This window comes from Rhineura floridana, chromosome 10 (genome assembly GCF_030035675.1).
Source record: "Rhineura floridana isolate rRhiFlo1 chromosome 10, rRhiFlo1.hap2, whole genome shotgun sequence".
NCBI lineage: Eukaryota > Metazoa > Chordata > Lepidosauria > Squamata > Rhineuridae > Rhineura > Rhineura floridana.
Window position 1 is genome coordinate 17767508 of NC_084489.1, and position 240757 is coordinate 18008264.

A 240757-nucleotide genomic window follows, 5' to 3' on the forward strand; every position below is an offset into this window, starting at 1 on the left:
ACTGGATCCCTTTGTAAAGACTCATGTTACATTGGCCACTTTCCAGTCCTCTGGTATAGAGGTGAATCCGAGGGACAAGTTGCATGTTTTTGTTAGATCAGCAATCTCACATTTGAGTTTGATAACTCTCAGGTGGATACCATCCATACCCAGCAATTTGCAAGTTTTATTTTGTCTATTAAGTCTAAAACTTCATCTCTCGTCACCACTATTTGCCTCAGTTCCTCAGATTCCCTTCCTGCAAAAGTTAGTTCAGGCACAGGGATCTGCCATAAATCTCCCACAGCTGCAAAGAATTCGTTTAGTTTTTCTGCAATCTCCTTATCCTGCTTTAGTACACCTTTGACTCCCTTGTCATCAAAAGGTCCAACTGCCTCCCTAGATGGTCTTGTTTTGAATGTATTTAAAGACATTTTTGTTTTTTTTATGTTTTAAGAATGTGTTCCTCAAATTCTTTTTTAGCATCCCTTATCGTCTTACATTTCTTTTGCCAGTGTTTGTGTTCCTTGCAGTGGTTGCCAATTAGCTACCAAGCTAAATTCAATATACTGTGTACAAAGTCTTGTACAGATTGGGACTAGGATACCTAGAAGACAGACTCACCCCTTATATACCCATCTGATCACTGTACTCTGCAAGAGAGGGCCTCCTGCAGATACCATCTTATCAGGAGATCCATTCCATAAGATATAGGAATCAGGCCTTTAGTATGGTTGCAATCTCTCTTTGGAATTCCCTCCCTTTATATATTACACAGGCACAGTCTCTGCTGTCTTTTTGTGCCCACTGAAGAGCTTCCTCTTTCAACAAGACTTTTAAGTGGAGATCTTTATCCCAGATTGTATTTGTACTGGAACTATTTCACTGGTCAACACTAATTTTATTGCCAATGATGTTTGATTGATTTTAGGGTAACTTTGTGTCACTGATTCCAAATATGGCATCAGTTTTGCTAGATTGGCTCTAATTTTTGAGATAATGGATGCCCCCATCGAAAAACATAACAAATTCAAAAAAATTAATGGTCAGGCATAGCCTACTCACAAATGACATGGAAACTGTCTCAAATCATACAAAAGTAAACACATGAAATACCTAATGTATTCAGTACAATAACATTAAAACAAAGTAAGCTGATTCAGATAATCACAATTAATGCATAGAAAAATGCTGTGTATATGATTTTCTTTTATGTGGGGGCATCAGGACAATCACGTTGGAGGCTCCAGCAGTAGTCTGCCATCATGTGTCTGTCCCATCTGCCTTGATACCTTTCCTCCATCACCTTTATATCCTGATGGAACCTCTCCCCTTGTTCCTCACTAAAATCACCAAGATTATCTGGAAATCTGTCTAAGTGGCTATGGAGATAGTGTACCTTTATGCTCATATTAGTACCCAAATGTTTAAAGTTAGCGAGCATGTTTTGCACCAATTCTTCATAATTGTCTGCTTTGTGGTTACCCAAGAAGTTCTTGACAACTGAGACATAACTGCACCAGGCAGAAGCTTCAACATCATTCATAAATTTAGTGAAATTCAAATCATTGATGAGTTCACGAATTTTAGGACCATCAAAGATTCCTGCTTTTAGTTTTTCCATAGTCAGTCCAAGGAACGATCTACAAATGTATTTGAAGCAATCACCATCTTTGTCCAAGGCCTTAACAAATTGCTTCATCAGTCCAAGCTTGATATGGAGTGGTGGGAGAATGATTTTTTCTCTGTCAACCAATGGCTTGTTAATGATGTTTGCTGCACCTACAGTCATGTGTTCCCTTGAAGGCCATGACACTTTTTTCCAATGATCTCGCTTTGCCCTACTATCCCATAAGCAGATGAAACAAGGGTACTTCGTGTATCCACTTTGCTGCCCAAGCAAGAAGTTCACCATCTTTAGATCAACACAAATAGACCACTGGTGCTCATGATAGCAGAGCTTCTGCAAGACCATTTTGATATTTTCATATTCTTCTTTAAGTTTTGTTGAGTAAGCAATTGGAAGAGATGCATAGCGGTTACCATTGTGCAATAAAACACATTTCAAGCTTCTGGTGGAGCTGTCTATAAAAAGCCGCCAATCTTCTGGTCGATATTCCGGTAGTCCCATTTGGAGAAGAAGTCCAAGAATGTTATTGCAGTATACAAGTTCTTCATCTTGGCTGAAGTATGGAAGAAGTCCCTCCTCTCTTGTCCGATAAGCTGTTATGTTAGCTTCTGGCTGTAGACAGTTCTTTTCCATTAGCCTGGATGCTAAAAGTTCAGATGCCTGCTTTGACAGACTGAGGTCTCGTATCAGATCATTGAGTTCTTTTTGGGAGAACTGCTCAGGTGTTGAAAAGCTTTCTTCATATCCACTTCCAGGGCTACCACCTGTGCTACACTCCACGTCCAGCATTTCTTCAACATCTGACAATGGAAGGTCAGGCAGTGAGGTAAACACTGGTATGGGAACGTCTTCGCTGTGTGGCACAGGTCGCCTTGCTGAGCCCAAATCAGGATACTCCCACCTATGTTTCTTGTAGCGATTGAAGCCTTTCACATTCACAACACAAAAATAACAATCATCGTGATGGTTTTGCGGCTCTGTCCACACCATAGGCACACCAAACTTTAAACGTTTCCTTTCTCCATTTTTCCACTGTCGTAGGCACTCTACACAGGTTTTGCAAACCTTATGGGGAGCCCAAGACTTATCTTGATCTCCAAGCTTCACTCCAAAATAAGCAAGATATGCTTGTTTTACAAAGTCAGTGATGTTTTTTCTTTGTTTTTGCAGAGTGTATTCGCCACAAATGTAACAGAATGCATTAGGATTGTTTAAGCAGCCTCTTCGTGACGAACTCATATTCCTCTTCCAAAAAAAAAAGAAAAAAGTATCAATATGATATTATATGCAATGGATAAACTTGCAAAACAATGTTCAAGAGTAAAAAGACAGGCCAAACCCTGCTGCATATGTCAGCAGCTACAGGTCGTATTGGGGTACAATCGTCATTTGAGGGGTATCCATTATCTCAAAAACTAGAGCCAATTCGGCAAAACTAATGCCATTTTTTGATTTAGCACTCCCAAAATACCCTAAGGTCATTCAAACATCCTTGGCAACTAAAAAAAATTTTTTTTTTGTTGGGCTGTTTAATTGTTTTTATATATGGAATTCTTTTTAAATGTCTGTATTGTTTTTGTATATGGAGCTGTTTTGAATTGTTTTCAAATTTGTCTTGCTTTATGGTTATCAATTTTATAATTGTGTATTTTATTGCTGAAACCTGCCCAGGGACCTTAAGTTAATAGGTGGCTAAGAAATCTAATAATAAATAATAAAATAAATAATAAATATTGAAGTAACTCTGGAAATATATTGAAAGGTGGTGTATAAATGCACAAAATAAATTATTGAGGCAGAATTCTACTATTATGGGGGGGGGAATCTTTCCAGCCACTTTCTTCACATCATTCATTAATGTCTATTGTGTCTCCAGAGAGAGATTACATCTTTTTTTGTCATGGCAAATACAAGATATTCTAAATGCAACCACATCATAAGAGTTACATAAATCTACTAAAATACTGGCAGTTTTCAGTTTCAGTTTGTTTTTTTCATTTCCAACTGACAGATGTAATTTATGAAGTTTGATACTGCTGTTTTTTTATTATAGGTTGTATGGAAACAGGTTTTAATCTTTTGAATTGTAGATGCTGTAAACCACTGTGTGGCATTTTGGCAAACGGCAATATATACATTTCTTAAAAATTAAAAAGCTATGAAGCTTGTCATTTGCAATATGCTTTCCAATATGGTGACATCCATTTCAGATGAACCTTGTATTTTATCCCAATATGCGTAACCTTACACTTAAGTTGATTTTCTCTTATCTTTTTTTGTCCATTCATCTTGTCTGAAGTGATATTTTGGAACTCTTTGCAGCCTTCTATGGTTTTTATTGTCCTGAATAATTTGATTCAATCCATGCACTTGACTTCCTCACTATTCACTTTGTTTCTAGCATTTATAAATAAATTAAACAGCACCGGGTCCAATACAAGTCTTTGGGAGATAGCACTGCTTACTTTGATTATGAAACCTGACCACTCCTACATGAATTTCCGTGACATGTCTTCACCCAGGGCAAAAATTGGATGAAAACTATACTGAATCTGAAAGATCTGGATTACATATGCCACTGTCGTCGTGGTATGATTTTGCTAAACCACAGCAGTCTGTCCCTTTAGGTTTCCGATAATACCCTGAATTACAGCTTGAAAGCAAAACCCTAGATCAGACCCCTTGCATGTTTAGGCAAATAGCTGATTGGCAGCCATTGCTTTCAGACTGTAGGATCAGATTGTAAATACCTTATCCTGCTTCAATCTGAGCATTCAGAAAAGCGGGCAGCCTCTTCACTGAGGAAACTGGTTGCACACTAAAGTTCTTCAGGAGCAAATTATATCAGTTCAGGATGTGGCTTGGCTCTTCTGATATGGCACAAGATCCTGCCTAAACCTGTCGCTTCTTTTTCCATTGCATTCCCATCCCTTTGCTAACCTTTCTCTTCCACTTGTGTGCAGCTTAAGGCTGGGTGAAACTCAAGGTTAGGTTGCAGATGCCTTTCTCTTGTCAAATAAGAGCCTTGACCTGGAGGAAAAAAGGTTTGGACGTTATTATATCATGCCTATGACTTGGGATGAGGATAAGATTAACGTTTATTTGAAAATGATTAACTTTGAAGCCCAATTGATAATTCAAGTTTCAGTTACCATGCTGAAGTTGGTTACTAATTCCCAGTTCCTTATCTGCTCAAAAGTTCAAAACACTAAAAAAGAAAGAAAGCTCCAGGAACTTCAAAGTAAAGTTTAAATGTCCTTGAACCCCAAAATACATGTTGTGATACCTGAAACTTTACTTTTTGAGTTCCTGGAGCTGTGAACTTTCCTTCTTTTTTTGTTTCAAACTTTCAAGCAAATAAGGAACTGGGAACTACTCCCACTGATCTCAGTATGAGAGATTTCAAGGTTTGCTGATACAGTAATAATGAATTGGACGGCATACACAAGGTTTTTCTTAAAAAAACCAAACAAATTTCACTGCCCTGACAGATTGAGAATGAGCCCTTCCCCACTACCCTACCTTTTCAGAGCAAGAAAACCTGAATTTAGCATCCTCTGAAAGAAGTCAATACCACCTAAACTTCTCAGGGGCTTCCTACGGACTTCTCTACAGGCCTCTCCTTCGGGCAGAACACAGACACCCGTTTCCCCAGTAGGCCGCAAGTATCCCAGTGTAACAACACTAAGTACATAAGCGCGCGCGCAAGGCACACAGAGCTCCCAAAGTACGAGCAACAAGAGGAGGAGCCTGTGCGATGGACCCCACAAAACGCATTAATTTCTCCCTGAAAATAAGGACTCCTTCAAAAAAAAAATCGCAAAGACAACCCCAACTACTACCAACCCTTCATACCATATCTACATTTTACTCTTCGGCTTATTTGTTCTTATTCTCTTAGGTTCTATTTGAATACACGAAATTTTATGTTCCGTACAGGCACCGAGTAAACCTACTAAACCACCAGGTCTCCCGCCCTTCTTCAAGTGCCATGATATGATTGGTTGATGGAGTCGAAAGAAGCGGTGGTGTCTGAAGAAGAAGCGCAGTGACGTCCATTGGACGCATGCGCCTGCACCTTCTTTGAGAGAGAGTCGTACAGGATGCGCGTTCTCAGACGGCGGGCCCGCAGAAATCCACGCGCACAGGCATAGACTGAGGGAGCAGGAAAGAAAATGACGGGATGACGAAAGGGCGTGCCTCGGTTGCACACATGCGCAGGAAGTGTGTTGGGTCCTCGAGTGGAGAAAGTGAGGGAGGGAGAAGAAAGTGGAGCCGTTGAGTTGAGCATCGCTGAGTTGAGGGGGCGCGTGCGCTCGGAGAGAAAGGGAAGGAAAAGGCGGGGCCTCTGCAGGGTAAGTGACGCCCCCGGTGTGTGGCTGGCTGGCGGTGACTCGAAGTGGACGCAACTTCCACAGGACGGAGCGGCCGTCACCGCTTCTAGGGAGAGGAACCGGCGCAACCTCCCTGGGTCCCTTTTTGCCCTTCTCTGTCTCAGCTTCCGCGCCCAGCCTGGGGCTGGTGCTGGGAGCATGAAAGTTCCGCCATCCCCTCAGTACCAGCACAGCGGCTCCCACCGCTTCCTGCTTCCCTTGGTCAAGAGGAGCGGCTACTCTTCCTCTCTGTGGTGAGAGGCTTTGGGGCGTCCGGCGGCAGCCGAAGTGAGAGAGAACGCAGGCACCCTCGGCGGCATCTGCGGTAGTTCTTTGCCCGGCCTTGAGGGAACACCCCTCTCCTTCCATCCTATCATAAAGTTCCTCGCCGTCTCCCGTTGTCGAGCCTCGGAAGACTTGGATGAGGTTACTTTTAGTGGATAAATTAAAATAAAATCTCGGCAGGTAAAGAGAGAACGAAGAAAACAACACGCACGTCGCTACCACATCCCCAAATAAACCCTGCACAGCTTCGGATTTCTTTTTCCTTTCCTTCTTCCCTCAAGTTTTGCATTACAATAGCAATCACTGGAGACACTTGTTCACATTTTTTGATGTCTTAATATGAGTTAATGATCTATTTTTGTCAAAAACTGGTACTTTCTGGGGTTTATTTTTGGGGGGGGAAACGGAAGGCAAACGATCTCATCCCCCTATCTGCTGGTCAGACCTTTGGAGGTGAAGAGAGAGAACTTTCCTGAATATCTGAATTTCACTGCACCTGAGAATTACTCCTGGGATAGTTCCAATCCCCCCCCAAGCTGTAAATAGACACAGATCAACAATGGAGCATTGCAAGATGGATTACTTCTGTGATCAGGTACAGCAGAAAGATGTGGGCCGCAGGATGCAGATTGGCCAAGAATTTTTGGAGTATCTGAATGATCCCAACATTTCCACCGACCTGGAGCAGGATCAGCAACGCCTTGATAAAGTAATGGATGAATTAACAGGATGGGTCAACTCTAGTAATTATAAGGTGAGGTTAGTTGTGTTTTGTTTTGTATGCAGCAGGAGAAATGTATCATATGCGGCTTTAGTTTTTGTAAAGCGTTTTCTCCCTGGCTTGCCTTTTCACTGTGGGCCAAAGCAAGTTTATTCTAAAATTCCTTGAATTTTAAAATGTTTTTATAAGTTGCTATTTTTGTAAAATAAGAAATTAGAAAACAGTATAAATAACGTACTAGCCCAGTGGCGAAGGGCAGGCTCCAAATATAAAATCTACATATTATCACATTAAGACTGCCATTCTATATATAGAGACATATTTTGAGGAGTCTCATTAAATTCCTGGGGCTTGCTTCTGAGTAAACCTATGTAGGAGTTGGTTCTATATCATCTTCATGTTGATTCAATTATAGGCTGCAGTTGTGTCTCACTTGTTTGGGAGTAAGCCCCGTTGAAGTCAGTGGGGGCTTACTTCTTAGTAGACTATAAGAGTGCATTGTTGGATATCTTTTTGATGCCCCTTGATAAGAAACTTTTTGTATTTTTAAAGTAATGTAAGTGATGTCTGTGGATAGTCACTAGTATATTGCATAATTTATCAAGGTGCTCAAATGGTCCTGTTTGGAAAGTAAAGATCAGTTATCTTGCATCAGTTATCTACATGTTAATATTTTCATCCCAGGATTTTGCATTTTACCTTGCAGAAAATTCCTAGTGACTCATTCTTCAAATTGTCTAAGTAGTTTTTTTTGGTGCTATGTAGGGAAGTAGTAATCATTGAGACATGAGATGTAAAAAACGTTTCTTAAAACTTCTGAGGTTGCAGTAGAAAGCTTGAGGATGTTGCTGTATTGCCAGTTATGGACTTTTCAACTGCAGTAGCTGTTCAGTGTATAACTATAGCTCTTTACACTCCTGTCATCTGGTGGCGGTATTGGTCCATAATCCAGGCTTCAGATGTGTTGATTTCTTGAATTCCCATAAGGATGAATCTGTGTGTGTATAATGTATACTCATTATATATGTATATGCATGCACACAACTGCTCTGAATTCTTGGATACTGATTTAAACAATATTATGTAGTGCTTTCAGGTAAATTAAATTGTTAGTCTTGTGGTATTGTAAGTACCTCAGTCAAGACAGTTAGTGATATTTTTGCTTCTGTATATTGGTCTGTACTATGGATTTTCAAAATGCTACACCTACAAATAGGACTGTACCTATATTTATGCAGCAGATCAATTCTTGGTATAGTTTATACTTGTTTTTAGTTAGCTTCCCAGTTACATTTTTAATACTGATCTCTAATGAATGATCTCGGAAAGGCAAGTAGCCAGTTAAGACAACATCATACGAAACAGAAATCATAAAGAAAAAGTGAGTGGGAAGGCAGGCTGTGTGAGCAAACATATGCAGTGGAAGGAATGGAGAAGCATTTCTGACCTAAGGTAAATATTTTGAAAGTACTAGAATCAGATTCTGCAGATCACAGCTTAGAAAATAATGCATTGCCCTACAGTTTGACTTTTGTTTATATGTAGTGAGGTATTTCCATTTTTTCACAGCATGTAAAAAACCATGCTTATAGATGGGCAGGTGTTAAGTGTTCAATATATGCTGCTATTTCAGTAGAGCTTTAATACTTATTTGCACGATGTTGCTGTAAGTGGGCCATAGTTACTCACTGAAACTATATCACATAACCACATCTGGTTTACTACCGGCCTCGCTGCCCAGCAGTCTCCCTGCCTAACCTGAGAGAGGTGGTCTTGGACCTGGTGTTGAAGACTCCCAGACTGGTTCTGGGAGACTTGAACATCCATGCTGAAGCCACTAACTCTGGGACAGCTCAGAACTGCATGACTGCCAAGTCCAGGGCTGTGGAGTTGGTATGCCAAACCTTCAACTCCGACTCCTCTATTTTTCTACTGTCCGACTCCGACTCCTTCATAAATGGCAAATGTATATTAACTAGTAATAACAAATTTACTGTAGTAAAATGGAAGCACAAGGCGTTTCATCACCACCACGTGAATTATCAGGCTAGATTAATAGAACATAAAATATATTTATGTGATTAAAATTTCTGAACAAGAAAACTTTCCAAAATTCCTATGAAAGTTTTTATTTTGAAGTCGGAGTCGGTACATTCTGTCTGACTCCACCCAAAAGTGCTTCCAACTCCACGACTCTGACTCCACAGCCCTGGCCAGGACAACCATGGGGCTGTCCCATCATGTCATCAGCCTGATGCATGAGGCAGGCCACACTCTGCATCAAATTTTCTTGACCAGTCAGAAAGGTGATCTGAGAGTTGGACATATTAACACCAGTCTCTTGCCATGGACCGATCACATCCTGTCAGGATTTAGGCTTTCAGCATTTCCTCTCTGCAGAGGCAGAAGATCTATAAGGATGGTCCACCCTCAGGGGCTGATGGATCCAGTTGCTTTACGGATGTTTCTGGGAGATTTTCTGGCTAATATGACTGGCGCTCATGTTGAAGCTCTGGCCGATAAGTGGAATATACTTATGACATAATTGCCCCTAAGCATCCTCTTCTACTTGATAGAGCTCAGTTGGCTCCTTGGTATACACCAGAACCGAGGGCAATGAAACAAGGTGGGAGATGGCTTGAAGGCAAGTGGAGAAAAACTCCAGACGACTACAACTGAACACTAGTGTGTGTTCATTATCAAGCCTACTCTGGCACTGAAGACTGCAAAGGAGACATACTTGGCTGCTTCCTTTACATCCTCACTGTGACATCCAGCAGAGTTATTCCAGGTAGTGTGGAGCCTTTTACAGTCTAGCCTGAAGGAGGTGATAGAACTGACTACTCTAACTTGTTTCACAACATGTTGAGGATGAATCACTTGTTTCCTCTGAGACCTCAACTCCACTGTTATAGCAGATGAATTGCAAAAGGCATCCAGAACATGGTGTAGTCCTGTTGTGTTGGATAACTTTGGGCTGTTGACCCTACCTCCTAATGGCTGATAGAAACTAGCAAGGAAGAGACAGCTGACTGGGTTAGAGACGTGATTAATGCCTCCTTGAAAAAGGGAGTGGTAAGACCACTCCTTGGGAAACCCTCCCTGGATTTGGAGAATCTAAATAATAATTGACTAGTCACTAATGTTCCCTTTTTGGGCAAGGTTTTTGAGTGCATAGTCACAGTCCAGATCCAGGCTGTTTTGGATGAAATTGATTTTCTAGATCCATGTCAATAAGAATCTAGGCCTGTTTTTGGCACAATATCTTGGTAACCCTGACCTTTTGTTGGGAGAGAGACAGGGAGCATGTCCCTGTTTATCCTCCTTGATCTCTCAGGGGCTTTCAATACCATTCACTGTGGTACTCTTTTGGAGCGGCAAAGTTGCTTTGCAGTGGTTCCAATTCTACTTGGATGACCATCTGGGAATGTAGCGCTTGGAGTCTTCTTTGCCCATGTGGATCCTTCAGTGTGGGGTGCCATAACATTTATATGAAATGCCCTATGCTATTTTACATGTATATGAAACTGCTGAGTGGAATTATCCAGTTTGGGAATGCACTGTCAGCAATATGCTGATGAAACAGCTCTATTTCTCCTTTACATATTCAGGTGTGGCAGTGGATGTACTAGACCATGTCTGGCATTGGTAATGGACTGCATGAGAGCCAAGAAACTAAAGCTTAATCCAGTTAAGACTGAGACACTGTTAGTGAGTGGTTCCCTAGACCAGATGGCTGGGGCATGGCCTGTTCTGGATGTGGTTGCACTCCCTCTGAAGAAGCAGGTGTGTAGCTTGAGGGTACTTCTGGATCCATTTTTGTTGCTTGAGGCTCAAGTGGCTTTGGTGGTGCAAAGTGCCAGGGCCGGCTCCAGGTTTCTTGGGGCCCCTGGGCACAGGATACCAGAGGGCCCTTTTGGCCCATCCTTTCCTTCTTAAACCACATCCCTCCATCTTGGCTCCTCCTCTTTAAACTAAAACAAATTTTGACTGATGTGACAACCACTTATTGTCAAAGAAAAACAACACAAGCTTTAGTATTTCATTAGGAGTCTTGTTAATTGTTTTGTCAACTATATAATTTAGAGATATAATTTAATCTGCAATCCTATGCACACATATTTGCCACTCTGGGCTCCTTTGGGATGAAGGGTGTGATATAAACTGAATAAATAAACAAAATAAACAGATTCATAGGGACTTCCATCCGAGTAGGCATGTACATAGGATTGCACTGCCAGATACAGAACCTGAGCCCTAACTGAGATGTAAACAGAAAATGTGCATATCAGCATGCAAAAGATCCCTTATTCAATCCCTGGCAAGTCCAGGTAGGGCTGATAATATTTCCTCTCTGAAACTCTGGAAAGCCACTGGCATTCAACCCAGACAATTATGAGCTAGATCAGCCTCTGTAAATGCTTTTTATTTAGAATACTAAAATTCAAGAATTGAGAAAATACAGACTTTCTAAATTATCTTTTTGAGGGGGTTGGATAAAGGAGAAGGGAAGAGGAGGAAAAGTTCCAGTTGGACTTTGCTGTTTCTTCAGGGGAGCGGAGAGGAAAAGGACTTGGTGTAAAAGCCGCCACCATCCCAAGCTGCAAGCAGGCAGATCTGATGGGATTTAAATTTATTTATTTTCTAAAAGGGGGTGGGTGACAAGCACCATTAGTTTATAGGTGAAATTAGGATTTTTGTCCCAATGTACATCACTTTACACTTGGTTACATTGAACCAGATTTGCCATTTTAATGCTCATTCACCCAGTTTCGAGATATGCTTTTAGAGTTATTTGTGGGGAGGAGAGCCTGGCTGGGAGTCCATAGTCTGTGAGTTCAAATCCCCTCTCGTGTCTCCTGGGTGTAACGGGCCAGCTAAAGATCACCCCCACAGTGAGTGGCTCAGGGGTTACATGCCCTGTTGCCTGCGCAGCCGTAGACAAGCTGCTAGTCCCAAGGAGCCCAGTTGCCCCCCAGCTGGCAATTGCGGACAAGGAAGGGGCTGGCTTGTGCAGCTGTGGCAAGCTGAGCAGGCCCTAGCCAGCTGGAGAGGACTAGCCTCAGAGGGAGGCAATGGTAAACCTCCTCTGATTACCACTTGCCATGAAAACCCTATTCATAGGGTAGCCATAAGTCGGGATCAACTTGAAAGCAGTCCATTTTTAGTTTTAACCACCCTGAACAACTGAGTGTCATCAGCAGTAAACTTGGCCACCTTAGCGTTCACTTCTAACTCCAGGTCATTTGTGAACAAATTTAAAAGCAAGATAGGGGAGTGGACAGCACTGGGTTAGGTATGCCAATGGTTGGATTTGGTAAAAAGCAGTTTCATATTGTCTACAAATCTTTCCCATTTGTGATATCACTACCAGATCTCAAGAATAGGGAAAACACTTTGAAAAGGACATCTGGAGTTTCAATTATATCTTTTTTGAGCAGGAAGGCAGGGACAAAAGCATACAGCAGACTTGGGTTAAAAAAAACTGACAAAAGCAGAGAACACATCCAGTCATTACCTCACTCACAAATTTAATGCAGTAGCATCAAAAATTGGTGGGTTATTTATAAATATTTTTATTTGTGTTAAAGTGTCAACATGGCAAACAAACCTTGTGTAAAAACAATAAGTTACAGAGTGAAAGATTGTGTAGTGTGCTTTGTCCCTCCCCCCTTTTCTATAAGTTCTTCTTAGCTTACTGTGTAAAGGGGCTTTGTGGGGTTGCTTGTTTACTTGCATAATGCTTACTACTTACTTATGCAAATTCCAAGAAAGTGCAAAGCCTCCTGTTCCTGGCTGCAGATCAAAGGGCTTCCTTCTGAAGAAGGCTAGAAGGAAAGGAAGATTGGTAGCCTCGCAGTGAGCAACCAATTCAGCTCCATGCAGAGAGAACACACACTGCTTTTAGGAGGCATGTGCACAACAGAGAAATAAGCAGTTTCCGTTGTGAAGCCCCAGCTCAGTGGGAGTGACTCAGCTTTCATGAGTAGTAAGGATGGTAAAGAAATCTAGACGTCTAGAAAGCAAGCAGTGTGTTGGGCAGGCAGGAGATGCTTTTTTCCAAATGGGGTGGTTGAGGGCAGCAGTGATAGCATGGGCAGTAGTGTCTGGCCAGCTTGGGCCAGTGGGCCCTGGGCCAGTACCCCACTTGGGCCATGCCTGCCACTGGCCCTGTAAAGTGCCTTCCATCAGCTTTGACTGCTGGCCCAGCTATGCCCCTATTTGAACAAGGATAGCCTAACTTCTGTTGTCTCTGCTCTGGTAACCTCTAGTTTAGATTACTGCAATGCGTTATACATTAGACACCTTTGAAAATGGTTCAGAAACTGCAGTTGCTGTAGGATTCAGTGGCCAGTTTGTTGACCGGGTCCACATGGTCTGAACACAGAACAATCCTGGCATGGGGTACCAATTAGTTTCCAGGCCCAATTCAAAGTCCTGGATTTAATCTATAAACTGTTAGCATCTCAGGATCCCAATACTTCAAGGACTGCCTCTCCCCATATCAACCAACCAGTACTCTGCATTCATCATCTGAGATTTTTTCTTGTGTGCCCTCTCCAAGGAAGGTACAGAGGGTGGCAACATGAGAAGGACTTTCTCAGTGGTAGCTTCCTGTTTATGGGACACTCTCCCCAAGGAGGCACATCTGACACCATCACTGTCACTTTTTAGTCACCAGGCGAAAACATTATCACCCAGGCCTTGGGATGTTAACTTTCCACTTATCTTTTAGTGGGGTGGGGTTGAGTCGGATCTCCTCTTTCATATATTTATTACTGGTGTATTAAGGTTATCTTATCCTGTACACTTGTTTTTAATGTTTGCTTTTATAAGTCAATTTGATTCACTTTTCCAGAAAAAGTGACTAATAATAATAATAATCCATAGATTGACTGGACTATTCAGCATATTTTAAACAACTTTGCTATAAATGATTTTTGTCAAGTTACATAGTAACTAGTAGGTATTGGGACTATTTCACTTTTAATATGACAGTAGGCATGGTTTTGATCTTATGGGGATGAGCAAACATTTCTAGTCCTAATATGTGATGCTTTACTTAGAGGTTGGTAGCATTGGTGTGCTAAAGTCTGTTCAAGGCTTCCCTAGTTGTCAGGCTAAAGAACATTGTTATTTCTGTACCAGGAAATATGTTCCCTCTTACAGTTTAACTATGCAGATCTTTTTTTTAAAAAAAAATAGTATTGAAACTAAGTAAACTGTGCACTTATTTAGAGAGGACACTCAATTTTAAGCAAGTCCATACACATTGTTTAGAGGCAATGTGGTGGTAACTACTTGCTATGTTGTACTTGTAATTCTTAACATTCCTCTGATATGCAACTTACAGTGTCCTCCTGATGTAAATGGTGTTAGTGAACAATTGTAGCTGAATATAAGAATAAAAGAAAACCCTACTATTACATTTCTTCATACAAACAGAAGTCATTAGGTAAAGACAAGAATATTATCTTCAATGGGAAAATTTGTAAACTACTAGGGGCTGCCACCCTTGCTCTCTTCACTTGCCAAAGCTCCTACACCCCACTCAACAGCACCCCCTCTGCCAGGCACCCCTAGCCATCACTCCGTAGCTTCTGCCAGGTGCACCCTAATCCTCCCCCACCCCCTCATGAACCCCAGACCATGCCTACACCACATGGGTGGCCAGAGCCACCACACAAGGGTCTCAACCTCTCCCACTCCTCACTTACCTTATGGCGTTGTTGTTGTTGCTGCTTCTCGCTTGTCTGCCTGCTAGGCCCCACACATCCATTGGCAATCACTCGTGGCTGAGTAAGACTGTCTTCCAAGGTAAGGTCTTTAACAGTGGGTCCGTAAGTGACTGTGGAGGCCAATTCTGGATCCACACAGCCTCCCAAGTGAGGACACAGGTTTCCAGATGGAAGATGGTCGCGATGAGGATTTGTTTGATGGGCCTTCTGCTTAGCTCGTTAGTCCCGTTCGCCCTGTATTCGTGCTTCTTCGAAGTCCACGGCACCTTTGATAATAGCCGACCTCCATTTGGGACGTTCATGGGCCAAGACTTCCCAGATCTTGATGTTCATGTTACATATTTTTAGATTCATTTTAACAATATCTTTAAACCTCTTTTGCTGTCCACCGATATTCTGTTTTCCATCCTTAAGTTGGGAGTAAAGTAGCAGCTTTGGAAGATGGTGATTAGGCATTCGAACAACATGGTCGGTCCAACGAAGTTGATGTTGAAGGATCATTGTGTCAGCACTGGTAGTCTTTGCTTCTTCCAAAATGCTAACATTAGTCCGTCTGTCGTCCCAAGTAATTTGCAGAATTTTCCAGAGGCAGCATTGGTGGAATGTTTCAAGAAGTTGGGAGTGGCGTGTATAGACCTATCCCAGTCTGCGTCTGTGTTAGAATTGCTTAATATGTTTTTAATAATGTTTTTAACCCTTTTAAAAAGTTTTTTTTAAAAAAATGTTTTAAACGCTGTTTTGTTTTAATCTATTTTAAGATGTGTTTTTATGATGTTTTAAAGTGTTTTTAGCGCTTTGTTTGCTGCCCTGGGCTCTTGCTGGGAGGAAGGGTGAGATACAAATTAAATAATAAATAAATAAATAAAATAGATGGTCCATGTTTCACAGGCGTACAGTAAGGTCAGTAATACAATGGCTTTGTAAATAAGCATTTTGGTCTCCCTGCAAATATCCCAATACTCGAACACTCTACGCTTCATTCGGGAGAATGCGGCACTCGCAGAGCTCAGACAATGTTGAATTTCAGCATTGATGTCAGCTTTTACAGAGAGATGGCTGCCAAGTTAGGGGAAGTGATCAATGTTCTCCAGCGTCACACCATTACGCTGGATTGATGGTGCTACAGAGGGACTAGTTCGCACCTGCTGATGAAGCACTTTGGTTTTTTTAATATTAAGTGAGAGCCCAAGCTTTCCATATGCTTCTGCAAAGACATTTTAGGATGGTTTGAAGATCTTTCTCTGAATGTGCGGAGACTACATTATCATCACCGTATTGAAGTTCTATGACAGAGGTTGACATTACCTTACTTTTTGCTTTCAGCCTACTGAGATTAAAAAGCTTTCCATCTCTTCGGTATATGATTTCTACCCCAGTAGGAAGTTTCCCCTCAATAAGGTGTAGAATCATAGCAGTGAAGATAGCATATAAGATAGGAGTAATGACACATCCTTGTTTTACGCCTGATCCGATTCTGAATGGATCGATCTGAAAACTATTGTTATTCAAAATTGTTGCTGTCATGTTGTCATGAAGGAGTCGCAAAATATTCAGAAATTTATCAGGGCATCCAGTTTTCAGAAGGATGGTCCAGGGAGCTGTTCGATTCACAGTATCAAAGGCCTTAGTCAGATCAATAAACGCCATATATAAAGGTCAATTCTGCTCACTGCATTTTTCTTGAAGCTGTCATGCAGTGAAGATCATGTCCACTGTCCCCCTGGAAGGGCGGAAACCATTTTGAGATTCAGGGAGGACATCCTCTGAGATCGGCAGGAGGCGATTTGCGAGGGTCCTTGCAAGGATTTTACCTCGATAGTTTGCACAATCTGTTCTATCACCCTTCTTGAAAAGAGTGATAATTATGGCGTCCCTAAAGTGTTCCGGGACCTCCTCTCTCATCCAGATTTTTTTGATGAGCTTATGAAGTTGTGTAAATTCAGGCCCACCTTCTTTAAAGACTTCAGCAGGAATCCCATCAGGTCCACTAGCTTTGTTGTTCTTCATTTGATTAATGGCTTCACTGACTTCATCCAAATTAGAGGATACTGCAAGCTCGTCTCTAGCTTGTTGTGGAATTTGCAAGAAGACCTCATCAGCCACAATAGAGTTATGATTAAGGAGGTCATGGTAATGCTCTTTCCAGTGCAGTGCAATACACTCTTTATCCTTAAGAAGTTCGGTACCGTCCATTGAACGTAAGGGATTTGTACCATAATTTGTTGGTCCGTAGATGGCCTTTGTGGCATTAAAAAAGCTCTGTGCATCATGAGCATCTGCAAAGTGCTGGATTTCTTGAGCTTTCTTTATCCACCAGGCGTTCTTAAGTTCTCTAGTTCTTCTTTGGACCTCAGCCTTTGGACTGGCATAGATTTTTTTTCTTAGCAGCACAGTTAATGTCTTTCTGCCATATCTGGAAGGCTTTCCTTTTCTTGTTGATGATATGTTCAATCTCACTATCATTCTCATCAAACCAATCCTAATGTTTCTTTGTTTGGTATCCAATCGTTTGTTCATATGCTGCAATAATGGATGTCTTCAGTTTAATCCAGTGTTCCTCGACATTTTCAGGGACTTCCGTCGGTAGATGTTTCTTGAGAGTTGTTTGAAAGCAAGCTCGCTTAATAGGATCTTGAAGGGCATGGCTGTTCATTTTATGCCTCTGTTTTCTTCCTTGGAGCCTACATTGAGGAACAATATTAAGGGACATAGTGGATCAAATTAATCAGTGATCTGTCCAGCAGTCATCAGCACTCATCATGGCCCTAATGAGGAGTACATCGGGGATCTCTGGCACAGACAATTACATAAACTAGGAGATGCCAGTGTGTTGACTGAGGGTGCTTCTATGATGTTTTAAATTTATTTTTCTGGCGAAAGAGTGTGTAATAACAAGATTATGCTCTGCACATTTAGTCAGAAGTAGAATTCCATTCAGGTTGCTATTGCCAACTTTTCCCTGTGGTTTCTGGTCATAAATTAAAATCACGCCCAGCTCTTGCATTGAAATTGCCCAAGAGGATAATTTTATCCTCCTTAGGTATCTCTGATAAGGTGGTGTCCAGCTGGGTATAAAAATTTTCCTTAATGTCTTCATCAGCATCTAATGTTGGTGCATAAGCACTTAGAATAGTTGCCTGCTGGTTTGAGGCAAGTTTTAACTGGAGAGTTGAGAGTCGTTCATTAATGCCAATAGGAACTTCTGACAAGAGCTTCACAAGATTATTTTTAATAGCAAAGCCTACTTCATGTATTTGTTGTTCTTGTTCAGGCAGTCCTTTCCAGAAGAAGGTATAACCTTCTTTTTCTTCCTTCAGTTGTCCTTCTCCTGCTCTTCGAGTTTCTTGGAGTGCTGCTATGTCAATATTAAAACATCTCAACTCCCTCACAATGATGGCAGTACTGAGTTCAGGACATTCACTATCTGTATTGTTCAGCAATGTCCATATATTCCATGTTCCAAAATTCAATTGTCTTTTGCGACCGCTAAGTGGTGATCCCACTGGATGCGGTAATCCAGTTAGGGTGAGAGATGAGGCAGACTATGTTTAGGGCATGTTTTCTAGCCCCCTCCCCATACGGGGTGAGCAGAGTGGATCCTGAATAGGACTGCTCAGTCGTGGATATAGCTGCTGAACTACTCAACTGCTTCGGTCCTTGAGCCAGGACAACTGAGTCTGTATCCGCTGCCCATGTGCCAGTCTGTGACTAGAGGCTTTCGGATTGCACAGTCCTGCCCTCATCGCCATTCGCCGATCACACTGGGACTTTTGGTTTGGTTTGGTTGGGAGACGCCTGTGTGTGAATTTGTTTTATGTGGGGAGATTGGTGCACAACGATCAACACACAATCTTGACAGAAAAAGACTTTGATCCAATGGCATGGATACCACGACAATTAGAAGTCTTTTATCTGCTGAAGTCTTCATCCGCCTTCACAGCCGTTGTAACATACACATTGTTATCCTTCGCCTGTTCTGCCATTGAGGACATTGTTGGATCATCCTTTGCCCGGTTCCTTTCCCTTGATCTTACCACCATGGGTGACCCTGCTGGGAGTACATGACTCCCGAAGGCATCGCTCATAGGGTTCACTGGAACATGCAAGCCCACTCACCATTACAAGGTGACGATCTACTTACCTTATTGCGCTGCTGCTGCTGCTGCTGCTGCTGCTCACTTGTCTGCCTGCTAGGCCCCGCTGCTGCCCTCTCATTGTCATTACCACTGTCCCTCTGCCACCACCACAGTTTGCCTCTCTTTGCCCACCTGTAAACCAGAGTAGTGTGATGCTTACAAAAATTTAAAACAGTAAGATTTCTATATAGTTTTGCAACCTTGTCTGAACAGAGACTTCTTGCTGTCTGCTAGTTAAGAGCAAGGTATTTTCTGAGATCAGTACTGGGAACCTTTGGCCCTCCAGGTGTTGTTGAACTTGCCTTTGCAAGCATGGCCAGTGGCCATGGATTATGGGAGTAGTGGGTCAGCAACATCCGGAGGGCTAAAGGTTCCTCACAAATAGTCTAGTGTATCATGGTGTTGCCTGTTCCAAGGTAGATACTGGCCAACAGTCATGGCAAAGTGTGAGTAAATTTCATTTTATATTTTACAGTACAAGAGAATATATGTTAAGGAGATTGCCATGTATCTGCTTTAAACTCATAAAGGTTATTTAGAAAACCTGAGACCAGATGCACAGCTATTTTTTAACTCTCGTCTCTCATTCTTAAAGCTTACAGTTGTGATGCTGACTTAGAAGGCTTAATCAGCCTTCTCCAACCTTGTGTCCTCCAGATGTTATGAACTCCATCAGCTGTCACGGTTAAAGGAGGTTGTAGTCCAAACCATCTGGAAGGGGACCAGGTTGTGGAAGACTGGCATAGATGGTAAACCATGACCTAAACTTGCATTTTTTCAGCTTCTCATTATTTCCACAGGTGTCATTGCTTGGATTAGATCTTCTAGATGCCTTTGTTGACAGACTTTCAGGACGCTTCAAATCATATGTAGGACCTGGTGAGTAGTTTTAAAATATTGTTTATAAAAGAGCTGAAGATAAGTAATTTGGTCTACAGTTAGCAATTTCTTAGGATGGCTTTAGTTCAACTTTTTTAATTACAAAACACGCACACACCATGTTAGCTGTCTGTGTTGGATTTGGACGATTGTGTTGTAGGATTAAAATGCATATTATGATACAGTAACGCTGAGGAAGTGCTAATTATGGTAAGTAGGTTTGTATTTAGCACTGGCCGTTATATTTGCACACAAATAAAATGTATGTACGTACATGCATATGCACAAACAAAATGTATACTTACACTGTCAGTTGTAAACAGAGCACTTGCATATGAATTAACATTTTCCCTTTAAGATTAATTGAATTTGCAGCAGAGAAAGGATTGGACCCTTTCTTCTGTGTATCTTTAAGTGGAAAGTGGTGATTGGTACACAATCCCAATCTTTTTCAGAAACATATACTACTAGGTTGTAATTTTGGGAAGAATTAGAAGCTCTCCTGGTTGTACATTCAAGAAAAATTATAATTAAGAGATATCAGTTCTAACACTGAAATCCTAGGCATGTCTACTCGGAATTAAGTGTTGCTCAATTGCAGCCCCAGTTTCCTTTTCTGTACAGTAATACCTCAGTTAGGGAATCCTCCAGGAACCAAGCTCTGTTTAAGGAAGACTTTTTTTAAGGAGAAACTGAGCAGCTTGCTTTGCTATGGATAAACTTTCAAGCCTGTGCCTTTGCTTTAAAGTGAAAGTGACAACCTTGTGTTTTTGCTTTTCTATCGATAAACTGATAACCCTGTGTGTTTGCATTGCATTAAAGACATCTCTTGCTTTCTCCCAGGCCTGAGGAGGGAAGGATCCAATGCAATTCAGAGAAGGGGCGGGGAAGGAATGGGACTGGGTGGGTGCCGGGTAGACATCCTTTAAAGCCTCTGTTGAAGCTGCCTTCACCATCTGTGAGCGGGTGTAGGAACCTATCCCTATTCTTTCCATGTTATTCCTACCTCTGGTACCAAAGTTTCTGTTAAAGAAGTAATGTGCAGGAATGCATCTACTTTAACAGAGGTATTACTGTATTAAGATATCAGCACATAGAAAGTTATTACAAGAAAGTAGTCTCAAGTGACACATGTGAAATCTGTCATTCTAGCGACATGCACTTGTATCAAAAGACACTATTCTGCCCTGTATGAGTGGAGAACCTTTGGCTTGTATACCTCCTTTCTCCTCTCTCAACATGTTCTCAGTGGGCAAAAAAAAATGGTTAAATTTGTATCCTACCTTATCACCAAATGGTGCTCAAAGTAGCTAACAGCAATAATACAAAACCAATACAAACAATAAATTACAAAATGAAAACAAGGCAAATGAACTATTAAAATAACTAGAAACAACCAGTTAAAACAAGTTGTAACTTATTTCCAAGACAATGTTTTGGCCAAAGACATGCTTGAATAAAACATTTGGCCTGCGAGCTCAAGGTCATCAGTGATGGGGCTAGATGCTTCTACCTTGGCAAGGGGTCTGGGACACCCTTGTAGGTTCATCTGTACCTGGGATCTCCCTGAGCCTTTATTTGGACAGGATATAAACCTAATTTCTTCCCTCATGAAACTCAAGGTTGTCTGCATCAGATTCCAGGTGATTTCCCATCCAGGCATTGACCGTGCTAAGACCTCAGCATGGTCACTGTGTCATGTGCCCCACACCATGCTATGGGACCTTCCATCTGTCTCCCTTTTTCAACCCAGGTGCAGTGCTATATCAGTTCATAAATCCCTTTCTCAACTTGATGAGAATAGTGTGGGGAAGGACATAAACAAACTCCCCTTATGTACTTGGTAGAAAAATGTTTATCCATAATGGCAGCTCTTGCAAATGCATTATTGGTTACATTGCAGTCTTTACTCAGATGTTGGAGGGGGTCGTTAGTCTCTTCTACTATGTTAAATATCTATTATAGCCAAAGCTACATACTTCTTGACAATAAAAAGGCCAAAGTTTACTAAATGCATGATCCTGTTTATCCTGGCCACAAGCAAAATTGGACCTAAATTCATAGAGCTGTGATCCACCGAACTGATTGAGTTCTTGCATTCGTCATGCTGTTTTTATAAAGTACAGGTGGAACCTACAACAAAGTGTTGTAGTGAACCTTTGCCTTCTAGCAGCAGTTCCTGTTCAGGATTCACATCAGCCAGCCATGGCCACTCAAGCAGGGCATTTCACTCCCTCTGTTTTGTTTTCCAACTGTCACAGCATTCTGTGGCTACTGAACACATGGGGGCGGTCTTTAGTAGGCTCTTAAGATTTTTTTTTTGCTACTTCTGCAAATCTTGGGGTTCACTTGGGCATGCTGATATGTCCCTTTTCTTTCAGAGTGACCCTAGTTTGGCTCCATTTATGTTGGTACTCGTCACCTGAGTTTGCTATTGAAGAGAGTGATATCTTGTGTGTGATGCTGTTGTAGCAACTTTCTCTTTAAGTCAGCAGATCATTTGGGTTATGCTCTAATAAGTTTGAATTGCTTAGGAAGAATTATGACCACATAACATTTTCAGGTGACTAGATATTTCAGAAATTGCCAGTACCAATATTGCATGTGTATATATGTTTGCCTGGTTTTGATTTAATAGTTGTGTTCATATGAGAAAATTCTAATTAATACTTACAAATAACTCTATTCTGCCAATCTTATTCAGATCAAATCACAGCATGACTTTGGTCATGTACAATCACTTATGACATTAAATACCATTCAGGTTCATTATTCTAGGATTAAAACTTTTGGCTCATAATATAGTACTCTTGAAAAGATCTGTGGAAATTCTGAGGGTGTGAGTAGAATTTGATGCTTTATTTGGAGCTTAAAGAATGTTCCTGAGGATGTTAAAAAAAATTACATGGATTTTTCACTGTTTAGCTCCCACTGTATTTACTTTAAGGAAACACTTTCTTGAATACAGTAGGGCCCCGCTTACCGGTGTTCCATTTTCTGGCGTTCCGCTGATGCGGCGGCTTTCAATTAGGGGGAATTCCCCGTTTTAAGGCCGGTTTTGCGCTTTTGTGACATTTTCGAGTCATTTTCTTGCGACGCGCCCCATTATCTTCAATGGGTTCCGGTTTATGGCGATTTCCGCTTTACGGCGGCAGTCCGGAACAGAACCTGCTGTATAAGCGGGGCCCACCTGTATTGAGGGCAAATTTTGCAGTACGCTGTTTTAATGGAAAATACTTTTCTTGCTTATATGGTTTCCTTAACTCAGGAGTGGCAACTGGATCTGGCTGCTAGGCAGCACTGCCCACCAGTCAATCACCTGACATCATTATGATGTCAGGTGACAGCTTCAAAGGGACTCTGTTCTCAGCAATGAGCAAATGATGGGTGAGAGGGAATCCCTTTGAAGTCCAATAGCAAGTGCGATTTGGATTCAAACCATGCCTGCAAATTGTCATTTTTCCTCTGCAAATTTGCATGGTGTGGTTTGGGGGGAAATGGCTTTGTGGGCCTAATTAGGCTCACTGGCAGGAGGTTCCCTACCGCTGCCATAACTAAGAGTGAAAATGTGTGTAATGGCTAAACAGTCCCCAAACAATCTTTAGTGAGTATGTTCTCACAGGCTGTAGTTATTTACTGAGAACATAGTTCTAGGGCTAATCCACCAGTGGAGCATTTGGTGATTTCAAGAGGCATGGTGGGGGTGGGAGAAAACCCTTTGGTTTTTTGAAGGGTTGGCTGTGGCCAGTGTTCAGGGTGGAAAGAATGCTTACTGTTTGAGGTGGATGGATGGTCTTCCCATTCTCTGTTCCTCCCTTTTTTAAATGTAAGCCACTGTACTCTTCAGCCAGCTGTGACACTTTTTTTTAAAACCTTCTTAATGGGCCTAGAACCACATTTAATGAAGTTGCATGGTTGCCGGTGACATTGTACAGGAAAAAAAGATGGTTGTTCCGTGGTAGGCAGCCATAATATTTTCCGTACTGTGTTTCTAGAACTATGTAATGCCATCATGTAACACCATTCCTTATTAAGGGTTTTTTATGCATTACAGCTGTCTGCTGAATGCAGAAGCTTGTCTTTGTTCAGTGTTCAATGGAGGGAGGGAACAGAAAGACCACTTTGTTGGACTTTAAGTATCCTACCCACCCAAACATGCTGTGACTTTCACAGAAACCCCTCAAAGGTCATAGAAGCCTCATCTTCACTTGAGTATGAAGGTCCAGCACAGGTGGGAGATGGGGGTCATGTGCAGACCTATATACTTTCTCTGGGACCTTTCCTGCACATGCAGCCATGCTGCTAAATGCTGGATTAGCCCGCCTGGGATCTGTGTCCTGGTTAGATCATTAATCACTACACTTAAAGTTAAATTTGAACTGAGGTGTAGAGAATGCCACATAGGTAAGATTTTCTTGCATGGCTGACATCACTTTTAATTGAGGCCCCAGTTTTAAGAGCTAGTAACAAGAGACAGAAGCATTTGTCATGCAGCAGGCACCTTTGGTTCCAAACCATGGTATATTACCAGTTAGTTTGTTGATGAATAAAAGCAATGTCTTATATGAAAACATTCATAATAATCTTGTAAAAACACTTGTTATGAGATGTTTAAAAAGACAAACTCAACTTGTATAACTCACAACTGAGGATTTCAAGTACATTGTGTCATTGTCATGTGAAGCTACAGCTGTTAAAATCCTCACCAATTTCTTGTAATGTGTTTTAAAAAACATTTACACTCTAAAGCTTCTGTCTGTGGACCAAACATTTCAATACAAGGTTAAAAGCAGTAATTACAATTGTCAAATTAATGGCTTAATCAGCTTGCAAGTCTGATTTATCAGTCACGCATTTGATTATTTTTAGAGCCTGTATTGCCTCTGTCCTGCCTTTTCATTCTGTATCACCTCTCCTTGTTGAAGAAAGTAGAAAGATAAATATGCAGTCTTTCTGAGTTCGTGCAGTAAGGCTGATGACTAGTCCCTGGGTATGGGGTTAGGGTCAAAAGACTGAAATTGCTTCCTAGTGTTTTCCACTAGATAGAAAGTAGCAAGAAAGCATTGTCTATGTAAATAGGTTTTTGAGTTGTGTTACAGCAGCGAGTAAATTAAAATTCTTCCTCCAAATCAATAACTTTGTCTTTGGTTTTATATGATCATAGATTGCCCTTTTGTATTTTGTGGTTTTCCACATACTAGACATGTGGGAAGCTGATGGCATATATATGTATAGCAGAAATAATAGTGCATACTTGCCTCCTATTCAAGATGAAAATAGTACAGAGTGTATAATTCTTTTGTGTATCATTCTTCAGTGATCTTTTCAATAAACATGGGACTGGGTGGAATAGTGCTTCAGCCTCCAATGTGCTAAGGGTTACAGTATTCTAGACTTGTGGCCAGGGGTGGAGGAGAAATTCATTCAGCCCGTATTTTTAAGTGAACTAACCTAATTTGCACCTCCTGAACTAGTAACACTGATCAGAACTTAATTATTCTTCCAATTTCACATTTCTCTGAATTTTGTAATACAGCGTACTGTTCAGAAAAGTACCAAAATGGAGAATATGTATTTAAATACATACTTTGTGACAAAATATTTAAATATGAATTTTTTATCATTTTTTAAAATCACAGATTAAAGCTGAAATGTGATGACCACATATCAAAGTGACATGGATCAGAAATACAATGCTTTGTATATCTCTATTTGTTGACTGAAGGCAACAGCTTTCCCAGAGTGTAATGTGGAGAATAGAGACAAATGTGGACAAAATAAGTACTCTGCAAACTCATAGTAGTCCATAACTATGCAATATTAACTCTTTTAAAAAAGGAGCGCAGATATAACTGGTCAGAGAAGTTGGGTGACAATGCCTCTGAAACAACCAAATTATTGAAAGTAACAAGTATTGATTAGTTTTTACATTATTGGTCGTGAATTAAAATTTTAAATTGCTTTTATAGTCAGCTTTAAGATATAGTTTTATTCAGAATTTGCATTCTATAAAGCATTAATTCTTGTTTCTGTCCCCTAGTTCTTCTGGTGTTGATGGATCGAATGGGAGATGCTAAAGACCAAGTTCGAGAACAAGCACAGAATCTTGCTTTGAAGTTAATGGATCAAGCAGCTTTGCCAATGGTATGGCGTTTCTAGGAATCTGGACAGGTTTCCAGATGTATTTATGCTCTTGTCAAGTGCTCTTTTAATAGGGTAACTGGATATAAAGAAAGGGAAGGGTTCCTATACCTTTTTATATTTGTGTAGCAGAAGTAAACTTAATTGGTGCAGTTTTTCTTACTCAGACATAGTTGTACCTACCAAAATCTCTTTTACAAAAATATCAAAGGAACTTTTATTTTTTATTTGTATAATTAACAAAATTTATATATCACTTGATTGTAAAAAAAAATCTGTAAGTGGTTTACAACAAACACTAACATAATCAATAATATTGTTAAAAACAAGTAATTAAAAACATTTTTAAGACAATTAAAACAACTACTAACTAAAAGGATTAAAACAGTTCAACATCTATGTGTTCAGGTTTGCCTGAACAAAAAAGTTTTAAGCAGGCACTGAAAGGAATACGGTGAAGGCACCTGGCTGATGTCAATAGGCAGGGAGTTCTGAAGAGCAGGTGCTGCCATGCTAAAGTGTGTAATGAACACACTTTACAGGGCCAGTTCTATAGATTGAAGTATTAAAGTGAGCATGCACAGGGTAAGGCAGTCCCAAGCTGCTAAGAGCTTTATACACCAGTAGTAACATCTTGAATTTGTCCCAATATAAGAATCCTATTCTTCTTTGCATGTAATCTTCTTGTATTAAGATAATGCTTTATTAATTTATTTACACACACACCGCTTTTCAGGCAGACCTCACAAAGCAGTTTGCATAAGATTATTTCAACAATAAATAATGTTTTGCTTTTAAGTTACAATAAAATGGAAAAGGCAGCTTGTTTAAGAAGAATCTGTTACTGTTTCTTCTCCTCTCCCCTGGAATCGAGATGCAGATGCCCCTGTGGTGACAGTTGGGAGAGGGAGGGGCCACTATGGCAGCTGGATGGTGACTGTTCCTCAGCTTGTTTGACACATGGTTTCCAAACTGTCAATCACCTAATGTCATATCATTCCAGGTTATTCAAATTTATTTTCATGACTACAAATGAAAAATCTGGATCACTGTTGTACAATGGTGCATACTGTGCACCATTTGTAATTATTTTTTTACAAAAAAATTAGTCCAGTCACGGGGTGGGGGGAGAGATTCAAAGCTCCAGGTCAAATCAGGCCTGCCGAACTGTTTAAAGTGGTCTGTTAGCCCCTTTTCCTCCCTATTGCATACTAGGCTGGAAGGAGTGATTTCTCTCCTTCCAGTGCTAGAAAATGGGAGAAAAATGGCTGTCTTTGCTTGTTAGAGACAGTGATTGACCTTTTGATCACAGCACTGGGCTTGCTGGAGAGGTTCAAATGGGGATGAGTGTGTGCTATGTGCATGCTGTATATGCACAGTGGGGAGGAGAGCCTGGTTGGGAGTCCAGAGTCTGTGAGTTCAAATCCCCGCTCATGTCTCCTGGGTGTCAAGAGCCAGCTAAAGATCACCCCCACAGTGAGTGGCTCAGGGTTACGTGCCCTGCTGCCTGCGCAGCTGTGGCCAAGCTGCATAGTCCCAAGGAGCCCAGTTGCCCCACAGCTGGCGGTTGCAGGCAAGGAAGGGGCTGGCTTGTGCAGCTGTGGCAAGCTGAGCAGGCCCTAGCCAGCTGGGGAGGACTACTAGCCTCAGAGGGAGGCAATGGTAGACCTCCTCTGAATACCGCTTACCATGAAAACCCTATTCATAAGGTAGCCATAAGTCGGGATCGACTTGAAGGCAGTCCATTTCCATTTTCCATCTACCAGTAAGAGATATGGAGGGGGGTGCAGGATGGCCATGCCAACTTTGGTTTACACTTTGATTTCTCAATTCTCTCTGACTGCTTTGTGTATTGCCATGAAAACTTAGAGGGTTGTTAAGCAAACGTTTCTGAGTTCAGGACTATAAGTTTTGTAAGGTTTTGTTTTGAAATGAGCTTATGGGAAGCAGCAGAATGGCATGGGGGTATTTCAGTTTAACATTGCGGAATGTGAAAAGTCTATGCTGGCTGTAGTATACAGCCGCTCTTGTGGCTGCATAATATTCTTGATCTTTTTCACACAGTTGAAGGGATTGGGAGCATTGTGTGGGATTGCTTTTCCCTTCTATCATGCAAATTCGTCCTGCCCTTACCTTGCTGACCCTAGTCATTGACCCTGCTAGAAACTATTATTAATACCAATAAGAGATGGGGAGAGTGTATGTATATGTTTACTAGTGAGTCTTTATACGTGGGTTGTAACACTGTTGAGCCTGAGCAGTTGATGTATGAGTGGCTGGCTGACAGAGATAATGTTTAAGGTAGTGGTAGTGGATGGAATGGATATTGAGTGAAATTGGGTGAGAGGTTGTGTATCTCTTGTGCTTGTTGTAATTTTATATTATACGGCCTTGTATAACACAATTTTTATGTTGTGTTTATGTATATGAATATTGTTCATGCATTTTGTTATGTAACTTATTTGACATGGGTTTTATTGTTCCTAATATACAGATATGTTTTTGTGTATTCTACTGTAAACCGCTTTGAGATCTTTCTGATAGTATGCAGTGTATAAATTGAAATAATATATAATAAATAAATAAATAAAAGTTTGTTTTCAACTGGGGTTTCAGCCTGTTAAAGGTGGAGGTGCAGATGCCCTTAGTCATTACTAACTCTAGCAGAGGAATTCACATGAGAATTTGGGGGTGGGGCAGGGAGCATGTGATCACATGGCCTGTCCTCGATCCGAAATGCAAACATTGCATTTGCAAAGGCCTCCACTGGGCACCATGGATTTAAATCTGGATCCAACATTCTTTTAGGGCTAAATCCATTGGGGATTTAAACACAGTTTAGCACTTGGTTAACATTCGTAGTTATCTCATTCAAATTTGCATCCAAATCTCTTGACAGTTGGGTTGAATGTTATAGCCATCACTTGCTGGTGTTTCCACCTGCTTCCCATTGGATGTTCTATATATAAAAAAATCCTCAATGCCATTTCTTTTTAACATGTCTAGCTTGTTGGACATTTCATTTTTTAAAACTTTCTATATCTAGTAACTAGTTTTTTGAGCGCATGTTTGAATTGTTATAAGGAAAATGCTGTTTGCCGACAGACTAGCCGCTGCTACTAATTTTGCTTTTCATAAGCAACATTTTGCTGGCTTCTCCTTAAGTCAAAAGTAACCTGAAATACTATTCTTTTTCCTGTGCAAAGTGTTTTGCCTCCATAAATTTAAGCTGGGCTTGTGCCAGCCCAATGCCTGTTAAATGCTAGCAGGGCGTTCTTGCAATCAACTTACTGCATTGAACATAAACTGAAATGCTGAATTTTAACACGGTATTTTTTGTGAATCCATGCAGAAATGGCGGAAATGGTTCAGTTATTGAATGAAGATTTTGGCAAAATGTTTCAACACTGTTTAACCTACTTCAGTAATTGTGGAATGTATATTTAATATTGTTTAGTTAACCCTATCTAATATTTTTCTCAACCCTTTTAAAAGAAAAAGAATGTATATCATTCAATATATTCTGCAATTACATGTGACTGTCTATTTTGCTCATTCTACAGCATGACTTGAATACTGGGAGGGTCTAAATCATAAAATGCTGCAGTCTGGGAAATGTGCTCTTGCTCACTGTGCAGCAGTTGCTAGGCAACCTTTTTCTCCTGAATGCCTGCTGAACGGCTGAGATTATAATGGCAGCATTGCAGCTGAAGGGAATTGCAATTGGAATCTGCTTGCTTTGAAATAACATTGCAAATCTAGGCTTGTAAGTCTCAAGTATACAGCACTGGTAGTTGTGATACAGCAGAGCTCCTGGGAGGTTAAGAATTACAAAGATAAAAGCAAGAAAAGAATTAGTAAGGGCAAGTGAAACATGGAAATACGAACGTACATGGTAGCAGACGAGTGTAGGTCAAGAAATTGATCATAGAAGAAACATCCCAAGATCATCACAGAAGCTCACTGAAGAACAGAAACAGCATTGGAATTGGAGGGCAAATAGAACCAGAAATGTGCAAATAAATACAATGATGCATTTTTGTTTTTAAAGCAATCAGATGTAAAAAGAAATTCAGTTGAAAATCTTTGGGTGAGGGAGGGACATATTAAGGTCATAATGGGAAAAATATATATATTTTTAGCAGGGAAAGATTAAGAGAGAAGTACTGACTCCATCTGCTGAAAACTGTGATTGATCAAATGTTTAATTTTTCTTACTACAGGTGTTTTATACCAATATTAATATACAAGAATGAGAACAGGTGTAAAACATAAACTTTTTGTCCTAAAGAGTCATATAATTTTGATCTTTAAATTTAGAATTAACATTAGCATCATGGAAAATGCATTTCTATTCAGTAATCTAACCTACCCTTTTATTTTTAATAGTTCATTTGGGAACGCCTTGTTGCTGGCTTTAAACACAAGAACTATCGTTCACGAGAAGGAGTGTGTCTGTGTCTTACTGCAACATTAAACACGTATGTATTTTATTTTTGTAGATATAGGCTGTTGAAATGAATGTCCTTTCCTGCATGCATATTCTTTTCATAGGGTATAATGCTTTTTTAAAAGACCCTTAAAATGAAAAGAATGCTCAGAAGCTTCCTAGATTATAAGGAAGTAGTAAGAAGATGCTGGAGCATATTATGTTAAAATTTGGGGTGAGAGTGAGAAATGACACTTTGATTTTTTCCCCTTCTAGATATGGTGCACAATCATTGATTCTCAGCAAACTGGTACCCCACTTATGCATCTTGACTGGAGACTGCAATAGCCAGGTAGGACAATATTCATTCAACAAAAAGCCATGTCTTCTGATTTTCTGCTGTCTGCATTGTCTTACTCCCTGAGTTTGCTGATAATGGGAGGATTGTAGGACATAAAGATCCTCTGTGTCGGTGATTCTTAAAGGAATTCACAACGTTCTGAAACTTTAAGTTTAGACCAAGAGGCAGAACTTCTTTCCATTTCCCACATAAAACTAAAGTAGAGAAAGGTGTCTTCAATTACTTGTCACTGTTGTGAAACACTGAGGTAATTTTTTCATGGAACTCTTGTTCTAGAAAATCTCTAGGTATGGTTTTATCTTATGTATAGTATTAAATGATATTTTAGGATTCTAGAAATAAAAATGTTTACTATATCATTGTAAAGCAGATCGGGTGATAAGAGTTACTTTACCACGTCCTCCCTTGAATCTCTTACTGTAATAGGCTTTTTTCATTTTGATTTTAAGTCACAGACTGTAAGATAGAGCAAAGTTAAGTTTCTTTATATTTCCTAAAAGAAATTATAAGTGTGTGTATAAAATTCTAGATACATGGTGGAAGTGAGGAGTTGGGAAGGAGAAGCATACAACAAGAAATGGCTTCAGGGTCCTTGTACAGTGTTGCTTTTGTTGATCAAACAGAAGTGAACACGGTAACTAACAGGCTGCAAGGGTATCTCTTGCAGAAATTAAGTGCAATAGAGGCACTATAAAATACCTTGCAACAAACACATTTGACACATTTTCCTCCAAGTGCAGTAGCCATACTTGCAGTGCAAAAGCAGACTATGAATACGGAACAGTAATGTCCAGAGCAGCACAGTATATCAGAGAACCTTAACTTTCAGAAAGTTGCCTGAGGTTTGACACATCTCATTGTAGCAGTATAGTCTTTCTGCTTCTTCAGTCCTGTTGGTCAAGGGATTTGAAAAAAGATGTAGCACTAATGCATCTGACTCCTTAAACTGCAGCCTCCTTTCACCCCTTTCCCTTCACTTTAGTTAGAACTGTTAATAGGTAAACATGTAAATGATTGATGAGAAAAGACCAGAAGATGAGGCGTTAAGCATAGTGTGTTCATTGACATACCTTCAAATATTCTTGACAAGTTCTAATACTTGCCCTGTATGCTCACAGGTGAGAGATGCTGCAATATTGGCTATTGTGGAGATATATAGACATGTAGGAGAGAAAGTAAGAGCAGACCTTAACAAAAGGGGACTGCCCTCTGCAAGGTGAGTTTGGTATTTGTGCAAATGGCTATAACAGCTGTTTTGCTATAATTATGTGCATAAACTTACCTATTGTTGGTCAGATTTTTGCTGTCAAATATGTATATTTTTCTGCTGTGAGATGCACCAGAACATCTTTTACTCAAAATTGGGAACTGAAGATAATTGAACAAGAAAAAGAAAACACTGGTTCACAATCTACCATTATGTCTAGAGGGCGTTATACAAACAAACGAGAACTGTGCTAGTTGCTGTTTGTGACTGAGTTGTGTGGCAAAGCTGAATTTTTCAAATTGCAAGAAAAGGAAGGAAGAAGGGATATTTCCTGATATTTCATCAAAATAGTGATCAAATAGACAGCAGGGCAAGCAAGCAGATAGATGAAAATAATTTAGAATATTCTGTGTATTCCCTTTCTTTCATATATTGGGGCTTTTTAGTTTAGAGAAAAGTGAGTAAGAGGAGACATGATATTGGTGTATAAAATTATGCATGGTGTGGAAAAACTAGATGGTGATTCCCCCCCCTTCTCACAATACTAGAAGTTGGCGCCATCCAATGAAGCTGACAGACAAAAGAAAGTACTTCATAAAGCACACAGCTAAACTCTGGAATTGGCTCCCACGATGGTGACAGCCACCAACGGATGGCTTTAAAAGAGGATTAGACAGATTTGTGGAGGATAAGGCTATGTTCTTCCTCTGCTGTATGCTTCTGAATAGAGTTGCTGGGAACTGCAGATGGGGAAAGTGCTGTTGCACTCAGGTTCTGCTTGCAGGCCTCCCATGGGCAACTGGTTGGCCACTGTGAGAACAGGATGCTGAACTACATGGGCATTTGACCTGATCCAGGAGGCTCTTCTTATCATGTTTTACTCAGTATTTTCTGTGTGGAATGACAAAGGCTTTTTCTAAATCTGCCAAAAGTACAGTAGCACTTCAGGAACCTCCAGGTTTGGCTGTGAAAACTGATGAAAAAAATTATAGCACCTCTAAGCATCCTCTCACCCCAGAGATATCCCTGACTAGGGGGAAAGTTTATTGGACAAAAGGTGTGATGATTGAAGCTTGACCCAAAGCATTTGTCAAAGGAAAACAAATCTGATTATTACCTTCCCCATTATGAAACTTGAGAATAGGGAATATCTCTCAGGAAGCCATGATGTTTCATTTTACCCATTCCATATGGACTATCACTACAGCCCCCCCCCAAATGATTTTAAGGAGGAATGCAGGGGTGATGATTACAGCTTCTGTTCCAAGTTGTCCATTGGGTGATGCTGGAAATGGTGCCCATTGGACATGGCTAATATCTTCATGTTTACAGCCAAAGTGAATCCCTATCCCCTTTTACCTAGCTGCACTCTTGGTCTCCCTGGCAGCTCTCTCTCTTTCTCTCTGTATTATCCCTTAAAGAATTTCCCTTTGCTACTTAAGTCTTTCATTGTTGACATACTGTATTTTGAGTCAGGTATACACTTGGAATGACAGTAATCAATACTTTTTACATATGGAGTCTCTTGTATGTCTCCTAAATCTGAATTTGGACAGTGATAATATGTAAACTAGCTCTAGTCCATATACAGAGAACAAATAAAATGTATGTAAGTGAGAATTTCCCCAAATTTACCTGAGGTGTGAATACATTTTACCCAATCTGTCAAGCTAATGTTGTTTAAGGGTAAGCTGTCTCTGAAACTTTAGGTTCTATTTAGTTCGTAGTTGTTGACAATGGCAATCCCCATATATTTGGCCAGTTGGTCCCTTCATGGTGGGCTTTGGATAAGGCAGAAACAGAAGCAGCAGCACAACTCCCTCTCTCTTTCTCCAAAATCAAATGTAAATTGACAGACAAACCCTTTCTCTGCTTGTAGGACGATTTAGGGTGGGGAGGAGAGGTGGTGGCAACCCAAAATAATGATTGACTAATATGTGGTGCCCATATTTGTGGAACACCAATCAGGTGGCATCTGCAGAAATGTGTTGGTGAGGCTCTATGGCACACATAGTTCATCTTATGAGTTCTGGTGGTATATCTGAAGTGTTAAAGTGAACACTGTTTGCTGTTAAGGTTTTCAGATTATTTTCCTGTGCTTTAGTACTTGGGCAGGCAGACGGCTTCAGTACTGAGTCACTTATTGCTTGAACCTGGTTGATTGATTAGGTTGTTTAGAGAGCTACAGTTGTGCCAAAACATCCTTTTCATGTATTAGTAGCTGTAGGGCACTCTTGGTATAGCTGATGAGCTTGTACTCCTGGAGCAGAAAAGTTTTTGTTTCATTCTACTGGTTTTAGTACCTATAAGACTGAGAAACAGATGGATATTTTATTGCATTTAAAAGTATTCTTGAACTTCTGCTGATCTCTCCAACCACAGTTGCTTGGAGTTTGAGTGGGTTTCAACATCAGAGTGAGATTTTGACTGAGAATTCTGAACTAATATTTACTTAGGCAGTTCTATACAGTACGTTGAACTTTTATTTGCATTGGAATCTAACAGATGGCATTATGGAAGAGTCAAATTCCTAAAAAGATGCAGTCTGGTGCTGTACGGTTTCAGATTTACTCAATACTTTAATCATTTAGGACTATACATCATGCATCTGATGCATTAAGCTTAGATTAAACTTACTCAATACTGTATTAGTCTTTAAAGTCTCCAGCACTGGAGGCATTCATGAGGCAGCTGGACAGAGCCATCTGTTGGGTATGCTTTAAGTTGGATTCCGCAGTTGAGCAGGAGTTTGGACTTAATGGCCTTATAGGCCCCTTCCAGCTCTGCTATTCTATGATTCTAGGTGCAGTAGGACTATTAGTTGCTCTTGCTACAACTGACAAGCATTTCTCTTTTGGAAATTCTATTTTGTTACTCATTCACAAAATGTCAAGGGCAGGAATATACCCCTATCTCGGAAACACTTATATGGTCACTTCCAACTTCTCATTCATCTGACAATAAGTGGTGACTGACCATAACAGAAAATGGTTTTAGTTCACATTGTTTGTGTATTAATGTCCAGAAACAAATGCAAGCAAGAAAGAACTCGAGGATATTTATTTTTGAATTATAGGTGATATACAGAGAGTTGCAGAAAAAGAACCACTTCACATAATTGCCCACACTACACAAGATTTCAAAAGATGAACTGCTTTTACCAACTCCTTCCTAAAATAATTTGGATGAACTGATTGTCCTGTGCTTGACCTACAGTATTTCTTGAAATAAAGCTTTAGTAACCATAGATTTGTCAGGAGGAAAAGTTGAATGATCATAAAAGCAATCCATTTTATTCCTTCATTGTGCTCCACTGGAAAGGAGTTCCAGTGCATTGTCCAAAATAGTTCATAGAAATATCTTTATTCAAAGATAGTTGTATTTTTTCTTCTTCTAAAACTTGGAGAATATCTACTGCTTGGATACTAAACAACAAAATGTCCTGTCACCTTAAGTAAACTGTTGTTGAATCTTTCGATCAGTATCCTATACCAGGTCTTTTGAGACTTTCATAAAAGACCCTGAAATAATGCACAATATCTTTCAATTTTCATCTTATGACTGTTTGTGCATTTTGTCTGTTTTTGCATTATAAAATGTGGAGTTTTTGCATGTGCTAATAGCTCCAAAGGCTGTTGCTGAATAGGTTGTCCTGGATGATATCTGATCTGATGTATGATTTTGTATAAGAATAAAATTGAACTCTTGAATTAATCTGAGGAGGGCAAGCAAAGAGATGAAATGATGGAGAAAACATAGCAATCCTCTATAATTGAAAAGGGAAACTGTTCATAAGCAAGATCAGATGCATATGATGTTTCAGCCGTCATTCCTTCTAATGCTGATTTGAGTCTTTCGTTGCTCACACCTGTATAGCCAAAACAGCACCAATTCCACACAATAGAGAAATATCAGTGAATTTGAGGTAACACTGCAATTTAGAGATAATTTTAAAAAATCTTCAGGGAAAAAAACAAGGGAATTTAGTGGTATGGATTTTGAGAGACTGAACGTGGGGTGATTGGCCCCAAGTAAGAGGGGGAATGGAGTGGCTGAAAAGGGCAGGGGAGACATGGATATTAAGAAGGGTAGAAAGAACTATATCATTGTATAGAGAATGCTTCTTGGTTCACATTGAGAAGCCATTTTAAGAGCTGTTCCCAGGGAACAGATATGAGAGCTCTTCACAGACATCAGTGGAGAAATCAGAGAATTTAATGTAGCTCAAATTGAGCCAAGTGTTCCCGTAAAACAACCCAAAATGGAGGGAGGATCCCCCACAAAAAAGGAGCCAAAGAACCTGTTCAGTGAGCACTGGAATACTGACTAAGGAGGGACAGAATGACTGCAGCCCTAAACTGGGAGCACTTCACATTGTAACATTTTTCAGGGTACAATTTGTAGTTAAACTCTGGTTGTCTCAGATTGGAAGCAAGAAAATGATAAATTCTAATCCCTCCTCCCAAAAATATGTTTATGTGGATTCTTCTGCTAGATAGGCTATACTCTTATCAAGTGGAAATTTTCCTAATATATCCCAACACTTCTCATTTCACTGTTCAATTTTCCTTTCACACAAATTCTCTCCTTGCTCTCTGAAGATGTTAGATTAAAGATTTTTCCTTTCTTCTTCTGGTTCCTGCTTTCTTAGAATGTCGTCCATAGAACAGGGACAGGGAACCTCCAGTTTGTGGGCCAAACTTGATGTCATACATGACATCAGGTGTGGGACATGTAAGACCGGGGATTCAGAGGAACAATCAGGAGCTTAAAGCAGGCTCCCAATTGTTCCTTTGTCGGATCAATGTTTTTTCAAGTAACTGGAACTGACATTCATAATAGGATACAAACCGCTGTCCTTGCATTATGCCTGCAAAGTGCCCTATGCCCCACATTTAGGTTGTGTTTTTTTTAAAAAAACCCTCCAAAATCCATAATTGGACCACACTTTTATAAGGACCAATCAAAATGTCACAAAATGGTGTGCCCAATTTTAAAGGTTTTTCCCCATGTGGTGGCTTTTTTATGGACATTTAAGTTATATTTTCTTAAACAACAAAATGGTATAGTCACCACCTTCATTGCCTGGCCTTGCATATGTGCCTCTACTAATGACACTGCATGAGGAACTGGACTTCTGTAATTTTCTTTCTATCTTGGACATTTCTCAAGTTTTTATTCAGAGTTGAAGTTTATAACAGAAGCAATGGTAAGGAAATGTTTGCAATGCTGTTTCTTGGAAGATGTTGAGTTGTAGAAAAAGTAAATAAGGAGGACTCAGCTCAGCTTGGGGTACCTCTTTAGTGGATTTCGTGGATTTTGAATACATTTTAATGCAGTTATTTCAGGTTGCTTTATCTTAAAAGCTTTTTCCTGTATGATTAAAGGTGAGGAACCTGTGGCCCTCCAGATGGTAAGGACTACAACTCCCAACTCTGTTAGCCATGCTGATGGGAGTTGGCATCCACCTTCTGGTGGTTCACAGGTTCCCTGTCACTGCATCAGCTGTAATTGAAAGATGGCTCAATTTTATAAATTGCTCTTTAAAAAATAATTAAGGTTATATCAGAGTCTTATCTGACCAAGAGAGGCAACGTTCTCAGCCACAGTGATGCAGCACCACTCAGATGGGACATACAGCATGTGTGAGTCTTCTGGTTGGAAGAGAGCCATGTTGAAAAAGCAGAGATGTGAAGGCTGTAGAAGGTGGGGAACTGGAAAAACCTGGGACTTGAAATGGAAAAACAAGAAATTTGGGGAGAAATTTAAAAATATATCAAAATAAGCAATGCCCTTTAAAGCAGGTTTGCATGCCTTTTTACAGTATTTATTTATTTAGAATATATATAGCCCATTCTTCATTGAATTATTTCAATTCCAGAGCAGGGAACAAAATACGATAAACCGAAAAAAATACACAAAAGTTACAAAATCATGTAAACAGGTCCAATAAACAAATTAACAATTCTGTCAGAAGGTGTGCAAAATTACAACGAAGATAAAAAACAAAACACAGGACATTCAAACAGATTTAAAAAATAAATGGTCGTAGCAACAGTTCCCACTCCATTTATCAGCTGTGGCAGCCCACTCACGGCCCCTCTATCTCTCACACAAAGAGGGCCCCAGTCTATGCCAGCAGGCTCTCACTCTATGGCTTTTGAGCAGCTTAACACCTTTCATTTCCTCCACCCCAGCATCCAGGCTCTCACCTTGAGTAGTATGAATCGTTGCCTGCAAGGATGCCCAGCAAAAACCTCCCACCCCTTGACCATAGTAGTAATACAGCAAAAAACAAACACAAACGAAAAAACGGCAAGAAGCCACAGCTGATGTTCCTCTCCTCTTCCTGATCCCAGCAAAGACTACAGCTCCCATCAGCCTCAACAAACATGGCCAATGGTGAGGGATGATGGGAGTTGTAGACCAGCAACATCTGGAGTGCCAACGGTCTTAGAGCAATTGTTCCTGTTTGCCTGCTATATTACAACAACAACAACATAGGTGGAATTATTGCTATTTTACAATGAAGCTGATTTAATAGATTATGCAAGATGCTTGAATTCCTTATTTCAGTAGCAAACAGAAAAGGATTCGCTCCCACACACTGCTTGGATCTTAATAGGTTTTTTATTCCTACTTAAATTCTTAGAAATCCTTCATTACAATTCTAAATTATAATAAACTTCTGTGTATGCTGCTTCAACCATCACTTCAACATAAGAAGAGGCCTCCTGAATTGGAGCAAAGGTCTATCTCAGAAATCACCAACCTTTTGGAACCAGAAGACGCACTTCCCATTGAGAGAGTACTGGGGACACAGCAAAATGGCTGCCACCGGGGGGGGGGGAGACAGAAACAAGAAAAGTGCACTGAAAGGGGGGGGACAGCAACTCTTACGGATCCCAGGGATTGATGTTGCTTGATGTTCAAACAACTCATTTATCAGTCACAACTCTGACTTCAGTTATTAGCTAATAACACTGACAGGCAGGCACAGCCAAGCTGGCTCATTTCATAGAAATAGCTTAGCAGAGTACCTGCACACTTGTTCCATAACTTTCCTTCTAGGAGAGCTAGAGATTTTCTTTTCTTTTTTTAAAGGCTCAGATTCTAGGCTACCTGCTGGGGGCACAATTGAAGGTCTTCATGGTCCCCGTGGGCAATGGTTTGGCAACCCCTGACCTTTCTTATACAGCAGCCTGTTTCCCACAGTGGCCAACTAGATGCCAATGGGAAGCCACAAGCCCGACATGAGCACACTAGCTCTGTCTTGCTCCCATTCCCCAGCAACTGGTATACAAAGGTATTCTGTCTCTGCTCCTGACTTAAAACTATTGATAGCCTTATTTTCCATGAATTTGTCTAGCCCCTTTTAAAACCATCTAGGTTGGTGATCATTACCATTTCTTGTGACAGTGAATTCAATTGATGGGCTGTGAAGAAATACTTTTCTCTGTCCTGAATCACTTACCATTGGGCTTCATTGAATGATCCCAGGATTTAAAGGAAGAAGAAAAATATATATCCATTTTCCCATCATTGTGAGAAATTCTCTTTGATAGGATGATGAACTATGCTAGTAAGCTTTGAAAAGCTAGATAGCTAGTTGAAACAAATGGAAGTGTGACCCTCCTGTCATATATTTGCACGCAGTATAGTAAAATAGTTAATATTGTGTTCCTTGAGAAGAAATGAAGTAGTGATAGCCATAAAATCATGGGTGTGCCTGATAAGAAATTAATGGCATCATAGTAAGTTGGCTATGATTGCATGGCTTTACATTGCATTAATCTAAAACCAAGTAAATTACAATAATCTAGTGATTAACACTTCATTAGTTTTACATGCTACTACCAAATATTTTGTGTGCATGTGTGTAAAAAACCTGGAACGAGAACTGTTTGTGATGGCATTTGGTGGTAGTCAAAATAATAGATGTGTGTATTAGATCAGTGGTTCCCAACCTTTATGAGTACGGGACCCCCTTTTTAAACTCAAAAAAATTTGTGACCCCCCACATGCTAATTGTTGTAATTTTAGTATCTGTTAATTGGAAAAAAAATTAATGAAGTGTTAAGTAATGTCATACCCATACCCAGGGACTCCCAGCCCCACACACGTGCAGGTGCACATGCATACACACATGCATACACACACACATACTCGCTCACTCACCCACCCACCCACCAGAACAAGTCACTCCCCAAATGAATCTGCTCTGATAATTACTTCTGAAACCCACATTCTGAAGAAGAGTGAAGCCAGGTCACATTCACACCATGCATTTATTCTACTATTATTCCGCTTTAAATACTCATGGCTTCCCCCACAAATGCCTGGAAAGTATAGTTTATCAAGGGTGCTGAGAGTTGTTAGGAGGCTCCTGTTCTCCTCAGAGAGCTACAATTCCCTGAGTGGTTTAACATTCCAACCCTTTTCTCCCAGGAAACTCTGGGAATTGTAGATCTGTGAGGGGAACAAGGGCCTTGTTACAACTCTTAGCACCCTCAAGAAACTACACCTCCCAGCATACTTTGGGGGAAGCCATGACTGTTTCAAGTGGAATAATAGTGCAATAAATGTACAGTATGAATGCAGCCTAAGAGTGTCCAGGTGACCAAATGATTAAGTGTTGACAGGCTCTTAAATCCATGGTATAACTGAGTTAATGTGAAGGCTGGTGATGTTTTGCAGCTGTCTGAAATTGCCACTACACTACTGTGGGGCAGGGAATTTAAGAACAATTGGGTGTCATATATAAAAAATGCTTCAGAAGTATTTTAATTTAATAATTTAACAGGTTTTTAAAGTTTAAAAATGTAAGGTTATAATACAAACTAATTAAAAGAGCAAGCAACTTAAAAACAAAATATACAACACCGTCCAATGACCTTACACAAAGGAAAGACAGGTTCTCACAGCATTTGAATAAAAGTTACCTTGGGAACGGCCGGCCGGCTCCGGAACTTGCCTTTCCCTTCTCTGTGGTGGGCAAGACAGTCACCCCTGGTGGTGGTGGTGGTGGTGGTGCAGCAGCCTCTAGCCTAACCTGCCTGGTAACTGGCTGCAATGCTGCTCAAGGCCCTGCCCCGTGGGAGATCCAGCCTGGCACGGCGCCCTTCCCTGCTCTTCCCCCACGCCTTCCACGTGCTAGCGCAGGCAGGGCAGCTCTCCGCCTGCCCCGCTTCCCGGTGCCTAGGGGCAGCTCTGGGTGTCACCCCTCTGATGGTGTCACACCCAGTGCGGTCCGCACCCCCCTAGTGATGCCGCAGGCAGGCAGGCTCTTTCCCCCTGCCTCCGTACTTGCGGTGGTGGCAGCAGCGGCATTTCCTCTGCAGTCTGCTCTCTTGCCCACGACCCCCATTTTACTGGTTCGCGGCCCCCAGGTTGGGAATCACTGTATTAATCTTTGCTTTTTTCTTGGTAGCTTGTAAAAAAGGCTTGCTAAATAGTGTTACACTCCCCCTGAAGGATAAAGTTCATATCTAGGAGTGATGCTTGACTCTACACCAGTTGGGAATGCTTAGGTGGCAGCAGTAGCCAAGGGTTCTTTTTACCAGCTTCAACTTGTTCATCAGCTTTGACTTTATCAGAGGAGATCAGATGATCTTGCCTCAGTTATCCATGTACTAGTGACACCTAGGCTGAACTACTGTGATGTTACATAGGAAGCTGCCTCATACTGAGTCAGACCCTTGGTCCATCTAATTCAGTATTATCTTCACTGACTGGCAGCAGCCCTCAAGGGTTTCAGGCAGAAGGCTCTCCCAGCCCTGGAGATACTGGGGATTGAACCTGGGACCTTCTCAATGCAAGACAGATGCTCTACTACTGAGCTATGGCCCTTATGTTCTCTTCATAGTGCTCCCTTTACATTTTGAAGATTTATATTTTAGAAACTTGAACTGGTATAAATGCAGCTATCCAGCTGCTGGTTGGGACCAGGCAGTCAGAGCATCTACAACAGTGGTTCTCAAATATTTTTGGTTTGCGGCACACGGTAAAATATATAAACATTTTTCTGGCGCACTTTGTGTACAAATTTAAAAATATATTAATATATTTTAAACTGAATAATTGATCATGGATGTAATAAATCTCTATACAAATGGGTTTCTTCTCATTTTTAAAATATACTTTCATAATATTCGCGGCACACCTATCCACCTCTTGTGGTGCACCAGTGTGCCACGGCGCACTGTTTGAGAATCACTGATTTATAGACTTCCCAGGAGGATCCCTCCGCCTGTGCAGCCTCTGAGACGGCTCTCGTCTTGGATGAAACTTTTTCAGCTATAAATCCAGTCAGAAAAGTTTTTTTTTGACTGGGGATAATTTCTTCCGGATAAGGAAGAAACGTGAGATCTCCCACACAGCTTTGTTGTGATTGTTGGAGACTGGAATTCGTCAGAATTGTCTGTGAAAGAAGGTCTTCCAGCAGCTCGAACGGAGCGAGGATTTTTAGCTAGCTCAGCTGAACAAGTGATCCGTTTTTTTTTCTCTTTAAAAAAATACGGACTAACAGGCAAGCATTCTCCTGTCTACGATTATCACTTTCTTATCTATACAGCTAAAGAGATTTGTCAAAGGAACAGCAATTAAGATAACCTGGGTGAGTTAAAACTCCTTCTCTTTTACTCATGGAATTAAGGGGGAAGAAAATAAAAATAGCCTATCTTTTTGTTATTGCAAAAAGCTGACATGGAAAATAGCATTATAAAGATTACAACGAATGAGGGGTTTCTGATTGGAAGAGATTTTTGATTTATAAGACTTTTGTGTAACATAAGTCTGGGACTATTTTTTCTGATCTACTTTTTTTTTTGACGAATCTGCTCACTCTTTCTGCTACTAGTTATTTGTACGCTGTCAACTAAAGCTGTTTTTGCACTTCTGGGCATTTAAGAGATAAGAGCTGTCTAGAGTGTGATGCCAGTTGGTTTGAAAGATTAACTCCTTTGTAACTGGATAAAGAAATAAACTGCTCTTTGCTTGGGACATTGAAAATTGAAGGGGTTTTGTTCCTTTGGCTTTAAGAATGACAATTAAGAAGACTATGGATGTACAAGAAGGGACTTTATCTTTAGACATGTTTCAGAAAATAATGAATGGGATTAACTCAATAAAACAAGAACTGAGAAATAATAGTCAAGCGTTGAGAATTGAATTTGAAGAAATGAGACAGGAGCTGAAAGAAATTCAGGATTCTATGAGAAAGGAGAATAAAGATAGATCTGGAAAACCAAAAAAGGATGAAAGAGAAATTAAAGGCAAGGTTCAAACTATGGAGATTGGATTAAATATGGACATGGAAAAAGATTTGGATTTCCTGGCTGTGATGGATCCTGGAGACAAATATTATGGTTTGGAACTCAGCGCTGTCCCTGAAGGAATTAAAGAAATTGGAGATAAAGATATTATCGGTTCAAAAAAATTCCTGGACTGGAAGGATTTGATGGAACTTGAAATGGAGAAAGTTAACAGAATTAATCCCTGTTTTGTGTCAATGGAAAAATCCTCAAGAGATGTGCTAGTGTATCATGTAAAAAAGAGGAACAGAGATGTGGCTTTGCAACAATACTTCAGTGATACGTTCGGAATGGATGGCAAGAAAATATCTGTGATAAAGGAAATTCCTATCAGACTTTTATTATGTGACTATGACAGCAAGATTATGGGGTGCGTAAAGATGGAAGATGGAAGATGGAATCAATACGGATAATGGAAGAAGAGCGATTTGAAATTACTGGACTTAGTAAACTTGATGAGTTGGATTAATTGACATGTTTATCTAGAAAAAAAAATTGATGGACATATATCTCAAGGATTGGAAACTTCTCTTTGACTTTTTGTGGAAGAATAAAATGATATGATGTTAATGATATTTGAAACCAATTAAGATAACTGCTGGAGGAGGGTGATTTTATAATCTATTTAGAGTCAGGCTTGTTATATATTATAGATTTATAGCTGAACTAAGACAAATCGGAAGTCAATATTTTTTTTTTTTGTTTTTTTTATTGTATTGTTGAATTGTGTTTTGCCTTTTTGTATTGTTTTGGTTTTGGAAACTTGAATAAAAATTAATTGAAAAAAAAAGAGAATCACTGATCTATAATATACCAGTTACACTGGTTACTTATGTGTTTTCAAGCACAATTCAAAAATCAAAGAAGTGATGACATTTTAAAGCCCTAAATGTTTTAGGAGGGTTACTTAAAGGATTGCCTGCACCCATGTCAACCTGCCCATGCTTTAAGATCTGCTTCAGAGTTCCTGCTTAGGTGCCCACAGCAGTCACCCCACAGTTACAGAACTCATTCCCTCATGAGATCAGGCAAGACCTGTCCTTCAATATTTTTAAGGGATTTTGAAGACCTGCCTTTTTGTTATGGCCTTCAGTGGTTAACTATAAATTGAGTGGTACAAATGCTGTTATGGGCTGGTTTTGTATGTTTAGGATGTTTGCTGGGCTGATCTTTTTTTTGGCTTTTAGTGGTATTGTGAGGTAGATGTGTTAAAATTATATTCGAGTTTTATATTTTGTAATGCTGCTCTGTGAAGAATGTCTCTTGAAAAGCAGGTTGTGATTCTGTTAAATAAAGAGAAAAATACAGCTAATCAAACAGCAGAGGAACACCACAAATCATATTATTCCTCTTTCACATTCCTCTTTCAATACGCCTTTTAAGTAGAGACCTTGTTCCAGTTTGCTTCTGTGTTGGAATTACTTTTTTAAGATGTTTTTAAAGCTTTTTTAAAATATGTTTTGTTTTAATATGTTTTAGTCTTTTGTTTTTAAGACATTTTAGAGTGTTTTTAGTGTTTTTGTTTGCTGCCCAGGGCTCCTTCTAGGAGGCAGGATGGGATCTAAATTTAATAAATAAATAAAATAGCATCTAAAGGTCAAAACCTTGATGAGAACCATCATTCTTCTATCAGGAAAATGTGCACACACAGAAAACTTGCCTTTCAGTGGTAAGGGAATCTTTAGTGCCAAAACAGAAGATACCACTGGAAGGACTTCACAAAGTGAAGACTATAGTTTGGTCACTGAAAGTTATGCCCCATTCTGTTCTATTCACCAAATAGTACTAATTGTTCAGATAGAATTAGCATCATTGAACCTTGAGATCCCCTTTGGATCATTGTTTCATGAAGAAACCTCACTATTATATCACATAAAGTACTTTCTTTCAAAACATGCTTACAATATGAGCTGCTTAGGTGAGAACATTGTACTCCTTCATAGAGCCTTTAATTCACTCCTTGTATTTTGCTCATAGTTTTGAGGCTTTTGAGATACTGTACATTAATCCATTACTTGGGACCAATGGATGCACTCCTTTTATCAACTGTTGTACAGAATTTGACAAAACACTGTTCCAAATATTTTCTGCCTCACATGCTCCTACCTAAAGGAAGCTGAGATGTATCACATTCCTAATGTCTTTAGGGACAGTGGTTTCATTTCAGTTTTCAGACTAAAGTTCTACAACATTCCTAGAGTTGATCTGCACAGGGACACAACCCCCGTGTGTGTGACAGCACAGATACTCGCTCAAGGAATATCTGTTAAAGGTAAACAACTGTCTTTAAATCGGCACACAAAGTGCCCTTGAATTGCAGTCTACAAGAAGGAAGACAGGCGAATCTCTATTGCCCCAGTAGTGCTGTGATCTTTTGAGTTTTTAAAACAAAAATAACACACAGGTGCCCATTGCTCCCATCTTTGTCACTGTATTTTCCCAAAGTTTCAAACAGCTGCTTTATTGAGACTCCATTTGTCATAGACTTCCATTTGTCTATGTGGTCAGAAAACATCCTTCTTTAAAAAAATTGTATTCCTTCTTTTCTCCCTTTTTTTTTTTGCAATTAATTTTTATTCCAATTTTCAAAACCAAAACAATACAAAAAGAAAACAACACAAATCAATAACTAGTACAATACAAAAAGAATATATATATATATAAAAAAGAAAGAATATTGACTTCCGATTTGTCATAGTTCAGCTATAAATCTATAATATATATCAAACCTATCTCTTAATAGATTATAAAATCACCTTCCTCCAGCGGTTATCTTAGTTGGTTTCAAATCTCATTAACATCATATCATTTTAATCTTCCACAAAAAGTCAAAGAGAAGTTTCCAATCCTTGAGATATATGTCAATCAATTTTTTTTCTAAATAAACATGCCAGTTAATCCAACTCATCAAATCTACTAAGTCCAGTAATTTCAAATCGCTATAATTCAGCTATAAATCTATAATGTATAACAAACCTATCTCTTAATAGATTATAAAATCACCTTCCTCCAGCGGTTATCTTAGTTAGTTTCAAATCTCATTAACATCCTATCATTTTAATCTTCCACAAAAAGTCAAAGAGAAGTTTCCAATCCTTGAGATATATATCAATCAATTTTTTTTACTAAATAAACATATCAATTAATCCAACCCATCAAATCTACTAAGTCCAGTAATTTTAAATCGCTCTTCTGTCATTATCCATATTGGGTCCATCTTCCATCTTTACGCACCCAAAAATCTTGCTGTCATAGTCATATAATAAAAGTCTGATAGGAATTTCCTCCATCACAGATATTTTCTTGCCATCAAATCCAAACGTATCACTGAAGTATTGTTGCAAAGCCGCATCTCTGTTCCTCTTTTCCACATGATACACTAGTACATCTCTTGAAGATTTTTCCATTGACACAAAACAGGGATTAATTCTGTTAACTTTCTCCATTTCAAGTTCCATCAAATCCTTCCAGTCCAGGAATTTTTTTGAACCAATAATATCTTTATCTCCAATCTCTTCAATTCCTTCAGGGACAGCGCTGAATTCCAAACTGTAATATTTGTCTCCAGGATCCATCACAGCCAGGAAATCCAAATCTTTTTTCATGTCCATAATTAAGCCAATCTCCATAGTTTGAACCTTGCCTTTAATTTCTCTTTCATCCTTTTTTTGTTTTCCAGATCTATCTTTATTCTCCTTTCTCATAGAATCCTGAGTTTCTTTCAGCTCCTGTCTCATTTCTTCAAATTCAATTCTCCACGCTTGTCTATTATTTCTCAGTTCTTGTTTTATTGAGTTAATCCCATTCATTATTTTCTGAAACATGTCTAGAGATAAAGTCCCTTCTTGTACATCCATGATCTTCTTAATTGTCATTCTTAAAGCCAAAGGAACAAAACTCCTTCAATTTTCAATGTCCCAAACAAAGAGCAGCTTATTTCTTTAACCAGTTACTAAGGAGTTAATCTTTCCAACCAACTAACGTCACACGCTAGACAGCCCTTATCTCTTATCTGCCCGGAAGTGTAAGAACGGCTTTAGTTCACAGCGTCCAAATAACTAGTAGCAGAGAGAATGAGCAGATTCGTCAAAAAAAAAAGTAGATCAGGAAAAATAGTCCCAGCCATATATTACACAAAAGTCTTATAAATCAAAAAGATTTCTTATCTCTTCCAATCAGAAATCTCCCGTCCGTTGTAATCTTTAAAATGCTATTTTCCATGTCAGCTTTTTGCAATAAAAAAAAAGATAAGCTATTTATATTTTCTTCCCCCTTAGTTCCGTGAATAAAAAAAGGAAAGTCTTACCTCACCTAGGTTATCTCAATTGCTGTTACTTTGACAAATCTCTTTAGCTGTATAGATAAGAAAATGATGAATGTAGACAGGAGGATGTTTGCCTGTTAATCCGTAAAAAAAAACGGATCACTTATCCAGCTGAGCTAGCATAAAAATCCTCGCTCTGTCTGAGCTGCTGGAAGACAGACAATTCTGACGAATTCCAGACTCCAACAATCAAAACGAAGGATCCCTACGCCTGTGCAGCCTCTGAGACGAGCTCTGTCTTGGATGAAACTTATCCAGTTTAAATTCAGTCAGAAGGCTCTTTTCTGACTGGGAATAATTTCTTCCGGATAAGGAAGAAACGTGAGATTTCCTTCTTTTCTCCCTTTTTGAGGAATTTTCAAGAAACAAGTATGCCGAACGCTTACCAGTCACATGTTTATTGCTATTTTGAAGTTAATCATTGCCACGAGAGCTTCAAATTGAGATCAAGGTTTCAAGGAAAGCGAGCATTGTAATTTGAGAAGTCTGACTATTTCCATTAGGGTCATGTATGTATTGTCATTTGAAATGGAAAGCAACAGTAATCAGTTCACTGTTATACTTAATTATATTTTCGGAACATTTAGATTCCTTTGCAGAATTTGAAATTTAAATATTTATAATAGGACTGAGGCTGCAATCCAATGCATGTCTACTTAGAAGTCAGCTCCATTGGGTTCAGTGGGACTTATTCCCAGGTAAATGTGTATTGGATTGCAGCCTTAGAGGATGTACACTTTTGAAACTTGGCCTATGGATCTTAAATAATAAAACAGGGTTGCAGATTATGGGCTACATAATAGAATGAGCAAATCTAACATCTGGAGGATTAGAAAGCTCTAGGAACAGCAAGCATCAGGAAATCAGCCAACATTACTTGCTGAAAATAGGACGCAGAGGCTAAAATGTCTTGGATATGTAAAATAATGAGACAAGCTAGCAGGAAAAAAACATTGGGGGAAACCAAAGGGCGAATAACTCAAAGGGAAACCAATAAATAGATTGATGAACTCTATATAGATGTATGTTTTCTCTAGATAATTGTGAAGAGAGATTTCTGACCCATGCGTAATAGTGAGAATGTGGTTATATGCTTTCTTTCTGCTGTATAATAAAAACATGCTAGAACATGGTCCAAACACAATTTTGTAAATTATGATCACTGGCTTAGCTTTATTGTTCATATATGAGACATTGCTGGGCTTTCTTGAAATTAGTGCTTGACCAGGCATTGTGAAGTCCTTAAAAAAAAATGGGGATTAGCTTAAACTGTAATGTAAAATAGTTGGGAAAGGAATTATATGTATATGCTTTTATTAAACTATATTCTTATTTTCAGGTTACAGACAATATTTATGAAATTTGACGAAGTGAAAAACTGTGGCAATATGATTTCGAGCAACATCAGTGGTGAGTATCCAATAGCATTTGTGATCTGGGAATAAAAAGTAGTTGAATTTAGGGATTTTGAGATGACAAGGTGTTAGATTTTATTATTATTTCTAAAGCTAAGTTTGCGTTGCTTCTTACTTTGTAATGATCCTTCAAAAGTTAGATATGAATGTAGGCTTTACAAATGTATGGTATGAAGAATCTTACTTGCTAGTACCACTGCAGCTTTGATAAGGAAGTGTTGGTGCAGTTTAACACACACACCTCAAAACTATTAGGCCAGTATGGATAACAAATGTGACTTCGGAGTTCTGGGTTCAGGAAGCTGCATTGGCTAATACAGATTTATCCCTGTTCGCTCTCAGCCTTTAGCATTGTTTAAGAGTACCTAGATATGACCTGGGAGACCAGGGTTCGAATCCCCACACAGCCATCAAGCTGTGACCTTGGGCCAATCACTGCGTTTCTTATGTTCAAATCTCAGCAGAGGCAGGATGCTGAAACTGACATTTCAGCAACCTATGTGGTTAAGGTGCTGTTCTACGACCTGGGAGACCAGGGTTCAAATCCCCACACACCACGAAGCTCACTGGGTGACCTTGGGCCATTCACTGCCTCTCAGCCTCAGAGGAAGGCAATGGTAAACCCCCTCTGAATACCGCTTACCATGAAAACCCTATTCATAGGGTCGCCATAAATTGGAATCAGCTTGAAGGCAGTCCATTTACATTTACTTAGATCTTATTGTCCCTATTAGTAACTTGTTACTTAATAATTTGTTTTAAAATATGCCTCTAGGAATATCCAGTATACTTTTTCTTATGGTCTGATAATTATTTACATAGACTAGAATCCAACTGATGCCCTTGATTTCATAGAAGGGCTTTTGATTCAACACATGCCTCTTCTGATTGAAGAAGAGAGAAGGTAATTTTTCTGATTTCCCTCCTCCCTGCACCCAAACATTTGGTGGTGGGGGGGGCTTCCAGAACAGCATGGAAAATGCTGTTAAGAGCCACAGAACGATGGCCAAATTGGCAAAAGCCACCTCTTTGTTAGCAGAGGCAACCAACAGATCAAAAGCCCATCCAGGAGCACAATGGGAGCAGTTGGATTCCTCTCTTGGTGTGGTGTATGAATTTGGTATGTCAAACATGCATTTTTATTCTTGTGAAAATTTTGTACATTGAGAGACTTTTCATTTGCTTTCAGTATTTATTTTGCAGTCATTCATGTGCAAGATTTCATACTGCTTATTCCTTGCCTTTCCAAATCCAAAGTATATTCTAAGACAGAGGTAATAGAAGTATGCATATGTCTTTAACATATGGAAGAATTATTTACCAACTTTCTGAAGGCTTCATAACCTTTTATGTAATTGCGCTATATTTGATTGCATCACCCTAAATTATTCTGTTAAATAGGGTTGGGGAACCTGTGACTTTCTAGATGTTGGTGAACTGCAGCTCCCACAATCTCTGACAGATGGCCATACTAGCTGGGGCTGATGGTGTTTGGAGTCCAATAACATCTGGAGGGCCACAAGTTCTGCATCCCTGAATTAAAATTTTGCCTGTAAGAACTAATTATTACTTTGTACCTTGTTGAAAACATCTACTCAACCCATCACTCAATATCATGTAAGCAGGGATTTCCACATTTCTAGCACACCCCTCTCGTAAGAGCTCCCCCTTATCTTCTGTGAGCAGCCTTCTCTGTCATTATACTGATTATGTATGTAGACCATCCTTACAAACAAATATTTGTGCATATAAGGTAAAATGTGTTCCATACATTCTATGTATTGACTTTCAGTTATCTTCAGGTATAATTCTATTCTAATTCTGTAACTGGCAAAAGTCTGGCCCTCCCTGGGTGTGAGACTAGGGGAGCAGATGTGCCCTGTGTGAAAAATATTGAATGGGTCTGACTGTTCACAATTCTCACAGAGGCTCAGGTAGGTTTTGTTGGTGGGCTCTTGTTGGGTCCATATCAGGTATTTAGGAAGAGTCTTAGTAAGGAGGAACATGGGTGATGCCATCCCAATTTCAGTGATCATGGGTAGAGGGAAGTATAGCCATGGGGAGGTGGTGAATTACCATAGAAGACGAGGGCAAGGCTATCTGTGCCTTGTTCCTTGCTGCCACTCCTCTCGTGGATGGGTTCCTCATTGCTCATCTGCTGTGCCTACTGTTCTGTGTGATGTTGTTTAATGCCAGATCGGTACACAATACTCATCCATGATTTGATCGTGGATGAAGGTGCCGATTTGGTGTGCATTACCGAGACCTGGGTGGATGGGCTTGGAGGAGTTGATCTGACCCAGCTTTGCCCACCTGGATACTCGGTGCAACACCAGTGATGGAGAACTTTCTCCTATGGGATCTTTTGCTGGGGGTCCTTGAAGAAATTTGAAGACACAGGCATGAAGCAAAAAGGTAGTGTAGTGTAATGTCTTTTTAAGATACTTGAATTGCTTGCTAACCACAGGTGAGAAGTATTCAATCAGCTAAGTGCCTTGTCTAGCATTCCTTATTTAAGTGTATGTTCTGAGCTTTTCATAAAACCTGTTTCCCATATGCAAGACTGGAGTGTCTCTTTATGGAGTTTGTCGGAGTGGACTTTGATAGCCAGCTATCACATGGTGTCAGAAGCTGATTTGGATTCCCCCCCCTTTCCTCTCTCTTTTTTTTGAGTGAGGGACTGTTGGTGTATTTTTGCACACAAATTATCAGCTTAAGTAGCTGTAAACATGGACTCATTTCAACCTCCACTTGTTTTGCAAGGCAATTTGGCTGAGAACTGGAAACGCTGGGAGCAAGCTTTTCAGCTATATCTTACTGATGCTGGAGTTGAGAATGTTTCTAAGAAACGGCAAGTAGCTATATTGTTGTACTGTGTGGGAGAAGAAGCGCTGGCAGTTTATAATACTTTTACTTTCTCTGAAGAGGGACCAAAAGATGTAGCAGAAGTTCTTGAACAATTTAGGATATATTGTACTCCTTGTAAGAATGTGGTATTTGAACGATATTCTTTCTGGAATCATTCACAGACACATGGAGAAACCATTGAACAGTTTGTTACTGAACTTAAACTTAAAGCCAGTAACTGTGAATTTGGTTCGGCATTTAATGAATATGGTAAGGGATAAGATCGTGTTTAGTGTGAAGGAGGAGAAATTAAAGGAAAGATTGTTGAGGGACCCTAATCTTACTCTGGAGAAAGCAACTGAAATATGTCATCTAGAAGAAATGATGAGAGCTCAACTACAGACTATGTCAACTTCCTCAATATATGGCAAGGAGTTGCATGCAATACATGTAACTGATAAGGACTGTGAGGAGATTCCAGTACAGGCCCTTGGACCTGAGAGGGCACAATCTAAATGCAGATATGAACAAACTAGAAATAATAAGTGCTCTTGTTGTGTTACAGTGCATAAGCCTTGAAATTGTCCAGCATTTGGAAAGATTTGTCATAAATGTGGCATAAAAAATCATTATGCCAGAGTATGTAAAGTAAAACCATCAAGTTTCAACAAAGAACAGGAATATCAAATCCATGAGCTTGATTTAAACAGTTTGTTTATAGGAGAATTAGCTCATGAGACTACTGGCGTAGCTGCAAGCCAAGTGGATGGATGGTATGTTGACATAATTCTGCAAGGACTTTCAGTAAAATTCAAACTGGATACAGGAGCTGAGGCGAATGTTTTGCCACTGCACATATTTCATGAGTTCCCAGGCAAGAAAGTGCTAACTAAAAGTGACGTAAGGCTTGTGGCTTATGGTGGAGCGCATATAAAGCCTTTGGGAACTATTGTCCTTGATTGTCATACCCCAAGAGGAGCAGCTAGATTACTGTTTTATGTAATAGATAGCTCTTCTTCCATTATTGGGCAGGGCTGCCTGTGAGACTCTGGATTTGGTTCGTTGGGTTGATAGTGTGCACACAGTTGAACCTTTAACACAAGAGCGGTTACTTGCCATATATTCTGATGTTTTTGAAGGTCTTGGCGAATTTGAGGGTGCTCACTATATCCATATTGATCCAGCAGTGGCTTCTGTTATTCATGGATGTCAGAGTACCTTTTGCTGGGCAGGTTAAAGGAGGCTTTGGGACAGATGGAGAGTGCAGGAGTAATATCTAGAGTTATGGGTCCTACAGATTGGCTGAGCAGTCTGGTTATTACAGAAAAGAAGAATGGGAAGTTGTGCATAAATCTTGACCCTCATGATTTGAATAAAGCATTATACCATTCCTACCACAGAAGATGTCTTGAGCCATTTAGCTGGTATGAAATTTTTTACCATCTTAGGTGAGAAAGATGGATATTGGCAAGTGAAACTGGATGAACCTTCATCACGCTTATGTACATTTAATACACCATGGGGAAGGTATTGTTTCCATTGTTTGCCATTTGGACTTAAATCTTCTAGTGAGGTGTTCCAACAGAAAAATCAGGAAACCTTTGGCCATATAAGAGGTGTGTACATAATAGCTGATGATATGATCACTGCAGCAGAGACATCGGAACAGCATGATCAGATTCTTAATCAAGTTATGGAGACAGCGCGTGCTAAGAATATCAAGTTTAATAAGATTCAATTTAAGGTCAACTCAGTGAAATATATGGGTCAAATAGTGACTGCTCAGGAAGTTCGACCAGATGATGGCAAAGTCAAGGCTATCCGAGATATGATACATCCGCGAGATAGACAAGGTGTGCTCAGATTTTTGGGATCTGTGCAATATCTGTCAAAATATATTCCATGGGAGGCAAAATTGACAGCACCCTTGCGAAACTTGTTAAGAAAGGATATATTGTTTCAATGGATGCCAGAACATCAGAAAGCTTTTGAACTGATTAAACAGCAACTGTGTCAGGCACCTGTACTCCAATACTTTGATATTACCAAACCAGTTACTGTACAAGCTGATGCGTCAAAAGATGGTCTTGGAGCATATTTGTTTCAGGAGAATAGACCAGTGTCTTACACTTCGAGATCACTTAGCTCATCAGAGCAAAATTATGCTCAGATAGAGAAAGAATTGCTTGCAGTTTTGTATGCAATGAGAAAATTCCATCAGTATGTGTTTGGTAAAGTTGTTTTAGTTCAGACTGATCATAAACCCTTAGAAGCAATTTTTAAAAAGTCAATTGGTAGTGCTCCTGCTCGTTTGCAGCGTATGCTTTTACAGCTTCAGAGGTATCAACTTAATGTAGTGTACACCCCAGGTAAGCTTATGCATCTTGCTGATACATTGTCTCGAGCTACTGTGGAACTTCCTGTAAGTGATGAGGATTCCATGGCCGGTGAGAGAGTGATACATGGATTTGGTATGCTGACCATGCATTCAAGGGGAGCGGCTACTATACAGGAAGCCACAAAACAAGACCGTCAACTTCAAGTAGTGGCAGCCCTCATAAAGAATGGATGGCCACAGTATCTGAGAGATGTTTCTCCTGTTACAAAGCCTTTTTGACCTATAAAAGACTCTTTACACTGTCAAGATTATATTATTTATTTGGGGGACAGGGTAGTCATTCCTGTGTCTCAAAGACAAGGTGTCCTCTCGCAACTTCATGATTCTCATCAAGGTATTCAGAGAACTAAAGCTAGGGCAAGAGGATTGATGTACTGGCCCAGTATGATATTGAGAAGATGGTTGGAAATTGTTCTGTTTGTGTTCGGTATGCTCCACGTAATCAAAAGGAGCCACTTAAACCACATGAGATTCCTGAATTACCATGGCAGAAGTTGGGTGTGGACATTTTTGAATATGGTTCTTCTCCTTTTCTTCTTGTGATTGATTATTTTTCAAAGTATCCAGAAGTATTGAGCTTGCCTGACAAGACAGCAAGAACTGTGATTGTTAAGCTTAAAACTGTGTTTGCTCGTCATGGAATTCCAAGGATAGTTGTGAGTGATAATATGCCATTTGCTAGTAAAGAGATTCAACAGTTTGCTTATGATTGGGGGTTTGAACAATGTTTTAGCAGCCCAGTGTATCCGCAGTCCAATGGAATGGTTGAAAGAGCAATCCATTCTATTGAACAGCTTATTAAAAAGGCAGAGGATGCTCAGGTGGACCCACATTTGGCATTGTTAGAATATCGCAATACACCAGTCACTGGAATGTTATATTCACCTGCTCAAATGTTCATGGGCAGGATGCTTAGGAGTAAACTTCCAGTGACAACTAATCTATTATATCCCAAGATACCCATTGGTGTACGCAGAGGTCTTCAGAAAATACAGGATAGACAAAAACACTTTTATGACCGTACAGCAAAGCATCTTAAGGCCCTAGAAGCAGGGGATTCAGTATTGATAGAGTCTAATGAAGGTTGGCTCCCTGCTACTGTTACAGAGAAATGTGAGCAGCCTCGTTCGTATCAAGTGATGACACCAGATGGTCGTAAGTATCGGCACAATAGACGCCATTTAAAGCTTCAACAGCAGACATCTGAAAAATGTGATGATATGTGTTCAGGGCAGGATGAATTTCTTGCCATGGAACATAATACTCAACTGAACAATCCTTTTGACAATGCCACTCCTTTTGTAAGTGACGCCAAAGACGCTAATGAGGACAACATCGTATCTCAGGAGACAAGTGCTTCCCATGTTAAAGAAAGGCTTCCTGTACGTGTAACATATCGAGGCAGACCTGTCATTTTACCAGCAAGATTTAGGGACTATGTCCCTTGAGAAAGGATGGTGGTAAAGACCATCCTCAGCTGTGGGCTAAGTACTGGTGACCTCTGGCTCCATTATAATAATCTTCATGATTGTTTTATTTTTGTGTTTTGATATGTTAAATATCATTTTATTGTTTTTTTATGTGTTTTGTTATGAAACGGAGATGTGGTGTAATGTCTTTTTAAGATACTTGAATTGTTTGCTAAGCACAGGTGAGAAGTATTCAATCAGCCAAGTGCCTTGTCTAGCATTCCTTATTTAAGTGTATGTTCTGAGCTTTTCATAAAAACCAGTTTTCCGTATGCAAGACTGGAGTGTCTCTTTATGGAGTTTGTCGGAGTGGACTTTGATAGCCAGCTATCACAGGTAGGCCTTTATACTTTACAATTATATGCAGGGTCAGCCTCCCAGGAACATCCAGGAGAGACTGTGCTGAGGCACTGTGTGCAAGCTTTTTTAAGCAGTACAGATGTAGCATGTGACACTAGTTCACCAATCCCACAAGTTCCTTCCCACATAACATCACAGTTCCTCCTCTCTGCAATCTTTCCAAACCAATCAGAAAGCATTAGGTAATTCCAATGCTGATTCCAATATTCTGTCCATCTTACTAATATCACCATTGTTCTGCTGCCCCCTTGACTAATACTCTTTCAGGCCAGTTGAAACCAGCTACTATTATTAATTAATTAATTACATTTGTATACCTCCCCATAGCCGAAGCTCTCTGGACGGTTTACAACAATTAAAAACAAATATGCACATTTAAAAAAATTTTTTTTTAAAATAATTTTTGTGAATGTGCCTTCAAGCAAACCCGGTACACCCATTGTTTCATTGTTTCTGATAGGTCAGGCTGACTCAGGTACACCTGCTTGGGTTTTACCTCAGTTCAGGGTAGCTGAAATATTATGAGCATCACAGTTTTAATTGCTATAGGGGTCTTACATGCTCTTAGAAATCCCACTCCTAGCTTATAAAATACATAACGTATGAGAGAGGATTATGTTTAAAATACTGAGCTCTGAAGACCACACAGTCTAGGGTAAAGGACTGGGTGATTCTGGCTATCTAGAGTCTCTCAGCCTCAGAGAAATAGAAGAGGCAGGCCACCTCAGAGTACTTTTTTCTCAGTGAAAACACACTTATAAAGTATTACAATTTAACATACTTGGTTATTTTAGAAATCATTGTTAAATCTCAACATCTCTTTCCTTAAAACTGTGATTCTTGTTACAGAATTTTTCCCCTAGTCGGCATCTTTGCTCTACACAAGAAACCATTTCCCAAGATCAAAACAATATAATATATCAATCACAGCTTACACCGGTTAAATGCTGATTGGGTTTAAACAATACACTAATTAATATATGTCAGTCACGCACCGGCCGAGTTCTGGCAAGAACTGCAGTTCAAACTAAGTTTACTTTGCCTGCTTCCATAGGCCCTTACAGGTCTGATTCTGAGGCCTATGGATTTTTAGGGTTCTCTGTGAGACTGGATCTTAGGGTCTCAACAGACTTGCAGGCCTATGCTTAATCCTTGTGATTTTAAAACATATCCCTTCTAATATTTATGATTATATGTGTGGATATATAAAATTCCCCATTACCAGCACAGGCTGCGGGGAGGGGGGGGAGGAGTTGCTGTAGTCTACAGAACTCCATCTCTGTCACCAGGAAATGACTCTGCCTTGGAGCTGGCTGTGAGGGCCTGCACCTGATGTCGGGCTGAGGAGACAGGAAACTAGGGTTGCTGCTGGTGTACCATCCACCCTGCTGCCCGGCAGCTTCTCTTACCAAGCTGGCGGAGGCTGTCTTGGCTGTGGTATTGCAGGAGCCAGAACAATAGTGCTGGGTGATTTCAATGTCCATGCAGAGGCTGCCTCTAGTGTTCTGGCTCGGGACTTTATGGCCTCCATGACCATGGGGCTGTCTCAAGTTGTCACCGGCCCGACACATAGGGCATAGCACACCCTTGACTTGATTTTTGCTCCAGATGGAGGAAGGGGTGGTCTGGAGATGGGGGGGAGGATGTCACCCCATTGTCATGGTCAGACCACTTCCTGGTGAAGTTTAGATTTATGGCTCCGATCCTTCCCTGTAGGGGTGATGGACAGATTAAGATGGTCCACCCCTGGAGACTAATGGAATCCATTGGATTCTTGAATGCCTGGGGGAGTTCCTAGTAGATAGAGCAGGTGACTCTGTTGAAGAACTTGTCACGCTGTGAAATAGCGAGGCGTATCAGGCTCTTGACACGGTTGTCCCCAAGTGCCCTCTCCAGTATTGAGCCCGGTTTGCACCTTGGTACACCAGTAAGCTAAGGGCACTGGAACAGGCTGAACAACTGCTAGAGTGCAAGTGGCAAAGGATGTGCTGTGAGGCTGATCGGGCATGAGTAAAACATCGTAACCATGCCTACTGTGTGGCGGTGAGGGCAGCAGAAAAAGCCCACTTCTCTGCCTCCGTCACATCCTCAAGTAGCCGTCCAGTGGAGCTTTTCCGTATTGTCAGGGGTCTGTTGACATCAATTCCAGGAAATGGATTTTAGACCCTTCAGAGGCCATGAATTGTTTGCAAGGCACTTTGAGAGTAAAGTTGCTTGCCTCCGTAGCAGTCTTGACGCCCCATCCACATCTACTGAAGTCCCCAGTGAGGTGTCCAGTGCAACGTCTGCTGCAACTCCTTGGGAATGGTTTCAGTTGATGTGGCCTGATGATGTAGACAAGGTGCTTGCGATGATGCGGCCAGCAACATTTCCTCTCGACCTTTGCCCTTCTTGGCTTATTAAAGCTTGCGGAGGAGGTTTGTCCGAGTGGATCCAGGGTGTGGTCAATGCATCATTGTGGGAGGGAGTGGTTCCAGCCATCCTGAAAGAGGCGGTGATCTGACTGCTGCAAAAACCCACCCTGGACCCATTGGTTTGTGACAACTGCCGACCAGTCGCAAATGCCCCTTTTTAAGGAAGGGGATTGAGAGGGTTGTGGCACAGCAATTGCAAGTACTCTTGGATGAAACAGATTTTCTTGACCCATTCCAATCTGGGTTCAGGCCTGCTTATGGGACTGAATTGGCCGTGGTTGCCCGGATGGATGACCTTTATTGGGAGAAGGACAGGGGGAGTGTGACCCTATTATTCTTACATGAGCTCTCAGCGGCTTTTGATACCATTGACCATGGTATTCATCTGGGCCGATTTGGTGAGATGGGTATTGGAGGCATTGTTTTACAGTGGTTCCGATCCTATCTCCCAAGGTTGTTTTCAGAGAAGAGCATTGGGTGACTGTCTTTCAGCCTGCTGGCAGTTGTGCTGTTACCATCTTGTCCCCCATGCTGTTTAACATGTATATGAAGCCCTTGGGAGTGGTCATCAGGAGATTTGGGGTGATGTGTCAGCAGTATGCTGATGATACCCAGCTCTGTTTCTCTGTAACATCTGAATTGGGAGAGGCCGTGCAAGCCCTGGACCGCTGCCTGGACTCGGTGGTGGGCTGGATGAGGGCCAATAAACTGAGTCTGAATCATAGCAAGACAGAAGCGCTGTGGGTTGGTGGTTCCCAAGTTCGGATAATTGGTCAGTTGCCTGCTTTGGACGGGGTCGTACTCCCACTGAAAGAACAGGTCCGTAGTCTGGGAGTGCTCCTGGATCCATCTTTGTCACTAGAGGCCCAGGTGACCTCAGTGGCTAGGAGTGCCTTTTAATCGACTTGAAGGCGGTCCATTTCCATTTCCAAAAGCAAAGTGGCATTTCTGTTGCAAGTCTGTGCAGGTATTTAACCCATAAAAGTATATTCAATCTCAAGATCTGTATGTTGCATTGCATTTTTGCTGCATAATATTTCTGATGAGGTTGTCAGGTACACCAAAGTCTTAAGACTGCTATCAGCTGTCTCACTCATTTTTAACCTCATGATAATTGATGTGGTACTGCAAACGAAGTGTGCTAAGCTTCTCCTGTTTATTAGCAAATGAGCAACCATTTCCATGGAAACAGACATTGCAGTTAGCATGAGAGCTTGTTGAATTCCTGTTCTTGGCGGCTGAGCTCTGTAAACGCTGTTCCTTCTACAGGATTTAAAAAGGTTCCAGTGTGTTATTTTAAATATAGGAGAAGGGAATTACAATTCAAAATTGTTAAAGCCTTCAGCGTTCCTACCTTTTCATAATGGTCAAAAAACATTCTAAATGGGTTTTGCAGTTATCCAAAAGCATACAGCTTGTCTGCTGTCATAACACCCATTTTATAAATAGAGGAGGAAGAGGGCGTGTGAACCTTTCATTGCCAGAGACTTAGAACATAATGTTTAAAAGTGGAGTTAAGTATTGCATCACTCCAAACGAATGGTATTATGCCCGTGTGTTTGAACCACAGATATTGGTCACTTGTTTGGATCACATACAGCTCTGTTTGCTCTACATCTTTCCCCCTTTTGAGATAGTTACTATGGAAATATCAGGGGGACCAGCATCTTGTAAATTATGTCACTTCATTAGTCATTGCAATATGAATAATATATATGAATGTTAGCTTCCAAATAGAAATCGGGGAACCAAGGCCATTGTTTAGGATGCATAATGTCATTGTTTCTAAATATTACACTCCTTTTAGCTGTAAATGTATGGGCTGGCATGTTGAACCTTATTATCCAGGAAGATACTAACTGCAGCTGACTGCTTTAAGCACTGCAAGTCAAAAATACACACTAGACTTTTTGAAAGGGACAGTCAACCAACATTTTCCACTAAACTATATTTGTATTTTTCTATGTTTTAAATTGTATTGATTTATTTACTATATATAAAGTAACTAAATAACACGTGTTCTCTTTTAAAAAAATTTTTTATAGCTCTTCTGATTTCTCTCACGCATTTAATATAACTTACTGCTCTGGTGTTAATGGATGTATTCTATGTATAGTTGCATAAAGCATATGGTCCATGTACATTCTGTCCGATGGTCATAATATACCTACTTGTCACATTCTAGTAATTCTATGATGAGTAGGCAAATAATGTCTGTGGGTGAAGGGAATTTATTCTAGGCTTGATAAGGAATTCCAGGCCCAGAGGTATGCTGAAAAATAGATTTTGAAGCAGATATGTCCCTGGAAAAAACAAAATCTGAAAATTCAGATTTGTCAGCACTATGATATCAGGGCCAGGCCAAGTTCAAGCCCTATACAGCTTGGGACCAGGATACCTGAAAGACCGTCTTACCCCTTATATACCCAGTCGATCATTGTGCTGTGCAGGTGAGGGGCTCCTGCAGATACCATCTTATCAGGAGGTCTGTTCCGCACAACATAGGAAACAGACCTTTAGTGTGGCAGCACCTACCCTGTGGAATTCGCTCCCCTTAAATATTAGGCAGGGGTCATCTCTGTTATCTTTTCAGTGCCTTTTGAAGACTTTCCTCTTTCAACAAGCCTTTTAAGTTGAGACCTATCTCAGTCTGCGTCTGTTGGAATTGCTTTTTAATATGTCTTTTTAAAAACAATGTTTTTAACCCTTTTTAAAAGATGTTTTAAAAGCTTTTTTTAAAAATGTTTTTAAAGTTGTTTTGGTGTATTTTAGGGTCTGTTTTTGGTCTGTTTTTATGATGTTTTGATGTGTTTTTAGCACTTCTGTTTGCTACCCTGAGCTCCTGCTGGGAGGAAGGGCGGGATATAAATCAAATAATAAATAAAATATATCAGACGTTGACTAATGAATGGTAGAAATAACTGCAGTAACTATGGGAACCCGAGAGCTAGGCTGGAAGGATGGGGGCCACATTAACTACTGCACTGTGTGTGAGAGGGATGAAAGGGGAATGAGTGAGTAAAAGAGGAACTGTGGTCTTAATTGTCTCAAAATACAATATTGTGCATGCTTTCTCTCTTGTGCCCTGTCTTTGGGGAGACAAAAGCATCTCTTTTGCCCTTCCAGTCCAATTTCTAGTGTACCTTTTCCCATTAGCTGAGGAGAGAAAAGGTGATATAGAGGACACTAAAGCCATTGTGAGGAGCGTGGTAGAGAGAATCACTGATATTTCTAATGAGAATGAGGCAGCCAGGGAGGGGGGAGGATTGAGCAAGGTGGCTTATTCATCTCTTTATGTTCCCAGTGCTGGTGGTCATGATATATACATGTTATTCCATCCTTTTTTGAATTATCAGAATGGTATTTGTCCCGGTTTTATCCCCACAAAACAAGGGACTAAGCTGAGAGAGCAAGAGTGACTACCCCCAAATCACCCACTTAGTTTTGTGGATAAGCAGAGATTTAAATTTAGGTCTCCCTAGTCCTAGTCAAACATTCTAACCACTATGCTACACTAATTACATTCCAGCAATATGTCTTTACTTCTTATAAGTAAAAAGATCTTAACTATTTCCATTTTAAGGGGAGAGAACAGAAAATATTAATTCTCTGCATTAATTAATAGTACGTGTGTAAGGATCTTTTTAAAAAAAATCATTTCAGTAAAATTTTGTGGATCCATTTCATTGGTTATGAAGGGAAAGCTGTAAAAGTAGGTCATTTTCTAAGTGATTTGCTATTGAAAGGATCTTATTGGAAAAAAACACTTTACTAATTTAGGTGGGGTGGGGTTACATTGTACTTTGTTCTGTATGTTACAGTATTGCTATGTACATTTTAAAAACTCTGGAAAGTGCTTGTCTTGACTCTTGTGTGTGTCTGAGCAATGAAACTATTCTTAAGAGGAATACTGCAGATTTGCCTGGATATGTGGCTGATTCAGTTTCGTTACTGTCCTTACCAGAAGCATTTTTCTTTAAATGGCACATGTTTCTTTGAACAGAAAAGCCTTTGATGGTCTGCTTTTGACGTGATTTGTTTACAGCAACCAGTGATGGCTGCGTACAATGGGAGATTGAGAAGGCAGCAAAAAAAAAGGCCAAACAAGAATGACACATCTTCTGTTTGTAGATATGTAAATCAGGCAATCATTTGGTCATGTGACCACTCCTGATTGCACATGAATCCTTAGGGAATGGAAACAAAAAATGATTACTGAATGCGTGGCTTGTGTTTTGATGACTGCATTAAAAGTCTCTGAAATAATGTTCTTTGCTTGTGAACAGTATCTTTAAAGAAAAAGGTGGAGAGCTAGAGAAGGAAAAATCTTGCTGTATAGCGGTGAGTGGGTTACTTGGTTTAAATAGGAAAGAGGCTGGTTATAATGGATGAAAGGAGTTTCATCTAAGAAGCAGGACTTTTATTTTGAAGTAGTGTAGCAGCTGTTGCTTATTGCAGTATAGAGCTGCAGATCTGACTGGGTCATATAGTGCTCTGTTGGTCTTCATGCTGCACTGGATTGAGAGTGGCGCAGGCTTTTACAATCACTCAGATTGAAGTTGATTCCTTGTTAAAAGGTCCTAGCTGATTTGAACTGTGTAATGGCTGTTGGAGATGGTGAGTACAATTTTGCTGTTGTTCAGGCTTAGCTTGTGTGCACTTGAATCTTGAAACAACCCTGCTATGTCAAATGCATGTTTGTGTTGTACCAAAATGCATTTATGGATGATTTTTTTAAAGAGCTTTGAAATTTAAATGTGGTGTAAGCAACAATAAGAGTATACATACAGAATTGTTTTTCAGCTGAGTGGCTTATGGTTTTGTGTTCCAATTAGGCGGACATGTCATCTCTGTGTATAAGCAGTGACAAAGTGTATACACATTACTATGGGAAGTCAACATTTGAAGAAAATACAGGGTTGTGTATTTGAACAAGGTTTTACTGTATTGAAGATACTTAAGTCCTGATGTCTGTCAGACTGATGTCTTACTTAGATGTTCACTAGGTTAACATTGTCATCATTTTTGAACAGTCCCTTATAAAACTTAATTTTGTATTGGAGCAGTATGTTAACATGTAGGTATTGAGTTTATTTGGGGGGTTATATTTAGTATTAGTATCCAAGATAATTTATTCAAGGTACATCCTTCAGCAAGAGTAAGGAAACTGTTAGAAGGCTAAAATGCCAAAGATGTAATTTACACATATTAGCTATATATATCTCTGAGTGAAATAAAGCATTCTTACAGTGTGGATTCCCATGATGTCTGTGTTCTAAACCACTGGAAATTAGGCAGTAGCTTAGAATGAGTATTTTGTTTGTAGTCTTTAAGGTGTTTGTATAATCCTATAACATTGTTATGCGTTAGACAAACTTTTTAAATGGTTGGACTGAAAACTTTTAAATGCCATTTTCCTCATAAATTCGTGTCTGACTGTATAATTAAAATTGTCTAAAAATGAGATTTTTCAACATGTGTAAAAATCTTTTTTTTTAGGTTCCCACCCCCTTTTTTACTGGACAGCCCCAGAACGTCTATATTAAAACATCATTTACAGAGCAACCCTATGCATGTTTGTTCAGTTTTTTATCACTAGCAGAACTAAACAGCACTGTTCTGAAAGTCAGCTGACGTTGGCATGGAGGAGCTTTGAGTAAAATGTCAGATACAATTAGGATTGTGTAGGATGATGTAGCATTTTTCTTGCTTAAATCCACCATTCATCAGATCTAGGAGGAACTTAGTCTCTTGATACCAAGGTTGAATAATGTCATGTTAAAGAAAATAAAGTAATGCTGCATGTGGTAGATTAGATTATTGAATTCTCTGGGTGCACTGGCTTAGATGCAAAGAAACAAAAAAAAGTTTCACTCATGCAACAGAATTTTCCTGTCTCCTTGCAGCAGTCAGGTATGGTCCTTGCTGAGCTTTTTCTCCTTGTTGAGGGACCCTCTGGAAAGGCATGAGATGTGCAGAGGGCTGCAGCTAGAGGAGGAAATCAGGAGCCCTCCATGCGCAAGCCCAACGTGTTCCATTTGCAAACTAGTTGGATTCCAGCCATTGTTCCCCTTTTAAAATGTGGCATTTAGAATGCTATTTTCTATTTTCACTTGCAAAATGAACGAAGACAGAATTTAGTTCACACTCAGTAGTGAATTATTGCATTCCAAAAGTTCTTGTTGAATATGCATGGATTACTGATTATTCATTGCTCATTCTAAATGTGTTAAAGGATAGATGGAATCTGAGAATTCAGGTATAAGGAAAATTGTTTCTGTACAATCGTAACGTTCACAGTTTTCTACTTATAGGTACTGAATTTGAACCTTAATTTTCTATTATGAGGTATGGAAGCACAGGAGATTCTATAGTTGGTACTGTGGAACCTTTTTTGCTTTAAAAATCCTCAAATTGTTTTGAGTAATGCATTTTTCCTGTTTGAAAATATGAGTTTGCTAGAAATATAAATTAATTCCTTCAGATCATATTCTGCTGGTGCTGAATAAAACTGACAGAACAGTTCTTAACACTGTATTTTTGTGTGAGAGAGCTACTCCTTGAAGAGGATAATGGTGTATCACTTGTTAACCAGATTAAGGTATCCAACATAATTGCTGTGTACTCCTATCATGTAAGGCACAAGACCATACTATTTTAATTCAGCGACTTATCATTGTGTTGCTATTTTACTGAAAGTAAGTATATTAATATAATCCTTCTTTGGCTTTCCCAATATGCTGTCAAACTTAAAAGGCTCTTTTAAAAAATAGGTTCAATCCAGATTTGTTAAGAAGGCTTTGTCAAGTTAATTCCTTATGAGGAAAAATTTAAATGAAGCTGTTCATTAGAAAACAGCCATTTCATTGTGTCTAATGCCAATAAATGCAAGCACATTTAAGAGAAACTTCATTTTAGTTTGCACAAACTGTTAAATTTTAAATTTGTTAAATTGAATATGTATTTTAGACAAATTAAAGCAGTTGCATCTAAAACTCAATTTATAGACTTCTAGGTGTTTAATCCTAGAAAATAGGAAGCTGGACTCACCCCTTGTTCTCAGTTGAAATCTCCTGAAATTAGATTCTTTTTCCATCCATGGTCAGATTTAAGTTTCCCTAATTTGTATAATATCCACAGTTTAATAGTCTTCCAGACTGAGACAGTTTAAAACACTGTTCAAGATTACAGTAGTTCTTTGAGGAAGACAATCTGTAGAGGTATGTCTGGAATATCTATGGAATTGTGAGAGATCAAGGAGGTAGTACTAATAAGAAAAAATTATTGCTGCTAAAACAGATTCGTTGTGGTATCAGCTGCTAGCATTGAGTTACTTCTAAGATAGTGTTGGGGACAAATGTGTTTGGAGAAATTAAAATACATTTTTCCTGATAGTGGGTCAGTTCAGATGATCATCCAAGCCATGGAGAATCAGAAATAAACCACAGGCTCACATACATCTCCTCACCTATGCATAGCTTCCTTCTCTGTTCCCTATTTATATGCTTACTGTGAACTGTTAGATTGACACAATCTATGGGATAGTGCTGGTTCTCCAATGTATAATCAAACTCTCCTTAAACCATGCTTTCTCATTTTGCTTTGGAAGGCAAACACTAAACATGGTTTGGTAATTTGGACATAATGGCAAACAGTTACTGCAAAACGGGTGTGATGAGACCAGTTGCACACAAAAGGGGAGGGGGAATGGGTTTGTGAGTCCATGATTTGTTTATCATAGTTTAGAGCAGGGCTTGCCAACCTTTTTGGACCAGGGGGCATATTTCAAATTTTGAGAAAGTATTGTGGGTGCCTGACATAAAATGACTGCCTTCAGAGGCATGGCATAACACAATTAGAGTACATTCATTGCTGCTCTCATGCTTCCCATGAGAAGCCAGCTATGTCCTGCTGGTCCTGATTGTGGAGATTACACAGTGTTGATTTACACACATACAACAATGCTGTTGCTGTCTTAAGAACAGGAAGCATTCCCCAGGTACCAGGAAAAATATACAAGGTGGCCACACCACACTCACACACTTCACATATACACAGCCACACATACATCTCTCCCTTTTCTCTCTGCACAAATCCATCCCTCCCCTCTTTCACACTCCACACTCTTCCCTGAATCACTGTTGCTGGAAGTTATTTTGTGGGGAAGAGGACATCTTAGAATTTATTTAACAAGTCTAGTATTTGGGATTTTTAACAAAATGGGATTTTTGCTTGGTGTTTTTAAAAGTTCCTTGTTTTTCATCCCAAATTCAGAAACTGCAGTGTTTTACTACTTGAAAGCTAGTAAAACTTGGTGTAACTGCTTTTTCTGACAAGATACATTACTACTTTGGCCTGTCATATGTTTTTTAAGTTTTAAGATTGTTACATGCGTAACAATTTTGTTTCCAATCTAAAATGGAAACAAGTCCAAGAGAAATCTACAACTTGCTCTTAAAGTGGATTCTCATAATTCTGTTATCCTCTTCTCCAGTCTGTTATCCGAATAGAGCACAAACCAGAATTCCTTTTACTGAAGCTAATGAGTGAATGGAATAAAAATATATGGTTGTCTTCTTTATCACAATTGGACCATATCTGTTAGAAGAACAGTGATGAATTTGCTTCCTGAGCATGCATAATCTCCTTGTAAATCTGCATTTCAAGGAAGGATTTAACAAAATGATGCAAGCCAAAGGGATAAATTTCCAAGATGGAACTGCTGAAGCAGTACAACTATATATTGCTCCTGATATCTTTATCAAGAAACTTATTAAGCACCAGATTCGTCCTGAGATTAACTTAACCAACTGGTACCATCTCTGTAAGTTCAGAGATGGTTTTACACATAGGACACGAGACCTTGTTTTCTTTGCTTCTAACAAAATAAGGACAGCCCATTGAAATGTTTTGCACACTTTGTTACAGCAAATAGGGTGAATATGTGAAATGTTGAGCTCCATGAACTGAAGATTTAGATAGCCAAGAGTTTTCTTCAGAGGAATTTGCTATAGGACGTTCCATGTGAGATAACTGCCAACCCAAATTTGAGATTGTTAAATAAATGTGTGGCTCGGGGGCTGTTCAGATATCAACTTGCTTTTGCGCTTTATGAAATTGGGTGTGGGTCTTCAGCTCTCATGTTTCCTCCCTTTCTTTCCTCTTCTTCCATTGCCATGCATAGTGAATGTCTGACCTAGGAGATCAAAGTTGTTTGAATGTGGTATCCCCTTTATTTCTAGATATTGAAACTGCTTGAAACTATTTTATTGTCCAGAATTAGAGGAATACCATGTTCAGATAAAATGGTCTTCCAGATCTGATTTTCATCTCTTAACTACAAGGAGGAAGCCCCTGAGGCCTGATTCTAGTCTATCAGAGGGAATAGAGTAATAGTCGGACAGCTCCTCTGACATTTCTGTTCCCATGCCTATCAAATTGAGTTGTACAAGTGGCTCCTAAACTGCAGACATAAGAAAGTAAGAATAGTAAGAAGGGGTATATGTTTCCTTGGATGAAGGCCTGAATTGTCTACTTGGGTTGTGTCTCACTTTCCTGGGATGTAATGGGAGTGGTAGTCTCAGTCCTGTAACTAGATATATGTGGAACACACCAACTACTTTTTCCTTTGCCAAAATATCAGCATTTTCAGACAGCAAGGGTAGGCAAGCTCTGTTTTTTCTTCTTAGTTTTGCTCCAAACCTTTATCCTAGCTTTGACCGTGGAAGATATTGAATATACCTGTGGAGGCATGGAGTGCTCAATCTCCACACAAGTAGAAGGAATGCAGACCATTTGAATCAAAGGTTGCAAACTCCCTGGAACTCCAGTGGTCACTTTATTGAACTGTGCTGCTTCTGCTAATTTTTCTTAATTGATATTCTCAAACTAAATAATCTTACACTTTTAACTTCTTACTTCAGAATGTCCTTTTATCTGTTCTCCTTGAGGTATAAAAGTTGTTGTTACTGAAAAGATCTTACAATAGCTTGCTTATCGTGTGGGTAATATACCTCTCCATAATTTAACACAGACAAACTATTTGGTGTGAACACAGCTGTAAAGAACATCCTTATGTTAAAGGTTTTATAGAGCAGTGACTGACTCTGTTGAAGAATGAGTTCAGTGCCTAGAATTAAAGGATGGTTGCAGACATGAAAATGCCTGCACTTTTGAATCCTGTTCATAACATACACATATAACGTATACAATGCTAGAACACTTACTAAGCAAAGCATGCAGTAGTGTTTGGATACACCATTAATGAAAAAGGCTTGCATCATGTTCTCAATTGTTTGTTTCAGAACTACAAGCTTTGGGGTTCATTCTTGGAGTAATGGATACCCAGCAGGGCTGTGGACTCGGTACGCCAAACCTTCGACTCCGACTCCTCTATTTTTCTACTGTCCAACTCCAACTCCACCCAAAATTGCTTCCAACTCCACAGCCCTGGAAACGGCTGTAAATGTCTTTTTAAATTGGAAGCTCTCATAGGAGCATTTTTATCGCTGCCTGAATATGCGCTGGTCTTGGCATCACAGCATTTGTCTTCATCTGGGTCCTGTGTCATACACTGACACACAAAATGTTTTCCATCTTGAGTTATGGTGAAATGCTCAACTACAGCTGACTTCATGGGAAGCTTCTTTGACATTGTGAATTTATATTTTAAAAAATTTGTCTATCAAAATTTATTTTGAAGTCGGAGTCGGTACATTTCTACTGACTCCGACTCCACCCAAAATTGCTTCCAACTCCATGCCTTCGACTCCACAGCCCTGGTACCCAGGACTAAAGATGTATATGAAACAGTAGATGGAGGGCACAGAGTGCATCTTACGATGCACCTTCTAATAATGATGAAATAATTGTAACTTTCTATTGCCATTTAATTGTGTGTTTTGTACTTTTTGCAAGCTCAGTAAACATGACACTCCTCCATCTTTGTGCCTGAGAACTCGCAAGCTTTTTGTTAATGTGTTGTCACAACTATTTGACCCTTGCCTCAGCTATGTATGAGGTCATTTCTTAACATATGTGTAAGCTTTCTCAAAAGAGCTCATGACAGTATCCCATATTTTTTTTTCCAGCAAGATTCAGCAGTGTCCTGCAACATTGCAACATTTTTTTGTTTTTTGTTTTGTTTAGGCTTGTAACTGGTTGGGTCCTTCACAAGGAAGGAAGCGTTTAAAACACTTTTACCATACATGCAACAGTAACAATGGCGGGTTTGAGATGCTATAATATAAGTGAGTTTACAAAATGTCATCACTTGCTGTGGGGCAAGGCAAAATCATCCTAAAGTCAAACACTCAAAAGCACTCAGCCAACTGGAAGTGTATAATTTATAGTTTGCCTCATACCCTCTAAGCACCAAAGAAAAAAAGGTTTACATTTGATTCTGAATACTTGTGCGTAAAAGGCTTAATCAGTCGATGCATTCCACTCATTGTAAACTGTTTCTAAGGGTACCTCTTCATATTTAATATGACATTATACTACAGTACTTCTAAGCAAGGCATTTTGATGCAAATTAAGTTTTTTAAATCTATGGTTCACACATTTAATGTTCTTTTTTAATCTTTTAGCATCTGCTTTAAGAGATGCCATAATTAAAGGACCTTTCTGATTAATGCTCATGATAGTACCTGGGAGACCAGGGTTCAAATCCTCACTTAACCATAAAGCTCAGTGAGTGGCCTTGGGCCAGTCACTGTTTCTCAGCGTAACCTGCCTCATAGGGATGGTTGTGAGGAAAAAAATGGGGCAGGAGGAGCTATGTATGCCACCTTGAGCTCCTTGAAGGAAAGATGGGATATGAACGTAAGAAAGTAAGATTATTTTTCTAGGTACTATTGTAACCATGTTTGCAATTTTTAAGGCAATCGTTTGAAGTTAACTTACAGAAAATACCCATCACCAGCTCTCCTTGCAATCATTTGCAATCTTCCACGGGGGAGGACATGCTCTGAACTATGTGAAATGGGACCAGGTTGGAGGGGGCTTCTGAAGAACAAGGGATGGGAAATGTTCAGAGATTTCTTTACATCATTAGTATTTGCATGATGATCCAGCAATAAGTCCAACTATGTACCATTGAAAGACCTTGTTTTGTTATACTGCTCAGCTTGCATCATAGTCTTTAGAGTAGCTAATCGTGAAAGATGTATGTTGGTTTTGAATGTAAATGGTATTTATATTAGACTTTGAGTATGACCTTGAAGAATTGGGCACAAAAGTGCTAATGTGTCCTACCCATATTTTGTGTTATTTTCCAGCCTTGCAAGATAAATTTTACTTACATCAGCATTGGTGTTCTACGTTCAGTGCTATTCATTTTTCACATATGGAAAATACATGTTAAGGAATTGTAAAATATATCAATCCTTCCTTCACCCACCCCAAAAACCACCTTGGAGCATTATTTTTCTGTCAGTTTCAAGTTTATGTGATAAGGTTCATTTTGAGCAGAATGTTGACAAACGTCACTTTGGGAAATAAGAAACAACTTGATGTTATATACTGTTATAATTGTTAAGCGATTGTATGTTTGATTTCAATAAACCTCATTACTTTCACTAATTTATACAGGGCACAGAAACAAAGGATTCAGAGGAATGAGATTATTCCCCTGAACAGAGGACATCTTTATCTGTGCAGAATTGTCCACATTACAATCAATACAAATGTAAGACCTTTAAAAAAAATCCATTAGCCAGGAAAAGTAGGAGCTGAAACAAAGTATTGTTCAGGATTCCAGATGTTACATTCACTGTCTTTGCGCAACCCTCTGATTTTCCACCCCCACAACAGTCCGCATTCTGTGGCCACTGAGTGCACTTAGGCCTCACGCCATTGGGGTATGTTTTGGACTCCCCCCCCCTCTCCCCCCCTATGTCTCCAAGCCTTCTGATACCTTCCTCTTCGGCATTGATAGTTCTGTTTTGAGTACGTAAGGATTGGCACTTGGAGAACTGAGTTTGCTTTTGATATATATGATTTTATTCTAACTTGCTAAAGTCTAACTGCTCCACTTTTATAAATGTGATGTGTGCAGTAAATCAGCAAGTACTTCATGGAACTCCAAAGGAGACTTAGATGTTCATAAATTGTGGGGATTTCAGAAGTCAAGTTTGCTTGTGAGTAATCAGTTTAATTTAACATAAAAATCAGTAGTGAGGGGAAGCTTATCGTGCCAGCTCCCTTTTCTCTTACAGTATCAGTTTGACCAGTTTCTGTGACATTGTTCTGTCATTCTCACACACACACACACACACACACACACACACACACACACACACACCTTTCCCAACCCTTTTCCTTTGCTGCCTTTTTCTGACTGACTCCATGAACACCAAGCTCCAACAACTCCAACCCAACTAATCCAAAAATCCTACTCTGCTGGCCAGCCTTATATACACTTCTTCTGGGCCCTCTAGTCCATCCACAGCCAATCACACTGTCTAACTGAGCATTCTAAACCTGCACCTACCGATCAAAACATGCATGCCTTCTATCCTTCTTTTGCATATTGAGAGTTCTAACTCACAGCTGTCAGTTAAGGCCACATGTGACAGTTAAACTAACTTTCTCTGGATCAGTCAGAAAACTTCTCACATCAAATACCTTCCAATGTGCATTACAATACAAATGTCAGAACATATTACACACATTAAATTTAATTCAGATAAACAGGATTTCTTCACAGTATTCATGTACAGCATCCCAGAAAGCAACAAATGTTTGGGAAGGGTAATCTATTTCTTGATCACTGAAACCATGTATCAACAAATACAAGAAACACAGCTGGTTGTAACTATTACAGCTTGTTAGTTTTATTCAACTGGATGTATTGAATGTATGGTGCAAAAGCCAGCCCATGTGTTTGGTAGTAGGCATTTGGTTGCTAACAAGCTGAAGGACTGTATAGCTAATTTTTTTTTTATGCATTGGTCTGAGTGACAGTCAAAAATCTAATGATTTTCTTTGTTTGTTATAATGTGTCCTTTTTAATTTCTTGTCTATTTACTGTGCCCTGAATTTTTAGAGTGATAAATCAGCTATAGTTTTCTATAAAGAGCATGCCAAATTTCTCTTGGCATATTTCTTCGTTCAATTAATAAAAGGTTACAGTATGCGGAAAATGCTGTCTTTACAGAGAGCCTTGGAGTAAAATTCCTAGATACATGTATACCTTCCAGTTGACAACACAGCCCTTTACCTTTTTAAGTTTCAATGTGAATTTGAGTGAATGGGGGGAAGCAAGCCTGAATCCTTTCAGGGGATGGAGAGAAATGGGTTCAAAATTCATTTTCCAGCAGTACAAAACAGTTTTAATCTGGACTTCTTTTGCATTGCAAAGAACCAGCAGCCATGTGAATTGTTCTGCAACAGGACAGCATCCCCACAATCGGGTAGGGGTTGGCTAACCTGTAGCCCTCCAATTAATCTGTAGTAGTTGAATTCCCAGCTACCATCAGCCCAGTTAGCATGGCCAATAGGATTATGGTAGTTGTATTCAAGCAACAGAGTATGTTTGTGAGGTAATCTGTGACATTACCCAAAATGCAAATGGACTGCCTTCAAGTTGATCCCGACTTATGGCAGCCCTGTGAATAGGGTTTTCATGGTAAGCAGTATTCAGAGGTGGTTTACCATTGCCTTCCTCTGAGGCTGTGAGAGGCAGTGACTGGCCCAAGATCACCCAGTGAGCTTCATGGCTGTGTGGGGATTTGAACCTCGGGCTTCCAGCTCATAGTCCAACACTCTAACCACTAAATTTAAGAACAGCTTAGACCCTGCCTTCACAAATACTCATATGGGTGCTCACAAAGAAAAATACTGTTGATGTGTGATGGCAAAGGTTGTTGTCTGCCTCATTGCATCCGGGCCTTCCCTACAGCCTGCCAGATCCCTAGCACTCTCCCCTCTTCTTTTGAACAGCAGAAGTAATGGTTTCCCACCACTGGCTATCTCTTTGTCCTTTCTCTGTAGAATTAACCTAACAAACTCTTGGTTCAAGTAAGGCTTTGTCAGTGTTGTTTGCCCATGTATATGTGTATGCAATCTGCAGAACTGCATTGAATTTTGTAATCATTACAAACTTTATTTTTCTCCCCAAAATTGGAATTTGTGTTTTCTGTTGCTTATTTTCCACTGTCCTTAATAGAAGAAGCAAAGTCCCAGTGGCACACCGTGTCTCTAGGATCAAGATTTTGGAAAGCTCACTTCTGACAGTGACACGTGTGCACCCATACATAGATGTCTACATGTGATCACTGGTACACAAAGCGACACCCACTAGGTTGCCAGAGGAGTGAAACGGCCTCCTTTGAACCCAGCATAGAAATGCAGTGGGTTGTAGCTGTCCCTCCTCCCACTCCCTAGCAGGCTAGTAACATTTGACTTATTTACGAGGCTTGTTTACTTTTTTGATCACTTTTTCTATTTATGTCCTGCACCACCAACATCTGAAAGTTACCAAGGCAGCTATAATTAAAGAACCAAATTCAACAGCAACATACGAATGACCCCATAAAATAAACAGTAACATGAGCTTGAAAAAGTGGAGGGGGGGCAGACAAATATGTCTAGTTCCTGAATGACATTAGTGTAGCCTTCAGGCAGGTCTCCCTGAGGAGGCCATTCCATAGGGCACCACTCATAAGGTGCTCTCTCCACTTGCTAACACAGCTCAGAAGTTGCGGCTCCTGGAGGAGAGCCTAGGTCAGAGGTGAGGAGCTTTTATGGCCAGCCACCTGTCAATCACATGGCATCATTATGTTGTCATGTGAGTGCCAAGCAGGCAAGGGCACCCACCTGTCAAAATTCTTGTCACTTCCCTTAAATCTCCATGATCAGGGACTTAAAAGGGAAGGGGGAGGAGACCTGGAAAAGCTTTGTCTCTCCCTCCCCCCCCTCTGTTTAAGTCCCCAATTGCAGAGAATTTAAAAGGAAATGCAGGGAGACTTGGAAAATGCTTTTGTGGGTCTCTCTCCCCGCTCAACTCCCTGGTCGTGGAGACTTGGCAAAGATTTTAAGACAGCCCCCATGCTCCTGTTTGAGAAAACGAGTGCAGGAACTATCTTTAAAGCCTTTGCAAAAGCCTCTATGAAGTAGCGTGTGCATGCGAGCTGATTCAAAGAGCACTTATGCACAGGGCTTTAATCCCCATTTAGCTGGTGAACAGGGATTAAATCTTGCTGCCTTGGCTGCACGATAAGGAGCAAGGCTGTCCTCCAACCCATCAGCTGGTGGGCATGGTTTGGGGGAAATGACCTCATGGGCCAGATTAGATCCCTTAGGGGGCCATGCTTGGCTTGGAGGCTGGAGGTTCCCCAGCCCTGCCAAGATTATGGTTTTGTGATTGGGCAGCCTATTACAGGAGAAGGCAGTCCAATAAATAAGTTCCCGTGCTTTAAACGGTTACATCAGCATTTTGAACTGAGCTGGAAATGAAGTGGATGACAGTGAACATGTTTCAATATGGGTGAGATATGACCTTTTAGCTCCTGCTAACTGCCATCTTCTGGACTTACCCAGCGGTGGCAATTATAATCAAGCTGATTAAAAATTAGAGTGGGCTTTTCAGATATATGTAGGCAAGTAGTTACTGCTACCACCTCATCACAGACAGTGGCATTTGTTAAGCTGCTAGTAGTAAATGAGATGGGGAAAGTATGAAGCTCCTCTGCTATTGTTATACCAGGCAAACCAGGCTACAGCTTTGCCCACACTGCACATCTGATACAAAGACATACCATAATCTAAGCAAGGATTTCTCTCAAGTAAACTGGGTATGCCAGTATATATGGTCTTCCCCTTTGTAGAAAATCCAGATGATATTTTAAATAAATACAGAGTTTTCTTCATGTTAACCACTTGAGCACATGTGTGGCTACTGGAGAAAGGAGACTCTAGAGCAGCCTTTCCCAACCGGTGTGCCTCCAGATGTTGTTGGACCACAACTTGCATCACCCTCAGCCATTGGCAATGCTGGCTGAGGCTGATGGGAGTTGTGGTCCAACAACATCTGGAGGCACACTGGTTGGGAAAGGCTGCGCTAGAGGAACAGACCTTCAGCTTCTTCAGATCTCTTCACCATGGTTGAGAGTAAAATGAGCCCTGTAGTATGTCCGTGGAGCGATGATGAAAAAGAGGAGATGGACTGGAATTTGGGGGAGGGCCCTAGTGTTTCTCAGTCAGAGGGCACTGAACCCTCTGCACAGCTGCATTGACACTGACAGCTCCGCCCCTATAGCTCCAGTTACAGTTGATGTTAACAAGATGATCAAGAGGCTGTCCTTTCTCCTCCCTTCCCTGTCCACTCCGCTGCTGCTGCTCACACCTCATCCCAAGGAGTACCTCACAGATGTATCTCTGCTGCCCTCGCCTTGAACCCGGACGCAAGTGCGCCAGTAGGCACAAAGGCTTCCCACAGGCCTATTAAGGAGGGGTGCATGTGTGCGCGCATGCTCTAATTCAGTGACACCTTCCTCACACAAGTAGATGAACCCACCCACACTTACTTAAATGTTGTAAGGAGCATATCTAACTGCTGTGACAACGTCTTAGCTCTGTGTAGTTGTGCCTAATCATGCTGAGTAGAGTAGCAGTATCTTGTGTAATCTGTAAACTAATCTATGAAATGGTCGGACCTAAAATTTTCTGTTAAACCTATTAAAGAAAAGCACACCTTCGTGCCCAAGTCTGACTTCAGTAGCCTAGGGCAGGACAGAGAGAGAGAGAGGACCAGAGACACCTTTGCGTAGGCCTCAGAAGAACAAGAAAAACGTATTTTTTTTGTGCGTGATATGACCTTTCCAGGCTCTCAGGAGTACTATTGCATAATGGTGTAGGGCAGGAGTGGGAGAACTGCATTCCCTTTTGGAGGGGGGGGTGCATCCTAGTGGTTGGCCAAGGCCAGAGGCAAAAGAGGGCAAAGTGACAAATGTAAAATTTATCTTTGTTCAATAGGCTATTTTCTGTACTCACTCACGTACCCCTCTCTGTCCTCCAGCCCTGCAAAAACATTCAAGGAGCTCATGAAATGGGGCTAATAGGGATGGTGTTGGGAGAGTAGGTGAGGCATAAGGAGAGGCATCTGGTTCACAGGATGCTGGACTGGAAAGGCCATTGGCCTGACCCAACAGGCTCTTATGTTATTATGGGAGTCCTGAGGACTGCATAGAGAGGCTGTTACATATTATTTACTTACTGTTACATATTATTCCTTTTTGGTAACAAATTTTAAACTTTGCTGAAAAAACTCTGTTAACAAAATTTAAATATAAAAAAAATCTAAATTCAGATCAAATGTTTTATTTCATTATGTATATGATTGGTAATGGTTAAGATAAACAAGCTTGGTGCCTCTTGTTTTCTGAGGAAATTTTACTACCCCACACAAGCTTTGCATAAAATCTGCTGTCTTCTGTTGTGAACTTTTATACCTGTACGTTGAGGAAAATACTTAGCTCTAAGAAACAAGAGTGTTTACAGTTCAATTTTATCTTTAGTGCATGATTTCCTTTACTACACATGTAGAGGTTTTACTGTGCTTTATAACAATCAGCAGTGTGTTCTACTGAATTCTTACTCTGTAAGGGTTTAAAACAGTCTCTTGTAGTGAGAACTGAAATGTGTCTTCCAGTTCATGTGCAAGGGCAGAGTACGGTTTCCATGGAAACTCATGGAATAATGTGTTTCATGTCTTCCTTTTGCATTCTGATAGTAACGTATTCCTGCATGCAAAATGTTCAGAGCTGGTTACCGCTGTAATGATGATTGCCTGGAAGGAAATGCATTTGATGTTTTCAGATGCATGCCATTTTTTTAACCTTTGTAATTAAGAAGCATAAGTGTGTAGGGCAGGCAGGTCAATGGTACTGTGTACAAATTGCCCATGGGGCTAAGTCTGTATTTCTAAGCTCACATTTTACACCAGTGATACCAAAATATTTCTTTTCCCAATGTAAGTGATCACAGTTTAAAAACCATTTTTGCTTAATGTGATGGAAATGCAGCCTTCCACAAAGAGGTTATCTGGATTTTATCCAAAATAGAAGCACATTGTAGTTAAACAAAGGAATTCAGAAATTGGAGGGACCTGTTACAGGATGCAAATCATAATAAAAAAGGTTCCAGGAAAGGAAAATCTGCTATATGGGTGTGTGTCTCTGTTACGCAGCCATGTACCAGCCTCGCCCCTCTTGTTTGTCAGGGAAACTACAGGTTGGCTTTCCCTTACATTTTCAGGGTCCTAGAGAAATTGAGCTTTCTCTTACCTAAATTGTAAAATTGTCACATTTGCTTTCTGCAGTGCTGAGTTTTTAACATTAGAGTATAAATGGAATATGCTATAATGAAAGCAAAAATTATAGAGGAGAGAGAAACTTTACTAGGCAAAAAACAAGACCCTTGAATTTCTGGGGGTAACATCTTAAAGAGTATTACACCTCTAAAATCCCTTTTAAAAGATTATAGAATAGTGGCTGCAAATATTTGTGTGTGGGAATGAATTTATATATGTGAAGAATTGTCACCTTTTCTTCTGGCCGTGGCTACCAGAAGATGATGTCACCTTGCAGCCGATTGGTTGTTTCAGTGCCTAGTGCAGGGAAGAGAGAGGAGGATGCCGGCACAAATCATGGTGGATCTATGGTGTTTTCTATCAGTTTTATACAGAATATTTTGATTAGTATTGAGATTGTCCATCCATGTGGCCATGTGAGCAGTTGAGAGTATCTTGGTACAAGGGGCATTGAGAGCTGTCAGAGGAATGAGGCGGCTGATCTGCAAACGGATCTGTGATTGTAAGTGCTGAAATCAGGGTGGAAGAAATGAAGCAGGGAGTGTTAGTAGACACACTGTGGGAGGACGTGTAGTAGAGATGGCAAGCATGAGTAGTAGAAAAGCAGGGGGATGCTAAAATGCTGGGAAGGGATTTAATTATAAGAGTTTAATTTGAACAATAAATTAGAAGTGAACAGGAAATACTTGCCTTGTAAAATATTTTTTTGTTGATTTTTCTTGTTGAAATACTCAGATTTTAAATATTTCACTCTAGTATCATTTTCAAAGCCATTATATGAAATGAAATGGCATTATTATTATTATTATCCTTTTTATTGCTTGTCTACAGTCTCAAAAACAAAGGTGATAATAATTACTATTGATTTTATTTGATTTTTTGTGACTTCTCAGTGAATGCTGCTAAATGGCACTTCTTTAATTTAAAAAAGGGATTATAACACCTGTTTTTCTTTAAAACACCCTTTACAGATAAAAGCTTTGACGATGAAGAGTCAGTGGATGGAAACAGGCCATCTTCTGCCTCAGCCTTCAAGGTTCCTCCACCTAAAAAACCTGCAAATCCCTCCAATACTTCAAGAAAGCCTGGTTCTGCTGGTGGGCCTAAGGTTGGAGGTAAATTGAACTATTCAAACTTGACTGTGATTCCCCTCCCCACACCCCTTTTTCCATTTTCTTTCTTTCTTTGCTGACCCTGGCTCAGCCATAATTCATATTAGAAATTTGAAGGGTAATGTTTCATTCATAACTGCAGTATTTTTGCAGATCTGGAAAGTGTGAAAACCCTTGACTAAGTGTGTGCTTATGTGAATTGGTGTATGCGTGTAGATATAGATGATATTCTGTTTAATATACAGATAACCATAATTGCACCAAAAAGTTGTTTTTGTCCACACTTTTATGAATAGTTGTAAATCCCTATGATACTCACTTACATATTTGACATAGTGCTGTATCTGATATTCTAGTATATTACTTGATGTTGAAACATCCATATTGTCACTTGGAAATAAGTAAAACAATCCATTAAGTGGACTCCAGCTCTTTGTTAAAGAAAAGGAAGTGTAGACCACACCATAGAGCTGTGATGTATATGGGAGATTTGGTTCATAGACAAATCTGTTTTTATGTATTTACATGCTTGACTCCATGAATTTTAAGTTGGGAGACTTTTTTCTTTTGAAATGGCTACAAAAGGAAGGACCTTTCAAAATGAATAAATATTTCTGTTACTGTGATCATTTTAGTACAAGCAAAATCATGACCACAGAATGCAACACAGAGGTGAAGCAGCACAGGTTATTTATGTACTGAAAGTACATTTAGGATGCACTTGTCTATCTGAAAGATTTAGTTAATATTATATTTTCTACTTTGACTTTTTAGTGTTTTACAGTTTTAAGAAGTTGCAGAAGTTGCATCATAAATGCTGGAAGGACTGATACTCATGATGCTTTCACTGTGAATTGGGAAACACTTTTAAGATTATCTAGTGCATGAGTGCTGTAACCCCGTGCAGGCAATCAAGCAGAACAATTGTAAAAACGTTACCTTGTCTTGTATAATTCTATTCATCAACCCTGTGCAAGCACAATATAACTCAATTGCAACAGGTGTGCACTACATGCAAGGTGAAATACAAACCCTAAATATGGCTATATATACAGCTGACATAAGAGTCTGATGCAGAGTGACTTGGCATACTCCTACACACAAATTCAGTAAATTCTTAGCATTTTACTCTAGGCTTTATTCATATTATTCATTATTATAATTTCTTATGAAATTCTGTACCTCACTTCTTTTCTTTTTAAGAAGATTTGGTTTTATAAATACTGGATGTTTCAGCAAAAGGTAAACTCAGAGAACTTAAATAAAGTGATTTTCTGATTTTTGCAGTATAGTAATCTCATTTTTTTGATGATGCATATCTCTCACAAAGAAAATAATAATGTAGGTTAGTACAGTTATTAAAACAAAATAGATAAGCCATGGGGCACTATTACATGAGTATTACATGAGTGGCCTTTCTATGGCACGAGTAAGCTGAGAATGATAGTTCTTGGGCTCCTTTTTAGTGTTAGCTCAAAATGGTAATAATATGCAAAATTGGACCAGATGCTCATTAGTGTCTTGAGACATGTTGCCATTGGTAAAAAGCTGTCTTATATGCAACTCCTCTTCACCAACATGGAAGCAAATGTTGGCTTTCTCTTTTCCACAATAAAAAGTGGGACTATTTTCCATTAAGAATCAGTAATAGGCAAGAGTTCTAGAGACCCTAGGAAGTTTCAGTAGTGATAAACTATTTAGAAGGAATGATGAAAATTGTGTCTAAAACCTAAAGAGGCCATTAGTTAGTTACATACACTTGTATTTTGTTACCTTGGTCTAAAATAATGTCAGAAATAATATGAGACTGGCCTGGTTTGCACAACATGACAAGTCATGCCTTGGCTTAATGAGACCACATGGTATCTCAGAGAGGAACTTGCAGTTACTTTGCTCTGCCCTGGTCCTTTTTGTTGCTGTGCTAAGCCAAGGTTTGTTTACAGCTTGTGGATAGACTGGGAGAGCTAAACAAGAAGCCCAGGTTTGAACAATATACTAAGCCATACTTTGGTTTAGTTTGGTGCAACACAGCAGTAAAAACAACCGGGGAAGAGCAAAGTGGCTGTGAGCTTTTATCCAGGCGCCTGTACAAACTTAGGCTTGCTAAGCAAAAGTTCGGCTGTTTTATGCAAACCAGGTCACATGTTCTGTCAAATTGAAACACTTCAGAAGTCACATTTAAACAAGTGTGCATTCAATATATATCCATTCAAGCATTAAAAGAATGCTACTATTTTTATTCACAGAAGTCTGTAGCATGCAAAGTGATATTGCACCTAGCATGTCACAAACATGTTTAATTTGTTGAAGGAGTTGAATTAATTAAAGCATTTGCTTTCTTAAGCTTAAACCTATTTTAGCATAATGCATGTTATAATTAGCTAATCTTTTATATTAAAGATTTGTGTATTTAAGGTATGTTTGTTATAGATTAGTTTACAGTACTTTTAACCAAGTACATGTGTCAGATTTCACTTTTTAATAATTTTAAAAAAACATAAATGGATTATTCCAAATGTTATTTATTTGAGCAAACTGCTAAGGTATCTGTTTGCATTCAGATTGCTTGTCTTCAAGAAACTGCCTAAATTAACTTGTATGTCAACAACAACAACAAGCTCTTGAAAATTTCCCATGGAGGCCCTGTGTATTTTTGAGGATATACACTTGATTCATGAGGATCATTTAGCTAGGCTTGTTAGGCCTCACCATTGCTTCACATGTGCTGTGTGTCATATAAACAGATTGGTTATGTGAACTGTCACATGAATGCACACACAGTACTCCCTTGTGGCTACACACTGCAGGAGAAGATGGGTAGTGGTGGGTAGGTCTGTACACTGTTACGAATCTTCTCACTGGGAAATCCCCAATTAAGTTCTTAGGAACCTCTGGAACACAATTTAAAACCACTGCTGTAAAATAGGATATTAAATTGTGGTTTGAAGTTGGCTTACTGTCTTGGATTGTTATGAAGCTGATAACCATAGTTTCCCAGATTCTCATGTAAACAAGGTTGTAACTTTGGTTTTTCTTAACTTCTGTTTTAGATCCCAGCAAAAACACATGCTTTATTTTAATTATACAAAAGCTTTATTAAATTTAACAAACATTTTTATCAATATACATTATTGCATTTTTTATCACAGGCACTACGAAGGAAGGAGGAGCTGGTGCTGTTGATGAAGATGATTTTATAAAGGCGTTTACCGATGTTCCTACTGTACAGGTAAGGTGCTGTCTGTTTTGTTCATACTGTTTTATTTAAATTTTGGAGTGTTTATGATTATTGCCAATATACTTTTCACAGCACAACTCTCCTTTTTTAATAACTGGATGTTAACTGTTGATGGCATTTAATCAAAGCACATGAGCTTGCATATAAAGGGTTTGAGATTTCTTCCTCTGCCTTGTAACATCAGAAGGCTTAAGCATGAGTGCCATGAGCCACCTTGAACTCTTGAGGAAAGGTGGGCTAAAACTTTTGAATGAATGAATTTTCTTTTGGGTAGTTCTTGTAGCTGAGCTAAATTCTCACATTCTGGTTTTAAACAATAAATATATTTGGGAATCTTCCAAGTCAGATGAGCTAGTGACTAGGATGGGGGTGAAGGGCTTCTTTGATGTGTAGCTTACTTGCCTGAACTACCTGGTGTAGTTTGAGAGAGTTTAATTGGTTAGGAGTTTGTAGGATAAGGCTCTCTTGACCACATCTGTTTGTGACATATGGCAGCCATGATAAGGTGAAGTGTGTGATTAAATACATAGTGTGGAGGCGTTTGTCTTGAGCAAACCATTATACAAGGTAGAGATCAGGGCTTGTCCAATTCTTTTCCTGTGAATAACATATAACTGAAGTCTCACTTAATTTGTTATGACCAATTTGTTATGTGGTTGTAGTGTTAACATTAAATGCTACACAAAGCAAAATGTGTCAGTATACAGTGCTTTGCAAAAGTAGTCAGACCCCTGGCCAATGCTGTCATATTACTGAATTACAAATGGTACATTGTAAATTTCGTTCTGTATGATGTTGTATTTTGAAACACTGAAACTCAAAATCAATTATTGTAAGGTGACATTGGTTTTATGTTGGGAAATGTTTGTAAGAAACATAAAAAACTGAAACATGTTGCTTGCGTAAGTATTCAGCCCCTCTGCTGTGGAAGCTCCCAGTTTACACAAATGAAAGAAATTGCCCTATCGAGGACACAGTTACCCTACCATTGGCCTCCACCTGTGAACTATTAAAGATACTGTCACATTGTCAGGATAAAAACCCTACTGTTGAAGGATCATTGGTCAGGCGGTGCATCTGAAGGAAAATGAAGACCAAAGAGCATTCTACAGAAGTGAGAGATAATGTAATGCAAATGCATAGATTAGGAAAAGGGTACAAAATAATATCCAAGTGTTTGGACATCCCACTGAGCACAGTTGGATCAATCATCAGGAAACGGAAACACCACCCAGGCACTGCCAAGAAAAGGCCGTCCCTCAAAACTCAGCGCTCAGACAAGAATGAGACTTGTGAGAGAAGCCACAGAGAGGCAAACGATCACTTTGAAGGAGCTACAGAGTTCAGTGGCTGGGAGTGGAGTAATGGTGTACCAGTCAACCATATCAAGAGTTCTGCATGACACTGGCCTGTATGGAGGGTGGCAAGCAAGAAGCAATTACTCAAAAAGTACAATCTGAAAGCACATCTGGAGTTTGCCAGAAAGCATGAGAGTGCCCCGCTGCGATGTGGGAAAAGGTTTTGTGGTCAGATGATAGGGCTTTTGGGGCAAAACTCAAAGCCTTATGTGTGGCGCAAACCTAACACTGCCCATGCATCAAGACACACCATCCCTACAGTGAAGTATGGTGGTGGCAGCATCATGCTGTGGGGATGCTTCTCATCAGCAGGGACTGGGCATCTTGTTAAAATCGAAGAAATAATAGATGGAGCAAAATACAGAGAAATACTGCAAGAGAACCTGCTTCAGTCCATTAAACAACTGAAGCTTGGGAGGAAATTGACTTTTCTGCAAGACAGTGATCCCAAGCACAAGGCCAAAGCAACGTTGGAGTGGCTCAAGAACAAAAAGGTGAATATCCAACAGTGGCCCAGTCAAAGTCCTGATCTCAACTCCATTGAGAATCAGTGGCGCTCTTTGAAAGCTGTGGTCCACAATTGACATCCAACTCGCCTGAATGACCTGGAGCAAATCTGCCAAGAAGAATGGGCCAAAATCTCTCCAAGACTGTGCAAAGCTGGTACATACCTACCCCAAAAGACTTAAAGCTGTTATTGCAGCAAAAGGTAGCTCTACCAAATATTAATGTGTGGAGGTTGTATGCAAGCAACATGGTTCAGTTTTTTATATTTCTTACAAACATTTCCCAACATAAAACCAATGTCACCTTACAATAATTGATTTTGAGTTTCAGTATTTCAAAATAAAATATCACGCAGAATGAAATTGCAATGTACCATTTGTAATTCAGTAATATGACAGCATTGGTCAGGGGTCTGATTACTTTTTCAAGACGCTGTATATATTCAAATGTGTTAATGTATATGCATACATCAAAAATAAATAAATAAATAAATAAATAAAATAAAAGCAATTATACTTTGTAAATGGAGGCAAGAAGGTGAATATTTATCCCTGACTGTGTGTGAGGGAGAAAACAAAACCCACCAATAAATATTGTTTAGGTCATAGGTGTCATAGCAGCATTGAGACATAGTTTTTCCATTCAATATCATTTTGATTGTGGATGTGACAATCACAGGTACCCATTCAAACAGCCAAATGCTGCATAAAGACAATGGGTTATATTCAGCTAAGTCCTACTTAATGTAGATCTTTTGAAATTAATGAACCTTTATTAGTTATGCCTATTCACTTCAGTTGGTCTACTCTGAATAAGACTAGCATTGAATGCCACCCAATAGAACGGGCACATATAACCCAGAATGTATCCTATCCTGTTGTTAGCCCATGTGAGTTGGGAAGAATATGAGAGGGAAAAATTAAGCACAAACCATGGTGAAAGTATCATATGCTGCAGCCATGTTTCCAGATTCTCTCTGCAACCAAAAGACCTGATGAAATCACACTACATCTTTTTGTAATCATAATGGTTCTTATCTATAACTATTATTTCCAAGCAGAAAGTCATGTAATGTATTGCATAAATGCATATTTCATTCATTGTTTGGCTCTGTGTGGCCTCAGAGTTTCACCACCAACCATCCAGTGTATCCTGGCCTTTTTGTTTAACCATATCAAAACTGATTTTCATTAGCTCTGAACTGTTTGTGGAAATGGTGTGAAATTAAACCTTAAATTTTATTGATGATAATTCCATTGTGCCTTGTATAAAATATGGATAAAAAAGCCCTTTCTGTTAAATTAAGACTCAGTAAAGCAATCCATTTTAACAGCCTCTTACTCTTAGCAATAGTGTTATAGTAAGCTTGACATTTCTAAAATATGCTTTGGGAAGAAATATACAAGAAATGTTTCTGGAATTAATGTTGGTATTTTTCTAACTTTCATTTTGAGATTGATTCACCAAGTTTTCTAGTTTTTTAGCTGATGCTCACCCGTTACTGAAGTTTGCATGTGCAGAGTCAGTTTTGAACTCTGTATGACTGTAAACTACTACAAGAATGTTTTTATAGTGTGGCTAAGTGGTTAAATATAGGTCAAATATATATATAAACCTTCAGTATTTAAGAAAACTTACAAAGAAAATAAAAAAATGTGCTAACTGCGAAAATAATTGTATTCTAAATCCCTCCAGTCCCCCAGATTACTGTGTGCTATGCTTAATTACATGGAAGCTCATTATAGTATAGTAGACAGAGTTAGTCCTGAGTCATGGGCACTTAGGCCATTTTTGTTGTTTACAAGAAAGTGCAGTGCTGTCCACCTTGGAAAAATAACTCTTCCAAAAGCAGAACCTAAGGGCAAAATGCTGTTGATAATGTGCTAAGTGAAAATAATACTTCCTTGCGTCTCTAGAATGTGAATGCCATGTGACTCAAGTTCATCCTGCCTTCCTATAGTGATAATGGCTCCACTAATTCTATACTGCCTAAGCAGGAGCCTAGGATGAGATGGCACACAGTCTTTTGACTGAAGAGGATATGTTTGAACTCTACCCTGGCCTTGCTGTGTCTTTCTGCTTGGCACCTGGGAGACCACAAATGTAGTCTTGCTAAAAAATACTTTGTAAAGTAGTACCAACCTTCTCCATGGCACTAAGAGGTGGAGATGTATGGAATAGCAATTCTCAATTACTGTACAATGTTCTCGGAGCATATAACATGTGAACTATAGTCACCACTCCTGTGTGGTTCTTTAGTGCATGTGCTAGAACAGTGCAGACATATATATATTAATAGCAAAATTGCTTTCCTTGTGTTTTTTCTAGTGTTGTATCTTCCAATAACTTGCAACCAGCCTGGAGGGTTAAATTCTGATCTAGCTGGTAAAATCTGTATCCCTGAATAGAAATAGTTATAACACATGGCCAGTAAGAAAAACTGGGCCATGCAACTTAATCGAGGGAGAGGGCAGAATCTCTCTAAAGAAAAGGACATATACATGTGCAGTCTTGAATCCTGCAGGACTGGTGAGCAAGAGACCCTCAGTCTTGCCATTGCCTATCACCATGATGCATTTAAAAAAGGAACCTGTCACTGAGATAAGGACATTCTTGACCAAATCTATACCCACCATGCTGAGTGTGCCATGACCCTCCAGCAAGCATGTTGAGCTCCAGCTTAACTCCTCACCTTGTAGCTACAGAGATGAGCAGAGAACCCTGCCTGTCTCCTAGATTCTTGGGTTGGGAGAAAGACTAGATGTGATTTGGCCACTGTGCTGCCAAGGCACATGGAGTGCTTTCGAGTAGAAGAATGTTTCTGACCTCATGTAGAAGGACACCACAAAGGAAATGGGGGGAGGCTGGCAACTTTTTTTTTTTTGGCTTGGCTTGGCTACCAAGGCAGTTAGAAATTGTGCAGTTACTGCTGCTGTTTATTAATTTTTCATTTGTTATACTTCTCCATAATAACTCTTGGGTGGAAAAATATGGACTGTTCTTGACTACATGTTATAGACTATCAGTTTGACAGTTCAGGCAACTAGCATCCCAACCCAAAGTAGGACATTTTCAATGACTAATTATGGGAACTTTAAGCAGGAAATATTAAACTGAATGAACTGTAAATTAGAACCTCTCTATCAGTACAGCCTAGAATTAGTTTTACCTGAAAAGCTCCATACTTTATGCTGAAAACAAAAATTCTTATGCAGTGTTCAGAGAACTTTCCAAACAAGCTTTTTATAGTGGCTGTCAATTAATTCAGTGTTTTCATGATTTTTATTCCTGAGTGAGTAGGAACAAACTTTTGTGATATTATGTTGCCCTCTGTCGGCTTCTGGCAACACAAGCAATGTTATTTTGTAGCAATAGTTAAGGGTATGTCCTGGTGAGCACATTTGCCACATTTATTTCTGTTTTGTCATTATCCTAGTGTACATTTTGGGGTATTTTCTCAATTATGCACTTGGCTTTTGTATAAAAAAGGCTGAATTACTACAGTTGCATCCATAAACATTACAGTGAGTTCTCAATATCCAAAAAGGAGGAACAGGATGGTGAAATACAGGCTTATCTTAATATCTGCACTGGTTCCCTGTCAACTAGTTCCCATTTCAAGATGCTGGGTTAAATCTATAGTGTTTCAGCCCTATATATGCACAACTGCCTCCACCCATGTGCCTGCCTTACTGTATTCTCTAAGATTAACATAGGCGCCCACTTTCACCATGCATGTGCTGAATTAGGAATGTAGATTCACAGAACATTTTCTGTAGCTTCCTCTCACTTGTGTAATTGGATTTTATACTGATTAAATCATGGACAAGTAGAAACTTGTCAAAATGGTTAGGGTACTTCTCTAGCACATAACTGAAATTTGGTGCACAAGTAATCCAAGATACCCTGACAGTTAAAAAGTCCGAGCATTTGAATGGTCCTTACCTATAATATGATGTCTCCTTCATACTGCCAACAGCAAATCAAGCCACATGTGATAGGTATGCAGGTGTATGAGACTTCACCCATTGTAAACATTCACAATAATCGGTTGTGTGAGTATTGGGATTTTTAGTAGCAACCAGGAAATGCTTGCTTGCAGAATGTTAAGCTACTTCCACAACACACAAATTAAATTGAATACTTGGGAGTCCTGAGGGAATTTTTTTCTCAGATCAGACTGGCAAATCAGCCTACAGGGGTAGCCATTCTTTAAAACTACTTGGCTTGATTGCTTAAGTTTCTGCAAGACTATGTCTTAGTCTCATCTTTACTTTTCAGATCTATACTAGTCGTGAACTCGAAGAAACGCTAAATAAAATCAGGGAAATCTTGTCAGATGATAAACATGATTGGGATCAGCGAGCCAATGCGGTATATCTTTTTTATTGTTACATTTGTATATATTTCTTTAAATGTCTAAAGCTTAAATGTTATTGTCCAGTACATCTGTTTTGATATATTAGCATTTGTGACTCCATTCTTCCCCCTTTTATGTTACCTCTCCCCCAGCTCAAGAAGGTCCGGTCATTACTTGTTGCTGGAGCTGCACAGTATGATGGCTTTTTCCAGCATTTACGGCTGTTGGATGGAGCATTTAAATTATCAGCTAAAGATCTCAGATCACAAGTGGTTAGAGAAGCATGCATTACAGTAGCGTAAGTATATGCTAAGACAATTGAAATACAAAACTACAGTGCCATGGCTGTGGTTAAAACAGTTGAATAGTGAGGACCATATTGGAAATACACTAGAAAATGTTCTATTGCTTTGCTTATTTATACAAGCAAAGTAACATAATCAATATAAAGCATGAGTGAGCACAGAGTCCACAACACAGCTGTAGGACATGTTACACTTCTGCGGTGCCCTTTGTTATCTTGGAAGTGTGGCAGTTCTTGTCTTTTGCAGATCATTTGTCTCCTGCTGTTGCAAATCCTTTATTGAAGACTCAGCAGTGATGTTTAATTATAGGAATAAACAATGCTACAGAAATGCATTCATTCTGCATTCTGCATAATAATATTATGTATTAAATTGCCCATAGTAGAATTATAGTGATATCACTGCTTTGGCACAGTATCCTCTAGTATTTGTAATCTTGAATGTTCAAAATCATGAGCTGATACTTAAACACTGCAGGCTTTGGAATAATGAGCCTTTATTTGCTTTTTGGTTTAGAGTGTATGATATATTCCTAGCACACTTTCAATTTGCTAGATAGGGCTGGAGGACATTCCTGATTAGGGATGGCTCCTCCTACTGGTCATGACAGGCAGGGTCTAGAAACTTCTTAGTCTCCTCTCCAAGGGGAGGAGTCATCCTGTTCTCCAGACCTGCGGCCTGTGAAGGTTGGGTCTTCTCTCTGCTCAGAACTTTCTTTTACCTTTCTTTTGCTGTTTTTTTTTTCATTTTTTCTGCTTTCCATCGTTCTCCTCTCCTTAATGTTAGCTATCTCTCTCTTCTGTCTCCATCCTTTACTGTTTTCTCCCCCCCCCCCCGCCTGCCTTCACATCATGGGTCCGGGGGCTTGGGAGGATCGTTCAGTCCAGCTGAGCAGTTTGGCGCCGTGTGAGGCGTTCTTCAGAGCAACGGAGCGTGGCTAGCCGCAGTGCTTCTGCAACAGCAGCAGGCACTTTTGAAGCGAGACTGACTTCTCGCTCCGTGGAGCCGCGTTTTCGCCGCACTCGTGCTGAGTGGGATTGCAGGATCTGGCTCCCCTCTCCCCTTTCTGAGGAGAAGAACTGGTGAGGTGTGCTGCCTGGGGGTATCTACCCCAAAATCAGATCATGCTCGGCAACAGGGGGTTGAGCGGCGCCCGCTATGGCAGTTTGCCATTGCAGCAGTTTCCCGCACTTTTTTCCTAAGTGCAGAACAGCTGCAGCCGCCACTTTATGGCTTTGCCTGCCTCTTCCTTGTTCTCCCGCCAAGACTTCTGTTACACGGGAGATGTGATGGATTCTCGAGAGCTGCCAGCGCAAGGCTCAGCAAGCTATCAGCCTGTGTTCTACCCAACCCCAAGTGGGGGGGGGTGAGTATTCCTGCTGAAGGTATGAAAGTTCCACCCCCCTTCTCAGTTTCTTAAGTTCTTGTCCAGGGTCAAGGAGTTTAGCTTCATTGAAATCAAGGACCCCATTTACCATAATAATAATAATAATAATAAATTTTATTTATTGGTCGCCTATCTGTCCAGGTTAGTGGACACTCTAGGCGACTTACAATGGTAAAAACAATACATAGTATAGAACATAATAAACCAGTAACATAATCATAATCAGTTTAAAACAATTCCAGTTAAAACCACATAAAAATCAATCCTCCCCCATTCCATAGGCCCGCCTGAATAGCCAGGTCTTTAAGGCTTTGCGAAAACCTGTCAGGGAGGGAGCATGTCAGAGATTGAGAGGAAGGGAATTCCAGAGGGTGGGGGCCACGATCGAAAATGCCCTCTCTCTGGTCTGCACCAGTCTAGCTGTTTTAACTGGTGGGACCGAGAGAAGGTCTTGCGAGGCTGATCTTGTCAGGCGGCATAATTGGTGATTCTGGAGGCGCTCCTTCAGATAGACTGGGCCGAAACCGTATAGGGCTTTAAAGGTCAGCACCAACACCATGCCCTTAAAAGTAAGTGGGACAGGCCCTCAAGTAGGCGATCCCATAAAAGAAAGCGGAGGTGCAGATATCACTCTAGCGACTCACGCAGGGAGAGGAGATACAGCAGTTTGCCATAGCGACACAGCTATACCAGATCCCCGTCATTGTTCCCTAGCCATCAGCTGGGGTGGCACACACCCCGACATCAACCTGGGTGTCCTACTCCTATTCCCTGTCATATTGTGCAGGGCAGGGGTTCAGACAGCACACATCGTTGGAGACAAGGATCTTACTGGTAAAGGGCGCTATGAGTCAACAGGACCGATCAGACACCCAGACACACGCATACCCCGCACCCACTATAGTCCAGGGGTTGCAGGTACAAGGACAGTTGCCCAAGCAGGTGTATGGCCAACAGGGGGCATTGTCTGATTTGGATGATTCCCCTGAACCTAATAGGGAAGAGGGGGAGTCATCAGGAAAGGATCTAGAGGTGACCCAGTGCAACCTAGGCTGTTTCCCTAGAGGTTTTTCAACCGCTTCTGAAGGTACACAGAATGCTGCATTTCTCAGAAATTGAGAGGGGAGGCGATGCCCATGCCTAGTCGAATTCAGCAGGAGCTAAACAGGCTTCCGTCGACTGGTGCTAAGCTGGTTATTGTCCTCAGACCCTTGATGATGTGTGGGATGCAGAATGGGCGTTTCCATGTAAATCAAAGGTGCCTGCTAAATAGGCAAAGAAGCAAGGATCCTAGTCTCTATCCTGGTTTGATGTTTTATATATTCCCAGGATTTTAAGGGGCCTCCCCGTAGGGGGAGATAGCCTTCATGAAGGAGACATACAAGCCAGGGATACTTGAAGCTACTAGTTATATTTGCAGGAAATCCCACAGATCTTCCTTTGGCAGCCATTTTGTGGGACCTCACCCTTTGAGCTCCTCCAGCAGCTTGTCCCAGCAGTTTGCACCCAGAAATCGGAGGCTGCTTCTGTTCTAAGTTTTCAGGGGACAAATTGGAATCCGCACCTGATATTTTACCCTTGGCTCTGGCCAGGCAGTTTTTCCGGTGAATTAAGGAACAGGTTAAGTGTCCCAGTGGATGAAACTGAAAGATGGGTTTGTTTCTTTTTCTGGTTTCATGAGGCTATATCCCTAAACATTGAAAAAGTTCCGCTTGCCTCCGTGTTGTCAGGGTTTCCGTATACTGGCTTATGGTATACACAGCTTCAGAGGAGCTCAGTTTCTATACCATAGGTGTAACTTGGCCTGCACATAATGGCCCCTTCAACCTCAGAGGCTATTCTGGTTTTTCTGTCTGAGCCTTGGCAGTTCAGTATTAATTAAAATGTATGTTTTCAATGATAGCCAGTGTGGGACAGTGGCTGGAGTGTTGGGCTATGACATGGGAGCCCATGGTTTGCATCCCCACACGGGATCACGGAGTGATCTTGGGCCAGTCACTGCCTGCCAGCCTCAGAGGAAGACAATGGTAAGCCACCTCTGAGTAGCGCTTACCACAGAAACTCTATGAACACAACCAAAGGTTTCATGGGGTCGCTATAAGTTGGAATCAGCTTGAAGGCTGTCCGCTTACTTTTATGTGTTAAATGTAACATAAATTTCTTTATTCCTCTCTTTCACAGATAATCCCTGTCTGAGGATTGGTTTAATAGAATCAGGGAGCAGAAAATGCTTGTTTCTGTATTGTCTAATCAAGAGGAAAAGCAGCCCCTATCCCTCTACTCTTTTATGTCCCTTTAATCAAAGTTTGATTATGGGGATGGTTGGCGCTGCACAGGTCTATGTGACATTGCAAGTGTCTGCCAGCACAAACAAGTGTGAGAAGCTGCATCTAGCTGCAGAAGCTTCTGCCTCAGAGTTTTGAATAAGGTCAAACCATTCTGACATATAAATAACAACCTTTACAAGTGTTCATTGGGCCTGCTCTTTCTGACCTAATCGCAGGAGGGTGTCGGGCTATAATCTGCTGGTTGACGCTCGTCCCCCAGCCCTTTCAGTAGCTTCTGCTTCCATTCCAAGATCCCATCCCAGCAAAGGGGAGAATTCGAGTGTCCATTCCAGACATGGCTTAGAGGAAGCTACAGTGGCAGTTGTTTCTCTCCAATTAATGGAGTGTACGATGGACAGCTTGGAGGCTGAGCGGATCGGGTCGAGGGACAAGGTTTTTGGGGGGAAAGTCCTGGATATATTATTGGCCTCACGTAAACAGTCAACCAATAGGTGTTTCTCTCCCACCTGGAGGGTGTTTTTGAGCTGGTGCTCAAAAATCTCGGTGGATCCATTGTCCAGAAGCATTCAGGCCTTCCTGGGTTTTTTACACTCAGGTTTGGACAAAGGGTTTAGTGCAGGTATCCTCAGGTGCCAGGCAGCTTCCCTCAGTAATATATTCTCTAGTCTGGGGGTTCTCTGTTGTCTTCAAACCGCTTGCTCTAAGCTTTTCCTTAAAGGGGTGGTTCTCGTTTCTCCACAGACGGTTCACAGGTTTCCAACCTGAAACCTAAACTGGATCTTGCTGGCACTAGCAGGCTCACTCTTAGACCCTTGGCTTGTACGACAGTATTTTGGTGGCCATCACATCAGTTTTTTATAGGTCTCAGGAGATGGACTTACCATCTTTTCTGACCATATCCTTCCTGCGTAGGTGGCACCTGTTGGACATTATTTCTTTCTTTATTGCATTTGCATACCGCCCCATAGCCTAAGCTCTCTGGACATTAGGGGTGCTGCACACTGGAGTTTAGACATCCTGAGTCATCATTTGTGTCTTTCCTGGGGAACTCTAAGGGAAAGAAGGTGTTTACCTCTTCCATCTCTTGCTAGTTCAGGGCGACCGTAGCTCAGGCCTAAGAGGCATTGGGTAAGGACCCTGCAGCACATTTTGTTAGAGGGCACATTCTGTTAGATGGACGGCTGCCTCTGCATCATGCAAGGGTGGTTTCCCAATCGTGGACATCTGTTGGGGGACACATGGGCCTCTCCACACACACTCATCAGACATGATAAAAGAGATTTCTATTCCCCAGCTGATGCCGTGTTTGGTAGCAAGGCGTTCCAGAAGGTGCTGAATCACTAGTTTCACACAGAGGAAGCTCACCCTGGGGATATGGATACTGCTATGTTATATCCCTAATCAGGAATGTCCTCCAGCCCTATCTAGCAAAAATGGAAATTTTACTTACCGTGAATTTCTAATTGTGGATAGGGCTGGACTACATTCCACCCACCTCTCCTTCCTCTGCTATGGCCTTCTGGAGCGAGGGGTTGGGGGCTTGTACAGGTGTCTGTTTAATAAACATCTGCATGGTTGGCATTAATGGGGTCGAGGAGTTCTTGCTCTGCCAGCTCGGTCTGGAGAGCAGGATGACTCCTCCCCCTGGAGAGGAGACTAAGAAGTTTCTAGACCCTGCCTGTCACGACCAGTAGGAGGACCCATCCCTAATCAGGAATGTCCTCCAGCCCTATCCACAAATAGAAATTCACGGTAAGTAAAATTTCCATTTTTTATGTTTGCAACTCTTGTGGCAAAAGTTTTTGGTAAGAAAAGCTGATAATTTCAAGAGATTCTAGAAGTATTCCAAGTGCCAGTATTGTGAGCCCGTTCCCTGACAAGAGATCCCCAGGTACCCATCCTCCAATCTTGTTACTGCTGCTCTTGTAGCTGCAAGCATGTGAGATGGTATTGTAAAGAAGCAGAGAAGGCAGCAACAGCTATGAATTGCAACAGAGAAAAGTGGGCATGCTGTGGTGTTGAGAGTGGAGGGAGGCAGAGATTTTATGGGCTTTCTGTGACGTCATAGGCTATTTAGTGAGAGTTACGGACCTGAGATGTTTTTACTGACTGGGGCTGATGGGAGATGTAGTTCAAAACATCTGGAGGGCATCAGATTGGTGAAGGATGACCTATTGCATATAATCTGTGGCTGTTAGGGACACCCCCACTGTTACCTAAAATATTAAAAGTATACTATCACCTAGATGAATCATACATAATTTTGCAAATAAGTAGCCTCTTTATATTACCTACATTAATGTTTAGTTCTTAAAAACACAATGCATTATGACATAGGCATGAAATAATCTTCATGAGGAATATTAAAGCATTTGCAGAATTAGTTCTTTGAGGGTGATATATCCTGTAAAACTGTAGTTAAGGGAGCTGGAGTAGACTTAAGAATTACGTGCAGTCCTCTGCCTTCATTTTGGAAGGGAATCCATGCACAAGAGATGATACTGTGCTGGATTCAACAGCCTGAAAATGAAAGTATAGTTCTACAGTATATCCATATTAGAACCAGATTTTATAATGGAAAAACATGCAGCAAATTTCATATGGCTAAATCAGGGATGGGGAACTGCATACAACTGGAGAACCACATCCAGACATGGCCATCCCTCTGTAGGCCATTTTGACAAGTGGGAGATGTCATATGATGTCACGAAATTTCAAAGGAAGCATCAGGAACAATTCTTCCTTTTGAGCCCCAAAATACCTATATTCTTCCTTTGCAGCCCCAACTTGAATTCTTAGAGTGTGCTCAATACTTTTTGAATTTGGCACTGTTGCCTGTGGTACTGATTTTGGAAGTGGTGAGATAGACTTGCAAGAGACTGGGAGTTTCCTTGTGTATCCAGTCCCTGCCAAGAGCAGTGCAACAGGGTAAGGTGCTGAATTCAAACAATTCAAGGTGTGCTGTAAAGGTGGGCATGGTTATGGCCCAAATAGCCTCATGGGGCAAATGGGGAGACCTGGTGGGTCTGATTAAGATATTGGGCCAGAGGTTCCCCAGTGCTGGGCTAAATGCAGTGTTTTCCATAGGGCCAGATTCTGGGAAAATATATATCTGTTCTTTTGATTTTTTTAATGTATCAACTGAAGTGAAAAGAAAACACTTAAAAAAAAGTTTACAATATTTTTAAATAGCTTACAAACAAATACAAAAGGATCATACATATGTTCAGAATAAACAAGCAGATACTGTACAAATATTAACAAATATAAGAACAGTCATACATAGTAACCAATTATTAAACAGGCCAACAAATAAATAAGATAAAATGAAACCTAATGACATAGAAAGAAGAGAGAAAATAGAACAAAAACAGATAAGCATATAAATTCATCAGTGTCCAATCACACAAATCAAAATCAGAACACTCATAAACCCTTTTCCTCTTCTGTAATGATGATATTTACATTGTCATGCATGATTAGCCGGGAGAAATCAGGCTCTTGGGCTGTGATAGTAGTTTCCATGTACCTTTGTCTACCATAATGAGCTTTCCAATTTGTCAGCTGGTTCGAATGAATCTAAAGGAGCATGGCTTTCCTGTCTAGGAGTGTGGTTCAGTGGGTTAAGCATGGTGGTTTCACTTTCAGTTGTGGTTTGTGTTTTCAAATCTGCCATGGAGACCTGGGCTCTGCATCTTTAAAAATTTCTGTGAGGGACAAATAGGAAGACACATCTCTCATGTGGTCTGCTTATGAGTTCCCTTAGTCATCTAACTGACTGATGTTGGAAATTGAAAGCTAGATTCAATGGACATTGGTCTGATCTAGCAAGGCTACGTTAAATGTAAGGTTTTTGAAAATTACATATAAAGTACTTGTTAGAAAAAGTTTATTTTTACAAAGACTAATTATAGTTCATGTCTTGGGTGCTGAATTAGTTTTGATAACCAACTTAACTTAACTCTTTGCAGCCATCTTTCAACAGTTTTGGGAAATAAGTTTGATCATGGCGCAGAAGCCATCGTGCCTACTCTGTTTAATCTGGTCCCTAATAGCGCCAAAGTTATGGCTACTTCTGGGTGTGCAGCCATTAGATTTATCATTCGTGTGAGTATGCTTCATTGTTATTTTAAAGGTATACTTCTGCATTATATTTATTAGCTATGTGCATGTCAGGCTGTAGGTATGTACTTTTTGTGTTGCAAAGGGGGAAAAAGGCAAACAGAGTGGGCAACTTTAAAATACAACAGGTCTGCCAATAATCTCTAAGTAAATGCAAAATTTGTGAGGGCAACCTGAATTGGCTGTGTCTACCTGGGTGGGAAGGAGTCTTGATATATAGCAAGGAGCTTTCGGTTCTTTGCCCATGGGAAGTACAAAAAACAATCAGAAAAGAAATTGAAATAAAACGACCAGTGGACAGTATTTTTGTATAAATCTCTAGTGCATTTGAATACTTTATAAAGTTCTGGTAACTACATATCTAAAGATATGCAATCACTGGGAAGGCAAAAAATATTTTGAGGAAAGGCTAAAGCACTTGGACCTTTATAGTTCCGGGGAAAAAGGCAACCAGGTGAGGGGGGACATCTTAGAGCTCTATAAAAGTGTGAATAGTATGGGGAAAGTAGATAGAGTGTTTCCCCTTCCTTCATATTATTAGAATGTGGGGTCACCCAGTGATATTAATCACTGTAGGGTTAGAACAGACAATAAAATATAGTATTTTGCCCATTGCATAATTGTGGAATTCACAGCCACAAACTCTGGTGGGGATCAGTAGCTTAGATGGCTTTTTAAAGTGTTTGATACATCCTTTACAAATTTTTGCCAGGTGCTATTAAACATAACAGTTAAATGGCAGTTTACCTAGATAAATGTAATGCTTGGGGCAAGAGAGTGAGGGCTGTGGCCTTTATATTCTTAGTTGTAGACTTCCTGGAGGCATCTGGATGGCTTTTGTTGGAAACAGGATGCTAGATAAGATGGACACTTGGCATTATCCAGCAGGGTACTGTTCTTTATTGGGACAACAGCTTACATTTATTGAGCCTAAAGAATATAATTTTTTACAACCTTCAGCTTTTGAATTCATTACTGTACTGACAGGCACAACCTTCATGAGATGGCGAGCAAATCAGTATGGTGACTTGCTAAAGATTGGCTATCTGTATTGACCATTCTTGCTCCTGTATCACAGCACATTGTTCATTTTAAGAGCTTGTACAGTGTGCTGAGCACTATCTTTTTACTGCTTTCAACACTTTGGCAATGTGTGGTATCCCTCCTCTCGTGTCGTCTTGCATAGCAAAATGTGCTGAAAAGGATACCTTGTCATGGGATAGAATATTATTTCTGTTTTCTCTTTTTTATTTGTGGTAGTCAGAGGCATTTGTACAAGATATATTTTCCAGAAATTGACATTGAGGGCTGTAGGTCACTTCTTGCAGGAGAAAAGCAACTGTATAAGTTCCAACCCAGGTTCTGGGAACCCTTCCTTTTTATTCCCAAGCAGAAAGGTATGTAATAGGGGCCTGAGTTGCTGCAAGTATTAATTTTGTCAGACTTCTGCAAATTATATTAGCTTTAGCCTACTTTTAACAGATGAGAGTGCTGATACAGAAAATGGAATTCAAGAATCTGTTTGCTTCTTTGAGTGTGTTGGATAGGTAATGAAATGTACTGAAATACAAAACTGAAATGGCATGCTTTTCAATATGAGATGGAAAAGTTTAAATAATGGAGTCTAAAGCTGTATACCACCATCTGGGTTTCTATCATCATTTTTGCACTCTATAAAGTTTGAATTAAATAAAATTGTGAACTGTATGCTGAAGTCACCTTGAGGGCTTTTTGAGAAAAAGTGAGATATAAATCTAAAAATTAAGTAAATTATTTTATTTTTCTCTGTGAAGTTATGTCAAAAATGATAAATGTGTAGAATTGTAAACATGTGCATCTAATGCTATATGAAATTTATGAGTACTGAATGTCTTGTGGTAGATTTTTAGCAAATGTTTTCTCTTTTCAGCATACCCATGTGCCCAGACTCATACCTTTAATAACCAGCAACTGTACCTCAAAATCTGTTGCAGTCAGGAGGTGAGTATTGTATGAGTATCAAGCTTTATGAGTATAATCTTGGATCATTTTAGGAAATGAATGGAATTTATCTTCTGAGTTAGTATCTTCTTTATCTCTAATATGTACTGAAACCTCATTGTGCAGTGTCACAATACCACAATAAAAACTGCAGTTCTGTAGTCTCACCAGGGAGTCCCATTGCTCTCAGAGGGACTTCATCATATAAAGGATTGCATTGTAAAACTTAAATGTTAATAAATGGCAACATTTGTGACACAATGGTTTTGAATTTTTATTATGTTAGATCTGCTTGCTGGCTCTGTGTGTGTGTGCGTGCGTGCATGTGTGTGGTCTTCTATTGCTTTATGTTTTGCAAACTGCCCTAAAAGATTCTTAAAACTATGCTGCTAAGGTATTCCTTTCAAAATAAAATGAAAGAAAATCAAAGACTGGGAACAAACTTTGTCATATACTTGCAAGTGAATCCAGGGTGCCTTTTTTGTTAGTTGATGTAAAAGGCCACATCACTTTTAATTTTTAACAAATTCCCTCTAGTCTCACAGATAGACAAAAATCTTGATGTTACCAGAGTATATTTTCATTTACACCTAACAAGTGTACCAAAAAGACAGCAAAGTGAAACACCAAAATGGCAGTCTACTTCACTGCTGCTGTTGAAACCTGTAGAAACATAATTTAGTTGAAACATTAGTATGTAAGTTAGAATGAATGAATATACCGTGTACAGATACTTGTCAAGAAGGATTCCTGATAATGATTGATAAACTTAATGGAATTGCCAGTCTATTGGCGAATGGAGTAGGGCAATAATAGTTACTCTGACATCATAGGACCAATGAGATACTAGAGTCATAGACATCCTCTTTGATTTGCAACAGAATTTAGTGTGCTGAACTCCAGTCTTCCTTCTCAATATTCATAAATAAAAGTACTGTGGTTTCTCTGTGAGGCATATTCAATATATGTGGACTGGGGAGTAATGCTCTGTGATGTCTGTGTCAAGAGTTTTAAGTAACTGTTATGACAGCCCTTGAGGCTTGGGTACCCTGCAGTAACCCTTAAGAAGTCCAGAGGTTTTGGTTAGGAACTCAAGAACTGGGCTCTTGCTGGGAGGAAGGGTGGAATATAAATTAAATAAATAAATAAATAAACCTTTTTATTGCCCTGGGCTCCTTTTGGGAGGAAGGGTGGGATATACATTTAATAAATAAATAATAAAATGTCCACTAGCTACAATGTGGTTTGCAACATATCTAGGGAGGTGGGCCCATCTGCGTTGCATCTCTGCTTGTCACTGTTGCCCCTGCCAGGTTTCCCAGCAGTTGACCTTGGAAGTTGCAGGCTGTATTCCCAGTAATGAAACTGGGCAGATAAAGACCTCATTCCTTGCCCCTTCTCAAACCTCATTAATTATTATTTTTCTCAATTCAGTGTTGGCCCTTTCATTTCTTCACTCCCCATTCCCATTTCAGACACAAAATAACCAAGCTGTATATATTTTATTAGGTAGTAAGTTACCAGAGGTTTTCAGATCTTGATGTTAAGAGCACTTATAATTGATGGTTATTGTAGCATCCAAAGGTTTGTCTGACATCTTGCAATAATGATCCTGTTGTTATTTAGACTGGTGCTTGGAAACCTTTGTGTAACAAGTGATTAACAACATGTTTACAACATAAATATAAATATACCATTAGAAACAGACAACACAACCACCTTGACAGCCCCAGGAGGTTTTGGCAGCACACTAGTAAAAAACTATCATCTTAGTCTATCAAAAAGATGTCAACAAAGGAACCAGGTGAACATCATTGGGAAGAACATTCCACAGGCGGGAAGCCACAACTGAAAAGGCCTTCTCACCACCCTCTGAGCCTCCATCAGAGGTGGGATTTGGAGAAGGGCCTCAGAAGAAGATGGGTCCAGGTAGGTTCATATCAGGAGAGGCATTCCAGAAGATATTGAGGTCCTGAGCCATAAAGAGCTTTATAGGTCAAAAATGGCACTTTGAAATGGGCTTGGAAGTATACAGGCAGCCAGTGTAGCTGAAACAGAATTGGCATTATATGATATGTTTGCCTCAAACCTGTCAACAGTCAGGCAGCCACATTTTATACTACTGAAGCTTCCAAACTGTTTTCAAAGGGAGCCCTATATAAAACTCCTTTTGGGAGGAAGGGTGGGATAGAAATTTAATTAATTAATTAAATAAAACACATTGCAGTAGTCCAACCTTGAGGGTACCAGAGCGTAGGTTACTGCAGTCCAGCTATCCCTATTCAGATAGGGTCATAGTAGGGCTACCAACCTAAGCTGATGGAAGGCATTCCATGCCACCTCAAGTGACAGCAGTGGATCTAGGAGAACCACCAAATTACACCCACTCCTTCAGAGTGAGTAAACAGCATCTCAGTTGTGTCTGAATTCAGATTCAATTTATTGGCCTTTATCCAGTCCATAAGCCATCTGCCAAAAAAGAAGATGACCCAGGTCAAGGAGCTTGTGTTATTAGTTCTCAAAGGGATCATCAATGTCCTGAGAGAACTCTGCTGTTCTATGTTTTGTAAAATTTGTTTGCCTTTAGTATTTTAAAATTGTGAACTGCTTTGGGTGCCTTGGCAGGAAGACAGTATATAAATGAAGAGTTGATTATGATGATTATCACAACCAAGCACTGCCTCATCTGCAGAAGATGAAAAAGAGAAGCAGAGCTGCACATCATCACCATACTTATGACAACACACTGCAAAACTCCATATGACCGCACTTAGCAGTTTCATGTAGATGGACATAGGGGACAAAACAAATCCTTGAGGGACTCCGTACTGGAGAACCCATGGAGCCAAGCAGTGCTCCCAAGAACCACCTTCTGGAGCCAGCCACCCAAGTAGGGATGGAACCACTACAATATGATGCCCTAATACTCAACTCAGACAGTCACCCCAGAAGGATACCATGATTGATGGTTTTGAAAGCCACTGGGAGATCAAGAAGAATCAACACTCCCCCTATCTCTTTCCCAACACAGGTCATCATACAGGGCAACCAAAACAGTAACCATACCAAAGCCAGGCCTGATTTCCAATTGAAGTGGATTTAGAAAATCTGTCTGTTCAAAGAGTACCTGGATCTGGTTGGCAAACCAAGAACCTTCCTTGCTCAGAAAGGGGACACTTGCTACTGGTCTAAAATTGTTAAGATCTTCCAGGTCCAGAGAAGGCGTCTTCAAGAATAGTCTTACTACTGCCTCCTGTAAAAGTCAATGGATCAATAAACATTTTTTTTAATTCACTACTGCCTCCGTCAGATGGATTGGGACCTCTCTTTCTTGAAATGAAGCATTAATTATCTTGCTGGAGCATGTGATGTCCCCTCCCTGCCAGATTTTATAAGCCATGGGGGGCAAGGGTCGAAGATACAAGTGATTGCACAAACATGACCAAATGCCTTGTACATGTTCTCAGGCATCAGCAAGTGAAAAATTATAATTTCTATGTTTCATTATTTAAAATAAAATTGAGATAATTGATTTCCATGTTCTGACACACACATGCCTGGGTACATTGATAAGATATGTAATAAATATGTATATTAAAATAATTGGCTTTTATTTTTCTCATAGCAGCCCCTGCTTCCAAACAAACTCATAGCAAACTGCTTTTGAAACTGGGGGGGGGGCTAAATCAATTTTGTGATATGGCATGAGTGATTGCTGTTCAAGAGAAAAACCTTTTTTTTAAAAAAAATCACTGAATATGCCTAAAGTAGTTCAAATCCTGGCCATTGTTGAAACTGCGTGTGTGTGTGCATGTGCGCCGAGGTGCATATCATATTGATAGGAGCTTCAGGTTCCTGGACTTCCAGTAATCAAACCCTTATCTGTTATAATAGATAATTCCAAAGATTTAAAATTGACTTTCACCCTTGTTTTTTTCAGACGCTCTTTTGAATTTCTAGACCTGTTGTTGCAAGAGTGGCAAACTCATTCCTTGGAAAGGTATGAATTGTGCCTAATTTTCCAGTACAGAAGAAAGATTTATGCATTATGATGACATGAATGTCTTCTTTAATACCACAAATAGAAATGTAATTAAGTTCTCCTGATAATTGGATCTGCTTGCTGTTTGCTATAAAACCTTTTTTAAAAAACAACATAATGTTAATTTAGAACTTGGAGACAAATTAATGTATCTTTTTTTTAGTGAGGCTAGCATTTGAGGTTTGGACTAAACAGCTTTCGATCAAACAGCGTTAAGTCATAGTTGTGTTGACCTTGGTTTGTTCAGCAAACCATGAGTCATCCCATAGATGCGCAAACAAGCCATGACTTATTCTCCAAAGCTTGGCTTGTTTTCTAGCTGCTCTTGCCTTATTCCTCATAGCTTGGTTAGCATCTGGGTTGGGGTGTTCAAACAATGGTTAAGCAAAGCTGTTGGATTCAGACATGACACCAAACTATAGTTTAAAAAGCCAAGGTTTGTATGCAGACATCAAATCATTGATTCACTTTGTGATCTGTTACCAGAAAATAAACCATGGTTAGTCTGCTAGGCAGGATTCAGTCATTAAACCACACTTTGGCTAAACAAATGATGGCTTAGCGCAGTGATTCTCAAACAGTGCGCCGCGGCATACTGGTGTGCCACAAGAGGTGGCTAGGTGTGCCACAAATATTATGAAAGTATATTTTAAAAATAAGAAGAATCTCATTTGTATAGAGATTTATTACATCCATGATCTATTAATTTATTCATAGTTTAAAATATATTAATATATTTTTAATTTTGTACACAAAGTGCGCCAGAAAATGTTTATATATTTTACAGTGCGCCGCGAACCAAAAAAGTTTGAGAACCACTGGCTTAGCGTTATGTGCAAACCAGACTATTGTCTGTACAAATAAAGTCTGAATGGAGTATTTCATAAGACAGTTTCTCCCGTGCATATGAAATGGCCTTGGGTGGGACTCTCCCTAGTGGTTATAGGCAGGAATATTTTGTTTTAGCAGAAGCTTCTGGATATCATGTGGAGCCTAGTTCCAGTTCTATCCTGCCTTTGCCCTGAGTGGTTTTCGAGCACGCTCTCTGCCTACTTCTCCAGCTCAGGCCTGTGTTGTTTTATTTTATTTGTTTGTGTGTGTGCTTCTTGTGACCCCATAGACCCTATTTTCAAGCATATTAGTTCTGTTGGTGTAGAATTTTAACTCAGTCTGCCTTCCCTTTGTTTCTCTGGTTGGTCTCCTGTGCCTTCCATTCCCATTTGTCTTACTTTCTAAAGTTAAAAAAAGAGACCTATTTTCCTCATCACCTTCCTCCACTCTGAAGAAGGCTTCCCTGCATCCTGGTGTGCCCACAGCCATATTTCCCCCTTGCATGCGTGCCAGCCGAGTAAAGCCCCAGAATATCATATCTGATCAGGGCCAAACACCTTGCAGCAATAGGAAAACACAATAAAGAAAAATCTGCCACATCTTCTAAGAAGCCTCACACTGGCTTCAAACACACAAGCCTCTGGCAAAGGCCTCTCTGTCAGACAGTCTAGTGACAGTGGACCATGGCACGAACCCTTCTACCTCCTGGAATGAGGGTGCTTTGTCTACCAAGCATTGGCATACTCTCTCTCAGACCTTTCAGCACCACCTGATTATAGGAGTGAGGAGCCAGCAGCAGCAGCATGTTGTTCTCTTGTGAGTCGTTTTTGGAAGGAACAGTCGATGGAGGCATGGGAAGAACAAAGGCCAGTGATAAGGGCCAGCACTTGGCATGCAGAACTCAGGGTTGAAGAGGAATTATCGGAGGAGGGGTGGCAATCTCTAATGGGCTTGGGAACCATTTTCTCTCTGCATTCCTCTGTGGCAGAATTTAGAGACTTTGAAGAGTCTCCCAGGGCTCCCTCTACACGTTTATCCCTGCCTACCCTAGTAGCTCATCCTGTGTCTGCTTCTACTGCACTCAACCCTCTGCAGGGGCCAGCTCCTTCAAATCAGTTTGAATTCACCCCAAGGATGCTTCAGCAATTAAAGGAGGCACTTTTGGCTGACTTACCTAGGGATCTACCTCCTGCCAGTCAATCCCTGTCTCAGATTGTGCAACAGTGCCTGTGGCACCTAGGACCCCTGGCATGACATATCAGACTGCTCCTATTGCTCAGCCTATTGTACAATCTGCTCAACACTTAAGGGACAGATCTTTTGCCTCACCTGTTCCCCACAGTGTCCCCAAGAGTACAGCAAAAAGAAAGCATTCCAACATCTTTGGGAGGGATCTTTCTGATAGACAAGAGCAGCCTGATTCTTATCTTACTGTTCTGGATGAGGAGGAATAGAGTGAGGACTCAGATACAATAGGGCCCCATTCATACAGCTGGTTACATTTCGGACCCCCGCCGAAAAGCGAAAACCACCGAAAAGTGGAACTCATTGAGTAGAATGGCGTGTGATGCCTGAAAACCGCCGTAAAAACGGAACAAGCGCCATATGAGTGGAGCTTTAGTCTAATTGCATCTAACTGAGACCGCCGCATTAGCGAAGCGCTTTAAAGCGAAGCACCGTAAAGCGAAGCGCCATAAAGCGAGGCCCTACTGTATAGAAGAAATCTCTTCCAGTGATCTTTTCCATGATGCTCACTACCGGCCCTTGCTACATAAAGCCACGGAGTCTCTGAATTTAAATGCAACCAAGAAGGCACCTGCCCTTTCTACTTCTAGAGTAGCAGCCGTTTGTTTAGATCCAAAACCAAAGTCCAGAGTGAAACTCCCTTCCTTGCTCCCTAAAATCATAAAGTCTGAATAGGACACTCCACTGCAATATAAGAAATCAGTGGCTGTGGCCAGCAAATGCTATGTTCTAGATCAGCCTATCATGGACCAATTAAAACTGCCTTTAATTGATGCCCCGTAGCCAATTTGGTTCATCAGGTGCTTCATCCTAGACTCTGGTGACCAGCTTAAGGATCCTATTGAGTAGAAATGCAGTATGGTTGCCAGGCACACTCATGAGGCAAATCCCTTGTCAGTGCAAGATGCCTTTTCCACATCAGTGTTCACTAATGCCTCCCTGCTTTGTCTAGGGGATCTTCTGGATTATTCTTAAGAGAATGCTACCCGGCTATGCAAGACGTTTCTGAAAGTCTCCCATGCAGTGGCTTTTGTGGCTGATGCATGTATGGATGCAGTTCAGTGTTCTGCATGCTCCTTGGCAGCAGGTGCATTCTCCTGGAGAACTCTCTGGCTTTGCCACTGGGAAGTGGACACAATCTCACATTTCATCCTAACTACTGAACCCTATCTGGGAGGCAAACTGTTTGGAGATTTTCCACAGGTAGCCTGCCATCAGATTGGGTAGTACTGCCATCTAGCATCCGAAGGCAAGAATGCACTAGAGTTAAAACCTGGGGCTCGAGCCCCTCCCACTCCAGTCTTCATTCTTGCCTCCGTCCAAGGCAGATCTGAATTTAGACAGAGCGTAGCTAAGTCTTATTTCCATTCTGTTACTCTTCTTATCTTTTTACCTCTTGATTTCTTCGGGGCTCTTCCCTGAGGCTTCACCAGCAGCGGCTGCTGCTTTTACATTTAGCGGGGACTCCGCGGCTGCGATCCTCCCCCCCCTTTTTTCTTTGCCGTTTGTTACTCAGCTTTCAGAACTTCCTCCAGCAGCGGCTGCTGCTCTTTCCCATTTAGCGGGGGCTCCGCGGCTGCGGTCCTCCCCTCCCCCTTTTTGCCGTTTATTACTCAGCCTTCTCAGCCTCCTCCAGCAGCGGCTGCTGCTCTCTCGTGTTTGCGGGGGCTCCGCGGCTGTTAGGCTCCAACAGCAGCGGTTGCTGTTTTTTCGTTTAGCCGGGGCTCCGCGGCTGCGGTCTCCCCCCTCCTTATTTCAGTCTATATTTTAGCCTCTACATAGGGAAGCTTGCGGCTGCGGCTCCCTCGTAGACACCCTGCCCATTCTGAAGCCTCTTGTAGCGCTCCCGTTTTTCCCGCCAACCCCTATATCGCGGCCACCATTGTTATTTATTTCTGTCCTTAGGGAAGCTTGCGGCTGCGGCTCCCTCGGCGGCCGCCATTGCAATTTCTTCTATTTTCACTCCCAGAGAAACCTCGCCATGCAGCCGTTCCTGCACTTTTCCAGTCTCCTTCTGAGTCTTCAGAGGAAGAGTTTGAAGGATTCCCCTCTCAAGCTCCTCAAACTCCGCATGGGCAGCCTCAAATTCCTCTTCAGGAACAGGCACTACCTTCTTCCACTCCCCCAGGGATACAGTTGACCCCTGACTTCCTGTAACAACTACAAGAGCTGCTGGGGTGCCTATCTCATCCCCAGCCTACTCTACATTTGTCTTCTCAGCCCGGAACCTCACGACAGCCCAGCTCTGCGAGACAACCCGGTGACAATACTGATGCTCCACTACCCTCTCCTAACCCATATGAGGTGGTCAGGGGTAGATTAGATGTAGAACAATCTCAGTCTGATGACTACATGAACGTTTTTCAGACTGACCTGGATGAATGGAGTGGGGAATCTGACCAGGAGGAAGAGATCTCCTATCACCTGTTTGACCCAGCGGATTTCTCTCGTCTGTCACGTAGAGTCTTGGACACTCTTGGCATTCAACCAGAACTTATTCAACCGGTTGTCCCTCCTGTCAAGGGTGCCAGAGTTCTCAAGTCCCCCAGATCAGTGCAGCACTTCATTCCCGTGCCAGACCCCATTAAAAAACTGACCAGAGAAGAATGGGCCCGTCCCCTTCGTCCACCTCGTTCCTCCTCCTTAGCCAACAAGCTCTATACCCTGGACCCGGAATCCATGTCCTTTCTGAACGTCCCGGGGGTGGACCAACCTATTTCCAATCTTGTATCCCGTTCTCTCCTTCCAAAGGAAGGCGAATCACTGTTCAAGGACCCCTATGAGAGGAGGCTTGACTTTGTCTTCCGTAAGATCCATGAGGCCTCCGCTCATTCCATCCGGGCCTCTTCTACTGCCTCTATCTTCTCACGGGCTTCCATGATGTGGTTAGAGGATATCCTTGACGAACCCAACCCGGATCCCGCCAAACTAAGGAAAGGTATCCTCAAGATACACAAGGCTGCTGCCTTTGTGGCCGACGCCACGTTAGACGCTTCCCATCACAGTGCACGCGCCCTTGCAGCTGAAATTGTAGCTCGTCGTACTCTATGGCTCCAACATTGGGACGCCGACTCGACTGCCAGAACCAGCTTATCCTTAGCTCCATACTCGGGAAATACGCTCTTCGGCGAAGACGCTCTCAAAGCAGTCCTTGTCGACCCCAAGGACAATCGTAAACCTGCACTAGCTACGGCCAAAAGAGACGACCGCAGACCTGGACGACGGTTTACCCCTTACCGTTCCTTCCAACCCTTTCGGAGAGGACGACCCGGTGGACGAGGACGGGACACCAGGCCTACAAATTTCCGTCCCTTCAAGGCACCCTGGTCCAGACAACGATCACAATACAGGGGCCAATACCAGAGCAGGCAGGCATATGGCAGAGGAAACCGTCAACGCAGGCAGTTCTGACTCCATCCCCATTGGAGGCAGACTCTTCTTCTTCTCCAGCATCTGGCTAAACTTGACAAACATCTCCTGGGTCAGACTTCTCTTCACCCAGGGCTACAATATAGAATTTTGGCGGACACCACTGGACAAATTTTGCATCTCCCCCATCTCCAGGGCATGCAAAAAGATCATGCAGGACGCACTACGACATCTACTAGAGATAGCCGCTATAGAGCCTGTTCCCCCATCCGAACGGCTACAAGGCATGTACTCCATCCTCTTTACGGTTCCCAAGCGAGACTCCTCATGGAGGGCGGTCTTAGACCTCAAGGGCCTCAACCGCTTCATCAAATACCGCCACTTCAAGATGGAATCTCTGGCGTCTATTGTAGAGGCTCTACAACAAGGGGACTTTTCGCATCCATCGACCTGAAGGACGCTTACTTACACATCCCAATTTGCCCGGGTCACAGACGGTTCCTGAGATTTGCACTAGGCCACCTCCATTTTCAATACCGGGCCCTTCCATTTGGCCTCTCCTCGGCCCCCCGAGTCTTCACCAAAGTGATGGCCACCATGCTGGCGTATCTCCGCCTCCAGGGGGTCCATATTTATGCTTATCTCGACGACCTCCTCCGAGCAGGCTCCTGGGACTTGGCCAACAGGCAGATCCAGTTCACCCTAGAGGCACTACACTCTCACGGCTGGTTGATCAGTGCGGAAAAGAGTCATCTACAACCAACTCAGCGCCTCCAGCACTTAGGGGCAATACTGGACACATCCCTAGCCATGTCCTTTCTGTCCCCAGACCGTATTGCTTCCATCACAGCCATGGCAAACTTACTTCTACATCGCCCCACAGCAGATGTCATGTTTCTGGCCCAGTTTCTCGGGGCAATGATCTCCACCATCCACATCGTTCCGTGGGCCCGACATCATTCCAGACCTTTACAATGGGCTCTCCTACCCTTTCAAGCGGACATCTCCAACTCCAACCATCGCGTAATTCCTCTGGGCCAATCTCTGACGCAATCATTCCGCTGGTGGGTATCCACAACTTCCCTTACCAAGGGGACACCGTTCCGGGACCCAACCAGAGTCCTAATCACCACGGATGCCAGTCTGTCCGGCTGGGGAGCCCATTGCAACTCCACCTTTGTCCAAGGCGTGTGGTCAACCCAGGAACTAAGTTACAACATCAACTGGCTGGAGCTCAGGGCTGCTCATCTCGCTCTAAGACACTTCCAGCCACTATTCGCTCTACAACACGTCCTAATTCGCACGGACAATGTTTGCGTGAAATCTCACATCAACAGACAAGGAGGCACAAGGTCCAGGGCTCTACAGGAGGAAGCGACACGACTCTTCGACGGGGCCGAGTCCCACCTCCTGTCATTACGAGCAGAACACCTCAGCGGCACGCTAAACGTTACGGCCGACTGGCTCAGCAGGCAAACGATCCATCCGGGAGAATGGAAACTTCATCCAGCTGTGTTCACCCTCCTTCGGCGGTTCGGCCCCCTCTCACTGGATCTCTTCGCCTCCAGCCAAAACTGCCAACTGCCTCGTTACTTCTCAAGGTACCTAGAGACAACGGCGGAAGCAGTGGATGCGCTGACGACACCATGGCCACACGGGCTCCTGTATGCCTTCCCGCCTATATCACTCCTAGGCAGGACATTGACAAAACTCCGACTCGAACGGACACGGATTTTACTCATAGCACCCTACTGGCCTCGCAGACCCTGGTTTTCGGACCTCCTCTCGATGTCAATGGCGGCTCCCTGGACTCTTCCAATCAGGCCGGATCTTCTCTCCCAAGGACCAGTTTGGCATCCGGACCCGAACTGGCTGAGACTGACAGCCTGGCGTTTGAGCGGACACAGTTGATCTCTGCTGGTCTGTCTCAAGGGGTCATAAACACTATTTTAGCATCTCGGCGTCCGTCAACTACTCGAATCTATCAGAGTACTTGGCGTACTTTTTCCAGCTGGTGCACTTCTAAAGGTTTTTCAGCACCCCAAGCCACTGTACAGCACGTTCTACAGTTCCTACACAGAGGCATGACATTGGGACTCAGACCGAACACCCTGCGTAGACAGGCCTCCACCATCTCCTCAATTCTGTCTGTTTCTTCATCGGCAGCACCCCTAGGCACTCACCCGCTCATCAAACGCTTCTTAAGAGGAGCTCCCCACCTCTCTCCACTTTCCATCCTGGAACCTCTCCAAGGTTTGCAGGCATTACAGCGACCTCCATTTGAGCCTCTTGCCTCGGTGCCTCTAAGACTCTTGTCTTTTAAAGTCCTTTTCCTCGTGGCTATCACTTCAGCGAGGCGGATTTCGGAGTTACAGGCCCTGTCATCGGCCCGTCATCTCTGCGTATTCCATAAGGACTCTGTAGTCCTGAGGCTGGATCCATCGTTCTGTCCTAAGCTCAACTCAGTGTTCCACAGTAGCCAGGACATTGTACTTCCATCCTTTTGTCCAAAGCCGGTCCATCCCCTCGAAAAGGCCTGGCATTCGCTGGATGTTAGGAGAGCGCTCAAAGTTTACCTCTCTCGCACCCAGGATATTAGACAGACAGACGCATTATTTGTATCCTTTCATCCGAGATCTTTGGGAAAAAAGGTGTCCAAATCCACTTTGTCCTGTTGGCTTCGAGCCTGTATTTCTATTGCATATCAGTCACTTAATTTGCCAGTGCCGTCTAACATCACGGCCCATTCGACCAGGTCTGCTGCCACTACGGCGGCTTTCCTAACTAATGCTCCTCTTACAGACATATGCAGAGCGGCGGTATAGGCTATCCCTAACTCCTTTGTGAAGCATTATAAGATTGATCGCTATGCTTCAGCTGACGCCTCTTTCGGGAGACGTGTCCTGCAACACGTTATTTCTGATTTGTAACTTCCTAGGAATCCCTCCCTATTAGGGGGCTACGTTGGTACATCCCAATCTGATGGCAGGCTACCTGTGGAAAATGGTCCCTTGGACCCACCTGAAGGGTGATTTTCACAGGTACGCCTGCCATCACGTCCCTCCCTTGTGGGGGATTTCTGGGGAAATTGGTTCAGTATTTCGTATATAGTTCAATCTATGTGCTTCGTGCTCTGTCTGATTTTCTTTACTTAAAACCTGTTCTTATGTTGCAAGTTCTATGATATTTGCTATGTATATTTTCTTTGCTGCTGGGGCTTTTGCCCTTTGGTTACTTTCAGATTACCACTTCGGACTCGTCATCATGAAGACTGGAGTGGGAGGGGCTCAAGCCCCAGGTTTTAACTCTAGTGCATTCTTGCCTTCGGATGCTAGATGGCAGTACTACCCAATCTGATGGCAGGCGTACCTGTGAAAATCACCCTTCAGGTGGGTCCAAGGGACCATTCCACTCTGGATTCCTAGCAGAATCCAAGGACAAGAAAATATCTATGCCCTCAGACCAGAAATGGGAGAACAAGCATTCCATTCGTAGTTCATATGATCCTTACCAATACTTCCAGTCCTTTCATTTCTTCAGACTGGCAGGGAGGGCAGAGATGTTCAGGAATTCCCCCCTCCCCTGAGTAGGCAACACTTTGGCACATGAAGTCAACAATAGTTTTCAGACAAGATTGGATTCGCCTCTCAGACTAAGATCAACAAGTGCCAATTCTGACACCAGTGTCCCTCTGGTGGGAGGCCATCTCTGGGACTTTTCAGACAGATGGCAGTCCATCACCTCACACTGATGGATACTGGAGATCCTGAGACAGGGTCTGTGCCTAGAGTTGTCTTCCCAGTCACCTCACAGAAGAGATCACAGATCTCTTCAGCAGAATTCAGGTAGACCTGTTTGCATCTCCACTTAACTGCCAAGTCAACATGTTCTTCTTGCAATATACAGCCCCCACAGTGGAAGCAGTTGATGCTCTCAATTCATATTGGTCTCCAAGAACCCTGTATGCCTTCCCGCCAATATTTCTCTTCTGAGTATTGAAGAAGGTTTGCAGAAGGAGCTACCAGTTTATCTAGTGTAGACGTAGAATAGAGAAGACCCCACTCAATTCATGGTTCATGCTCTGGTAACCTCACGTTTGGACTACTGCAACGCGCTCTACGTAGGGCTACCTCTGAAGACGGTTCGGAAGCTACAGCTAGTGCAAAATACGGCGGCCAGACTGCTAACAAGAACTAAGCGGTCTGAGCATATAACACCTGTTCTGGCTCGCCTGCACTGGCTTCCAATATGCTACCGGGCCAGATTCAAAGTGTTGGTATTAACCTATAAAGCCTTATACGGCGCGGGACCATGATACCTGCAGGAACGCCTCTCCCGTTATGAACCGGCTCGTACACTACGGTCTACTACGAAGGCCCTCCTCCGGGTCCCGACCCATAGGGAGGCCCGGAGGGTAGTAACAAGATCTAGGGCCTTCTCAGTGGTGGCCCCCGAATTGTGGAATAGTCTCCCCGAGGAGGTACGCCTGGCGCCGACACTATTATCTTTTCGGCGCCAGGTTAAAACCTTTCTCTTCTCTGAGGCATTTTAATCTAAGTTATTTATGTAAATGTTGTAATTGGTATTTTAGATGATGTACTTTTATATTTGTTATATTGATCTTGTAATTTTGTTATTGTATATGTTTCTATGTTTGCCGCCCAGAGAGCTGTTTGCCAGTCGGGTGGGATATAAGCTGAATAAAATAAATAATAATAAAATAAATAAATTCTTGAGTCTTGGGAGGTACCAGAAATTTTCTATTTGAGAGTCAGACTTCATACATCAGAATAACCATTATAATAAATGCTATTTATTCATATCTTGCACACTACAACTAAGAAAATGCATTCTATGTGGCCATAACCATCATTGCAGAAACAGAAAACAGAAAATATATATATCAACATGAAAGGAATTGCTGGATATCCATTTAACATCAAAGGATAAGACTCTGAAGGCATCTTACTTAAAACAAGTTACAATAGTTGAAGGACTGAGTTAAAGTCATATCACAAAGCCAAAGTTACAAAGTACATGGAAATATATATCATGATACATCCATCAGATGTCATAGATGGAATAAATGGGTGGTTCTCCTGCTTTCTTAGACCCCCCACTCTAGCAGAGCTGAGGGGGCCTGAGTGCTGTAAAACCTGGCCTTTTATACTACTTCCTTTCACAGAGGTCTTGTTCCCATGGTCTTACCTGGTTTTTGCTATTTCTCATCAGATGCTCCAGATGAATCTTCTCAACTAGGCTGCTTAACCTTTCCATATAAGGATTTCCTCTTCCTTCATATTTACTGTTTACATGACACACTGGCTGTCTGCCCAAACCTGTTATCTTGTACCATACTCAACTTCATGAAAAAGTAATGCGTTGTCTATTCCAGTTGTTTCTCAGGAAAATTACAGCTGCAGTCAGGAGAAAGAGGAAAAAAGGGGGGCAGTTTCAAACTACTCCTGTTTTACTGTTTGGCTGTTATGCATAAAGCAGACTATAAAGTTTCAATAAATCTTAAGCATCCTCTAAGCAAATCTAAGCATATGTAAATGATTTCAGCACATTTTATGCATGTTTTAAGCCATAATCTGGGGCTTCCCATAGCAGGCTGATAATAGTGCTAATGACTCCTTCTCTCTGACCCCAGAGACCCTGGTTCTCTGAAAATGTCAATGTGGCAGTGTCTCCTCTGTGGCCACTTCCACTTCAGGAGGATCTGTTAACACAAGGCCAACTCCATCATCTGGATCTAGGTTGGCTGGACCTCCATGCTTGGAAATTGAACTGAGACATCTCCTCAAGGCCCAACTCCCACTCTTAGTGGTAGAAACCATGATGGTCTCTAGATGCCCTACCACCACTGTCTTTTTCAGAGTATGTGGAAAATGGGCAATGGTGTACAAGGAAGGGAGTGTCCCCTAGGAAGGCCAGTATTTCTGAAGTCTTATCCTCCTTGGGCCTCAAACCAAATATGTGCCTTTTGTTCTGTCAAAAAACCTGGATGAGACCCTTGATCCTCATCCATTCCTCAAGCAATTCCTGCATGTGGCTACCATGTTTTCTCCTCGGACTCAACACAGATTTCCTACATGGGATTTGCATAAAGTGCTCAGTGCATTATAGAAACCTCCATTTGAGCCACTGAAGTCTCTTCATCTGCAAATACTATCTTCCAAGGTCCTCTTCTTGGTGTCCATCAAGTATGCTTGAAGAATCTCAGAATTAATCACTCTATCAGTAACGAAGGACTTACGCATATTTCACAAAGACAAAGTTGTCCTGAGAGCAAATCGCATTTATCCCGAAGGTCAACTCTTCTTTTCACTGTCAACAAGAGTTAATCATGCCTACTTTCTGTCCTTCTCCTGTCCACTTGTCTGAAAAGGCTTGGCACTCCTTAGATGTGTTTAGGGCTCTGAAAGTGTACGTTTCTAGGACAAAGCCCTTCTGATAGTCAGAATCCTTTTTTGTGTCTTTCCATCCATTTTCCTTGGGTAAAAAAGTTTCCACTATCATGCTGCCAAGATGGCTTAAAGCCTGCATTATCCTAGCATATAATTGGGTATCTCCACTAGCTAAGATACTGGCTCACTCTACTAGCCGCTTTGGCACCCTTTTCTCTAAATACTCTCCTCAACAGAGTTTGTCAAGCAACTATTTGGGGTAGTCCCAATACACTCATTAAGCATTACAAACTGGACATATGCACATCTGTTAAGGCGACCTTTGGGAGAAGGGTCTTGTAGCATGTTCATTTAGGTCAGTTGGCAGCATATTTCCTACCTTATATGGATCAGCTTTGGTATGCCCCACCTGAGGTTGTCTTACATGCACAGAAGAAGAGCCTGTTGGGTCTTACTTTGGAAGTACTTCTGCATGCATGTAAAGATGACCTGAGGGCCTTCCCTCTTTTCTGTGTAGCTGCCTACTCCAGATATTGTTCTTTCAGGGTTTTGGTTGTTTACACATTTTTTCTCAATTGCTGCAGAGCATGCCTTGTCTTCTATGTTCATATTTGTGTGGCTGCTCGTGTGTATGATCTTTCCTATCTGTATGGCTTGACATGAAAGAACTGGAACTAGGATCCACGGGAGATCCAGAAGCTTCTGCTAAAACTAACAGCGATTCCAGACTTCATCCACTAGGGGGAGTTCAGTTCCCTCTGAGGTCATCTTTACATAACATGTAGAAGTACCTTTAAAGGTAAGATCCAACAGTCTCTTTTCAATCTCACTAAATTGCATAGACGTAGATTATTTGGTGTATTGTTCTTTAATGACAGATATGTGACCCAGCCTAATGTATTTCCAGTTCCACTTACAATGTGCTGCCCTCTGGACAAAAGCGCAGATATTGTTTCAGTTGGGTGTGAAGGTTGCTAATGCGATCAATTTAACTATTGTAACTAAGTTATCATATTCGTTGCAGTAGAAACCACTATAAACTGTACCAATAAGTAGTCCAATCTTCTAGACTTCCCGCTAAGGAATATGCCGAATCATTTTTAGCAGCACTTTCTTTCTTAATCAACAATCAGATCAGATTCTGATAACTTCCAGTTTCTTCTGTCACTTAAAAACCTTAGTACAGTGTGTGTTTTTAAAATGGCTGTTTGCTGCTGTTATAGAAAACTCCTTCTAGAAGAACAAATACAGAATTTAGAAAAATTAACAATTAGAAAGTTAATAGATTTATTAAATATTAATATTACATATGTAATACTATACTTGGATTTTATCTTGTAGGCATGCAGCTGTCTTGGTTGAAACTATCAAAAAGGGTGTTCATGATGCTGATGCTGAGGCAAGGGTGGAGGCAAGAAAGTAAGGTTCAAGGATAATTTAAATGCTCTTGAAAGTATAATGCCTTTTAACAGGAGAAAATCAATTTATATTCCACGGGGCAACAATATTTCTCCATTCTAGATTTGCTTGGACAACACAGTTTGGGATGAATTATGAAACCTTGCACAACTGATTTTTAATATCAGATATTTCCTAGTTTGTTTTTCATTAGTGTTGGTGGATTATTGCTTTATCTTTAAAAAAATGCTTAGATGGCCAGTACCCTGTAATAAATATTATGTAATTCGTTTGTAGGACTTACCTAGGTCTAAGAAATCACTTTCCAGGTGAAGCAGAGGTGCTGTATAACAGTCTTGAACCATCTTATCAAAGAAGTCTTCAGACGTACTTAAAGAATTCGGGTAGCATTGCATCACTTCCACAGTCAGACAGATCATCCTCCAGTTCACAGGAGAGCCTCAAGTAAGGATCATTTTGGAAGAAAATTGCTTCACCACAATCCAGATAAGATCTGTGTGCATAGCAGGCACTATACATGTATCACCTGCTGAATCAGGAACCATGAGCATAATATAAAACACACACTTTAAAGCAAATGTCTACAACTGATCTTGAATTATTTAAAATGAGAGGCACCTTTGAATGCATGTCCACATTCTGACACATATATAAATAACATTTTTATATGTCGCTTAACAACTGCTGTTGTATTAAAAATCAGTAATTATTTAAAGTACTTTTTCAAGACTTTAAAACTGCATTGCCCTATCCATAGTAAAGTGGACTTGCATATTCACTAGACATAGTCATTCGTAAAGAATGAAGAGTATTAAAAGAGAAGGGGAAAGTGAATATCTAATTGTATTGTAAAATGTATAATTACTTGCCTTACTAAAACTTGGTGTTGCCTGTTTCAGTCGTCCCTTCTCTTCAAAATGGTCCACATCTAGTTCAGCAAGTATGGCTGGCAGAGGTAAGTCTTTGTTTACAAAATGGACCAAATATACTAGACTTAAACTCCCTTTGGAAGTTCTAGAGGTGGCATATTTTTAAAGACTATGCAAAGATTAATACCTTGAAGGCTTTTTCATTTGTAAGTGTAAGAAGAACTGAACTATACATTTAATGAGAAGGGAAGTATAATATATGTAATTTTACTTCTTTAATCTCAGTTGCAGGAAGTATCAAGACTGCTCCAAGCCCAGGAACGTTGCAGAGGTCCCGTAGTGACATTGATGTTAATGCTGCTGCTGGTGCAAAGGCACGTCATGCTGCTGGTCAACCAGCAGGAGCTGGCCGTTTAGCAACCGCTGGTCTACCTCCAGGATCATATGCTTCACTAGGTGAGGGAATCTGTTTAATGATAAAATAAGCTGCTTACTGGAATTCTCTATGCATTTAAACATGTTTTTTCTGTGCATTTACAGTGATGTTTCTGCAACACTCAGCTTTGTGAACCAAGAAAGTGAAGTTGACCATTGGGTCATGATGGGCTTGGTTAAACTGCAATTTTGTTTGCTTCTTAATGCTATGTTTTGGGGAAAAGTCTAGTGAAAGGGTCATTCTAGTATGGAGAACACTTATGCTTAAATCCTAAGAACATTTACTGAGGAGTAAGTCTAACTGACTTGGCTGTGACTTGCTTCTGAGTAAACATGCTTAGGATTTCACTGTTGGCTTTGGTTTCCTTCTACAGAAAGAGATGGATTGTAGATGTCTTGGTTTTAGCTGGTTTATCTTTTCGGTTTTTTAAAAAATAGGTCTGTTTGCCATCTTACTAACATCATTCTTTTGCAGGGCTAGTGTTGTACCTCTAACGTATGCTGAGAGGTTTTGTATGAATATCTAGTATGTATTTTATAAAGCTTTTTAAAATATGAATGGTGTGATTTGAATGTTACTTTGACATCATCCCTATCAGCCATTTGCAGTCACCTTCTCAATGTTGTTTGCTAGAATGACTCCCTCCGATTTGGATGATGCCTAATGATTTGGAACAGTTTGGATGTTAAGCAGGGGTGGGCAAGCATTCCAGATGATGATGATGATGATTGCAGTAGGAATAAAAGAGTTCCCATATCTGTCTCACCCTTTCTAAGATGTAGAGAAGTTGGTGTTAAGTCTTTTGTGTAACTTATTTCAAAGCCTCATTAATTTTCCATAGGAGGACTGCCATCAAGCGGGTAACATAGCTCCACCTGTCGTCCGAAGGCAAGAATGTTTTTGAAGTCAAGACTAGGGGTGTCGGGCCCCTCCCACTCTCCAGTTCATTCTTGCCTTCGTCCGTGCAAGTTAGATAAAGCTAGCGTCTAGATAAGTTCTTTGTCTATTTGTGTGACAGGGTGTGGAGGTTTTGTGTGTGTTTCTCACGTTATTCCCTTTCCCCTGTCTTTTACCTTGGAGTCTATGGGACTGACTGTATTTGTTTGTCTTTGTTTTAAGGGGAATCCTCTTTTTTGTCTATTTTTCCCCTCAGTCCCTGAACTTTTCCTGGGAGACCGCGGCGGCCGTTCTCCCTTCCCAAGGTGGCGGACGCAGCCTTGTTAGGGAGCTTGCGGCTGCAGCTCCCTGCCTAGTCAAACGCCAATTCAGTCGGCATTCGCAAGCTCACCCCAGGAGCTTGCGGCTGCGTTCCTTCCCTAGCTAAACGGCGATTCTAGGAGTCCGCGGCTGTGGCTCCCCCTCACTTCACCGGCGGACGCAGATTTAACCAGGAGCTTGCGGCTGCAGCTCTCTGTCCGTCCGCTCTCCTTTTTCAACTCGCCGCCTATTTTCGCGACGGTTTTTACCCGGAGCCTGCGGCTCTTCATACTCTCAGTGTCCCTTTCTGGTTGGACTGCCCCGCCTCCCCCAGCTCGTTCTGCGGCAGTTTTAATCTCGCCGCGACGGTCGCTAGCAGTCTTCGGCTGCGGATTACTACCAGTGTCCCTATTCTAATTACTAGGGGATTTGGCTGGCCGTCTTGCCTCCGTGGCAGACTCTCTTTCCTGGCTTTTATAGCCGCAATCGCGCTTCTCAGTCCCGCGGCTCCAGAGCGTCCTTTTTATTTTTGGAGGCCAATTTTTCGGCTCGCTGGTGCTCCCGGGGACCGCCATTGCTTCTTCATCACCACAAGCCCGTCTGATTGGCCAATTTTCCCGCTCTTTTCGCGGGCGCCATTTTGTTTGTCCCTCTTTTCCCGCTCTTTCTGTTAAGCCTATTCAGTACTGCAAAGGGGGGTCTCTATTACAAGGGCTGTGGATAGCAGAGCCCAGGCTTTCAGTCAGCTCCCACAGCGTGATCTACCCTTTGTGTGTGTGTTGCAGATAGAATCCTATAGTTCTTCACAGGTTCCTTTATTAAATCTACTACTGCTGCTGGCTCTGGCAACTATTTGATTACTGCAACTATCTGAACCAGTACAATCTTATCTGTGACTGTTTCATCAAGACTATTGCTACTGCACTGGCTGTGCACTAGGCTGATTGAACTGTACATTCTGCCCCATTCGTGACCATGTACAAAGGCTGTTGATACTATACAAAGCTGTTTGGACTGTACATTCTGCCCCATCCGCGGCCGTGTACAAAGGCTGTTCATTCTATACAAAAGCTGTTTGAATTGTACATTCTGCCCCATCCGTGGCCGTGTACCAAAGCTGTTGAACTTGTACATTCTGCCCCATCCGTGGCCATGTACTTAGCCATCTGAGCCGGTGCATTCTGTCCCATCCGTGGCCGTGTACTGAACCCCCTATAATATATACGATGGCAGAACAGCCAGCGACAACTCAGGCCGCCAAGCCAAAACAATCCAAGGCGGCCAAGCATAAGCACACCAAAGCGGTTGCCAAAACTAAAAATCTTTCCAGCCACAGCACAATGAAGCGGCACCCCTACGTCTCTGTCCCGGTTTCCGAGGGGGCGGGCCAGGAATGGTTAACAAATTTATTCCATTCCCCGACTGCTTCCTCTGAGGAAGAGGACTTTGCCGGGTTTCCTGACCAACCAGCTGCCAGCCATCCTCCTCCCATATTACCACCCAAGGCTTATTCATCTTCACAGCATGCTGAGCCATCCATAACGTCGCCTCCGCAAGCGCAACCATCTACCTTGCCGGGGCTGCAGCTGTCTCATGAGTTCATATCACAACTACAAGACATGCTGTCGTTCTTCACTCAAACACAGTCATCATCACAACTCCCCGCCATTCCTCAGCGCAGTGTGGACCACTATGTAAGCAATGAGGCAGGCCCATCATGTTCTCCAAATCCTTTTGACATTGCTAGGGGCAGGTTTGTTGATGATGTTTCTTGTGGGGAGGAGTCTCCATTTGCTGTGCCAGCTGAGGAAGACGAATGGAGTGATCATTCGGAACATGAGGAGGATACATCTTACCGCCTGTTTGAAGCCTCAGATTACCAGCCCCTTGCTCGCAGAGTGTTGAACACCCTAGGGCTCCAAGCTACACAATCTACAGCTGCCACTCCTGCTATTAAAGGAGCCAGGGTCTTGAAATCCCCCATGCCAGCAGAGCACTACCTTCCTGTGCTGGATCCTATTGCCAAACTGGCCAATGACGAATGGTCTCATCCGTTACAAACACGCCGTTTCAACGCCCTTGCGGACAGACTTTAGTCCTTGGCTCCGGACTTTACAAGCTGGCTGGCCGTCCCTGGCACAGACGACCCGATCTCCAGTCTAGTATTTAGATCCCTTTTGCCAAGGGAAGGGGATTCGCATTTACGAGACGCCACTGAGCGGAGGCTGGACTTTGCTTTACGCAAGAATCATGAGGCCACCGCTTTCTCCATGCGAGCCTCTGCATCCGCTTCCATCTTTTCCAGGACAGCGATGATGTGGCTGGATGACCTCTTAGATGACCCTAATCCCGATCCGGTCTCTCTGAGGAGGTCACTGATGAAATTGTGCAAGACGGCGGCTTATGTGGCTGATGCCACCTTGGACGCAAATCAGCTAGGAGCACAAGCTATGGCAGCTCAGGTAGTCGCTCGACGGACCCTCTGGCTTCGTCACTGGCAAGCGGACTCTACAGCCAGAGTTAATTTATCAAGGGCACCTTATTCCGGATCATTACTCTTCGGCGAGGAAGCGCTAAAGGCAGTGCTTGTCGACCCCAAGGATGCTTGAAAGCCTGTCTTGGCCACTGTCCAGAACGCAGATCGCAGGCCTTTCAGACGTTTCTCCTCATATCGCACGACCCTGCCCTTTTGAGGAACGCGGCCCGGGGGACGAGGCCGCGATTTCCGAAACTATGATTTCCGACCCTCCAGGGGAGCCTGGAACAGACGTTTTCCAGGCAGAGGTCAGTACCAAGGGTGCAGAGGTACATCAACGTCCTCATATAGAGGAGGGTCTCACCAGCACAAACTGTACTGATGTGATACCAGATTGGGGTAGAGTACTTCTGTTTGGAGACCATTGGCTACGTCTGACTCAGGTCGCCTGGATCAGAGATCTTTTTTGTTATGGCTATGCAATAGAGTTTTGGGCTACCCCACCAGACAAATTCTATTCCTCCCCTTGCCCCAGGGCACCAGCCAGGCACTGCATCATGCCGACAGCCGTACATCACCTCTTGGACATTGCGGCGATATACCCAGTCCCTACAACAGAGAGGTCGGAAGGGGTGTACTCCCTCCTATTTGCTGTGCCCAAACGAGATCTGTCATGGAGGGCGGTGTTGGACCTCAAGTTCATCAACCGTTTTGTAAAGTATCACAGGTTCAAAATGAAATCCCTCCACTCCATAACAGACAGCCTTCAAGAAGACTTCCTGGCTTCTATCGACCTAAAGGAAGCGTATCTCCATGTGCCCATTTGCCATAGCCCACAGAAAATTATTTCGGTTTGCCTTCGGCCCCCAGCATTTTCAATATGGAGCGATGCCGTTCGGCCTCTCCTCTGCCCCGAGAGTATTTACCAAGGTGCTACTCATACTAGTGGCTTACCTCCGGCTTCACGGGGTCCATATCTACCCTTACTTGGACGATCTCTTAATAAGGGCAAGTTCCAAGGAGCTGGCTCATCGCCATTTAACGCTCACGCTCCATGTCTTGCAGGCCTACGGCTGGCTAGTCAATTTCGACAAAAGCCATCTCCAACCAACCCAACGCCTACAACATCTAGGGGCGATATTGGACACCCTGCAGGCGACGGTGTTCCTGTCTCCAGACCGTATAAATGCTATCACAGACATCACACGGTCTCTGATGCACCACACAACCGGAGACGTCATGCTTCTGGCCAGGGCTCTCGGAATGTTGGTGTCCACCATCCATATTGTGCCATGGGCTCGAGCTCATACGCGCCAGCTCCAGTGGGCTTTGCTACCGTTTCAGCAGGACATTGCCATGTCAAATCATCGAGCAATTCCCTTGAGCCCCGCACTGCGTCTTTCATTCCACTGGTGGACAAGGGTCCAACATCTTACCCAGAGCACTCCGTTCAGAGACCCCCGCAGGACTGTTATCACTACAGATGCCAGTCTCCTTGGCTGGGGAGCCCACTGCAACTCTCAGTTCATTCAGGGGGTTTGGAACACAGCAGAGCAGACTCAGAGTATCAATTGGCTAGAACTGAAGGCTGTCCACTTAGCTCTGCTTCATTTTCAGTCTCTGTTCCACTTGGACCATGTTCTCATTCGAACGGACAACACATGTGCCAAATCTCATTTAAACAGACAAGGGGGGACCAGGTCCCGTCCTCTGCAGAACCTAGCTTCCCTCATCTTCGACTGGGCAGAGCAACATCTGCGATCCCTAAAGGCAGAACATCTCAGAGGAATTTGGAATGTGACAGCAGACTGGCTCAGCAGACAACAGGTTTTTCCGGGAGAATGGAAACTTCATCCGACCATTTTCCATCTTCTCCAGCATCGGTTCGGCGTCTTCTCAGTCGATCTATTTGCCTCCAGTCGCAATTGCCAGCTACCCATGTACTTCGCTCGATACCTGGACATGACAGTGGAAGCGGTGGATGCCCTGTCGCTACCGTGGCCGGATGGCCTATTGTACGCCTTCCCTCCAATACCACTCTTAGCCAGAACCTTGAGAAAGGCGCGACGCGAGAGGGCCAAACTGGTTCTGATAGCCCCTTATTTGCCCCGTCGACTGTGGTTCTCGGATCTCCTTGCCATGTCAGTGACGGATCCTTGGACGCTCCCGGTCAGGCCAGACCTCTTATCCCAGGGCCCAATATTGCATCAGGATCCCAATTGGCTCAAGCTAACAGCGTGGCTTTTGAACGGGGACATTTAAGATCTGCTGGTCTGTCTGATGCTGTTATTGACATTATCTTGGCCTCGAGAAGACCATCTACCACTTGTATATATCAACATACTTGGGTGGCATTCTCCAGGTGGTGTCAGTCTCAGCACTTCGATCCTTCCCAGGCCACAATACAACAGATACTGCAGTTCCTTCATAGGGGCCTCAGACCCAACACTTTACGTATACATGCGTCCACTCTGTCTTCCATTCTATCAGTGTCCTACGCTGGTGCTCCTATTGCCATCTTTTCCAGCGTCGGTTCGGCGTCTTCTCAGTCAATCTATTTGCCTCCAGTCGCAATTGCCAGCTACCCAGGTACTTCGCTCAGTACCTTGACATGACAGCGGAAGCGGTGGATGCCCTGTCACTACCATGGCCGGATGGCCTATTGTACGCCTTCCCTCCAATACCACTCTTAGCCAGAACCTTGAGAAAGGCGCGACGCGAGAGGGCCAAACTGGTTCTGATAGCCACTTATTGGCCCCGTCGACCGTGGTTCTCGGATCTCCTTGCCATGTCAGTGACGGATCCTTGGACGCTCCCGGTCAGGCCAGACTTCTTATCCCAGGGCCCAATATTGCATCAGGATCCCAATTGGCTCAAGCTAACAGCGTGGCTTTTGAACGGGGACATTTAAGATCTGCTGGTCTGTCTGATGCTGTTATTGACATTATCTTGTCCTCGAGACCACTCGTATATATCAACATACTTGGGTGGCATTCTCCAGGTGGTGTCAGTCTCAGCACTTCGATCTTTCCCAGGCCACAATACAACAGATACTGCAGTTCCTTCATAGGGGCCTCCTGATGGGACTTAGACCCAACACTTTACGTAGACATGCGTCCACTCTGTATTCCATTCTATCACTGTCCTCCGCTGGTGGTCCTATTGCCTTGCACCCATTCATCAAACGTTTTCTGAGGGGAACCGCGTTACGCTCACTGGCTGTATCCCATCGTTTTCCCTCATGGAGTCTGTCGAAGGTCCTACAGGCTTTACTGCAACCTCCGTTCGAGCCTCTTGGGACTGTGCCTTTACGTCTGTTGTCATTTAAGGTCCTGTTCCTGATCGTGATCACCTCTGCGAGATGAGTTTCGGAACTGGGCGCATTGTCTTCTGCCCATCATCTCTGTGTTTTTCACAAGGACTCTGTTGTGCTGAAAACTGATCCTTTCTTCCGTCCCAAGGTCAATTCAGTTTTCCATTGCAACCAGGACATTGTTCTTCCTTCATTTTGTCCGAATCCTACCCATCCTCTAGAGAAGGCTTGACATTCACAGGATGTTCGGAGAGCTCTCAAGACCTACCTGTCTCAGACCCAGGATATACGACGAACTGAGTCTTTGTATCCTTTCATCCATGTTCTATGGGGCATAAAGTAGCTAATTCCACCTTATCCTGCTGGTTGCGGGCATGTATTACCTTAGCATATGAGTCCCTTAAGCTTCCAGTTCCAGCTAGTATAACAGCTCATTCCACTAGGTCAGCAGCCACTATGGCTGCTTTTGCTACCAACGTTCCTGTTGCTGATATTTGCAGAGCTGCTGTTTGGTCTACCCCACACTCGTTTATAAGGCATTATAAAATAGATCGTTATGCCTCTGCCGATGCCTCTTTTGGCAGGCGAGTGTTGCAACAGGTTCTTAATGATGATTAGGATGTGGGTGGTCCCTCCCTGTTATAGGCTGCTTTGGTACATCCCGCTTGATGGCAGTCCTCCTATGGAAAATGGACCATTGGTCTCACCTGAAGGGTGATTTTCATAGGAGGACTGCCATCACGACCCTCCCAGTTGGAGGATACCTAGATAATTTCTGGGGGTTTTATATATTCATGTTACGCTATTATATTTAGACTTTCTAATGACGTCAAGACTGATATTAAGATTATATAGCTATGTTAGAGTCATTATTATAGTTATTGCTATTGTGTTATGTCTTTGCTGGTAGGCCCGTTGCCTTTTCTCCTGCATTTTTAGATTTCTCTCTTTGGACTCGCTGTGAATGAACTGGAGAGTGGGAGGGGCCCGACGCGCCTAGTCTTGACTTCAAAAAAATTCTTGCCTTCGGACGATAGGTGGAGCTATGTTACCCGCTTGATGGCAGTCCTCCTATGAAAATCACCCTTCAGGTGAGACCAATGGTCCATTCTCATTGTGGAAATGATAGCAGTAGAGGCACAGTAGAAGAGAGATGAACTATTAAAATTTAACATAATTCTATGTTGGTTAACAAAGATGGTTCTCTTGTTCTACTAAATAAATTAGGGAAGTGCCTTCCTATAACAGTTTTGTATTGAAAATTATTATTGGAAAGGCTATGCTTTTTTTGTATTTTATTTGGAAAAGTACTTGCAATGAATACACTGAAGATTAAATATTCCCAATTTTATACAGGTGAAAGGGAAGGAAAATGATACTGGGTCTTGTTGATACCTTCTGTAGTTCAGCTTTGTTAGTTTGCCACTCACCTGGTCCTGGCAAACACACAAATTAATACTAGTCGGCACTGTCTCTCTCTGCCAAGGTTGACATCTAGCTAGGGAAAAAAAGATTAAAGTAACCACTATGCCAGGCAGAGTGTTGTTATGAGTCCTTTTGTTTTAAAGATTATTTGGACACATGTATGGGTAAAAAACCCTCCACATTTAATCAGCAATTGTAAAGCTATTGCTCTGTATAAGCCCTCCATGTACCCTGTGACATTTTCAGAAAGATTTTTGCTGGCTTTAGTGCCATCCCTATTGCAGCCTATGCATAACATTTGGGACTAGTAATTCCAATCCTCAAGTAGTCCCCAACCCCATTGACACACCCTTGCCACTCTCGTAGCAGACCAGAATGTTCACCTCAGCTTTACTCCCACTGGGACACATTGGGGCAGCCAACTTGACTGCTTCTGTATTGCATGTTCTGAATGCTGTCTGTTCTGATGTCAGTAATAGTTAGGGTCAGTAAGAGTTAGCAGAACACCACAGCATAACCCAGGGTAACATATAGTGCCCACTGTGAATGTACGCACAGAACGTTTTATCGCCTGTTCACTACAAAGTGTGGTCACAAATATGGAAAGGCTTTACAACAGTTCTCAAAGGTGTAATCACATACCCCACAAAAGTCAATGTTAAAGCAGTAGGCTATAAAAATACATCATCCTAGTCCATGGGGCCAAAGTGAACTTTGTATAGCTGATTCATTTAAGAGGACTAAGGTCAATGGGAGATGGGTTTAACTTGCGTAACGGTTAAGTCTGCCACTGATGTCTTGTTGACATAGAAATAGGCACCCTGCCTCATGGTATGTAGTTATTACTAGATTTCTAACAGAAAGGATCCAATCCTGCACTAGTGCTAGAGTATTAGTGGATTTGCGTGAGTTAAAATAATGTGTTCAGCTTCCAGGAAGGAAATTTACAAATGGCTCAATGTGAAAATAATTCTGAGGTCAGTGGACAGTACTAGGCTGAATCTTGTATTCTGCTGATTATAGTAATATTGTGCGTGTTTAAATGTTGCATGCATTACCTTTCTTTTCTGCCCTTTTTATTGTGCTAGGATTTCCTTCCTTCTAGACTTTATGAGCTCAACAGAATTGTTTATTTAGTTAACACTTTTATATACTGCTTAATGTTTTTAGAAAAAATGTCTCTGAAGTGTTTTACAAGGATCATAAACATAGCTTTTCTATTGGCTGTTGGGCATTAAGTCATAGCCTTACTCTGAAGCAGTTCAGACAGTTCACTTTAGTATTTGAACAGTATCCGAAAATACTAATAAAGCTCTCAATTTTAACAGAGATAGTACTGATGACATATTATGACGTGCTAAAATTAGCCCATGCATGAATTCAATGTACAAGTGTCTGCATACTACTCATATTAATGTAGCGTCCTTAATGAATGTTTTATGGATCTCTTGTCAACACTATCTATCTAACATACTAAGTTTTCCCTGTTTCTTTGCCTGCTTCTCCAACAAAGAGGATACTTCTGACAATATGGATGGTAAGACCCTGTTTTGTATGTTTTATAAACTATTAATCTTGTGACTTTTGTTTACACCATAGATGTTTGCACACTCATTTAATTTGTGACTAATTTTATGTTTGCTAACACATTGCACCTTAATCTCGAGGTCTGAATTGTATCTGTCCACTTCTAATACAACATTGCTAAAATATGTATATATATTAATATGACTGGTAAATATTTGAAGTACCTGCTCTTAATCCTTTAGCAACTGACAGTCAAATTAACAACAAATCTTCATTTTCTAGACTCCCTCATCAATAGTAGCAGTACAGACAAATTTATATTGTTTTTAATATTTTGCCTTCTATAGCAGACAATCTTGCTTACTTTGCATTTCTAGGTTGCAATTTTAGGGAACTGCTATGGTTTGATCATACTCTCTGGGATTTTTTCCATTTGTGTTCCACACTAGCAGCTTGTTAGGCTGCAGTAGAGGCCTCTTCTGAAATGTCCTTATGTTCTGGAAGTGGCTCACCAGGCCATTTTGAGAGTTGCTTTTGGGAAGGCAGATCTCAGAAGCTTCACTGTGTGCAACTCAAAATAGTCTTGTTGTCATGGGATTTTTACCCTTCGCTTGGTTTATTGAATTATCACCTAAAGAAAAAACTGCAAGCATGAGTTTGCAAGCATCTGTTTTGTGTTCTGCTTTCTCTAAATTTAATATAATCTGGGGTAGGCAGCATTTTCATTAATTATTTTATTTATTTAGAAAATTTCTGCATTGCCTTTCATCATACAAGTGATCACAGTTTGGTGTACAACATAGTATCAAAATATCGTATAGAATAGACAACAACAAAAATACAATAATTAGTACCAACCATAGTAAAATGGAACAGCATAAAACAAGGCAATGGACTTAGATCATCTTTACTAATTTCCTTCAAAGAACAAGTTCTTTCTCCTATGCATGGAGAAGCTGATCTCAGGTGGGTAACTAGCTCCATCTATCGGTTGAAGGCAGAAGAGTGATAATCAATTTTTTTCCCTTTTGCGAGGACTTCCTCTGCGCAGCTCCTTACTTCAGTTTTCTTCTGTCTTCCACCAAGATCGGTTGTTTTTCTCTCAGCTCTATGGTTCAGGCCTGTATAGTTTTGTGTCTTTCAGTTGTGTGTCCGTTTTTCCTTTCCCCCTGTATTTCTTCCTTAAGTAATTTATTTATAAAAACAAACAAAAAAGGGGTTTTACTTTCAGTTCCCCCCCCCCACTAAGGGACTTTGCGCCCTTGCTAAGCCGTCCGCGAAGCAGGCACCTGACTCCTTGTTCTGTTTAGAACCAGCCTCTCTCCTTCACGGGATCCAGCACGCCCCCACGAGCCTTGTTATCTTAATCGCGGCTTAGCGACCTGGGCTAATCTCGCATCTGAGCCTTATGTAGGTGGCAAATTATTTGGTGACGATGCCCTAGCTGGAGTTTTGGAATCAAAGGGAAAGAAGAAAGCTATGCCTTCTGCCAAGAAATGAGAGGCTAAGAAATTCTTTACGAGACCTTTCCATCCTTATTGACCTTCTCAGTCCTTTCGAGGTTCCCAGGCATTGGGAAGAGGAAGGGAGACCCGTACCAGCCGTCCCTTCTGGAATAGGCAACATACCCAGACTAAAGGCCAACAACCTTTCCCCAACAGATCAAGTTTTGGAACCCAGTCTCAAGGGAATAAGCATCAATTCTGATGCCAAGGCCCCCCCAGGTGGGAGGGCGCCTTCAACACTTTGACCACCGATGGAGGGAAACGTCTTCCAACCAATGGGTGCTCCACACACTCCGATACAGTCTGAGGCTGGAATTCATTTCCCCTTCTCCATCCGACTTCATCCCCTCCCCTGTCTCAATGTCTGCAGACAAACAAGAAAGAACCTACAAGCAATTGCCCACCTCTTGCATATTGCAGCAATAGAACCTGTCCCCATAAGCGAGAGATTTTCAGGCAACTACACTGTATTCTTCACCGTCGCAAAAAAAAGACGGATCCTTCAGGAGGGTACTCAATTTAAAGAACTTACATCAGTTCATAACATACCGCAGGTTCCGCATGGAGACTTTGTTGTCCATCAAGGAGGCATTGAGAAAGGGAGATTTCCTTTCATCCATCGATCTGAAGGAAGCCTAGTTACATATCCCTGTTTTTCTGCCCCACAGACATTACTTTCGCTTTGCGGTGGGGGAGAATCATTTCCAGTTCAGGGCCATGCCCTTCAGTCTGGTGCCTGCTCCCAGAGTATTCACGAAGATCGTGGTTGCTCTGGTGGCACACCTCAGGACGCAGGGGGTCCATGTCTTTCCTTACCTGGACAACTTTCTGCTACAGTCTCCTTCCCTTCACAAGGCTTTGGAAGATCTGCACATCACACTAGCATGCCTCAGGGACCATGGCTTCCTCGTCAACCAAGCCAAAAGCCAGCTTTTTCCAACCCACTGCATAATACATTTGGGGGCCACCATAGACTCACAGCAGGGATTCATAATGTTAGCACAGGACAGAGTGGACAAGATAATTACAGCTGTCACACAGCTCCTATCTTCGCCATCGGCGGATCTTATGCATCTGGCAAAAGTCTTAGGGTTCATGGTCTCAACCTACCAAACCACTCCATGGACCCGTCACCACTCCCGGCCACTCCAGTGGGCACTTATACCTTTTCAGAGCGACATTGCGACCCAAGCATCACCGGAGGGTGGCACTATCTCCAGCTGTCCATCGCTCTCTCCTATGGTGGACTTACGAACCAAGCGTACTAAAGGGAGTGCCATTCCAGGACCCTCCACGGACCCTGATCACCTCAGATGCCAGCTTGACCGGCTTGGGAGCCATTTGCGACAGCCAGATGGTACAAGGGACATGGTTTCCACAGGAGTCAGCACTTCCAATCAATCTCCTGGAACTCCATGCAGTTTGACTGGCACTGGCACACTTCACGAACAGCAGAAGGTTAGGGGCAGTGCTGGTCAGGACAGACAACGTATCAGCCAAATATCATTTGAATCGTCAGGGAGGCATACGTTCCCCACAACTACAGAAGGAAGCTGCCTTACTATTTTAGTGGGCGGAGACACACATGGTCTCAATCCTCACAGAATATCTCAAGGGGGAGGACAACTGCCAAACGGATTGGCTCAGCAGACAGAAGGTACATCAGGGAGAATAAAAGCTTCATCCAATGATTTTCCAGGAAATCGTGAGACACTTTGGCAGAGTCAAAATGGACCTATTTGCCACTCACCTCGACTGCCAGGTAAAAAGATTTTTCTCCAGATACGTGACACCAGAGGCGGAAGGCATGCATGCTCTGACATCTCAGTGACCTCAAGGACAACTCTACGCCTTCCCACCAATTCCGATCATACCCAGGGTACTTCAAAAGATCCGAGCCAAAAGGGCAACAGTTCTACTAATAGCTCCTTGGTGGCCCAGGAGACTCTGGTTCCCAAAACTACTTGATCTCTCAATCGATCCCCCATGGCAAATTCCCCTCAGGGAAGACCTGTTGTCGTAGGGACAGCTTTGCCACCCAGACTCAGGATGAGTAGCCACGTGGGCCACGCCTAATATGTTTATCAAGCACTATAAGATCAACACATACGCCTCAGCAGAGGCAGCCTTTGGGAGGAGAGTGCTACAGCACGTCCTTTCAGACCACTAGTATACTCAGCCCAGCGAGGTTCCCACCCTACATGGGTCAGCTTTGGTATGTCCACCTGAGATCAGCTTTTCCATGCACAGGAGAAAAGACATTTGGTCTTACCGTAAAGCGGTTTTCTCTGTGTATGTCAAAAGCTGATCTCAGGGCCACTCCCTAGGAGAGCTGGGCTGCCATCACTATATTTCATCTTAGGCCTACAGCAGAGAGCGTATGAGTGCTGTTGTCTCCTGTTAGGTTTTCTGTGGTTTCTATTCCTTTTTCTACATGTTGGTCGGCTCGTTATTAAGAACTGTAGTAAGGAGCTGCTCAGAGGAGGAAGTCCTTGTAAAAGGGAAAAAAATTTATTAGCACTCTTCTGCCTTCAACCGAGAGATGGAGCTAGTTACCCACCTGAGATCAGCTTTTGACATGCACAGAGAAAACCGTTTCACAGTAAGACCAAATGTCTTTTCTCTTGGGAGAACACGTCTTTACTATGTGACAGAACACCAGCAAAGATACCATTATCCTTACTTTCTGGAAGGAAGGAGTTCCACAGTTGGTGTGCCATAGTACAGAAGGTCCACATAGTGAGCTAAACTTGCCAGTTTTCAACAAGCAGCGCAGGCTGGTATGGGAGGAGGTTAGTTAGTTGGTTAGTTAATACTAACACCCTAAATTGGCTCCAATAACCTATAGGCAGCCAGTACTGATCCCGCAGCTAGATGTTATATGATTCTATGCTAAAGCATCTGTCAGTACTATAGCAGCAGTATTCTGCACTAATTGTAATTTCTAGGCTATCTTAGCAGAAGCCCCTTACATGTGTGTTACAGTGATCTAGTCACAAGGTTGCAGGACCTAATGCACCATAGCAGCAAAACTATTACTGCACCACAGTGGCAAGGCTGTTTTCCTTATATCCCTTCTGGTATTTCCCATTACCGTTACCACACTCAAAGAAGCTTTGCACTTTTCAGGAATTTAAAATTATTCCACAATTATAGTTTGGTAGCTCTCTTTGTCTTGCAGCCAACATTGAAATTTGTATACATATTCAATAAGAGCCTATATATATAAAAGAGCCTACCAGTCTGCCAGTTTCTTAGACATTGGCAAGTTCGGTAGTAGGGTGAGAAGGCTTGGGCACCACACTACTCATCTGTTTCTTGACCTAAACAGAACATAAACTTTCAGTAAATTAACTCAATAAACTATAAAAACAATCATGCAGGTAGGGAGCCAGCAGAGGTGTGGGGGCTTTCCAGTGTTTTGCGCTGTCTGTAATATGTGCAGCTATCTACCTGTTGGACAGACGTTGTGGGTGTGCCCTCAGTGCAATGAGCTCCTGGCTATCTCGAAACAAGTTTGTTTCCTTGAGGCCAAGGTGGCTGACCTGGAGAAGCTGAGAAGAGGCCCGGAGGTTTGTGGAGGAGGCCTTTGGGGACATTATAGCTGTGTTCTGCTCCCCTGATATCATGGAGAATGAGGACATCTATCTGAGAAAAATGAAAACAATTCCTTAGAAGGGACCCATTCTTTGGGGGACCAGCAGATATCCTCTCATGCCAAGGATACTTCCTCAGGGGGTGGAGGGATCCTAGTAGTGGGTGATTCGATCATTAGGAACATAGATAGTTGGGTGTATGATGGGCATGTAGACTGCAGGGTGATTTTCCTGGCTAGTGTGAAGTTTGCGGATGTCACCCATACTCTACATAGCTTGATAGATAGTGCTGGGAGGAATCAGTGGTCATGATGTAGATTGACACTAGTGACATTGGAAAATGCAGTCATGAGGTCCTGGAAGCAAAATTTAGGTTGCTAAGTAGGATGCTGAAAGCCAGGATCTCCAAGGTAGCTTTCTCTGAAATGCTGTCGGTTCCATGCACAGGGCCAGCTGGATAGGCACAGCTGGATAGTCTCAATGCATGAAAGAGACAATGGTATCAGGAGGAGGGGTATGAATTTGTTAGGCACCGTGGAACATTTTAGGACAAGACGGGCCTGTGCAAAAGGGACAGACTCCATTGACCTGGGATGGAACTAGACTGCTTTCGCTTAAAATAAAAAAGGTGACAGAGCAGCTTTTAAACTGATGGTGGTGGTGGGGGAAGCCAACAGGACCTGGGGAGGGTCCAGTTCAAAACAAATCTCCCCCATAGAATAAAGACCAAAAAATGATGAAAATTTAAATGGGGTAGGCCTAGAACTAGACATTGTAAGTGCAGGACACAGGATAGCAATTCAGAGAGCCCAAAGTACCATAGGCCAAAGCAAAAGTGCCAAAGAGAGATACTGTATACAAGTGTTTATATGGTAATGCTAGAAGCCTCCAAGCCAAGATGGGAGAACTGGAGTGCTTGGTCTTAGAGGGCAGCATTGATATAGTAAGCATAACATAGATGTCCATGGATATAAACTATATCAGAAGGACAAGGAAAGACGTACTGGAGGTGATATTACTCTATATGTGGAAGTGGAGTCCAGCAAACTAGAAACCCCAAAAAAGGCAGACTTCTCCACAGAATCGTTATGGTGGTGATACCAGGCCTGAAGAATAATTTAGTACTGGGGCTGTTCTGTTGTCCCCCTGATCACAATGTTGAGGGAGATCTTGAGATGAAAAATGAAATCAAGGAAGCATCCAAACTAGGAAAGGAAAGGAAGCATTCAAACTAGGAAATGTTACAGTAATGGGTGATTTTGCCTACCCTGACATAGACTGTCTGTATATGTGTTCAGTCACAACAAAGAGATAACATTTCTAGATATCCTAATGACTGCCCTAGAGCAGTTGGTTATGGAACAGACCAGAGGGATGATGACCCTGGACTTAATTTTAAGTGGCACTTAGGACCTGGTGCAAGATTAAAATTTTATTGAACCATTTGAGAGTAGTGACTGTAGTGCTAATAAATTAAACATACATGTAAATGGCCAATTGCCAAGAATCCAACACAGTCACATTTGACTTCAAAAAGAGGAAACATCCCCAAAATTGAAGGGATTAGTAAAAAGAAAGTTGAGCAGGAGACCATCTAGGGAGGCAGTTGGACCCTTGGATGACAAGGGAGTCAAAGAGTGTGCTAAAGCAAGATAAGGAGACTGTAGAAAAGCTAAATGAATTATTTGCATCTGTCTTCACAGTGGATATAGGGCAGATCCCTGTACCTGAACTAACTTTTGCCGAAAGGGAGTCTGAGGAACTGAGGCAAATGGTGGTGACAAGAGATAAAGTTGTAGGCTTAATAGACAAAATAAGAACTGACAAATCGTCAGTTCCAGATGACATACATCTGAGAGTAGTCAAACAACTCAAATGTGAGATTGCTGATCTTCTAACAAGAATATGTAACTTGTCCCTCAGATCCGCCTCCATATCTGAGAACTGGAAAGTGGCCAATGTAACACCAATCTATAAAGGGATCCAGGGGGGATCCCAGAAATTACAGGCTGGTTAGCTTAATATTTTGGAAAACTGGTGGAAAGTATTGTTAAAGATAAAATAACCAAGCATGGAAAAGAACAAATCTTGCTGAAGCAGAACCAGCATGTCTTCTGCAAGGGTACATCCTGTCTCACTAATCTATTAGAGTTCTTTGAATGTGCCAAGAAGCATACAGATAGAAGTGACCCAATGGACATAGTGTACTTGGACTTTCCAAAATCATTTGTCAAAGTACCTCACCAAAGACTTCTGAATAAGCTTAGCAGTCACAGAATAAGAGGAGAGGTCCTCTTCAGGTACCGGCTAGGAAACAGAAAGCAGAGAGTAGGAATAAATAGGCAGTTCTCCCAATGGAGGGATGTAGAAAGTAGAGTCATCCAAGGATCAGTATTGGAACTATGCTTTTTAACTTGTTCATAAATGAACTAAAGTTGTGGTGGGCAGTGAGGTGGGCAAATTTGCTGATGATACTAAATTGTTAAGGGTTTTTTAAACAAAGGGATTGCAAAGAGCTCCAATAAGAACAAGATCTTGGGGTTGTGGTGGATAGCTCAATAAAGATGTCAACTCAGTGTTGCAGCTGTGATAAAGGCAAATTCCATGCCAGGGATCATTAGGAAAGGTATTGAAAATAAAACTGCCAATACCATAATGCTGTTATATAAATTTATGGCATTTGGGGGTTTTGAGTTTAGAGAAAAAGCAAGTAAGAGTTGACATGATAGAAGTATATATAATTATGCATGGCATGGAGAAAGTGGATAGAGGGGGGAAAATCTCCCTCTCTCATAATACTAGAACTCATGGACATCCATTGAAGCTGAATGTTGGAAGATTCAGGACAGACAAAAGAAAATACTTCACACAGTGCATAGTTAAACTATGTAATTTGCTCCCACAAAAAGCAGCGATGGCTACCAACTTGGATGGTTTTAAAAGAGGATTAGACAAATTCATGGAGAATTAGTCTATCAATGGCTACTAGCCATGATAACTGTGCTCTGCCTCCATAGGCAGAGGAAGTATGCTTCCAAATACAAGTTGCTGGAAACCACAAGAAAGGAGAGTGCTCTTTGCACTCAGGTCCTGCTTGCAGGCTTCCCAAGGGCAAGTGGTTGGCCACTGTGAGAACAGAACGCTGGACTAGATCAGGCTCTTCTGTTCTTTTGGGTGGTATTCAAAGCTCATCCCACTCAGAGTAGACTCTGAGTTAATAGACATTACTAACTTAGGTTCATTAATTTCATGGGTCTATGCTGAGTAGGACGTAGTTGAATACAATCCTCTGTGTGTGTGTTTCAACTTGAGCTTTAGCCAATATTCAGTGCAGTTGGCTGCAATCCAGAGCAGAGTTAGACATGCTAAGTATTATTGTAACGTTTTGCAAAGTTGAGGTCAGGGTGATAGCCATTTGTTTGTATGCATGAATATATAATAACTAGCATATAAACCAGGATACTTCCAACTTCCAAAATATTTTTCTGTCAGCTCTTGTGACTTTGTGATAGAATAGTAGACCTGAAAGAAAAAGTTGAAACCTAAAAGATCTGGATCCCAAATTCTAATGCACTGGGATGGCCTTGGGGACAATGAGTACTTGTCAGACTTAGTGTTATGATGTGTCAAATGAAAATAATGGTTTACAGTCTTCCATGACAGCTGGAGTGTTTTCATCAACTACAACCCGCATCAGCTCTCATACAATTGGGATAGCAGTTGCAGTAGTGAAGTCAGAGCCAAGTCAGTAATATCTCAGCCCTAGTTGCACATGTGATGTTGGCACATTTGTCATTCTGTCTTTTTACTGCATCCTTTTCATTGGACAATAGTTTTAGAGAACGAAAGCACTTTCCAATTTAATTAAGCTGTGTTTACATAATACTCTCTAACATTTCACATAGGACTTTGAACTTGCTTTTACCTCCCCATTTTTAATACCAAAAGTCATTGTCCTAGTTAGACTACTGTTATGCATTGCTGAAGCCTCTGCGCCTACTATATGTTGTATTTATTTACTCTGCAGTAGCTGGCTTCCTTTTAATTTGAAAGCCATAACTAGGGTTCTCTTCCCACCCCTTCTCTCAATGCCATTGTCTAATGTGAGGTAGCAAGCTGAATTAAGATGAAAACATTCCTTTTCTTACATCATACCCTCTAGCTCTGCAATAGCCTGCCTCCCAGTGATTTACAAGCCAAAGGACTGTGTCTGGAATTTTGACTAAAAGTGTAACCAGGAAATATAATTGCTTACAATATATTGTTAAATTATAGGCTGGTTCAGTCCTACAAAGATCAACCTCAATGAGCCCAAGCCAAAAAAAGTGCTCTTAGATGGAGATCACTCTCTGTGTAAGGATTTGACAAGATTAGTGAGTTCATAATGCATTTAGTGTGAAAACGTTGCTTTTATTTGATGTCCAAGGTTTCCATGGCCTCCTAATATAGTAGAACTAGTTTTGAAGCTTGTTCTGGATTTAGTTGTGTGAGCCTTTCTGTTGGTATATCTATTTCTGCACATTGCTCTAAATCTGTTGTACAGCTATGACAGAAAGTAGTTTAAGCAATTATGGCTCGTGGATAAGTATCATTCTAGTGGATAGGTGAAATACCGAATTTTTCCTCTGATAAAGAATGTAACTTCCGATTTTACAGGGTAACTGGATTAAAAGTGCAGTAGAGTAGAATTCAGTCTCACATAATACACTTCTATTGTATATGCACTTAGGAAGCCAAAGAGTGATCGCTTACCAAATATACAAATATATAATTTGTTTAGAATATCATTGTTTTAATATTGTTCCCATTTAGGATCAGCTTCTGAAGATGGTAAGAGAATGAATCTTCTACAAATCAAATGCTTCCATCTTATATTTTCATTATCATAAAAATAGCATTGTATACAGTGTACTGTCCATTATGTGGCCGTCAGGGCTAATATTTTAGCTGGCTTGCCTAATAAATGTTTGTTGCTGAATATTTATTTGCAAAATCTTGTATTTATGTTGTTTCACGTAACCATTCACACCAAAAATGTATTGGTTCTCATTTTATTTTAGATGTGCCAAGTTTTTTGGTAGAAATTTCAACATGTTAGACATTTTCATGCTTTTGGGAAGCAGGTGCTACTATTTATTTGGATTTGAAATTTCTCTTGGCTTTCAAGTATTTATCTAGAGTTGGTCATTGACCATTCAAGTTGTGATCAAGTATTGTCAAATATCTTTAAAGCATTAACTTTATGAGAAGACAAATATGATGCTCATCAACAAGTTTAATAGTTGTCTCATTTATTTATTTTTTTGTAATTAGAATAGCTCCTGTTGTGAAACAATGATACAACTTTTTTAAAATTTGGAATGTCCTATTCATTTTGTTACATTTTACTTTCCCCAGGGAGCTCAAGACAAAAAGGCATAGCTGTATCTTCACAACAGCCCTGTTGGGCAGGTTAGTTTGAGTTCAGTTCTGTGACTGGCCCAATATCACCTAATGAGCTTCTTGACTGAGTAAATCTGGATCTCTCTGATGCTAGTTGAACGCTGTAGCCATTAGGCAGTGGCCTTTGTCACTGATAACTACTTGTGTTTCTGCTTGGAGATGCGTGCAGTTGTAGCCAGTGGGAAAGTTTTGTTTGTGCTGTTTGTTTTTCCTCTAAATGCTGCAGGGCAGATGCTCTCACTCCTACCCTTGCTAACAAATTACACCCTAATGAAATAAAAGCCCTAAATGACTTAGGCCCCAAATATCTGAAAGACTGCCTCTTTTACTACAGACTCTCTCAGATGTTAAGGACAGCAGATGGGGCCCTCTTGATAGTTCCACCGCTTTCAGAAGCTCAGGTCGTGGTGGTCCAGAGCAGGGCAGTCTCTGTGGCAGCCCCTAAGTTGTGGAACTCCCTCCCCGCAGAGGTGGGACCTTCACTATTCAGTTTTCATTGTTTACTGAAGACACACCTCTTTGCCCTACCCTTTGACACTTGGGGTGTATATATTTAGGTCCCACCCTATTCTTGCAATAGTGATTTATTTTAAACTGTTTTTAATGTTGTATTTTTAAATTGTTGTAACCTGCCCTGATACCTTAGGGTGAAAGGTGGGTAATAAATCAAAATCATCACCACCATCTACAGTGACATTCTTGAAATATTTGACAATATTTGACCATGTCATATAGGTGTTCTGTTTACAATGTGACTGCCAGTTAACCAATGTGCCATCCTATCTTTAGCACCGATAAGCAAACCTATAGATACAGAAAAATCAGAACAATTGCCATTTGGATTTGTTAGTATTATTATTATTATTATTATAGTAGAAGTTGGATCATGTCTTTCTGGTCCTTTACCGTCATAACAAAATGGTGGCACTCTGTATTCCTGCCTTTTGCAAGTCAAAGTCTGTGCATTTACACACCTTCTAACTGTTGCAGTAGATGGCAGAGATACTGTCATTGCATGGGTGTGATTGTGTTTGGTTTAGCCAAACTTATTTGTGCATAATAAACTTATGTGTATAACATTGCTTTCTAATGGCTGAGTAAATAACATTAAAAACTGACTTTCTAATAGCTGAGTAAACATTTAAAAAAAGAACTGACTCTCCTTTTATAGATTTGGTGGACTTCTGCTTGGTGAATAAGTCCTTCTGTATGTAGTCTAAAAAGTCTGAGACTATGCACCAAACTGTATTGATCTATCTACTTTGCTTTTATTTTAATATTCAACAATATTTACTACTACTCTCACTTTAGCATTTAGTTTAATAGGGTGTTGGCGACCAAAATGCAGAATATTGTCTCCTTAACCCTAAACATCCTGCCCTTCAGTTGTTGCTGGACCACAACTCCCATGTTCCATGACCACTGGCCATACTTGGGTGGGTTGATGAGAGGTAGAGTCCATAAAATGCCTGGATAGACACAGCTTCCCCATGCTTGTACTACCTCTAATCTATCTTGCTAATCTTTTCACTGTAGTGCAAATTTCCTGAATAGTTTCAAAGCCATTTGAATCTTAGTGCTTTGAGAAAAGAGAAGTGCACATCCTGTAGAGGTGACTTAGTGGATGGAGTGGCAGTTATGGGAACTCTAGGGAAAGTGACCATATTATACTTGAGTTCTTGATTTTAAAGGAAGCAAAAGCTGAGAGTAGCCATACGCATACCATGGACTTCAGGAAAGTCCATTTTAATAAACTCGGAACAATTGTAAGTAAGGTTCCATGGCAAACCACACTAATGAGAAAAGGAGTCTAAGATGGGTGGTAGTTTCTAAAAAAGGAAATTCTCCTGCTCATGGAAAAGCTGATCTCAGGTGGGTAGCTAGCTCCACCTAGCGGTTGAAGGCAGAAGAGTGCTAAAGAGTTTTGTTTTTTTTACAAGGACTTCCTACTCTGTGCAGCTCCTTATTTCAGTTTCTCTTCTGCCTTTCACCAAGAACGGTTGATCTAGCTCCTCTCTGCATTCAGACCTGTACAGTTTGGTTTTTTTTTCCTATTGTGTGTCTGTATCTTTTCCTTCCTTTACTGTTTTCCTATGTGTATCTTGTTTAGAAAGGGGGGGGCTGTCATTTTACATTTGTCCCCCCTCCGGGACTTTGTGGTGGCACTGAGCCAACCGCAAAGCAGCCATCCCACTGCTTCAGCTGCAAGACCACTGTCTTCTTCATTGGACTCTACCCCACCACCACCCTTGTTTCTCAGGCATGTCTGTGCCTGCCTACTGGCAATCACCTGACCAGCCTCCTCCTTTCACGGCGTGACGAGGGACGCCTCTTGCAGCGTGCTCCCCAGGATGCCAAATGCCTGCCACCCCCTCCTCCATCTTCTTACCCACTGAAGGCCTCAGCGGGATGCTCCAGCAGTGTGAGAAGCATATTCGGGGGGCGCAGCTCATCAGCACATGGCCCATCTATTATCACAGCCCTTAGCCCCCATAAGACCCGCAGCGTGGTTTGCCCCCATGGGAAGGCAACACGCAAATTGGACCACCCACCGAAAAAACATAAGTCACTTCAACCCCACTCTATAATGGAAGTTGTGCCTATCCAACCAGGTCCTAGGGTGACTTTTTCTAAATCGTCTTCTCCTGAGGAGTTTGAAGGCTTCCTCGAGACAGCTACGTCTCGCCAAGCGTTACAGGAGAAGAGGGGTGAAGCATCCTTCTTTTCACCCTCTTCATGTCAGGAACTCCAAGTTCAGGGGGTGGTGCACTACCCATACTGTTCTCATGCTCAACCTCTACAGTTTCAGTTATCACTGCACATGCTACAACAATTAAAGGAACAGCTGAGAGATTATTTCCTAATGGATCTAGCAAGAGACCTTTCCACATCAGTGGCTGAGGCTTGACACCCCACACAGGACACACCAGCCATAGCACCCACTCTGCCACCTTCAAAAGCGCAAGTGGTGCAGGGCCTCACTACACACCGCTCTTCAAACGCGCCTCAACCACTGGGCAGGGCATCTCAGGACCCTTATGCCACCCCACAGGGCAGGCATCCTCAACCTCAGGAGGAGGCAACAGTGGACCCAGACAATGGGCTGATTGTCCTCGATGAGGAAGAATGGAGTGGAGATTCGGAGTCAGAGGAAGCAGTGACCAATAGGATTTTCCAGGATGGTCATTTCCTTCTACTCTGGTGCAAGGCAATGGAAGCTCTGAACCTAAATTCTCTGTAAGATCCTCCAGCTCCCTCAGCATCTAGAATTTCGGCTGTGCGTCCAGACCCAAAACCCAAGTCAAGGGTGCTAAAACTTCTATCACTGTTGCCTAAAGTGATCAAGTCCTAATTTGATACCCCGCTGCAGTTCAAGAAATCAGTTGCAACTGCCAACAAATACTATATGTTGGAACAACACATCATGGACCAACTCAAGGTTCCTCTGGTTGGCGCCCCCATAGTCGATTTATTAATCCGTCCTTGAACCCGACAGACTCGAATGCCCACCTCAAGGATCCGTCAGAGTGCAAGCTGGATCTAGGCCTTAAGAGGATTCATGAGGCCAGTGTGCTCTCCATCAGAGCAGCAGCAGCCTCCTTGGTCTTCACAAGAACATCCCTGCTGTGGCTAGAGGACCTATTGGATGGCCCACAGCAGAAACCGGCTTGAATCCGAAAGTCTTTTCTGCAAATCTCGAGAGGAGTGACCTTTATGGCAGATGCATCCATGGATGCCATGGAGTTTTTGGCAAGGTCATTAGCAGTGAGTGTTTTCACTCAAAGGACTCTATGGTTATGCCATTGGGAGGCCTATCCTGCAGCCCACTCTAATCTCGCATCTGAGCCCTATGTGGGTGGCAAACTATTTGGCGATGACACCCTAGCTGGGGTCTTGGAGTCGAAGGAAAAGAAGAAAGCTATGCCTTCTGCCAAAAAATGAGACAACAAAAGATTCTTCCATAGACCTTTCCATCCTTATTTGTCCTCCCAGCCGTTTCAAGGCATCAGGGCATTCGGAAGAGCAATGGAGTCCCGTACCGGCTGTCCCTTCTGGAATAGACAACGTACCCAGTCTAAAAGCCAACAACCTTTCCCCAATAGATCGTGTTTTGGATCCCAGTCTTGGGGGAATAAGCATCAATTCTGACGCCAGGATTCCTCAGGTGGGAGGACACCTTCAACACTTTGCCCACCGGTGGAAGGACACGTCTTCGGACCAGTAGGTACTGCACACCCCCAGATACGGACTGAGACTGGAATTCTCCTCTCTCCCTCCAACGAAGTTTATCCCCTTCCCTCTCTCAATGTCTCTGGACAAGTGGGAAAGGACTCTTCAAGCGATTGCCCACCTTCTGCAGATTGCAGCAATAGAGCCCATTCCAACAGGCGAGATATTTTCTGGAATCTACTTAGTATTCTTCACCGTCGCAAAAAAAGACTGATCTTTCAGGGCGGTACTTGATTTGAAGAACTTAGATCAATTCATAAAATACTGCATGTTCCGCATGGAAACTTTACTGTCCATCAAGTAGGCATTGAGAAAGGGAGACTTCCTTTCATCGATCTATCTGAAGGAGGCCTATCCGCATGCCCCTGTTTTTCTGGCTCACAGACGTTACCTCCGGTTTGCAGTGGGGGAGGATCACTTTCAGTACAGGGCCATGCCCTTCGGTCTGGCATCTGCCCCCAGCGTATTCATGAAGATCAGGGTTGCTCTGGTGGCACACCTCAGGACACAGGGGGTCCATGTCTTTCCTTACCTGGACAACTTTCTGCTCTGGTCTCCATCCCTCCACGAGGCTTGGGAAGATCTGCACATCACCCTAGCATGCTTCAAGGATCATGACTTCCTTGTCAACCAAACCAGGAGCCAGCTTTGTCCAACCCACCGCATAATACATTTGGGGGCCACCATAGATTCACAGCAGGGACTCATAATGTTAGCTCAAGACAGAGTAGACAACATAATTACAGCTGTCACACAGCTCCTATCTTCGCCTTGGGTGGATCTTATGCATCTGGCAGGTATCTTGAGGTTGGTGGTCTCAACCTATCAGACTACACCATGGAGACGTCACCACTCTCGACCACTCCAGTGGGCGCTACTGCCTTTTCAAAGCAACATTGCGGGCAAGCGTCACCAGAAGGTAGCACTTTCACCAGTGGTCCGTCGCTCCCTGCTATGGTGGGTGCACAAACCCAATCTACTAAGGAGAGTGTCATTCCAGGACCCTCCATGGACCCTGATCACCTCAGATGCCAGCCTGACAGGCTGAGGAGCCATTTGCGACAGCCAGATAATACAAGGGACTTGGTCACCACAGGAGTCAGTACTTCCAATCAATCTTCTGGAGCTTCTTGCAATTAGGCTAGCCCTGAAGCACTTGCAGAGAACAAACGGTTGGGGGTGGTGCTGGTCAGGACAGACAATGTATTGGCCAAATCACATTTGAATCATCAGGGAGGCACACGCTCCCCACAACTACAGAAGGAAGCTGCCCTGCTATTCCAGTGGGCGGAAACACACGTGGACTCAATCCTCATGGAATACCTCAAGGGGGAGGACAGTTGCCAAGCAGATTTGCTCAGCAGACAGAAGGTGCATCAGGGAGAATGGAAGCTTCAACCATTGGCCTTTCAGGAAATAGTGAGACGCTTTGGCAGAGTCGAGATGGACCTATTGCCACACACCTCAGCCACCAGGTGAAAAGATTTTTCTCCACATACGTGACACCAGAGGCAGAAGACATAGATGCTCTGGCGTTCCAGTGGCCCCAAGGACATCTCTACAGCTCCCCACCTCTTCTGATCATTCCCAGGGTACTTCAAAAGATCCGAGCTGAAAGAGTAAGAGTTCTACTGATAGCTCCCTGGTGGCCAAGGAGACTCTGGTTCTCGGAACTCGTCGATCTGTCGATCGATCCTCCGTGGCAAATTCCCCTCAGGAAAGACCTACTGTCACAGGGACAGCTTCTTCACCCAGACCCGGGATGGCTGGCACTTCATGTCTGGAGATTGAGAGGCAATGCCTCTTAAAATTAGGCATTCCAGCTCAAGTGGTGGAAACTATGATGGCCTCAAGACGCCCTTCCACAACTGGAATATATGAGACTACATGGAAAGCCTTCTCAATGTGGTTCCAAAAGAAGGGTTTAATTCCAAGGAAAGGTGGTATAAACAACATTCTCTGTTTCCTACAGGATGGCTTGTCCTTGGGTCTTAGGCCAAACACTCTCAGATGCCAGGCTTCAGCCCTTTCGGTGGTTCTGTCTACATCTCCGGAGAAACCGCTGGGATGTCATTCGTTACTCAGGTGTTTTCTGCATGAGGGAATGGCATCGGCACCTCCTACAATCCATTGTTACCCAATTTGGGATCTACATAAGGTGTTAACGGCCCTACAAAAGCTCCCTTTTGAACTCCTAAGTCAAATTTCCCTACGTCTCCTATCCTTTAAGGTCTTGTTCCTTGTGGCCATTACTTCGGCCCAGAGAGTGAGTTGAATGCTGTCTGTTGACAAGAATTTCTGTGTGTTTCATAAGGATAGAGTAGTCCTACATACTGTCCCTTCTTTTCGTCCTAAAGAACTGTCTACCTTCTACTGTCAGCAAGAGCTGGTACTTCCTTTTTGTCCTAATCCCATTCACCCCACAGAGAAAGCATGGCATTCACTGGATGTGCGAAGAGCCCTGAAAGTGTATATCTCTAAAACGAAAGATCTCCGCCGGACAGATAGTTTGTCTCCTTCCAAGCAGCGTCTTTAGGGAAGAAAGTGTCTTCATCCACGCTTGCTAGGTGGATCAAGGCATGTATCACACTGGCCTATGCCTCTCTAAAGTTATCCCAGCTGGCCAGGATAGTGGCCCACTCAACTAGGGCAGCAGCCACATCAGCAGCATTCTCACGCCTCGCATCTATCACAGAGATTTGTAGAGCAGCTACATGGGCTGTACCTAATACATTTATTAAACACTATAAGATTAACACATATGCATCAGCAGAGGCAGCTTTTGGGAGGAGAGTGCTACAGCACGTACTCCCAAATCAGTAGTGTAATCAGCCCAGTGATGTTCCCACCCTACATGGGTCAGCTTTGGTATGCCCCACCTGAGATCAGCTTTTCCATGCACAGGAGAAAAGACATTTGGTCTTACCGTAAAACGGTTTTCTCTGTGCATGTCAAAAGCTGATCTCAGGGCCACTCCCTAGGAGAGCTGGGCTGCCATCACTGTCTTTTTCATCTTAGGCTTACAGCAGAGAGCGTATGAGTGCTGTTGTCTCCTGTTTCATGTCGATGGTTCCTATTATTTCTCTTTGTTCTTTCCTCCTGTTGGTTGGCTTGTTATCAAAAACTGAAATAAGGAGCTGCACACAGCAGGAAGTCCTTGTTAAAAAAAAACTATTTAGCACTCTTTTGCCTTCAACCGCTAGGTGGCGATAGCTACCCACATGAGATCAGCTTTTGACATGCACAGAGAAAACCATTTTATGGTAAGACCAAATGTCTTTTCTACAGGCACAATTACAAACAATTTCAACAACAGATAAAGAGGGAAGACAGCAAAAGAAGCCAATGTGGCTTCACAAAAAGCTTAGAGATGACCTGAAAACAAAAAAGGACACATACAGGAAGTGGAAGGAAGGCCAAGCCACAGTGGAAGAGTACAGACCAGGTAGCACGGAATTGCAAGGATGGTGTCAGGAAAGCTAAAGCTGAGAATGAGCTGAGGTTAGTGCGAGATGCAGCAAAAAAGCTTTCTACAGGTACATCCATAGTAAAAGACATGAGGATAACAAAATGATAACATAACAAAGAAAAGGCAGAAGTGCTCAATTCCTACTTTGGCTCAGTCTTCTTCCAAAAGAGGGTCTATGACTCTCCTGGCAAACTTGAAGGGGCAGGATTGCAGCTTGAAATTGAGGGACAAATGGTCAAGGAATACCTAATCACTTTGAATGAGTTCAAATCTGCAGAGCCTGATGAACCTGCATCCTAGAGTATTGAAGGAACTGGCTGAAGAGCTGTCAGAACTGCTGTCTATTTTCTTTGTGAAATTGTGGAGGATGGGTGAAGTGCCGGATGACTGGACGAGGGCTGATGTTGTCCCTATCTTCAAAAAAAGAGCAAAAAAGGAGGAACCGGGGAACTACAAACCAGTCAGCCTGACATCAATTCCTGGGAAAATTCCAGAGCAGATTATAAAACTGTCAATCTGTAAGCACCTTGAAAAGAATGCAGTGATTACTAGATGCCATCATGGATTTATCAAGAACAAATTCTGTCAGACTAATCTTATTTTTTGATCGAGTAACCTTCCTGTTTGACTGTGAGAATGCTGTGGACATAATATATCTCGATTTCAGCAAAGCTTTTGGCAAAGTGCCCCATGATATTATGATTAGCAAGCTAGCTAAATGTGGTCTGGATGGAACAGCTATCAGGTGAAGCCACAGTTGGCTACTGAATCATACTCAAAGAGTCCTTATAAATGCTTCCTTCTCAAAGTGAGGGGAGGTAATGAGTGGGGTACTGCAGGGCTAGGTCTTGGGCCCAGTGCTCTTCAACATTTTTATTAATGACTTGGATGTGGAGGTGCAGGGAACACTTACCAAATTTTCAGATTATACAAAATGGGGAGGTATAGCTAATACCTTGGAAGACAGAAACAAAATTCAGAGTGATCTTGATAGGCTGGAGCATTGGGCTGAAAACAACAGAATGAAATTTAACAGGAATAAGTGCAAAGTTCTACACCTAGGAAAAAGAAACCAAATGCACAGTTATAAACTGGGGGATACGTGGCTTAGCAATACTACATAGAAGAAGGATCCTTGAATTGTTGTTTTTCACAAGCTGAATATGAGCCAACAGTGCAATGTGGCTGCAAAAAAGGCAAATGCTATATTAGGCTGCATTAACAGAAGTATAGTTTCCAAATTGTGTGAAGTACTAGTTCCACTCTGTTCGGCACTGGTTGAACACTGCGTCCAGTTCTGGACACTTCACTTTCAGAAGGATGTAGACAAATTGGAACAGGTTCAGTGGAGGACAATGAGGATGATCAAAGGAGTGGAAACAAAGCCCTATGAGGAGACGCTGAAAGAACTTGGCTAAGGGAGATATAACAGCACTCTTCCAAGTACTTGAAAGGTTTTCACACAGAGGAGAGTTCGGATCTCTGCTGGATCATCTCAGAGTGTAGAACACAGAATAATGGCTCAAGTTTCAGGAAACCAGATTTTGACTGAACATCAGGAAAAACTTCCTGTTTACAGGGGTACAACAATGGAACCAATGACCTAGGCAGGTGGTGGGCTCCCCAACACTGGAGGCATTCAATAGGCAGCTGAACAGCCACCTGTCGGGTATGGTTTAAGTTGGATTCCTACATTGAGCAAAGGGTTGGACTTGATGGCCTTATAGGCCCCTTCCAACTCTACTATTGTATGATTCTTTGATCCTGCTTGAGTATGGAAAATAGGGTAGGGTTTGGTGGTTTTGCTTCAATAGATTTGCATATGCATTGTTTTCCTGTTTCTCCTTCTAAAATAGAGCTTACCAAAAGAAAAGTGTAAGACTTATCCATATAAAAACAATTATAAACTATCGTTGTATTAGACTTTATATCTCTTAACTGTTTGGGCAGTAGTCTTAGATCAGTAGCAAAAACAAATATATGGTTGTATCCACAACTGTTGCTCCACTAATAACAAGACTTCTGCCAGTGGAATGGGTAGAAAAGCAGTTTTCAGCAATTTCCCCTAACTTTGCTTTGCAGGGTCCTCCAACTCTCTGGAGCAGGTTTGGGGGATATGGAGACTGTAGAGGAGAGGGTATTGCAACAGCGAAGGTCATTTTAACTAGAATAATGGTTCTTGGAGACTTGACTCCTTTAACACTGATTATATTTATTAATTGACAAACTTGGCTTACAACAAAACTAACCTCTGCTTCCTCAAACTGTGAGGAAAAGGAAGAGAGGAAAAAAGGGCCGGAAAACCTAGTTGCTTTTACTTTTCATAATATTCAATAGGAGTTACATAAAAAGATACCCCTTTAGGCCTCTCCCTGTGTTACACCAAAACTATTCCCCTTAAGGAGACAACACACAGTTTCAACAGAGGAGAATCAGGCTATTTGTCAGATCGCATAGCACTCTATGTGCCTGCCCGGACCCTGAGATCTTCAGGAGAGGCCCTTCTTTCAATACCTACATCCGCACAAGTACAACTAGTGGGAATACGAGATAGGGCCTTCTCGGTGGTGGCCCCTAGGCTTTGGAATTCCCTTCCTAGGGAGATAAGAATGACCCCTTCCCTGCAGTCCTTTCGCCGACAGTTAAAAACTTTCTTATTTCAGCAAGCCTTTGATTCCGAAGGCAGCCAAGGATAGGCCCAAACGGATATTATATTGTTCTTGCCAGTTTATTTTTTAATTCTGATTTTATTATTATGGTTTTTAATTATTAGAAACAGTTTAATGCTATTTTAAACTAGAGTTCATTTTTTAATTATATCTGTTTATACTTATTCATTTATGTATTATATGCTTTTATTTTTGATAGGTTTTTAATTGTATGTGTCTTTTATCTGGAAGCCACCGTGAGTTCCAATTTGGAAAAACGGCAGGGTATAAATAAAGTTAATAATCATCATCATCACCGAAAATAGCTGACGGAAGCTTTGCCATCAGTTTAGCAACACCATTGGGTACAACCCAAAATGTTTAAGCCAGAAAAAGGGAGAGAAAATCCTGCTTTCACATGGATTAATATATTAGAACTAAAATTGACACAGTCACACTAATACTGCTGGTGTGCAGTCTGGCAAAATTTTGCACTCAGTGCAATTTCCTATTAAAGTTTTACCTCTGGTCTCTTGAAAAGTTGTGACTGTAACATCTACACCAGTCAGTATGTTTTAGTATTTCCAATTCTAACTATCTTTGAAATACCTGGTTAGAACAACAGGTTGGTTGCTTTAATGCTCTTCGTGTTCACTGAATTATTTCTCTTAATACCTATGGTGTGTGCTGTTGTTTTTACTTTATAGGACGTGTGCGAACCAAGCTTTCAACACCCTCTATTAGCATGGGAAACTCGAAGACCGATTCCAGAGGCCGTAGTCGAACAAAAGTTGTGTCTCAGTCTCAGCGTATGTATTACTATATGCCATTCTTACCCTGTTAATAACATTAAGCCATGTGCATAGTATACAATCATTGACCAAAGGATATGATCAAATATACAAATATATTTTAAAAACACTACATACTGAGTTGTTGTTCTGTGCCATAGGTTCATCATCGCCAGACAAAAATGAAGGTATTTTTTTTACAGTGTTTAAGTGTTTCGGGTCAGTAGTCTGCATGCTTTTGGAGTCTCTTATAGTTTGTGTGTTGTTATTTTGAACAAGATATAAATAGAACATGACCATGTGCTGTTTTTAAAAAGTGCAAAAAGGTATTATATCTGTGATTGGACTATATGAGCATTTACAAAGTGATCCCTATGCATTGTGAAACCATGTAGTTATTGAAGTTTTTAATACAGAAAATAAAGAGATACACACATGTATTTACCGTATATTCCGGCATATAAGACGACATTTTAACCCCGGAAAATCTTCTCCAAAGTCGGGGGTCGTCTTATACGCCGGGTGCTGAAAAAGAGCGGGAAAATTAAGTAAAAAAAAAAGCTGCAGCGGGAGTGGAAGCAGTCGCAACCACCGTCCAGAGAGAGCGTCGCGGTCCAGAGAGACCGAATGAGCGTTTATAAACGCTGAACACCCGCCTGCCACTCAAAGGAAGACAAATGCATCAAGAGTATCAGGAACTCCTGCCTCCGCATACAGGAAGTTTCCCTTCTAGGACTATCTAGACGGCGGCTCAGCGTCACCGATAGAACATCGGGGCTCCACCGCGCGCCCCTTACCGCTTCCCCGCGGGCGCCACTCCGGCGTCGCCCTTCAGGCGCAGAGGACCCCGCTGGACGGCCTCGTACTCTGCAGACATCCCTCTTCTCCGGAAGCGAGGGCGAGCGCAGGCCAGCACTTCCGGGGCAGCGGGCTACCCAATAGGAGCTTCAAGCCAGGAGGGGCGGGGCGAGCGGCGCCTTCCTTCCCCAGAGGGAAAGGTAGAACAGCTTCCAGCTTCCGTTCCTTCCGGGGTCTTTCGCCGCAGAGGCACTGAAAGTGTAGAGTGATGCCAGCTTCCAGGCTCCGCTTTTCTTTGTGCCCCCCCCAGTCCATATCCTGCTGCCGAAAGACGCCAGACTGGAGGAGCGAGCGGGAGCGGCGGCAGCGGCAGCCCGCCTCCCTCCTCCTCCTGCCAGCCGCAGAGTAGTCCTCTCGCCCGAGGGCGCCCTTTGCTCGTCCTCGAGGCTGCTCCTCCCCCCGCGCGGCTATCCTAAGGACATTTACCTAGGAGAAAACCTCCCTGAATTTACTGGGACCTACCTTGGATGCATAGTACCGGACTACTCCTTTATGCACGCCTGAAGGACAGCAGCCTCCCCCCTCCCGTCCTTTCCTACTAAGAAATGGGGGTAAATTATTCTCAGATTGCACCCATAATCTTAAAATATGGGCACAATCCACTTTTATGTCCTTTTGATTGTAATGGGAGAATTAGGCAGGCCCTTGACAGTGCAATCTTATGCATGTTTACTCAGAAGTAAGTCCCATTAAGTTCAGTGTGTGGGGATACTCTCTAATAAATTTGTTTAGGATTGCCTTGCACATCTCTCTTGACCTCAGGATTTACCTTGCAAGCAAGGCATCGGCATAGCTATGTTTCTTTGTTGATCTCTCCCCCCTTTCTTTGTCCGTTTACATATAATAGTTGCTTGAACTGTATCTTTGGAAAAATAAAACCCTATATTCTATGCTTAGGGGGGAAATACTTTCTGTTTCTGCATTTTTCCCTTAGTTGAGTTGCACACATTTATGTATAAAACGACAGGGCGAGTATATCCCAAACTCTATATTTTAACTGGAAAAGTTGGGGGTCGTCTTATACGCTCAGTCGTCTTATACGCCGGAATATACGGTAATATAGTATTTCAAAATAATTACGCATTGGAACCTTGGGTATATAGAATGAGGAAAACTAATAGATTTTACTTCATTATTAAACAGTAATTTACTTAAGGAGACGCTTCAACTTTTTCTGGCATTTTGTCATTTTTACTTGGAAAGTCATTTTAACAAACTTGGAGATTGATTTGCTTTATATTTCATGTGGGTGTTTGTTTTCAACTTGATTTTCAAATATTTATAATCATTTACATTATCCTAATCCTGTTGTTTTTATTCTGCAATTAATGAAGCATACTGCCATTACATACACAATTTATGTAAATGGGTGACTGACCTGCCATATTTTCTGTCTTTTTCACAGTTTATCAAATAGGATGCTGTCTATGAAAGCTCATGCCACAGTAATACACCTAGTCTCAGAATGAGAGTGCTATGTAAATTATACAGCCATGAGAGTGGCTGTATACTATAATCAGCATGGATTTTTTGCATTCCGCAATGTTAAATCTAAAATACCCCCATGCGATTCTGATGCTTCCCATAAGCTCATTTAAAAACAAAACCTTACAAAACTTATAGCCCTGAACTCAGAAACACTTGCTTAACAACCCTTTAAATTTTCATGGCAATACACAAAGTCAGAGAGGATCGAGAGCTCAAAGTGTAAAAAGAGAGAGAGTAAAAGCAGACCTCTTTTGGACTTTTTTCTGTCAGAGTTCTCGTAATCTGTTGAAATTAATTAAAAATCAGCCATGTTCACAGAGTACCTATTACTGACCTTGCCCCATACTCTAACCTTAATCTTCTGAAGTTTAAAAGTTAAAAAAATGCCTGGCTGATTTTTAATTAATTTAAGAAATTTAGCATTGAACTCAGTGATAATGTCGGGCATGCTCAGTAAGAACCAACTATCACTGTTCTAAAAGCCAGACTCACAGCTGCTGGGGTTGCCTAATCAGAGGGCCACACCCACACCAGACCTTTATTTCACTTGAGATAGTCATGGCGTCCCCCAAAGAATCCTGGGAAGTATAGTTTGTGAAAGGTGCTGAGAGGAGACTCCTATTCCCCTGACAGAGCTCCAGTGGCCAGAGTGGTTTAATAGTCAGCCTCTGTGATTGAAACTCTGTGAGGGGAACAGGGCATCTCCTAGCAACTCACAGCACCCTTCACTAACTACACTTCCCAGGATTCTTTGGGAGAAGCCATGACTGTCTAAAGTGAAATAAAAGTCTGGTATGGATGTGGCCAGGGATAGCTTTGCTTTAAATTTGGGTGGGAGGCTACATGTGCCTGCTGTAGAATAAAAAGGTGGGGGAAATCCTGAGAAATGATATTTTCCCAATTTTTTCTTTTGGAAAGGAAAGGGGCTTCCCCTCTGTCCAGTGCCCCCCCCATCCAATCTTCTCCCTTCCCCTCCTCCTCCTCCCCTCCCTGCCCCTCCCCCAGGTCAGTTTCATCTATCCTAAGCATGATTGCACAGGGCTAAATCTCACTGAACTAAAAAAGCATGCAAATGATCAAACCTTCTCTCCTATTCCCTCCCCCTTCCCCCCTTCCCCCCTTCCCATCCCCTCCCCCTTCCCCCCTTCCCCCCTCCCCATCCCCTCCCCCTTCCCCCCTCCCCATCCCCTCCCCCTTCCCCCCTCCCCTCCCCCTTCCCCCCTCCTCCCCCATGGACAGTTCTATCTATCCTAGCACTATGAACTGGGAGACCAAGGTTCAAATCCCCCATACAGCCGTGAAACTCACTGGGTGATCTTGGGACAGTCACTGCCTCTCAGCCTCAGAGGAAGGCAATGGTAAACCATCTCTGAATACCGCTTACCATGAAAACCCTATTCATAGGGTCACCATAAGTCGGAATCGACTTGAAGGCAGTACATTTCATTTTCAAGCGTGATTGCATGGGAGTAAATCCCATTGAAATCAATAAGCATGCAGATGATCAAACCTGCCCTCCCCTCCTCCTCCGTCCCATCACCTCCCTTTTGCCCCTTCCCTCCCCCTTCCTTCATCCCTCCCCTTCCAATCCCCTCCTTCCCCCTCCCCCTTTTTCTGCTCCCCTCTCCCCCCCTTCCTCTTTCCCTCTACTCTCCCCCTCCTCCTCTTTCCCTCTACTCTCCCCCTCCTCCTCTTCCATGGTCAGTTTTACCTATCCTAGCCATTATTGGAGGGGAGTAAATCCCATTGAACTCCATAAGCATGCAAATGATCAGACCTGCCATTCCCCTCTCCTCTACCTCCTCCCTTTTTCGTCCCCTCCCCTCTTCCTTCCTCCTCCCCTGCCCACTCCAGCCCCCCCTCCCTCTTCTCCTCCTCCCCCCCCTGTCAGTTTTACATATGCTAAGCATGCTTGCATGGGAGTAATTCCCATTGAACTCAATAAACATGTAAATGATCAGGCCTGCCTTTTCCCTCCTTCTCCTCTCCCTTCCTTCTCCCTTCTTCTCCTTTCCTCTTCGTCCCTCCTCCTCCCTTGCCCACTCCAGGCCTCCCTCCCCATGGTCAGTTTTACCTATCCTAAGCATGATTGCAGGGGAGTAAATCCTACTGAACTGAATAAGCATGCAAACGATCATTCCATTCTCAGCAAACTTTCACAGGATCCCAATTCTTACCTCTCAGATTAAAAAGCAGAGAAATTCACTAATAGGTAAAAAGACTTGCGGTTTAAGTATGTACCTATAGCCCTTAGATATTTATATCTGATATATTTTATCAGACATATATGCTCAGAGGCACATGTTACCAAATTCTTCCAAGCTACACAGGAAGTGGATTGTGAAAGACCAACCCAAATGGTGTTTGCATTTTGACCAATTTGTAGGGCAGTCCAATATCTCAGAGAGGAGGTCAGGTCTCCTGCTCCCCTGGTGCATTCACTATAGCTGCCCAATTTCCCTGCTTTTTAAAGTTTGATAGAAATATCTGTTGGCTATAGGTACATTCTTAAACTGCAAGCTTTTTTGCCTATTAGTAAATAATATGGCGTGTGGTAGCACTCTCATTTAAAGTATTATTTTTTCATAACTACTGCACAGTGAGATCCATTTACATACATGTTTGCATTACTTTACAATATAGGGGCTTATCACATATTATGCAGAGGCAAATCCAGGTTTATCATTTGCCACATTCAGATAATCCAATCTTGCTCAAGATGTGCATCTTGAGATGTGCAATCTTGCAGAGATGTGCATGAGCTTCAGGCACCCACATGGAGCCTCTTTGCTCCTACATTCATGTAAGCAAATAAGCCTGGCTTGTTTGGAAGCTATTAACCATAGCTCACCGTTCAGAGGTAACAAGAAGCTATGTTAATTTGCAGCATCCTGGATTGTTCTCTTATTCATGCAAAGGGATCAGCAAAGCAGCTGCCTGCGTGTGTTTGAAGCTGATGCATATTTTAGGTTAATAAACTGAGATTGTATCATCCAAATGTGGCCACTGAGTATACGATTAACAGGAAGCTACAGTCAATTGCCGTTTCTTAATGAGTATGTGTTTGTCATCATGTCTGTCACAGACATTTTTAAATATTTTAGGTATAAATGTAAGACATGGAATAGCTAATAAATGAAGGGGTCCATATAGTCTCCATAATCCAGTGATTTGGTATGGGTTTGGAAGAACTGACAAGCACAGTGGGCTTGGAAGTGGGTCTAACTTTTAAAATCCATTAGTACTGAAGTGATCAAGCTACCCACTTCTAGGACTAAAACATGAAGTTTTGCAAAAACACAGGGTTGCTTTCCCCATCATAATGATTTTTGCTTGTTTACAAGGAGCGCCATTTCTGGGTTGCTGCTAGTTTGATTATGTGCAATTTTTATAGCTTTTAGAATACACAATTTTCTATGCTATATCAAACCTTTACAACTCTCAAAGGCAGAGAGTTCAGATTAAATTTCAAACCCTTAGAATGTCTTATTTATAATGCTAAAAGAAAGGATTTATAATGGAAAGATGAACTGAGGCACAGCCTAAGCCCGTATAACTAACAAACAAAAAGTGTGTGGTGCATTAACAGGGCCGGCGCCAAAGGGCAGCCAGGTCGGGCCCTGGCTGAGAGCCCCTGCAGCCCAGAGGGTCCCCTCAAGGGTCCCTCATTAGAGTGGGAGAGTAGCACTCCCCTTCCGCAATCCTCAGCATGGAGCTTCCAGGGCGCCTGCCCTTTTGCTCGCTCCACCTACCTCTCTCCTGTTTTCGCTGATTTGCACACTGCATGCACTGCACACACATGCCTGCCATCAACCAAGATGGCAGCGGAGGCTTCTTTAAGGGGCTGATGCCCCCGCCACCATCTTGGTTGATGGCAGGCATGTGTGTGCAGCAGCAAAGACAGGAGAGAGGTAGGTGCAACAAGCAGGAGCTGTGCTCCCAGGGCAGGCTAGTGCCCAAGGGCCCAGTCATGCCTGGCGCCAGCCCTGTTATCACTGCAAGCATTCTCCTGAGTTGAAATAAAGGTACAGTAATGAGTGTGTTCTTTCATATATGTAAAGTCCTAGCCACCTGCGGTTGATAGGCCGTTGCAAGTATCTAATTAAAAATGACAGCAATTTAAATCATAATAACTGTACTCAGCCTTCAAAGATTTTTATCCCACTTTATCTTCCAAGATCTCTACTGCAACTAGGGAGAGACTAACATAATTTTCTAATTTCTGTCTCTATGCTAATAAAATTGCCTTTATAGGGACTTTTCTCACATACCTCATGGTATTCTTCATCTGCATATTATCTTTTATGGGTATAAAAAAACAATTAGAGAGAGATTTCCTCTACATAATTTGTGAGATGGAGAAAAATCCCACAGAACTATACCTCAAGATCCCTCAAATTTCCATCATTCAAAACCTACAAGAAACTCCTACAAGAAAATAGAAATGCCTTCAAGTCTATTCTGACTTATGGCGACCCTATGAATAGGGTTTTCATGATAAGCAGTATTCAGAGGTGGTTTACCATTTCCTTCCTCTGAGGCTGAGAGGCAGTGACTGGCCCAAGGTCACCCAGTGAGCTTCTTGACTATGTGGGGATTTGAACCTTGGTCTCCCAGGTCATAGTCCAACACTCTAAATGTGCTATAGTACATGTATAGCACCCATTCCTTTTGTTGTAAAAACTGTAGTGGCGACAGCTCCTTGGATTTTTTCCCAGAGATTAGTTCCTGTTGCCAGTTAGAGAATGGGATGCATCTTGTTAATTGAGTTGAGATCCATGGTATATATTGCTGATCTCCAAAATCAGAAAGATTTTATTTATTTGTTGGTTTGTTTATTTATTTGTTGGTTTGTTTATTTATTATTTGATTTATATCCCACCTTTCCTCCTGGCAGGAGCCCAGGGTGACAATTTTAGCAATTCTTTATAGAAAACCTCTGAGTATTCATCCTGTGAGTATTCAGCAAATGTGGGGATATGGTGTAATTCTTGAACCATCTTCTCAGTCCCTTTCATGTAAGAATTGGACTGTTTACAAAAACCTATACCATCAACTATCTAAAATGTGATAGTATTTATTGCTTTTGTTCCATAGAGTCAAGCATGATTGCTTTTTTAAAGATATGTTTACAATGCAATCCTTTACACGTTTACTCAGAAATAAGCCTGATTGAGTTCAGTGGGAGTTACTTCTAGGTAAATTGCTTAAGTTGTTGGGGGAAATGGACAGTCATTTTGAAACATTATAAAACATTCAAGGGTTTTGGTATTTAAAATTATATTTAAAACTTTAAAGAAAGTTAGACATTTGATTTTAATATCTATTTTATTATTTGTATAAATAACTAAGATGGACAAATAATCTGATGGATATGAGCTAGGAAGCTGCCTAAAATGCAAGACATTAATTTTAATATTTAAAGCCATTTACATGTAAAAGTTGTATTATTTACTACTCATCAGTTTTACCCTAATTGAAATGTTTTAGATTTCAGATGATAATTTCTAAAATGGTGTGAATGAATTTGCCAGAAAATGTTTGTCCATCAAGAAGGTTTCCACTGGAATTAATGGGTTTTGGGGGTATTGAAAGTGTATTTTTTCCAACCGCGCATTTCTTCTGGAATTGAGTAGATCTTCAGCTATGAAAATAATTACAGATTCCTATCCAGTGGCAGAAAACTTTTCATGCTAACTTGTCTATTGAGAAATCTCTGTTCTGGGGTATGTTCAGGATTCATACTGAGTTGATGCAAAGCAACAACACAAACCAAACATTCCTATAGTGGCAAGGCTAGGGCAGGGGTGGGCCACCCATTTGCCTACAGACTACACCTCCCATCATACATGACCTTTGGTCATGTTGGCTGGAGCTACTGTAACTGGAGTCCAACAGCATCTGGCAGCCCACCCTGTGGTAGGGAAAGCTGGCGTGACTTCCATGGAATGCCTGGATTCCATGAAAACAGTTTGAAAACCAGTGATTTGGCAATCACTGCCATAAACAATCTTCAGTCTCCCCAGCTGTATCACCTTAGCTATCTGTTCATACACTTAACATTCACTATGGCATGAATCTGCAATAACAGTGGACACCCCCCCCCCCATTTCTTCATGGCAGATTTGAATTTGTGTCTAGGAACCATTTGCTTGAGCTTGTGGCTCCATTGTGGACAGAGATTATAGGAAAAGAACTAGAGCAGAAATGAAGGGATTGATTTGTGTCTGCATGGTTTTTTTCAATCATTTCATGAAGGTCACAAAAAAGCTTGCACTATAAAGTGTGGTGGTGTGTTCTCTCTCTGGTTGTATTTTCATACGCAGCAACGTAAAAATGAAATCAAGGCCAGGGGCATGTAAATGTTACAAATGTTACTTTAAAATTCTTGTAGTTGGGCAATCATATTTGGTTATTTCTTTGCAACTTCTACATGCATGCCAGATACAATTTTTTTTGTATCTTTTCTCTGCCCCCCCCGCCCATTTATCCTTCATTGTATTATCTATCTAGATCGAAGAACTTGTTACCTTTTCTTCAGCTGTTAAATCTTGCTATTAAATCTTGCATTTACAGTTTACATGGAGTGAAGACATCAAAATAGCTTGACCCAGCATTTCAATTTAATTTATTGATGAATTTATGAACACAGCACAGTTCTTTGTTCAAGAGCTGAAGAACTGTAATTGTGCAACTTCTGTATTGTCTGCTTCACAGATGAGCGCCTGAGCCTGGTGGAGGCTACTAAAATGCACTGCTTTTAATGTTAACCCTCTTGTGGCATTTCCCACTTTTATGTGAACTGACTAAAGCTTTTTTATTTCCATTTGCCATCCATTGTTAATCTGCTCTGCTCCCTTCCTATTCATGGATTTTATACCCTTACCCTATTCCTGCCTTTACACTTGTTCAGGATCACAGTCCACTAATCCACAGTCTGGTGGTAAGGCTTTTCAGATTATGTGTGTGCATCATTGTTTGTTCATGCATCACAATAGGATCCTATTCAGCAGAAACACCTAATATCTATGCTTGTAGGTTAGAATATTCCTGCCAAAAGAAATCCTTCAAGAAATTTAATGGCAAGTAGGTTTGTGAATTCAGATAAACAGGTGAGTTACTTCAAGAAACAGGGATTAGGGGCAAAATTTTTGATGCTCCAAGTTGTTGAAATGGTGCCAAACGTTTTATAAAGAGAACCCCACAGTGACTACTGTTCCTCAACCTTACAGCTGATACAAATACTACAAATCCCAAATTAAAAGCGGGAAAACGTGTAGATAGTAACATGTGACAATCACATGCATGTTTTATTGCTCACACATTCAGTGAAATAAACAATGTGATTATCAGATATTATTATTACTATTATTTAAATTTATATCGTGCCGTTCCTCCCAGCAGGAACCCTGGGCATAATACAAAAATACTGAAAACTCTCTAAAACATCTTAAAAACAAACTTTAAAATATATTAAAGCAAAACACCTTTAAAAACATTAAAACAAAACAACTTTTTAAAACAACTTTTAAAACATCATAAAAACAATTCCAATAGGGACGCAGACTGGGATAAGGTCTCTGCTTAAAAGGCTTCTTGAAAAAGCAAGGTGTTCAGTAGGCACTGAAAATATAACAGAGATGGCGCCTGCCTAATATTTAAGGGGAGGGAATTCCACAGGGTAGATGCCACTACACTAAAGGTCTGCTTCCTATGCTGTCCAGAACAGACCAACTAATAAGATGATATCTGCAGAAGACCCTCAACTGCAGAGTGCAGTGATTGACTGGGTATATAAGGGGTAAGACGATCTGTCAAGTATCCTGGTCCCAAGTTGTATAGGTCTTTGTACACCAAACCACGGCCTTGAACTTGGCCCAGTAGCTAATGGGCAGCCAGCGCAATTCTTTCAGCAGTGGGGTGACATACTAGTGATACCCTGCCCCAGTGAGCAGTCATGCCACTGCATTGTGCACCAGATGCAGCTTCCAGACCAACCTCAAGGACAGACCCACAAAGAGCACATTACAGTAATCCAGCCTGGAGGTTACCAGTGCATGGACAACAATGGTCAAGCTGTCCAGGTCCAGAAATGGCCACAGCTGTCTTACCAGCCCAAGCACTCTTAGCCACTGAGGTCACCTGGACCTCTAGCAACAAAGATGGATCCAGAAACACCCCCAGACTATGGACCTGCTCTTTCAGAGGGAATATGACCCCATCCAAAGCAGGCAACTGACCCATTATCCGAACTTGGGAATCTCCAACCCACAGCACCTCTGTCTTGCTAGGATTCAGACTCAGTTTATTGGCCCTCATCCAGCCCACTACTGAGTCCAGACAGTAGTCCAGGGCTTGCATGGCCTCTCCCGGTTCAGATGTTACAGAAAAATAGAGCTGGGTATCATCAGCATACTGCTGACATGTCGCCCCAAATCTCCTGATGACCACTCCCAAGGGCTTCATATAGATGTTAAACAGCATGGGGGACAAGATGGTATCCTGTGGCTCACCACAGCACAACTGCCAGGGGGCCAAAAGACAGTCACCCAATGCTATTCTCTGAAAATGACCCTGAGGATAGGATTGGAACCACTGTAAAACAGTTCCTCCAATGCCCATCTCACCAAGTTGTCCCAGAAGGATACCATGGTCAATGGTATCAAAAGCTGCTGAGAGATCAAATAAGAATAACAGGGTCACACTCCCCCTGTCCTTCTCCCAATAAAGGTAATCTTTCAGGGCAACCAAGGCCAGTTCGGTCCCATAAGCAGGCCTGAACCCAGATTGGAATGGGTCAAGAAAATCTGTTTCATCCAAGAGTACTTGCAATTGCTGCGGTACAGCCCTCTCAATCACCTTCCCTAAAAAGGGGTTATTTGCAGCCGGGTGGTAGTTGTCACAAATCAATGGGTCAAGGATGGGCTTTTTCATCAGCGGTCAGATCACTGCCTTTTTCAGGGTGGCTGGGACCACTCCCTCCCACAATGATGCGTTGACCACATCCTGGATCCACTCTGTTATACCCCCTGGGCACTCTTTCATAAACTAAGAAGGTCAAGGGTCAAGAGCACAAGTTGCTGGCTGTATTATTGCAAGCACCTTGTCCATGTCAATGTAGAAATAATGGTCTGCATGGAATGTTCATGATTTTTTACAATAAATATGCATAACACTGAAAATAACGTATGGTTTCTACCACAGAAGTTGACATTGAACATAAAATTAAATTTTGTTTTTTGGAAAAAAAATCCCAACTTTCATTTAGGTTTTTTTCTGTTTAAAATAAAAGTTATTGGCAAGGCTATGAAAATGGGCTTGGAAGTTAATCTAAAATAACATGGTGTTTTTTTAAAAAAAAATTAAGCTTCAACGTATGTGTCCAGTACACAGCGTTGAAGCTTTAGCAAAAAATTTCACAACTGCTGTTAAAACAAGGAACTAGATTTTGAACACTTCTTCCTCACATTTAGCTTAGTCCTGTACCTGTATACTCAGAAGTAAAACACATGGAGTCAACTGATCCCACTTCCAAATGTATATAGGATTTCAACTTTCAAGTAGTCTCAAGGCTGAGCAGAGCCCTAAAACAACATGTTTATGCTAAAAAATGTACACAAATTGGGTGTGTGCTTGTTCGTTTTAGTATACAATCTTTTTTGCTGAATAGACTCCTGTCTGGAAGAAGGCATTCTGCAGTATTTCCCAAACTTCTGATAGCTAAAGTACACTTTAATTTTTGAATTTAAATTGGGGATACACTTATTTATATCCAATAAGGTTTTATTTTAAAATGTGAAGGTGTAAGAATTACATTTGGTGAATTGATGCAGTGAATGTAGAGGATACTGCCTCCTGTCTTTCTGTTTGTCTTTGTTCTAAGCGTACCTCCTGACTAGAAGGAAAGCCACCCATGTTGCTGACTTATGCATAGAAGCAGTGATAAGCTGCTTTTTGAGGGCAGGTAATTCTGCTTTGTCAATAGTGGGTGAATCATATCCATTGCAGTGAGGCAGCAGGTTACCTGCCTCCATCAGATGCTGATTAAAAGGAGGCAAGGCCAGAGTGGTGCATCATGCAGAAACACAGTCGTCTTAGTGCAGGGTTGGAAAACCTGTAGCCCTCCAGATGCTGCTGGACTACAGCTCCCATCATCCCTGACCGTTGACCATACTGGTTGGGCTGATGGGAATTGGAGTACAATATCTGCAGAGCCACAGGTTCTCCACTCCTGCCCTAGTGGACAGTTCTAATAGGAGCCTTTCATTTAATTTATTTCTCATTGCACACTAGTGTGACAAGGCTCATGGTTTGGGAATTACTGTTCTATTTCATAAGCATATTGTATCCTAAGGCAAACAGTGGCCCACATAGCATTTGCATGGAGCATTGCCTTACCCCACCATCCTCCATCTTGATCCTGTTTCAGTCGTTTCTTACTACTGTGATTTATAATGAAATGAATTGTTTTAATGTGTTTGGTTATTTTAAGCTACCTTCAGGGATTGGTCACAACATATCATGCCAGTACAAATATTCATGTATTAAAATGCTTCTAACCAGTCTGTTGTGTTTAGAAATGGACCATTATTTCTTTAAAATATTTATAGGGCAGCTGTCCTTCAGCTATGCACAATTATGCTCTAAATGCATTCCAATAAACTCAGCATTTTAGTTAGAATGTTTTATAATTATTTACTAATAAGGCACTTTATCTTCACTTGCCAAGTTTAATTCTATTTAGTGTTGAGATAAAGGCATTCATAAGGCATAATTTGTACACAAAGCAGTTTACCACAGTTTGCGACACTGGGGGAGTTAAGATGCAGTGGAGATTTCCCTCTACCTAGCTTTGCTGGCCAGGGGCTTCTGCCACTGCAGAGATCTTCACAGTGCCTGCTGAAAGCAGCAATAAAAGCTACTAGTGATGGTATCCCTACCAGCAGTAGCCAGCCGTAGAGCTGGTCCAGGCAAGGATCCAATGGATTCTAAATCAGTTCAGCTATCAGTGATGGACCTTTACAGAGCCACCCTAGTCAGGAGTTGGTGCAGCAAAAATGAGCAGTTTTCCTGTGTATGGAAACATGATATCAGGTGGGTAAGTAGCTCCACTTAGTGGTTGAAGGCAGAAGAGCACTGTTGATTTTTGCAGGAACTGTTTTGTGTAACTCCCAGCTCAGTTCTCTTCTGCCTTCACACACAATGGTTGATCGCTCTCTCTGCTCTGTGTTCAGGCCTGTATATTTGTCTTCTATATTTGTCTTATATCCTCTGTGTTTCCTCCTCCGACCTTACCTTTCTTTCAAAACAAAACAAAATTCCCCTGCCCCCCCTTTTCCTCCCCCGGAGCCCTTCCGCGCTGCGAGGAAAACCAAGAAAGGGATTCCTCTCCCTTCCTCCACCAGAACCGTGCAGGAGTGGGAAGTTGTAAGGGGCACCCTACGGGAGGACTTAATGCCCCCTCCCTTTTGCCTGGACCAGCCTGTTACCGCTGCTCTTGGCCGTACGCCCCCCACGCCGATCTCATTATCAGCGCAGACAGAATCTAGCAGTAGCGTTTCAGACACCAATGTTCCTTTCCCACCTCGCAGCAGCAGCAGCACTCATTGCGCAAGCCCCAGGAGGAGTTCTTCTTCACCCTCCTAAGCCAGCGGTGCAGCCTTGCCTTAATGGCTGCAACAGGACATGCCACACACACCCCACAAAACATCAGTGGAAATGTAGACGCCTAATAACACCCAGCCCCTGTAAGACCTGCTGCATGGTTGCACCATGGGGAAAGCACCCTGCAAATCTGACAGGCCGGAAAAGAGGTTCAAGCCGCTCCCGCCTAAACTAGGAGCAGCGTCACCACCATTACCCGGACAGGTTTTAGGGCCTTCCGTTGGGCTGAACGCCCAGATGAAGACGGCCATGGCCCACCCCTCTTCCAACAGGTTGGAGGTGGCTGAGGCAATGAACATAGCGGGCAGGGTGGCTTCAGATGACGCGGTGCCCATGGCGAACAGGCAGACCGCTCAGACCAGGCAAGCTCCTGGCGATCATAATGCAGACAAGGGGAGGGACTCACACAGCACTGCTTTCAGGACTCGAAGAGACCAAGTGTCACTGTCTGAGGAAGAAGGCATACAAGCCCACCCTGGCTTGGATTCAGTTTTTTCTACCCGATCCTCACCTGAGGATTTCATGGGTTTTACAGACCATCCACATCACAGAAGGGGAAGGATTCTAGCCCCCCTTTCTCCCCCTGCTCACCAATTACAAGGAGAGGCATATCACCCCTGCTGTGCACACGCTCAGCCTCTTCAGCCACATTTATCGGATCACATGCTTCAACAGTTGTAGGATCAGCTCAGGGCTTCCCTGTTAGTGGATTTGGCCAGGGATCTCTCAGGCGCAGCATCCTCCATACAGCACCTCCCTAGTGGCACGCAGGGAACACAGGCAACACAGGGTTCTTCCTCAGCCAACCTGCAGCTGCCTGCAGCACACAATTCACCTAACCCTTACACGGTCACTCAGTGTGGGCACGCTCAACCTACAGAGACACCTGTCAACCCAGACAATGAACTGATTGTCTTAGATGAAGAGGACTGGAGTGGGGAGTCAGAATCAGAAGAGATTTCAACAGAATTTTCCAAGAGACCCATTTCCTTCCCCTCTTATGCAAGGCAATGGAGGCCCTCAGCTTACACTCCCCTGACGACTCTCCAGTTCCTCAAATGTCCAGGATCCTGATTGTATGTCCAGACCCAAAACCTAAATCCAGGGTGCTCAAGCTCCCTGCATTACTACCTAAAGTGATCAAATCCGAGTTCGATGTCCCTTTACAGTTCAAGAAGTCGGTGTCAACAGCTAACAAGTTCTATACACTGGAACAGCAGATTATGGACCAGCTGAAAGTCCCGCAAGTAGACACGCCCATAGTTAATCTTCTAAATCCATCTTTGAATCCTAAAGACTCAGATGCTCACCTTAAGGACACAACTGAATGCAGACTGGACCAATGCCTTAGAAGGGTGCATGAGGCTAGCACACTTTCTATCACAGCGGCGGCAGCATCTTCTGTCTTTGCAAAAGCTTCTCTCTTATGGCTAGAGAACCTTCTGGATGGCCCACAACAGGACCCTGCCAGAGCATGCAAATCCTTATTAAAAGTCTCCTGGGCAGTGACCTTCATGGCAGATGCATCCATGGATGCAATGCAACTCACAGCAAGGTCATTAGCAGCGGGCGTCTTCACCCGTAGAACCCTATGGCTGTGTCACTGGGAAGCAGATGCCACAGCTCGCTCTAACCTGGCTTCGGAGCCCTACGTGGGAGGCAAGTTATTTGGTGATGAAGCACTAGCAGGTGTCTCAGAATCCAAGGACAAGAAGAAATCTATGTCCTCCTCCAGGAAGAGAGAGGACAGAAGGCTGTTTCGAAGGGCCTTCCACCTAAATTCACAGCCACAGTCCTTTCGGAATTCTAGGACATCAGGATGAGCTAGAGACACCATCACCAATCATCCCTTCTGGTACAGACAACATCTGCAGGCAAAAGGCCAACCATATGTTCCCAATAGACCAGGGTTTTGAACCCAGGCTAGAGGGAACAAACTTCAGTTCTGATGCCAGCATCCCTCCAGTGGGAGGATGCCTCCAACACTTTGCTCAGCAGTGGAGGGACATATCATTGGACCAATGGGTATTATGCACGCTCAGAAACGGCCTGAGGCTGGAATTTACATCCCCCCCAGCAAGATTTGTCCCATCGCCTCTCTCATGGACTCAAGACAAAAGGGCAAGAACCCTCCAGGCAATTTCCCATCTGCTCCAAATATCAGCAGTAGAGCCAGTCCCAGCAGGGGAGAGATTTTTGGGAAATTACTCAATTTTCTTTACTGTCGCGAAAAAAGATGGGTCATTCAGGGTGGTACTCAACCTCAAGAACCTGAACAAATACATTCAATACCACAAGTTCCACATGGACACCTTGCTTTCAATCAAGGAGTCGCTGAGAAAAGGGGACTTCCTCTCCTCAATCAAATTGAAGGAAGCCTACCTACACGTCCCCATCTTCTCCCCCCAATGCTATCTCAGGTTCACAATGGGGAACTACCATTTTCAATACAGGGCCATGCCCTTTGGCCTGTCATCTGCCCCCAGGGTATTCACAAAGATCGTGATTACCTTGGTAGCCCACCTCAGGATGCAAGGAGTCCATGTATTTCCTTACCTGGACAACTTCTTCATTTGGTCCCCATCGCTAAGCAAGGCCTGGGAGGATGTGCACATCACCTTAGCCTGCTTGAAGGATCACGGCTTCCTAATCAAAACAAGAGCCAGTTAGTTCCTTCCCATCGCATTGTACATCTGGGGGCCACTATAGACTCACAATGGAACTATACAGCTGGCACAAGACAGAATCGACAAAATACGAGCTGCGGTATCTCATCTTATGACTTCCACAGCAGCAGACCTCATGCACCTAGTCTCAGTGCTTGGGTCGATGGTGGCAGCCTTCCAAACGACGCCTTGGGCACGTCATCACTCTCGCCCCCTGCAGTGGGTGTTATTGCCGTTCCAGAACAAGATAGCAGCCAGGCAGCATCGGAAAGTGTTATTGTCACCTGCAGTTCGCCAGTCCCTACTATGGTGGGCACACGAAGCCAATCTACTCAAGGGAGTACCGTTCCACGATCCCCCACATATAGTGATCACGTCGGATGCCAGCCTGTCAGGCTGGGGCACCCTCTGCAAGGGTCCGAAGGTGCAAGGAACATGGTCACAGGAGGAAGCCAGCCTTCCAATCAATTTACTTGAACTTCGGGCGATCCGCCTGGCATTGACACACTTTACACGCACTGTACGGTTCGGGGCAGTGCTTGTCAGGACAGGCAATGTGTCCACCAAATCTCATTTGAATCATCAGGGGAGCATGCACTCTCCCCTTCCCCAGAGGGAAGCCTCACTCATCTTCCAGTGGGTGGAAGAACATCTGGAGTCACGGCAGAATACCTCAGAGGGGAAGACAACAGTCAAGTAGACTGGTTGAGTCGGGAGAACGTACATCAAGGGGAATGGAAGCTACATTCTCTGGCCTTTCAGGCGATACTGGCACTAATTGGCAGGATCAAAGTAGACCTTTTTGCCTCCAGCCTCAACCACCAGGTAAAGAGATTCTTCGCCAGGTATGAGACGCCGGAGGCAGAGGGAATAGATGTTCTCATGGCCCAGTGGCCTCCAGGTCAACTATATGCCTCTCCTGATCATCCCTGAAGTGCTTCAGAAAATCCGAGCCGAATGAGCAGCAGTTCTGCTGATAGCTCCTTGGTGGCCAAGGAGACCTTGGTTTCCAGAACTCATTGACCTATCGGTCGGTCCCCCATGGAGATTTCCGCTCAGGGATGATCTGTTATTACAGGGACGTTTTCTCCATCCGGATCCCGGCTGGCTGGCTCATCATGTGTGGAAATTGAATGGCAACGTCTCTTAAAGAAAGGCATTCCGAGGCAAGTTGTGCAGACAATGATGGCACCCTTCTACCGTTTGAATATACGAGGCCACATGGAAAGCCTTCTTGTCTTGGTCACAGAAACAAGGCGGTAAATCAAAGTAAGGCAGATTAAAGAGATCTTCTCATTCCTACAGCAGGGCTTAACAATGGGACTCAGACCAAACACTTTGAGACGTCAGGCTTCGCCTTTGTTGTCAATCCTATCTAAGTTTCCTGAAAAGCCACTGGGTTCTCATCCATTCCTGAGGTGTTTCCTTCGGGGGGCAACAATATTGGCAGCTCTGATGGTCCATCGTTTCCTGACTTGGGACCTACACAAGTTTTATTGGCCCTCCAGAAACCTCTCTTCGAGCCATTAAGTCAAGTTCCTCTCAGTTTGCTATCCTTTAAAGTCCTGTTCCTTGTGGCCATTACTTCGGCCCGTCGTGTGTCTGAGTTGAATGCCCTATCTGTAGATAAGAATTTCTGTGTTTTTCATAAGGATAGGGTAGTACTTCGCACTGTACCTTCCTTTCATCCTAAGGTTCTATCTACTGTCAACAAGACCCTAACCCTGTGCACCCCACAGAAAAGGTGTGGCACTCACTGGACATGAGAAGAGCCTTGAGAGAGAGAGAGAGAGATAAAAATCTAACCCTGTTTGCAAGACAGACAGTTTATTTGTCTCATTTCATCCAGCTTCAATGGGAAACAAGGTTTCAACCTCCACCCTTGCTAGGTGGATCAAGGCATGTATTACCTTGGCATACGCTTCGCTGTGACTGGTGCAACCAGCCAGGATAGTGACTCATTCCACTAGAGCAGCAGCCACAACAGCAGCATTCTTGAGAAATGCTTCACTAATGGAGATATGTAAAGCAGCCACATGGGCCATTCCCAATATGTTTATTAGAGACTACAAGATTAATACATATGCATCTGCACATGCAGCCTTTGGGAGGAGAGTGCTACAGCATGTCCTCTCCGACTGTCAATGAATTCAGCCCAGCAATATTCCCACCCTACATGGGTCAGCTTTGCAATATCCCACCTGATATCATCTTTCCATGCACAGGCGAAGAGTCTTTTGGTCTTACTGTGAAAATGGTCTTCTCTGTGCATGTCAAAGATGATATCAGGGCCACTCCCTAGGAGGGCTGGGCTGCAATCATGGATACCTTGTAGGCCTCTTGCAGAGAGTATGAGTGCTGTTGCTTGACGTTTCATGTCGTGCTTCCTGTCAATGCTCTCAATACTAGTTAGCTGGGAGTTACACAAAACAGGAAGTTCCTGCAAAAATCAACAGTGCTTTTCTGCCTTCATCCTCTAGGTGTAGCTACTTACCCACCTGATATCATCTTTGACATGCACAGAGAAGACCATTTTCACAGTAAGACCAAAAGTCTCTTTTACTGCTTTCCCACTTTTCCTCCCTGGCTGGTGCAAGCAGCAGGGCTTGGGATTAGAGATGGAAGGCCTGGAAAAAATGGGGGGAAATGTTTTGTTTTTTCAGATTTTTCCGTGTTTTTGTTTGTTTTGTTTTTAGCCTTCACATATTTACTTGGGATGCAGCTTGGGAACACAGTGGTTCTGCCACTCCATTCAGTTCTACTGTTCCCAGTCAGGATTGCAGTCTAAGACATTTGAAAATAGGCTGTCTGTGTTTTTATAGTCAATGCATATGAAACATGAAACTATTTATTGTAAAATCATCACTTGCAAGCCTATTGTCAAATAAAATTTAGCACTTGAACATTTGGGTGTAACATAAAGAGATGCTTTAGGTGATCACAATTCCTTCAGTACATGCGAACTACATCTCCTTGCAAGGCATTGAAGGCCATTCACGAGTTTCCCAAGTTTCAGGAGTGGCTTGTTGAGTAGCACAGAGAACTGATTTTGGAAGTGGAATACTGTATCAGTAGCCACACTGAACTTACCATATATACCAGTCTAATTAACGTTGAGAACATTACACAAAATAAGCAATTTATTTCCAGGTATGTTTTTGGAGTATCAAGACTCTTGTAAATAGTTTTTAGCTTGTAATGATGCATTGATATATCCCCAACAGTTTAATATGAGTGTTACCTAATATTTGTATGTGTTTAAATTATGGAAATTACTTGTTTTTAACTGTTTTACTGATAATTTTAATGTCTTGTAAACTGCTTAGAGATTTTTACATTTTTAAAATCAAGCAGTATATAAATTTTGTTAAATAAATAAAATTTGGGAATTAGTAGTACTGTCGGTTAAGGAGGCACAAATATTAACAGCATTTCTATGCGTGAACTGATATACTTTCCTTTAACACAGTATATCTTTTCCAGATTCTAAGTTATTCATCAGATTCTTCCAAGCAACTTTTCAGTTCATATTGTTCTATCATAACTCTTTCATTTATCTCCATTTTTTTCTTTTAATCCCTAACCGTTATGCATTGCAATTTATAGCTTGTTTTTGTTTGCTTTGCCTTCAGCTGGCAGCCGTTCTGGTTCTCCTGGAAGAGTTTTGACTACAACTACACTCTCAACTATGAACACAGGGGTTCAGAGAGTGCTAGTCAGCCCTGCAACAGCACAAAAACGAAGCAAGATTCCTCGAAGTCAGGGATGTAGCAGAGAAGCCAGTCCTTCAAGACTATCAGTTGGTAAGGTTTGCTAACTAGTCATAGCCTGTTACTTTCACACATTGCCATATCTCTCACATAGTGACTGAGTCCAGGTGATCTGAGTCAGCATTTGCTGAACGTCTGCCTAAAACACTGTAATTTGGTTGTCCCAAGCCAGATTCCAAGATTAGTCATACGGTGGAGAATATTGTAAGCCTTTATTTTACTTTCTTCCTCCTTTAGGTCAGAAAGTATACTCAGGTAAACAAAACAGGCACACTAATTAAACAGTCATCATCTCCCGGTGTAAGGCTATTTCACACAATGGATGATGACAAAAGTCAGATTTGCCAAGTGCATACATGGCAAGAAGCAATGCCCAGTCCCTGTAGCTTATTATATCTGGTGTGACAAAACGTGTTGACAGACATAAGTTTACTTCATATACTTTTCTCAGTTCTAAGAGTATATGAAAAACAAATCTGTGAAGTAGCACTTAGAAATACCAGAAAATGATGAAAATGCCAAACCTTGACTTGTGCCTTATCTGCAGGTGTGAACAAGTAAGCAACGTATAGTAATGCCTCCTATTTCCCTTGAAGTTAGATGTGTCTAACTTTCCTTTATGCTTAACTGTTTTCCAAATGGACACACAATAAGCAAGTGCTTCGATTAAAGTGTCTATGTTTTCTAGGACAAAGTGAGAAAGAATAAAATTTATGTATTACTGAATTTAGACAGATGGGATCGTTGCTTTAGAAATGCAGAGTCTTATTGTGAAAGGTAAAAAGTGGGAGTTCATTAAAATGTCAACTCTTTCTGTGTCTTCTCCCTTTCTCTGCTGCTGTTGGTCTGTACCCTGAATCATACTAGCACGAGGTAGTCGTATTCCTCGACCTAGTGTGAGTCAGGGGTGCAGTCGGGAAGCCAGCCGTGAAAGTAGCAGGGATACAAGCCCTGTCCGCTCTTTTGCACCCCTTGGTAAGTACATAGAGAGCTTGTTCTGCATGGCTGTGTTTGCCCTTGGTTATCTGCTAATATAAGCTAAATAAACATAAGGCATTTAACAAGTAAATGTTTCCCTCCCTTTTAAAGAGCCTATTTACTTTGGCTGAAGGCTTTACCCATGTGAAGAGCCTAAAAATGTCCTACATAATTCTAGAGCAGTGGTTCCCAACCTTTATGAGTACGGGACCCCCTTTATAATCTCAAAAAAAATTCATGACCCCCTCCCTCCAGGAAGGCAGCTTGGCTACCAGGAAGGAAGGGGAAAAGCAGCCTTTCCTTGCAGCCTTGCTTCTTTTTGCTTCACAAAAAGCCCTCTCGTTCTGAGTAATGGCATCATCAGCAGTGGCAGTGTGAGGAGACGGGAGTCAGTGATAGTAATTCCCTCTTCCTGGTAGCTCCATCCTCAGCCTCCTTTGGCATCTGCAATGTATTTTATAGGCAGATGCCTGCAAGATGCTCTGGCACTTCAGCAAAAGTCCTCTCGTTTGGAGCCAGAAGGAGGTGTCATCTGCAGCGGCAGTGCGGAGCAGACAGTGTCCAGGGAGTGAAGACGTTTTTAAAAAATTAATAAATAATTCATTTATTTACTGTTCGTGCCCCCCTCTGGATTACTTTGCAGCCCCTTGGGGGTGACGGCCCCAGGTTGGGAACCACTGTTCTAGAGTGATGGCACAATCCAGAGGTGTATGCATAGCAACCCCCCACCCCCGGTTCTTTTACACTTGTCAGTCAGCAGTCCCTCCAAAACAAGACACCTGCCATTGAACTACTTCTAAAGAAGAAATTATCTTTGGTGTCACTATTTTTTCCAGTGATGTTGTCAGCAGCTCTTACACAAACCCTGAACTTTTTTTTGAAAACTGGTGTTCAAGGAGCAGTTTAGGAGTTCTTGGGGGCAATATCTGCTGGGGAAACACTCTATAATATCTCTGATTATAGGCACTCACCTCTTGATTGTACCCTGGGGCAAGTGATTGTAAAATTGATACTTTGAGATTGTTTCTGTGTTGCCTATGCTTATCAGCTGTTTCTTCTTACCATACTAGATTTGTTTTGATTTTTCGCTATTCTTGATCTTTAGGGTGAAAATCATAATGCAGTTAATAATTTTTGTAGTGGCAATGCAGTTTCAGAGGATTTCAGGTTTTTTACCCTGCAAAACTAGAAGATTAACAGTCTTGTCAAGAAACATAGATTAGTTTTTCAAAACGTTATTTTATTGCCTGGGGCAGGGTGGGGACATGATAATAGACATCGAAACCTTTTCTTTTTCTCTATTTCATACATGCAAGATAGACTTTTTAAAAAATTAATTCTTCTAGAGATGTTTTTCATGGACATTGTACTTAATTTGCTTATCTGACATTTAGTGTGTGTTCGGATGCAACACATAGCCATTAAACCATTGTTAAGCAAATTATTCTGTGCATGACCTGCTTACTAGCTCACGCAGCTCAAGTATTTCCACTTTGCTTCTCCCTTCCTCCAGCAAGGAAGCAACTACAGAGTGGCTTGGTTAGCAGTCTGCCCAAGCAAGTGTCCATGGCTTGTTTTGCTCTAATCCAGGAGTAACCATCATGTGGCCCTCCAGATGATGCTGAACTCCCATCTCCCACCAACCCCAAGCATTATAGCTAATGGTCAGGGATGATGGAGTTGTGGTTCGGCAACATCTGGAGAGCACCATGTTGGCTACCCTGCTTTAAACAAACCATGATTCAGAAGCCAAGAATAAACCTTGGCTTCAGAGAGAAACAACTATGAGTGCTGATTAGGATGTAATACTAAGCCAGGCATTTCATGTTTTGACACTGCTTTCTCAGCAATACCTAAAACATTTTAATCTAGGGAAAATGAATTAGCTTCCCTTGTTTGACACTGATTAGATTCTTAAAGCTACCTTCAATGGTTTTAATTGTTTGGCCATTCTTTTTCATAACTTTATATGCTCCTTTTCCAGAAAAAAAATTGATAAAAGTTTTAAGATAGCTTATCTTCTTTCGAGCTGCATTTTCCCTATTTCTATAAAATTCACCACTGTAATGCCTCTGATTACTTCCGAGTCCAGGAAACCACTCTTCTATGTAAGCTTGCTTTAATTATCATCCGAAGGACCATTTGTTTTATGTTAAGGCAACTTGTTCTTTAGTCTTCTTTACCTAAATTGCAAGAATGTAATGTATGACTTAGCATCTATACTACTTCACATATTTTATGAGGAAACATCATGTAATGTGCACTTATTTATATATACTATTAACTTTAACACTGTAGATTTTTTTAAAAAACACCAATTTTTGTTCCCTACACTTTTGCTAAGTTATGTCTAAAATGTAAAGAGGGGAGTTGCATGCTATACATGATTTATATGATGAATCAAATGTTAATTGTGTGTGGTAGCTTGGAAAAATTAAATTAACACATTGTAATTTCAGTATGCAAAATTTGAATCAGAACTTCAAGGTTTCTGACTGTTAATAATGCTTAGATGCACAGATGTCATGTGTCATTAACTTCTGTAGTATTTGCCAACTGCCCTGAAGAAGAGAGAATATAAATTCCAGAAACACTTAGACTAAGGAAAATACTATTAAAGTATTCTTGAAATAAAGTATGCCATAAAGAGAATTATCAAGCCAAATGAAGTTTCAAGGTTGACCACTTGGTGAACATTATAAAAATGATATATTGCTTTGTTGATTTTTTTTGTCAGTATCTGAGTTTGTATGCCCCATATTTTGATGGATGGCTTTAGATTTAGTCTTGTATCATCTTTTTCCTTTCAATTAGAAAAAAAAATCATTCTTACATTTTCATGTAAGGCAAATTATTCCTCTCCCCTTCCCAACCATAACTTACAGTCTCATGACCCTTCAGTTCATACAGTGATTGGGCATCTTCTGCAACTTTCAAAATCACACATATGCTAGCTGCCATGTGTAAGATTTTTGCATGCTACTATAAACATAAATATTGAATGTTTGCAATAGCACCATGACGGTCACACGAGCTGCCTGTAGGGAAGGAGCCAATAATTATAGGACTTTCTAGCTACCCTGCAATACTGCCTGGCTTTGCACAAAACTTGCTCCATTGCTCTCTGTACAATTGTCCTATACTGTACTGTTATAGTAATAGATAGGGTTCATATGATCCTGTTATTGCAGCTTCCAGGCATCACTCCAGATCCACTGGTGCTCTCTACTCTCCAGATGTTTATGGGGCTACAGGTGAAGGATGAGTACACTTTGCTATCATCTGTGCCATCATCCTGAATTATTTTTACCCCATTGGTTTTTCATGCTATTTTTTATATTTTTAGTATTAATTTGTGTTCATTATTTTGAATATTCAAACTAGATATAGTATACAAAATATGTTTTTCCTTCTTCACACACCCAACAATTTTCGTCTAATTTCAGGTGAATTTTATTGGTTCTTTTTCCTTTTACTTTCTTGAATTTCTAAAGCTTTATTAATGCATGTAGCTTTATCATATGTAACGCTGTAGGCTTTATTGACTGTACTTAATTTTTTAAAAATCATGAGAGTTGTGAACAATTGTAATAGAAAGAAGAAAGTATTTGCTGTTTCAGCTCCTGCTTATTTATACTATCACCAAGTGTTCTCTCTCTTTTTTTTCTTTTATGCCATGTGAGGTACAATTCAATAATTCACTTTACATTTGTTTAATTTCATTAAGATATTACCACAGTCCAACAAAATTGCATGAACATGCTTCTATAAAGTGTATGTAGCAATCCAAACTTTCATTGATATTTTTATTGCCACAATTTGAAGCTACTTTTTAAACTGAACCCTTGCTTGTCTCTTTTGGAACGAGAGCTGCTTTAACAAACTTGAAAGAGAGCTCTGCCTGCATATGCAGTTCTAGTGTGTGCATGTAGCATTATCTAGATTATGGCCAGAATCCAGAATCTGGATTCATGGGGCTTGTGAAACTGTACCAGGTTTCTATAGCAAGGGCTTGGTATTGATGTGACTGGTAGACTGTACTTGCATTTCACTTCCCTGGCTTAATAAATCAGGTGTCTCTTTGGCTGAGTTGAAGACAGTCAGCTTCAGAATGAATGAGATGGAGTTTTCTGAGGTTTTACTGCTTCCAAATATTGGAAGGCATAGAACATTCAAAATACTGTGGTTCAGTTTTAGTTTATGTTGTATTGATCCTGATTCTGATTAATGCTTTCTTTTGTCATAACAGGCACAGGTTTTGGAATAAGTCAGTCAAGTCGATTGTCTTCGTCAGTTAGTGCCATGCGTGTCTTGAACACAGGCTCTGATGTGGAAGAAGCAGTAGCGGATGCTTTGGTGAGCATCTCACGACACACACCTTTTTGAGAGGATGACAAAGTAAAAGCTTTGTAGTATGTTGTACTGCCCAGTTTGAGTATTGATTCTACTAAATTACATGGAGCTTAGCTCCTGACCATATGTGCCATTACGTCTCGCTTCGTTCAAACTCCTCCTCAAAATCTACCTTTTCCTCAAAGACTTTGTTAACTACTAAATCCTAGTTTCCCAAATCCATGTAACTGCATTTGCTGACATTTAATACTTGCTACTGTTTTCTTCGTTACTGGTTTTAGATTGTAAACTCCTTGAAAGCAGAGAATGGTCTACATTTTGCAGGTTTATTTATACATTACGTTTATGTCCCTCCTCCCCCAGGAGCTTAAGGTGATGATCATGGTTCTCCTCCCCCCCCCCCATTTTATTCTCACAGCCACCCTGTGAGGTACATTAGATTAAGAGATAGTGTCTGGCCCAAGTTGATCCAGTGAGGTTCATGGCTGAATTGATCCAGCACTCTAAACACTATACCACACTGGCTGTCATGTTGCCTGTCACACTCCAGAAGGTGCCTTATCCACTGATGGTGCTGAACTAGAAGATGATAATGATAATGTCAGTGTCACAGAGCAATGAAAGGGTAAATAGTCTCTTTTTCTAATGCAAATCACTATGTAGTTGGCCAGATTTCATGGTCTACTACACTGTTCTTCAACCTTGGCCCCCCAGATGTTGTTGGACTACAACTCCCATCATTCTTGGCCATTGGTTAAGCTAGCTGGGGTTGATAGGAATTATGGTCTGACAAGACCTGGGAACCCAAAGTTGAAGAACATTGGTCTAACTACAAAACAAAGAAGTGTAAATGCAAATGATTCATAGCTGACAATGAGAAATTCCTGGGTGAATTAATGAATGTCTAATTATAGAAGTAGTATTTTTCTAATATTTTAATTACATGCTGTGGAAGGATGAGGGTACTTACTTACTTACCACTCTGTAATAACAAAGCCCAACTCCCACTCCATTGGTTCTCCTACGCCCATGCTGCTGCCACCATTCAGGCTCACTTACTTCCTCTGAATTCTTAATTTACTGATAAACCAGTAACTGTGAAGTACAGGCATGGTACAAAAGTCAGTCAGATATAGATATTATATTTAACAAAGGTATTTTCATTGGTTTACTGCAAGATAATTAAGTGCACAGCTTATCTGGTTACTTTAAAATAGTGCTGTGTCTTTAAATGAGCATATGCTGTGTTAACTTGTTAATGACACTTTAGCAGTATATATTCAACTAAAACAGTTTTAAAGAATCAGTTAGTTACCCTGTGAAAACCCTTTAGCCAAATTGCCCTTTTAGAAGGCTCACCAATGCTGTAACTGAAGACTCTGCCGGAAGCATCTTTTTCCAACCCTTTACTGACCTATTGAAGCACAGGTTTGTCTTGCTGTTCTGCCCTGGAAATCTTCACTTTGCTAGTCTTACACCAGGGACCAAAATTCCAAGCTGCTTCTCACTTTTCCCCTCAGCTCTACAAACAAGTTCTCCCTTGTCTCTTCAGTCTAAGCCAAGCAATTCAGCTATCCCCAGCAAGTCTGACCACCAAGCCGCTCCACCTGCTTCTCAGGTCTTCCTTCTTCTTACCTGATCATGCTATCTTTTCTCCTTCTGGCTGACTCTGCAAACACCAACAACTCCAACTCCACTAACCCAACAATTCTCCTCTGCTGACCAGCCATATATGCGCTTCTTCTGGCCCGTCTAGTCCATCCGCAATCAATCATCAGTGATTCTAAACCTGCATCCGCTAATCGAAACATGTACACTTTCTGTCCTTTGGAATACTGAGAATTCTCACAGCTGTCAGATAAGGCCCCAAACGACAGTTAAACTAGACCAGACGGAAAACTTTCCACATCAAATACATTGTACATTACACAATACCTATTAAAACATAATTCAGATAAACAGGAATTTTTCACACATAGCAAGAGAGGCAGCATCTTCACTTGTTAGCCTTATGTGCATGTTTCTTTTTTACTTCTTTGTCGCTGTTCTTCACCATGAAATAGCTCATAGCTTCCAAGACAACCACAAACCTTCCTTGTGCATATTGAGCAGTGGAGTGGAGAGCTGCAGTCAAGCTTAGAGACAATTGTAATTAAGTGTATATACTGTCAAAACAAAACTTAGTGAAATATTATTTCAGCACACATTAAATACATCCTCTGCCTCTGAAAAATGCATGTGATTTAGGCCTGTGCATAAACTTTGGAGCACAGCTGGGCTTGAACTTTATAGTCTGCATCTGAACATGCTTCCAGGTCTAGAATTCAGTGGGCCTTGGTAGTAATTACATTCTTGAAATCATTCTCAACCTAATTGTGTGCTCTTGCACATCCTTTCTTTACCAACTTGCCACAGGGAAAAAGTAACAAATGGGCTGGGCTGGGCTGGGCTGTGTTTATGCATATACAACATCTCCTTGATTACCTGATCTGCCTCTGGAGTTTTCAGTAGGGTAATATGGAAGAATACCTCATTTCAAAGTAGTATTTTGTTTTTAGTTGTGCAATAAAACCAGATTCATATGACATTCCATAACTTTATAATAAAAAAAAATCACAGTAAGCTATTGAAAAAGTATGGAGGAACTTATGGTCAAAAAATAAATTACAGAAGAATCTATTGAACCTTTTGATTTGTACACATGTTAGTATTTGAATTTGACTTGGATAATCACAGCTGTGTATCTAGCTAAAACTATGTTGTTCATGATTTTTCCTGAGACTAAATATCGTGCCAGACCTCATTTATAACCAGAGATATTGGCATCTGTTGAACAGTTGTCACAAATATTCATCACTTTTCTATTTTTCTTTATAATTCATTGCTCTCAGCTCTTAGGAGACATACGGACTAAGGTATAACTAACCTTGTTTCCCTTTTAATATTGAATATATGCCAAATCTTTTAAAATAAAACCATAATGCCTGTATCACTCTTGTGTGTCACATGGTATACAAATATTTTAAGGAGCTGAAAGATTCCAGAAGAAGCGGTTGTAATTTTAAATGTCATTGTCCTTTTGTCCTACAGTGTGCCTTCGTAATTAAGGAAGTATTTGTACATTGTTGCTTTTTAAAAATGTAATAAAATGGCCTTGCTCATCAGTGCAAATTTTGCCTGTATGAACTCGGTGCCCTAGCTGAGAAAGGTTATTACTTCATACCGAGTGCCAGTTATGTTAAGATCCATTGTATAGATTTGGAGCTTTGATTTGAAGTATCAAGATAACGTAGTTGTTACATAAGGGAAAATGTTTGTTTGAACATTGCTTCACCCTCCCCACCTAATAAGCACAGCAAGATTTGGAGCAGCTTTTAGCAGCTTCAGTATCTCTACAATAGCAGTTTTAATTTCTCTCTTTAAACAAGCATTCATTTTGTTCATTTAATTTCTTGATAGCTAATTTTGGCTCTTGGTGTTCTTGCTCTTTGTTGCTTTTAGTCTGATAATTGTATTTTGATGTGATTGTTGTGTGCTTTTATATTCTGTAAACTACTTTGAACAACTTCTTTTTGGAGGGGAAAATTTATGCATTTTTATATAAATTAAAAAATCTTGCTTAGAGGAGGTTGCCCTTTCAAATAACCAAAGGGTCTCAGGTTCAGGCATTACTTTCTATATGTGAGAGAAATGAGAAGTGCATGAATCAGATGCCTGCTCCAATGATCAGGGAGATTCAGTGTCTGAACAGGCCCATGATATCTGTAGAAAAGGTACCACATTTTGTGATGGTTCCTCATGTGATTTTCTCTGTATAATAGAAAAAGCCAGTGCGAAGGAGATACGAGTCATATGGAATGTACTCTGATGATGATGCCAATAGTGACGCTTCTAGTGCCTGCTCAGAAAGATCATACAGCTCTCGGAATGGCACCATACCTACCTATATGCGGCAGACAGAAGATGTGGCTGAGGTCCTCAATCGCTGTGCAAGTTCCAACTGGTCAGAAAGAAAAGAAGGTCTTCTGGGACTACAAAATTTATTAAAAAATCAGAGAACTTTAAGGTAGAACAACCTTTTTAGGGAAGGGATTTTCTATTTGGGAAAGATATGTAAAGATTTATTTTCAGTCTGTGTTCTGTTTATTGTGTAGTTGATGATGGTACTATACACAAAGTTTAGCCAAACATACATTTCCTTTCATATGCTCTACTCTCTTCTATTGTAGGCAATGGAATTTCAAGGGTGCTTAGCCTAGGCTAGCTAGATCATGGTCCTTGTGACTGTTCTCAGTCTGAGGAATTCTGCAGCACAGGAAAAATGTAAACTGGGTTTTTAGTTTATAATCTGTTGGTCTATATTCATTATTGCTGCAAACCCCAAAAGAAAAGTAACATTACTTACGAAAATGTGAACTACTTTTGAAAACTTGATATTCCCCTCAAAGCACATTGAAAGGTATCTTATCTGTAAAGAGCACCATAGCATCATAGTTAGCTTTTGTCTAGACTTTCCCTTCACAAGAAGAACATAAAAATGTCTCTGGCTAATGCTAGTGCCACAATATTCGAAAAAACTTCCTGTTTTCCTGAACATAAAAAAACACATATACTGATCCAGTACTTGGTATAATGCTGATACCTTAACGATTATTAAAAGGAAATATTAGGCCACTGTCTCATGTACTGCCTTCCTCACCCCCACCCCCCCAAGTATGAATCTTCCTTTTTCAGGGCTAACTACAGTGCCATGTTACATACACGCCAATTGAAATGCTAAACATTCCAGCTACTGACACCCATTGTTGCAAACTGAAACTAATCATGGTTAGCATTATATGTAGCTAGACATAGCTCTGCATTATCCTTTGGTTCCAAAGAAGAGGAAGGAAGGAGGAGTGGATGGACCTGCAAGGTGCTCCCAATCTTGTAACCTTGGATAGGGAAATCAGAAATGTTATATCTGCACCAGGCCTAGTAAGCCCTTTCTTAGCATATATTTGAGTGATGTAAGAGCTATTGTAGCACTCCACTCCAGTGGTTTTCCTAAACTTGTACCGCTACCTCCATTTAATAACACTTGCACCCTTTTAAACCCTTAACTCACCAGTGACCCTCGTAATTGTGGGATATAGGCATGGTACAAAGCTGGTTAGATATATTTTTAACTTAACAAAGATACCAATGTTTGTTTATTACAAGATTATGTAGTGTAGAAGCTTATGTGGCTACTTTAATATAGTTGTGTCTCATTAAATGTGTATACAATTGGATGACTTACTACTGCCACTTTAAATACCAACAGCTTATTTTACACTGCTGTTACTAATCCAAGACAGCTTTGAGGAAGCATTTAGTTCCCCTATTAAAACTCTTTTGCCCTTGTTTTAACTCCATCCCATTTAAGCCTCACCAATGCTGTACCTCAGGACTTTTGTGGAAGCCTCTATTTCAACCCCTACTGACCTATTGAAACACTGTTTTTTGCTATACTGTTCTGGAATCTCCCTATGGCTCTCCTACCAGACACCAGAGTCTAGCATTTCAAACTATCTTTCACTTGTTCTCCTTCAGTGCTGTAGACAGGTTCTCCTCTCTTCAGCCTAAATCGAGTGATTTAGTTATCCCAGCAAGCCCATGGCCACTAGGCCACTCTACCTTCTCCTTAGGTATTCTTCCGTAACCCTCTTCCTCTGCTGTTGTCTTCTGGCTGTCCACCATGGACACCAAGCACCAGCAACCAACATTAATTTCTTCTGGTACCTCTAGTTCATTCCAAGCCAGTCACACTCTCTGACTGAAAATTCTAAGCCCTTCTATCCTTTTTTTGCATACTGACAATTCTAACTCACAGCTGTCAGTTAAGGTTCCCCAGTGACAAGTTAAAACAACTTTTACCTGACCCGACAGAAGACTTCCAGCACCAAACAGATTACAATGTACATTACAAATGTAATGTACAAATGACAGAATGCATGACACAATACCCATTAAAACTTAATTTAAATAAACAGGATTTCTTCACAGGGTTGCTCATTGAGGTATGCAGGCATTAAGACAAAATAGACTGTATGACAATTTATATTTTTCAGTGAGTTTTCTCCCACAGGAGCAGACTATAACCTGGATAAGTGGGAAGTCACTGTCTCCGGGATGACCTGAGGCGTGATCCAACTTCATAGCTTCCTTGCAAGGCCTGTTTCCTGCTTTGAAGGATATAGGAACAGTTCACTGAATCTATAGCTGTGGTATCCAGCCCCTGAAAAAAATTGGAAATAATGCACACAGTTCAGATCACTGGCCTTATTCCATTTTCTGACCTCTACCTTAGTGTAGGTAAGCAGGATAGGTGTGTGACAACAGCCATTCCAATGATGAGCCGTACAAAGACAGAAAATACCCCAGTGGTTACTTGGATCCCTACTCAGGGGTAAGGGCATTGATCTAACACAGGAGGAAGCAATAATGAACTTGCACTGAAATCTTGCTATCTGGATTCCTCCTGGCCATTTCCTTAAAACTGATTTTGCTGTCTGCAGTCAGTCAGAGGTGGAGGGAACTGCACAAAGATTCCAGATGCTGTCTGAAACACACCAGAGCCTACAACTGTAACTCCCATGGGCCCATATTTCCCAAGTTCATGGCTTCAGTTCATGGCTTGATCACCCAAGAACAAAATGAATAAGAAGAAAAATAGACATTTCTGGGAGCTGTGTCAAGTCTTCTGAGTCCTGTGACTGGGACATGTCACCACAGTTAAATGTCAAAAATGGAGTTCTAAAAAGTCATTTCCAGAGATGCAGAAGAGCCTACAAGGCTGACAGCAACGATTCATCTTCTGGCTCCTCTGTAAAATATAGCTAGAGTCCTCTGTCAAACACATAAAACTCTATGTACAGCCTGTCCTTACAAAATGCAAGTTCCCAACTTCCAATGTCTCAGGAGCATTTAGCTCATTTGTGCCTCCCATTCAGAGAAATTACTTCCTCTCAGAGGGGTAAGCATGTTAGTTTCTTGCAGCAAAAATGTCTTGCAAAAGTGGATTAGGTGAAAAATGAAGATTTCTAAAAGGGATTTGCTTGATCCCTGTTCTGGGCCAAGGAGACTAGGGAAATATCTAGGATTGGTCTGAAAGGAAAAGACTGGGCTACTGTACAGGCTTTTCTCTGCTGAAATTTTTGACAACTTATCTGTTTGTAATTTGCTTTTGAAAATAAAATACATTGTAGAAAAAGGTTGTCATGATTTCATAGCTACCTTGCAAAAGAGGACAAGATAAACTTCAGTCCTCGTGTCCAAAGAGAGTGGCTGAAGCTATTCCAAATATTGTTTCATCTTCTGTGTTGGAAAGTTATAGGTTCTCTGCAGATTTATGCTACAAAGGAATCTATAGTCAAATACTCATTGTCCCTTTTCTTCACTGTGCCCAAAGGAGATGATGGGATCTAGGATATTCCAGAACTAAAGCTTCTCAACAAGTAGCAGGCAAAGAAGTGCTTCAAAATGGAGACATTCAAGTCCATTTCAGCTGCATTGGAGCCTTTCTGGTTTCCACAGAGTTGACAAAAGCTTTACTACACATTTATTTATTGCATTCATAGACAATAATTGGGCTTGATCTGGTCTCTGCTTTGTATTTTCACCAGTATCTTAATTGTGTGTCTCTGAGCAGAATACACTAGTGACCTGTTGGTGAGATCCCCATTGATGGAGTTGGAAAGAAGGATGTCCAGAAGATAGTACACTGTCTTCAGTGGCATAGATGGATGATCACTGATGGAAGCTTCCTACAAGTGAGCCAATATCTAATTCATTTTTTAAAATTATTTGTGAGTGTCAAAAATCCTGAGAATCTTGATGGTTTTCTGCATGACCACAAGACACAACCCCACTCAGTCTCCAAGAGTTGACAAGGTTCTTGACACAGCTTTTTGCATACATATAGATGACATTTGTCATCTTCCATAAGGGAGTTCTACTACTACACCAGCCTCAGATCACAAAAAATCAGTCAGCAGTTCTGGTTTCCAGTGTACCTCAAAGGTCACTGGAATGATGGTTGAATCCATGGTGGAATTCCAGATACAAATCAATGGATACTACGTCTCCCAGGGTGCAGGGATGCATTGTGGAAAATAAGTAATTCAAGTACAATGGAGCATGATAGAATTCAAGAGGACCATATATTTGCTGCAGCCATGGGGAATGTATCTTCTAGCCTTGCAGGAGAAGATCACAAATCAACATATGCTAATTCCTATGGGCAGTACAACCACAAAATCATATATCATAATGGAACTGGTTGACATCCATGTATGAGGCCCTGCAGCTACTGAATTTGGTAGAAGGTCATCTCTAATCAAGACAGCATACCTCCAAGGAATTTACAACATCACAGCCAACTGGCAACACACAGCATATAGACTGAAAAAAGCAGATGCTCCTTACTTCAGTGTTCCGGATGATAGTGCAGATGTTTTGGATACCACAAGTTGACCACATTGAGTCCCTGGAAAATCAGTGTTTACTCATGTTCATATCTCACTATAGTTGCCTAAACACAGAAGAACTGTTTCTTGAAGAAAATCAACCAATAGTTTACGGTTCTGCGTGGATATGTTTTCCCCTGTTGTCCTCAGAAGGGAATGACCTCTTTTGAAGGTGTAAATGCAACTATTTGATTAATCTCACACTCAAGGGTCATAATCCCAAGACAAGCAAAAGTTATTGGCCCCATCCTCTTATGCAAGTGAATGGAATGGCCCAGCAATCATCCTCATATTAAATGTCAGAATCTCTCTTCTCTGTTCCCCTGTTTTACACCATTATCCCACATGGAATCTTGGTATATGCATTTAAGGCAATTAAATATTTCCCTTTTGAATCTTGAGATTCCACTTAAGTTTCACTTAAACAGCTGGCAAGGAAAACTGCTCCCTTAGAGATGTTAAGTTTAGGTTTACTTTGGTTTAGCATTTACACTGCTTTTCTATTGAATATCTTTATATCTAGAGAGAGATCAAAGCAGTTCACAACTAAATAGAGTTATCTGAATTAGGCATTCTGTCAGTCAAAGCTTACAAGTCCTCCAGCATGACAAAAGCTTTATTGTGTCCAGTAGCAGACTTGCCAAACAGCATTATGGCCCATTCAATTAGAGAGACCTCAACCACAATCACTTTTTGCATTAGTGTGGACCTGGAAGACATTTGAAAAGCCGTTAATTGGTCAATGGACTAAACATCTATGAGGCACTGTAAAATGATCCCTAGTCATCATCTGAGGCAAATTGGGAAGAATGTTCTTGAGGCGGTAGCCAGAACTGGATTTATACAGTTCTTTTGAAGGTCTAGACTGGGGAAGTAGTTTTTATGTGTTCCCTTTGTCCAGGTTTGTTGACCTGATAAAGGGATTGGGGGAATGGTTTTGTTTGTTTCTCGCTTCAACTCTCTTGAGAAGCAGGACCACAACAGTCTGCCCTACCATTTCTCTGTTGTGCCTCAAAGGCAGGCTATTTAGGATTTGTTGTTTAATAGGAGTTATTGGTGGCCTCCTAATTGTCAGTATGATTCTGTCCCCTTCAAGTAGTTCTGCATTGTTGTTGCAAGATAGTTCAAGCTTCTGTTTAGTTTCCCTCAAGGTAAGTGTCTCAAGACTGGCCTTGCAAGGAAGCCTTTTCCATGGAAGAAAGTTGATTGTTTGGATCCTGCCTCTTTTCTATCCAGAATAAGTAACTTTTTACTTGTCCAGACTTTCATCCTGCTCCTCAAGGAGAATGGAGATTTGCAGGTAAGCAACAATAAATACAATATAAATACATTTTTTTCAGGAATTTGTAGTATTAATTGGACTTTCTGATGCTATGCTATAGGTCTGAATGTAAAATATAGTATAAGCATATTTACATTGTAAGATGTTACTGAATGTAAAATATTTCACTGACTCCTTTTTAAAGTTGTACATAATATTACCCTGCAGTTAACTAATTAGTCTTATGTCATTTTGGCAGTCGTGTTGAATTAAAAAGGTTGTGTGAAATCTTCACAAGAATGTTTGCTGATCCTCATAGCAAGGTATGTATTTGTTTCATTCCATAGTGATTATGAACATCTACAATTTTATATAGGAATGCTACTACAGATACGAACTTCATTTGGTCAACAGAAGGAGCTTCCAATTGTGGAAGAACTCCTTCAGTGAACAAAAGATCCATCTTTTCATGAAGAGAAAATCTAGTCATAATGGACCTGAAAGCACATAACAACAACAAAACTATAGCATTGTTAACAGAGTGTTTATATTAGTCCAAATTCAAATGTTGGATTTTATCATGATCATTAGGTAACCATTCATTTTAAAAGTGACAGTTGGCACAGCAAAAGCATGTGGTTTTTTGTTTATAGGTTCTCAGTCAGAAATATAATGTAGTCAACAATGTCCAAAGTTATAATTAATGGTGGTCCAAGCCTTTAATGGTGCAAGAAGCACAAGATGGTATCAGGTAGTATCTCATACTGGACCAAGTTTTGTTGGTAAAGAAGGCATGCCTACTCAGCATTTTCCATCTCTAGAACATAGAGATGAGCCCTTTTTAGATGTTTTAGTGTGCATACAATGAACACGTGGGAGGGGTGTATGTGCATTCATTGTATTTGTAGGGAGGGCTTCTCCAAATATTCCGGAACCCTAAGATCCTGAATGCACGGATCTCCATGCATATAGTTGTGTGTGCATACTGTTGTGCACTAATGTGGGGGGGAGTGGAGCCTCTATTGTGATGCCACCCTTGCGTGCGTTTATTATACATACATTTTAAAAACTTTGACGGGTTTAAATAATTAGGATACTGTGTACGTAAAGATTCAGGTGAACAAACCTTGTAGGGGACTAAAGATTTAGGTGAATGAACCTTTTAGGGAACTGATAGGATACAACAAGAGTTATAAATTTGTTATTGCTGCTTGTTTTAATGTATTGTTCATATTTTAAATTGTTTTAATAACTTCTTTTTATTTAACTTTATTTCATTTGTAACTCATCCTGGGATCAAGAAATGAGAGAGGATGGGATAGAAATTAAAATAATAAAGAAAATAAATAATTGGTGGAAATGATACATTTGCTCTGAATAACCAAGAAGTCTGGAAGGCATTAAGTTAGAACATTAATTTTGTTGTTATAAGCTTATGTCTGAATGATGAATTTGTGAGAACTGTTAACTTTTATAAATATGAAATATACCACCTGTCATATCTTTAGGCATTTTGCCCCCACAGGATATCTCATTGTGAGGATGGAATGTCCCATATTAGTTTACAAAAGCTTGTACCATAAAAAGATCTATATATATTACAAGATTCCTTATTTTTACTGCAAAATAAACTGCTACTCCTCTGAAAATTGTTCACACTGTGGATTAATAACCTCACATATGGGAGGCATAGTTCTGATGGTATCTTGTAAATTAAAAGTGGTACGTAACAGTGCTAATGGAGGTTTTTTGTACATTCAGAATTACAACCAGCATACTTGTTTTGTGAAAGCAGTTTTCAGTCTAAGTAGATATCCCAGTCTTTCTCTTTAGAGCAGATCCTATACTTTTTGCAGTAGATAAGATTATAGTGAACTATGGTTGCAATTTTGGTGATCTGTGTGTATCGTGCATAGAGTTCCATTGCTAATGTAAAAAGGGGTAGCAAAGAGGTTAATAATTTTCAAAAGTGTTGTGGGATACCATTTCATATTTAAATTGCCATATAGCTCTGTAATCCAGTGGAAGTTGTCCAGAAATGTTCCCTTCAATGATTCACCTTTTCTGGGCAAAAAAAAATAATAGTTGAAAATCCACCCAAGGCACATGCTAACATCTCAACAGCTTCACACTTATTAAATATTTTGTCCAAGCCATGGGGGCAGCAATCTCAGTAGGCCAGCCTCTGCAGCTGCATCCTGGAAGCTCACTGCTATATAAATTCTTTAGACTTTGTATCCTCATGGACCCTGTGATGTGCTAGTAAGTGCTAGCCGCCCCTCAAGCATCCACATTACAGCTATAAGCCAAGTTCACATGCTCAACAACTATTTGCTGATGAGAGCGTCAACATTTAGTCATACGTTTTAAGGCCCACCAAAATATCACAGAATTTCCCAGAATTACCTGAGCAGGGGAGGGGGAGAGAAATGGTGGGCATAAATGTTGAAGCCAAGGAGTCTGCATCTGGGGGAAGAGGATACATTCAAACGAGGCTAGGTGCTATGCACTTACCAGGTTACACCATGGTGTGCTGGGAACGAGAAGAATGAGATTGGCTCCCTTTTCTGAAAACACAAGAATTGGCTTGCTACCCCAGGTCTGCTTCAATTCTTGGGCAAAACACAGATTCCTTGATAGGTGGAAAACAGGAATCAAGAGAAATTAATGTTTTCTCAGGGAATAAAACCCCACTTTCAGGTGGTGTAAAATCTTCTTCCATCAGTGTAGGATCCCACTGTTGGGCAGCTAGTTCTGTATTTTCCAAGTCTCACAAAGTAATGGATGGCTCATAAGAGACCCTATTACAGCAAAACTTTTACTAAACCACCCAAATATCACAAAATAGTGTGCAAGCTTTCGAGTTCTCATTGGCCTAATAGAGATAGAGATATTGCCCTAATAGGGATTTTAAAATTTACTGGTTTTGTCTGTTTTTAAGAAAGCTCAGTCTGGACCCCATTGCCAGCATGACAAGAATGGCTTGCAATTGCTCCAAATGCACCATTTTAATCCAGTCTTTAGATGAGATAGAGATCAGGAAAGATGACAGACTGAAGATCTGGAGAGATTAGATAGATAGATAGATAGATAGATAGATAGATAGATAGATAGATAGATAGATAGATAGATAGATAGATAGATAGATAGATAGATAGATAGATTAGATAGATAGATAGATAGATAGATAGATAGATAGATAGATATCTAACAGATGTTGAGAAAATACTAAAGCATAACAAGGATCACTTGCTGTTAAGGATATATAAGCTGCTGCTTAATTGTAATATAGAATCTGAACAGGTGAAGGAATTCATAATTAGATGGGGACAAGACATGGGAAAGAATATTCTCATGGGGGCATGGGAAAACATGAAAAAATCACATAGGTTATTTAATTATTCTAATCATTACTATTCTCATTATGCATTTAAGATAAATTTGTTACAAGACAGTGGCATGCTAGCATAAAATATCAACAGTAATAGAATAAATAAGAATTATCGTAGTAATTACTGGAAATTCAGTAAAGGAATGGAGATTATTATGATATGTGGTGGTGGGAATTCCAGTTGGAGGAAAAATAAAAAAAAGATTAACAGCTTAATAAGAAGAATTATAGGATACAAGATTGTGTTAGATTGGTGTTTTTCTTTCTATATTATATAGATGGTTCAGTAATGAATGAACATGAGTAGCTCCTTTCATATATGTTATCAGCAGCAATATTGTTATATGTCACTCAGTGGAGAACACAAACGATACCAATAGCTAATGAATGAATTGATAAAAGATTTTTGCTTTATAAGAACAAATGGATAAAAGACATACAAGACAGGTTTGAAAAAATTGGAAGCCATTTATTGATGATTGTAGAGTAAATTCAAAGGGAGCTTTTAAGTTACTTTAAATTATTCAAATATATTAATAACTGCAAGGGCTGAACAGATGTCTTAAAATTTAATGTCAAGGATAAAGCTTGTTGTGTTAAACAGTGGGCCATATTTATACTCATGAGTGTGTATGTGTATATATATGTGCGCACACATACACCCATATATATACACACACATACAGAGAGAGAGAGAATAAAGTTGTATATACAAATATATATGTGTAGTTGGATTAGTAGGCATGTAAATACAGATGTGTAGGTATGTAGACAGATACAAATATGTACACAAAGAGTTAGAACTTAATGCAAGAAGATACAGAAATGAAAATCAATATAAAATCATTTGTTTCTGGTGAAAATATGCAAAAGGAGATTTTTTTATTATTAAAGTGTAGGTTTGAATATGTGATAAGAAGTGTCCCCAAATTTGCTGGTGGATCTGGAATAATAAATTTGTGTTCTTTTATACTATGTTATACTCTTAGATCATAAAGTAATTTAAAATAATAATTAAAAACACAAACCTTTCTTTGACATAGCTTTCTAATGTTTCATGCTGGGGTTATTTCCCAGAAACAGCTCCCTACATGAAAATGAAGTAGTGAAATCACTATGGGCCTCTCAGTTTGTGTGTCATTATAAACCATAGTTTGATAAGCCACCATGGTTTAACGTCATGGTTTGTTTGAAATGAAACAAACTACAATCCCCAGTTTAGATGTAACACTATCCAGGAATCATGGTTTGTTGCTCCTCCTCAATAGTGGGGATGAGCCACGCAGGTGCCATCTGCACATTAATGGTAAATTATTAACTGTGGTTTGCTATGATGTGCAAATGCTGCCAATAAGTCAGTGTTTGGCCTGTGGACACTACTCCTTTCCCTCTTCTCCATGCACGCACATCAGGATGGTTGATATATGGATTCAATATCAATTGTGAGGGAGACCCCACATTTCAATAATTATAAATTCAATAATGTATACTGAGAGTATTGAGGAGTAGCAAGAAAAGGCTCATTAACATAAGGACAACTTTTGCCAGAAAGGGAGGGTAGGATGGCATCTGAACTTGCAAGCTGGTGTTTCTGAGGCAAATTACTCATCCCTGTCCTGCCTCAGATACTGTGTATTTTGTTTTGCTCCTCCTGCCAACTGAATATAAATATCTGAGCCACTGTTGACAATAAGGTATCTGAACATTAATAGCACAGGCCTTTTATTAAGATCTGTCCCTGTTCAGTTTTATCAGAATGCAAAGTATACCTGGCATCTGATGGACCTCATTGTAAAAGTTCAGTACTGTCAGTTTTATTTTGCATATTTTTCCAACTACTGTTTTGTGAAACATTTGGATGTATATTTTAAACTGCAGTTCAGTCAAGGCTGTACATGACAAACACTCAAATTGCTCGCTTACCTGTTTCGTAAATTGGAGAGCCTTGCTTGTATATGAGGATCCTACTTACTTGACCATCCATGTGGTCATTTTGTTTTAGGATGCCATTAGGGATGCCTCACAAGGTAGGAACACATTAGACTTACTGCGTACCCACTAAAATTGTATCACTTGCAGCACATGCATGGGATCTTTTAATTTTGCATGCAGTGCTGAAACATGTTGCAGGGAGCCATGATTGGGCTCAGTTCCCTGGCACAACCTTCTGTAGGATACTTGAGATTTATAAAAAAATGTATATGCACTTCTAATGTTATCATTTTAGTGGGTAATATAGTACATCCATGATACGTATCTGTTAAAATTATTACGCTTGAATCCACTCTTGTCCAAATGTTAAATAATTGCTTTCTAAAAGCTGTACTTTTCTTCCGATGATTTCATTTTAAAAGAGTGAGGTGGGCAGAGAAGAGACCTGTGAGCTTTTGCACTACTTAGGAATCTGATAGCAAAGTTGTTAACTTAATCATATTAAAATCCATGTATCACATTTTCCTCATACAGGAACTATGCAGATGGCAACTAATTTGTGTGTTTTATCTTCCCTTCCCTCCCTCCCTCCCTCCCTCCCTTGTTTTCTTTTTGCATGCTGTCCCCTGTGTTGGAACTCTCTGTAGAGAGTAAGTTGGTTCAATATTTGTTGGAGCCCTAACCTTATTGCATGATTGATATTTACCTTTTTTCCTCTACTTTACTCTTATAAATAATGTTTGCGCTTTATGAAATCCTTGCAGTTATGCAAATTATGCTGAAATGTTTTTGGATGTGCTTTTGTATACTAATTAACTGACCTTTTTGGTTTTGTACTTCTCCTGTGTGTTGTGGTGGTTGGCGCATCTGAATTTTACATCACCTAAGATCTATTATAACAAACTATACAACAGGGTGTTTCCCTCCACTGTTTCAGTTTCAGCTTCACACATGATTATCAGGAAATATTTTCAGGATGCAGTATTTAGTAAAAGCAATAATAAAGATAAGGTATTCACACTGTCTATTTCAGCTTTCATCATTTAGCTCCTCCTTTATTGGATGCCTGTACTTTTTTCTGAAAATATAGTGGCCTGGTTTGCAAGACACAGTAAGCCAAATTGTGGTTTACTGGGATCATTTGAGCATGCAGGCTCCTGAGGAGGAACTCACAGTTACTTTGCTTCTTCTGAGCTAAGGCAAGGTTTGGCTTATCGTGCCATCTGAACAAGGCTCATGATTAAGCTCACATACCATGAGCTGTACCCAAGTACAAACATTGGCTACAGCTCATGGTTTGTGAAGAGAGAGTTTAACCACCAGCCTGGATTCAAATGACACACTAAGCCAAACCTTGGCCTAACGTAGCCTGATGCAGGAATATAAAGAAACAAGGAGAAGCAAAACAGCTGCAAGTTACCCTCCAGGAACCCATCTGTTCATGGTCCTGGTAAGCCAAAGTTTGGTTACTGTGACTGGCAAATGAGGCCGTTAAGGCCTTTTTCAGGCCAAACAGTGATGAAAACTTCTATACTGTAGGGCAACTACACTCAGCGCACAACATGAAGGGGAATGAGAATTCTTGCTAGATAGTGGGCAGACCATGCTGGGTTGTGCATACTATATGGAACTGAGTTGTTTATATAACAAGAGATTACCATTGACAACAATTTCAACTGCTTAGATCACTTTCATCATGGTTCAACTCTCACAATTGGAAGTGCAATGGTTGCCTGTTGCTAGCTGCTAATTCAGCTGCATCAGCTTTAAATGTGCACCATGATAACCCCATCATTTGAACCAATGGGTTGGATCAAATTTGTTTGTTCTTAGTTCCCATTTAAATCAGTGCAAAAAGCTCATCACGGCTAAATTGAGTCTCATTAATTCAAGTGAGAACATATGTCAAGTAACTCAGCCTGGATCTAGCCAGTTTATGTAAGTGTTGTTTTTACAGTTAGGTGTTGTATTTCTTCTAGTAGTGGAAAGTACTTCTAGGAAACTAAGCTTGTATGCCTATTTTCCAATGCTACTTTATTTGGGCACAATTGCAACGTATTCCGTTGCAGTTGCTTGCACCTCTGCTGCTTGTCATAAATTTTGGGAGTCTTTAGGTCTCAGCAAGTGGTTTCCTGAGCTGCGTTGAGCCAGTTCATACATAATGTTAAATCCTCATTTAATATGTAGGTGCCTCAGGCATGTGCGTTCTTCCCTTACTTCTAATCCTGTGGTTCACAACAAAGGAAGAAAGTACCCACTCCTGTTTTTAAACTACTCAGAGTTCCCATTTCTTGTCTGAACATATTAGTTTAACTTCTAAGTTAGTTCAGATAAGCCAGGATCAAACTGCAGTTTATGGTTCTGACTTGTTTGAACCAGCTATAGTTTGAACTAACCAGAGTTCAACAGGGGAGTCTCGATTTTAATTTTAAATGAACCAGTTTTCATTCTCCTCCTTCATGTGCATGGAAGGGAAGACAGAGAGAGCCTGATAGCTTGCCATGGCTAGTAAGGCTAAACTATAGTTTAGCATTATGTCTAAGCCAGCCCTATAATTGGAGAGACTCAAGAGGAAAGCATAGTATACTCACAAAATGCCCCTTGTTAAAATTCAAATATTTTAAACTATAGCTTGTATTTGAATCCTATAGATCAGGGTTGAGGTACCTGTGGACTGCAACTCCCATCAGCCCCAGCCAGCATGACCATTGATGAAGGATTTCTATTCATTTGTTTATTAGATTTATATCCCACACCTTCTCCAAAGGAGCCTAGGGATGATGCAGTTTATAGGCCAACAACGTCTGGAAGGCCACAGATTACTCACCCCTGCTGTTGATAATTGATGAACTAGTGAACAGTTTGGGAGGAGACTTTCTGAACAGGGATTAGATACTTGTGACCCATGTCTATCTCCACTGATGAATTAATACACAGTGGAAGCACAGACATAATGAAAAGCCTTGGTGGGCCTCTTGCCTGGGCTGTGTTGTCTACCGTATAGTCTGATGCATTTTCTTATTTTTGGTTTAAATCGAAAATCTTGTGGCTTGCTCCTTTTTACATGTTGTGGAACAGGCTTTCTTTGACAGATTAGTTCACTGAGCAGGAGGTATAGCCCATTGATTACATTTAAAATATATCTCATACATGTAAAGAATCTAGATGTTTGACTGAGCCTTGGAAGATAAACAGTTGCACTTCGTGATATTTTATTGCACATATTGCAAGAGACTAAATTTTCCTCCTGGGAGATACCTTTTGCTGCAACAGATTGTTTAATCAACTGATTTTTAGAATCTGACACAAAGTTTGCAACTTTGTGTCCCTTGTGACTTTGACATCTTGAACAACAATCTTCCAAATCTACTGGTAATGAAGTTTTCAGTGTGCAAATTCATTGTGTATTTGTAGAGAAGATTTATCTTCTCACTGTCTCTTCCAAAAGTGTTTTGTTAGATTGTGAATTTTATCGTTTCAACAAACCATTTTAGTGAAGGCTTTATAAACAATGAAAATTAAATTTTATTCATGCTGCAATACTTTATAAGATAAGAAATTTGCACTCTTTTCACACTTCAACCCTGAATAGTAATTTTGTATAGAACATTTTTGCAAGTCCATGTTTGACTAAACTTTAAGGACTTGTCATGGCACCTTAGCTTTTAAAGAAAATCTGTATGTGGTGTGTGTATGTTGTGTTGCATGCAAGACTGAGTGGATTAACAGTCTAAAACAGTGTTTCTCAAACGAGGGGGTGGCAAGACCTCCTCCCACAGGGATGCAAACTATAATGAGTGGCTTTTTGAGTTAGCATTGGCTGGAGATGGAATGTTTTGGAGAGGAGAGAGAGAGAGAGAGAGAGAGAGAGAGAGAGAGCACATGTGTGCATTGAGTAAGCGTTGTTCTTGAACAGTATGAGTTAATATAGGACCCATGTGGGTAGGAATGTGGTGACACAACAGGGAACTGGGCAGATTTACCCAAAGTGACTTCTAAATTGAAGTGAATGGGATGACCTAATACATTTAAGAAAAGTTATGATTTCTTAAAGTTTGAGACACGCTGATTTAAACCATTTCCACAAAACTCAATACAGCAGACAACACCAAAGCAGTAGTGGGGGGAAAGTTGCGCCAGTCATCACAGCATTTCTTTTACCAGTGATACTGCATGAAGTACTAATTTTCTGAATTGCATATATACTCCTGAATCACAGATTCTTATGAAAAACAGACAGAATGTTTTCCTGCTTGGCTTTGAATCATTGCCTCTATCTGCTTCTGTGTGTGTTACTACATTCTTTTGTGAGTTCAGCACAGGCAAGCATCAACTCCCTTTCTTCCCTACTCTTTTTTTTTGTCCTTTTTTGTGCCCCCTCCAGGTGTTCAGCATGTTTTTGGAAACTTTAGTTGACTTCGTTCAAGTCCATAAAGAAGATCTACAGGACTGGCTATTTGTGTTGCTGACACAACTGTTGAAAAAAATGGGTGCTGACTTGCTGGGGTCTGTGCAAGCAAAAGTTCAAAAGGCACTTGATGTGACAAGGTAATAGATTATTGGCTGTGTGAAAATAGGCCCATTTTTTTAACTTTCTGCATCTTTGTATCAATAGTTCCTTCTTGCATGTTCCCAAATACTAAATCAAACTATTGTTTAGCTCCATGAATAAAACTGTCAGAATGTAATGAGATCAATATGTTCCCATATTTAACTAGATTATTCTGGAAGAATAATGTCATATACAGTGCCTTGCAAAAGTAATCAAACCCTTGACCAATGCTCTCATATTACTGAATTACAAATGGTACATTGTAATTTCGTTCTGTATGGTATTTTATTTTGAAACACTGAAACTCAGAATCAATTACTGTATGGTGACATTGGTTTTACGTTGGGAAATGTTTGTAAGAAACAAAAAAAACTGAAACATGTTGCTTGCATAGGTATTCAACCCTCACACATTAATATTTGGTAGAGCCACCTTTAAGTCTTTTGGGGTAGGTATGTACCAGCTTTGCACACAGTGTCGGAGGGATTTTGGCCCATTCTTCTTGGCAGATTTGCTCCAGATCATTTAGGTTAGTTGGATGTTGCTTGTGGACCGCAATTTTCAAAGAGCGCCACAGATTCTCATTGGGATTGAGATCAGGACTTTGACTGGGTCACTATAGGACATTCACCTTTTTGTTCTTGAGACACTCCAATGTTGCTTTGGCCTTGTGCTTGGGATCATTGTCCTGCTGAAAAGTGCATTTCCTCCCAGGCTTCATTTTTTTAGTGGACTGAAGCAGGTTCTCTTGCAGTATTTCTCTGTATTTTGCTCCATCTATTCTTCTTTCGATTTTAACAAGATACCCAGTCCCTGCTGATGAGAAGCATCCCCACAGCATGATGCTGCCACCACCATATTTCACTGTAGGGATGGTGTGTCTTGAGGCATGGGCAGTGTTAGGTTTGTGCCACATATAGTTCTTTGAGTTTTGGCCAAAAAGCTCTATCTTGGTCTCATCTGACCACAAAACCTTTTCCCACATTGCAACTGGGACACGCTCATGCTTTCTGGCAGACTCCAGATGTGCTTTCAGATGCTACTTTTTGAGTAACGGCTTCTTTCCTGCCACTCTCCCATACCAGCTAGTGTTATGCAGAGCTCTTGATATGGTTGACTAGTGCACCATTACTCCACTCCCAGCCACTGAACTCTGCAGCTCCTTCAGTGTGATTGTTGGCCTCTCTGTGGCTTCTCTCACAAGTCTCCTTCTTGCGCAAGCACTGAGTTTTGAGGGACGGCCTTTTCTTGGCAGTGCCTGGGTGGTGTGATGCAGCTTCCACTTCCTGATTATTGATCCAACTGTGCTCACTGGGATATCCAAACACTTGGTTATTATTTTGTACCCTTTTCCTAATCTATGCATTTGTATTACGTTATCTCTCACTTCTGTCGAATGGCCTTTGGTCTTCATTTTCCTTCAGATGCACAGCCTGACCAATGATACTTCAACAATGGGGTTTTTATCCTGACAATGTGACAGAAACTTTAACGATTCACAGGTGGAGGCCAATGGTAAGGTAACCGTGTCCTTGATGGGAAATGTTTGTAAGAAATTGCCCTAACATAAACCAATGTCACCTTACAAATAATTGATTTTGAGTTTCAGTGTTTCAAAATAAAATATCATACAGAATGAAATTACAGTGTACCATTTATAATTCAGTAATATGAGAGCATTGGCCAGGGGTCTGATTACTTTGCAAGGCACTGTATAATTGAGCTAAGCATATGTGGAGGAGTGTACCTAAGAGTTTAAAGAGCAGGGATTCCCAAACTCTTAATCATGCTTCCTTGAGAGTCTCACCATTTCCATTCAGATGTGTCAGCAATCTGAAGAACCTTCTGCCAGAGGAGGGCTCATAAGTGGGGCTCTCATTTCCTCCTTACTTGCCAGGTAACTCCCTGGCAGTGCTGGCAAGCGTCTACATGGTGAGACCCCCCCCCCATACATGAGTTATGCCTCTCGGTTTGAGGAAATTTTGCGTCACAAGTTTGACGCAAAAACAAAACAACCACCCACTGAGCCATAACGGTGACCAAAATAAATAATACACAAACCAAAAAAGAAAAATGTAATTGGAATAGAGATGGGGGGGATTAAAATAAACAAGATGAAAATTTTCCATGAAGTGATTCTCCTCAGGAGGTACTTGAGCCAAGAACAGCATTTTCAGCATTCCCTGTTGTGGAAGTCAAAACTTGGAACTGAGTGGGAAGGGTGAGTGGTACACATAGAGGGTAGGGAAGGGTGCCTACCAAAACTATAATATAGCTTGAGATGTTTCCCAAATTAGACTCTGAGTGGGTGTAAAATTCATGTGTGTGTATTGATAACTGCTTGAACTACAGTACAGGTAAGCAACTTGTTCTTCCTGCATGAACAGCCAACCACCAATACTCCTATGTTTCTTTTCAGCCAGGAGCTGCTCAGTCCTCCTGCCTATGGACAAAATATATTTTGAGCAAAACCACCTGCAGTATTTCCTATTCTCCCATGCATGTAAAGATGATCTCAGGTGGGTGATGAGCACCACCTAGCGGCTTGAAGAAAGAAAGACGATGATAAATTTTTAGTAGTCTTCTAGTCTTCCCTTGGATCTGTCAATCAGTTATCTTTCTGCCTTCACCAGAGTGGTTTGTCATGTGCTCTCTGCTCCTGATTACCTAGTTCAGACCGGTGGAATTGTGTTATTTGTTTGTTGTTCTGTCTACCATTGTTCCTTTACTACTTCTTCAGGCGTTCCTGAATTTTGGGACGGGGAGCTCTTTGTTCTTATAAACTTCAGGGCTTTTTCCTAGTCTGGATCTGCTTTCCTTCTGACTTTCTCTTTATTTCATTTCTGTTCTTTAAGTTTGATTAGTCCTTTAAGTTTTCCACTGCAGTGGGACCATTCTGCCCTCCATTTTGGTTTTTCCCTTTCTGACATTTTGGATTGATTGCAACAGCACTTTCTTGCTCAACATTTTCGATCACAACAGCACATTAACAACAGTGGAATTAACAGCGGTGTTGACAGATCTCCCTCAAAGTTATCAGCAGGGCTGCCAATCTTCTCGGTCACAGCCCAATTTACGTCAACCCCCCTCCCCGCTGGAATAGTTGTTGCCCTCTGCTTGCATATCCCCCTCCACGAGTATTCTCTTCCTGCTGACCCTGTAAGTCCCACTAGTGAGCCCTTCTCAGCCAACTCCTGTTGCTCTCTTGGGCTATGGGAAAGGCTAAAGCAAAGTCAGCAGAGCCTACTAAACGTAGCAGGTCGCTACCCCCCAATACCACATTCTGCTTCTGAACCCCCAGTGTCTTCAGCGCAGGTATATTCCAACTATATTGGAAACATTCTCCGCTTTATCTCAAGACATAATCTTCTACCGTCACTGATGCAGGCAGGGTGACCCTAGAACCGGAGTTAAGGCCATACACTATGGCTGGCTGCAGAACAGGGACGGGCTCTCAGGCCCTATCATTTTCCCTCACCAGTGCATGGGAACACTGTGGAGGGGGAGGAGGTAGCCCAACAGAAGCCACCTCAAGTGCCACTGACATTTCTCAAAGAGCTTTGCACAGGTCCTTATGTGTGCAGGAGCAATTGTCTGAAGATGAGGGTGGGCAGCCACAGGCTGCTTCACTCCAAGCATTTTTTTCTGCAAAGTCCTTGCCTGGTGATTTCATGGCATTTGCTGACAACAGCACAGCACAGTCCCATGGTCTCTGTCACCATGCACATGATAATAGTCAAACTAACATCATCAGGGTGCAGTCCCAGGTTCCAATACCATTATAACTGATATTTCTACCACTTTTCAGCAGCCCTCACCACGCCTTCCTTTTTCTACTCAGATGCTTCAGCAACTAAGGCAGGTGTTGAGGCAGATTTCTCTAGTGAATTAGCATCCAGAGATGCTATAACAGCAACTCAGCATCCTCCTTCTATACCTACACAACCTCAGGTTCTGTGCCATCAAGGAACCCTGCCATCTCCACAGGTTCTGCATCAGCATGGACACTTACTAACACAGCCTTAACGCAGCAGTAGCTCCTCCTCCATATCCCGAACCACATGATGCACAATGAGGATTGGCAACATGTTGGCGCTCTACTCACTCTAGAGAGGTTCATCAGAATACTCATGGAAATCAGATCAAGACTTGCTGATTTTAGATGAAAAGGTATGGAGTGGTACCTCTGACTCTGAGGTAACTTCCAAATGCCTATTTCAGGACACACTATCTCCCTCTGCTTTGTAAGACATTGGAGACCTTAGACCTGAAGGATGAAGATGCGACTGCAGCTCCTCCTTCATCCCGGGTCACCAGTGTTTGTGCAAATCATCAGCCTAAGTCTAGAGCAGTGACACTGCCTTCACTATTGACTAAAGTTCTTAAATCCAAATTTGACCCTCTACTACAAAATAAGTCCATGGCTACAGCTAACAAGCATTATGTTCTGGAACAACAATGGATGGATCATCTTTGTCTGCCACTAGTGGATGCTCCCATCAGGGGTCTCTTGAACCCTTTCTTGAATCCCAAAGACATGGATGCCCAACTTAAAGATCTCATGGACTGGAAGATGAATGTTGGGCTCCAACAGATACATGAGACCAGTACATTGTCTGACAGTACATTTGTTTGCCAGGACTTGCTTGTTGTGGTTATAGGACTTGTAGGACACTTCTAAGCAGGGTCCAGCTCGAACCAGAAAGTTTCTCGTAAAGATTTCAAGGGCAATGGCATTTATGACAGATATGGATGCCATGTAGTTTGCTGCGAGAGCTTTGACAGCATGGGTCTTCACCAGGAGATCCCTCTGGCTCCATCTCTGGGAGGCAGATGTTACAGCCCGTACAAACCTGGCATCCACACCATATGTAGAAGACAAACTGTTTGGAGACACAGCATTGAACAAGGTGTTAATGGAGTCCCAAAAACAAGAAAAAGCTAGTGCTTTTCTTCCAAGAAGAAAGAAGATAGGTGGACTTTTCAGAGAGTGTCTCACCCATATATTCCTACACAGTCCTTTCATGGTTTTAGACCGTGAGGAGAAAGGTCTGTTCTGCACATCCCTTCTGGTATCATTAGCACATCAACAGCAGGGACCATCAGCGATCTTCAGGTTGATTTGGAGCAGCCACTCCACGATGAGACAAGCAACAGTTCTGATGGTCCTCCTCCTGCAGTGGGAGGGTGTCTACAACTATTTTACCACAGATGGCAACTTGCCACATCAGACTACTGGGTTCTTTAGACTCTGAAGCTACGGCTCGGGCTGGAATTTATTTTTTACCCCTCTACTTTTTGTAACCTCTCCACTATTGTCTCACCTGGCTGAACAGCTCAGGGTTCAGGAAGCCACAAGTCACCTTCTGCTCATTTCAGCAATAGAGCCCATTCCACCTGAGGAGAGATTTCAGGACATCTACTCAAATTTTCTTTACAGCCCTCAAGAAAGATGGGTCCTCCCAGGAAGTACTGGATTTGAAATTTCTGAACAAGTATATCAAGTACCACAAGTTTCAGATGGAGACCCTTATGTCCATCAAGGAGATGGTACATCAAGGGAATATCTTGTCCTCAGTAGACCTCAGAGACATGTATCTTCATGTCCCCCATATACAGCCCCCACAGGCTTTTTCTGAGTTTCACAGTGACTGTCACTTTCAATGCAGGGGCATGCCCTTGGCCTTTCATTGGCCCCCAGGGTTTTCACCAAGATTATGGTGACCTTGGTGGCCCACCTCAGACTTCAGGGGCTCCACATCTATCCTTACCTAGACGACTTGCTAATTTGCACCCTTACCCTTCCAAAAACATGGGAGAACATCCAAGTGATGTTGGTGTGTCTAAAGGATCACAGATTCTTGATCAACTAGGAAAACCATCAGCTTTGTCCAGCCAGGTCAATTTGGCACCTGAGAGCAGTCTTGGACACGGTACACAGAACCTTGCTTCTGTCTTTGGAAAGAGTAAACAAAATTCAACAAGCAGTAGCTGCGATTCTGAAGGAAGTCTCGGTGGCTCCAATGTATCTGGCAGGAGTGTTGGGCCTTTATAGTCTTGGCAATACAGACAACCCTGTGGCCAAGGTACCACATTCGCCAACTCCAGTAGGCACTATTGTCCTTCCAGAACAATATTGCCTCCCATCATCACCTGCGGATGCTTTTGAACCATCATGTCCACAGGTCTCTGTTGTGGTCAGGGCTGTGGAGTCGGTATGTCAAACCTTCGACTCCAACTCCTCTGTTTTTCTACTCTCCGACTCCGACTCCTTCATAAATGGCAAATGTATATTAATTTTTCTACTGTCTGACTCCGACTCTGACTCCTTCATTAATGGCAAATGTATATTACTGTATTAATATTAATAAATTAATATTAATATTAATAATAAAATATTAATTTTATTTTGAAGTCGGAGTCAGTACATTTCTACCGACTCCGACTCCACCCAAAATTGCTTCCGACTCCACGACTCCGACTCCATAGCCCTGGTTGTGGTAGGTACACAAACCCAATCTTCAGAGAGGGGTTCCAATTCAAAATCCACCATAGATAATAGTGACCACAGATGCCAACCTAACAGATTGGGGGGCCCTATGCGAGGCTCATATGTTGCAGGAGACATGGTCTTAGGAGGAGACTCTCCTCCCAATCAATCTTCTGGACCTTTGTGCCATATGCCTAGTGTTACAGTATTGCATAACCATCAGACCCCTCCAAGCAGTCTTGATAAGGACCAACAACATGACTGCCAAGGCGCATGTGAACTGTCAAGGGTGCACTAGATCAAGAGCACTACAGGAAGAGGCATCAGCTCTCCTTACTTGGGTGGAAAATCACCTAGAGTCGCTGGTAGCAGAGCACTTACAAGGATGCAGACCAGTTAGTTGTGTCAAGAACAGGTTCTCAACAGAGAATGGAGACTATATCCAAATGTGTTCAAAAAGATGGTGTCACGCTTTGGAAAGGTAACCATAGATCTATTCGCGACTCACCACAGTAGTCAAGTAAAACGATTCTTCTCCTGACATGTAGAACCCTAAGTAAAGGCCAGAGATCCACCAAGTCTGCTGTTCGCATTTCTTCTGTTTCCAATTCTGGCCAGAGTGCTTCCAAAAGTACAAGAAAAGAAGGCAAGGGACCTGTTGGTGGTGCCGTACTGGTCTCGCCAGCCATGGTTCTCCGAGCTCCTCATTCTTAACAAATTCTCCCCTGTGGTGTCTTTCTCTCAGGAAGGACCTGCTTTCCCAGAACATCTATTCTATTCAGATCTGGAATGGCTAGACCTTCACACCTGGATATTGAACAGAAGCACTTTGTCAAGTCAGGTATGTCAAAGGCTGTGGTGGATACAATGATGGCATCTTGACATCTGTCCACCACTTGACTTTATGAGGGTACATGGAAGGTTTTCTCAGTTGGTGCACAAAGACAGGCATCCACCCCAAAAGGGCAGGCATATAAGAGGTTTTGGTGTTCTTGCAGGATAGGCTCTCCATGGGTCTAAGACCAGATACACTTCACCAACAGGCCTCTGTGTTATCATTGGTCCTATCACCTTCTCCGGACAAACCACTGGGCTCCCATCCTTTTTTAAAGTGTTTTCTACGAGGAGCAACCATTACAGCACCTCCTGTTCAACCTCCTTTTCCCACCTGGGACTTGCATAAGTTTCTAAAAGCACTTCAGAGACCTCCCTTCAAATCTCTGAAAACTGTTTTTCTTTGTTTGCTATTCTTCAAAGTTTTTTCTTCTGGTGGCTCATTTCAGCCCTCAGCGTCTCTGAGTTCATCACTCTCTCCATGGACAGACATAAGAACATAAGAAGAGCCTGCTGGATCAGGCCAGTGGCCCATCTAGTCCAGCATCCTGTTCTCACAGTGGCCTACCAGGTGCCTGGGGGAAGCCCGCAAGCAGGACCCGAGTGCAAGAACACTCTCCCCTCCTGAGGCTTCCGGCAACTGGTTTTCAGAAGCATGCTGCCTCTGACTAGGGTGGCACAGCACAGCCATCATGGCTAGTAGCCATTGATAGCCCTGTCCTCCATGAATTTGTCTAATCTTCTTTTAAAGCCATCCAAGCTGGTGGCCATTACTGCATCTTGTGGGAGCAAATTCCATAGTTTAACTATGCGCTGAGTAAAGAAGTACTTCCTTTTGTCTGTCCTGAATCTTCCAACATTCAGCTTCTTTGAATGTCCACGAGTTCTAGTATTATGAGAGAGGGAGAAGAACTTTTCTCTATCCACTTTCTCAATGCCATGCATAATTTTATACACTTCTATCATGTCTCCTCTGACCCGCCTTTTCTCTAAACTAAAAAGCCCCAAATGCTGCAACCTTTCCTCGTAAGGGAGTCGCTCCATCCCCTTGATCATTCTGGTTGCCCTCTTCTGAACCTTTTCCAGCTCTAGAATATCCTTTCTGAGATGAGGCGACCAGAACTGTACACAGTATTCCAAATGCGGCCGCACCATAGATTTATACAACGGCATTATATCGGCTGTTTTATTTTCAATACCTTTCCTAATTATTGCTAGCATGGAATTTGCCTTTTTCACAGCTGCCGCACACTGGGTCGACATTTTCATCGTGCTGTCCACCACAACCCCGAGGTCTCTCTCCTGGTCGGTCACCGCCAGTTCAGACCCCATGAGCGTATATGTGAAATTCAGATTTTTTGCTCCAATATGCATAATTTTACACTTGTTTATATTGAATTGCATTTGCCATTTTTCCGCCCATTCACTCAGTTTGGAGAGATCTTTTTGGAGCTCTTTGCAATCCCTTTTTGTTTTAACAACCCTGAACAATTTAGTGTCGTCAGCAAACTTGGCCACTTCACTGCTCACTCCTAATTCTAGGTCATTAATGAACAACTTGAAAAGTACAGGTCCCAATACCGATCCTTGAGGGACTCCACTTTCTACAGCCCTCCATTGGGAGAACTGTCCGTTTATTCCTACTCTCTGCTTTCTGCTTCTTAACCAATTCCTTATCCACAAGAGGACCTCTCCTCTTATTCCATGACTGCTAAGCTTCCTCAGAAGTCTTTGGTGAGGTACCTTGTCAAACGCTTTTTGAAAGTCTAAGTACACTATGTCCACTGGATCACCTCGATCTATATGCTTGTTGACACTCTCAAAGAATTCTCATAGGTTACTGAGACAGGACTTTCCCTTGCAGAAGCCATGCTGGCTCTGCTTCAGCAAGGCTTGTTCTTCTATGTGCTTAGTTAATCTAGCTTTAATAATACTTTCTACCAGTTTTCCAGGGACAGAAGTTAAGCTAACTGGCCTGTAATTTCCGGGATCCCCTCTGGATCCCTTTTTGAAGATTGGCGTTACATTTGCCACTTTCCAGTCCTCAGGCACGGAGGAGGACCCGAGGGACAAGTTACATATTTTAGTTAGCAGATCAGCAATTTCACCTCTGAGTTCTTTGAGAACTCTCGGGTGGATGCCATCCGGGCCCGGTGATTTGTCAGTTTTTATATTGTCCATTAAGCTTAGAACTTCCTCTCTCATTACCACTATTTGTCTTAGTTCCTCAGAATCCCTTCCTGCAAACGTTAGTTCAGGTTCAGGGATCTGCCCTATATCTTCCACTGTGAAGACAGATGCAAAGAATTCATTTAGCTTCTCTGCAATCTCCTTATCGTTCTTTAGTACACCTTTGACTACCTTATCATCCAAGGGTCCAATTGTCTCCCTAGATGGTCTCCTGCTTTGAATGTATTTATAGAATTTTTTGTTGTTGTTTTTTATGTTCTTAGCAATGTGCTCCTCAAATTCTTTTTTAGTATCCCTTATTGTCTTCTTGCATTTCTTTTGCCAGAGTTTGTGTTCTTTTTTATTTTCTTCATTTGGACAAGACTTCCATTTTTTGAAGGAAGACTTTTTGCCTCTAAGAGCTTCCTTGACTTTGCTCGTTAACCATGCTGGCATCTTCTTGGCCCTGGCGGTACCTTTTCTGATCTGCGGTATGCACTCCAGTTGAGCTTCTAATATAGTGTTTTTAAACAACTTCCAAGCATTTTCGAGTGATGTGACCCTCTGGACTTTGTTTTTCAGCTTTCTTTTTACCAATCCCCTCATTTTTGTGAAGTTTCCTCTTTTGAAGTCAAATGTGACCGTGTTGGATTTTCTTGGCAATTGGCCAGTTACATGTATGTTTAATTTAATAGCACTGTGGTCACTGCTCCCAATCGGTTCAACAACACTTACATCTCGCACCAGGTCCCGGTCCCCACTGAGGATTAAGTCCATGTTTGCCATCCCTCTGGTCGGTTCCATGACCAACTGATCTAGGGAATAGTCATTTAGAATATCTAGAAACTTTGCTTCTTTGTCATGACTGGAACACATATGCAGCCAGTCTATGTCCGGGTAGTTGAAGTCACCCATTACTACCACATTTCCTAGTTTGGATGCTTCCTCAATTTCATATCTCATCTCAAGGTCTCCCTGAGCATTTTGATCAGGGGGACGATAGATCGTTCCCAGTATTAAGTCCCTCCTGGGGCACGGTATCACCACCCACAACGATTCTGTGGAGGAGTCTGCCTCTTTGGGGGTTTCGAGCTTGCTGGATTCAATGCCTTCTTTCACGTATAGAGCGACTCCGCCACCAATAAGTCCTTCCCTGTCCTTCCGATATAGTTTATATCCAGGGATAACCGTATCCCACTGGTTTTCTCCATTCCACCAGGTCTCGGTTATGCTCACTATATCAATGCTCTTCTCTAAGACCAAGCACTCCAGTTCTCCCATCTTGGTTCGGAGGCTCCTAGCATTAGCGTACAGGCACTTGTAAGCAGTGTCTCTCTTCAAGTGTCTTTGGCACTTGTGGTTAGGCCTGTGGTAATTTTGCTCTTCTGAATTTATATCCTGTGCCCCTGCTCTCACAATGCCTACTTCTAGGCCTACCCCTTTTAAAATGTCAATTCCTTTCACAAGGACATAATGATCCTAGGACCATTCCTTCCTTTCGGCCTAAACTTCTGTCCTCTTTTCATTGCCAGCAGGAACTTATACTGCCTTCTTTTTGTCCTTCTCTGGTTCATCCTGAAATGGCCTCGAACCATTTCTATCTTGTGAATGCACTGGATTGAGCGTTTTTTTATACTCCGCTTAGTCTGTATCTACACAAACAACTTATATGACAAACATTGTGGTCACCTGAGCTTCCACAGTTTTTGCCAGCAGTTAGGTCTGTTTAGGTGAACTGTAGTCAGAGGTCCCACCAAAGAACATACTAAGGTTTAGGGATATCTCAGGAAAAATGGGAGTTCAATAGCAGATTATCTTTATGAATCTTATAATATTTATTCTTTGCACATTAAGCATCTTTACTGGTAATGCATACAGCGGCCTTAGCCATTGAATCAGAATCAATTATGATCAGATGTCAAATATCAGGCTTATATATACATCTGTATACATTGCATTATACATTTAACATATCTTAAAGTATAATGTGCTATAAGTTCAGACTCGTACATTACACAAGTGACATTGCAATAATTCTGAAGTTATATTGCAAGGAATTAACATCAAACAAGTTACATTTCTCTTTTAGTATATTTCTGTCTCTTATCCATAAAGAAATGGAACCATCTCACCCTTGTAACAGACAGACCTCTGGTTATTGGCAGCACAGCATAGCAGCAGTGTGTCTTTGGCCCAGTCTCCAGGGAGACTGGCCAGATGGCCAAATACTGGTCCTGAACTCTATTTATTGGAGTGTCTCAAGGCTGTGACCTTGCTGAACAGCTGTCTTCTTATCAGTTGCTGCCTCTACACAGTATCTCTCTTTGCCATCTTGCAGGGACAGCAAGTGGGACCAGCTAACCTTCCAGCTAGTCACTTTAAGCAGAAGCAGGTGTTATCCACACCATATAAGGCAGCTGTAGCTGGCAGCTGCATGTTGTTATCTTGCAAGAGTACATTGGCTGCCTACCCAAAACTAGAAAAAGGAGGGGGGGTCAGAAAAACTTTTTCCAGTTCGAACTTCACAAGGCTTGACTGAATACTATGAGGAAGTCTGCATATCCTATACATTAGGATTAATACATACATTTTGAAGACCCTTAGTGGGGACATTTGCATACATTGAACATGGGGTCAGCCCATAACCATCCCACTGAAAGCATTGTACTCCTTAGATGTGCAGAGGACTCTAAAAGTGTATATATCCAGAATGAAGCCCTTCTGTCAAACAGATGCACTGTTTGTATCTTTCCACCCTGCTTCTCTGGGGAAGAAAGTTTCCTCCTCCATGCTATCGTGTTGGCTTAAAGCATGTATGGCATTGGTGTACACCTCATTGAACTTATCTCCCTCAGCACAGATTGTGGCTCATTCCACCAGGGCCACTGCCACTACAGCTGCATTTGCTCTTAATGCTCCTCTAAGAGAGGTATGCAGAGCAGCTGCATGGGCTACTCCAAACACTTTCAGGCAGTGGCGTACCAAGGGCAGGGCGGTAGGAGTGGTCCACCCCAGGTGCAGGCAATAAGGGGGTGCAAGAAAAAAAGGGATTGCTCGGAGAATGACTGGGCAGGGGGAGGAGGAAGCCGGGACGAGAAAGGGCAGAATGGCAGCAGAAGACGGAGGGGCGGGAGGCGCTCCCTTTGGGTGGACTCCCTCAGAAGAGCCGCCGGGGAGCTGCGAAAAAGTGCCCCCGGCTGGGAGAGAGAGCCCCACCAGCTCCCACTAAGACTGGATTGCTGGCCTCCACCTCGGTGGCATTGGGGCTTCCTCCATCCCGGCTTCCACTGCGCTTGGGAAGGCGAGAGGTCTGCAGGAGGGTCAGGGAGAGGGGACCCCGATGTCCTTCAGAGCACCAGAGGTTAATTAAGTGTGGCAGGGGAGGGGGTTGCGGAGAGTGAGAGCGATCCTAAGCTAAGAAGGAGGGAGGGGAAGAAGAGGTTTTCTGTCACACACCCGTGACAAAGCTCGTGGGGGGCAAACGTATTGCAGGGGGAAGAGAAAGGGGTCTTTGCCTTTGGGGGGTGAGGAGGAGGTGGGGGGCTTCCTTCCCCCCCCCCGGAACTCCCTTGCAAGAGGTTTGCTGCTATCTATCCACTTTCTCCATGCGCCAAGCATCATTTTATACATGTCTATCATGTCACCTCTAGTCCAGTATCCTGTTCTCATAGTGGAGAACCAGATGCCCATTATTGGAAGCCCGCAAGCTGGACCTGAGTGCAAGAGCACTCTCCTCTCCTGCAGTTCCCAGCAACTGGTATTCAGAAGCATGCTGCCTCTGACCATGGAAGCAGGGCATAGCCACCATGACTAGTAGCCATTTGTCTAATCGAAGCCATCCAAGTTGGTGGCCATCACTGCCTCCAGTGAGAATGAGTTCCACGTTATGCAAGAGGGAGAACCGCCTTTCTCTATCAACATGGAGAGAAATTTTCATCATAATAAAATTTAGGGCCACCCAATAAGGTGGAATGGAAGAAGATTTAGGATAGACAAAAGGTAGAACTTTTTCACATGGCACGTAACTCATTTACAATAGGTACCGTGGATTTTTTTTATGTGATGTCACTTACGTGTTTTTATTCTCACATTCATTGTATTATAATCTATCTATTGTTTTGTGATTTCAAATTGTGGTAAACTGCTCTGAGAGGTTCTTCATGGGCAGTATAAGGGTGGGCTAGACCTTTTCATAAGGATTAAAATAATTCATGTAGCCTGCTTCCCAAGATGTGATGAGGACTACTAGCTCAAATGGCTTTAAAAAAGAGTCAGGTAAATGCCTTGAGGCGGGCAGCTGGTGGCTCCGATGTCAGTGGGGCACTGGAATCCGCTCCAGGTTTTAATCCAGACTTTTGAGGAGCTGTCCAAGGTACTGAAACCAGGGCCCAAAATAGGTTCAGGGCCTTGACCAGTTCCTTGAAAGTTCACACTAAAACCTGGAGTGGATTCTACTGCCCCACGGACATGGAGCCACCACTGGGGGAGGGCAGATGTGCCTGCCAGTCATAAAGGCTTTATGGAACCTCCAGTTTTAGAGGTAGTCTACCACTAAATACCAGCTACAGTGATGGGGAGGGAGCTGTTGCCTTCCTGCCCTCCTTGTGGGTCTTCTTGCTTTCCAGTGTGGAAGGCAGAATGCCAGACTTTGGCCAGCCAGTTCTGGTTAGACTCCAAAGAGCAGATTGAAAGGCAAGTGGTTCTCCGCAGAACGCCTCCTAAAGAAATCCATCATGTTTTGGGCAACCAGTTTTTTTTTATCAATCCATTACTTTTTTTCTTTTATGTACTGTAATATTTATTTTAATTTTTATTTTTTTTATTTTTTTACTGGCATGATTATATATACAAAGTTCAATAAAAAAAAAATTCACTGTCTGCATTTCTTTTCTGGCCATTATTATTATTCATTTCATTCCATGATTATTACTGAAAATAATTTTGTCATATAGAGGAGGGAGGTGTTAAAAAATGATCCGCTCCAGGTGTCAAATACGGTAGATACGCCACTGCTTTCAAGCATTATAAAATCGATCTGTATGCCTCAGCAGAGGCAACCTTTGGAATAAGAGTGCTACAGCACATTCTTCCACAATAATATACAGCCCAGCCTTGAATTCTCATCCTATATGGGTTAGCTTGAATATGTCCCACTTGAGATCATCATTAAGTGCATGGGAGAAGCGACCTTTGGTCTTAACATGAAATGGCCTTCTACATCTGGCTGGGCTGGTGGGGATCTATTGTCTTTTTCTGTTTATTTTATGTTCATAACAGAGTATGTTTGGCAGAGAATGTGTATACTTAAAGGACGTTGGTTGTTGTATTAGTGTTTCTGGCTTGTCATTAGAGAACTGATTGATGGAGCCAAGGAAAGATTATAAGACTACTAAAAATTGATCAGCATCTTTCAGCTCATCACCCACCTGAGATAATCTTTTACATGCACATAGAAAGCCGTTTCACGGTAAGATCAAAAGTCCCACCTCTCACTTTTCCATCTGTTTTTTCACAGGCCTCTTAAGCTGTTCTGGAGTGAGTTTTACCCTTGATACAACATTAATTTATTTTTTGCAGGGAATCTTTTCCAAATGATCTCCAGTTCAGTATTTTGATGAGATTTACTGTTGATCAGACCCAGACACCCAGCTTGAAGGTAGTAATATATGAACTTACTAAAAAAAATAAGATTAGTGAAAATTTTACCTATTTATATTTGCATATTTGTTGCATTCTGTGTTGCTGGTTTTAAATTAGTGGGTTTTGTTTTTATAAAATTTCAGACAGTCAAGCCAGCACTGCAAGACCAGCTTCGCTCTTTTTGGAGCTCCAAGGTTTTTGTCTGCATTATTGTCTTTTTAACCTATTATATGTAAATTTACATTTTTAAAATGTTTATTTGTATGCATCCATATGCAGCTACTAACCTTTGCAAGGAATTTTGAGCATGCTTTCATCTGATGTGAGGCCAAGCGTTATGCTTTTGTTAAACTGTTTGACAGTAAACCTTACAAGAAAACACGACAGACCAACCAAATAAAAATGTACGGCTGCCTAACACCAAGCTGGTTATGCAACTCACTCTATCAAGTCTCTTCTGATTTTATGTTGGTGATTTCCCAATCCTCATTTTACAGATGTACTGGCTCTTATAGCTAAATTTATTCCTGAGCTTCCCAAAGTCATGTTGTATTTTGCATATTCAAAGTTAGAGAAACTTGCATCTATTTTTTAAAAAGCTTTTTATTGTGAACATTATATGATACAGTGGTACAAATTCAAACACTGATGTGGCAGCTGGAAAGAAATAATGCATTGGAATATATAAAAGATGAACTATTTTCTTGCAAATGTGCAGTCGTCAAAACTGTAGCCTTGGCATAAATGCAGCAAATATTAAGAATTTAAATTGAGGCAATTTGGGAAAACAGCAAGCATATGTACAGCCAGCATTTTTCCTCTGTCCTGCACGCAGTAAATGTACACATTCTGTTAATAGCTTTTCACAAGATGGCACTTCTTTATCCTTAAACAATGGTGCTGATGTTGCACACAAACAAGTCTCCTTTTGTCTAAAGTGCAGCAGAATTTTATTGCTCATGCTAAACAATGTTTGAAATTCTATTTGTTAGTGGAAATTGTTTGACTTTGATTTTGCAATAGTTTTCTAGATTTAAATGAAACCTTATGTAGGGAGATGCGTTAACTGACAGTTTGACTTTCTCTTGTTGCTCGATAATACTAATGTATGTCCCTTTTAATTGCAAATGGTACTTATATGACATTACTGTAGACATGAGGGCATTACTTCGAAAGATTTGAAATACCAGAGTTATAAAAACTTACTTGACAGGATGCCTGCTGATGAAGGGAGGAGACAGTAGTGCTTGGATATCTGCCAAACTGGGTTAGGGATGAGAAAGTACTGGATCTGTATTCGATTCCTGAAGTAAGGGACACAATAGTGAAAGCTTCCCGCTCTTCCACAATACACAGTACTATGGATTGCTGAGTAGGGAGCAACAAGAGGAAGGTAGTAATTAGGTCATCCCTCCTTACCCGATTCAGCATATGTGAAGCTGGCATAAGACCAAATTTGTGGTCCTTTGTCAGCAGACACTTCTGTCTTTTATTGTAAAGGGGGTCATTTAGTATTGAATATAGAAGGATTAGCATCCTTGTTCGTGCCAAGCATATGGTATTCAGTGATATATTAGCTCTAAACATAGATTTTCCACTTGGACATTGATGGGCACATCCTCCCTGAATTTGTCTACTGCTTTTTAAAGCCATTTAGTCTAGCCGTTGCCACATGTTGACAGTGAATTCCCTAAATTAATTCTGCACAGTCTTAATTCCACAAGTTAATTATGCATTGCTTGTATGTTTACATCTAAGGACAGACTTTAATATTGTGATGGAAGTAGACAACTTTAAAATCTGTTATGTTGGAATAGTCAGGTGAAAAACTAACATGTACAACTTGTGGTGCACCTTCAAGAAGTGGTGCCACTAGTCTGTTGTTTGAATCTTGTTATTCTGGCATGACAGATTTCTCTACAGCTATTTCCCCCAATTAAATAAATGTGTGTGGAATTGGTAAGAAGAAAAAAAGGAATGTTCTGAAAAATAGAGTGCTAAGCACAACTACATTCTACTGTCTTAACTGTCACTAAATTAAATGTTGTCCAACCTGAGAGTGGCCATGCTAGGGGAAAATGTTTGTTTGTTGTATAAGCACTTTCTCTATTATGATAGAATGGCTTATGATATCTTTCAATTCCAGGTAAATTGTCACAGCAGAGTGGAAGTTGTTGGTGATAGCCTGAAGTCCAGTCTTGAATCATTACAAATTTAGTTCAGCCTAGTATTTTTAAATTGTGGATATTTTTTAAATGTTTAATTGTTTATTAACAACACTTATATGCCACCTTATAGCCAGAGGTCTTTGGGTGACTTTTAATAAAAATGTTAAATACAACCCTAACCTATACAAGTAGAGTATAAAACAAATTATGCAACAAATAGTGAATTGATAAAATCAACTGAATACAAGCAGATCTTTAAAAAGTAAAACGTGTCAAAACCTTGCAAATCCTTAAAGCCCTTAAAAGCCTTTAAAATGTTTTTTAAAAGCCTGAAAGAAATCTTCAGCTGGCACCAAAAGTAGTACCGAGTGGGCACCAGGAAAGCTTTAGGGGGGGATTCCACAACAGGGGTGCTACCACTGAGAAGGTCCTCTTCCTGGTGGTCACTTGTTGCAACTTGTTTGATGAGGGCACCAAGGGGCCTCTGAAGATGGCCTAAAGGTCCAAGTAGGTATGTATGGGAGGAGGTTATCTTACAAGTAACCTACCCCAAGCTATTTAAAGCTTTAGAGTTTAAAACCAGCACTTTGAATTGGGCCTGAAAATAGTCTGGAAGCCAGGGCAGATGGTTAAATAAGCCAGTCCCAGGTAACAGTGTTGCCTGGACAGTGAAATTTCCAGATCATTTTTGGCAATCCCATATACAACACATGACAGCAGCCTTTACATGCCTGATGCCCTCCAGATATTTTGGACTACAACTCCCATCAGCCCCAGTCAGCACAGCTGTAACCAGGAGGTCACTAGAGGGAGTGAGAGTTGGGTGTTGCCACCATATTGGTGATACTTCAGCTCATATTCCTGGATGCCCTCATCCTGTTAAGTAGCATGGGAGATAGAATGCAACCCTGTGGAACAAACTGAAGCAGAAATTCCCAAAGGGTTGAGCAACAATCTCCTATCACCACATTCTGGAGTTGGCTACCCAAGTAGGAGCAGAACCTTGGCGCCCCCTATATCCAACTCAGACAGCCTGATGAGAAGGATACCATGGTCAGTGAAATCAAAAACCACTGAGAGGTCAAAGAGAATCGACAGGGCCTCGCTCCCCTGTCTGTTGATAGACAGGTTCTCAGAATGCGTTGAAAACTCTGCTTCAAAAGTGGTATGCAATGTAGTATCACAAAGTTGGTGTCCAGATACCTTGTGACATACCCTTTGAGTGTATAGAACTATTTGCATAGGTCTTTGGCCAGTATAATCTTTCCTATATTTTTATTTTGTAAAACCTAGGCTGGATCTGAAAGTGTCCTCCACTCACAAAAAGTTGGGTGAAAAACCTAAAACTAACTCCAAAGATGTTCTGTTTGCTCAGTTGTTTGAGAGAACTGTTATAGGACTTGAACTATCATAGTTCTGTGTAAACACTTGTAAAACTTCTTGTGCAGAGGTTTGCAAAATATGAATACCAGCTGTTTTCTTTCCATTCATGGTTTTTTGGATTCAACCCGCTGATCTTGTATGTCTTCTTCTAAGAAGGCTATTTTTTCCTCAGGTAGCCTGTCATCATGTGGGTTATTAGCACCACCTAGCGTCCAAAGGCAAGAATGTCTTGAAGTCAAGACCTGGGGCATCGAGCCCCTCCTGCTCCAGTTCATTCTTGCCTTTGTCCGAGGCGTTTGGATTCTTCTACTGTAGCCAGGGCCGGTGCTATCATTAGGCCAACTAGGCAGCCGCCTTGGGCGCAGACCTCAGAGGGGCGCAGTCCTGACCTTTGAGGGGCACAGTTTTGTACAGATTAGTTTTTTTAACCCTTGTAAAAATGCAACTGACAATTTATATTTTTTATTTTAAGATAAATACCACAACAGTGCTATGGAATATAATTAATTATAAAGTCTTATGAAAAATTCTATATTCTGTTTTTTATTTATCCTTTTTATACTCGAGTAAGAGCGTGTTTGTGCAATTTTAGGAATACTGACCATTTAGAAAACTATCAGACTTGGAGAGAACTTGAATTGCGCTTAGTAACCAGCAGAAAATTAGGCAAGAAGAACAATATTGGCGACAAATCTTGGAACGCTTGATTGCTTTGGTCACAGTTCTTGGCATACAAACCTTGGCATTCCATGGTACAACTGAAAAGTTGTACAGTGCTAGCAATGGAAATTTTTTGAAGTTTGTAGAATATCTAGCCCTTTTTGATCCTACCATGAATGAACATTTGTGCAGAGCTAAAGATCAAGAAACAATGGTTCACTACCTAGGAAAAGATATCCAAAATGAATTTATACAGCTTCTAGCAGGTGCTATAAAGCAGAAAATTTTAGCACATGCAAACTCAGCCAAATACTACTCAATTATTCTGGACTGCACACCTGATGTTAGTCATATTGAACAACTGACAATGATTGTATGTTATGTTGATGTAATCAAACCATCAGTTAATGAGATGTCTGAGCCTGAGGTTATCATAAGAGAACATTTCTTGGGATTTGTTTCACTAAAGGAGACTACAGGTGCCTTTATGACAGAAACTCTCTTGGACAGCTTGAGCAAATGGGATTACCAATTGAGAATCTGCATGGTCAAGGTTATGATAATGGGAGTAACATGAAAGGCAAAGAAAATGGTGTACAAAAGAGAGTCCTGGACATAAACCCACATGCCTTTTTTGTGCCCTGCAATGCACACTCTTTAAACTTGGTAGTCAATGATGCCGCTAAGTGTTGTCTGGAAGCAACTAGTTTCTTCAGTTTGGTTCAACAGATCTATAATTATTTCTCTGCATCAGCTCAGCATTGGCAAATTCTAACTAGCCATGTATCAGACTTAGGCATAACTGTTAAGCCATTGAGCAAATCAAGACAGGAGAGTCGGATTGATGCTTTGAAACCACGGAGATATCATCTTGATAGTATATATGATGCTTTAATAGAGATCTTGGATGACACAAGCCTAAAAGGTTTATCTGGAAATACTTCCCGAATTGAAGCTTGCTGATGCAATTTGTAAGTTCAGGTTCGTGGTATCCCTTGTTACATGGTACAACATCCTTTTTGAAGTCAATCTTACAAGCAAGCTACTACAAAATAAGGAAGCTGATTTAAATTCAGCTACAAGCCAATTGCAAGTGACCAAGAATTACCTTGTAGGCTGCAGGTGTGATGAGGGTTTTCAACAAGTTTTGATAGATGCTACTGAGATTGCAAAGGAGCTAGAAATACTACCAAACTTTGAGACAGAACAGGTTAGAAAAAGGAGAAAGAAACAGCAGTTTGAGTATGACGCCCAAGAAGAGGCACTGCAAGATCCAAAGCAGAAACTCAAAGTAGGTTTCTACTATGGTGTCTTACACATGGCCATACAATCTGTTGAAGAGAGATTCCAACAGTTACAACAATATAATTCCCTATTTAGCTTCCTGTATGATATATACAGTATCAACAAAAAATCTACTGAAGTTGTGCAAGAATTGGGAAAAACCATTGATGCACAATGGAAACAAAGATACTGATGCTAAATATCTGTGCTGTGAACTTATAGCAATAGCTTGAAGACTTCCAAAGTCTATGCCGCCACAAGGAGTACTTCTCTTCATACTACAACAAAAACTCCTGGATAATGTGCCTAATGTTTCTGTTGCTCTAAGGATCCTTCTCACACTTCCAGTGTCAGTGGCAAGTGGTGAACGCATTTTCTCAAAGCTCAAACTTATAAAAACATATACGCTCAACAATGCTGCAAAAGAGACTAGTTGGCTTGGCAGCTATATCAATTGAACATGCCCAAGCATCAGCACTTGACCTGAAGGAGTTGGTGACAAAATTTGCAAAGGAAAAGGCACAAGTGATATTTTGATGTGCCTGAAATTGAAACTTTTATGAGACTTAAATTTTAACATCACAATTCACAAGATTATTCAAAATGATTTGTGTGCTAAAACATTTTCTTTTGTATTTGAGAAAGATAATCAAAGATTGTTGTATTACTTATTCTTGCAATTTAAAATAAATTTAGCAGTTTCAAGTTTTGTGCTTTTCAGTATTTCTACAAGACATCTGTTTTTGAAAATTGAAGTTAGCCATTTTTTTGGGAGGGGTGCAGGTAGTTAGCCTTGCCTAGGGCTCAAAATAGCCTGGCACCGGCAATGACCATAGCATATAGCTAAGTTTGTGATTGAGTGTGTGGGACTGATTGGTTTTCTTTTTCCTTTCGTTCCCTTTCCGCTTTCACTGTTTTAGTTTCCTGGGACATTTGTTTGGCTTTTTTTTTTTTCTTATGTTTTCTAAAAAAAAATTTCCCCTCCTCAGTCCCTTTGTTGGGGGCTCCAGTGGCTGCCGTTTCCCCGTTTGGGCTCCTACGTCTCTTGTGAGACGAGCCTTGCCTGGGAGCCGTGGCTGCGGCTTCCCTATTCAGTTTTATCGTCTCCTTGCCACTGCCCTCCTTCCACCCAGGCGGCAACGGTTTTTTAGTCTTAGCCGCCTCACTGGGAGCCACAGCTGCGGCTCCCTTTTGCAAACTTCCACCCCTTACCACCAGCTTCTTTTTCACCCAGGTGGCGCCGGCGGCTTGTATTTTTGCTGCCGGAGGCTGCTGTGGCTTCCTTCCCTTACCGCCAGCTTTTTCTCCCAGGCAGCGGCGGCGGCTTGTATTTTTGCTGCTGGAGGCGGCAGCGGCTATTTTTCAGCACGCAGCAGCGTGGAGCTTGCTCCTGCGCCGCCTCTTCTGAGCTTGTTGGCAGCCTCGTGGAGCTGCGACCGTTACAGGACTCCCCCCCCCGAGCTCTTTTTTATAGCTACTGTCAGCATAACATGCACAGAAAACTTTTGTCTTTATTTATCCTGCCAGGATAGCATTGCTGAGTTTTCCCTGTGTCAAAGAAATTTCCTTCTATTCTAACCTGCTCACCATTGGTGTTGTACTTTTCTGTACATCTATTTGATTCTCCTTATTTTTACAGGTAAAAGTTGCCATTCTCAAATATATCGAGACCCTTGCACAACAGATGGACCCAGGAGATTTTGTAAATTCAAGTGAAACACGTCTGGCAGTATCTCGAATTATCACTTGGACAACAGAACCTAAAAGTTCAGATGTTAGGAAGGTATGCAGTCTTATGTTAATGTGTACAGTTCTTCTTTATAAGATACTAATTCTCTTTGCATAATTTTTTTAATGCTTTGAAATCCTTATCATATAACAGAGTTGTGTAATAGTTGCTGCTACATCTTTTACATAATATTGTTATTACAAAAGTCAGCTCCACCTTTTTGTAAAGGAGAATAGCTGGTTAACTAAATGTTGAGCTAGTGTGATATAAACAAAAGAGTGCAATTTTATTACAGTCAAGGTTCTTTCAAAATTACATGCCAGAGATATGGTTCAGATATATATTTGCTGATGTAATGCTTACCTAACAGCTTGCAGAGGGAAAACACAATCATGCTGCACATTGCATGTTAAAGTATATGTGCTTTCATACACACAAAAACTAATCTCTGTGTACGCAGCACATGAAGGAGCCTCATTTGCAAACTTTCAGAAGCCTTTGGCCCCACATGTGGAGATGTGGTTTGGATAATATACAGGAGACAGAGGATAGGGAAGCAGGACCATCACACTAGCATCCAGCACACCAGAGGAAGAGGCAAAGACAACACATGTATGGAGCCTCCCTTTTTAAACCTGACTGTGCTAGGTGCGTAGCTGTGCAACAAGAAGGGCCACAGCAATAGCATACATTTCCTTCGCCTCCTTGTACCAGCTGCCCTGGCCACCCTTGTGCATAGGCTGCTCCTGTTGCGTGGAGGGTTTGGTTCTTTTGCTGGAGCGTCCTGAGGTTGCCGCTCTGTCAAATGGAGAAAGTCAGTCACAGCCCGTAATCCATGCTGTCGACTCAACAGGTCACATCTCAGGGGCTGGAAGTGACTTGTTAGACAGAACAAGGACCTAATTGGTCTTACAATAGCACATTGGTTCCTGGATCCAGGATAGCCACTGTGTGTGCCATTGCATCTAACCCCTTCACAGTACCTTCCAACCTGTGTGATACAAGGTATTCAAGGTTACTGTAATAATGCTGTCCGCTGCTCTGCTGTGTTACATTGATTGGATAGGAAATGTAATTGGTTATGTATTTTAACAGTTTTATTATTGCATTTTTATTCTAATTAAATACTGTAAAACATCCTTACTTGAGAAAAGGCAGCTTAAAATTTGAGTGAAAATAAATAAAATACAGGCTTGTCATTCCATGTGGATATCCCATGTAGTTTAATTAGCGTGAAGCCAATGCACATCTCTGTGTCTCTGATTCCCTGACCCCATATGGTAAGGACTTTCTATTTTTTGCATAAATGGCAATTAGGTCCATTGAACTGGAAAAATGAGTAATTCTTGAAATGTATGCCTTAAGTCTGATCTTTTTATTTTAACATGATATGATCTTTTTCCTAGGCTGCACAGTCGGTATTGATTTCTCTTTTTGAACTCAACACCCCCGAGTTTACAATGTTGTTAAGCGCTTTACCAAAAACCTTTCAGGATGGTGCCACAAAGCTGCTTCACAATCACCTCCGGAATACAGGAAATGGTGGCCAGGTATTTTCAGGTTTTTGAATTATTCTCCTTTAAAATACTTTATAATAATTCACATGAAGATTAAAGGCATGCTTGTCAACAATTGATTGAGAGCATGGGGTGTGTGTTGTTATGGCCTTATTGGTTAAGCTTTTCAGGCAGTTTTTTTTCTCATGCAGTGCTATTATTTGCTTGCTGATATAAATACATAATTATTAAAGGAAGCCTTCATCTACTTTCTGAAATTAAAAGCTGAAGCATAGTATTAAGTGTATTAATGAAAAATATCTTCCATTACAGGGGTCCATGGGAAGCCCTTTAACAAGGCCTGTTCCACGCTCACCAGCTAGTTGGTCTAGCCCCATCACTTCCCCAACCAATACATCCCAAAATACTTTGTCACCAAGGTAAAAGACCAGATCATATCTTATAGTAATTTAGTGTTAACAAAATGGGGCTTTCAACAAATGCAGAATTAATTAGAAGCCTTTAATTTGGGTAAAGTGCAAGAATATTTTGAATTTAACTCCTTGAAAAAATGGTTGTAATGACAAAATGTTTAAATTTCAAAACTAGCATCTCCATTCTTCCTTTTTCACAGAATATTCAATATCCTAGTTGTCTACCTCTGCTTATCTCTGTATTTCACACAATCTATGACAGAGTCCTGTCCTTCTTACTTACACTGCACAGTCTCCTCTCATCTCAGATGCTTTACTACTATTTGGAGATGGGCCATGGCCCAGTGGTAATGCTTTCCTTGTAGAAGATCCCAACTCCAATCAAAGGATGAGGTGGCAAGTGATAGGAAGGCCTCTGGGATCCTAGAGAGCTGCTGCTGGTCAGTAGACCCTACTGGACAAAATGTATAAATAGTCTTATCTGCTATAAGGCAACTTGCTGTGTTCTATTAGTTCTCATCTGAGAATTCACACATGGAGATGCTAGTTAGAGGACAGTACCGTTCAAATTAAAAGAAAAGCTGCTTTTTTCACTCTACAGTGCATTTGATTATGACACAGAAAATATGAATTCAGAAGATATTTATAGTTCGCTCCGTGGAGTGACTGAAGCAATTCAGAACTTTAGCTTCCGCAGTCAAGAAGATATGAATGAGCCTATGAAACGGGATTCCAAAAAAGAGGATGATGATTCAGTGAGTATTCCAGTGAGGGGGAAATGGAATGAAGTATTTGTTGTAGATTTTTTTAAAAATACAAATTAACCCTGGGACCATTCTGCCATATCTGAGGCTGCTTACCAGCATGCATGTCCATCAAAACATACCTCCTTGAGCAAGGCATCAGAAAAAATTAAGAGACCTGGCACTGGAAAAAAAGGAGTGTGAAACCAGGATCACGGGGACAATTAAGTGGTCAAAATCAAACTTTTCATGCTGCAATTTATAATTAAATCAGAGCATTAACTTTGAAACTTATCTATATAATTGCAGTATGTTAAGTATTCCCTGATATGCTTGCTTTGACTGGAAAATACATTACGCATTGGTGTAAAGTAAGAATATATCCTGCTTTATGAGTGTGAGAACCTCAAAATAAATATGTAAATTTCAGTTTTATAATTTACCTTTCTCTATTTAAAGTGTATGACTTTATAAAGATGATAAACCAGTATTCAGTGTAAATACCTAATTTCTGGATCCCAAACACATTAATTGGTGGTATGAAAAAACCTATTGCCCCATTTTTTTTAAGTAGCTGAATTTTCATCGTTGCTAATAAAATCCTGAAGAATGTGTGCCTACTAATTATATATAATACTAAAATAGCTAGCTTACTCTGCAGATTGTGTTTATGTGTTTGTCTCTTTCTGCCTTTGTTAGATATGCAGTGGATCTGGAATAGTAGATCTGCGAGCTGGAGGTGGTACCACTGATACAGGCCGAACAGCTCTTGACAATAAAACCTCATTACTGAACACAATGCCTCCTCATTCATCCCCTCGATCACGTGATTATAATCCATACAATTACTCAGATAGTGTTGGTTCATTTAACAAATCAGCTTTAAAAGAGGCTATGTTTGATGATGATGCAGAACAGTTTCCTGATGGTAAGTCTAGAGTGTTGCAGATAACATTGGGGAAAGGATATAATATAAGGAACAGTGCAGGCCAAAAAAAAAAGTCAGAATTGTTATCGGATGCAAACAACATGGAAGAAAAACAACCTTGGAAAAAAGGCTTCTAGCAGAGGTCTTGAGTTTGAGATTGATCAAAAATCTGAAACTTGATATCCAAAATGTTGACTTGAAAGCACACCTAAATGTTGACTTTTACATGTGAGATTTGATCACATTTAGTTTAAAATACTAAAAAAAAAATTATTTTTTTTAATTAAATTTATTAGTCACCCATCTGGCTGGCTGTCCAGCCACTCTGGGCGACGTACAAAATAAAAACATACAAATATATTAAAACATTAAAAATCTCAACAACAATAATATAACCTAACCCACCCCAAAAGCCTGCCTGAAGAGGCAGGTCTTCAAGGCCCAGCGGAAGCTCATCATAGAGGGGGCATAGCGGAGATCATTTGGGAGGGAATTCCACAAAGTGGGGGCCACAGTTGAAAAAGCCCTCTCCCTTGTTCTCACCAGTCTAGCTGTTTTAACTGGTGGGATAGAGAGAAGGCCTTTTGAGGCTGATCTTGTTGAGCGGCATCCCTGATGATGTTGGAGGCGCTCCTTCAGATAGACTGGGCCGTAACTGTATAGGGTTTTAAAGGTCAGAGCCAACACCTTTAATTGGGCCTGGAAAACGACCGGTAACCAGTGCAACTCCTTCAGCACTGGAGTGATGTGATCTCGCCGGCGTCTGCCTTTAATCAGGCGAGCTGCCACATTCTGTACCAGTTGCAGCTTCCAGACCATTTTCAAGGGTAACCTCACATACAGTGCATTGCAGTAGTCTAGGCGAGAGGAGACCAGGCCATGTACCACAGATGGGAGCAGATGGTTGGGAAGGTAGGGGCGCAGCCTCTGTATCAGATGGAGTTGATACAGCGTCGCCCAGCTAACAGCCGAGACCTGAGCCTCCATGGACAGCTGGGAGTCAAGAATGACCCCCAGGCTGCGGACCTGGTCTTTCAGGGGCAATTGTACCCCACTGAGCACCAGGTCAACATCCCCCAACCTTCCCTTGGCTCCCACAAACAGTACCTCGGTTTTGTCAGGGTTCAGCTTTGCTGTTTCCATTTACATTTATTTCAACAGTTAAAATATTTCACCTTTCTTAGCCTTTTTGGATAAAGGAAATCATAATTCTGAAGTGGTATGTAAGGGAAAATGCATCCAAGAAAAACGGCATATGAATACTATTTAGTCTGGTGGGATGGGAGAGAGACCCTAGTTTGGATGTCTCAACCTATGCCTTCTACACAGGTGACAAGATCTACAAATAAGAAACAGATGGCAGTAAAATGGACTACATAAAGTGTATAAATAGCAAATAAGTCAGATTGGGATTTACATAGAAGAAAATATTAGTTTGGTGATGACAGATTACTTCAATTTAAAGAACAAAGAAGAGTGATGTTTTTTCTGCTTTTTAAAAAAACATAATAATGGTAAAGCCAGTCTTTCTTAAATGTTTTACTGGCAAAATATTTCTAGTTAAAATGCAGAACTGATGTGTGTATTGTCTAAAGTTCCACTTTGGAAAAAAAGATGTATCAGATAAAGTTTGATATTCAGCTCATTTTAAGCTTGGCACGATAGTACTCAGGCATACATTCCTTCTCTTCTAATCTCTTAATGTAATATTACTGTTTTCCCCAATTTTTATTCCCTTCTTTTTTCTGTATTTTTATTTCTTTGTGTATTTGTTTAAACTATTTTTACGCTACTCTTTATCTGAAAAGGCTCCATGAGTTGTATACAAAGAAGACGGTTCCTCCCCTCATCCCTAAAAGTAAAAAGGGGAGGGAGGAGGAAAAAAGCAAACCCAGGCTCCAGTTCTTCAGGTTACAGTTCTTGTAATGACCAGCTGGGATAGAAACAGTTTAGGTAGACTAATGGAATGGCTAGATGAGGAAGAGCTACAGGCAGCTGGTCTCTCAGCATAGGTGATGAACTAGTCCTGCTTTCTTTCCCTCCTCTGCAGCCTTGATGGCATGGGTGCTGCTAGGTGACAGTTGAGGGAGGGCAAAGTCAGCTGGTCTCTCAACAGAGTCAATGGAATAACTGCTTCACTGTCACCAGGTCAGCAGTACTGGTGATTTTTGTGTGTAGCTGGGATAAGTTACTGTTGCATCACTAGTATATGGCTCTAGGGAAGGAAGTGACTCTTACTCCAATCCCTGGCAGTCTTTCTTCAAAGAACCAGGCTCCTAGTAAGTAGATGGAGAAGCGGTTACCCAGCATACCAGTAAGAATCTCCAGGTTATGTATCGGATAGAATGAAATGCATATTGATTGCCAGTTAGAGTGTAAGTCTGGTAGTAGTACTACTGTAAAGATATGAACTGCAATGTCCATCAGATAGTAAGAATAGGGATTATTTTAAAGAATTTTACATTTTAATTTTTAATACTGTATTTTACATTTTTGTAACTGTCATGGGACATACTGGTGAAGGGCAGGCAATAATAATTTTTCCTTTGTGACAGAACATCCACTGGACCATTCTGATCTAGTTGCAGAATTGCTGAAGGAACTATCAAATCATAATGAGAGAGTTGAAGAACGGAAAGCTGCTCTTTATGAACTAATGAAATTGACTCAAGAAGAGCCTTTCGGTGTTTGGGATGAGCACTTCAAAACAATTCTGCTTTTATTACTTGAAACCCTTGGAGACAAAGAGGTAAGATTTTAAAATCTTGGGCTCCTGCTGGGAAAAAGGGTGGGTTATAAATCAAATAATAAATTAATTAATTAATTAAATGGCAAAAGGAAAAACCATTTATGTGGCTGCTTGACTTTCCTGCTACGTAACTGAATTTCAGGCAACCCTGATGCTAATGTTACCTTGAGAATACCTAGTATGTCAGGATTATGAAAGCTTTGTTCTGGTAGGACACTGAAAAGAAACCAAGTACAATTTGCTTTCTTGATACAACTCTTTAGCAGTGCATCCCTGCCTTAAATTAAATAGGCAGTGTTGTTCACTGCTGGAATAAGCATTTTTTAAATACCAAAATTGATTATCAGTATCTGCATGGGGAAGTGTGCTCCTCATACTGTTGATATCACAGGCTACAATAAAGGCAGAGACATACATACAATTATATTGTGCAAGAGTATCTTGAACTGTACTTCCAATGTGTTAAATGAGCTATTTTTCTAATAGCAATAACGTAAAATGTTCTAGTGTTCTAGGTAAATGTGATGTTCACCACAGAAGTTCTATCATGAGGCAAGATTGTCTGGATTCCTGGCAATAAATGTGTAACAGCTACATAAAGAAAATTAATGTGGAAAGGTCCTCTATTTTCTGAGATCCCAAAGGAGCAATTAAATAGTGGATTCAGTTCTGGAAATATGGGACTAAGTTTTCATAGATCATAGAATCATAGAATAGTAGAGTTGGAAGGGACGTATAAGGCCATCAAGTCCAACCCCCTGCTCAATGCAGGAATCCAAATCAAAGCATTTGATCCAATGTCAAAAATAATCAGTTTGAAGTTGTGCAAAGAAGACTAAACCAAATATGTTTAAACTTTCAGCATGCAATTAGAGCACTGGCATTGAAAGTCTTAAGAGAGATTTTAAGGCACCAACCAGCAAGATTTAGAAATTATGCAGAACTCACAATCATGAAGACTCTAGAAGCTCATAAGGATCCTCACAAAGAGGTTTGTTTCACTTCTTTAAGTTTGTGTTGTTCTTGAGGATGTGACTAAAGTAATCAATATAAATTAAAATCAATTTAATCAATTAAGAATTAAAAGATATGGGGTATTTGTCATAAGAGTGCAGAACTGCTGTAAGTGTAACATATAGTCACATTGAACACTGAGAAAGTGAGTCTCCTATGCTTTCAATCCCAAAAAATATCTCCAATACTACAGATTCTGTGAAGAGTGACTGTTTCTCAGTGGGGACGTCCTTTAAACTCTGTTTCAACCAGTTATGAACCAATCTTGTAATTTGCAAACTATTTCCTATCAAGACTGTGTGCATCACTAGGATGCAATAGTAATATTAATAAAAATGTTACTCCTTAAGCACCTAAGATAATCAACAACAATGGGCCTCCTGGCCAGGCAGGATCAGGATTGTCCTCATCCAGGTGCTTGCTTCATTCAAACTCTCTCTTCAGCAGCGCAGGATTGTTCTGCAGGGATCTGACTTGTATGCCACTGTGACCAAGAGGGTTTCTCTCTGTTCTGTTGATGCTAAGAAATTTACTTGCATATCCTTTATTCAGCTTTTCTTTTTACACACCATGTACAAATATAACCTTTTTAAAATGTGAAATCATTATCAAGAATATATAAAGTAGAAATTCAGTTTAAAACTATAGCTGAAAATCATGAACTTTGAATGAATGGGAATTTATTTGATTCCTTTTTTATTTATCAATCACTTCCTATAAAATATCTCAGAGATATTGAGATTATACTCTTTCCTTGTTTGTAGGTGGGTTTTTTGTTTTTAAAACAACTGCCATGTGAGGAGTTAAAATATTCAAATCCTTGATTGATTACCCAAATAAAGTGTTTCATTATTTGCCAATATGTGCTCATGTTTTCAAGTTACGATGCTGAACACTTTTTTGAAAAGATGGTCCCCGTCATTGAAATGACACTAATCTAATAGGAATTTTAGCTATAAAGGAAAAAGTATTTACAGTGAATTTTCCACCAAGTTTTAACAAGGTACCAAAAGTAAAATTGAGTAAATGCAATTTAATTGCTTCTCTAAGTTTCTGCTTTATCTTTTAGGTGGTGAGATCTGCTGAAGAGGCTGCTACCATGCTGGCCACATCGATTAGTCCAGATCAGTGCATCAAAGTACTTTGTCCTATTATCCAAACAGCAGATTACCCTATAAATCTGGCCGCAATCAAAATGCAGACTAAGGTGATAGAGAGAGTCTCTAAAGAAACACTTGCTCAGCTATTGCCAGAAATAGTACCAGGTCTAATACAGGTAAGAAGGTACAACATATATACAACTAATGACCTATGAAAACCTAAGAAAACATGTATGTTGCAAAGAACTAAAACCAGATGTTAGCTTTTTTTCTCTGAGGCAACTCAGTTTTCAAGTAAACGTGCACTGAATGCATCTATTTAACCAAAATTGATTTCTTCAGAGACCATATATCATTCCATCCATCAAATAATTTTAGGAATCTTATCACAAGATTTCTAGCTCATTTAAATATACTTTCAGCAACTTTTCTTTGTTTTAATATTTTTAGTATTATTCATTAATTGATAAGGTTTTAAATGCTAATTTTTCTTGCTTTCTAGGGCTATGATAACTCTGAGAGCAGTGTTCGGAAGGCTTGTGTCTTTTGTCTTGTAGCCATCCATGCAGTAATTGGTGATGAACTGAAGCCACATCTCAGCCAACTCACTGGCAGCAAAGTAAGTGGAGATTTGTCACATCTAAGAGCTAGTTTGGTTTCAGTAGTTGGCTACAAAAAGGCTGGATACATGCTATGCCATTCTGTGAATTCTGTGTAAAATATGGCATATTAATCTGGCTTAAAGATTTACCTACAATAGCCCTAGGTTTTTAGAAAAAAAGGAAGAAACAAATTGTATTTTAAATGGGTCATAAAATTTACTGATATCATGGGTTTTAAAGCAAGATTGTGATCTTGTACAAGAAGCGATCCTTAGTAGCTGTCTCAGTGCTGAAAGGCTGAACAATAAAAATCAGTTTTCTTTGCTATGCAAATTGTCAAATTAACAAGTCTAAGCCCCAGTAAAATGTAACAGGAAACAAGCCACAGCAAGCCTTAGGCTTGTGTGTCCCTCTCCTGTTGTTTGTTCATCTGTAGCTGCAAGAGGAGATCAAAAGCTTTCACTGTTCTCTGTGACATCTGAACTTGGGGAACTATGGTTTCTTTAAGTTATGGTTAACAAGAACAAGCCAAACGAAGGTTTCAGATCCTGACTTGCTCTCAAACCACCATTCCCCCCAAGTTCAGATGTCACAGGATAATGGGGGTAGTTTAAAACCCAAAGCTTCTCCTCACAGGTGTGAAAGAGAGGGAACGTGGGAGCCTAAAACTTACCACAGCTCATTCTTGTAGCAAGAAACTATGGCTTGCCTCCCATTACCCCTGAACCAAGTCTTAATATCAACTCAAGTGTTGCAACTGCTCACTTCCTGTAATTAACAAGTGTACACTCCTTCCTAGGGAGGCAAGAATGGCCCCCTCTTTGCAGTCCTTCCGTAGGCAGGTAAAGACTTTTTTATTCCAATAGGCCTTTGGAGCTGAAGGTTGCTAAGGTCATGGCTTGAAGAGGGTGTTGTATTGTTATTGTATCATTGTACTATTTTAAACTGAGGTGATTTATTAAGTGTATGTTTGAACGGTTTTAATATTGCAAATAATTTAATTCTATTTATTTTAGATTATTGTATGTTCTTAATTATATGTATTTTTATTTGGAAGCTGCCTTGAGTTCCAGTTTGGAAAATAGGGCGGGGTAAAAATAAATAAATAAATAAATAAATTAATAATAATAATAATAATAATAATAATAATAATAATAATAAATACAGTATATAATAGGTTATGGTGAAAACTAGTCCGATTTCTCCCCACTAACAATGTAAAACAGTTCAACTTTCACTCAGTATTTAACAGAGCAATCCAACTCAGGGAAATCTGGCATAGGTGGTGCCGGTGCAAGAGACACTAGCATAAAGTTCCACCGCATCCAGTTGCCATTCAGGATGCTCTGGGTTGGCTGAACACGGCTCATCCAAGAGCTGCATGCAGGGACCAGAAAGTAAAAGCCTGCTCTCCCAAATACCCCTACCTGGGAGTAAGCCTTCTCCATTGACTTCTATTGTATTTGTTTTCTTAGACTAGCCTTTTTCCTGGCGTAATCTTTGCCTGAATTGGGACCTGCAGGAGCACTCCAGACATGAACTGGATGTAGTCTAAGTCCCCTCACCTTGACCCTTTCCCTGACATGCACTTGACACTCCCCCAGAACTCCTCTTTTTGGGGACTTAGGCTAGCTTACACTGGCTTCACTTACGCTGGTCTTGGCTAGGTTGATTGAGCCCCAGCTGAGCCGGCCTGAAGAGTTTATGCTGGCTGAGCAAGGACCCAGCCGGCTCAGCTGGAGATCTGCCGCATCCAACTCCCCTCAGCCGTAAATGCATGTTGGATTGTTCCTAAACGACCATGGTATCCTTCTGGGACGGCTCACGGAGTTGGGAGTTGGGGGTACTGCTTGGCGGTGGCTCCGCTCCTACTTGGTGGGTCGTCACCAGAAGGTAGTGCTTGGGGAACACTGCTCGACACCCTGGACTCTCCATTGTGGAGTCCCACAGGGATCGGTACTGTCCCCCATGCTTTTCAACATCTATATGAAGCCGCTGGGTGCGGTCATCAGGAGTTTTGGAGTGCGTTGTCACCAGTACGCTGATGACACGCAACTCTACTTCTCCTTTGCATCTTCCTCAGGTGAGGCTGTTAACGTACTAAACTGTTGCCTGGCTGCGATAATGGATTGGATGGGAGCTAACAGACTGAAGCTTAATCCAGACAAGACCGAGACGCTGTTAGTGAGTGCCTTCTCTGCCCAGATGGTGGATGTTTACCCTGTTCTGGATGGGGTTACATTCCCCTTGAAAGAACAGGTTCGTAGCTTGGGAGTTTTCCCTATGAGTCCGGCCATCACAGCAGGTTTTAGCTCCACCTATCGTGCGAAGGCAAGAATGTCTTTGAAGTCAAGACTAGGGGCGTCAGGCCCCTCCCACTCCCCAGTTCATTCTTGCCTTTCGTACGAACAAGATTGAGATCTATATAGCGTAGCGATTAGCTAAGTTCTTTTGGTGTTTGTTTGTGTGTTTGTTTGACAGGGCGCGGAGGTATTGTCTCTTGTGTGTCTCCAAGTGTCCTCCTTCCCTCCGTATTGTGTTTAACTGCGTTTAACTGTATCCGAAATTTGGGGAATTATCTTGGGGAGCCTTTTTCCCTTGCCCGGGCAGTTTGTTTCCCCTTTTGGATTACTCCCCACCCCTAGGAGAGACCGCGGCTGCGGATCCTCCTCGTCCCTTCGCTTTTCCCTTTCTCTTGGGCTCTGCGCTTCCCCTGGGAACTTGCGGCTGCAATTCCCTTCTAGCGGCTTGTCTTGCTGGGCTGCCTTTTCTCCGCGCTCCGTGACGCTCTCGGAAGACCGCGGCTGCGGTTCTTCTGATCTCAGCGGGAGCTTGCGGCTGCGGCTCCCGCCGTTACCCCGTCACCCGTTTTAGCCTGCCCGGGTCCGTTCTCGCCCCACTGAAACCTGTGGCTGCGGCTATTTCATTAGTGCCTTTACCTGAGCTCTCCCTTTTACCTCAGCTCACCCTCGCTACGTGGCTTTAATTTCCCACCGCGAAGGGCTTTGCAGACGGCAACGGCGGCTCCCTCTGCGGCGGCTGCCGCATTTCCCCTACTGCCTGTTCCTTCCTGGGGGGTTTTTAGAGCCGCTAGTGCGGTTTTCGGCCCCGCGGTTCCTCCTGCGAGACTGTGCTGGGCAGCCCTTCCCCCAGTTCGCTTCCAGACGGCCACCATTGCTCCTTCTCTCTCCGCCATTTTTCCCCGCTCTTTTTTCCGGGCGCCATTTTTTGAATTCAAATTTCCCGCCTTTTTTGTTACCCTTATTAACCATCGGATACCTCCCCTGCAGGCTATCTATCCGTATGTGTGTTGTATACGTGCTGCAGACAGACTTACACAGGGCTGACTTACACACAATTTTACTGTGGCTGTAATCCTAGTGGCTGGATTATATTATCAAGGCTGGAGCTCCAATCCTAGTGGGCTGGATTGTATTATCAAGGCTGGAGCTTTAATCCTAGTGGCTGGATTGTATTATCAAGGCTGGAGCTTTACTCTTAGTGGCTGACTTGTACTAAATCTGATTTATATTGGTACATCCTGCCCCCTCTGGGGCCGTGAACCAAGCCTGAAACCCAGCCTACAGCACTAATCTGAGTGTGCCAACTCTAAAACAGCCTATATTATATTAACGCTGATACCTCAGTGCATTCTGCCCCCTCTGTGGCAGTGCACTTCGCCATCTGCCAGTGTATTCTACCCCCTCCGTGGTCGTACGCTGTGCCAGTTCGGGTCTTTACATCCTGCCCCCTCCGTGGCAGTGTACTGCACCCAAGTTAATATAAGATGGCAGAACAGCCAGGCATGTCGCCATCAACCCATATGGTGCCAGATCAGCCAGGCATGCCACAATCAGCCAAGCCACAACATCCTAACACGACTAAGACCAGACATGCCAAAGCACTGGCTAAGACAAAACATCTTTCCAGCCATAGTAAACCAAAGCGCCCACGTTATGTCTCTGTGCCAACCACCACCACAGCACAGGCACACATAAGCGATATTCTCCATTCCCCTGCTGCTGCCTCTGACAAGGAAGAGTTTGTTGGCTTTCCCGTTCAGTGTTCGCCTAACGAACCTCCCTCTGTTTTACCACTCCAAACATCTGTTCCAATAGTTCCTCAGGCACATACATCTGCCACATCCGGTCTGCAGCTGTCTCCTGATTTCCTCTCCCAACTTCAAGCCATGCTGGCATTTTTCACCCAAATGCAGTCACTACCACAAGTTCCTGCCATACCCCCACTCAACATGGACCAACGTGCGTGCCATGAAGCTCATTCTTCCTGTTCACCAGATCCCTTTGATGTAGCCAGAGGCAGATGTACGGACGAAGCCTCGTATGCGGAGGAGTCAACTTTCACTGACCATGTTGAAGGAGACGACTGGAGCGACTATTCAGATCATGAGGAGGATACATCGTATCGCTTGTTTAATACCTCAGACTATCAGCCGCTAGCACGCAGGGTAGTTAATACCCTTGGTCTCCAGACTGCGCCTTCAACTTCGTCCGCCCCAGCTATCAAAGGGGCCAAGGTCCTCAAATCCCGTGCACCTACTGAACACTACATCCCGGTGCCGGACCCAATTGCCAAATTAGCCTCTGAAGAATGGGCTCATCCACTCCAAGCTCGACGCTTCAAGAACCTGGTTGACAGGCTTTACGCCCCAGCTCCAGACTTTGCCACCAAGTTAGACGTCCCTGGCATAGATGAACCAATCGCTCACCTCGTTTCACGATCTCTATTGCCCAGGGAAGGGGAATCCCACCTAAAGGACACTACTGAGCGACGAATAGACTTCGCCCTCCACAAGAACCACGTGGCCACTGCCCTATCCATGCGTGCCTCCACTTCAGCCTCCATTTTCTCCAGAGCATCTATGATGTGGCTGGATGACCTTCTAGAGGACGCTAACCCTGATCCTGTCGCCCTCAGAAGAGCGCTATTGAAATTGCGTAAAACAGCAGCTTTTGTGGCCGATGCCACTCTGGATGCTACTCAATTAGGGGCACAAGCCATGACGGCTCAAATAGTCGCTCGACGCACCCTCTGGCTTCGCCACTGGCAAGCTGATTCAGCGGCCAGATTGAACCTGTCCAGGGCTCCTTACTCCAGATCTCTACTCTTCGGCGAGGAAGCTCTAAAGGCAGTGCTGGTTGATCCAAAAGACGCCCACAAACCGGTTCTGGCCACAGTCAAGAACATCGACCACAGGCCTTTCAGGCGATTTCCTTCCTTCCGTTCTAACCAGCCCTTTCGAGGAACGCGGCCAGGAGGACGAGGCCGCGACTTCAGATCCTATGACCCCAACGCATTCAGGGGCTCCTGGAACCGACGCTTCCAGGGCAGAGGTCAGTACCAAGGGCGCAGGGGCAACTCATCGTCCTCATATAGGGGAGGCCCTCGCCTACGCAAGTAGTATTAACGCCCTCCCCATAGGTGGCAGATTACTTAATTTTGAAGATCGATGGCTGCGCCTTACTACGGTCTCCTGGATCAGGGACCTTTTCAGTTATGGCTATACCATAGAGTTCTGGGCAACCCCATCAGACAGATTCCACCCGTCTCCTTGCCCAAGGGCACCAGCCAGGCACAACATCATGCAGACAGCTATACACCACCTCTTGGACATAGCGGCGATAGAGCCAGTTCCCACAACTGAGAGGTCAGAAGGGGTGTACTCCCTCCTATTTGCTGTGCCAAAACGAGATTTATCATGGAGGGCGGTATTGGACCTCAAGTTTGTCAACCGTTTTGTAACATATCGCAGGTTCAAAATGGAATCACTCCATTCCATTACGGAGAGTCTGCATGAAGGAGACTTCCTGGCTTCTATCGACCTTAAGGAAGCGTATCTCCATGTGCCCATTTGCATAGCCCACAGAAAGTTTCTTCGGTTTGCTTTTGGCCACCAGCACTTTCAATATAGAGCGATGCCATTCGGCCTCTCCTCTGCTCCAAGAGTGTTTACCAAGGTGCTACTCATCCTAGTGGCTTACCTCCGGACCCAAGGGGTTCATATCTACCCATATTTGGATGATCTGCTAATACGGGCCAAGTCTGAGGAGCTGGCTCATCATCATTTAATGATCACCCTCAATGTTTTGCAGGCCTACGGCTGGCTTGTCAACTTCGACAAAAGCCATCTCCAACCAACCCAACGCCTACTACATCTAGGGGCAATGCTGGACACCCTGCAGGCAATGGTCTTCTTGGCTCCAGATCGCATCACTGCCATCACAAGCATCGCAAGGTCCCTGATGCAACAAACATCCGCAGACGTCATGCTTCTCGCCAGAGCACTCGGGATGTTTATCTCTACAATCCACATTGTGCCATGGGCTCGAGCCCACACTCGGCCCCTTCAATGGATTCTGTTGCCTTTTCTTTTTTTTTTTTTTTTTTTCAATAATTTTTATTCAGATTTTCATAAAACATACAAGACAAAATCATAAAACATTCAAAGACAAAAAACAAAATCAAAAATAGTTAAACAAAAAGAAAAAAAGAAAAAAAAAACAAAAATAAAAAATAAAGAGTAAAATATTGACTTCCCATTTGTCAAAGATCAAATCAGTTATAAGTCTATAATATATAACAATCCTGTCTCTTAAGTCATATTATAAAATCACTTTCCTCCAGTAGTTATCTTACTTAATCATCAAATCTCATAAACATTACTTTATTCTTTCCACAAAAAGTCAAAGAGAGGTTTCAATTCTTTAAGAAATATATCTATCAATTTTTTTTTCCAGATAAGCATATCGATTAATCCATCTCATTACTAATTATGATAATCTTATTGTCATAACCATAGTCAAAATAAACATTTCAATTAATCCATCACATCAGAATCTGTTAGGTTCAGTAATTTCAGTAGCCATTGTTCTATTATCCCTATTAGTTCCATTTTCCATCTTCCATCTTCAGTAGTCTTGTTAAGTCCAGTAATTTCAGTATCCAATCTTCCATTATCAGTATTCCATAATAATCCTGCTGTCAAAGCCATAGTCATATAGTAAGAGTCTGATGGGAATTACCTCTATCCCAAATATTCTCTTGCCATCCATTCTGAATAGGTTGCTGAAATACTGCTGTAAAATCATATCTCTGTTCTTTTTTTCAAAATACACTGGGTCATCTCTTGAAAGTTTTTCCATTGTCACATGGCTGCAGTTAATTCCATAGATTTTCTCTATATTGGGCTCCATCACATCATTCCAGTCCAGAAGATTATCCATGCCATTGATAACTTTATCTCTAGAATCTTCATTAATTTCTTCAGAGATAACATTGAGTTCCAAACAATAGATTTTATTTCTAAAGTCCATAGACTCCAAATCTTGTTCCTGTTCCACGTTTGTTCCAATCTCCGGGATCTCCTCTCTCACAGGGACCCCTGTTCCAGTCTCCAGGGTCTCCTCTCTCACAGGGACCCCTGTTCCAGTCTCCAGGGTCTCCTCTCTCACAAGGACCCCTATGTCTTTAATCTCCTGTGACTCCAAACAATAAATTTTGTTTCTAAAGTCCATAGACTCCAAATCTTTTTCCTGTTCCACGTTTGTTCCAATCTCCGGGGTCTCCTCTCTCACAGGGACCCCTTCCAGGGTCACCTCTCTCACAGGGACCCCTATATCTTTAATCTCCTGCTTCATTTTACTCAATTCAATTTTCAGCTCCTTACAACCCTGTCGCAGGTTTTGTTTCGTTATCTCAATCTCATCCATTATTTTCTGAAACATAGTTATTTCCAGCTTCTCAGCCACTTTCTTAATTGCCATTTTAAAAGAAAAATATAGGAAAACCACTTCTTATTTCAGCAACAATTGGGTTAATACTCCAAACTTGGTGACATCACAGTATAAACAGAGCAGACAGCCTTATCTCTCCATGCTTAAGTAAACAAAATGCAGTTCCCAGGCTCGAAACAATTAATGGCGGTCGTCAGAAAACAGATTCATCAAAATAAAATAGACCAAAAAGAGAGTAGTCTCAGACAATATAATATTCTTCAAAATAAAAATCTGGAATAGAAATCCCTCTTCTGTGTATATCTTTAGAATGCAAATCCAGGACAGCTTTTTGCAACAAAAACAGAGATAAGCTATTAATTAGTGAGTAGCAGAGAGAAGTTATGGCTCCCCAGTGAGATGTCAAAAACCGATCAATCTGGCAAATCTCTTTTAAACAGCAACAATTTAAGTCAAGTAAAAGAAAAATATAGAAAGAAGGGTGCTTGCCTGTTAGTGCGTTCTCTCTTAGAAGATAAGATGAACGTTCGCTTTTCCAGATAGAGCTTGTTGTTAAAAATCCGTCCCACCTTCGTCGGCTGGACCTCGTCCCATAAATTAATGAGATCTGGTCGTCCCAACAAAAATAGGCTTTGAGGTTAATCTCTTCGTTTCTCCCTACCCGGGAGAAGTTTAATCAGTCAAAAAAAGAAAAAATCTGACTGATATATCTGAATAAGCTTCTTTTGAGGCAGGAGCCCGTCTCAAAAGCAGGCACAGGCTAAGTCACCCTTCCCGGAAGTCCCGATTCTGTTGCCTTTTCAAAAAGACATTGCCAGCTCCAACCATCGCAAAGTTCGTTTGAGCCCCGCACTGCACCTCTCCTTCCGCTGGTGGACCAAGGTTCAACACCTCTCCAAGGGCACGTCGTTCAGAGGACCCCGCAGAACCGTTGTAACCACAGATGCCAGCCTCATAGGTTGGGGAGCCCACTGCAACTCCCAGTACGTTCAGGGGGTTTGGTCCAACGCAGAGCAATCTCAAAGCATCAACTGGCTGGAACTAAAGGCTGTCCACTTAGCTCTATGTCATTTTCAGTCTCTGTTCCCTTTGCATCATGTGCTCATTCGAACAGACAACACGTGTGTAAAATCACATTTGAACAGACAGGGGGGCACCAGGTCTCGTCCTCTGCAGGACTTAGCCTCCCTCATCTTTGTCTGGGCAGAACAACATCTACAATCCCTGAAAGCAGAACATCTCAGAGGGATTTGGAATGTGACAGCAGACTGGCTCAGCAGACAACAGGTCTTTCCGGGAGAATGGAAACTTCATCCAGCCATTTTCCATCGTCTCCAGTGTCGGTTCAGCGCCCTCTCAGTCGACCTGTTTGCTTCCAGTCGCAATTGCCAGCTTCCCAGGTACTTTGCCCGATACCTGGACTCAACAGCAGAAGCAGCGGATGCTCTGACAACACCATGGCCAGACGGTCTATTGTACGCCTTTCCTCCCATACCATTGTTAGCCAAAACCTTGAGGAAGGCACGAACCGAAAGGGCACAGCTGGTTCTGATAGCACCATTTTGGCCACGCCAACCGTGGTTCTCAGATCTTCTGGCAATGTCAATGATGGATCCTTGGACACTTCCAGTAAGGCCAGACCTTCTATCCCAGGGTCCAGTACTGCACCAGGACCCTACTTGGCTCAATCTAACAGCGTGGCGTTTGAACGGGGACATTTGAGGTCAGCTGGACTGTCTGACGCTGTGATTGATATTATTTTGGCCTCGAGAAGACCATCTACCACTCGTATTTATCAACATACCTGGGTGGCTTTCTCCAAGTGGTGTCAGTCCCACCACCATGATCCATCCCAGGCCCCTGTGCATCAGGTGCTCCAATTTCTCCATAGCGGCTTTATGATGGGACTTCGACCCAACACTCTACGTCGACATGCGTCCACTCTGTCGTCCATTCTCTCAGTGTCCTCTCCTGGAGATCATATTTCCTCACATCCGTTCATCAAATGTTTTTTGAGGGGAGTCGCCCTACACTCTCTGGCTGTTGTCCATCGGTTCCCCTCATGGAGTTTGCCGAAAGTTCTGCAGGCTTTGCAACGCCCTCCGTTTGAACCCATCAGGACTGTGCCCCTACGTATACTGTCCTTCAAGGTCTTGTTTCTGATCGCAATCACATCTGCCAGACGCGTTTCAGAGTTGGGCGCATTGTCTTCTGCTCGACACCTCTGCGTCTTCCATAAGGACTCTGTTGTGCTGAAGACTGATCCTTCCTTCCGTCCCAAGGTCGATTCAGTTTTTCATTGCAACCAGGACATTGTTTTGCCTTCCTTTTGCCCGAATCCTACCCATCCTCTTGAAAAGGCTTGGCATTCGTTAGATGTCCGGAGGGCTCTCAAGACCTACCTGTCTAGGACCCAAGAGATTCGACGAACGGAGTCTCTGTTTGTATCCTTTCATCCAAGGTCTATGGGGCATAAAGTTTCCAATCCTACTTTATCCCGTTGGTTAAGGGCATGTATTACTTTAGCATATGAGTCTCTGAAGCTGTCAGTTCCAGCTAGTATAAAGGCTCATTCTACCAGGTCAGCTGCCACTTCGGCTGCTTTTGCCACTAATGCTCCTGTTGCCGATATTTGTAGGGCTGCAGTCTGGTCTACCCCACACTCGTTTATAAGGCATTATAAAATTGATCGTTATGCCTCTGCTGACGCATCTTTCGGCAGACGAGTGTTGCAACAGGTTCTTAATGAGGATTAACACGTGGGTGGTCCCTCCCTGTATGGGCTGCTGTGGTACATCCCGCTGTGATGGCCGGACTCATAGGGAAAATGGACCATTGGTCTCACCTGAAGGGTGATTTTCCTATGAGTACAGACATCACGACCCTCCCAGTTGGAGGATGACTATATATTTTCTAATGTATTATATGTTACTGTTACACTATTATATTTAAATTTAAGAGTGAAGTCAAGACTTCTAGTTCTGTTATACCGCTATGTTGGAGTCATGTTACTATGCATGGTACTATTGTGTTATTTTCCTGCTGCCAGGCCAGTTGGCCTTGTTCTTGTATTTTTAGATATTTCTCCTTAGACTCGCTGCGAATGAACTGGAGAGTGGGAGGGGCCTGACGCCCCTAGTCTTGACTTCAAAGACATTCTTGCCTTCGCACGATAGGTGGAGCTAAATCCCGCTGTGATGTCCGTACTCATAGGAAGATCACCCTTCAGGTGAGACCAATGGTCCATTCTTTTCGACCCTTCCCTGTCTCTTGAGGCTCAGGTAGCCTCAGTGGCACGGAATGCTTTCTACCATCTCCGATTGGTAGCCCAGCTACGTCCCTATCTGGACAGAGACGACCTCGCCTCAGTCGTTCATGCTCTGGTAACTTCTAGATTGGACTACTGCAATGTGCTCTACGTTGGGCTGCCCTTGAAGATAGTTCGGAAACTACAGTTAGTCCAGAATGCAGTGGCCAGATTGTTGACGCGGACCAGAAGGTCCGCTCATATAACACCTGTTTTGGCCCGTCTGCACTGGCTTCCTATTTGTTTCCGGGCTAAATTCAAAGTGCTGGTTTTGACCTATAAAGCCTTACACGGCATGGGACCGCAATACCTGGTGGAGCGCCTCTCCCAATATGAAACTACCCGTACACTGCGCTCAACATCTAAGGCCCTCCTCCGAGTACCATCCCATCAAGAAGCTTGGAGGATGGTGACTAGAAATAGGGCCTTTTCGGTTGTGGCTCCCGAACTGTGGAATGGTCTCCCCGATGACATTTTAAAGTGTATTTTTATAGTATTTTATTACTATGTTGTATTCAGGATGTTGTTTGGTTCTTGTATTGTTTGTATGTTTTTGTTTTTTGAGTTATGGTATTTATTGTATTTATATATTGTCCTTGCTTTTACCTTTTATGTACACCGCCCAGAGAGCCTTCGGGCTTCGGGCGGTATATAAATTAAATTAAATAAATAAATAAACCACAGCTACATTTTATAACTCTCTGAAAATCATCACTCCTTTTTTCCCTCTGTTATCCTTCCTTCCTTAGCAAATGTGTTTCTTTATTGGTGTTTAACTTATGATATGCCATGAAATACTAAACAAGACATTTACTAAATTAAATCTGCAGATGAAGTTGTTGAATCTTTACATCAAACGTGCACAAACAGGCTCAGGAGCAGGTGACGCAGCAGCAGACGTTTCTGGACAGAGCTCGTGATGCTGGTGCCCACAGAAGAAAAGACACATCAGTAAAAGGAAAAGTCTCAAACACAACTTTTGGAACTCTTCATTTTTGTTGGAGGTTTTTTCGCTTTTTGTTTTTCCTTAATGGAGGGCTATTCTCAGCCTGCATGTGACTGTTGCAGTTATTCCATATCCAAGAGAAAAAACAGTATTAATATCACTTGATTGAAGCAAAATAAAAATTTTAAATCTAATCCATCATGTTTTCTGTTCACACTCCTCTGTGTGTCTTCCCATTAATTTTTATCAGTATTACTGTACATTTTTCTTTTTTAAAAAAATAATTAAACAGGAATGTTTTAAGCTTTAAAAGCTAAAAGCTAAATTTCCTTGTTTTTATTTGGGTACAAAGTAACATGACTATATTGCTGTTTTTGTTTAATTACCATGTATTTTGCGCTGACATAAGAACAACAAATCTGGACAGGACTGAACTGCAACTAGACGCAGTCACTGTACTGGAGAGGCATCCTCATATGTATGTCTTAACTCGGATAGCAGAGTCTGTAAACAAGCAGGGCCCATAAAAAGCTGGATTGATCTAGCTCTGTAAAAGTGGTTCACAGTTGAATATGTTTGTCCATAAATAAAAATGCAGTGTGAACTAGGAGGACAAATCAGTGCCTCCTCTGTGGAAGACAGCCTATTCAGAATACAGTGTTGCAGAACTGGAGTTCTGTGACACCCTGCTTTCCCCCCTTCAGATTAAGCAAAGTCACTTAATGGATATGAATCATTCTTATCACCATCCCTTCTTCAAGCAGGATGTTTCAGAGTGGAGTGCTCTGCACAAGCATGCTCAGTATGTATTTATCACTAGAATGTTTTCTCTCAACCTAATTACTGGAACTAATTGTTCTACCATTTAAACTCACGTAGGGATATATGACAGCACTGCAGAAAACTTTTCAGCAATGACCTTTTGCAAGAATGGGAGTTTGTTCATTGACTTACAGGGAGGGCTGGGGAGAAGAATCACAAGCACTATAGATCTTGACACCATTGGTTTTGGGGTTTTAATTTGAATTAATAGGGAAAGCGGCACCAAATTTATTGCATGGTTTCCTTGAAATAGTATCATTGAGACCATCCGAACTGAGATGTGGAAATATTTTCAGGGTGTTTCTGTAACTTTTTAAAAACTTTTTGTGAATAATGCATCTTTGTATTTATGGATTTAATAACTGAAAGAGAGATTAAAAATCAAGTAAATGTCCCCAAAAGTCTTCTGTTTCTCAGATTTACCAAGCCTCTTAACTGAGAGATGGGAGTGAGATCAGCACCCTTCTCACAATGGCTACAACCTAGATTTTGTGACCGTAGTTACATCATCTGGTTCTAGGGATTGTGTCTTTATAAGAGAGAAGACAGCAGTGCCAAGGATTATGGTTTTTCTGTACTAGTCTAAGATTCTCTCTACCTCTTCAGGGTGGATACTTTTGACTGAACTGCTACCCATAATGTCTTGTGGAAAAACTTTGTCTATAAAAATATTTTTTTATTTTATTTTTGTTCCTTTGCTATTGTGTATTCAAAACCCAAATCTTTAATATGCAGCCAAATACCATTTTTAAAAGAGCTAATAACACTTTACATGCTAATTACTTTGAAAATTGAATACTTGCAGTTACATAATTTAATAAATTACTTTGACTTTGATCAGAAGTTATTCTGACTGTGGAAGATGACATGTGGTTCTAAAAGAAGCATTTGCTGTTGCAGAAAGCTGTGTATCGGGGAAAATATTTTAGAAATATATGTAAAAATCCTTAATTGTCATTATTCGTCACTGGCTTTTTTTAGCAGCTTCATCAGGAAAATAGTCTCCCCTTCCTCATTTTCCATATGTGTAACATTCTTCTTTTCTCCTGTTCTATTACACTGTGTATGTATAGTTCTCTGCTTACCATTGTGCATATACAGGCAATAAAATGTACATAACATTACTTGAAAATTTAACTATGTACATAGCTGCCTTTCTGCTTTATTTAGTGATAGATCTTATAATGTATGGTACTTCATTATAACAATACTGGTTTCCATTTTTTTTGAACCTGCACAGGCAATTGTAATGGCCTAGCATTGTAGGCTTACAGAAATAAGTTTGTCATGTGTAAATAAATCCCAATCGGAAATGCAAGCAATACGAACAATCAGTTAAACAAGCTGATTCAGAGAAAACAAAATCATACTCAAAAGCTGGTTCCTTGACTTCTGTTTATTTAGAATCAGCCTCTCCTATATTCATTTGCCCCAGTTCAGCAAGAAATTCAATGTGTAAACAGTTTTCCATATGTAATGTTGACATGCTTCTAGGTGCACATATCTATTTGCATGGAGGCACTCTCTATGGCCTGCATAAGTCTCTTGATCCAGAGTAACCAGCTGTTGCCTGTGACCAGTTCCTTGAAACTCTTGCTGGTTCAATCATAGAATAATAGAGTTGGAAGGAGCCTATATAAGGCCATCGAGTCCAGCCCCCTGCTCAATGTAGGAATCTAACCTAAAGCATGCAACTATTAGAACTATTATTACTAGAACTATTATATGAAAGTATCCCATAGATTTTGGTAGAACTTACTGCGAGGTATTTAGGAGCACAATTTCAAAATTAATTGGACTGTGGAATCTCTCACCATTTCTAGTACTGAATTAAATATTTTCCAGTATTGAACTACATTTTGGCATCAGAAATAAATGATGATGCTGAAATGGAAATCCCATGTTTGTGATGAGGCTACTTTAGGCAAGAGACCACTGTTTCTAGATCCCCAACTGAAATCCTCTGCAAGTAAAAAAAAAAAAAGTGAAAATAATTCTGACACTGTACTACCTAGCCCATATTATTCATATCTTAATAATTCAACATAATGATATGCAAGAATAATATAATATGTCCTAGAAATTCTCATCAGCACTGTCTTATGTGTTAATCTTCTTTCTGTTTTTCTCCTGTAATTCCTGGTAATTCATTCATTATGATGGGTTTAAGGGGATCCTCTGTAAACAATTATGGCGATCCATAGGGATCTGTGCCTCAGATGTGACATGATTGTCCCATGGCAGTGCTGGAAAGCACCATATCTGATTTTTATTATCCATTCAGTGGAGACAGGCTGTGATTTGATGGTGGTTGGGCAGGAAGGGAGAATCTGGAAAAATATGAGATTTCAAGAGGATCTATTTTGGTGGTTCTGATTTTGGGGGAGCTACCCCCTCTCTCCTTTCTCCCGACTCCTATAAGCACTCCACCTTCTCCCCCTAACCAATCCATTTTCCTCCTCTTAAGTCTCTGAG

At 41.6% G+C, this 240757-nt stretch overlaps 2 protein-coding genes across 15 annotated transcripts; one reads left to right on the plus strand and one right to left on the minus strand.

Annotated features, from left to right (window-relative positions):
- Positions 1-1083: 1083 nt before the first annotated feature.
- LOC133365351 (uncharacterized) lies at positions 1084-6191 on the minus strand. 5 transcript variants are annotated; one of them, XM_061587099.1, is made up of 3 exons: positions 5566-6191; positions 4360-4639; positions 1084-2854 (listed from the first exon to the last, which is right to left on the minus strand). In XM_061587099.1, exons 2-3 carry the CDS (start codon positions 4381-4383, stop codon positions 1190-1192), a joined length of 1689 nt encoding a protein of 562 aa, XP_061443083.1. In that variant the 5' UTR covers positions 4384-4639; positions 5566-6191; the 3' UTR covers positions 1084-1189. The 5 variants fall into 5 exon arrangements, with proteins under 5 accessions (XP_061443083.1, XP_061443085.1, XP_061443081.1 ...); XM_061587101.1 differs by having other exon boundaries at positions 4550-4639; positions 5547-6191; XM_061587097.1 differs by having other exon boundaries at positions 5547-6191.
- Positions 5651-237654, plus strand: CLASP2 (cytoplasmic linker associated protein 2). 10 transcript variants are annotated; one of them, XM_061587096.1, is made up of 40 exons: positions 5651-7021; positions 19664-19742; positions 25783-25886; positions 30273-30364; positions 30589-30664; positions 31792-31889; positions 48856-48926; positions 78703-78846; positions 81993-82072; positions 88228-88320; positions 88459-88604; positions 96258-96393; positions 98318-98388; positions 102329-102388; positions 115627-115704; positions 115981-116148; positions 116604-116659; positions 116859-117029; positions 137446-137499; positions 148545-148646; positions 148790-148816; positions 168937-169107; positions 169942-170049; positions 173244-173306; positions 174302-174408; positions 178227-178471; positions 184415-184478; positions 193863-194026; positions 209101-209179; positions 209307-209357; positions 216298-216441; positions 217794-217937; positions 218217-218323; positions 218919-219072; positions 219760-219988; positions 222544-222737; positions 223600-223728; positions 224821-225027; positions 225354-225470; positions 237345-237654. In XM_061587096.1, exons 1-40 carry the CDS (start codon positions 6827-6829, stop codon positions 237432-237434), a joined length of 4668 nt encoding a protein of 1555 aa, XP_061443080.1. In that variant the 5' UTR covers positions 5651-6826; the 3' UTR covers positions 237435-237654. The 10 variants fall into 10 exon arrangements, with proteins under 10 accessions (XP_061443080.1, XP_061443070.1, XP_061443072.1 ...); XM_061587086.1 differs by lacking the exon at positions 173244-173306; XM_061587088.1 differs by lacking the exons at positions 173244-173306; positions 209307-209357 and having other exon boundaries at positions 5652-7021.
- The last annotated feature ends 3103 nt before the right edge of the window (positions 237655-240757 follow it).

Coding starts and splice junctions, on each gene's coding strand:
- LOC133365351 (XM_061587099.1), bottom strand. CDS start 4,383: ATGCTCAGATTGAAGCAGGATAAG. Junction 2,855..4,359: donor TCAGATTGAAGCAGGATAAG/GTATTTACAATC, acceptor TTTTTTTGGAAG/AGGAATATGAGTTCGTCACG.
- CLASP2 (XM_061587096.1), top strand. CDS start 6,827: ATGGAGCATTGCAAGATGGATTACTTCTGTGATCAGGTACAGCAGAAA. Junction 116,149..116,603: donor AGTTCACAGGAGAGCCTCAA/GTAAGGATCATT, acceptor TGCCTGTTTCAG/TCGTCCCTTCTCTTCAAAAT. Junction 218,324..218,918: donor CAAAATACTTTGTCACCAAG/GTAAAAGACCAG, acceptor TTCACTCTACAG/TGCATTTGATTATGACACAG.